General features: G+C 45.1%; 1 protein-coding gene across 1 annotated transcript; it reads right to left on the bottom strand.

The window, feature by feature from the left end:
- Positions 1-66,201: 66,201 nt before the first annotated feature.
- Positions 66,202-263,855, bottom strand: LOC138745759 (spondin-1-like). Its single transcript, XM_069903048.1, has 16 exons — positions 263,529-263,855; positions 260,811-260,917; positions 252,367-252,500; positions 245,359-245,432; positions 242,712-242,834; positions 239,846-239,994; positions 104,511-104,575; positions 95,181-95,382; positions 88,915-89,055; positions 84,648-84,723; positions 80,152-80,334; positions 77,218-77,388; positions 76,522-76,689; positions 72,481-72,645; positions 70,617-70,877; positions 66,202-67,198 (listed from the first exon to the last, which is right to left on the bottom strand). The coding sequence occupies exons 1-16, from the start codon at positions 263,728-263,730 to the stop codon at positions 67,035-67,037; spliced, it is 2,385 nt and encodes a 794-aa protein (XP_069759149.1). The 5' UTR covers positions 263,731-263,855; the 3' UTR covers positions 66,202-67,034.
- Positions 263,856-288,358: the final 24,503 nt, after the last annotated feature.

The following is a 288,358-nucleotide window of genomic DNA, read 5'->3' as shown; positions in this document are numbered from 1 at the left end:
CTCTCCACACAGGAGAGTTTCAGGAATGGGCATGGAGATCAGTGATGCAGCAGGTGGTGAACCAGGTTCAATCCCGACCTGATGCTTTCTATGTGGAGTTTTCCTGTTCTCCCTTTGGCTGTGCAAGGCTAAAACTCGGGGACGTGGATGCAAGGTGAGAGAGGAAAGATTTAAGGTGGATTTGAGGGACAATTCTTTCCACACAGAGGATGGAGGGGGTATGGAACTAGCTGCCATAGGAAGTGGTAGACATGGGGACAATTCCAACATTTAATTTGGAACAGGTACATAGTTAGAGAAGGTGGAGGGATATGGGCCAAATAGAGGCTAAATGCAACTAACCCAGCATTGATAAGTTGGGCTGAAGGGCCTGTTTCTGTGCTTTGATTCTATGACCCTTTGTAATCCATACACGTATAAGCAAGCCCCTCTCTTGTTTGAATTCTCAGTCTAATTGTTAAATGGAAGGTGATCAAGCAAGAAAGAACCTCAAGCCTTCTTAATATATCAATGATGTTGGACTTGTTCCAGAAATGCTTTCTTCAGCATGATGTCCTGCAGCAGGATTTAAACTCAGCAGCAAACCCGTCGATCATTGCTACTGGCTCCACACCGAGCCCAGCCCATTTTTCCATCTCACGACCTGCTTCTGAGGGCAGCCTGATTTGGCTTGGGGCAGCTTCTCCAAACCTTGCCAGGATTAATTCATAAGTAAAACACAAATGTCTGCAGACCCTGTGACTGAAGTAAAGACTTCAGTCTTTAGACACTCAGCAGGTCCAACAGTGGACGTTATAAATCAAGGTATGAGCAAAATGTAGGCATCTGCTTGATGAAGGGCTTATGCCTGAAACATTGGTTTTGTATCTTTATCTCTGCTAAATAAAGTGCTGTACACCTGCTGAGTTTCTCAAGCATTGTGTTTTTATCACAATGAATTCATAGGCTGTTTGATTGGAAAGGAATAAAATAGCGCCTCTCGTGTAATAATCCAGTTTATTAGGTTGCGTCTGGCCTTTCCAACAGTATAATATTAACCAAGTGAGCGGTAGCAAGGAGGGTCCCGCCTGAATTTTCAGTAATTATTTTGAGCCTTGTGAAATGTTGGAGGAACTCAGCCAGTCTCGCGGCGTCCATGGAGATAAAAATACATGGCTGACTTTTCGGGCCTGAGCCCTTCTTCAAGCAATAGGAATTTCCTTCAAGGAAAGGAGTCGGAATTCTTTGCCTATACCTGAAGGAAGGGCCAGGCCCATAGACGCTGCGAGACCGGCCGAGCTCCTCCAAGTTTTCGGTGTGTTTTTACTACAATCAGAGCATCAGCAGATTTTCGAGTTTCACTGAGGCCACGTTAGTTCTCAGAAAGTAGTCTCCATCCTTTCTCTGTCCTTCTGCTCCTGCAAATTATCCCTCTTCCAGCGTTTATCTAATTTCTTTTTAAACATACTTATGGAATTGAACTGATTGGATTATTGTCTCGTGTACTGAGATACAGCAAAAAAGCTTCATTTTGCATCACAAGCTATCTGCTGAAGAACTCAATGACTCAAACCACATCAGTGGGAGAAAGAGAACTGTTGGAACTCTTCATCAGACTCCCTTGCGTAATATTGAGGCAAGTCAACTCCTGCTTAATCAAAGAAACAATAGCAATGATTTTAAAACAAGATGTGGTCTAAGAGTAAGTCTATAAGACATTTTTTTTTAATTAGACATACACCACTCTAATGGGCCAATTGGCCCTACGAGTCCTTGCTGCCCAATTTACACCCCATTAACCTACACCATGATGCTTCTTTGAGGGGTGGGAGGAAACCGGAGCCCCCGTAGAAAACCCACACAGACACGGGGAGATCATACAAACTCCCTACAGACAGCATGGGATTCGAACCCAGGTCCAGTCCCGATTGCTGGCGCAGTAAACTGCGATGCCAACCATGCCATAGGAGCAGAAATAGGCTATTTTGCCCATCGGGTCTACCCAGCCATTCATTCATGAGCTGATCCATTTCTCCATTCAGCCCCACTGCCTGACCTTCTCCCCATAGCCTTTGATGCCCTGGCTCATCAAGAACCCTTATTAATCTCTCCCTTAGAGTCAGAGTGTGACTCTAAGTATTTAAAGAAGTGGTGAAACAGTGCAAGGGCATCATCTTTCACCAAAGAGAGGTTCATTTAAGAGTCTGACAATAGCAAGAAAGAAATTGGCCTTGGATTTGGGATTTCAAGCCTGTGTACCTTCTACCCGATGGAAGGGGAGAGAAGAAAGTCCATTCATTGGAGCAATTCATTCCCTCAGCCTGCTTCACCTTTCAAAATGATTGTGACTGGAGATAGAATCTCCAGCCCATTAAACCTGCTCTTCCATCTTATATAGACCACAGTGGATCTGGCCGAGGACTCAGCTCCCCATAGCCCTTAATTCCCCGACAATGCAAAATTCTAATTCTTAAATACGTTCACTGAGGCAGTCTCTACTGCTGCCTTGGGCATAGAATTCCAGCGATTCACCACTCTCTGGGAGAAACATTTCTTCTTCATCTCTGTCCTAAATATACTTCTCTGCGGCAATGTCATCGGTTCTAATCTTACCTGCCAATGGAATCAACTTTCCTGCTCCGAGCTATTCTGCATACTATATAATTTTACATCTTTCCAGAAGATCTCCTCTGATGTTTCTTTGAACGTCAGTTTTGAAGCTGATTCCCCTATAAAATCAACCAAGCTTAATATTAATAGACATTATGAATTAGCGACCAGACGAAGGTTTTCCTGAATCTGGCTTGAAGTAGCCATGTACACAATGTGGCCACAAGAGCAGGTTAAAGGCTGGGAATGCTAAGGAATGGGGGAGGAGGGGGGGGGCCAAGGAGTCACTCCCCGTCGTGCATCCACCATTTCCAAGTCTCATGTCAGAAGTATGTTGGGACACTCTCCACTTACCCGGGTAAGAGCAGCTTCAGCAACACTCCAGAAGCTCGACGCCACCCAGGACACAGCAGCTGTTCGATAGATGCCACGTTCCCACTCCCCACACGCAGGAGCAGCAGTTCGTATTGTCTACAGAAACTCCCCACGACCCCCTAGACAGCACCTTCCCAACCCACCACCTCGACCAGCTCGAAAGACAAGGGCAGCAAAAAGCACCAGCCCCTGGAAGTTTCCTCCAAGCCACACCCCGTCCTGACTTGGAAATATCTCGCCATCACTGGGTCCACTCCCTGAAAGCCTGCACCATGGGTCCAGTACTGTAGCGGTTCAAGGAGGCAGCTGCCCACCTCCCTCTCAAGAGCAGATAGGGAGGGGCTGACTCGGCCTGTGAAGCCCACATCCCTCAAATGAATAAAAACAAAGAAATTCCTCCATATTCCTATCATGCACAGCGATTCTTTATGCTGAAAATCTATGTAGAGGTTGTAGATCCCACCTCACTGTACATCAAATCATGCATTTTCAGAACGTATCTTACAATATCTCACACTTCTAGACTGCAATGAAAATGAGACGCAGCCTGATCGTCTTTCTGCACACAACAATCAAGAGATCTTACACAACACTTCATCCAAATCAAAGTCACAACATAATCTATTTCAACCATCCTTCTGGAACCAAACATAAAAGATTTCATTTGATTCCCAGCTGGTTGTCAATTGTCAGAGATTGTGAACTGTTCCAACAAAACCCCTCCAAATGTTTGAAATTTTTAACATCAGACACACAGCATGATAACAGGGCCTACCAGACCATCGACCTGCGCTGCCCAAATGCCCCAGTTCATCTTCGAACCCTGTACGTTTTGAAGGATGGGAGGAAACCAGGGGCATTTGGAGGAAATGCACACAAATCACAGGGAGAATGTACAAACTTACAGACAGCACTGGATTCAAACCCAAGTCACTGACGCTGTAATAGCGTCGTGCCTCAGCGCTGGATTCGAACCCAAGTCACTGGTGCTGTAATAGCATCATGCTAACCACTTCACTAATTGCACCATATCTGCTAATCTCACTTTAACCAGAGCACCTGGACAGCAAAGGTGCATACATCAGGATGCCCTTTATCGAGTACAATTCAAATTTTAACACCATCACCCCCTCAAAACTGATCAACAAAGTCCAAGACTTGGGACTCAACATCCCACTGTGTAATTAGATCATGGATTTCCTCACCCTCAGATCACACTCAGTGAGGGTTGGTAAGATCATTCCTCCACAATCTCCAGCAGTACTGGACCACCACAGGGCTTCGTTCATAGCCCCCTGCTCTACTCACTTTAAACTTATGATTGTCCAGCTCAGTACCACAACAGCACCATCTACAAATTTGGCAACGGTACCACGGTAGTGGGTTGGATAAAGGAAGGGAATGAGTCAGCATACAGGATGGAGCTGAAAACTTGGCTAAATGGTGCACCAACAACAACCTTGCACTCAATATCACTAAAACTCAGGAGCTGATCATCGACTTCAGGAAGGGAAAACCAGAGGTTTACAATCCAGTGATCACTGGGGTATCAGAGATGGAGAGGATGAGCAAGTTTAGATTCTTGGGAGTTGTTATCTCGGAGGATCTTTCCTGGACCCAACACACGGCATCATGAAGAAAGCACATCAACACCTCTACTTCTCAGGAGTTTGCATAGGTTTGATATGACATCAGACACCAAATTTTCTTTGTTCTCTCTGCATTGTACAGTCAGTTTGTTTACATTCTTTTATTTGTTTTCATGTTTTACGCTGGGCACAGTTTATTTTTTTCCACTACCAATTAGTAGTAATTCTGCCTCGCCCGCAGGAAAAATGTTTTTAAAAAAACATTATTTGAAAGATTTTTGAACAGTATACAATCAAATAAACTTTAACTTCAGAAATAAAGCCATTTCCAACTTCGCCCAACTCGGTGGTTGGTCCATATCCATCAATCTACTAACAAATTTCAACTGACCTGCTTCATAATAATTTTGAAAATGAGGTTACTGAAGTCCACCTAATGCATATTTTCATGTAAGTTTGTGCAAAGCTACTCATGCTAATTTTCCCTTCCATAAAAACTCCCACACTGCTCTATTCAGATCCTGAAAAAAACCCTTTGAAAGTAAACATGGTATTGACTGAAACAAATATTGGATTTGAGGAAAAAATATTCATTTTAATACAATTTACTCAACCAATTAATGTTAACGGAAGATCTTTTCATTTAATCAAATCCATTTTAATCCTTTTTAATAAAGGAACATAATTTAATTTATATAAAGATTGATAATCTGCATTTATTATTACTCCTAAATATTTAATTCTATCTGACCATTTTAATCCTATAAATATAATATTTTTATATTCTGAATAATCTCCTTCCCCAACTGGCAATATTTCACTCTTATCCTAGTTTACTTTATATCCAGATAACTCTTCAAATTTCAACAATCTTGCAAATATTTAAAAGACTGCTCTGGTTCCGTCAAATACACCAACACATCGTCTGCAAATAAATTAATCTTATATTCATCATCCGCAATTCTCATCGCTTTAATCTTATCATTCTGTCATATTGTCTGAGCTAACGGTTTAATAGCCAATGCAAATAAGACTGGTGATAATGGACATCCTTGCCGGGTTGATCACGTCAATTTAAATGGTAAGGAATTTTGACCATTTGTCACCACCCTAGCAATTGGATTTGTATATAGAGCCTTAACCCAACCAATAAAATAAGGGCCAAAATTAAACTTCACTAACACCTTAAATAAAAAATTCCACTCAACCCTATCAAAAGCTTTTTCCGCATCGGGTTGCCGTCGAGATGCATTAACCAATGTTATCAATCTAAGGATGTTATCAGATGCATTTCTATTCTTAATAAAGCCTGTTTGATCTATATGTATCAACTGAGGTAAATATTTAGCAAGTCTATTTGCTAACACTTTCACAATAATTTTATAATCTACATTTAATAAAGAAATAGGCCTATATGAAGATACTTTCAATGGGTCCCTATCTTTCTTTGGAATCATAGTAACTATAGCACTCGAACAAGATTCTGGTAACAACTGATCCTCAGTTATTTGCCGCAATACCTCTCCAAATACAGAGGATAAATCTTCATAAAATACTTCATAAAATTCAACTGAAAATCCGTCATCCCCTGGCGACTTTCCAATCAGCATCTCCTGTATAGCTTCTTTAATCTCAAAATCTGGAAATTGAACTTCCAATTCCTTAACCTCCTCCTCGTCTAAAATAGGTAATTTTAATTTGGATAAATAAGATTCAATAGAACCAACGTCCTGTTTTCCCTCAGAAGTACATAATTTTTGGTAAAATGAATAAAACTGATCATTAATTTTCTGAGGTTTATAGGTAACTATTGAATTCTTTTTAACAGCATTAACAATTTGCGACGTCTGTCCCATTTTTAACTGCCATGCTAGTACCTTATGAGTTCTCTCACCCAGTTCATAATAATGTTGCTTAGATTGGTGAATTAAACACTCATAGTGATAAGTTTGTAATGTATTATAACGTAATTTCAACTTTGTTAAAGCAGCTTTTTTTAATCTTCTGTAACATCTTTCTGAAATTCCTTTTCCAACTCAGTAATTTGTTTCTCCAATGTTAAACTTTCCGCCACATATTGTTTTTCAACTTTCGAAATGTAACTAATAATTTGCAAAGCATCCCACGATACAAAGTTACTACTTACTGAATTAGTATTCTCAGTCAAGAATAAAGCAATCTGTTCCTTAACAAAAGTAATAAACTTTGGTTTCTTCATAGCATTGTATTGAACCTCCATCTATAAGACAATTGCACCACTTCTGGACTTGCACAGGAGAAGAACAACATAGAATGATCCGATATAACCCGGCTTTTATATTCAGCCTGCAGTATTCTACCTTGTAAATGTGCCGATACCAAAAATAAATCTATTCTAGAAAATGAATCATGTCTAGATGAATTAAAAGAAAAATCTGTCTCTGTAGGATTTACTCTCCTCCAAACATCAATTAAATTCAAATCTTTCATTAGAGCTCCTATTTGTATTGCCATCTTTGATTTCCTTATACTTTACGGAGATCTATCCAATAAAGGATCTAAAACACAGTTAAAATCTCCCCCTATCAAAATATTTTCATTAGCCTGATTTAACAATAAAAAAGCCTCCGACATGAACCGTTCATCGTCTACATTAGGTGCGTAAATATTTAACAAGGTCCATGATTCAGCAAAGATTTTACAATTCACCATCAGAACCCTCCCAGCATTTCCTTCAAATGATTCCAATTCAAACCGTAATTTTTTTATGAATTAAAATCGCTACATCCCTCACCTTAGAATTAAAAGAAGAAAACACATGACCAACCCACTCTCTCTTCAATTTCAAATTTTTTTTTTCAGTCAAATGTGTCTCTTGCAAAAAAAAATATCAACTTTAATTTTCTTTATGTAAGCCAATACTCGTTTACGCTTAATGGGATTATTCAATCCCTGAACAATAAAAGTTGCAAAATTCAAATTAGACATTTTGTTAGTAATAAACTTAACACAACTATAAAATTGCTCCCCTTTCTAATTCCTTTAATATTCTGAACCCTCCCCCATATGAAAATTCCACAAAGTCAAAAAAATAGAAAAAATATACGACCCCAAACAAACTACTAAAAAGTAGTAGCTCCCTAAAAATCTGGGTGTGGTAAAACCCAGTAGTGGCAGATGAGTATAAGGTCTCAGTGTCATCCACACCCCCCCCCCCCCCAGTCAGACTTTCATGAAGTACATAATCAAATATATTGAACCCTATGATTCCAGTCTCAATGATTGTTCCGGGTCTTCAATGTCAAGAAGACTTTGCGTCAATTCAACTTTCTTTCCATGCTTCTCATTCCCATTTACCCTCCTTTTAGGCGATGATAATGGTGACTGTCCACTTCCTCGCAAATCTGGCAATGCATTAGCAAAAATTAATGCATCATGGTCATTTTCAAAAAATTGAGATTGAAAATTCCCATTAAAAAAAACTTTCAATACAGCCGGGTAACGAAAAGCAAATTTATAACCCTTTCGCCACAATACTTCTTTAGCTGAAGTGAATTCTCAGCGCCATCTAATAATTTCTTGACTCAGATCAGCATAAAAAAACACTCTGTTATTTTGAACCTTCATTGGAGTTTGATTTTGCAACTCATAGTATCATTTCTCTATCCTGATATTTCAAGCAATGAATCAAAACTGCTCGCGGTGGTTGACCTGGAAACAGTTTTTTCCTCAACACTCTGTGCCCGGTCTAGCTCCAGACCATCCGGAAAAAATTCATTGCCCAGTACCTCAGGGATCCATTTCTTAAAAAACTTTACCGGATCTGAACCTTCCATATTTTCCGGGAGACCTACAATTTTTACATTATTTCTTCGACCTTGATTCTCTAATGAATCAATCTTCTTCAATAATTCCTTCTTCTGAATCCACCAATCCACAAAAGAATCCTCCATTTTTTCTCTATTACGATCCACTTGATTCTTACATTCAAAAAAAGCTTCTTCAATTTAAAAAAATTATCCTGTACAGTATCCACTGTTTTTATACATCTACTAACATCACTTTTAACTACAGTTATATCTTTCTTCATAGAAGTCATCTCTTCACACATATTATTCATTTTAGTTTTCACTTCCAAAAATCCTCGATTTAGCTAAGAAGACACCTGCATTGACATGTTTTCCATTTAATGAACAATCCCTTCCAATATTGTAAACACAGAATCCAGTCCAGGTTCCATCACTTCCCCTTGAGGCCTACCTTCTCTGGTCCCAGTCCCCATATATTCTTCCTGTGTTGATTCCAGTAATGTTGTACTTTTTTCTTCTTCTGATACAGTGGTTCCTCTTCCCATGTGGCTGCAGGTCTGGAAACCCGTTGACATCATGCCTACCTCGTCAGCCCACCATCTTTGGGGCTCCCCCACAGCCCACACCTTTTCTAATAGTTCTCGGACTCACGACGCACCACGCATGCCCGGAAGAGTCACCGACCGCGCAGGTGCATCTTCCGACGCTACACTGCGCGCCCCTAGACCACCAGGCACGACTGTGGGCTCATGTGTCTGTCCCCACTTGGCTGATCTGCCCGCATGCCTGGGTTCACGGGGGCGCGAGTCAGGTCCAGCTGAGCTTGTCACAGAACCAGCGCCATCTTGCGGTCGCACACTTGACGCCAGCATAATACTCAGCCGAGCAGGGGTTCTTTGAGGCTTGGGAACTCCAGTCGACGACTCTGTGGCTTCAGCTTGGTAGGTAGACCTCCATTCTTCAACACTTTTATAAGGTAATTTCTTTTGTAACTGAGACTTTGATTTCTTCACATTTGTAGCCATTGCAATCCTCCACTATTCCAAAGTCTGCAAATACTATTTTTAACCACTTTTACAGGTTTTAAAATCGGGTATTTATGTCTAACTGGGGAAAGGAGGAACTGCACATCTTCCCTTTACGCCATCTTGCCATGCCACCCCTCTCAGGGAATGTATGTGATGTCATGTATGCTTTCTGACAACAAATCTGAAATCCAAGCAATCCCATCTACATTTGCCACAATATTCAAAATGAGAATTTGAAGTGAAATGTTAATCGTCAAAGGTATCAAGATGTAGTGAAGAGTTTTGGTTTGCATGCTGTCCAGGAACGTCAACACATACTTGCAATAACAAACCAAAGGTGCAGTGTGTAGCGTTACAGTAAGTCAAAGAGTGCTGGGTGTAGTGTTACTAACACAAGCCAGACACTGAACGAGCTGGATTGATATTGAAATCACTTGGCAGACATAGCCTTGAAGGTGGATATTGACTTAATTTATTACAACGCAAAATTATTAGCTATTCATGTTTGTTATATGATAATGTCAGATGAATTGAATTGGTTATTGTCATGTACATCAAGATACAGTTAAAAACTTTGTTTTGAGTGATATCTAAGCAAGAACCTCTATGTTGTGGAGCAGGTAGTACAATAATAAGAACAAAAGTGCAAGGTATCATGTCAAAAAGAGCAGTGTAAAACAGTATGGGGACATCATCTTTTATGAGGGGTCCATTCAAGAGCCTGATAACAGCAGAAAATAGTTTTTCAATCTGGACTCTGGAGGTTTGTGTTTTCAAGTTGTTGTATCTTCTGCCCAATGGAAAATGGGAAAAAGATGGTGTCCAGTGAGATGGGTCCTTTAATATTCTGGTAGCGAGACAGTAGGAGGTGTACACAGCAGAGAGCATGGTTTGTGTGAGGCCCGAGATTCGTACCCCACTCTCCACTGTTTATTGTGGCATTGACCATTTCAGTTCCCATCCCCGCTGTGATGCATCCCGACAGAGTAAAGATTGGTGAGAGACCCTGCGAACTTGACTCACAATTCTTTGGAGCTTTATCCAAGTACCTCTAGTGGGAAGTTAAGGGGACAAATTCCCAGAGGCCATGTATTCCTAGCAATCCCTGAACAGACCCTTAGACTCTACCTCACTAGGTTATGTTTCTCAGTGGCCTCAATGGGCACAGAATTGACCCTGATAGGGTGGATCTGTTCCATTTCGGGCTAATGCGCATCTTTGCATGTTTTCCATACTGACAAATCACCCTCCCCAAAGTCACTTCAAAGCATCTACACTTTCTAGAAAATACCGGAGGTCGTCCGGAGAAATGTTGAGTTTCCTTTGGCTTCAGAGGTGGTGGAGATGGTGTGAACTTAAGTTTACCCTAATAACCAGTAACAACCTTGGCTCTACACTCAGCTTTGAGCGAGTGCACTGCTCCTGGCCCGCTGAAACACTCATAGAACACATCTCCAGCTGAAAACATGTTATCGAGATCATTAAAATGCCAGAAGCTCTCAGCAGTTCAGACAATATCTCAAGGAGAGAAGAGTAAAACATGAGATCCTGCAGACACCATGATTAAAGTAAAAGCCCAACACTGGAGAAACTCAGCAGGTCAAACGGTGTCCTTTGTGTAGCAAAGATAAAGACACTTAAGCAACGTTTCAGTCTTGAGCCCTTCATTAAGGTATGAGCAAAAATTTTTTTGATGGCTTCTAGATGGACACATGAATATGGGGATGGTGGGAAGCACCAGCTTTAGTTTGATTTAGACATTTACCAAAGCCCCTGTATCTAGACCATTCTGTGTTTTATAGTATGTACCATAGATCCCTACAGCACAGAAAAAGTCCTTCAACCCATCTAGTCTTAATGGCCTGCACCTGGACCATAGCCTTCTATACTCCTCCCATCCACGAACCTGTCTAATATTTTTTTAAATGTTAAAACTGAGCCTGAATTTACCACTTCCGCTGATGGCTTGTTCCACACTCTCTGCAGGAAGTTCCCCTGAATGTTCCTCTCACACATTTCCTATTTCACCCTTAACCCGTATCCTCCAGCTCTAGTCACACCTAACCTCAGTGGAAAATGACTGCTCACATTTACTCCACCTAGACCCTCATAATTTTGTATATCAAATCCCCCCTCATTTTTCTCCAAGAAATATATCCAACACCTCTGGGGGTTGGTAGATGCTGGATAAGTGTATTTTCCAGTTGCTTGTTGCGTGACGGGTGAATTAACGGTGAGGCATGCCAATTTTAAACTTCCCTATTTTTCACCTATTTATTTTCCATGATTTCTTTTTGCCAGTTGCTTAAGGCTGCTGGTTGCTCGAATTCCAGATAAGAGGGGTTTTACTGTCATCCTCATACCCTTGTAAACCTTTCAGAGCATTACTATCCAGGACTCTATCTGCCTTCAAGGTTCTGCTTTGAGGAAGAGAGTTTACTGTAAATAGCAATGAACTCAAATGGCTTCTCACCACGGTAATGAAATCAGACAGATCCAGCAATACTTATTGTTGACTGGCCCACAACTCTTCGTGAACAATTACTTCACCGTTAACTCTTAGCCTCTGACATGTGCAGAATGAAACCCTGTTGTCTTAACAATTTCCTCTCTGGAAGCACTTACTCCTAATGGGCATATGACACTAATTGGGCCGTGCTGCTAATGGAAGCAATGAACAGAGCTCCCTGACGCTTCCTCCAAGCTCCCAGATTTCCGGAGATCCGCGGGGATGCCTAATCAGCAGGCAATCAGAGGAAAATTGCATCTGCCATGCTGAAGGCAAGGAACAGAGTGTGCTGAATGCTCAAAATTAATTTGTAAATGTCCTATTTTATTTAAGAGCCTGGCTGAAGCATTCAAACTCACCTGGTGCATCTCCGACAACATTCTCGCCCTCCTGGATCTCCCTGTCTCCGTCTCGGGAGACGAGCTTTCCACTGACATATACTAAAAGCCCTCCAGCTCTCATAACTACCTTGACTACACTTCCTCACAACCTGTCCCCTGCTAGGATTCCATCCCCTTCTCTCAATTTATCTGTCTCTGCCATATCTGTTCCCAAGATGAGGCCTTCCAGTCCAGATCTTCTTCCACAAATGTGGCTTCCCCTCCACTGCCATCAACTCAAGCCCTCACCCACATCTCCTCCATTTCCTGTTCATCTGCCCTGGCCGTCTCTGCCCCCAGACACAACCAACATAGAATCTCCCTTATATTCACCTACCACCCCACCAGCTTCCGCATCCAACATATAATCCTTCAGAATTTCCGGCATTGACAACAGGATCTCACTACCAGATGCATCTTCCCCTCTCTTGCTTCCATAGGGACCTCTCTTGCTTCCATAGGGACCACTCCCTCCTTGACTCCCTTGTGCACTCATTGCTCCCCACCAATCCCCCTGCTTGTATCTTTTCCTGTGCCCACATGAAGTGCCACGCTTGCACCCACACTCCTCCCTCACCATGGTCCCTGGCCCCAAACAGGCCTTTCAACTGAAGCAACACTTCACTTGTGTATCTGCAGGATTGAGTTACTGTATCCAGTGCTCCCTTTGTGACCTTCTCTACATCGGAGAGATTGGCGCAGATTGGGAGGTCGCTTCACTCTGTCCACAACAATGACAGAGACCTCCCAGTAGCCAACCATTTCAGCTCTGTGTCCCACTCACATGTTTGTCCATGGCCTCATGTACTATCCCACCAAGACCATCTGCAACACTTGATTTTCCATCTGGGTGCTCTCCAACCACATAGCATTAACATAGACTTTTCTGGTTTCTGCTAACCTGATGTCCTCTTCCCCCTCTCCACCCTTCCCCTTCCCAGCTCTCCCTCCTCCCCTTCTCTCTATTCATCCAGCCATCCCTCTTCCCCTTGAACACTGCTGTCCCCTCCCTCCTTTCTTCACCTATTACCTCCTGCCTTTGTGTCCACATCTCTCGTTTGGATGCCTGCTGATATTTTTCCATACCTTGATGAAAGTCTCAAGCCCGAAATGTCGGTTATGTATTTTTACTTTTGCTATTTAAAGGACGCTGCTTGACCTGCCAAATTTCTCCAGCTCTGTGTTTCTACATTGTAACCCAGTCAGTTTTATTTATCCAATGCCTCTCAAAACAAGTCCCAAAGCAAAGGAACATGAATAGGCCACCTCAAGTAAATAACTAGACATCTGATTTTCCCATCTGGGCTCTCTCCAACTGGATGGTGTAAACTCGACTTCTCTGGTTTCTGCAAGCCCACTCCCCATTCTCCCTCTTTTCCCATCCCTCTGTCTCCTTTCCTCCAGCTCTCCACCCCCTTCCCTCTCCACTCACAGAGTCATTCACCGCCCCCTGTTTGATGCCGTGCCCTTCCTCCCTTATCCACCTATTACCTCCTGTCAGTGGGACCCTGCTCCTCACCCCACCCCTCACCCCCCCATTCTGTTCTGGCACTTGTCCATACCTTCGATAAAATCCCACATGAAAGAAATCCAGAAAATAAGGATGCATGGGGGGGGGGGTGATGTATAGGTTAACCAATAGAAAGCAGAGAGTTGGGGTGCAGGGATGTTTTTCTGGTTGGCGATCAATGGTGAACAGGGTGCCGTAGGGGTCGGTGCTGGGCCCATAACTGTTCTCCATGCACATAAGTGATCTGGAAGAGGGGATAGAGTGTAGTGTATCAATGTTTGCTGATGACACAAATTTTGCAGAAGATATGGAGAGTCTGCAGGAAGATCTAGATAGGTTAAATGAGTGGGCAAGGATCTGGCAGATGAAGTGAGGTTATCTACTTTGAAAAGAAGAATGGAAGATCAGAATATTATTTAAATGGCAAACGATTGCAGCATGCTGACCCACAGAAGGACTTGTGCATGAATCACTAAAGGTTGGTTTGTAGATGGAGCAAGTTATCAAGAAGCCAATTAGAATATTGGCCTTCATTGATAAAGGGATTGAATTTAGGAGCAGGGAGGTTCTGCTGCAACTGTACAAGGTACTGGCGAGGCCTCGTCTGGAGTACTGCATGCAGTTCTGGTCTCCTTGCTTGAGAAATGATGTACTGGCTTTGGAGATGGTGCAGAGGAGGGTCACCAGGTTGAATCTAGAGATGAAGGGATTGGCCTATGAGGAGAGATTGACTTGTCTCACTGGAGATAAAGATATATTACTGATGTTTCAGGCCCGAGTCCTTCTTTAATGTTTTATCGCGGCTGTTTACACCTGTACTCACTGGAATTCAGAAGAATGAAAGGGGATCTTATAGAAACAGATAAAATTATGAAAGGAATAGATAAGATAAAGGTAAATAAGTTATTTCCATTGGTGGGGGAGACCAGAAATAGGGGACATAGCCTCAAGATTCAAGGCAGTAGATTTAGGATGGAGATGAGGAGGAACTGCTTTTCCCAGAGGGTGGTGAATCTGTGGATTTTGCTGCTCATGGAAGCAGTGGAAGCTACTGCTGTAAATATATTTAATGACGAAGTTGGATAGATTTCTACATAGTAGTGAAATTAAGGGATATGGGGAAAAGGCAGGTAGGTAGGATGAGCCATGATCTCATTGAATGATGGAGCAGGCTTGATGGACTGGGTGGCCAACTCCTGCTCCTATTTCTTTTGTTCTGATAAAACAGGCTCTTCAGCCCCATCTCATCCATTCTGGGCTAGTCCCATTTGCCTTCATTTGGTCCAGAGCCCACTAAACCTTTGTTTTTTTTTTGAATACCCCAATACCCATTTTCAGTTTCTTCTGACAACTTATTCCAGAAATGGACCAGCCTCTGTGAGAAAGTTACTCCTCAGTTCCCTTTGAAATTTCTCCCCTCTCACCTTAAATCTATGCCCTCTCATTCCAGAATCGTCTACATTGGAAAAAATGATTGTAAACATGCATCTATGTGCTTTGTGATTTTATAAACCTCTATAGGATCACCTCTCAACCTCCTTCACTCTCGGGAATTAAGACACAGCCCATCCTATCTCTCCCTATAACTCAAACCCCCAACTCTCTCTTCCCCCCCCCCCCCCCACCCACTCAGGTCTAAAATCTCTCCCCTCTCTCCTTAAACCTTTACCTGTTAGTTTTAGAATGATCCCCTCTGAGAAAAAGAATCTCCAGAGATTGAAAAGCAAAAATCACGGCCAATAATGTACAGTTGGAGATTTATGATCTGATTAGTAATGTTAATCAGGCATCAAAGTATTGCAGTTGGCAATGGACACTTATGCTAATGGCAATAAACAGACTTCTGGAGGAACTCAGAAGGTCAAACAGCATCACTCAACAGGGATTGAACCTGGTTCCACCAGCTTCGGGAACAGTTGTTTCCCCTCCATCATCAGACTCCAAAACAACAAATTCAGATCATTTAAAGGACTTTAACTTCATACATTCTTTATTATTGAATTTTATTTTTGTACTGCACAGTTTGCTTGCACTTTTTCTTTTTCATTTATATTCGTATCATTTCTTGAGCACAATTTGCACTACGGATAAGTAGCAATTCTGCCTGGCCACAGGGAAAAGAATTTCAGGGTTGTATGTGATTTCATAAAAAAATTAAAATAATATATATTTTTTAAAGACATACAGCATGTAACAGGTCCTTTTGGCCCACAAACACATGCCACCCAATTAACGTACATCCCCAGTATGTTATGAATGGTGGCAGGGAACCAGAACCCCCAGAGAAAACCCATGCTAACACGGGGAGAATGGCTAAACTCCTTAAAGACAGCGCAGGATTTGAACCCTGGTCCTGATCGCTGGTGCTGTAATGGCGTTGCACTAACTGCTACACTAACCATGCCACCCCATTGTGTATGCATTCTGACAACAAATCCAAACTTTGGATGAGAGGTGGGGTCAGAATGGGAGAGAGGGCTCAAGGATTGGGGGAAGGGATTAACAAGGGTCAGATTCCCATAACATTTCTTCAGCGGTTGCTTTTTTGGCTCCAGATTCCATCATCTGCAGTCTTGTATTTCCTAATAGCTTTAAACTTTGGCCACAAGATGTCCGCTGGAATGCACCATTAGGTCACAAAGCAAGAAACAGGACCTTCGGTCCATCAAGCATAAATTCAAAGCCCTGCTTGGTCACAGTGTAGAAGTGACTGGCTGTGAGGAACCATTAGTTGGGGTGGGCCGAAAGAAAATCAGGCACGTACAGTAATGGAATTATAAGATACATTTTATTTTCTTCCCGCTGTTTCAGTGGAGGGTTAAACCCTAACAGGGGCAATCCCTCATGAAGGGACATCAGTAAAAGTCAGTGGTAGAGCAAGTGGAGCTGCTTCAGGGACACTGAATCCACTCTCTACACGAGGTTTGTCCCTGTGACTGTGCAGATTTCCTCTGGGTGCTCCAGTTTCCTCCCTCATCTCAAAGAGGTGCAGGTTGGTGGAGTGGTTGGCCACTGTAAATTGCTCCCCAGTGTGCAGGTGAATGGTACCATCTCATTGGGATTTAATGATTATGGGGGCACCAATACCTGTGAGCATAAAAGGTAGTAGACACAGCCCAGGACACAACAGGCAGAACCCTCTCCACCATCGAGAACACCTATAGGGAACGCTGCCGTCAGAGAGAAGTAGCAATCATCAAAGATCCAGATCACCCAGCCCACGCTCCGTTCTTGCTGCTGCCATCAGGAAAGAGGTCTAGGTGCCACAAGACTTGCACCACCAGGTTCAGGGACAGCTGCTCCCCCTGCACCATCAGATTTCTCAACGACAAACTCAATCAGGGACACGTTTAAGGACTCCTACTTTGCACATTATTTATGACTGTATCTGTTTTCTGTATTTGTACAATCAGTTTATTTACATTTTTTTCTTTGTTGGCATTTTTCTCATTTGTATACATATCTTTTCTGGAATACAAATTTTTGCACTACAGATAAGTAGAAATTTTGCCTGGCCCACAGGGAAAAGAATCTCAGGGTTGTATATGATGTCATGAATGTACTCTGACAATAAATCAGAATTTTGAAACTTTGGAGAATATAATGAGATGAATGCCAGATAAATACAAAGGGTGGTCAATGATGGACTTGTCCCTCCATGAGCTGTTCCATCTCATCACTCTCCAAAAGCTCTGGAATGTAAGCCATGGATTTTTTTTCCTGAAAATTAATAGCTTGCCCACCATTCCTTGCAAGATAATTTAAGTGTCTAATAAGTTTTTTCTTCAGCAATGTGGAATATTAATTCATACAAAGGTGTGACTAATGAATGCCTGTCTACACTTACTGTGCACAGAAGGATACATTTAGTGCCTTAATTAATCGAAGAGTGAACCCTGTGTCATCTTTAAATATCATTACTTGTTTTTTTGGCCTCTAATTTTGCAATGGTTGATTAAAAATACATTCAAAATATCAGTAATGCCTCGAGGTTGAAATTGAATGACAATTCTTTTCCATCTAATATTATTTGACTTGTGCCCAGAAGGAATTAAGCTGCAAATGATGTGCCAGGTGTAATATTGCACTAAATAATTGATAGTAGTGCTTGACATTTTCTTGAGTGTACGGAAGGGGGTTGGGTGGGAGGGAGTGCACAATTCTGGAACAAATAGTCAACATCTTAAAATTAATATTAAACTGTTTTTCAAAGAGTGTCAGGCTCCAGGAATAGAGCAGAATAAAACACGATAAGCTGCAGATGCTGCAAATGTAGTAAAAACACTGAAATGCTGGAGGACCCTAGCCGGTCTTTTCAGCATCCATAGGAGACAAAGATTATATCGCCAACATTTCAGGCCTGAGCCCTTCAAGGAAAAATCAGAAAAAGCAGGAGTAGGATATATGAGAAAGTCTCAGAATTCAAACAATGGGGAGGAATCCAGACCAACAAAAGGTGTTAATTGGATGTGATAGAGGACTAACTAAGAATTTATCCTGTCCATGTGAAAGGAGACAGGGAATGGAGACACAACAGGGAAATGAGAGGGTGGGGGTGTTTAATGAAAGCCAGAGAAGTCAATATTAATGCCACTTGGGTGGAGGGTTCCCAGTTAGAAGATGAGGTGCTGTTCCTCTAATTTATGGATGGTCTCAGTCTGGCAGTGCACGAGACCATGGACGGATACATTGGCAAGGGAGTGGGATGGGGAATTGAAGTGGTTGGCTGGCTTTTGTTAACACCCTTCTCTTCCTCCCCCTGCCCCCCCCCCCCCCCCCCCACTTCATCACCTTCCCCTATCTTGGTCTCTCCATTCCATCTTCTTTTGCACAAACATGATTCATTCTTACCTCTTTCTTTATCCATGATATTCTGGCAGACAGAGACAGTGTTCCACAAAGCAATCTCCCAGTCTGGGTCCAGTCTCACAGCAGGATCACCGGATGCACTAGACGACCCCTGCAGATTCACAAGTAAAATGTTGCTTCGCTTGAAAGGAGCGTTTGGGGCCTTGAATGGTGGTGAGGGATGAGGTGGGGGCACAAGTGGAGCATCTTCTGCAGTCGCAGGGGTAGGATAAAGTGAGCGATTGGTGGGGGGGGGGGAGGGAGTCATGGAGGGAGCAGTCCCCAAGTTAGGCAGAGAGGTGAGGAGAGGGGAATATGTGTCTAGAGGCGAGACCATAGTAGGTGGGGAAAATGGAAGAGGAGGATGTGTTGGATGCAGAGGCTGGTGGGGTGGTAGGTGAGGATAAGAGGAATCCTGTCCTTGTTGCACATGGGGACAGAGGGTCCAGGGCAGATGTATGGGTAATGGGTGAGTGCAGAGATGTGTTTGAAGAAGGAGGACATCTCTGATGATCCGGCATGAAGTCCTCATCCTGAATGCAGATGCGAATTTGTATGCTGTGTGACAGTGATTTAAAGAATCCTGAGGAGTGACACTTTCAACTCAGAGGGTGGTGGGTGTTTGGAGTGAGCTACCTGAGGAAGTGGTTGGTATGGTGCTGTTGCAACATTTTAAAGACAATGGACAGGTACATGGGTAGGAAAGAGAGAGATCCAAGCTGAACTCTGGCAAACAGGACCAGCTCCAGTGGGCAATTCTTTCAGCTTGGTGAAAGAGTCTACGGATGCTGCGACTGCAGTAAAAATCCACCAAAATGCTGGAAGAACTTGGAGTCCATAGGAGACAAAGATGGCCGATGTTTTGGGCTGGAGCCCCTCTTCAAGGAATAAATAAGCTGGAAATCTCAATGTCTCAGAATTCAGACAATGCTAGGCAAGGAATCCAGAGCACCAAAAAGTTTTAAATGGATAGGATAAAGAACAAGGTAAGAATGAATCATGTTTGCGCAAAAGGAGATGCAATGGAGACACCAAGATAGGGGAAGGCAATGGGGGATGAAGTGGGGGGGGGGGGGGGTGGGGAAAAAGGGTGTTAACAAAAGCCAGAGATTAATCCCATCTGGCTGGAGGGTTCCCCCAATCGGAAGATGAGGTGTGGTTCCTCCAATTGTGGGCGGTCTCAGTCTGGCTATGCATGATACCATGGACAGACATGTTAGCAAGGGAATGGATTGGAGAATTGAAATGGGTGGCCACTGGGAGATCCAGACTATTGCAACAGACAGAGCTGAGGTGCTCAACAAAGCAAATCTCCCAGCGGGGAGCGCTGTAAAGGAGACCACAATGGGAGCACTGGATGCAGTAGACAGCCCCTCCAGATTCACAAGTAAAATGGAAGGAGTGTTTGGGGCCCTGAATAGTGGTGAGGGAGGAGGTGTGGGTGTACCCATCAGCTTGGACATGCTTGGCTGAAAGACCTGTTCCAGAGTTGTAAATGATATGAGTGTAGTATCGGCAAGCAGTAAACAACAGATCCCGATTTCAGATTTATTGTCAGAGTACATACATGACGTCACATACAATCCTGAGATTCCTACTTCCTGCAGGCGTGGCAGAATTACCAATAACTGGTAGTGCAAAAAATCTGTACACTGCGTAAAACATGTAAAGAAACAAGAACTTTAAACAGCCTGACTCTGCAATATAGAGAGAACAAAGAAAATCAATAAAGTGCACAAGAGTCCATAAATGAGTCTCTGAATTTGTGGTTGAGGAGTCTGATGGTGGAGGGGTAGCAGTTGTTCCTGAACCTGGTGGTGCAAGTCTTGTGGCACCTACACTTCTTTCCTGATGGTAGCAGTGAAAACAGAGCATGTGCTGGGTGGTGAGGGTCTTTGATGTTTGTTGCTGCTCTCAGACAGCAGTGTTCCATAGAGATGTTCTTGATAGTGGGGAGGGTTTTGCCTGTGATGTCCTGGGCTGTTTCCACTACCTTTTGGAGGACTTTATCCTCAGGGGTATTGGTGTCCCCATCCCAGACTGTGATGCAGCCGGTCAGCACACTTTCCACCACACCTCTGTAGAAATTTGCCAGGGTTTCCAGTGTAATACTAAACCTCCACGAACTTCTGAGAAAGTTGAGGCACTGACATGCTTTCTTCACGATATCAACGGTGTGTTGGGTCCAGTTAAGATCCTTCGAGATAGTGACTCCCAAGAACTTAAATTTGCTCACCCTCTCAACCTCTGATCCCCAATGATCACTGGATTGTAAACCTCTGGTTTCCCTTCCTGAAGTCAACGATTAGCTCCATAGTTTTGGTGACATTGAGTGCAAGGGTGTTGTTGGTGCATCGTTCAACCAAGTTTTCAATCCCCCTCCTTTATACAACCGACTACCGTGGTATCGTCAGCAAATTTGAGATGGTGTTATTGTTGTACTGAACTACATAGTTGTGGGTATTAAGTGAGTAGAGCAGGGGGCTAAAAACCCAGCCCTGTAGTTGTCTGGTACTGATGGAGATTGAGGAGAAGTTCTTACCAATCTTCACTGATTGTGGTCTGGAGGTGTGGAAATCCATGATCCAATTCCACAGTGGAGTGTTAACTCAAGATCTTGGAGTTTAGTGATCAGTTTTGAGGGAATGATGGTGTTAAATGTTGAACTGTAGTCGATAAAGAGAATCCTGATCAATACATCTTTGCTGTCCAGGTGTTCCAGAGCTTTGTGTAGAGCCCATGAGATGGAATCTGCTGTAGATCTGTTTCTATAGTCAGAGAACTGGAATGAATCCACATCAACACTCAGACAGGAGCAGATAGGCTTCATCACCGTTGATGTAAGTGCTACTGGTCGATAGTCGTTAAAGCAGGTTACTGCACTCTTCTTGGGCACTGACTGGTATGATTGACGCCTGTTTGAAACAGGTGGGGTACCCCACCCACCTGGAGTGAGATACTGAAAATATCTGTAAATACCTTGGTAAGTTTGTCAGCACAGATTTTTAATACTCGGCCAGGTACTCCATCCAGACTGGATGCTTTCCTCGGAATCACTCTCCTGAAGGCAGCATGCACATCATCCTCAGAAAAGGACAGGATGGGATCATCAGGAAAAGTGAGTGTGCAGATATTCAAATGGCCAAGATCACTGGGGTCTCCCTTTCCTCTATTGACAACATTTACCAGGAGCATTGCCTAAATAGGGCGGAAATAATCATCAACCATCCATCACACAATATCTTTGACCCACTGCCATCAGGAAGGGGTACAGGAGCATCAAAATCAGGGCTGCCAGGCTGGGAAATCCCTTCTTCCTGCAGGCTGAAATTAATGAATGGTATCCTGTAAGCTTGGGTCTCTTAATAATGAAAATTGCAAATTATTTCTGAATATGTATACATCTTTCTTTTATACTGTATTTGTTATGTATGCATGTGATTATCATGTGCTGCTTGAAAAATGTATTGCATGTATGTGTGTATTGTCTGGTTGTCTATGTACAATCAGATCATAATGAATTTGAACAGTCATAGTCGATGGGCCTTATGGTCTCTTTCCAAGTTGTTTCTCTCTGTGACTCCCTCATATGTTAAATTACAAAGAAATTTCAAATTGAAATTGACCGCAAAGAACTCCGACATTCAGTCTGAATAGCAAAGTATAAACCCAAGGGAAGTGCCCCTGCTGAGCCAGCTAAAAGCCAATACTAGGCCAGATCAGACAAGTAATGGTTTTAATTGTATTAGAATAGATCAAAGACAGGAGAAAATAAGCAGAAGAAATGTGCCCTTGTTATTCTACACATGCATTGGATATTTTTGTCTGTTGTTTCCATTAACTTTGAAGCATAGGAGATGCCACAACGTTCATTTTATCTTGACAAAACCCTCCCCACTCAACTAACAAGATTTGTATCTTGTTACTGCAAATTAGCTGATGTATAGAGAAATTCTTGTGTTTTGTTACTGAGCATGGAAGTGAAAATTATCCGTGCTTTCTGTTCCACTTTTGCTTTCCAATTCAAGAACTAATGAAAATTGAGCAATGTTTGCCTGCAGTAAAGGAACACAAACAGACCACCTATAGTATAGACCTGAACCCCCAACAATAAGGGAAAGAGAAGCAAACAAGAGAATCCCTTCAGAGATCTTGCAATTTCCGACACTTACATGATCCCACCGCCAGTCGCATCTTCCCCTTTCCTCTCCACTTTCCACAGAGACCATTCTCTCCTGTACTTCCTTGTCCACTCATTTTTTATTTTCCCCTTGATACTTACTGTGGTGGAACATTATATTGCAGTCCTTGTCCTAGTTGGCCAGCCCCTGATACTCTAACTCCTCCCCCCTCCAGGATCCCCCTCCCTCAGTACTGCTTTGGAATTGGGCCAACAGAATGCAAGGTATGACTGCAAGTTTATAGTGATTAAAGCCTATTAATCTCAACCTCTGGCCTATTGGGTCTAATTGATAGTGCTTCACCTATCCCTGTGACCACAAAGCTAAACTTGCACATATACCTCCTCCCTCGCCACCATTCTGGGCCCCAAACAATCCTTCCAAGTGAAACAACACTTGTGTATTTGCCTTCTTAACCACCCTACCAACTTGCATGGCAACGTTGAGGAACCTGGAGCCCGAGATCCCTGTTTTTCCAACCTGGTATTCCGCCTTCACCTCATTCGTGATCATGCATGTTTATATTCCATCCATGCATCAGGACCTCGTTTCCAGTTATCTAGGTCCTCTTTAACAATAGTCCAAGACCCCAAAGGGATTCCTGAAGAGACAGTTTGTGAACATAGAGTCGGAGAGCTTTACAGGACACCGGCATTGAAACCTCATTACATAATTCGTCTCACAATCTGACAAAAACGTCTTGAACTGATCAATGAAAGTTAGAGTTTTCTGTAACACCAGAGCTACAAATCAAAAAATTAAAACAGAAAATGCTGGAAGCACTCGGCAGGTCAGGAAACATCTCAGGGACGACGATCAACAAGTGTTTCTGTTCGAAGGCCATTCTTCTAATGAAAGGACTTTGCCTTGAACCCAATTTCTCTTCCCACAAATGCTGCCTAACCTCCTGAGTATTTCCAGTCTTTTTCTTCTATCTCTCTCAGGAAGTCCAATGGCATCATTCAAAAGAGAACAGGAAAACTTGGTGAATCTCCTGGCTAACATTTAACCTTCTGACCAAAAATATTCTCAGTACAGCACTAATTACATCAAAAGTAGCTGTGAAGCACTTGGGGAATGTTCAAGACTTTTAAAAAGAGCTATAATGCAAATATCAATTTTTTTTTTTTTTTAATTTTCAATTTGCCTGTCATAAGTTTTACATCTTCTAAAGTCTTCTGGCCATCCCATTGCTATGACAACACAGTCACTCTTCCTCACCAACTAGGGAGATGACCCTTGAGTCATGGTAATCAAACACTTAAAACTAAATTCTCTAAATTTGAGAATGTTTCAAGATTCCACTATTATCATGTAACAGTACAGAACATGTAACAATACACAAAATTGCCATCTACCTGCGTAAGGCAGACAGAGCCACCATTAGTGTTGCGTTGCGCCCCTTACAGTAAGAGAAAAGAATCCCTTCAGAGACACTGAGTGTCCGTGGATTTGCTTCCAGCATTCCTGCAGCTGCACAGACTCCTGTTCGGTCCATCGGCCACCCGAGCACCAGATCCGAACCGCCAACGCGATCAGGAAGCCTTCAGCAGAGAGGTCCTTCTTCCCCTCAGCACCCTCTCGAATTCTGGCTCCGATGCCTGGTTCCCATGAGCCCATCTCCAGCAGCCCGCAGCCCATGTGGGTTCCCTGACTGCAAGTCACCTGCAGACTGGGTGGGTCCCTCGGCCACTGAGCCCCTCGCTGGTCACTGTCCTGTAGGGTTGACTCCTCTGCTTCTCCTGCTCAATGGTTGGGGGGGGGTGCAATGAGCAGGGAGGTGTACCCCCCTCCCCCCCAATTCCTGGTGCCATTAACTAATCCACTGCTCCTGAGAGTCTGCAACCCCTCGCGGCCACTGCCTTGCGCAGGCCCCATCATCTGGGCACAGGCCTCTGCAGTTGCAGAATTTTACTTTAAAAATAGTGTCCGCTCCTTTAACAGGCTGGTTATTGCCTGAACGAAGCTGCTGGCATTATGACCGCATGGTTGAGCCCTTCAGAGCTGTGCTGTGCCTCCACTCCCCGCACTCGCAGGTCCACACAGCAGCAGCATTCCCATTACAGCAGCCCTGGCAGTGCCACCATTTTCAATGCAAGGAAGAGATTTTGGGCTTTGTGGGGAGATGATGCTCAGCATATTAGTTCATGTTCTTACCCAAGCACAGGGATTTTTGCAGGAAACTCTGTAGATGTTGGGGTCAAGTGGAGCACACAAACGTGCCGGAGAAACTCAGCAGGTCACCCAGCGCCCACAGGAATTAATGGGGTAACCAATGTTTCAGGCCCAAGCCCTCTGTAAGATATTTCCTTCAAGCCTGCTGCCTGTCCTCATCTGCGTATGTCAGGCAACTGAAATGGTCTCTGCCAAATATGATAAATCCCCATACCCCCTTCTGGCTTGGGAGTAAGCACTACTTGGGAGGTACAGTTGGCATAGTGGATAGCGCAACACTGTTCCAGAGCTAGAGATTGGGACCAGGGTTCGAATCCCACAGTGTCTGTCAGGAGTTGGTAAGTTCATTCCATATCTGCATGGTTTTTCCCAGCAATTCTAGTTTCTCTCACCCTTCAAAATGTTCCAGAGGTTGTAGGTCAACTGTGTATAATTGGGCAACACAGGCTTGTAGGCCAAAAAAAGGGCCTGTTATTTTACTGTATCCCTAAATTTAAAATTTAAATTTATGCAAATTCTTACCCTATCTGTAAATCATTCTGGGACCACCAAAAGATTTGTCTCCTCTACTGAAACATCAATTTTTGCTTGTAGTAACTGCATCTGTGAATATTTATCAAATTGTTCTTTATATTTATCATCTGTTTTTCTCTCAGCACATTGTGTTAATTTGGTTTACTCTGTAGTAGTTGGTGGACCTGGTAAGTAGGAGTTTCGGTGCATCTCTACCGTAAAACAGCAGGATATAGGAGCAGAAGTAGGTCATTTGGCCAATTGAGTCATTGAGTCTGCTCTGCCATTCCATCATAAGCTAATCCATTCTCCTACTCAACCCCACTCCCCTGCCTTCTCCCCATAACCTTTGATCCCTTGACTATTCAGATACCTATCAATCTCTGCCTTCAATACACCCAATGCCCTAGCCTCCACAGCCACCCGTGGTAGCAAATTCCAGAAGTTCACCACTCTGGCTAAAGAAATTCCTCCACATCTGGCACCCTTCAATCCTAAAATTCCACCCTCTTGTCCTTGGCTCCCCTCCCATGGGAAACAATTTTACCACATCTACTCTCTCATGAGAGCCTGGCCGGCACTGCCATTGGCACTATATTAAATCAGCCCTCCCCCACCCTATGTTATTGACTCCCCCGGTGATATAGATCCCCGCCCTCCCAGCATTTTTATCAATCCCATGGATGGACCCATCGACCCCGGTTGGGGGGGGGGGGTCGATATTGACCACTTTGGAGACCACTATGCTACACTAACTGGACCACCCTGAGATTTCAATGTGCACAGGATAAGTTCTGAAGGACATGGGCCAAACGCAGACATTTTGGTCTGCACGGATGGACCGAAGGGCCTGTTCCATACTGTATGACTATTTTCCGTAGCTACAATTATTTTTGTTGCTTTTGTTCCCAGTATAATTGCAGTTTGAATGTCTAATCTCTTGTGATTCTGGGTTTATTCAAGTGTGAGCAGTTATTATCCATCTTCATCCAACTTGCTGGCTGAACCTTTCTGCAGGGAATGCTCCAAGTTAAAATCAACAGGGAAACACAAGTGTGGTGGGAGTGATCCATCTCAGAACTCTTGGCAAAAGTCAGCTTAGTGCATCAGTATTAACTGCATAACTATTATCACAGGCAGGATCACACAGCATGGGATCAGGCCCTTTGATTCAACTTGCCAATACCAACCAAAATGTCCAATCAACACTAGTCCCATCTGCCTGCGTTGGGCCCATAATCCATAATTCCTCTAAACCAGCCATTCCCAACTATTTTTTGGCTATGATCCCCTTAGAACTTTGCTCAAAGTTTAGGGAACCCCTTCTCTCCTACTGACTACATAAAAAACCCAAATATTTTATGATTTCAGTCCGTGACACCCCCTTGAATGTGCTGTGGCACCCAGGGAGTGGGGAGGGGGCATATTGCCCCCATTGTGAATGGCTGCCCTAAACCTATCCTTGTATCTGTCCACTTTCTCAACCACCTCCTTCAAACAGCCCATTTCATACACCCACTTCCCTCTGTGCAAAATAAAAGTTACCCCTCAGATTCCTGTTAAAACTCTCCCCCCCACACCATAAACCCATGTCCTCTGGTAACCAAATCCCCTACTCTGGGCAAAAGGCTCTCTGCATTCACTGGATCTATTCCTCTCTTGGTTTTGTACACCTCTATGCAATGACACCTCATCCTTCTGCACCTCTAAGCTTTGCAACATTTTCACACACAGATTACTTAGTACTTCCCCAAGGAGCCTTGAGATTATGACAGCTGTCTGTTTGGATGCCTCGCCAACAGCTGAAGCCAAGTCATCGTTGCTGAAGCTTTGTTAGTACTGAGCAGTTACTGGATTGGAACTGTAGTAAAACAAAAGTCTGCAGACACCATGATTGAAGTCAAAACAATGCTGGTGAAACTCAGCAGGTCAGAAAGTGTATTTCATATCGCAAAGATGAAGATACACAACTAATGGTTCAGGCTTGAGCCCTTCATCAAGGTTTGGGCAGGTGCCCGAAACAAAATGGTAGGGGTGGGGTGGGCAGGGGAAACAGGGAAGAGTACAGTCTCAAAGACAGGAGGTAATAGGTGGATAAGGGAGAGAGGTCATACCAACAAATGGCGGGGGGGGGGGGGTGGGAAAGGGGGGGGATGGCTCTGTGAATGGAGAGCTGAAGGAAAGGAATTGGGAAGAAAAGAAGGGTTGGGGACTAGCAGAAACCAGAGAAGACATGTTAATGCCACCTGATACGAGGGCACCGACAGAAGATTAGGTGTTGCTCCTCCAATTCATGGGTGGTCTTAGTTTGACAATACAGAAGACCATTGTCAGATATGTTGGCATGGGAATGGGGCACAGAATTGAAATGGTTGACCACTGGGAGATCCCCTGTCACCGATACAGACAGAGCAAAGCTGCTCAGCAAAGCAATCTCCCAATCAGCGTCGTCTTCCCGACATAGAGGTCCACAGCATTGTGTTTCTGCTTCCATCACAGTGTCTGCAGACTCTCCTGTTTTACTCATAGAATGTGAGTAACAAAGAGAAGAACAAAGATGAATTGGGAGACAAGAGCGGTGATTCCTGAACCTCTATTCCACGCACCATCCTCATCTATACCTGCACCTAATCCCTGGTGGTGGAGTAGCACAGGTGCTAGAACTCGCCGCTCCAGTGACCCAGTTTCGGAATATGGGGAGAATAAAATGAAGGGACATGGTGGCTTGTGCAGACCCTGTGTGCTGGAGGACCGGTTTCCTCGCACTATGTCTCTGTGACCAATGCTAACCTTCATTTGCATTGGCTCAGGTCTTGACCTGCAATTTCAAGTTCAAATTCATTGCAGTGGTTGTTTGGCGAGGAGACGAGTTAAACAGGTCATTCATAGTACAACAAGCAAGACAGTACCAGAATCAGGTTTATTGTCATGAACATGCCATGAAATTTGTTGTTTTGCAGCAGGATTAACAGGTACAAAGTTGCTATGAATTACAGTTTTTAAATATATAAATTTTTGCAAAAGAAATTGAGGTGGTCTCCATGGTTCATTGTCCATTCAGGAATCTGATGGCGGAGGGGGAAGAAGCTGTTTTTGTACCGTTGGGTGTTCGTCTTCAGGCTCCTGCACCTCCGTCCTGAGGTTAGCAGTGAGAATGGCTTGGGTGGTGAAGGTCCTTGATGATAGAGGCCACTTTCTCGAGACGCCACCTCTCAAAGATGTGCTCAAAGGAGTGAAGATGATCATGCCAGCTGAGTTCACACCATCCTGTCCTGTGCATTGGCACTTCCATATCAGACAGTGTTGCAACCAGCCAGAATGCTCTCCAAGGTACACTGTAGAAATTTGCAAGAATCTTTGATGACGCCCCAAATCTCCTCAAACTCCTCGCAAAATACAACTGAAGTGTGGAGTTACACGGAGAAATCAAAGGCGCCTTTTACCCCATGTGAAATCATTCAGAAATCTAATGAAAGCGTCAGAAAGGAACTGACCTTGAAACTGGGGGCTGTGTGATCTCACACTCATGATTCTTCTTCCTGACGGAGTGAGTGTAGCCAGGGTGGGGTAAGTCCTTCAATATTTTGGCTGCTTTTCCAAGTCGGCGGTCAATGGAGAGGAGCGGGTGCATACGTGCGAGAATACCATTGAAACATGGGCTACAAACCATCAAGAGTAAAGTCCTGCTCTTACCATTTCAAGTTTAGTGCATTGAGTCAACCCATGGAGAGTACAGCAGCATTTCTTTCAGCAGATATCAATCAATTTTATCAGCAAGAGAAGAGAAACGCAATACAAGAGCAGGGATGTGATGTTGAGGCTTCAAAAGGCTCTGGTGAGATCTCAGTGTATTGTGAGCAATTTTGGGCTTCTCACAGGAGAAGGATGTGCTGTTGTTGGAGAGGGTTCAGAGGAGGTTCAGGGATTGAAAGGGTTATCATATGAGCAACCTTTGACAGCTCTTGGCCTGTATTCGTTAGACTTTAGGAGAATGAAGGGGATCTCACTGAAACATTTTGAATGTTGAAAGGTGTGGACAGAGTAGATATGGAAAGGTTGTTTCCAATGATAGGAGAGTCTAGCACAAGAGGGCACAGGATCAAAGGGCAACCACAGAACAGATGCGGAGGAATTTCTTTAGCCGGGGGGGGTGGTAAATCTGTGGAATTTGTTACCACAGGTGGTAGTTGAGGCCAGGTCGTTGGGTGTACTTAAGGTTCTTGATGAGTCAGGGCATCAAAGGTTATGGGGAGAAGGCCGGACAATGGGGCTGACTGGGAGAATGGATCGGCTCATGATTAAATGGCGGGCAGACTTGATGGGCTGAATAGCTTATTTCTGCTCCTACAGAGTAAATGAAATGAAGGGAATTAATGGAAAATAATGAGTAGGCAGTGCACAGCTTGTGGAAGGGAAAATACTACAGAGTTTACAGTAAATATTCAAGTCAAGCAAACACACCACAGGAAAGCAAGCATCAAAGGCATCATTCCCCATGTTTTAAATGTCCCTCCTTGATTAAAGCCACTTATTGCATTTTGAAAGAAGATTGCTCAGAAAATAATCTTGTTGCTGTCATTAAGAATATAAAGGTAATGAGTTTATATATATTGCTTGTAGCTAGAGGGAAATATTTCTAATCTCCTGGATCCTGCAATAAGGCTTATCTAACATAGATGAATCTTTACAATAATGTCTCCACTAAAAGATGTTTACCTATCATCTGATTATGAAAGATTTTTTTGCCAACTGCAGGAACGTAAAATATAATAATTATCTGTAATTAAAATGGTCAGACTGCACCTGGAGGATGGTGGGGAGGAGGGTGGTGTTTGAACTCCTTATTCAAGGACGGATGTGTTGGCATTGGAGAAAGTCCAGGTTTACAAGGATGATCCCAGGAATGAAAGAGTTATCGAATGAGGAGCAATTAATTGCTCTGGGACTTCACAGTGGAGTTGAGAAGAATGGGGGGGGGGGAGGGGTTAGAGGGAGCCTTTTTAAACACCCATCACATACTGAAAGGCCTGGATAGAGTAGATAGTTAGAGGAGGTTTCTGATGGTGGGGAGTCTGGGACAAGAGGGCCATTAGAACAGAAGCAAGGAGAAATTTCTTTGTTGATTAGATTTAAGATCGAAGTAGATAAGTTCTTAATTAGGAAGGAAATCAAGAGTTTCAGGGAGAAGATTGGAGAATGGGGTTGAAAAGGATAGTAAAAGAACCACAGTGGAATGGTGAGGTGTTCTTGATGGGTAAATGGCTTAATTCTGCTCCTTTGTCTGGGTCTTGTGGTCTCAATCAAAAGTTCAGCATTTCATTCAATCATTCAATACAAATTGAAACCACATGATCAAATATGTCTGTCCTGGCCCAGACTAATGGCCACACTGCTCTTTCTCAATTATCCTTGTTGTGAGTGAAGAAACAGGTTTGGTAGGTCACAAAGGCAAAGACTGAGCACAGTTTTGATGTAGGGAAGGATTTCATTTACAGAAGGCAAGTGTGGGAAAATGGTAACTGATGCAGAGCACACACACAATGAACTGGTACATACAATGATCAAGGAAAAATCAGTCTAGACCCGGCTCTATGCTACAAGGGACACTAAATAAACACTCCCAACCCTTTTAACAGTGCACATCTTACCAGCAGTTTCTCCAGCACCCTTCCACATTTCTAGGCCTGGAGTGAAGTAGGGTGGCCCCAAACTGGCAAAGAGAAAGAATAAAGAGCACATGGCACCTTTATAATGCTGGAGGGACAAGCCCACATCATTTACTGGGGACCAGTGGCAAGAGGGTTAATCTAATTACAACAGCCAATGGCTCAAGGCCAATTTCAGGCAGCTGGAGAGTGCAGTCCAGCTAATTTATATGGAGCCAACAGCAAGGTGAGCACTAGTGGGTGGGGCGGAACCAAACCTTGATTGGCAGCTGGTATGTCCTCCAACTAGGTAGGGGGCAGTACTGTCACATGACAGCCACAACCCTTCCCAATACAGCCCTGCAATAGTTTATTTCCAGAGATTTTAGGGCAGTGGTTAGTCCAATGGTATCAAAGAGCCAGTGACCTGTGTTCAAATTTGCCCCTATTTGTATGGAGTTTGTACATTCTCCCTGTATCTGCATGGGTTTCCTCTGGCTGCTCTGCTTTCCTCCCACCCTTCAAAAACGTACAAGGGTTGTAGGCTAATTGGGGTATTTGTGTGGCACAGGCTAAAGGGCCAGAAGGGTCTGTTACTGGGCTGTATGTCTACACGTAAACCAATTGCAATTATTTTTTGGAAAGGCGCAATGATTTTCCTTCCATTACTCTTTCAGAGAATTCATTTCAAATTCTGAGAATTCCCTGGATATGGAATTACTACTCATGTTAAAGTATCCCAGAGATGCAACTACTCTCTGTAATTTCTTGCAGTCTTGGGCAGAGCAATTCTCATCCCAGGCTGAGGTACATCCACACTTTCTATGGTGCACCTATAGGATTGGAAGGGTTATTGTGGACATAGCGAATGTCTTTAGGCTTCAAAGGAATTTGAGGCGTTGATGCACCTTCTTGGCAGAGGATTGTTGGTGATATTTGCATCAGAGAATCTCCATGTCAGTGCTGTTAAGACAAACCAGGGTGTGTGCTCCACCATACTTCAGGATGTCGATGACCACCTCCTGCGTTTTGTTGATGTTGAGGGAGAGGTCTTTTTTTTAATGAAACAGCATGATAGAAGACCCTTCCGGCCAATGAAATCCATGCCACCCAATTACACCTCCCAACTTTGTGCCTTCTGGAGGGTGGGAGAAAACCAGAGCACCCAGGAAAATCCCATGCAGATCATTGGGAGACTGCTCTGGCTTTGAAACTTAGTCGTTGGTGCTGTAATGGTGATGTCCTACCCTGCCTTGACACAGTGACATTACACTCCTTATCTCCTTCCTGTACACTGATAAACAAAGTTTTTCATGGTGTCTCAGTGTAGGTGACAATGAGCAGTTCAGTTCCATTCAGCTCAAGGTCCATGTTTGTCAAACATGCACATTAGGGTAATCTGATCTGCCCCGTCTGTTATCCCTCCTGCTCTCAAGTTCTACGTTCGTTTGTACCTGACGAAGGACCTAGGCGTGTAACACTAGTTACCCATTACTTCCTAGCTGACCTGCTGAGTTTCTCCTGCATGTTTATGTATTGCAATGATTCTCATTCACTTTTTCACCTCATATACCACCTTAAGTCATCGTTGTCATGGCAATCCCTCAAGGAAGAGGATGATGGCCTTCATTCCGACAGTGCAAAGATGCCTATGCGTGTATTTGTTTAACATGGACTTGATGTTGCACTCCAAGAAGCACATGTGAAGACATGTTGACCAACTAGTTCCAATGGTCTGGAAACCACAACAATTGGAGCTGATAGATTTGATGCAGCCTTCGTCCGCCTTCCCTGCCGTTGAGTTCTGAGTAACTTTGTCTGCCTGTTCCACCGTTGAGGTCTTGGTTGGATTGTTCTTCATCAGGGACCTCCCCCTTGACCTTACCACCAAGGGTGGCCCCACCAGGAGCATAGATCCAGATGGCATCATTCAGGACCTTGCAAACTTCTCCATCACTGACAAGGTGACAATCCATGGAGAAGCACCTTAAGTAATCCTTTACTAACCACAGCCATAGGATGCCAGAGGTGCTCTGTGGTTAGTAAGGGATTACTTAAGGTGGCATGTGAGTGTTAAGAAAAAGGTTAGGAACCACTTGCATATTGAAATCGAACCCCCGCACCTGCCAAATATTTTGTTTAAATTGTGTTTTCCAACTCTTAATTCATTACCCTGCAGGTCTCCAATATCCAAGAGCTCATTCAAGTCATTTATTTCCTTTTGAAAACATTTTTATTAATTTGATCGAGAGAACTATTGCACGTATATATTGTTTAGATATTAATTAATTATATAGCTTTTAGATAATGCAATATAGAATGTAAGTCACTTATCAATTATACATTATCATAAAATTCTCAAAAAAGTGAGAATTTCACCTCATATTGAGTTAAACGTTGTGATTATTTAAACAGACCGATCTCTTCTAGTTATAAAAAACAAAAATAAGAACAAAAGAAAAAAGAAAATAAAACACACTAATCTAACTCCTCCCACTAAACACGGTCACCAGCAAATAACTTGTAAAGAATCGAGTATTGCCTCCGGACATTGGATATAACCCCCCCCCCCCGCAGAGAACCCCTGCCTAAGTCATCAAATGATGATCATAGTCCATGAACAGGGCCCATATCTTGTCCAATTCAACCTTGATCTCTTTAACATTAGATCTCATTTTCTCCAAGCTCAAGCAAGGCCCAACATCCTGTACCCACTGCATACGAGTTGGTTCTCTGTTGTCATTCCAGTTTATCAAGATGTTTTTAAACTTCATGAGGGTTTTGGCCAATGCCACAATTTAGGATGACCCTCACTGCTCAAGAAGTGATTGCTTTCTCTATCAAAGTCTCTCTATTCTTCAAGCAATGGAGCGTGTCCATTCACTGAGCTGTCTGCCAAGGGTAATAAATGGTTCCTTTACACTTTGACCCAGCCTCACATCAGCTTATCCACGCTGATAAATCTCCCCTCCTTTGCTCTAAAGAGACCAACTCTGCAACAGGCATTTTGCCCTTCATAATTCCTTGCTGATGTGTCGGAAAAATGATGAAAGGTGAGAAACGCGAAATCTGCAGACGCTGTGGTTGCAGTAAAAACACAGAAATGCTGGAGGAATTCAGCAGGTGTTTCAGTATCCGTTGATAAAGATACCTTGAGGAAGGGGACAGGCCCGAAATGTCAGTGATATACCTTTAATTCCTGCAGACGCTGCAAGACCTGCTGAATTCCTCCAGCATTTCTGTTTTTTTTTATGACCAGAGGCACTAACCTTAAATTTATTTCCAATGGGTTCTACTGGTCGAGCAGCGTCTAGGTGGAAGGGAGGGAAGGGGAGGAAAATTGTTGAGACATTTCTTTCTCCTTGCCCCCATTGCCAAGCATGCACGTGCACACACACATGATACAAACCCGTGATGCCCAAATTAACCTACATTCCCCGTACACTTAGAAAAGTGGGAGGAATCCAGACCACCCAGAGGAAACCCATGCAGACATGGAGAGAACATCTTACAGACAGAGGCAGATTCGAACCTTGGTCACTGGTGTTGCAACAGCATTGCGCTAACTTCTACGCTAACCGCTTGGCCCCAACTCCTCCAGCATTTTGTTTTCTGCTTCAGATTCCAGAATTTGGACATTATCAAGAGATGGATTTGGGCTATGTGTAAAAAGCTAAGGATAAATTTTTTTCCCTTTGCACTAATTACCAAGATTAATGATGACAATAAAAGCTAGTTAGCTCAGCTGAGCAACTGAGGTGCAATTCATGGACAGGTTCCCTTATTATCTGCTCCTGGCTCAATTATTATTGAAACAAAACATGCTCAAGAACGCATCAGCATCAGTAATATTGTGATCATTCAATCATTCAGCTGATCACTTTTATAACCTTCAGATATTGGTTAACATAGCACCATGGAACATTATAGCACAGAAAACAGGCCCTTCAGCCCTTCTAGTCTGTGCCGAACTATTATTCTGCCTAGTCCTACTGACCTGTACACAATCCATACCCCTCCCATTCATGTATCTGTCCAAACTTTTCTTAAATGTTAAAATTGTGCCTGCATTGACCACTTCAGTTGGCAGCTCGTTTCACACTCCAACCTCTCTCTGTGTGAAGTTGTTCCCCCCTCATGTACACCCTAAACTTCTCCCCTTTCACCCTTAACCCATGTCCTCTGGTTTGTATCTCACCTACCCTCAGTGGAAAAAGCTGATCTACATTTACTCTGTCTATCCCCCTCATAATTTGAAACACATCTATCAAATCTCCCCTCATTCTTCTATGCTCCAGGGAGTAAAGTCCTAACAAGTTTAACCTTTCCCTGTAACTCAGTTCCTCAAGTCCCAGTAACATCTTCTCGACACTCTTTTCTTTTTATATAAAGTATTTTTCCTTCAAGTCACTAGTCATCAGTTCCTTTCTGCTTCACCAATAGATGCAGTGATAGATCAGTGAAACATGAAAATCTGTGGTTGAAGTGATAACACACGAGGCTGGAGAAACGCAGCAGGTCAAATAGTGTCCTTTATGTAGCAAAGATAAAGATACCTAACCAACATTTTGGGCTTGAGCCCTTCATCAAGGTTTGGAAAGATGTTGGCAGGGATCCGAACAAAAGAATGGGGGGGGGGGGGGAGGTGTGGTCACAAAGGCAGGTGATAGGTGGTGAAGGGAAGGAGGGGACAGCAGCAATCGAGGGGAGGAGGGATGGCTAGGGAAAGGGAGTGAGGAATACTGTACAGGGGAATGGAAGAGGGGAGGGGGAAAGAGGAGACCAGGTTAGCAGAAACCTTGAAAGTTGACGTTAATGCCATCTGGCTGGAGAGAGCCCAGACGGAAAATTAGGTGTTGTTCCCCCAATTTGCGAGTGGTTTGAGTGGGATAGTACTCAAGGCCATGGACAGACATGTGAGTGTGGAAGTTTCTCACAGAAGTGAAATGGTTGGCTACTGGGAGGCCTTGGTCACTGATGTGGGAGGAACAAATCTTCCAGTCTGCTCCAAGTCTCTCCGATGTAGAGAAGACCATAAAGGGAGCACCGGATGCAGCAAATCAGCCCTGCGGATACATATTGAAAGGCCTGTTTAGGCCCCAGACTGTGGTGAGGGAGGAGCTGTAGGACCAAGTGATAGATAAGTCTGTTTCCCAGGGTAGGTGATTCCCTGGAGGTCGAAGGTTCAAATATTCAAAAGTTTTTTTTATTGTCACATAATAATACATTAAAAAAGTGATATAGACAATATACATCAACTTCGCCTGCAACACGATCAGGAAGCCTTCAGGAACAATTCTTGCCCCCAACACCCTCTCAAACCCCAGCTTTGATTACTGGTTCCTATGAGCCAGTCTCCAGCAGCCCATGCAGGTTCCCGACCACAAGTCGCCCACAGCTTGTGTGGGTCCCTCAGCTGTAAAGAATTATGGGAAGGGGGCTTCTGCTGTGGATAGTAGGCCAAGAGTTAATGCTTTAACAGATTAAGCAGTCCACAGCTGCAGAGAATAGTGTGACTGGAATAGGAATGGAGGCATGAGATATGGTGCATCAGACAGCTGCTCGGGAAGGTTACTGGGTTGTAAATCAGAGAAACTGCAAAGGACATAAGAAGCAAAAACATTAGATTGCCAAAGTAAAAAAAAAATTTAAAACTATATTCAAAACTTCATGTATGCTCCCATCTATAGGACTATATAAGCTGAGCAAGAATACTGTGTACTTTGAGTGTGGTTCTGTGCAGGGAATGAGTTACATTGTTTACTCTCTCTATGTACTCCTGACTCCCACTGGCGTAAGACAATAAAGAAGTGATTGTACACTCTTTGTTTCTGCTGTTTGTTTTATTTCAGGGTGGATCGACTTTAACACAGCTCCTGAGCCTCTCGCTGTTCCACCACCAACATGATCCATGCTCCTTCCCCTTCATCTGATTGCCTCCCATCACTCATCTCAACCACTTCCTGTCCTCCTTTCCTACCACTCTCAGGACAAGCTGTTGAACGTCCTCAGTGACTCTGTGATCTGCAACATGTTGAGACAGAAAGTTGAGAAACTTGCTGCAGGATTGAACAGCCTGAAGGAATTGTTGCTGCCTCAATCTCAGTCCAATTAAAGATTAATTTTCAGTAATCATGAGCCACAGGTAAATGATATAAGAGCGTGGGTGATAATTGCAGTTGGGCCACCAGGGCTATTTGGATTTATCCACTATTAAGTAGGCATTGGTTATTTTCAGAAACAGTGATTCTGCCTACATCTGGATCTGTTACAGCGTGGCGTAAATTTAACTTGATGTTGCAAATGGATGTTACACTGGCTTGTGAGTAAAGGTAGATAAGCTGCACTTCATGTCATTGTCACTGGAAGATTGTTATGTTGAAACAGAGCATATAAGCTCCACTATATTTCACCCACAGTTAACAACGTAAAACCATTACATGTTCCTAAAAGGAGCTAATTATTTGGGCAAATTGCAAACACCACCTGTATATTCCCTTGGAATATGAATGATTAAGGGTTTAATTTTATAGAGGAGATTGAAAAAGAGAGTCTCAGAATCCAACAGCGTGAAAACAGGCCTATTACGGGTTATATTGTATTTTATATTATATATAAATATGTTTTTAAAAGAGATAGATTGTGGGGGGGGGGGGTTTAGTGTAGGCCACCTCAAACAGGGTAATACCACTTTTCATTGAAGATGCAAGGGCTTGGCTGAAGCCAGTCATGCAGGCCCCAGTAGTTTTGCAAAAGACAATGAATTGCTTTGAAAATCATTTTAAAAATCAGGTGCAAATAAAGAGTCCAGGCTCAGTGCTTTCAAAGATTGAGTTGGCCCTGCAAAAAGAGAGAGGAAGAGAGAGAGAGAGAGAGAGAGAGGGAGAGAGAGAGAGAGAGAGAGAGAGAGAGAGAGAGAGAGAGAGGAAAAAAAACAAACAAGTAGGATTTCTCTTTGGGAGAGAGAGTTCAGCAACAGCAGTGGGGACTACAACATGACAAGCTGGCAGGCTTGTTGAAAACCCCATTTTGAAGATGGCTTCTGAGTTCTGAGTTCAGCCTGTTGAAAACCCTTGTGGTCCTTACAAGAGGAAATGACCGGCTAGAGTGTTTCTCCTGAAATAAGGGAAATGAGGAACTCTGTGGTGACCTGGAAGAAGAGGTTATCATTTGTAAAACCCATGATGGGCCAAGTTTCTTTGGCAAGACGCTGAAGTGGCCGATTATGGGAAATCAGTTTGTGTCCAATGAGCAACAAATATCTCTCTAAAACCAACAACAACCTTCCAGAGCGGTAACCATTTACCTTTCAGTACCAGAGCCTGGTAAAAATTCATAAATGTTAAATTCTGTGCACAGTATGCCTGATACTGGTGATCTTGGAGGAGTGAGAAGTGAATGATTGGACTGTGAATCAAAGAACTTTTCTGAACATATACACATTACACACACATGCGCTTAGAATTAAAAGCGAGTTAAGTTAAGTTAATAGTAATAAGCTAAAGTTTGATCCTGTTTTTATGTTTAAAGAAAATTAAAAGCAACTTTTGTTTAAGTAACCATTTGTCTTGGTAATTTTTTATTGCTCTGGACCCATAACAGGCCCTTCAGCCCATCTTTCCTACACTGAACAAAATGTCCCACCCACTGGCCTGTGTTTGGCCTTTATCTCTGTAAACCCATCTCTCTGAAACATTAAAATTGTCCCAGCCTTAACCACCTCCTCCAGCAGACCATCCACCACCCTCTTGGTAAAACATCAGATTCCTGTTAAACCTCTCCCCTTCACCTTAAATTTATGTACACCCTCTAGGTAAAAGACTCTCTGAGTTCACCTAATCTATTCCCCTCATGATTTTGTCCACTTCTACGAGATCACCCCTCATCCTCCTGCGCTCCAGGGTATAAAGCACCAGCCTGCTCAGCCTCTCCCTGCAGCTCAGGCCCCCGAGTCCTGGCAACATCCTCGTAGAGTGGGAGGTGGTTCAGACAAGGATGTAGAACGTTAAAGGTAAAGTGGTGTCGGTGGATAGGGTGCAGAATGTATTCACTGGAATGTTACCAGTCCTGGAGAACGTGGGTTCTCAGGAGAGGTTGGACAGGTCAGGATTATTTCTTCTAGAGTGTAGGAAGCTGAAGATTGACCATATATAGGTTTAGCAAATGATTAAAGGAATAGATATTTTAAAGCCCCATGCCTCCCATTTATACCCAAGTGACCTACAACCCCTGGAGTGGGAGGAAACCGGAGGGAAACTCACGCAGACATTGAGAAAATGTACATACTCCTTACCAACCGCTTGGGATTCGAACCCAAGTCCCGATCCCTGGTGCTGCAAAAGTGTTGCGCTAACTGCCACACTAACCATACTGCCCCTATGATTATCTACCCCGATAGTATTTTTTCCAGTGTAGTGGAAAATTAAATTTTTATTTATACCTTGATGAAGGGCTCAAGCCCAAAATGTTGGTTCTATATCTTTGCCTCCTATGGACACTATGGGACCTGCTGAGTTTGTCCAGCAATTTTTTGCATTTAGTGCAATCACAGCAGCTGCAGATTTTGGTGTTTCACATGAAAATGAAAGGATATAGGTTTAAGGTGAAAAGGGAACTATTTAGCGGGGACAAGGGGTAGGTTTTTCCACAAGGAGTCATGTGGGTGAGTGGAATGGGCAGCCAGAGAGTGGGTAGAGTCAGGTATAATTACAATTTAGACAGGGACACAGATAAGGAGGATTTCAAGGGATATGGGGCCAATATAGGCAAAAGCCACGAGGAGGCAGTCTACATCATAAAGGACCCCCATCACCCTTCTCTCTGCTGCCTTCGGGCAGATGGTACAGAAGCCTGAAGACCAACACCTAGAGGTTCAAGAACAGTTTTCATCCAACAGTTATCAGGCTCTTGAACCTCCCCTACTACTAAACTACTCCAAGACTACCAAAAGATCTGTTGAAATGTGACTTTTTCTTCACGCACTTAATTACAACTGTAAACATTTATTTATCATTCCTTTAATATTTAACATCTCTTATTCTGTCTCATGGAATATCATGGTAATTTAATTTACACTATAGTAGATGGTGCATCTTATATTCAAGTCACGTTCAAGTTTATTGTCATCTGATCGCACAAGTAGAGCCTGACAAAACAACTTTCTCTGGTCCTCAGTGCAAAACACGTAGACACACAACCAGACATAACGTACAGACGGACAAGCAATACATATGCAGGACAAGTATTTATCTGCCCAAATAAATAAATAAATACTGTTTCATGAATATAAGTCTTGGATGGTTAGTATGAGCCGTCCCTTTGGAAGTTCAGCATTCTGACTGGCCGTGGGAAGAAGCCGTTCCTCAGCCTGGTGGTGCCTGTCCTGCCTCTCTTCCCCGATGGGAGCAGCTGAAAAATCCTGTGCGCAGAGTGGAAGGGGTCCTCAATGACTCTGCATCCCCTCTTCAATCAATGATCCCGGTAGATCACGTCAACAGAGGGGAGGAAGACTCCAGTGATCCTCTCTGCCACTCTTATGGTCTGGTGGATTGACCTCTGATCCATTTCTCTGCAGCAACCGTACCACATAGTATTGCAGCTGGCCAGGATGCTCTCGATAGAGCTCCTGTAGAACATTGACATGATGGTAGCTGATAGCCTTGCCCGTTTCTGTCTTCTCAGGAAGTGCAGTCACTGTGGTGCCTTCCTGACAAGTGAAGAACAACATTGCTGCAGCAAGAATTTCAGTGTACCTATACATTGTACTTCTGTATTTGACAATAAACTCTCATATCATCAATATTTCATTTCATATCTCACACTCTCAAAATGCAATCGTTCCTTCTTTTACAATACCACTTCCTCAGAATCAGAATCAGAATTTATTGTCATCAACAAGTCATGAAATTTGGGTGTTTTGCAGCAGAATCGTAGAGAAAACGTTCATATTATGAACAACCTTACAATATTACTATAAAAAATAAAAATAATAGTGCACGAAAAGTCAGGCAGTGTCTGCGGTTCATTGATCATTCAGGAATCTGATGGCAGTGGGGAAGAAGCTGTCCTTGTGCCGCTGAGTGCTCGTCTTCAGGCTCCTGTACCTTTTTCCCCAATAGTAGTGGAGTAAAGAGGGCATGGCCTGAGCGGTTGGGGTCTTTGACAATAGAGGCTGCTTTTCTTTTAAGATACCACCTCTTGTAGGTGTCCTCGATGGAGTGAAGTCAGGTGCTTGTGATGTTGCACGCTGAGTTAACAACCCTCTGGAGTTTATTCTTGCCCTGAGAGTTGGTGCCTCCATACCAGGCAGAGATGCAACCAGCCAGCCTGGTCACATAGTCATGGGTGTAGAGTGAGTAGAGCAGTGGGCTAAGCACACATCCTTGGGGTGCACCTGTGTTGATGATCAGTGAGGAGGAGACGTTTTCTCCAATTCGTACTGACTGTGGTCTTCTGATGAGAAATTCAAAGATCCAGTTGCAGAGGTGGGTACAGAGGCCTTGAGTTTGTAGCTTCTTGACCAGCACTGAGGGAATAATGGCATTGAAAGCTAAGCTTTAGTTGATGAAGAGCAGCCATGTGTATGAGTAGTTGTTTTCAAGGTGATCCAGAGCTGAGTGGAGAGCCAGTGATATTGCATCTGCTGTGGTGCGATTGTGGTGATAGGCAAATTGCAGTGGGTCCAAATCTTTGCTTAGGTACATGTTAATTCTGGCCATGACCAGACTCACAAAGCATTTCATCACAGTAGAAGTTAGAGCTACTGGGTGTAGTTGTTGAGGCAGCTCACACTACTCTTCTTGGACACCAGGATGAGTGATGCCCTTTTGAAGCAGGTGGAAACCTCTCACTGCAGCAATGAAAGGCTGAAAATATCCATGAACACTCTGGCTAATTGGTTGTGTATGGTTCAATATGCTGCCAGGTACACCATCAGAGCCTGACACCTTGCGAGGGTTCACCCTCTTGAATGATGTTCTGACATCGCCCTCGGAGACAGATATCACAGGGTCCTCAGCCTTTTCAGGGATTCTAGTAGGCGTTACTTGGTTCTTCTTCTCAAAGCAGGCATAGAAGGTGTTCAGCTCATCAGGTAGTGAACCACAGCCATCTATAGTGTTTGCCCTCACTTTGTAGGCTGTAATGGCCCTTCCATAGCTGGCGTGTATCTGTCTCTGCCTCTAGCTTCCTCTGGAATTGCCACTTTGCTTCAGACATGGCCTTCCGCAGGTTTAACCTGGACTTCTTGTAAAGATCCCAATCCCCGGACCTTAAATGAAGGTTGCGAATTCTCTGATTCATCCAGGGCTTCTGGTTGGGGAACACTCGTTATGTGTGTGTGGGCACACATTCATCCACGCAGGTCTTGATGAAGTTGGTGACACCTGTTGCATATTCATTCATTTCTATGGATGAGTTCTTGAATATGTTCCAGTCCACTGATTCAAAGCCAGTCCTGCAGACACTCCTCCGCCTCCCTCCTTTTGCCGCACAAATTGTAACCGTGAATATTAATTTATAACCACAAATTTTTGCACAAATTTAATCATGAATATTAATTTATCTATCTCTCATTTATATTTATTATCTCTTTCTGTGCTGGGAAAATGTAACGTGTACTACCGATGCAGGTGCATCTGACATACCTGCGTGGCTGCTGCAATTAGAAATTTCCATTCCCATGAACATTGTACTCATGTATATGTCAATAAACTCAATGATTGGCATTCAAGTAGACAGGCATCCTGGTTGAAGTAGCTGAGTTGGTTTGAAGGGATATAAAACTCAATAATCGAGGGGGAAGCTCCTCAGACTAAGAAAAGTGATCAGGAACACTCCCCCATCTTGAAAAGCTGCAGTAAAAGTTGGGGACCATATGAATAAGTGGTGGCTGGTATTAATCCGCATGATATTGGTGGTGAGGAAGACAGATGGATAAATATACAGCAGAGGAACAGGCTCTTTGGCCCACATTTCTGTGCTGACCACCATGTCCAAATGAGACTATAAGATGATAAGACACAGGAACATAAATAGGCCACTCAGCCCATCAAGTCTTCCCTGCTACTTAATCACGAGCTGATCCAATTTCCCCACTCAGCCCCTCTGCCCAGCCTTCTCCCCATAACCTTTGATGCCCTGGTTAATCAAGAACCTATCAATCTCTGCCTTAAATACACCAATGACTTGGCCTCCACAACATCCTGTGGCAACAATTTTAAGTTTTAAATTTAGACATACAGCACAGTAACAGGCTATTTCAGCCAACGAGTCCGTGCTGCCCAATTTACACCCAATTAACCGACAACCCCCCAGTATGCTTTAAAAGTTGGGAGGAAACCGGAGTCCCTGGAGAAAACCCACGCAGACACAGGGAGAATGTACAAACTCCTTATAGACAGCGCGGGATTCGAACACAGGTCGCTGGCGCGGTAATAGCAATGCGCTAACCATGCTGCCCACTTTCTGTGCCCCTGGTAGCCTGATGATAATATACCAGGCTAAGACCAACAATGATCCTAATTATTTTAAGTTGATTCATGTTTCAGTCTCTCTTTGATTTTCCAATCCTTCTTCTCCCTTGCGAGACTCTTCTGATGCTCCTCCACCTCCAACACCAATAATCTGTGATAATTGTAGAGCTCGAAGTGAGTTTAATTAAAAGTTCTGCGATTGTTGACACAGACCTCAAATATACTGTGAGCAAATGGAGTCGACACAGGAGAATCAGGGTGGCAATGGATGTGCTGAGGATTGCAGAACTGACAAAACAAGGAAAAGGACATTTGTTTCTGTCTAGTTCATCATTTTATCTTTCCTTCCCAAATTGTTCCCCACTGTGGTTCATAGAATCTTGACGCTGTTGCAAAACACTGAATTTCATGACTTGTTCATGACAATAAATTCTGATTTTTATTCATTCACGAGCTGGTCCATTTTCTCACTCCTCCCCACTACCCGGCCTTCTCCCCATAATCTTTGAAATCCTGGCTAATCAAGAACCTGTCAATCTGGTGAGGGAGGAGGTGTGGGTGGAGGGGGGGGGGGAGGAATTCTTCAAAAAAATTTTCCACAGGGTAGAAGCTTTGCACATTAGAGGGCACATATTTACGGAGAGAGGGAGGATGTCTAAGGGAGATGAGTGTGACAAATGTTTCACACAGAATGGACCACCGGGGTAGTGAAGCAGATACAAGCGTAGTGGTTAAGAGGCTTCCTGACAGACACATGAATATGAAGGGGTTGGTGGGTGGGGAAGTCTGTCAAGTACAAGCAGTTGACTTTTAGTTTAGTGTAGATGTAGAAAGGTTGTTTCCCATGGTGGATGAGTCTATGGCAAGGAGGCAAAACTTCAGCCTTGAAGGACGTCCACTTAGAACAGAGATGGGGAGGTATTTCTTCAGTGGTGAATCTGTGGAATTTGGGTGGCACAGTTGGTCTAGCAGTTAGCGCAACGCCTTTACAGCGGCAGAGACCAGGGTGCGAATCCCGCTCTGTGAGAAGTTTGTATGTTCTCCCCATGTCTGCGTGGGTTTCCGCTGGGGGCTCCGGTTTCCTCCCACCCTCCAAAAATGTACTGGGGTTATAGGTCAATTGGGCATAATTGGGCAGCACTGGCTTGTGGGCCGAAAGTGTTGCCCCTATCCTGTGCTGTTCTATGAATAAGTCTCTAGGGTGACAGACAGAGATTAGGGACGAACATGAGAGCACTTTTAAAGAGAGACACAATAGATTGATGGCCCTCTCCTTAAGGAAGCAGTCATTGTAGGAAATAATTTCATCCACTGAGCAGAAGCATCCACCTTGTCTGTATTGTTGGTTAAAAGAAATCTCTCTCCAGGGTTTCAGAATCATTTATTTCAATTGAAGCCCTTTCCTGCAGCGTCTAGTATGAGTGCAAAGGCTCCTGCAACTCCTGATAATTTAGTTACCTCAGATCCTTGAAGGCTTCTGCTCTGTGCTGAGAACCATGGCAGACAATTGCTTTCTATAATCTAATGAGTTATTATAACAATGCATCAAAGACATTAAAACTGTCGCTGGAATAAATGGTACTTGGATCAGTCCCACATTCATGTTATATCCTCTAAATATCACCCACTACTCTTACGGTTTAAATTTAGACATATATACAGCACGGTAACAGGACCTTTTGGCCCATGAGCCCGTGCCACCCAATTACATCCAATTTACTTACAATCCCCGATACATTTTGAAGGAAGCCGGGCCCCCCCCTCGGGGAAAACATGCAAACTCCTTACAGACAGCATGGGATTTGAATGTCAGTACCGATCCCTGGTGCTGTAACAGCGTGCGTTAACTGCTACGCTAACCATGCTGCCCCCCCTACTCTAACCGTGCTGACACTTAAGTTAACCGTGACACCTCTCAGCTGCCAAGGTCATTCAAAACATTCAATGCTTGTTCTTTTGTGACAGCAGTTATTATAATTTCAGCTGCAGAAGAATCTCATCTCCCTCTTGGCAAGTCCTGCATTTGTGTCAGCCTGAGCTGGACAAATGGTCTGTGCGGTGTTGCACAATAATTCATTGAGGGATTTTGAAATCACATCAAGGAAATATGTTATACAACCCAGAAAGCAAACACTGCTCTTCACTCTTCACTTAAGCAAGTAGTTCCACCTACCCCTGTGAGTGCAGGAGGTGCTCCACTTGCACCCACACCTCCTCCCTCACCAGATTGACAGATTTCTTGATTAGCCAGGGTTTCAAAGATTATGGGGAGAAGGCCGGGCAGTGGGGAGGAGTGAGAAAGTGGACCAGCTCATGAATGAATCAGAATCAGGATTTATTGTCATGAACAAGTCATGAAATTCAGTGTTTTGCAACAGCGGCATAGGGCAAACGTACATATTATAACCAGCTTACATTACATTACAACAACTGTAAAAAAAATTAATATAATAGGGCACGAAATGTAAGGCAGTGTTTTTGGTTCATTGTTCATTAAGGAATCTGATGGCAGCAGGGAAGAAGCTGTCCTTCTGCTGCTGAGTGCTCGTCTTTAGGCTCCTGTACCTTTTTCCCGATGGAAGCAGAGTGAAAAGGGCATGTCATGTGGTCCGGGTCTTTGAGGATAGGGGCTGTTTTTTTAAGACACCGCCTCAGGCTGGTGCCTGTGATGCCTCAGGCCAAGTTAAAAATCCTGTGGTGTTTATTCTTGTCCTGAGAATTGGTGACTTCACACCAGACTGTGATGCAAACAGCCAGAATGCTCTCCACGGTCCAACTGGAGCAGTTTATGAGAGTCTTCGGTGACGGACCAAATCTCCTTAAACTCTTCACAAAGTATAGCCGCTGGCAAGCCTTCTTTGTGATTGCATAAACGTGGAGGCTCCAGGATGGATCCTTGGAGATGCTGACACCCAGGAATTTGAAGTTCTCGACCCTCTCCACTACTGAGCTCTCAATGAGGCCTGGGTCATGTTCCCCTGACGTCCTCCTGAAGTCCACAAACATCTCCTTGGTTTTGCCAACGTTGAGCGCAAGGTTGTTACACCATTCAACGAGCTGTGGCAGGGCAGACTCAAGGATCCAAATAGCCTATTCCTGCTCCTAGGTCTTGTGGTTTACAGAACCTTCATAGAGTTCCTCCAGCATATTTTGTTTCAAGATTTCACCATCTGATGGTCCTTATGCTTCTAATGTCTAATTAGGTGACACAGACTCATGGACTAAAGGGTCTGTTACCAAGCTATATGTCTAAATTTAAGATAAGAAATGTAATTTTAAAAAATTAATTGAAATGGTCGGCCACTGGGTGGTCCTTGCTGATTTTGTGTATTGCAGTATATTCCATCACCTGCAGACTTTCTTGTTTAACTGATTAGCAGACTCTATATATTTTTTAACATTTCAAAAAAATATTTAGACAAACAGCACGGTAACAGGGCATTTCGGCCCATGAGTCTGTGCCGCCCAATTTACACACCCTTAACCTACACCCCCGGTACTTTTTGGAGGGTGGGAGGAAACTGGAACCCAGGGAAAACCCACGCAGGCTCAGGGAGAGCATACAAATTCCTTACAGACAGCGCGGGTTTCCAACCCCAGTCCTAAATGCTGGCGCTGTAACAGCGTGGTGCTGACCGCTACACTAACCGTGCCGCCCATTTGAGAAGGAAACAGTAAAAGTATGAGTGATTCTTTAGTGAAAACAGGTTATTTAGTGAGTTCAGAGCTAGATTAGAAATCAGAAAGGACATTCCCAGCAATTTCATTCATTGCTTTGTTTTGGGATTGTCTCTGGTCATAGAAAGCACGATATCAAAGATTGACATCAATCCAGAACCATTGTTCCAGTTTGCCAGCCTGCTCCCTTCCTGAATTTGCAAGCTCTTCTACAGAAGGCAGAGCAGTGCTCTTTCAAGTGGATTGCCTGCTCTTTATCTTTGCTGCTGTTCAGATGGTCGATCAAAGGTTGGTGCCTTCCTGTCAACCCCACGTGGCATCTCCCAAATGGCCAAGGGCCCTCGAAATCATGAAACATTGCCAAAGATAAAACTCACCCAACTTGGAGCGTCAGCCCTCATCCACGCTTGCTGATGTTTTAATTCATGATCCCACTGCATATTTTATTGAACTAATCTTTCTGAGAGCAATGTGCCAGTTTTATCTCACTGATGATGTTCCTCCAGCAGGTTGCTCCGGATTCCAGCACCTGTGGGTCTCTCATGTGTGTCTGGAGGGATAGAACATTGCAAAGGAGGGAAAGTTAGTGGAAGAAAGTAAGAACTTAATTTTTCTCACCAATACGGGATTAGAGAACTCTGCTCTCCAAGAACGTTTATATCGTTAGAAGTAAAAGCATGGATCGTTCTGGTTTTTACCACTGGTTTATGAGGTTTGAACCACTCTTGTTAATGAGATGACAGTGCAATTACACAGGGTAGGTGTGACATTGATAGCGGGGATTGGGCCAGAGGAGATATGGACGCAAACATCTCAAATTGAAGGGAAACTGGGTCCACCTGCAACTTGGAGGAACTACACCTAATATCCTGTCTGGGCGCCCTCCAATCAGATGGCATCATTGTCAACTTTAAATTTAAATCTAAATGTATTTTTTTTACATTTAGACATAAAGCATTTTGGCCCATGAGCTCGTGCTGCCCAATTTATACCCAATTAACCAACACCACTGGTACATTTTGGAGGGTGGGAGGAAACCAGACCCCCCTGAATAAAATGTACATACTCCTTACAGACAGCACGGGATTCAAACCCCGGTCCCAAGTGTTGATGCTGTAAAGGCGTTGCGTTAACTCTGACTTCTCCGGGGTTGTAGGGTAATTGGGCAGTACGGGCTTGTAGGCCGAAGGGGCCCATTACCGTGCTCGGTGTCTAAAAGTGAGAGATGATTGGCTTCAGTGTTCTGAGGCCTGTTTGAAGGTGTGATGTTCCTGCAGCTCAGTTTCAATTCAAAAACAATGGAAAGAGGATTTCATCTTCACAGTGTCTTGCATCTCAGTCCCATACTGACTCCTCAGAGGTACTGGACATGTCCTCCCGCCTGCTGTTCTTCTTCTCAAATCACCGAATTATTCTGTTCTCCAAATCTTTTAACCTTTCCTTCGCCCTTTTTAGCTTGTTTGCCAAAGTCAGCCGACACTCCACAGGCTAGACGTGTAGAACACAGGACACACAAGGAGACAGGATTGGGAGTTGTCCAATTGCCCTGGCATTTCCCCACGCACCAACCACATCTTCCCCATGCCCCAACCCTTGAAGATTCTAGATTTCTTTATAGTCATAGAATCATAGAACATGACAGCACAGAAAACAGACCCTTCAGCCTTTCTAGTCTGTGCCAAACTATTTTTTTACTAGTCCCACTGATTTGCACCAATTCCCTATCTCTCCATCCCTCTCCCAGCCATGTACCTGTCCAAATTTTTCTTAAATGTTAAAATTGAGCCCACATTCGCCACTTCAGTTGGCAGCTCGTTCCACACCCTCACCATTCTCTGTGTGAAGTTTCCCCTAAACTTTTCCCCTTTCACCCTTAACTCATGTCCTCTGGTTTGTATCTCATCTCCTCTCAGTGGCAAAAGCCAACTTCTATTTACTCTGTTTTGTCTACCTCAAACAAGTCTCCCTCCATTCTTCTATGCTCCAGGAAATAAAGTCCTAGCCACCTTTCCCTGTAACTCTGAGACCCCAAATGACCCCGAGATCCCAGTTCCCAACTCCCGATTCGAATGGGGAGCCATCAATGCCCGAGGCCCCTTCGGGAGGCCTGCTCGCCTTCGGCATCCTCATCGATCTTGGCCCCAATACTTGGTTCCCCACGTGCCGGTCTCCAGCAGCCCGTGATCTGGTGTAGGTCCTTCAGCTTCTTAACCTTTCGCTGGTCTGCTGCCACCATGTGGGGTTCTCACCCAGTCTTCTCCATTCTAGTGGGGAGCAGTGGGGAGTATGATCTCCCACTTTGGTGCCCGCACCGGTCCGCTGATCCCTTGGACGCCGCAATCTGCTGCCAATCTTGGGTGCCACCATCTTGGGCATGGAAATCCCCCCAGGTTCACATATATTAAATCTTCAAACACAAAACTTTTATAGTCTTAGGAAGACACAAGGAGTCACACCATCAAGTTTCAATCTATAGTAATCCCATTTACAAATACTTTCTCTGTTCAACTGTTTGGCTAGATATGTTTTAACTTCATGCAGAGGGTGGTGGGTGTATGGAATGGATGCCAGAGGAGGTGGTTGAGATAGGTACTATTACAATATTTAAGAACATTTTATATGGATACATGAATAGAATGGGTTTAGAAGGATATGCAGGCAGGTGGGACTAGTGTGGGTGGTACATTTTGGTCAGCATGGACAAGTTGGGCTGAAGGGCCTGTTTCAGCACGATGTGACCAATAAGACCATAGGAAAATGAGCAGAAATAGGCCATTCAGCCCATTAAGTCTTACCCGCCATTTAATCTCGAGCTGATCTATTTTCCCACTCAGCCCCACTGCCCGGCCTACTCCCCATAACCTTTGGAACCCTGGTTCATCAAGAACCTGTCGATCTCTGCCTTAGATATACCCAATGACCCAGCCTCCACAACCTTCTGTGGCAACAAATTCCACAGATTCAGCCCCCTCTGGCTGAAAAAATTCCTCTGCATCTCTGACACCTTTCAATCCTGAAGTTGTGCCCTCTTGTCCTAGACCCTCACACCATGGGAAACATCTCTGTCCCTGTCTTTCAACCTCTTTCTCCTAAAGAGGATCCCCCTTCTTTTCTCTTAAATTCCAACAAGTACAGGCCAAGTACCACCAAACGCTCCTCCCCTGATAGCCCTTTCATTCCTGGAATCATCCCTGTGAATCTCATGGCTCTTTCCTAACTACTCTTATTGTTTCAGCATGCTTATCTTTCCCCAAGCTGGGCCCCTCCTTACCTTCCGAAATCCATCTTGGAATTTTCTCTCAGTGAATTAGCTGTTGGTTCAGATTTCTAACTGATATTGCAGCTCCACAATGTGGTTGGAAAATATCATTACAGAATTCCTGTAGAAACACCAATGAATTATAAGGAGAGGCTGGTAAGGCTGAGGGAGATTTCCCCCCCGCAACTTTGGGAGCTGAAGGGGGGAGGGGGGGACACACTTTTTAAAGGATTATAAAATCATGAGGGCCATAGATAAGGCCAGGGTAGAGGAACCTCAAATAAAGAGCATGAATTTCAAGTTTATTGTCATCTGAATGAACAAGTACAACCTGACAAAACAGCGTTCTCTGGTCCTTGATGCAAAACATGAAAACACACAACCAGACATAACACACATACAGACAAGCAATACGTGTGCGGGACAAATATATACAAATAGATATTGTTTAATAAATAGTAGAGTCTTGGATGATCAGTGTGAGCAGTTCATTCAGTCGTTCAACATTCTCATTGCCCGTGGGAAGAATGTTCCGCAGCCTCCTGTATCTCTTCCTTGACAGGAGCAGCTGAGCAATGCTATACATGGGGTGGTAAGGGTCCTCAATTTGAGTGCCCTCTTCAGACAACAATCCCGGTAGATCACTGATGTGGGGGAAGGGGGGGGGGGGTGAAGGAGACTCCAGTGATCCTCTCTACCACTCTTATGGTCCTGCAGATTGACCTCCACTCCATTTCTCTGCAGCAACTATACTCACACGGTGATGCAGCAGGCCAGGATGCTCTCGATTGACATCATGGTAGCCAGTAGCTTTGCCCACCTCAGTCTTCTCAACTCAGCCATTGCTGTTGCTCCCCTCCTGACAAATGAATCTAAGGTGAGAGGAGACCTGAGGGGCACCTTCACACAGAAGGTGGTCGATGTGTGGAACGAGCTGGTCTAAAGGAGGAGGGATCAGAACATCACTACCATTTTTACACGGGGAGAAAACAAAGCCAAGATTGGGCACCCGTCCAACTTTAATCTTGAACCTCCCCCACCCCCCCCCAACCCATGACGTTGACTGTGCATCTCTCTCCATGGACATTGCCTTACCCAACGAGACCCTCCAGCTTCCCTTTGTTTGCTCAAGATTCCCATGTCTGCAGTTCTTCAGTTTCTCAGAAAGTTAAAATGTATATGATGAGTTTATTGTCATTCACATTGGACAAAGCACATATACGCCATAATTCTTACTTGCTGCAGCCAAACAAGTACTTGTAAAGAAAGACAATATTAGTACACTAATTGAATTAAATTAAAATGACAGTAAGCATAGCAGTTAGCTCGACGTTATGACAATGCCAGTGACGCAGGTTCAAATCTGGCACTGTCTGTAAGGAGTTTGTATGTTCACCTTGTGGGTTTTCCTCAGGGGCTCCGGTTTCCTCCCACCCTTCATAATGTACTGGGGTTGTAAGTTAATTTGGGTGTAATTTGGCAGCACAGGTTTAAATGGTTGAAATCGACTTCTGTGCTGTAAATAAAATTTACAGAGCAAATAATTATATAAACCACCTTACAAAATAAATAATAAAAATAGTGCAAGAAAAAGATGAAGTGAGGCAGTTTTGGTTCATTGATTATTCAGGAATCTGATGGCAGCGGGGAAGAAGCTGTCCTTGTGCCGCTGAGTGCTCGTCTTCAGGCTTCTGTACCTTTTCCCCGATGGTAGCAGAGTGAAGAGGGCGTGGCCTGGGTGGTGGGGTCTTTGAGGATAGGGGCTGCTTTTTTAAGACACCAGTTCATATAGACGTCCTTGATGGAGTGAAGACTGGTGCCTGTGATGGCGCAGGCTGAGTTAACTGTAGTATCCTGCAAGTCAGCATCCATGTGGATACAAGGATCTCATGACCATGCAATTCTGCTGCCATTAACCTCATTGTTTTATGTCAATGATCTACTATGTAATAAATACCCAAGGAATGTCCACGATAACCAGATATGGTAAAATGTAAGCTCTGTACAGCTATGACTGAACAGCCTTGGAATGTGACTTGCCCACTGCTTGGTCCGTGTGCTATGTGAATAAACCACTTGAGTTTTAGATCTCACTCGATCAAGTCACGTGTGCCTTTTCTCTATTTTTTTGACTGTGTTACATAAACTAGTGGAATTTCAAACTATACTCAGAGTTCCTCCAGTTCACAAAATTAACAACCCTCTGGAGATTATTCCTGTCCTTTGCATTGGCACCTCCATACCAGATAGTGATGAAACCAGCCAGAATGCTGGTACACCTGTAGAAATCTGTAAGAGCTTTTGGTGACATACTGAATCTCCTCAAATTCCTCACAAAGAAGGCATGCATCGACATAGAGGCTCCATAGAAACATAGAAACATAGAAGATAGGAGCAGGAGTAGGTCATTCGACCCTTCGAGCCTGCTCCGCCATTCAACGAGATCATGGCTGACCTTAAAGTTCAGTACCCCGTCCCCGCCTTCTCTCCGTAACCTTTAATACCCTTATACTGAAGAAATAGATCTAATTCCCTCTTAAATAGATTTAATGAACCTGCCTCTACTGCCCTCTGTGGCAATGAATTCCACAGATTCACCACCCTCTGGGTCAAGAAGTTCCTCCTCATTTCGGTCCTAAATGGTTTGCCTATTATCCTCAAACCATGGCCCCGGGTTCTGGATTTTCCCATCATTGGAAACATCCCATCTGCATCCATTCTGTCCAGTCCTGCCAGAATTTTATATGTCTCTATGAGATCCCCTCTCAATCTTCTAAACTCCAGCGAGTACAATCCCAATTTGCGCAATCTTTCCTCATAAGTCATTCCTGCCATTCCAGGTATCAGTCTGGTGAATCGCTTCTGCACTCCATCCATTGCAAGAACATCCTTCCTTAGATAAGGTGACCAAAACTGCACACAATACTCCAGGTGGGGTCTCACCAAGGCCCTGTAGAGCTGCAATAAGGTATCCTTGTTCCTATACTCAAACCCTCTTGATATGAAGGCCAACATACCATTTGTCTTTTTAACCGCCTGCTGTACCTGCATGCTCGCATTCAGAGACTGATGTACAAGTACCCCTAGGTCTCTCTGCACTTCCCCATCTCTTAATCTATTGCCATTCAAATAGTAATCTGCCCTCCGGTTTGTATTACCAAAGTGGATAACCTCACATTTATCCACATTGTAGTGCATTTGCCATGTATCTGCCCAGTCCCTCAATTTATCCAAATCACACTGGAGCTTCCTGACCCCCTCTTCCGTGCACACAACCCCTCCTAGCTTAGTGTCATCTGCAAATTTGGAGGTATTACATCCAATCCCCTCATCCAGATCATTAATGTAAATTGTGAACAGCTGGGGTCCCAGTACAGATCCCTGTGGTACCCCACTGGTCACCGCCTGCCACTCAGAAAATGAGCCATTTATCCCAACTCTCTGTCTTCTACTTGCCAGCCAGTTCTCAATCCACATCAATACTTTTCCCCCAATCCCATGAGTCTTGATTTTGGAAGCCAGTCATTTATGCGGGACCTTATCGAAGGCCTTTTGGAAGTCCAGGTACACCACATCCACTGGCTCTCCCCCATCTATTTTACCGGTCCAGGACAGATCCTCGGAGATGTTGACGTGCAGGAATTTGACCCTGTCCACTAGTCAGCCCTCGATGGGGACTGGTTCATGTTCTCCTGATTTCCACAATCATCTTGGTGTTGCTAATGTTGAGTGCAAGGTTTTTGCTGTGACACCACTCAATGAGCTGATCTCTCTCCCTCCTGCACGCTACCTCTTTGCCGTTTGTGATTCTTCTGACCACCATGATGCCATTGGCAAACTTGATGATAGCATTTGAATTGGTGCCTGGACACACGACAGGAACAGGCTACAGAGAATTGAAAACTCAGCCAGCGCCATCATGTGCATTTCTCTTTATTCCAGTCAGGACATCTACCAGAGGCGGTGTCTTAAGAAAGCAGCCTCCATCATCAAGGTCCCCCACCACCCAGGACATGCCCTTTTCACTCTGCTACCATCGGGAAGGAGGTGCAGGAGCCTGAAGTCGAACACCCAATGGTACAAAAGCAGCTTCTTCCCCTCCACCATCAGATTTATCAACAGACAGTGAACCACAGACACGACCTCACTCTTTTGTACTAGTTTTTAAAAAATCTTGTATTTACGGAAATACAATTTACAGCAATTTTGCACCATATTTCTGCACAAAACAATGAATTTCATGACACGTGTTCATGACAATAAACCTGATTCTGATTCTGCCGTTTTCTGGGCCCAGTCACTTCCTCCAACAGATTCTGTTCAAGATTCGAGATTCCTTGATTATCATGTAATAGTACCAAATGTAATATTATACAAAATTCCCTTTGGTCTGCTGTAAGGCAGACAGAGAGTCGCCATGAGCTTCAGTCCTAACAGTAGAAGAGAAAGAGAAGCAAGGGACTTTTCAGAGACACTGAGTGTCCGTGGATTCACCTCCAGCGCTCCCGTGGCCTTTGCAGCCGCACTGACTCCTGTTCGATCCACCGGCGGCCCGAACTCCAGAACCAAGCCTCCAGCACGGTCAGGAAGCCCGAGGCCACTTCGGGAGCCCTTCTGCCCTCAGCACCCTCTTGAATTCCGGCTCTGATACCTGGTTCCCAGTCACCAGTGGACTGCAGCATGGGTTCCCCCACCCCGAGCTCAAGGCAATCGCAGCTTAGTGTGGGTCCCTCAGCTGCTGAGCCCCTCGCTGGCCCTCTGCTGTGGTCAACAACCTGTAGGGTCGTCTCCTCTTCTTCTCCTTTAAAACCTTGGTGAACCGACTTCAAGTCTCTGGCTCACAAACTCTCCAATTGGAGGCGACACCTTTGAATCCATGATCCAGGGGAGCAGAGATGGTGGGACAGGGCACTATTGGCTCAAAGATTGTGAACCTGAACCCCCATTATGGCAAAGTCTCCCTTTTCCTCATTGATATCATCTTCTACCTCAGAACTCCGATTACTGAGATGGAAACAATCCTTCCTGAAGCCCTGCCAGAATAAATCCTTTTTCTAGATGCAAGAAATAAAAGGAACACATTGGATGTTTTAACTTATCAAACAGCACCACAGTGTGGTTATAGGTGATTACAGCACAATGCAAGCACATAACCAATTGCAGTCACATTCATTTCCAGCTCTATTGGCAACATTTAAATATTTATAAATTTAGACATACAGCATGATAACAGGCCATTTCAGCCCACGAGTCTGTGCTGCCCAATTTACCCCCAATTAACCCACAACTCTTAGTACATTTTTGAATGGTGGGAGGAAACTGGAGCCCCCAGGGAAAACCCACGCAAACACGGGGAGAACGTACAAACTCCTTACAGACAGCACGGGATTTGAACCCTGGTCCTGATTGCTGTGGCGCTGTAAAGGCATTGTGCTAACCACTACACTAACCGTGCTACCCAAAATATTAATTTAAAAGATTCTTAGACATACAGCACGGTAACTGGCCATTTTGGCCCATGAGTCCATGCCGCCCAATTTACGCCCAATCTACCTACAACTCCCGGTACATTTTAAGGAAACTGGAGGGAAACCCACACAGACATGATGAGAAGGAACAAACTCCTCACAGACAGTAAGGAATTCATACTCCAATCCCAATCATTGGGGTATGATCGTTGAAAGTATGCCTGGAGTTGAGACCATGACAGATGACATCATTGTATGGTGGTCCACCAAGAATGTACATGATAGGCGATCAACATGACACAGAATGTCAATTTGAAATTAAATAAAGAGAAATGTGAGTTTGGCGTATAGACACTGACCTTCATAGGAGATGTCATTTCTGAACAGGGAGTGAAGCCTGAACCAAGTAAGACATCAGCCATTGAGAAGGTTGTGAGGCCCCAAACGAAGAGGAGGTGAGACATTTTTTGGAGACTGGTTAAGTTCATCCTTTGTCTGTCAACTGGGTTAGCACCACTTAGATCACTCCTGGAGCAGAATAATGAGTAGATCTGGTTGCACAAGAAAGAAGAGCACTTCCAGGCACTCAAAAGAGTCTTAATAAAAGAGCCTGGACTAGAATTTTATGATCCAGATAGGTGCACCCGGATCTTTGCTGATACATCCTGACATGGCCTTGGAGCAGTACTACTGCAGCAGCATGAGGACACGTGGTATCCTGTGGCCTACGCATCAAGGGCTTTAACAAGGGGAGAAACCAGTCATGCACAGAAAGAGCTTCTGACCAGCACTTATGCATGTGAAAAGTTCCATCAATACATTTATGGACAAGCTCTTGAAGTGGAGATTGACCATGAACCATTGGTCTCAATTATGTCCAAACCACTGAATGACTGTCCCACGAGAGTTCAGCGCATGTTGATGAGGCTGCAGAAATACGATGTGAAAATGATCTATACGCCAGGAAATGATCTACACGGCAGGAAATGATCTACATGCCAGGAAATGATCTCTTTCTTTGGCTTGGCTTCGCGGACGAAGATTTATGGAGGGGGTAAAAAGTCCACGTCAGCTGCAGGCTCGTTTGTGGCTGACCAGTCCGATGCGGGACAGGCAGACACGATTGCAGCGGTTGCAAGGGAAAATTGGTTGGTTGGGGTTGGGTGTTGGGTTTTTCCTCCTTTGCCTTTTGTCAGTGAGGTGGGCTCTGCGGTCTTCTTCAAAGGAGGCTGCTGCCCGCCAAACTGTGAGGCGCCAAGATGCACGGTTTGAGGCGTTATCAGCCCACTGGCGGTGGTCAATGTGGCAGGCACCAAGAGATTTCTTTAGGCAGTCCTTGTACCTTTTCTTTGGTGCACCTCTGTCACGGTGGCCAGTGGAGAGCTCGCCATATAATACGATCTTGGGAAGGCGATGGTCCTCCATTCTGGAGACGTGACCCATCCAGCGCAGCTGGATCTTCAGCAGCGTGGACTCGATGCTGTCGACCTCTGCCATCTCGAGTACCTCGACGTTAGGGGTGTGAGCGCTCCAATGGATGTTGAGGATGGAGCGGAGACAACGCTGGTGGAAGCGTTCTAGGAGCCGTAGGTGGTGCCGGTAGAGGACCCATGATTCGGAGCCGAACAGGAGTGTGGGTATGACAACGGCTCTGTATACGCTTATCTTTGTGAGGTTTTTCAGTTGGTTGTTTTTCCAGACTCTTTTGTGTAGTCTTCCAAAGGCGCTATTTGCCTTGGCGAGTCTGTTGTCTATCTCATTGTCGATCCTTGCATCTGATGAAATGGTGCAGCCGAGATAGGTAAACTGGTTGACCGTTTTGAGTTTTGTGTGCCCGATGGAGATGTGGGGGGGCTGGTAGTCATGGTGGGGAGCTGGCTGATGGAGGACCTCAGTTTTCTTCAGGCTGACTTCCAGGCCAAACATTTTGGCAGTTTCCGCAAAGCAGGACGTCAAGCGCTGAAGAGCTGGCTCTGAATGGGCAACTAAAGCGGCATCATCTGCAAAGAGTAGTTCACGGACAAGTTTCTCTTGTCAAACCACTGAATGACTGTCCCACGAGAGTTCAGCGCATGTTGATGAGGCTGCAGAAATACGATGTGAAAATGATCTATACGCCAGGAAATGATCTACACGGCAGGAAATGATCTACATGCCAGGAAATGATCTACACACCAGGAAAATAACATGTTTGCAGCTGATGCACTGTCTCAAGCAGCTGGCAAGAAAGAAAAGAGCAACCAAGAGGTTAATGGGGAGATACAGGCCTGTGTTGACATGATAATCACCTCATTTCCAGTATCCCTGGATAGAACAGAACAGATCAGGAAAGCATCAAAGACAGATAAAGCTCAAAGAAACAATGCAGACTCACAAGGAAATGCTCAATAAGATATATGAGGGACACCTTGGTGAAAAAGAATGCTTGAGAGGTGATGAACTGGCCAAGAATGAACCAAGACATAAACCAGACCACTGCTTCATGCAAAATATGCCTTACTTATAGACCAAAGCAGCAAGCAGAACCACTTCCACCACACCCTGTACCAGACAGGCCCTTCTGGAGTAGATTTGCTTGTTTGAAATGGGAAGAGTCATGTTGTAGAAACAGACTATTTTTCCAATTATCCAAAGGTAGCAACACTGGAGTCAACACCCAGCAAAGCAGTTATCACCCTTATGAAAAGCGCATTTGCGAGGCATGGAGTTCCTTGTGAAGTCATATGAGACAATGGTCCATAATTTTCGAGCAGTGAATTTGAGTACTTGGCCAATACTTGGGGGGTTTCAACATACAAGCCCACATCACCCAAAGTCTAATGGCCTAGCAGAGAGTTCTGTCAAGGTGGTGAACAGCCTCATGAAGGAAGTACATGATAGACGAGGGATTTCTACAGAAGTCTAATGATTCACAGAGTGCGTCACTACAGAATGGCCTTTCTCCTGCCCAAATGCTGATGGGCTAATGCTTACGGACCAACCTTCCAATGCATGAAATCTGTTGACACTTAAAGGAGCAACACAAGGTCAAATAGGCTAAAGTGGAAAAGAAAGTAAAACAGTATCATGATATCATGATAAGAATGCGAAAAGCCTCCCAGCCCTGAAGCCTGGAGATCAAGTGTGAATCTGAGATCACAATTCTGGCACAAGGTCCATGCAAGGATATGTGCAAGAGGAAATCGATCCACATTCCTACCAGATCCAGAAGAGGGAGAGACACCTCTGAGAAGGATCTACGACAACAAGCTCCAACCCATGGTCATGACCCGTGACCTGTCAGTACACAAATGGGGCCGGCACATGTAGAAAAGGAACATGTTGTTCAGAGTTCACAGAAAGATGCAAATGCCAACTCAGCAAATGCAAGCAGAACACCGGTGGAAACACAAACCAGAACAAATAGGACTGTTAAACCACCTCAGAGACTGAGTGAAAGCTGCTGAGTGGAAAGAAACTGATCATGGAATGTAGATACCCTTGCTATGTAAACATAGTATTGTGGGTTTTTTTTCTTTATTTAAAAAAGGGGAATGGTGTGTTATTATGCCAAACAGCATGAGTTTTTCAACTCTGCTGGGAGCAAGGAAAGCTGCCTCAGGACCTTCGTGATGCCATCATCATCACCCTGTACAAAAACAAAGGCGAGAAATCAGACTGCTCAAACTACAGGGGAATCACGCTGCTCTCCATTGCAGGCAAAATCTTCGCTAGGATTCTCCTAAATAGAATAATGCCTAGTGTCGCCGAAAATGTTCTTCCAGAATCACAGTGCGGCTTTCACGCAAACAGAGGAAATACTGACATGGTCTTTGCCCTCAGACAGCTCCAAGAAAAGTGCAGAGAACAAAACAAAGGACTCTACATCACTTTTGTTGACCTCACCAAAGCCTTCGACACCATGAGTAGGAAAGGGCTTTGGCAAATACTAGAGAGCCTCGGATGTCCCCCAAAGTTCCTCACCATGGTTATCCAACAGCACGAAAACCAACAAGGTTGGGTCAGATACAGCAATGAGCTCTCTGAACCCTTCTCCATTAACAATGGCGTGAAGCAAGGCTACGTTCTCGCACCAACCCTCTTTTCAATCTTCTTCAGCATGATGCTGAAACAAGCCATGAAAGACCTCAACAATGAAGACACTGTTTACATCCGTTACCACACGGATGGCAGTCTCTTCAAACTGAGGCGCCTGCAAGCTCACACCAAGGCACAAGAGCAACTTGTCCGTGAACTACTCTTTGCAGACGATGCCGCTTTAGTTGCCCATTCAGAGCCAGCTCTTCAGCGCTTGACGTCCTGTTTTGCAGAAACTGCCAAAATGTTTGGCCTGGAAGTCAGCCTGAAGAAAACTGAGGTCCTCCATCAGCCAGCTCTCCACCATGACTACCAGCACCCCCCACATCTCCATCGGGCACACAAAACTCAAAATGATCAACCAGTTTACCTGTCTCGGCTGCACCATTTCATCGGATGCAAGGATCGACAACGTGATAGACAACAGACTCGCCAAGGCAAATAGCGCCTTTGGAAGACTACACAAAAGAGTCTGGAAAAACAACCAACTGAAAAACCTCACAAAGATTAGTGTATACAGGGCCGTTGTCATATCCACATTCCTGTTTGGCTCCGAATCATGGGTCCTCTACTGGCATCACCTACGGCTCCTAGAACGCTTCCACCAGCGTTGTCTCCGCTCCATCCTCAACATTCATTGGAGCGATTTCATCACCAACATCGAAGTACTCGAGATGGCAGAGGCCGACAACATCGAATCCACGCTGCTGAAGATCCAACTGCGCTGGGTAGGTCACGTCTCCAGAATGGAGGACCATCGCCTTCCCAAGATCGTGTTATATGGCGAGCTCTCCACTGGCCACCGAGACAGAGGTGCACCAAAGAAGAGGTACAAGGACTGCCTAAAGAAATCTCTTGGTGCCTGCCACATTGACCACCGCCCGTGGGCTGATATCGCTTCAAACCGTGCATCTTGGCGCCTCACAGTTCGGCGGGCAGCAACCTCCTTTGAAGAAGACCACAGAGCCCACCTCACTGACAAAAGACAAAGGAGGGAAAAACCCAACACCCAACCCCAACCAACCAATTTTCCCTTGCAACCACTGCAACCGTGTCTGCCTGTCCTGCATCGGACTTGTCAGCCACAAATGAGCCTGCAGCTGACGTGGACATTACCCCTCCATTAATCTTCGTCCGCGAAGCCAAGCCAAAGAAAATAATAAAGAACTACATTTCTCAGTAGACAATGTGTGCTGTTCAGACAGGAAGAAAGAGTAGACTACAGCAGAAATCGAGTGCACTGTTGGTTCAAGCAGCTCAAAAAATAAAGTTGTTTAAGCATTAAAAATCATGCAAGGTTGTTCTTTTTCAAGGAACAAAGATATCAGACTCCATCTACATCACCCGCTGCCTGGGAAAGGCAGCCAACACTCTGAAGGACCCATCACACTCCAGACAACACTTTCTTCTCCTTCCTCCCACTGGGGAGAAGGCTTAAGAGTGTGAAATCATGCACCGACAGGCTTAAAGACAGATTCTTCCCTGCAGCCATCAGGCTCTTGAATGAACCCCACCAGGGTGCTCTTCCTTGATGCTAATTGACCTTTCTTTCCATTGTAACCCTACTTTCTGTAAATTGTGCTCTTCACACCACGGAGTGAATGTTAGAGAGAAACTGGTAGTCTGCTCGCAGAAGAACCCTGCTTACTGTAGCAGTTATAATGGGACAGATAAGCTTACATTTAAATATTTTTTATTATTACATTTTCCTCTCTTCCTTTTATATTCTATTTTTCTGTTATTATGCATTGTGTGTCTAATGTATCTGGGCAGATGGAGCAAGTCCGTCTAAGAGACTTTTAAATATCCCTATTGTTCCGGCCTTCACCACCAGACACCTGCTACTCACTTTGTCAAATAAAACGTACCCCTGACATCTCTGCTAAATTTTCCTCCTCTCACCTTGTCTTCTTGTGTTTTCCCCAGGAAAAGGTGCTGGCTGTGCACCCTATCAATGCTTCCCATAATCTATTAAGCCATCTCTCATCCTTCTTTGCTCCAAAGAGAAAAGCCCTAGCTTTGCTAATCTTGCCTCTGGTTAATCTCCTCTGTACTCTTTCCACATCCTTTCTGCAATGAGGCAACCAGAACTGAACACAATATTCCAATAGTGGTCTCACCAGTCTTATGAAGCTACAACATTACCTCTCGACCCTTGAACTCAATCCCCCGATTAATGAAGGCCAGCATACTATAAGCCTTCTTAATTACTCTATCAGCCTTCATGGCAACTTTGAGTGATCAATAGATTTGGACCCCAAGGTCCCTCTGTTCTTCTACATTACCATTAACCATGTACTCTGCCTTCAAGTTTGAATTTCCAAAATGCATCTCTTCACACTTACCCGGATTGAACTCGATCTGACTCTTTTGCACTCAACTCAGAATCCTGTCTATATACTGTTGTAACCTACTGCAACCTTCTACACCATCCACAACACCTTCAACCATCGTGCCATCTGCAAACTTACTGACCCATCCCTCTACTTCTTCATTCAGGTCATTTATAAAAATCACAAAGAACAGAGTCCAAGAACATATTCCTGCAAATTCCACAAGTCACTGACCTCCAGGCAGAGTATGTTCCATCCAATGCTACCCTCTACTGTCGGCAAGCAAAACAATTCTGATTCTACACAGCCAAGATTCCATGGACCCCATACCTCCTGACTTTCTGTATGACTCTACCATGGGAACTTTGTCAAATCTCTTACTAAAATCCATAAACACCATGGATACTGCCCTACTTTCATTGATATCCTCTTAAAAAAACTTAATTAGTCTAATGAGGCATGACTTAATTCTTCATATTGACTATCCATTAGAAGACTATACTTTTCCAAATGCTTATAAATCCTGTTCCCAAGAATCTTCTCCAATAGTTTGCCCACTGCTAACGTAAGACTCACCAGTCTATAATTCTCAGGATTCCCCCTGTTAACTTTTTAAAACAAGGGGAACACATGTGCCATTCTCCAATCCTTTGGCACCTCCCCTGTGGTCAGGGAGAATACAAAGATCATTGCCACCACCCCAACAATCTCTTCCCCCGCTTCCTGTAGTAACTTTGGGGCTATCTCGAAGATCTATCAATCTTCATGTTTTTCAGATGATCCAGCATTCCCTCCTTCTTAATCTTATCATGATCTAGCATATAAGCTTGTTCTATTCTGACCACACCTTGACCAAGGTTCTTCACTTTGGTGAACACTAGAGCAAAGTCTTAATTTAGGATCCCGCTAATCTCTTCTGCCTCCAGGCACATGTTGCCTCCTTTATCCTTAATGCCCTTACTTTCATTCTCATCCTCCTTCACACATTCATAGAATGTTTTTGGGTTTTCTATAATCCCACTTGCCAAGGGCACCCAATCTGTGAAGTCCTTTCCTACATTCCTTCCTGGCTACCATACACTTCTCATGAGCACTTCCTGTTTTTTGCTTCCTACATGTACGCTTCCTTCTTCCTCTTAACTAGTAAGTTGCCTTACCGGTTTGGTCAACCACATTTCCCTTTTCCTACCATCTTTTCCCTCTTTCAGTGGGACAAACCTACCCAGAACCCCATGCATGTGGTTCTTAAAAATCCTCCCCATTACTTCTGTGCTTCCTCCCAAGAACATCTATTCCCAATGTTTTTGTCACTAGTTCCTGACTAATCCCATCATAATTAAACTTGTTTCCCCAATTAAACTTTTTTTTCCCATTTTGTCTGTTTTTATCGCTGTCCATGACTGTTCAGGGAGTTGTGGTCACTATCACCGAAATGCTCCCCAATCTATGTCTGTCAACTGACCAGGTTCATTACCCAGTACTAGATCCAGGACAGCCTCTCCTCTAATCAGCTGGTCCAGATATTGTGTCAGGAATCCTTGTTGGATACACTTGACAAATTCTGCCCCATCTTTCTCACTTGCAGTGAGGAGGTGCCAGTCAATATTGAGGGAGTTGAAATCTGCAACATTTCAAAATCTGCCTACCAATTTGTTCTTCCATGTCCAAAGGACTATTTGGGGGACTACACCCAATACAGTCATTGCTCCCTTCATGTTTCTGACTTCCACCCACACTGACCCAGTAACATCCACTCCATAACGCCCTCTCTTTCTGCACCTGTGATAGTATTCCTGATTAGTAAATGCTACTTGCCACACCCCCTCTTCAACCTGCCATCCTATCCCTTTTAAACATTTCAACCCAAGTACCTGCATCAGCCAATCCTGTCATTGCACCAGCCAGTTAGTGTTCGGTTAGCTCAACTCTGTTACAGCGCCAGCGATCAGGACTGGAGTTCTGTAAGGAGTTGGTACATTTTCCCCATGTCTGCGTGGGTCTTCCCTAGGGGCTCCAGTTTCCTCCCACCCTTCAAAAACGTACTTGAGGTTAATTGGGTGTAATTCAGCTCATGGGCTGAAATGGCCTGCTACCGTGCTATGCCTAAAATTTTTTTAAAATTAAAATTTTAAATTTAAATTTCTGTAATGGCTACATCATCATAATTCCATGTACTGATCCATGCTCTAAGTTCATCTCCTTTATTCCTAATCCTTCTTGCATTGGAAATCAACACATTTCAACAGCCCCCCCCCCCCCCGCCCCCACATTTATGCTCCCCTCCACAGCCTGTCCTTCTTCACAAAATCTCGACACATTGCATCAAGCTTTCCACCGTCTGCTTGATTCTCTGCCCTATCGTTCTGGTTGAAGGAAAAATAAAGGGTTATGAGGTCAGGAAGGTTTAATTTGTTGAGTAGGTTTATTTTGGTCACCATAACATCATGGGCCAAAGGGCCTGAGCTGTGCTGTAATGTTCTATGTTCTAAGTCAGATTTGCACTGCATTTGTACATACACTATGTTAGAACCATAGCACATTACTGCAAAGAAACAGGCCTCTTCAGCCCTTCTAGTCTGTGCCAAAACATTTTTTTGCCTAGTCCCACTGACCTGCACCCTGTCCCTATCCCTCCATACCCCTCCCATCCATGTCCTTGTCCAAATTCCTTTTAAATGTTAAAATTGAGCCCACATTCATCACTTCTGCTGGAAGCTCATTCCACACTCCCACCACTTTCTGGGTGAAGAAGTTCCCCCTAAACCTCTCCCCTTTCACCTTAACCCATGTCCTCTGGTTTGTATCTCACCTACCCTCAGTGGAAAAAGCCTGACTACATTTATTTTGTCTATCCCCCTCACAATTTTAAATACCTTGATCAAATCTCCCCTCATTCTTCTAGAGTCCAGGGTATAAAGTCCAAAGCTGTTTATGACATGCCATGCCTCAGTAATATGTTATAATTCCAGCTAAATTTATGAAGGCCATGCACTTTGGTAGAAAAAATAAACGGGCAGACTATTTTTTTTTTAAATGGGGAGAAAATTGACAATACCAGATGCAAAGGGACCTGGGAGTCCTTGCGGCAGGAGAGCTTGAAGGTAAACTTGCAGGTTGAGTCAGTGACGAAGAAGACAAATGTAATGTTGGCATTCATTTCAAGAGGAATAGAATACAAGAGCAGGGACATGATGTTGAGGCTTTATAAAGCCCTGGTGAGGCCTCACTTGGAGTAGGGTGAGCAGTTTTGGGCTCCTCATTTAAGAAAGTTCAGAGGATGTTCACAAGGATGGTTCTGGGAATGAAAGGGTTACCATACGAGCAACGTTTGAAGGTTCTTGGGTTGTACTCTGGAATTTACGAGAATGAGGGGGGGATCTCATTGAAACATTTTGAATGCTGAAAGGCATGGAGAGAGTAGAAGTAGAAAAGATGTTTCCCATGGTAGGGGAGTCCAGGACAAGGGGGCACAACTTCAGGATTAAAGGGCATCTGCTTAGATCAGAGATGCAGAGGAATTTTTTCAGCCAGAGAGTGGTAAATCTGTGGAATTTGTTGCCGCAGGCAGTTGTGGAGACCAGGTCACTGGGTGTATTTAAGGTGGAGATCGATATCTATTGATGAGCCAGGGCATCAAAGGCTATGGAAAGAAGACCGGGCAGTGAGAAAATGGATCAGCTCATGATGAAATGGCAGTGGAGACTCGATGGGCTAATGGCCATTTTCTGCACCTATGTCATATGGTTCTTAAAGTGACATTGAGAAATGAATAACAAAACACCATTTGCTGTATTGCCATTTTGTTTTATTGTCAAACGTGGTAACCGGACAAGTTAATATATAAACAAAATTATCTATTTTTATTTTTGTATTTTTTTAAGAAATGGTAAAATAGGTAAAGAGTGTGTTATATTATTGGAACTCAATCATGCCGGCACACACACTCTCTCTCTCTCTCTCTCTCTCCCTCTTTCTCTCTCTCAATCACTCACTCAGAGTAACAGCAAGTCTTCAAAAACACAACTAATAACAGCAAAAATGAATTTTGGAAAATCTCAGCCATGATTTTGATCGAATCACTTGGGATATTAGAGGGGAGATACCACAGATTCTAATAAACAATAGGCAAATTAAAACTATTTCTTTTAATTATCAAGTCTATTTAGTTTATTCAACTTTATTTTTTTCTTACTGTGAAAGAACAATCAGTTAATGTGAACTCGATAAGGCATCTCTAAATCTCGTGTAATAAATGAATTTATTTGTACTTTAAAAAAAAATCTCACAACCAACAGCTATGATGGCAAAGGGTTTAACATGGGGAAAAAACACAGCACACCAGTGTATAAAAATTAAAATAAAATGTAACCACAGATTAAACAATTCAGATTGCTTTCTAATCAGCTGAAGAGTGCAGGTGTGTGTGTGTGTGTGTGTGTGTGTGTGTGTGTGTGTGTGTGTGTGTGTGTGTGTGTACAGTGACATTGGAACATTTATAAATGTTACAGGTGCAGAAGGGTTTTGTGTCGGAAGGAAATTAAAATACTTTTCCGTCACTTTAGAACAAATAAAAAGCAGTGCGTCTATTGGTGAGTGAGGGCAGCCGGCCTCACTTCCTAACATGAATGGACGTTACAAGCTCGAATCTCTCTCACGTCCTTGCAGCTGGTGAGCTGGGAGACGCGGTACTTTCTCTTCACTGCCATGAAGCGCTCCTGGATACCTCCACCGCAGAACTTACTGCACTTTGTCCATTCCGTCCATGGCTTCATCTTGCAACCTGAACAAACAGCAGGAATTTGGAATGGGAGGGTGGGGAAGATGAGAAAAGAAAGGTGAGTTCTGCACGCTCAAAACCTCTGCTCGGTCCGCTGCAACAGCTAGGACCTCCCATTCCATTTCTACACCCCATTGCCACACTGTCATGTCTCCCTGTGGCTCGTGTGCTGCCAGACCTAGGCCTGTCCCACAAATGTGGTGGGGCGGTTAGTGCAACACTATTGCAGCGCCAGCAACCTGGGTTCTATTCGGTGCTGTCAGGAAGGAGTTTGTATTTTCTTCCCGCGTCTGCATAGGTTTCCTCTAGATCAGGGGTGTCAAACTCAAATTCACAGAGGGCCAAAATTAAAAACTTGGACTAAGTCGAGGGCCGAACTAAATATTTATTGAAAATTTTCAACAACATCTGCATGTTTTCTCTTCTTTCAACATATGTAATGTTAAAATTTTTCTTATTAAAATAAATGTTTAATAATAGTTTTGGATAAACTCTTTCAAGAAGCATTAACAAATGAGAAATAAAATATTCAATAAATAATATTTCTCTATAGAGGATTTGTCAAATGTTGCTAGTGTGCTGTCGAATAGTAAAATCTGAGGGCTATTAAGAATATGGGAGAATAACATGATTCCTGAAACAATCAAATGGGTGACTGATTGTGGGCATGAACTCTAGCAGAGTTATTTGCCATGCCCTTTTTCCATTGGTACAGATATCCTTTGATTTACACACTTTTCAAGTTTTATGCCTATTGAGCTTGTATCCAGGTGCAGGACCATTTTTAACCAAGAATATATTTATCACTGTGACATGAAACTATTGGAAGATCGTTTTATCCTGAGATTAAAGTTCATAATACTTACTCAGGCCTGTGTGCGAGAGGGCGGGGGTTTGCGGGCGATCGGGTTGGACAACGACAGTGCGGGGGCATCGGCTCTCGCTGCAGGGCGGCATCTCGGCGGATCAGCGGCCCCATCACCGTGAGTCGCGGGTCTGCCTGCGGCAGGGAGGGGGAGTGGGCTACGGTCCTGGCGTGGTCAGGCCCGAGGCCTCCGGTTCAGGGCACTGGGAAGCTGCCTTAGCTTCCCCTGACAACGGCCAGGCCGCGCTGCGGTGGGGGGCGGGCGGGGGGACACGACAGTGTGGGGGAATCGGCTCTCGCTGCAGGGCGGCATCTCGGCGGATCAGCGGCCCCGTCACCGTGAGTCGCGGGTCTGCCTGCGGCAGGGAGGGGAGTGGGCTACGGTCCTGGCGTGGTCAGGCCCGAGGCCTCCGGTTCAGGGCACTGGGAAGCTGCCTTAGCTTCCCCTGACAACGGCCAGGCCGCGCTGCGGTGGGGGGCGGGCGGGGGGACACGACAGTGTGGGGGAATCGGCTCTCGCTGCAGGGCGGCATCTCGGCGGATCAGCGGCCCCGTCACTGTGAGTCACGGGTCAGCCTGCGGCAGTGAGGGGGAGTGGGCAATGGTCCTGGCGAGGTCAGGCCCGAGGCCTCCGGTTCCGGGCGCTGGGAAGTGGCCTTGGCTTCCCCTGACACCGGCCAGGCCGTGCTGCGGTGGGGGGGGCAGGCGGGGGGGACACGACAGTGGGGGGGACACGACAGTGCGGGGGCATCGGCTCTCGCTGCAGGGCGGCTGTGATAGTACAGATCTATCACCAATGTACATAGTGTATATAGTTACTGTATCTAGACTGTGCTTACAGCGATTGGCTGAGAGCTAAGCCACACCTATTGTTTGGGCCTTAAAGGGTTGTGTCCCTAGCCAGGTCGGATCATTCCGGACTGGTCGGCCACCTGTGAAGAGCTCCGGTCTTTTGCTAATAAAAGCCTTGGTTTGGATCAACAAGTCTTTGGTTCTTTCGACGAGCTCTACAGCGGCATCTCGGGGGATCAGCGGCCCTGTCACTGTGAGTCGCGGGTCAGTCTGCGGCAGGGAGGGGGAGTGGGCAACAGTCCTGGCGAGGTCAGGCCCGAGGCCTCCGGTTCCAGGCGCTGGGAAGTGGCCTTGGCTTCCCCTGACACCGGCCAGGCCGCGCTGCGGTGGGGGGGCGGGCGGGGGGGACACGACAGTGGGGGGGACAAGACAGTGCGGGGGCATCGGCTCTCGCTGCAGGGCGGCATCTCGGGGGATCAGCGGCCCCATCACCGTGAGTTGCGGGTCGGCCTGCGGCAGGGAGGGGGAGTGGGCAACGGTCCTGGCGAGGTCAAGCCCGAGGCCTCCGGTTCCGGGTGCTGGGAAGCGGCCTTGGCTTCCCCTGACACCGGCCAGGCCCCAAAACCAGAGTCCACCGTGAGACCCTGCAACGTAAACAGAGGAGGTGGGGGCGATTAGTGGGCTGACGCCAATGCATTCTGGGATTTATTGTATTACTGTGCATGCGCTATAGTGGCACGGCGACCAGCGGGCCACCTCTAATACATTTTTGAAATGATCTTGCGGGCCAAATATAATTATATCGCGTGCCAAATTTGGCCCGCGGGCCAAATATAATTATATCGCGTGCCAAATTTGGCCCGCGGGCCAGAGTTTGACATGAGTGCTCTAGGTGATCTGGTTTCTTTCCATCTTTCAAAATGTACAGGGGTTGTAGGTTGGTTGGGTGTGATTGTATCTAGACCCAACATTATTTTATAAACCTCTGTAAAATGGCCCCTCAGCCTCTCCTTACTCCTCATACAACAGTTGGTAGAGTGGACGTGAGGTGTTCCATGTAGCGGGAGTGTCTTGGACCAGAGGGGACAGCCTCAGAATAAAAGGATCTCCCTTTAGAACGGAGGAGAAATCTCTCTGAAGAACATGGAATATTACAACACAGTATGTTGTGCCAACCTACGAAAACCTACTCCACAATATCTAATCCTTCCCTTCCTTACACCCATTCTAGAGGGTGGTGAATTTGTGGACTTCACTGCCACAGACATTTGTGGAGCCCAAGTCACAGGGCTTTTTTTTAAGTGGAGGTTGATAGGTTATTGATTAGCCAGGGTGTCAAAGGTTTTGGGGAGAAGGCAGGAGAATGGGTGAGGCAGTCTCGATGGGCCAAGTGGCCTAATTCTGCTCCTATCTTAACTCTATTAACTATCTCCTATATTAAATATTTTAAGGGGAGGCATAGTTAGCGTAGCAGTTAGTGCAATGTTGTTACAATGCCAGTGATCATGGTTCGAATCCCACGCTGTCCTTAGTGAGTTTGTACATTCTCCCCGAGACTGCTTGGGTTTCCTCCGGGGTCTCTGGTTTCCTCCTACCCTTTCATAACTTACCGGGGTTGTAGGTCAATTGGGTGTAATTGGGCAGCTTGGGCTCATAGGCTAAAGGGCCTGTTACCGTGCTGTATGTCTAAATTTAAATTTAAATGATCTCTTTAAATGATTCAAGCCCTCATTCTGAAACATGCTCGAGGTTTTACTGGGCTACCTGTGTGTTCGGGAAGAGGCTCCCCTCTCATCTCCTTGTTCCTTTGCTTCTCTGGAGCATTCTTGCGACGCCTCTTTTCCTCACCCTGCCTCCTCGTACACCTCCGAACTTTGCACTTATTTCGTTGGACGGTCTCGGGGCAGGGAGATCCCCCGAACTGTGGCTCCAGCTTGATCATCCTTGTCCGGATCGTGTGACCCTTCCCACAAGATTTGTTGCACTCTGACCATTGTGACCACTCGGACACCATGCAATCAGTCGCTGCAAAGGGAAGGGGGGGGTGTGTGTGGGGAAGGAAGGTGAGTCAAAGTTCATCGATGCAAGAAACCCAACAAACGTCAGCAAGCAGGTTCCACTGATCCGGCCTCGATATCCCCGAGACCGGATGATGATGGGATGGTGAGAGTTTGTCTTTGGACTCAAAAGTAGAGTTTACAGATGTACCAAAATTCTTCCTTGCAGCAGCCACACAGGTTCGTAATATAAATCAACTATAAGGGCATAAATTTATGTATCTGATTAGATATACATATGAATATTTATAAATCAATACAATTGAGTCATATCATATGTGTGTGTGTGTGTGTGTGTGTGTGTGTGTGCATGTGCAGATTCATGTATGCATGTGTGAGTGTGTGTGTGTGTGTGTGTGTGTGTGTGTGTGTGTGTGTGTGTGTGTGTGTGTGAGCACGAGACTCAATCCTGCAGAGTTACTGCACCAAAACAGGCCCTTCAGCCCAACACATCCATGCTGACCTAGTTACTTTCTCCAGTTGCCTGCATTCAGGCCATAACTCCCCCACAGTCTTCCTATCATGTACCTGTCTAAACCACCACTTCTGGGTTCAAGGACAGTTTCTCGCCCCTAATGCTCTTGAACCTCCCAGAACCTCCCTCTACCTAACTTCAACCTAAACTGGGACCACCAAAAGATTGATTAAAACATAATTTTTGTGGCACTCTCTGCTATTGTGACCATATATTTCTCCTTTCCTTTCTGTCAGATGGTGCATTCTGGTCAGGGAACATAAACTATTGTTCTTGGTGTCCCTGTGTGGTTGTTGCATCGAGGAATTTCAGTGAATCTGTATCTGATAATAAACTCTTTAGTTATGAATATCGTGCACACCTGTTTTTGCACAAACAAAAGGTTGTTTGTTAGGTGCTGCCTCAGGGAAGGCAGCTGACATCACCTTGGTCACCACCCCTTCTCACTGCTCCCTTCGGGCAGAAACCTGAAGACCAGCACCTCCTAGTTCAAGAACAGTTCTCCGCCAACAGCTATCAGGCTCTTGGACCTCCCTCACCCTAAACTACTCTGTGACCTCCAAATATGTGTCTACACAATTGAAATACCACTTTTTCTTGCATGAACTGTAACTGTAAATGTTTATTTATTTAGTTTATATTTAATATTTCTTTCTGTAAAGGGGTAATTTAACAAATGCTATTGTCATTTTTTTTCTTGACAAAGTTACCTGTGTGGCTCGAAGATGTGAGAATTTTGGTACATACTTGTATCTATGCCAATAAACTCATTATAATTGTTAACCTTACATTAATCCTTCCCACCCCTCCCACCGCCCTTCCGCCAGCAGCTCACTCCACCCCCCCACCGCCCTTCCGCCAGCAGCTCACTCCACCCCCCCACCGCCCTTCCGCCAACAGCTCACTCCACCCCCCCCCCCCCCCACTGCCCTTCCGCCAGCAGCTCGCTCCACCCCCGCTCCACCTTCTGTATGAAAGGCCTCTCCTGTTGAACCTGTGCCCTCCAGTGTCTGGGAGAATGACCGTGAGGGATTGAGTGTTGTCTTGGTGCGGTGGAGGGAGTGCGGCGCAGAGGGGATAAGGACCCCCTACTCACGGCATTCGGGCAGCATGCACTTCTCCATCTGCTCCAGCTCTTCGTTGCATTCGCCCACCTCGGCCAGGGATTTCAGCATCCTCCGCCGCACTCGCATGCCGATGCCACACGTCACGCTGCAGTCGCTCCAGTCCGACCAGAGGGTCAGCATGCATGGGATGGTCTCTGAAACACATGGCAATAAGGCGCCACATGGTCACCGAGGTGTGAGGGAGAGTGCGCAGGCATCCACGCGTTCGAGGGTGACCCCCCCGCCCCGCACCCGTCGGGCGCCAGATACGTAACGACGAGTCGGGGTACAGACTGGAGATTGAGGGACTTGTGTCCTGGAGTCAGGACAATCTCTCCCTCACCATCAGCAAGACCAAGGAGAAGATCACAGACTTCCGGCAGAGGGGTGGAGCTCACTCCTCAGTCCACAGCTTCAAGCTTGGGAATATTCATCCCCAGTGATCCAATGGTCAAGAAAGTTCTCTGGCCTCTCGGCTTCCCCTGAAAGCCTGAGGAAATTCATCACATCACCAGTGTCTCTCAACAATTTCTGCAGGGGCACCATTGAAAACATCCCGTCAGGGGTGTCAGGGTGCGTCCCTGTGTGGGACGGGAACTGATGCACCCAAAACCGCAAGAAATAGCATCCCGTCAGGGGTGTCAGGGTGCAACCCTGTGTGGGATGGGAACTGATACACCCAAAACCGCAAGAAATGGCTGAGGGGTGTGAACATGGCTCTGATCATCATACTCACCCCTTCCTTCCATTGACTTCAGCGCACACCCCCTCCCCTCCATCAACTCCATCGCACACCCCCTCCCCTTCATCAACTACATCACACACCCCTTCCCCTCCATCGACTCCATTACACAACCCTCACTTCCATCGACTCCATCACACACCCCCTCCCCTCCATCAACTACATCACACACCCCTTCCCCTCCATTGACTCCATTACATAACCCCCTCCTCTCCATTGACTCTATCACACACCCCCTCCCCTCTAGTCTCCATCACACATCCCCTCCCCTCCATCGACTCCATTACACAACCCCCTCCTCTCCATTGACTCTATCACACACCCCCTCTCCTCTAGACTCCATCACACATCCCCTCCATCAACTCCGTCATACACACCCTCCCCTCCATCATTTCCTTTTCACACACCCCTCTCCCATCCATCGATTCCATCACATACACCCTTCCTCTCCATCGATTCCATCACGCACACCCCCTCCCCTCCATCACCTCCTTTACACACACCCCTCTCCCGTCCATCAATTCCATCACACACACCCTTCCCCTCCCTCGACTCCATCAATCACACCCCCTCCCCTCCTGCTGCCTTGAAAAAGCAGCCAACATGTTGAAAGATTCACTCAAAACCGGCCACACTCTCTTCATCAGCCCCCCTCCCCCCAACAGGTTCATGAGTGTAAGATCACATACCAGCTGATTCAAGGGCAGTTTCTGCTGCTATCGGACTCCTGAATGAGCCTAACTATATAATAAAATGATGTTAAACAGGAACGTTGGCAGACGCTGTGAGCGCAATGCACAAACTTGCTGGAGAAACTCAGCAGGTCATACAGCTGTGGTGAAGCCACAATTGTACATATTCGTTATATGTAAATGACATGACCTTTCCTGGTTGACCCTGCTCCCACTGGCTGGCTCGTGACTCCTCCCCTTTCTTTCTCATAAAAGCTATCATGCCACAAGCCTGCCCCCCCTCCCCCCACCGCCCCCCCTAAGTTCGAGTCCAGGTCAGTGTGAGCGACCAACGCAGGGATGCTGTCCATCTCTTGCAAATACAAGCTTTCAGTGTTTCGGCAACTTCAGTCTTTGTGTGATTGATCAGCAGCACCTTTAGGAAGCAATGGGTAAACAAAGTTTCGGGCCTGAGATCTGCATCAAGGTATGAGCAAAGAGAACAGGCAGGTGCTTGGGAGGGAGGAGAGGAGGGAAGGAGGGGCAGGGGAAGAAGAAAGAAAGCACGAATTGATAGAGGAGGGGTTAGTTTTCTGAACAGAGAGGGAAGAGGGTGGGGTGCTGGAGGGAAGAAGACAGAGCGATGGGGAAGAGAAAGACATAGGAGAGGAGCCTAATGGAAACCAAAGCAGTTGATGCTAATTTGTGAGCAGCCTTGGTTTGGCAGTGTTCGAGGCCAAGGACAGACGTTGGCATGGGGCATGGAAGCAAAATGGTTAGCCACTGAGAGGCCCTCACTGTTGCAGCAGACAGAGCAAAGGTGCTCAACGAAACAATCACTTTTTTGACTGGGAGGTTGTTTCTTTTTTGACTGATGTATTGTCTTGGACTGAATGGGAGCAGTTGAAGGTCAACCACATAGCTGAGACTGCATCATGCAATGGCTTATTAAATTAATCCAATTTCAATTCATCAGTTGTCTTGATGGGATTTTTAACAATTCATTTAAGGGATGTGGGCTTCACGGGCTGGGCCAAAATTTAATTGCCCCTCCCCAGATGTCCTTCAGAAGTTGGTGGGAAGCTGCCTTCTTGAACTGCTGCTCCTTGAGGTGCAGGTGGACTTACAGAGCATGAGGGTGGGAGTTTTAGGGACAGTGAAGGAACAATGATGCATTTCCAGGGCTTGGCGACCACGTCCAGGTGATGGCGCTCCCCATCCTTGTCACACACCATCCTAAGACTACGCGTAGCTTCAGTGGTTTGTCGGCTCAAGGAAGGAGAACCCCGTCCATCATTTTAAGACAGATCACGTTGCCGTTAACACTGTGTTGAGTGTATTTGGCCTAAATTTTTCTTTTATTTACCCTTGTAACCATGCCTCCAAAGCCTAGATCTGCTAAATAAGAACAGTATGCACCAAGACACAAGAGCAACTTGTCCGTGAACTACTCTTTGCAGACGATGCCGCTTTAGTTGCCCATTCAGAGCCAGCTCTTCAGTGCTTGACGTCCTGTTTTGCGGAAACTGCCAAAATGTTTGGCCTGGAAGTCAGCCTGAAGAAAACTGAGGTCCTCCATCAGCCAGCTCCCCGCCATGACTACCAGCACCCCCACATCTCCATCGGGCACACAAAACTCAAAACGGTCAACCAGTTTACCTAACTCGGCTGCACCATTTCATCGGATGCAAGGATCGACAACGAGATAGACAACAGACTCGCCAAGGCAAATAGCGCCTTTGGAAGACTACACAAAAGAGTCTGGAAAAACAACCACCTGAAAAGCCTCACAAAGATTAGCCGCTGTCATACCCACACTCCTGTTCGGCTCCGAATCATGGGTCCTCTACCGGCATCACCTACGGCTCCTGTAACGCTTCCACCAGCGTTGTCTCCGCTCCATCCTCAACATTCATTGGAGCGACTTCATCCCTAACATCGAAGTACTCGGGATGGCAGAGGCCGACAGCATCGAATCCACGCTGCTGAAGATACAACTGCGCTGGGTAGGTCACATCTCCAGAATGGAGGACCATCGCCTTCCCAAGATCGTGTTATGTGGCGAGCTCTCCACTGGTCACCGTGACAGAGGTGCACCAAAGAAGAGGTACAAGGACTGCCTAAAGAAATCTTTTGGTGCCTGCCACATTGACCACCGCCAGTGGGATGATATCGCCTCAAACTGTGCATCTTGGTGCCTCACAGTTCGGCGGGCAGCAACCTCCTTTGAAGAAGACCGCAGAGCCCACCTCACTGACAAAAGACAAAGGAGGAAAAACCCAACACCCAACCCCAACCAACCAATTTTCCCTTGCAACCACTGCAACCGTGTCTGCCTGTCCCGCATTGGACTTGTCAGCCACAAACAAGCCTGCAGCTGACGTGGACATTACCCCTCCATAAATCTTCATCCGCGAAGCCAAGCCAAAGAAAGAAAAGAAAAAGCACCTATTTCTACTTACCTACAAATTCGACTTAAAGACAGACTTAGGAATGGATTTCATTCATAACCCGGGGACAGCCTGTACTCTGACAATAAATATGACCTTGAACTCTACACACTCAGGTGACACATCCGCGAGCAGGGCCTTGGGAAAGCCATCACATACTGTACTTACGACAGTCGGGCATTCCGCATTTGTCCATCTGAGTCGTTTCCACGTTGCACACAGAGCCATCTGAGGGATGCATCTTGATCATCCTCTGCCGCCTCTTGGTGCCCATGCCACAGCTGGCGCTGCACTCCTCCCACTCGCCCCATTCCGTCACAAAGCAGGTGTTCGATGCTGTCGCCGGAGGAGGAAGGAGACCTCTGTCAGGTTTCCAGCGACTAAAATTCTACTCCATTTCCCTGAACTCAGAGCGGAAGAAATCGGCCATCCAGCCTGTCAAGCCTGCTCCGCCATTCAACAAGATCCCCACAGATCTGGCTCTGGCCTCAGCTCCACCCAGCTGCCAGAATCCTTAATTCCCCAACGATTCAAAGTTTGATCTATCTGGGACTTAAACACATTTAATGAGGCAGCTTCTACTCCCTCCTTGGGCAAAGAACTGCAGAGCAAACAATAAGCTGCTGGAGAGACTCAGTGGGACAGGCAGCACCATGGATAGAAATGATAAGTCAACGTTTTGGGTCAGGATCCTTCTCCAGATTGAAGTGGTAAAGGTGGGAGGTGGGGGGTAGGGGTGATTTTACATGCATAACGGGGAAAGGAAGCTGGGTGTCTCTCGTGTGAACCCAGCTTTGATTGAGTGTAGAGAGGCCTGCGGTCTACCTCCAGCCCACGATCCCCTTTCCTCATCAATGCACCTACAGCATTCCTCATTGACGACGCACTTCTCCGTCTCCTCGCTGGGCAGGCTGCAGACGGAGCCGTCCTCGGGATACTGCTTGATGTACCTTTCCCGCGATCTCATGCCCATTCCGCAGGAGAGGCTGCAGGGAGACCAGCTGATCCACTCCGACATCATGCATGTTGACGCATCTGTAGAGAACAAAGGACACGTCGCTGAGTGTGCAAACCTTCCCTGCAAAGAGGTACTGTATATGCCAGCGTACAAGATGAGAGGCAAAGCTTAAAAATGTCACCCAAAACCAGGGGTCTTTTTATACGCCAAATATACAATGCAAACCTTGACGGTGAAGTACCAGTGCTGCCCCCCCACCGTGGGGTCCATCTGCCAAGTCCAACTGCTGTCGGCTCTGCACAGACTTTAAATGACCTGTTAACGGAGCTGACGGTGATTTAAAATATGCAAATAAAATTTAAACTTTTACTGGGTAATTTGCTTTTAAAATATTGTGAATTAGTCTATTAAATGTGCCAAGAAACATCACTCCTTTGGTCAGCAGTAAATGCCAGACTTGGGGCAGTCTTATACAGTGAGTATAGCTCATTACCTGCATTGTAAGTGGAAAATCTGGGGGTCATCTTGTAAACTGGCCTATACGGTATATAGGTGGGTCAAGCCAGGAAGAGGTTAAATGGACTTAGGGGTCATTATCTGCCGATTCGAGGAACCAGATTTAAGACATAGATAATATCCACTGCCTCCACTGTCTCTCGATCCACAGTCTCACCCCCTGCCCCCGAGTGAAGACATTCCACCTACTGTGGCCCTTAAACTTTATCCTTTCACCCTTAACCCAGATCTTGTTAAAGGGTTCCACCCTGAAATGTTGACCATTCTATTTTTCTAGATCTTGTCTCATCTCTGATCCTGGTGGGAGTGGATGCAGGAATGCAAGAAATAGGACCTGGAGTCTGCAGGTGCTGGGGATCTAGAACCACCCATCAAAGTCCTGCAGGAACTCAGCAGGTCATGCAGCATCCAATAGGAAGCCCAAGGCAGTCAATGTTTCAGGTCCGAGCCCCTCAGGAGAGCTGAAAATCAGGCAGACGCCTAAGTCTGAGGGTGAGGGGGTTGTTTCTCAGAACCCTTCAAGTCTGGTCACTTGTGACGAAGAGGTCTGGGAAGAAATGTTGGCCATTATTTTTCTCCCATTACTGGTGCTCGACCTGGCCAATGGTGAAGAAGGTGAATGCAATGTCGGCATTCATTTCTGGAGGGATATAAATCAATGCTGAGACCTCACTTGGAGTACTGTGCATAGATTTGGATGCTTTATTTGAGAAAAGATGTGCTGGCATTGGAGAGGGTTCAGAGAAGATTTAATGGAACGATACCAGGAATGAGAGGGTTAGCATATGAGGAATGAATGTCGGCTCTTGGAATGTACTCGTTGGAGTACAGAAGGATGGGGGGGAGTGGGGGAGTTCATAGAGACATTTTGAATGCTGAAAGGCCTGGACAGAGTAGATGTGGCAAGGATGTTTTCTATGGTAGGGGATTCTAGGACAAGAGGGCATAACTTCAGGACAAAAGGCTGTCAATTTAAAGCAGAGATGCGGAAAAATTTCTTTAGTCAGGGGACCGTGAGTCTGTGGAAGTGAGGTTGTTGGGGTGTATTTAAGGCAGAGATCAACAGGTATTTGATTAGTCAGGGCATCAAGGGTTACGGAGAAAAAGCCAGGGAGTGGGGTTAATGGGATGATGGATCAGCTCATGATTAGAATGGCAGAGCAGACTCGATGGGCCAATGGGCCAACTTCTGCATCTTGTGAACCGCTGAGTTCCACCAGCAGATTGTGTTTTTTTCATAACTACTTCCAATAAACGAAGGGTGGTGTAACGAGAGAACATACATTTAAAGTGAGTGGTGAAAGATTTAAAAGTTGACCTCAGGGCCAACCTTTTCTCATGGAGGGTGATGGGAGTGTGTAACGATTGCCAGTAGAAGTGGTGTCCTTACACAAAGAGCCTTTGGTTCATAGATTGGTCATTTCAAGCAGTTATCACTGTTTCAGCTGAGAGTAAGGCGGGCAACCTGGAAGTTGGAGCTGGGGTGGTGCCTTCTTACTTCCATGTGGTGAAGGGTCAGCCGATTATTTGAGGCATCTTCAAAATATCACATAGAGTTATGCAGCACAAGAAACAGGCCCTTCAGCTCAACTTGTCCAAGATCCCTGTCTGATCTCATCCCATTTACCTGTGTTTGGACCATATCTCGCTAAATGATTCCTGTCCACATACCTGACCAAATGTCCTTTAAACTTGTTGCAGCACAAGAAACAGGCCCTTCAGCTCAACTTGTCCAAGATCCCTGTCTAATCTCATCCCATTTACCTGTGTTTGGACCATATCTCGCTAAATGATTCCTGTCCACATACCTGACCAAATGTCCTTTAAACTTGTAAATGTGCCTGCCTCCACCCCGTTCTGTACACCCACCATCCTCTGTGTGAAGGTAGCCCTGAAGCCCCCCTTTCAATCTTGTCCCTCTCACCATAAATCTAGCCCCTCTAGTTTCACCTACCTTGGGAGAAAGGCTGGAATAGACCAGAAAGTTTCAGACAAGTGAAGGGCCAAGTGGATATAATTGGGAATAATTTGGTCAGTATGGACGAATTTGGCCGAAGGGCCTGTTTGTGTGCTTTATATCCATGAATATCGTGCTCTCCAGGAAGGTAGCACAAGTTCTGTCCCAACCTAACCCTAGCATCTATCACAGAGATGTCATTACCCCTTGAATCTAATCTGAATAGAAAGGGCAAGCCCTTCACATTCTGCACTTGTCCTGATCTCAACATCCATCAACCAAGTCCCGTTAACTCCAAGCCTCTGTCTTGGGAAGTTCCTTTGGTTTGCCAAGCACGTTTTGCACATCTGCTCATTGTCTGGCTCACCATCATCACGGCATCCTGGACCCATACACGGCTCAAAGTTCTGGGTGTGTGGGCAGGGCACGCTGAGATCGAGCTGGGCTTTGAGCATCCGCTGCCTCATCCGTTTCCCCTTCTCACAGGTGGACGAGCTACAGGCTGACCACTGTGACCAGTTGGAGTAGATGCAGGTTTCAGGAGTGTCATCTGCAGGCAGAGGGTTAAAGAGAGTCAATTACTCACTTATCAAGTCAAGTTTATTGTCATCTGATTGCACAAGTACAACCCGATGAAACAGCGTTAACCGTATAACAATATAACAATTACAGCATAGAAACAGCCCAATTTGGCCCTTCTAATCCATGCCAAATACCTTCTCCCACCAAACCCCACTGAACTAAACTCAACCCGTAACCCTCTATTCCCTTCGTCTGGAAGCTCGTTCCACACACCCCACTACTCTTGAGTAAAGAAGTCCTCCCTCATGTTTCCTCTAAATTTCTTCCCCCTAACTCTCAGCTCATGTCCTCTTGCCTTTATCCCCGCTTTTTAAAGGCAAAAGCCTCTCCACGTCAACTCTTTCTATACCCCTAATAATTTTAAATACCTCATCTCAACCTTCTAGACTCCAAAGAATAAAGACCTAACTTATTTAACCTTTCCCTATAATTTGGACCCTGTAATTTGGACCCTGTAATTTGGACCCTGTAATCCCAGCAACATTCTAGTAAATCTTCTCTTCACTCTCTCCAATTTGTTGATATCTTTGGTGACCAAACTGTACACAATACTCCAAATTTGGCCTCACCAATGCCTTGTACAATTTTAACATAACATCCCAGCTCCTAGACTCAATGCTCTGATTTATTAAGGCCAACATACCATAACCTTTCTTCTCTGCCCTATCCACATGTGACTTCACCTTCAGAGAACTATGTACCATTATTCCTCCATCCCTCTGTTCTACTGTACTGTTCAATGCCCGACCATTCACTATGCATGCCCTATTTTGATTAGCCTTACCTCACACTTATCTGGACTAAACTCCATCTGCCATCTTTCAGCCCACTCTTCTAACTGGCCTAAATCCCTCTGCAAGATTTGAAACTGTTCTTCATTATCCACAGTTCCACCTATCTAGTATCATCCGCATACTTACTAACCCAATTTACCACCCCATCATCCAGATCATTAATGTATATGACAAACCTTTGTCAGGTCCTCAGTGCAAAACACACAGATACACAACCAGACATAACACACAGACAAAACAATACATATGCAGGACAAGTATTCATATATACAAATAAATAAATAAATAAATATTGTTTCGGAAATTTCTGATGGTTAGTGTGAGCCATTCCTTTGGCCGTCCAGCATTTCTCAGCCTGGTGGTGCTGGCTCTGATCCTCCTGTATCTCTTCCCCGAAGGGAACTGGAAGATGCCGTGTGTGGGGTAAGAAGGGGCCCTCAATGATTTTGTGAACCCTCTTGAATCAACGATCCTGGTGGATAACGTTGATTGGGGGGGGGGGGGGGCAGGGAGACCCCAGTGATTGTGTCTGCCACTCTTAAGGTCCTGTGGATTGACCTCCAATCCATTTCTCTGCAGCAACTGTACCACATTGTGATGCAGCCGAGCAGGATACTCTCGATAGAGCTCCTGTAGAAGGTTGACATGATGGTGACCAGTATCCTTGCCTGTTTCAGTCTTCTCAGGAAGTGCAGACACTGTTGCAAATTCCTGACAAGTGAGGAAATGTTGAGTGTCCTGAAGTTAAATGAATTAGTTGGAAAATGAAATCCAAGGAACTTGGTGCTCTCTACTCTCTATTATAAAGTTGTTGATGTGTACTGGAGGGTGGCCGTTCCTGGGCCTCCTGAAGTCCACGATCATCTCCTTCGCCTTGTCCACATTGAGACTCAGGTTGTTACTCTTGCACCATATCATGAGATTTGTGAGGATCATTGCCACAGATTGCCAAGCACCTATTACATTCAAAGTTCATCATCTTTCCCTTGAATTCAGTGGGGTTTGAATCTACACCATGGATAAAATGGGGAGCACAGGATAGTCACTCTTGGTCAATCAACATCCCTTTCACTTGATGGAACCACCTGCTGGTGATTGTACAGCCCTATAACTTTCCTGTTGATTGATTTCAATGACATTCTAAGGTGATTATCTGAGTAAGTCCCTGTTACCTGGGTTTGGCCTGATTTCTCTAAAGCTTTCCTCTCCATGTACCCATCCAAATCAAATTACATTCAAAATGTCCTCACCTCTTCCTCAGAAGTGGCACAATTCTGACATTCAAAAGTCATTTGGATCGATATACAGATGGAAAGGCTGAGAAGGTTATGGACAGAACGCAGGCAAAGGGGACTAGTCCATAATACCAACTTGGCCGGCATGGATGAGGTAGGCCAGAGGGCACCTTCCATCCACTATGAATTTTCTGCTCCATGGTGTTCTCTCTAGTGTGTGGACCTAGTCATGGTGAAGGATCGGTGAGATATTTCCAAGCCAGGACGGGCTGTAGCTTGGAGGCAACTTCCAGTGGGTTGTATTCCCTGTGCTATTACTAACTATGTCCCTCTAGCTCAGTGATTCTCAGCCTTGTTCTTCCCACTCACATCCCACTTTAAGTAATCCCTATGCCATCGGTGCTCTGTAATTAGTAAGGGATTGCTTAAAGTGGGATGTGAGTGGGAAGGAAAGGCTGAGAATCACTGCTCTAGACCCAATTGTTACTAAAATATTTTACTTGAGAAAAATGGTAATTGGCCCATTTTGTTTGGAGTTATGAAACTGTGCACATAATGAGTCAATTAGGAACGATTAAAATGGTGGTTTTCAAACTTTTTCTTCCCACCCATTTGTACGGATCCTAATTTATTCTGTCCACGTTGGCATCAAAACCTACCCGATTCTACCTTTCCCTGACAATTTGCAGTGGTTTAGTACCAATGTGCACACATTTCCTACAGGGAAAATGTAGCTGCCGTGCATCCTGTAGGCCATGTGGCGTAGGTTGGGGAATTCAGTGATGGAAATGTTGTATGTCAGAGGGTGACCATTGGATTCCCATATACATTGTGTAACACTCTAGAACAGACCTGTGTACGTGATTTAATGACTCGTGGGAAAATTATGGGTTTTAAAATTCTTTATAAAGATCTTAATTTTTGATTTCATGTTTAGAAGAGTCAAAAAAATTCTTCCTTCAATAGAGGGCATTCAATGACTGAATCCGATTCATTGCTTTCCCTTATCAAGAGATAATGTTGATAGCATTTGTTTGACACTTTAGATGTCTCATAAAATCTACCTTGGCATCACATACTCAACCAAGACCTTATTGCAGTTTATGCATAATTACCCTGGTTGAAATCAAACTCCAAGAACACATAGTAAAGACATTCACTGAAGTTCAAAATTTTTAATTGAATTTTCTTCAGCACTAACTTGTTAAGAATCTACGGGGCTTGTATAAATGTGTAGTTGATATTTAGTGCAGACTCGTTGGGCTTGTTGGTGCGGTTTTCTAACACCTTTAAACCTTGCCTGGGGAATATGAAGAAGCCATTCAGCCCATCAGACATATTCTGTCAGTGAGCAAGTAAAACATGAAAGCCTGCAGGTACTGTGATTGTAGTACAAACACAGAAATGCTGGAGGAACTCAGCAGGACTTGCAGTGTCCATAGGAGGTAAAGATGTAATGAAACCACAATTTTATGCACCCAATTTAATATGAATTTGGATATAAGACGAGGAGATTTTGGACTCGGGCATCTGGCTCCCGGCAGGAGTGTGGACCTCGGGTTCATGGCATCAGCTGATATGTCAGCCTCTCAGCAGCAGCGGGGATGTCAGCCCCTGGCAGCAATGGGGTTATCAGGTTCCCAGCAGGAGCAGGGACATCTGGCCCCTAGCAGGAGCGGGGTCATCGGACAAAATGCAAGTGCAGTGAAACCCCGATTTGGCTCCACCCCACTTTTTTGCGCAATGAGATTTTAAGGACCCCCAACGATTGTGTTAAACAGGGTTTCACTGTCTATAGTATAATTGGTATTTTGGGCCTGAGGCCTTCTACAAGGTATGAGGAAAAGGCAGGGAGGCACCTGAATAAATAGGCTGGGGGGAGAATGGAAAAAGGGCAGGGGAGAAGCACAGGTCATGCCCCTGATCAATTCTCACCTGGGCCAAAGGGCCTGTTTCCTCGCTGTGTGTCTCTATGACTCCAGCCGTAATTTCCTGCAGAACCCACTCCCACTGCCCTTTCCCAGCACTACATCACAGCAACTTGCTGGGGGAACCAAAAAAATAATTCTCAGCTCATCCATTCTTGAGCCAAGTCCCTGCACAAAGATTCAAAGCCACACATCCTGCCCCGAAGCTACAAAACAAAAGGAAATAAAATCAATTCGTTGGTAGCATTCATTTCAACTAATCAATGGAAACGCACCGTTTTGTCCTGCAATGGCACTGGGATTAATTCATCGCAATGCACTTACCTTCATCCTTCTCCTCCTGATTGAGATCTGCCACAATATCATCGACGTTATCCGGGTGAATGTTACACTGCTCGCCCTGTGGAGAGATGGTTGAGAACTTTACAGCAAAAGCTAAGGTCATATAGGCAGGAACTGAAAGAAAAAAGAACTTTTTTTTGGCACCAATATTTAAAAGCTGCTGCAAATTAGACTCTGACTGATGTATTTAAGACTGTGAATATTCATTATCTTGTCAGTTTAATTTAATGCGGACTACTGGAATTTTTTTTATAAGCAACAGTTACTTGCAATGGCAAGTAAGAATTTCAATGTATATTTCCATTGTAAAGTGTGTAATGAGTTTATTGTCATACACATTGAACAATGTACATGCACTGAAATTCTTCATTATCATTATAGCCACTGAGGTACAACACCACCCCAATCCTAGTGACATTGTACAATGCCCTAAGCACTTTACAAGTGGTTGCAGTGGCGTACTTAACCCCTGCTTTACTCGGTTTATTCCTATGATGGTGCAGCTCATAAGACCATAAGACAAAGGAGCAGAAGTAGGCCATTCAGCCCATCGACTCTGCCCCGCCATTCCATCGTGAGCTGATCCATTTCCCCACTGTCTGGCCTTCTCCCCATAACCCTTTGATGCCCTGGTTAATCAAGATCCCATCAATCTCTGCCTTAATTATACCCAGTGATCTGGAAACCGCCTGTGGTGGTGGTGTTGGTAAAAAAAATTTGCTGATGACACCACGGAGGTGGGTTTTATGAAAGGGGGTGATACAGGAGGGAGGCTCAAAACTTGGCTGAATGGTGGACTGACAACAACCCTTCACTCAATGTCACCAAAGGAGCTGTTTGTAGACTTTAGGAAGGGAAAATTAGTGGTGTATGATCCAGAGATCACTGAGGGATCAGAGGTGGAGAGGGTGAGCAAGTTTAAGTTCCTCGGAGTCACTACATTTCCTGGACCAAACATATTTATATCATGGTGGAGAAGGCACGCCAGCACCTCTACTTCCTCAGGAGTTTGTGGAGGTTTGATATCACCTCAGAAACCCTGGCAAATTTCTACAGATGTGTGGTAGAAAATGTGCTGACTGGCTGCATCACGGTCTGGTTTGGGGACACCAATACCCCTGTGCGTAAAACCCTGTCAAAGGTAGTGGACACAGCCCAGGACATCAGGGGCAAACCCTCCCACTATTGAGAACATCTACGGGGAACGCTTTGTTCTCGCTGCTGCCATCAAGAAGGAGATAAGAGATATCGGTGCCACAAGGCTCAACACCACCAGGTTCAGGAACAGCTGCTACCCCTCCACCGTCAAAATCCTCAATGACAAACTCAATCAGGGACTCATTTAAAGACTTTTTTTTTAAACTTCTGGTTAGATACTAATTGCACTTCACTGGCTTTGTATTTTTTTATTTGGCTAAAAGACAATAATGCTGAATCTAATCTAATTTATTGCTGAGTATTTTTTTGTGTTTGCCCAGTCTGTTTATTTACATTTCTCTGTTTTGTTTATGTATCTTTTTCTTGAGTACAATTTACATTATCAATAAGTAGAAATTCTGCCTGGCCCACAGATAAAAAGAATCTTAGGGTTGTATGTGATGTCATGTATGTACTCTGGAATTTGAACTTGGCACAGCTGTTAACCTCAGATGCTTTCTGTGTGGAGTTTGCATGTTCTCCCTGAAATGATATAGAGTTACAGTGGGTGCTACATGTTTCCTGTAGAAAATGTGTGCACATTGGCACTAAACCACTGCAAATTGTCAGGGAAAGGTAGAATCTGGTTGGTTTTGATGGCAACGTGCACAGAATAAATTAGGATCTGTACAAATGTGTGTACGGTTAATTCTCTGTAAATCAAAGGATCTGTGGCTATTTTGTGTAATTCTAATTCAGTTACTGTACTCAGATTATATTGGATGACTGGGAAGTTCCTTCAAACGAGTTGTGGAGAGTTTTAAATTTTAAATTTAGACATACAGCTCGGTAATAAGGCCTTGCAGCCCATGAGCCTGTGCCACCCACATGTCCCAATTAAACTACAAGTCTCCATACACTTTGGAGGATGGGAGAAAACCAGAACACCTAGAGGAAACCCATGCAGTCATGGGGAGAACATAGAAACTCCTTACAGACAGCACCAGTTGCCCAGGGGCAGGAAGGACGTCATTAAGTCAGAAAGGTTGAGGAATGATTCAAGACACTGTAACTCAGACTAGAGGCCTTGAATGACAAGAAGGGGCCAGATAGACTGGCTCTTATTTTCCTCTGGAGGGCAAGAGGCTGAAGGGTGACCTTATAAAATCATGAGGGGCATGGAGTCTTTTGCCCAGGGCAGGGAATTGAAACTAGTGGCCATAGATTCTAGGTGAGAGGAGCAAGGTTTAAAGGGGACCCAGGGGGGCAAATTATTCACAGAGAGGGAAGTGGGTATGTGAAAAGAGATGCGAGAGGAAAGTGGTAGAGGTGGATGAAGCGAAATAGACATTAAGACAGGTACAAGGATAGGTTTTCACAGATGGAATTTAATGTGGAAAAAGTGCGAGGTGTTGTACTCCGGGAGGGTAGAACATACACTGTGAATGGTAGGGCACTGAGGAGTGCGGTAAAACAGAGGGATCAAAAAGTACTGATTCGTAATTCCAGGAAAGTGGCGCCACAGGTGGATGGGTTTGTAAAGAGAGCTTTTGACATATTGGCCTTCATAAATCAAAGTATTGAGTACAGGAGTTGGGATGTATTGGTAAAGTTGAACAAGATATTGGTGATGCAGTAACTCAAAAGACTAGCGTTTTGGAACTGTAGGCCTTTATTAACAATAAACTTGAAGGTCATCCTGTGTGGTGACCTAGGTTTTTTGGGGAGGGGTTATAGTGTGGGAGCCTTTAAGAGGGAGGAGTCACAGGTACAGTCAGAGAACGGGACGGAGCCAGATTAATGAGTGTACAGCAGTTCATCACAATTGGCAAGGCCAAATTTGGAGGATTCTGTGAAGATTTGGACACCTAACTACAGGAAAGATATCAATATGATTAAAAGAGTGCAGAAAAGATCCACAAGGATGATGGGACTTCAGGAACTGAATTACAGGGAAAGGTTGAATAAGTTAGGACTTTGTTCTCTGGAGGACTGGAGAATGAGGGGAGAATTGAAGGTGTTCTATCTGGTAACTTGAGGTCAAAGGGCCCACACCAGGCCACAGGCTGCTGGAGTCTGACTCATGAGAACCAGCTATCGGAACTAGGATTCGAGAAGGATTCAAGAAAAAGTACTGAATGGCCCATGGCCCTGAAGGCTTCCTCATTCGAGCTCAGGTTGCTGATGGTTTGAACTGAGCAGGAGTTCTCGTGCAGCTGGAGAGGCTGCGGGACCATTGGAGATGAATCCATGAACACTCAGTGTCTGTGAAGGGACTTCATTTTGCTGCTCTTTCTCTGACTGTAAGGGGTGCCGGGCAATGCTATTGGTGAATCTTTGTCTGCCTTATAAAGGCAATGTTGTGTAATATTACATTACTGATCTGATCTCATGAGGAGTGTAAAGTAAGTGCAAGCTGGCTTTGTCCACTGAGGTTGGGTGAGCTGCCAGCTGAAGTGCCAAATGTGGGCTTGATTTCAACATTCAAGAGAAGTTTCAATAGGTACGTGGGTGGGAGGGCTATGGTCCAGGTGTAGATTGATGGGACTAGGCAGAAAAATAGTTTGACAGATTAGAAGGGCTGAATGGCCTGTTTTTGTGTGTTAATGTTCTATGATTTAGAGGGATATGGACCATATGTAGGCAATTTTTAAATAAATTTGGACATGCAGCACGGTGACAGCCTATTTCAGCCCAAGAGCCTGTGCCACCTAATTAGCCTACAACCATGTTTCGAATATGCAGAGAAAGCTGGAGCACCTGGAGGAAGCCCATGAGGACATGGGGAGAACATACAAACTCCTTACAATCAGCGCGGGATTCAAACCCGGTTTGCTGGCACTGTAACAGCGTTGTGCTAATCGCTACACTAACCGTGCCACCTCAAACGGGAGCAGCTTTGGCAGACAACTTGGCCAGCACAGACATGTTGGGCCGAAGGGCCTGTTTCGGTGTTGTAGAACTCTGTGACCCTGTGAATATTCTTCAACTTGTACAGTTGCAAGTCTGAACTCTCAAATCCAATTTTATGGCTATTTCACAAATCACCGCAGTGCTGAGGTCTGCGCCTGGAACACTTTTCTCCCAGATTTTCCTGATGCTTCGCCATTACCTTTCTTGCAATTCTTTCAATCACAACTCTGGCCACCGGCACAATGGGGCCCCCCTCGGGATCATAAAAGGGGCTCTTTGGATGATCCAGGCTGGTCAGTGGTCGAATCCTCTCCTGGGGATCGGCCATCTGGTTAGGGGACTGCAGAAACAAGGCGGTGTTAATTCACAGCTTGAAACAAAAGCACACTGTGACATTTTCAAGAAAAAGCAAAGTGAAAGATCTCTCAACAACTCTTTGCATTCCCGCGTCAGCTGAGGTTCGCTGGGTTTGTCCCTCGTTCGAATTTGGTGGTGAGTTCAAATCCCACTCCAGGGCTTAAAAATCGACATGGTCTATCCCAGTGTGACACGGAGGGACTGTAGCACTGTCAGAGATGGCGACTTTCAAATGGGATATAAAACTAAGATCAATCTATCTTTGTGGGTGCAGAATTTCACAACAATTGGGCACGTTTTCCCAATGTCAAAGGCAAATGTTTATCTCTCACCTTACATGAAAAGCAACAGATTATCTGACCAGTTTGTCACATTTCATAAACTATAGATTGAAGGGGGATTAGAGTCTTGCCCGTACCATCCAAACTGTCCTGTCCACACTCGTCCCACCTGTTGGAGTTTAGCCCATATCCATCTAAACCCATCCTCTCCATGCAGGCATCCAATTTTTTTCTTAAACATTATTACAGGACCTGCCTCAACAACCTCCCCTGCCAGCCCGTTCCACACACTCACCACCCTCTGGGTAAAAAAAAGTTACCCCTCAGGTTGCTGTTAATTCTCTCCCCCTCACCGTAAACCCACGTCCTCTGGTTACCGATTTCCCCCACTCTGGGTAAAGGACTCTCTGCATTGACTTGATCTATTCATCTCATGATTCTGTACACCTCTAAGAGATCCATCATCCTCCTGCATTCCAAGGAATGAAGCCCTAGCCCGGTCCACCTCTCCCTGTAGCTCAGGCCCCCCCGAATCCTGGCAACATCCTTGTAAATCTTCTCTGCTCCCTCTTCAGCTTGACAACATCTTTCTGCAGTGCGGTGACCAAAAGTAAACACCATGCTTCGAAATATTTTCACTCATTCCAAGTCAAGTCCAAACCAGGAGAACATAGTCTATAACTTGTGGAAACAAGTAATCCAGAGATTTAATTTAATGGCATGGATATAAATTGCATTACAGGAGCTGGCAAAGTGAAATTCATCTGAATCAAAGTAGGTTTGGTAATTTTGGTGATGATGTACAGATCGTTATCACATGAGGAGGGTTTAACAGCTCTTGGCCAGTACTCATTGGAATTTAGGAAAATGAGGGGGTGGGGGGGGATCTCATTGAAACATTGCAGATGTTGAAAGGTGTAGACAGAGTAGAAGGAGAAAGGTTGTTTCCCATGGTGGGAAAGTCTAGGACAAGAGGGCACAACTTCAGGATTGAAGGGCATCCACTTAGAACAGAGACGCGGAGGAATTTCTTCAGCCAGAAGGTGGTAAATCTGTGGAATTTGTTGCCACAGGCAGTTGTGGAGGCCAGGTCACTAGATGTACAGGTACTGCCCAGCTTGTGACCTATGCAACTTACGTCCATCCGCGCATAGGACCGATTAAAAAAAAATACAGGAAAAAATATAAAATTTTACATGGTTCATGTTGTATTTGACAAATTATAACAAGGATACAGGGCACATAAAAGGAAAAATGTGTGTACTTACTTTGTTAGTTGGCATCCCGGCATCCATAGGCTGGGTGCGGCCATCTTGATTCCTATGCGCATGCGTGAGTCTTCAGTTGGCGCAAGTGCAGTGGGTTTGAGTTATGGAGTTCGGTTGGTCCACGCATGAGAGTTAAGGTCGCAAATTCAATATCGTTAGGGCACTAAACCCTTGTGCATGTGCCAATCAAACTCCATTACATGAACCCAACAAGGATGTTGCCAGGATTCGGGGGGGCATCCGAAGATTCACGCATGCGCACAGGAACCAAGATGGCCGCACCCAGATTACAGACCCCAGGACACCGACTAATAAGATAAGTATGCAATTCCAACATACGTCCATTCCGAGATACCACCAGTCATCTAGAACGGAACACGGACATATGTCGGGGAGTACCTGTATTTAAGGTGGGACCCTGTTTGTTGGCAGAGGGATGGCCGAGGAGTATAATCCAAACAGCTGTGAGGTGTTACACTTTGCAAAGCCATATGTAAAGGGGATGAATAAAGATAAAGGTAAGACTCTTAAGAGAGCTAGCATGCAGAGGGATTGGGGGCTCAGGCCAACAGCCCCCTGCAAGAGGCCATGCAAGTAGATCAGGTGGTAAAGAAGGCACATGGTATGTTTGAGTACAAAGGTAAGGAGGTCATGTTGTAGCTGTATGAAAGGTTGGTTAGCCCTCACTTGAAGTATTGTGAGTAATTCTGGTTGCCCCATTATAAGAAGGGATGTTGCCTGGATTAGAGTGTGAGAGCAACGAGAGTGGTCAGTCGAACATGGATTATTTCCTCTGAAGCGTCATAGGTTGGAGGGCGAATTGACAGGTTTATGAAATCGTGAGAAGCATTGAAGGGGCGGACCATCAGAATTTTTCAGTAAAAACAATGAAGTGTTTAAACCTTGCCTGGAACCTGGGGAATGCGAGGAGGCAGAGAGACAGAAAGGAGAGATGGGGAGAGGTCTGACAGAAACTGGAGAAATCAACTTAAATGGTTGGTGGGTGCCCAGACAGAAGATGAGGTGTGGTACCTCCAATTTGAGTCTGGCAGTGCATGAGGCCACGGACAGACAAGTTTTTCCCAGGGAAAGGATATCCCATACTGGAGAGAGAGGGGTGCCTGGAACAGGTAGGTGAGGGTAGTGATGGAAACAAATATGATAGCGGTGTTTAAGAGGCTTCTCAGTAGGTCCATGAATATGTAAGGGATAAGGACATGTGTAGCTTGTGCAAGCAGCAGAGCTTTAGTTTAACATGGACATTGTGTCAGTACAGACACCCAGGTGCACACCCTTTTCCTGAGTTTAATGTTCGATGTTCTATTATCCATGTAATAATCCATCTGGTTCCTGAACATTAACTGGGGAAGGGAATCTACCATCTGTAACATTTTTAAATTGTTTTTAAATTTAGACATACAGCACGGTAACAGGCCATTTGGGCCCATGAGTCCGTGCCGCCCAATTTACACCCAATTAACCTCCACCCCGGTACATATGAAACTGCGTGCAACACCCCAGCAATATTATTGACTCTTGGTTGCCTCTGAAGGGGTAGGAGAAGTCACTTAGTTCAAGAGAAACTAGCAAGGGCCAATAATTGAGGGCTCACAGGTCATTAAAAACACCAAAATGCTAAGGAACTCAGCAGGTCTCAGAGTGTCCAGAGAAAGTAAAGATATATTACCAACGATTTGGGCCGGACTCCTTTTTCACGGTATGAACAAAAAGCAGGAAGGCTTGGAAACATCCATTATGTGTCTTTACCTCCTCTGGTCACTGCAAGACCTGCTGAGTTCTTCCAGCAGTAAAACACGGAAGTCTGCAGATATGAAACTGCGTGCAATGCTGGAGAAACTCAGCAAAGATAAAGATAAAGATAAAGATACAGAACCAACGCTTTGGGTTTGATCATCAAGGTATGGAACAATGCTGGCAGGTGCCCAAACAAAATGGTAGGAGGGAAGGGTGGGGGGAGGAGCACAGAGGCCACAAATGCAGGTGGTAATAGGTGGAGAAGGGAGGGAGGGCACAGCAGCAAGCAGTGGGAGGAGGGATAGCTGGGTGAATAGGGAGGGAAGTGGGTGGAGAGCCAAGGGAAAAAAGGCAAAGGGAAAGGGAAAGGAGGGAGAAGGGAGAGTACGATAGCAGAAACTGGAGAAGTTGATGTTAATGCCATCCCATTGGAGAGTGCCAAGACGGAAAATCAAGTGCTGCTCGTCCAATTTATGGGTGGCCTTGGTGGGATAGGACATGTGGTCATGGACAGGCATGTGAGCATGGGAGTGGGGTGCAGAATTGGGTTGGCTACTGGGAGATGCCTGTCACTGATACGGACACATCAAAGATGCCACCAGCAAAGTGATGTTCCAGTCTGCGGCCAGCCTCTCCGATGTAGAGAAGGCCACAAAGTTTCTCCAGTATTTCTTGTTTTGACTACAATCAGTATCTGCAGACTTTTGTCTTTCACTAAACGCACATGGCATTGTTGAATAAAAAGTATAGTCCCATTTCTTTAATCTTATGCAAGTTCTTGCATATTTCTGGCAATTAAATGGGAATAATTCAAAACTTATTGCCTCAATTATGACGCCAATAGAGTGCACTATACAGAATGTTAAACCACATCCGAAGCACAACAAAATCTGGATAGACCACATAAAATGTTGTAGCTGATAGCCATTAAAATGCAGATGTTTAAGTTTTTGTGTTCTGGGTCTCCTGAGTTTGATTCAAACGCTTCTGAAAGCCTTCCCACGGAAATATGCTTTGCAAACATTTTTAAATCTCTGCATGCAGGATCTCATCTTATCAATGTGTTCCAGCAGAGCTCACAACAAAAGCAAACCAGAGGGATCCATGCAATCTGTGCCATTTGTAACAGAAATGATCTGTGATAACCAGACACCCTCCACCCTCTCTAACTTAAACCACTCCGGCACAAAATATGCAGTACTGAGCTGCAGCGGGGATGTTACTACACACGCATTCTCAGTCCTGGATCATTAATCCAGACACAAAGGTTCAAATCCCACAGTTGGTGTAGCGGTTAGCACAATGCCTTTGCAGCGCCAGCGATCGGGACCGGGGTACGAATCCCCTGCTGTCTGCAAAGAGTTTGTACATTCTCGTGCCTGCATGAGTTTTCCTCAGGAGCTCTGGTTCCCTCTTATCATTCGAATTTACCATGAATGGGATAGCAAGCTGGATTGCTTGCAAAACAAACTTTCCCACTGTACATGTGACAATGTAATTGAATTGTTTGTGTCTGTGCAGATGTTGCCTGATCTGTTGAATCATTTTGACATTCCCTGCAATAACTACAGAAATCCAGCATCTGTGGTATTTTGCTTTGTTTTCCTCATCCATTGTTTTGGTCTCGAAATGGTGATTTGAGAGGAGTTTCCGAGGTTCCGGAGTTTTACAGCATGGACACCAACCAGCTTATTCTTGCTGATGAAGATGCCTTCCTGAGCTTGCCCCAGTTGCCTGCATTTATTTGTTATCCCTCTGCACAGGGTGGCGTGGTTAGTGTAACAGTTACTGTAACAGTTAGCTTGTTTCCGTGCTGTCTTTTTTCTTTCTTTGGCTTGGCTTCGCGGACGAAGATTTATGGAGGGGTAATGTCCACGTCAGCTACAGGCTCGTTTGTGACTGACAAGTCCGATGCGGGACAGGCAGACACGGTTGCAGCGGTTGCAAGGGAAAATTGGTGGGTTGGGGTTGGGTGTTGGGATTTTCCTCCTTTGTCTTTTGTCAGTGAGGTGGGCTCTGCAGTCTTCTTCAAAGGAGGTTGCTGCCCGCTGAACTGTGAGGCGCCAAGATGCACGGTTTGAGGCGATATCAGCCCACTGGCGGTGGTCAATGTGGCAGGCACCAAGAGATTTCTTTAGGCAGTCCTTGTACCTCTTCTTTGGTGCACCTCTGTCTCGGTGGCCAGTGGAGAGCTCGCCACATAACACGATCTTGGGAAGGCGATGGTCCTCCATTCTGGAGACGTGACCTACCCAGCGCAGTTTGATTTTCAGCAGCATGGATTCGATGCTGTCGGCCTCTGCCATCTCGAGTACTTCAATGTTGGAGATGAAGTCACTCCAATGAATGTTGAGGATGGAGCGGAGACAACGCTGGTGGAAGTGTTATAGGAGCCGTAGGTGATGCCGGTAGAGGACCCATGATTCGGAGCCGAACAGGAGTGTGGGTATGACAGCGGCTCTATATACGCACCATGCTGTATCATTAAGTTAAAAGATAAATCTTTCCTATCTATATTCCTGTCTGAAGTGTTGAAATTGTACCCACCTCTGCATCTCATCATACTTATACACACCCACCACATTCTTTGTGAAAAAGTTAGCCCTTGGGTCCATTTTAAATATTTCCTCTCACCTTAAATCAGTGCCCTCTTGTTTTATACTCTCCTACCCTGGGGAAAAGTCTCTTACCATCCACCTCATGGATGCTCCTCATGTTTATAGAAACCCTTACAAGGTCCTTCCTCACCCTCCTCATCTCTAGGTGTCTCCAAGAAACTGCCGAGAAACGAGGGAACAGCTTACCAGATAGGTCACTCCGCTGTCGGTGCCCGCGTCCCAGGGGATGAGGTCTTGAACCACCTTCTGCACCCAGCCGCAGTCCTTGGTGCAGAGTTCCTCGGCAGAGAGGCCCACATTCCAGTCCGGGCTGGGACCCAACATGGTCAGGAAGGACATGAGATGTCGAGTGCGATCCACGGAGAACTCGGCGGATGGAGCTGCCCGTCTGCACGGAACGAGAAAACAAAAGGAGGGTTAGCGAAGCAGAACACGTCCACAGCAGTGAGGAAGTGCTGAGTGGTCCCAAGTTCAGTTCAAGTCAAGATTGTACAAGTACAACTTGACGAAACAGAGTTCTCTGGTCCTCGGTACAAAGCACACTAACCCACTGTTACGAGTCCAAAGGACCCCAAAACCCAGCACCAAGAGACATTCATCAAGACGAGTGGTCTTTAAAACAAAAGTTATTTTTAATTAACTTTAAACATGAAAATAGAATCAAACATTAACTTAACTCTATACTTAATGTACCCAAATTAACCCCCTTCTCATTCTAAGTGCATGTGTATGTATGTGTGTGGATTTAAGACATCTTCTTTGGTTCACATTTCAATCTCACTTCTCTTTCTTCCAAGTTCTCTGGTTGCAGGCAATCACCATACTGTGCATAGAATTTAACATGTATAAAGTTCACCAGGCTTGGTGCTTGAAAGGTAAATGTGTACCGCTCAGGAAGATTCTTGAAGGGATTGCAGAGAGAGATATTTGTTGCTCCAGGATTTCCACAACTGAGGTACCACCACTAGTCACCTCAGGGTCTCGCTGATGAAACTTGACCCATCAGGGTCTTCTAGATGGTAATCTCTTACTTCAAGCTAGCACAGAGTTCCATTCTTTCCTCTATTTCAAGAGAAACATCAGACAGATAGCACTTCCAACCATCTATTGCTCTGGAACTTGCTTTCATCAGTTTCAAACAATTTTCCCTGGATTGCACTTTCCAGTTACTTGTCAGTGTCCCACACACAGACTGACTGACTGAGCTGTTAACTCACTCTCTTCCAACTGCAACTCCAAAAAGAGCATGTGACTCATGTCTTGCAAAACCCCCACCTTCCTGAGCAAAACAACAATTCTTTCTTCATCAGTTGTTAGATAAACAAAATCAAGGAGTGACCTTTCTTTGAGCACTTTGCAGAAAGAGTACTGATAGACAGCATGACTCCAGCAAGACAATGGTCAAGCATTTTATGATGTCAGTTCAATGAACACCTATTTGTGAAAGGTGCTTCCATTCTCCAAGAAATCCTGTAATGTGATTTCTTCAGTCTTTCAAATAAGATGTTTTAAAATGTGTGTATGTATGTGACCTACTCTAAATCTGATAAATTCTCCCCAAATATTAATATTGGTACACCACAACCAGACATAACACACATACAGACAGACACACAATACATACACAAAACAAGCATTTATATATTTATATACAAATAAATAGATATTGCTTAATAAATAGTTGAGTCTCGGAGGGGTTGTATGTGCAGTTCCTTGGTCATTCAGCATTCTCACTGCCTGTGGGAAGAAGCTGTTCCTCAGCCTGGTGGAGTTGGCTCTGATACTCCTGTATCTCTTCCCTGACAGGAGCAGCTGAAAGATGCTGTGTGCAGGGTGGAAGGGATCCTCAATGATTTTGTGTGCCCTCTTCAGACCACAATCCCCATCAACAGGGGGCAGGAAGGCTCCAGTGATGCTCTCTGCCAATCTTATGGTCCTATAGATTGATCTCTGATCCATTTCTCTGCAGCAAACGGACCACATGGTGATGAAATTGGCCAGGACGCTCTCAAAAGAGCTGCTGTAAAAGGTGGACATAATGGTGGCCGGTGGCCTTCCCCGCTTCAACTTTCTCAGGAAGTGCAGTCACTGTTGCTCCTTCCTGACAAGTGAGAAGATATTGTGTAGTTAAATGAACTTGGTGCTTTCCACTCTCTCCAGCACAGAGTTATTGATGTGTAGTGGAGAATGACCGTCTCTAGTCCTCCTGAGGTCCACAATCATCCTCTTCCTCTTGACCCCGTTGAGACTGGGGTTGATAGTCTCGCACCGCTTCGCAAGATTGTCCACCTGTCCTGTGTCACTTGTTCGATTACACTTCATCTGTCACTGAAGCAGAATCAAACAAGCGCTGACTGCCAGACCTGTAATCGTTGGACCACTCAGATCCGCTGCCCTGATTTTGAATAAATGAGCAGCAGTATCGGGCATTCTGACTCACAGATAAAAGTCTCTCCATTTAATTCAATTTGTTTAATGATATTTTATCTTTACAAGTTCCTGCTTGGCTGCAGCAAGTTGGAATTTCAGTGCATACTGACATTATATACGACTAAAGCATTGGGTGTAATGGTATCGTGGTGGTAGTGTGATCTATTACAATGCCAGTGACCCAGGTTTGAATCTGCCACTGTCTGTGAGGAGTTTGTACGTTCTCCCCATATCTGTGTGGGTTTCCTCCGGGCGCGCTGGTTTCCTTCCACCGTTCAAAAGGTACAGGGGCCAAATGGGCTATTTGGTCAGCGCATGGACTAGATGGGCTTGTTACCGTGCTGAACATCTAATTTTAAATGAAAGCAGACAATGAGCATTATTGCTTGGTGCACAGGAGGATGAGGGGTGATATTGTGGAGGTGTACAAAATAATGAGAAGAATATATCGTGTGAATGCAAAAACTCTTTTGCCCGGAGGAGGAGAATTGGTAATTAAAGGACAGAGGCTATAGGTGTCGGAGCTGGTGGGGGGGGGGGAAATGGATCAGCTCATGATTAAAATAATGGGGCGGACTCAATGGGCTGAATAACCTATTTCTGCTCCTATGTCTTATGGGCTTATGGATCATGAGCAGGTAGCAGAGATCAAGTGCTCGACACTGACATTGTGGTAGAATGTTCCATGTTCTATGGTTAATATCCTATGTTCTGCACTTTAAAAATTCTCTTGTTTTTAAAAGCCCACTGCTTTACTCACTGCACTCCCCTGACTGTGAGGCCAGACAGAACTCTCATGCTGTCTACAAATTTTCTGATGACACCGTGGTTGTCGGCAGAATCACAGACGGCAATGAGGAAGTGCACAGAAGGGAGAGTGATCAGCTCATTGAGTGGTGTCACGCCAACAACCTTGCACTCAACGTTAGCAAAACCAAGGAAATGATTGAGGACTTCAGGAGAGAGTCAGGAGAATGTGACCCAGTCCTCATCGAGTGCTCAGTACTGGAGAGGGTCAAGAACTTCAAATTCCTGGGTTCCAACATCTCCGAGGATCTGTCCCGGAGCCTCCGTGTCGATGCATTCATGAAGAAGGCTCGCCAGTGGCCACACTTTGTGAAGTGTCTGAGGGGATTCAGTGTTTCACCGAACACTCTCGCAAATTTCTACAGGTGGACCGTGGAGAGCATTTTGACTGGTTACATCACTACCTGGTATGGAGGCGTCAACGCTCAGGACAAGAAAAGTCTCCAGAGGGTGACATCACAGGCAGCAGACTTCACTCCATCAAGGACAACTACAAGAAGCGGTGTCTTAAAAACAGTCTCTATGCTCAAAGACCCCGACCATCCAGGCCCTCTTCACTCTGCTATCATCAGGAAAAAGGTACAGGAGCCTGAAGACAAGCACGCAGTCTGAATGTATACTTCTGTCGAGCTAAATTCTGAAGGAAATGAGTTTTGCCTTTGCAAAGCCCTCCCATTAATGGAAGTCTTCATTTGTACACATTCAACCACAGAGTCTACCTCTGGACTGGTTCCAATGTTGCCCCTCATTTATCAGGTGAAATCTCTTTCAAGTCAGAAGTGGTAATAATCCCTAGGCTCAAAAGGTTAGACTTCATTCAACTGCCTCTAACTCATTATCCAGTCAATTTTGCACAAATTCACTGTGGGTAAAAATAGTTTAATAATGTGTCAGCTTAGATATTCAGGGGATTGACTTTAGCTAACAGAATTAGCACTCAATCAGTGAATTCTCACTGTGTTTAAATTTGAAGTTAACTCCTTACGTGAAGCAAAGAATATTACAGCACCGAAACAGGTCTCTTCGGCCCTTCTAGTCTGTACCAAACCATTTTTTTGCCTAGTCCCACTGAACTACAGCCAGTCCATAGCCCTCCATACCCCCCTCCTATCCATGTACTTGTCTAAATTCTTCAATATTAAAATTGAGCCCGCATTCACCAGTTCAGCTGGCAGCTCATTCCACACTCCCACCATTCTCCATGTGAAGGAATTTCCCCTCATGTTCCCCCCAAACTTTTCCCCTTTCACTCTTAACCCATGTTCTCTGGTCTGTATCTCACCCACCCTCAGTGAAAAAGCCTATCTACATTGACTCTGTCTATCCCCCTCATAATTTCAAATACCTCTATCAAATCTCCCCTCATTCTTCTACGCTCCAGGGAATAAAGTCCGAACGTGCTTAACCTTTCCCTATCACTCAATCCCTGAAGTTTGGGCAACATCCTAGTAAATCTTCTCTGTACTCTTTCTATCTGATTGATATCTTTCATGGAATGATATGGGTTTATTTTGATCTTGGGTGGTGGAGGACGGAAGCGAGCTTTGATATTGACCAGCAAGAGGGACAACTTTCTGTCACAGAACTGATTAAAATGAAGTGGCAAATTTGTCAAGCTTGAATACTTTGAGGAAAAGACATATTTCTATCACTTTTAGAATATCCCACTATGCTTCAGAGACAGGAAAGTTGCCTCTATACATTGCAGTCTACAAATGTACAAGAAGATGGTTTGAAACTAATTTCTCAGGATGTGGTCCTCACTGACAAAGCTTACGGCCTATCCTTGACTTGCCTCAAGGAATGTGGTGGCCCATTATTGCTTGCGGTACTGAGAGAGGAAGACTGGGAGAGGGGGAGGGGGGAAGTGGGAGAGGAGAGAGAGAGAGAGGGAGAGAGAAAGAAGGAGGGGAGAAGATAGGAGAGAAATAGGAGGGAGTGAGAAACAGAAAGAGAGAGAGTGAGAAAGAGCAAGAGCGAGAGCCAGTTTCAATGAAGGGATGGACATATTTGGGTATTTCCCATGTGATGCGGTTTGAAGAGGAAGATGCTTGTGGTGATGCTCCTATGAACCTGGTGCCCTTGTCATTCTTGGAGGTAGAAAGCATGGGTTTGGTTGGTGCTGTTGGAACACCCTCAGACCCAACTCACCCCAAATCCCATTCCGTTATCACCCCTGTACTCACTGCCTCCCTGTGCACTGAAATATAATCAGTAACACTGATGCGGTTCTATCCCTACATCCACCAACTTAACAACCTGTGAGCTTTCTGCTCCCATCTTATCTGATCAGTTGACATTTCCTTTCTCACTGCATCCTGATAGATCTGACAATAAACAGGGTCTTCAACTTCAAGGTTCCTTTTATTGTCATTAATAATACATTAAAATTTAACATACCTGATATACTTTAACTTCTGCCTGTCGTAAAGCAGGTAAAAAGTCACCATTAGTGTTGCCCGGAGCCCCTTACACTAAGAGAGAAAGAGAAGCAAAAGAGAGTCCCTTCAGGGTCACTGAGTGTCCGTGGATTCGCCTCCAGCGCTCCCACAGCCTCCGCAGCCGCACAGACTCTTTTTCATTTAATTAACAACCTGAGCTCCAGATTCAAAACTCTGATACATTCAGGAAGCCGTCAGTGTCCGAGGCCTTTGGGAGCCTTTCTTGCCCTCAGCGCTCTCTCGTATCCCAGCTCCGATTCCTGGTTCCCATGATCCAGTCCAGCAGCCCGCATCCTGTGCCGCCCACGCCCCCCCCACCGACCGCAACCCGCTCAGCCCCTTGCTGGTCCGCCGCCGTGGTCACCGCCCTGTAGGGTCATCCCCTCAGTTCTCCTTGACTGGGTGGCATTCTCCTGTTTCTGGCATTCTGCGGCCGGTCCGCTGATCCCCTGAATCACACCTCATGGCGGCTGCCGAGCACAGCCACCGCCATCTTAGTCACAGACCTCACAGTTGCAGGATTTTACTTGCAAAAACCGTTGATTGTTAACAGACTGTTAACAATCTGTAGAGAGCCACCAGCAGTTACATTGGGAGCAGAGCTGTGACTCCACTCTTCACTCTCCTGGGTCCACACCAGAGCAGCCTGCAGGTGCTGACTTCCGATAAACTTGTTTTACAATTGGTGGCCTAATTTTACCTGCATAATTAGATGTTTTTCCTTAATGTTTGTGACTTACTTTTAACCATTTTTATTCATCATAAATAATGGGTCTTTGTGGTTTTCTTTCTCATTGGAGAGTGTGCACCATCAAGAACCAACTTGCTGGGTGCATCACAGCATGGGGAGGGGAGCTGATTGGAAGAAGCTGCAGAAAACAGTGAACGCAGCTCAGAACATCACGCAAATCTCCCTCCCCTCCACTGACTCCATCCACATCTCCCACTGCCTGGGAAATGTACCCAACACATGGAAGGACCTATTGCACCCTTGAAACATTCTCTTCTCTCTCCTCCCATTGGGGAGGTGCTCAAGTGTGCAAAATCATGTACCACCATGCTTAAAGACAATTTCTTCCCCACAGCCATCCAAATAAATCCCATAACAGTGCCAGTAAACTGCCTTTTCCTGGTGCTAATTAATTGAGAGATGCAGCACGGTAACAGGCCCTTCCGGCCCACGAGCCTGTTCCTCCCATGTGTCCAATTAACCCACCAACCCTGTGCTTCTTTGGAATATGAGGGAGGAAACTGGAGTATCTGGAGGAATTGATCTTCTTTTTCAATATCATAGTGCAATCTGTAAATTGTGTTCTTTACACGGGTCTATGAATGTGACACATGACCTGCTACACGGCTCCCAGAAGAACTCGTCTCATGGCACTAGGTACTTTATGACAAAAAAATCAGAAAATGTAAATCTATTCACCAAAACCCACTCAACACCCCGACTGGGAAATTACTGATCAGAATTTGCCACCTGACCAGATCTCGCTCTCTCGCTCCATTGAGACCATTGGCCCATTCTCCTTTCCCTCCACCTGAAGAATGATATGAAATTATGCTGTGGGCTCACCAGCCCGGGGCACCTTCACTGTGAGGTCACTTGCTCATCATTGAATTGCGCAGCACAGTGTCGTGCCATTCAGCCCATCCTGACCCTTTTGCCCCTCAACATCTTCCCTACTTTTCTTTGCCCCTTCGCGGCCGCCCAAATGCTTTTGGATGCTGCATCTACAGCAGATGCCACCTCCTCCTCTGTCAGCAAGTTCCATACACCAGCCATTCTCAATGAGGGGCCAACAGACTCCCTGGGGAGGGAGGGGGTACAGCACATTTAAGTAAAAGCCTTGTTTTCTTTTCACCTCGCATTACATAAATACTTTTCAGCTTTTTCGCGTAGAAGTGCGGAGGAAACCAAAACATGACAGCTTCACAGGGAAGTGGGGGCGGGGGGGCATAAACTTGAGCAGAGTCCTGGGGGGTAGGGGGGGTGGGGCATAGCTGAAAAAATGTTTGAGACTGGCTGATGTATACTTCATCCACATCATAACCATCATCTTATCTCGTTACCACATCATCAGTACCCCCATCTCTCTGGATGGCTCCAGAATGCACTATTAAAGGTATTGAATAATTATCATGTAGGAGGTTTAGATCTTTGGTTGCCAATGGATTGAACAGAAGTCCGTCCGGCTGCAAAGGCTGCAGGATTGAATCCATGCACACTCAATGACTCTTAAGGGACTCTCCTCTGCTTCCCTTTCTCCTATTGTTAGGGGCGCCGGGCAATGCTCACAGTGACTCTTTGTTTGCCTTAAGGCGGATCTTGTATATTACATTTTTAATGTGTTATTATACAACAATAAAAGGAACCTTGAACATTGATTTCCTTTGGATGCTGCCAAATATATCTTTGAACTTAAAAAAAACTATCCTGACAACAGTCAATGAACCCCTGATCTGGGCTTTCTGTGCCTGACTGATATTTTCCAATCTAAATGTAGATAAAAACATACAATAATTAGAGACATTCCTCTTCGATATACTCCCACCATTTCTATCTCTGTATGCTTTCGTTCGCCATGGTTACTGTTCGGGGATTGAACACCACTTGCAAAAGTGACACTTTGCCTTTCTGGTTTCATCACCACCCAATCCACTTCTGCACCTGAATGTACGTCATCCCTATTGAAAACTCGAATACCTTTAAGGCACCTTGACACTGTCCAATTGCTCAGTGCTCTGCGATTCCCTCCTAGATCATCCTCTTGTCCTTTATGGCCCTTTGTGAAACGTCCCTCTTTGAGCAATCTTTCCCTCCCAGAGATTTGATGCAGGTTGATACTGGGATGCAATATTGAGGCAGTGGTTACCTACACACACTCACCACCTCCTCCCACCTAATATCCGGTAATTTTAGGTCTGCACTAAAATGTCCCACCCACAAGAGACCCACTTGCCTGCGATTGGCCCATACCCCTCTAAAAGAGTGGTTCTCAACCTTTTTCTTTCCACTCACATTCCACCTTAAGTATTCCCTTACTAACCATAGAGCACTGATGGCATGAAAGGGAAGAAGGGCTCAAGCCCGAAATGTTGGCTATGATTCTTTATCTTTGTTATATAAAGGACATTGTGTGACCTGCTGAGTTTCTCCTCCATTGTATTTTTTTACTTCAACCATGGTGTCTGCAGACTTTAGTGTTTTACTATTTAACAGAACTGGCTGCGAAGGGTCATGGTGGAAGTTGATACAATAGCAATGTTTAAGGGTTTTTTTAAAGGACACTTGGATGGGGGGGGGGGGGGGTGGGTGGGGATACAGATTGTGAGCTGGCAGATATTTTGCTCTGTGCTCTCAAACTGCCAGAGGTTTTACCACGGTTACAACTGCTACTGTCTAACATCAATTCTCCAAACTGCAAGCTGATCACAGACTGTCTTACACAGTCAGGGCTGGCTTACACACACACAGGATTGACACACACTCAGGGCTGGCTTACACACTCAGGGCTGGGTTACACACACACAGGGTTGACTTACACACTCAGGGCTTGCTTACACACTCAGGGCTGGGTTACACACACACAGGGTTGACTTACACACTCAGGGCTTGCTTACACACTCAGGGCTGGGTTACACACTTACTGGCTGACTTACACACTCAGAAGCTGCCTCACACTCAGGGCTAACTTACACACTCAGGGCTGACTTACGCTCTCAGTGACTGATTTACACACTCAGCAGCAGACTTACACATTCAACAGCTGACTTGCACACTCAGAGCCATCTTACACATTCAGGGACAGATTTATACACTCAGAGGCTGACTTACACATTCAGGGGTTGCCAGGCTGGCCACTGGGCTTTCGCCTTGATGACTGTCAAAACGGTATCACCCTGAAAAAAAGCAAAGGGTCAAGAATCAACATTGGTTTCACAAATCAAGTTGGAACAAATGCAATTCTTTTTTAATTGAATGATCTACTGTCAAATGCACACAAATACAGCTGTTTTGTCTGCTATCCAGGCACATCAGCTCATACAGCAGGTAGAACGATTATAAACAAAATCAATAAATGGAGAAAGGAATGTGTAGGTGTGGTGTTACTTAAGTCAGATTGCAGGGCATAGTGTTATTGGGACAATGTGCAGGACATCATCTTAGAACATAAGAAATAGGAGCTGAGGTAGGTCATCTGCCCATCCAGCTTGCTCAATGTGATCATAGCTTTTACCAATCAGACGTCTATTTATGAAAATGATAACAGCACGGAAGGGCATAGTCCTCAGATCCAGAGCTTTTGTGTTTTTAAGCTTGTGCATCTTCTGCCTGTCAGGAATGGGGAAAAGAGGGTGTGTCTGGGCTGAGATGGGTCCTTTAGCAAGTGATCAGCTTTCCTAAGACAGCAGGAGGTATGGACAGTGTTGATGGAGGGGATGTGGGCAAGGGGGTATGTGATGGCCTGAGCTGCATTCACAATCTCCACCCATTCATCTATCTATCTACCTACCCATCCATCTACCCGTCCAACCAACTGTCCATTGTCCATCCATCTACCCGTCCATCTATCCATCTATCTATGTATAAATAGTCCACTGTCAATTTATTTATCTAATTTATCTTTTATTTATTTTTGTGGCATCTTGTGTTAATTGTTACATTATTGTTACAGCATATTTTGAGTATCTGGGAAGCTGCAACAAGTCTGACCTTCATTACATCTCTACCTTGTACTTGTGCAGATGACAATGAACTTCATTCATTCATTCACACTTCTCTGTTAACTCCATTGTCAAGCCTTTAGTTTAATTTAATTTTAACGATGCAGCACGGAAGAAGGCCTTTCCAGCTCTTGAAACCCGTGCTGCCCGTCTACATGTGACAACTCGGCACAGATTTCCATGGATTGTATTGATGGGACACTGGGGAGGAGGAGCCAGTTTTGTCTGCAATTCCATCGTGACATCTCAGCATTCTAATTCCACCAAAGGACTGTACATCCAAAGGTTCAGCTCTCCATCCGTTGAAATGGAGAATCATCCAGGATTGTTTTGCTCTCCAATGGGAATTGATCCCTGACCTTCTTGCTCGGACCTATCCAGGATGATTGAAGCCCAATGAACCTGAATCAGGAGATTATAAATCAATAGTAAAACACAAAAATATGTATGGGGGGGGGGGGGGCACGGTTGGTGTAGCAGTTAGTGCAACTCCTTTACAGTGCCAGCGATCAGGACTGGACCTGGATTCAAATCCCTTGCTGTCTGTAAGGCATTTGTACGTTCTCCCTGTGACTGTGGGTTTCCTCTGGGGGCTCCGGTGTCCTCCCATCCTTCAAAAAAAATTGTATCGGGGTGTAGGTTAACAGGGGTGTAAATTTGGTGGCACAGATTCGTAGGGCTGAATTGGCCTGTTACTGTGCTATATGTGTAATTTTTTTCAAAATTAAAATTTTAAAATTTGAATATCTGTGACACCAATGTTAAAGTAAAAACACGATGCTGGAGAAACTCAGGAGGTCAAACTGTGTCCTTTATATAGCAAAGATAAAAAATAGAGAACCAACGTTTCAGGCTTGAGCCCTTCATCAAGGTATCAACTTAATTGACCTGCTGAGCAGCTTTACACTTTTATTATAAATCAACATCTCAACCCTTGGGATTCATATCTGGAAACATAGATATCTAGAAATCATCTTCTAACCTTCCCTTGAACATTTCCAGTGACCAGACCTGGACCAACACGATGGCACAATTGTTAAAAAAGTGCACCCATACATCTACTGTCTTAGAGGACAAAGAACATTCGGCCAGTTTCCCCTGTCCCTTACCGACTTCTACAGCTGTGCTGTGCTAGAAGGATGCATCGCATGGAGAAGCTACAGACGGTGGTGAACGCAGCTCAGAGCATCACACAAGCATCCATGAACTCCATCTACGTCTCCTGCCGTCTAGGAAAGGCAGCCAATATCCTGAAGGACCCATCATACCCCAGACACACTCTCTTCACCCTCCTCCCACTGGGATGTAGATTTAAGAGTATGAAAGTGGATTAAAGGCCGTTTCATCCCCGCAGCCATCAGGTTCCTGAATAAACCCCACAGCAGTGCTTGCACGCTGCCCTTGCTTGGTGCTGGTTGATCTTTGTTTCTCACTGTAGCCCTACACATCGTAACTGCGCTGTTCACACAGTTGTATGAATGTCAGAGTTAGACTGCTCACAGATGAACCTTCCACACTGCACTGGGTAGAACATGGCAAATAAAACTAACAGTTAAACTTGGATAGTCACAGCAAAAACACACTCCTCATCACCGCTGACTGTGACCAATGAATGAACCACACATGTGGCAAAGAGTTTGTTTTCCAGATGAAAGCTCATCTTAAATCAAGCTGTGCAACAGAAATTAAAAGTAAAACCCTTCTGTATCGGCCGAGTAAGTGGGATTAATTGGTATCACCCTGCAGAAGATGATGCAATTTGGAATTACAGAGCACATCTTAATTCTTATTTGACAGTGCCAGTAAAATCCAATCAGTTCATCCTGAGACCTCCATTTATATGTTAACGAGCCACATGAATTAGCTGCTGGCACCCAGTCCCATCAGAGTGCTTGATCAGAATCTGAAACAGTCCCGATTAGAGGGCTTGGAATTCCATTTTGTTCCAATTACAGCAATTCTGGTTCGGGCAATTAACCACACAGCTTGAAATTATTTGGTGTGATTGTCACAGGGTGGTTGGGGTTTCTTGAAGAAGTGCACGCGTTTGTTCTTCCGTGGAGAAGGTTAAACATTTATATTGGCAAATAGAATATCAGGGTTGGTGCAAGTTCTGAGAACACTGTCAGGATCGAGTCGAGATGGAATACATCTCAGGGAAAAACAACCAATCGAAGGGGGAAATCACTGACATTTGAGCTGAAGGAAAAGCACAACGTTGGAGAAACTCAGGAGGTCAAACAGTGTGCTTTATATCAGAAAGATAAAGATACAGAACCAATGTTTCGGGCTTGAGCCCTTAGAATCATGGAACAATACAGCACAAAATAAAGCCCTTTAGCTCTTTTAGTCCATGCTGAACTATTATTCTCCCTGGACCCACTGACCTGCATCCTGACCACAGCCCTCCAAACCCATCCCATCCACATACCTGCCAAATTCATCTTAAAAATGAAAAGTGAGCCCATATTCACCACTTCAACTGGCAGCTTGTTCCACATTCCCACCACACTCTGGGTGAAGAAGTTCCTCCTAATGTTCCCCATAAACCTTTCCTCGTTCACCCTTAACCCATGTCCTCTGGCTTATATCTCATCTACCCTCAGTGGAAAAAAAGCCGTCCTACATTTACCCTGTCTCTCCCTTTCATAGTTTTAAATACTTCTACTAAATCCCCAGAGACACATAACCAAGATTTTGTTCGGGCGCCTGCGAACATTTTTCATACCTTCATGAAGGACTCAAGCCTGAAACGTTGATTATGTATCTTTATCTTTGGCATATAAAGGACCTGCTGAGTTTCTCCAGCATTGTCCTTTTACTTCATGTGGTGATATGACCACCAGCCTACTGCAGGGGGCGATCTCTGTACCTGCAGGAAGGGGGCTGACTCCACCTGGCCGGCTGTCAATCAGGTGACCTGAATATAGACCTGAGCCAGCCCCTCTTGAGCCAGTCACACGGGAAGCCACCAAGGCTTGAACTGATGTTCAGACTTTTACTGGAATAAAGCCTGTTGTACCGTCTTTCGAGTTTTGTGCTTGCTGGCTGCTACCACAGCGCACCACACTTCAACCACAGTGTCTGCAGACATTTGTGTTTTACTTTTGTTGAAGTTTTTTTTTAAATGTGAGCCAAGTGTCGGAGGATGCAAATTGTTGATTCCATAACCACATGAAGACTAAGATTCCTTGGAGGGAGCCGGACACAATTCTGCAGTGTGGTGACCTGAACTGGATAAAGGCTCAAACTTGTGGCATGATAACCAAATCAGTTGGAGGTCAATTAAAGACTTGCATTTCTATGGCAACTTTCACATCAGGTGGGAGGAGGGAGCTGTCTGGGGTATGATGGACTGTTCAGTACATTGGCTGCCTTTCCTAAGCAGAGGAAGATGTAGATGGAGTCCATGGAGGGGAAGGAGGTTTGCGTGATGTTCTGAGCTACATTTGCTGCCTTCTGTAGCTTCTTAGAACATTACAGCACAGAAACAGGCCCCTTCGGCCTCCCTAGTCTGTGGCAACCCATTTTCTTTGCCCACACTGACCTGCACCAAGTCCATAGCCCTCCATACCCCTCCCATCCATGTACCTGTCCAAATTCCTCTTGGAATGTTAAAATTGAGCCCGCATTCACCACTTCAGCTGGCAGCTTGTTCCACACCCCCACCACTCTCTGTGGGAAGAAGTTTCCCCCTAAACTTTTCTCCTTTAACCCTTAACCCATGTCCTCTGGTTTGTATCTCACCAAATCTTAGTGGAAAAAGCCCATCTACGTTTACTCTGTTTATTCCCCTCATAATTTTAAACACCTCTATCAAATCTCCCCTCATTCTTCTACACACCAGGGAATAAAGTCCTAACCTGTTTAACCTTTCCCTGTAACTCAGTTCCTGAAGTCCGGGCAACATCCTAGCAACTCTTTCTATCTTATTGATATTTTTCCTGTAGTTAGGTGACCACAACTCCACATAATATTCCAAATTTGGCCTCACCAATGGCTTATACAACTTTACCATAACATCCCAACTCCTGTACTCAATACTTTGATTTATGAAGGCCAAGATGCCAAAAACTCTCTTTACAACCCTCTCCACCTGTGACGCCACTTTCAAGGAATTATTTATTTGTATTCCCAGATCCCTCTGTTCTACCACACTCCTCAGTGCCCGATCATTTACCATGTATGTCCTACCTTGGTATGTCCTTCCAAAATGCAACAACTCACACTTGTCTGCATTAAATTCCATCTGCCATTTTTCATCCCATTTTTCCAGCTGGTCCAGATTCTTCCGCAAACTTTGAAAACCTTCTTCACAGTTCTCCCATCCCACACTGCAAATCATTTAGGTAGCCTGCTTTCAATATTTCACCATCGCCTCCGGACAAGCTTTTGAATGAATTTTTCTGTTGTCCCAATCGCCTTCCAACTAGTCCAAGTCAAGTTTATTGTCATCTGATCATCCAAGTACAACCCGACAAAAGAGCGTTCTCCAATCCTTGGTGCAGAATTTTGAGACTCAAATCCAAACATAACACACATACAGACAAGCAATACATATGTAGGACAAGTATTTCATTTAATCTATACTAATAAATAAATATTGTTTCATGAATACAAGAGCCTCGGAGTGTGAATGTGAGCAGTTCCTCTGGTCGTTCAGCATTCTCACTGCCCGTGGGAAGAAGCTGTTCCTCAGCCTGGTGGTTCTGGCTCTGATCCTCCTATATCCCTTCCCTAATGGATGTAGCTGGAAGATGCTGTGTACAGGGTGGTCGGGATTCTCAATGATTTTGCGAGCCCTCTTCAGACAATGATCCTGGTTGATCACGTCAATGTGAATGTGGTGGGGGGGTGGGGGGGGGGGAGATTCCAGTGATCCTCTCTGCCACTCTTATGGTCCTGTGGATTGACCTCCTATCCATTTCTCTGCAGCAACCATACCCCACTGTGATGCAGCCAGTCAGGACACTCTCAATAGAGCTCTTGTAGAAGGTTGACATGATGGTGACTGGTAGCCTTGCCCACTTCAGTCTTCTAAGAAAATGCAATCACTGTTGGAGCAACAAGTGAGGGGTAACTTTTTTTACACAGAGGTTCAGTGTATAGTATAGAGTAGTGGTGGACATTTCAGGCCTGGGCCCTTCATCCATCTTTAGCGCACATAGCAATAAATGACTTTCAACTTTGGCCTCAAAGATCACAGGTAAAAGCTTCAGCTCTAACTTTGCAACTATCCAACACCTTTCTCTGTTTCAATGGAAACAACCTTCACCTGGGCCTGGAGTGAAGCACAGACTCTGTGTTTGTGGTGAAAACATGCTGTAAATGCTGGAGGAACTCAGCTGATCTCGCAGCATCCATTGGAAGTAAAGATATATTACTGACATTTCAGGCCTGAGCCCTTCTTCATCGTTTGGAGGTTTGTAGAAGGGCTCAGGCCCAAAACATCAGTGATGTACATTTACCTCAAGTGGATGCTGTGAGACCTCCTAAGATCCTCCAGCATTTCTGTTTTCATTTCACCTGGGACTGAAGGGCAGACGTAAAATTCCACAGGTCACACTGGAATTTATCAGGCAGAACTCCCCACTTACTCTCTCATTTGAAGGAACTCACTAGCAACAGGCCAGGACTCCCTCGCTGCATTCAAAGATCAAATAACAATATGTACTCTGATTTTCACTATACAGTCTTAACATTGTGTCTGTTATTGAGCTTTTCCTAAAGAATTTATGGTTGCTTCGATCAGTTCTGTGAACCTTACAGACAATAGCAATAATGTCGGGCCTATCCATTCCTCAGATAATATACAGGGTCTGTGAACTTTATCCAATTAAGGATTGTCCTTAAACCTCATTAGATTGTCAAACATATCTACTACCTTGATACCAATATCACCCAACATACAACATGTAAAAATGGACATAGATAGCTAGAATTATATGAGAAAATTTGGTATGTCACCAACAATTCTTGCAAATTTCTACAAGTGGACCGTGGGAAGCATTCTGACTGGTTGCATCACTGTCTGATACAGAGGTGCCAATGCATAGGACAGGAAAAGACTACTGAGGGTTGTAAACTTGGGCAGCGCCATCACGGGCATCAGTCTTCATTCCATTGAGAATAGAGGCAGTGTCTCAAGAAAGCAGCCTCTATCCTTAAGGATGCCACCACCCAGGCCTTGCCCCCTTCTCACTGCTACCATCAGGAAATCGAATATATCTGCAAGAGGCAACTGCTATCATTAAGGACCATCACCATCAGGAAGGAGGTGCAGGAGCCTGAAGACGAGCACCCAATGGTACAAAAACAGCTTCTTCCCCTCCACCATCAGATTTATGAATGGACAATGAACTGCAAGCATGACCTCACTTTCTCTTTTGAGCTAATTTATTTGATTTTTTTTAAAAATAATGTATTTACGAGAATGTAATTTAAAGCAATTTTTATACCTGTAATGTACAAGAATAATCTTAATCTGAAATACAAGCAGTAGAAGGCCATTCAGCCCTTCAAGCCTGCTTTATCATTCAGTAGTAATTATAGTTATTCTCTTTTATGGAAATCCCTTGGAAATTACTGAACATTTCAGCTTTCTTCAAGTTCACTGCTATTTATTCGCTTCTGACATTTTTCCTTGATATCCTTTCAACTCTTCTCACATGAAAATAATAAACTGTTTTACCTCTTCGGCCAGATCATTCCTAGGCACACCGTCCTTGTCAGGAAGGTACAATAACCATCTGAGACTCATGTATTTATTTGTCTATGTATAAATACTTGACTGTATGTATGAATACTTGTATTTATTTATTCTGGCAACATGGTGAAAGGTTTTACAATAATGGGAGCTATTACATTTACTAAAGTGTTCTCAGTCTAACATCTCCTCCAGGAGAGAGCATATCAGAGCATCAGCCTAGTTATGCTCCAGAAAGATTTGAGCACACATTCCATAAACCAAGGACTGAGTGCAGTCTGACCATAGAGGTTAATATGACTCTGGAATTGCTTGAAGATATTTAAGTGCCCTTTTACCTCCGACCTTTCCTTTATTAAAAAATGAGAGGGACTAACAGCTCAGGTCAAGCACATAGTGAATTTAAATCCAAGTTTTGATGAATTGGTTAATGAAAGATTTGGAAAATAAGTCTCCATTGTTGGCTGATGTCCAACTTTGAATGAGATTATTTTGAGCTGGGACAAACTGAATGCATGTTTTTATCTCAGATGTTATCCTATAAGCTGTTTTTAACCTTTCTGGCTGCATATTATGTCTAATCTCAAGATTATGAGGGCAACTTCATCTTGCAAATCAAATGTCAAACTGATGGAGATGTTCCTGGGGGAATTGTGTAGACAAGAAGTTGATAAAGACAACTGGGGAAGTGTGATTCTAGTTTACAGCAGGGGTGGCCAAACCTGCTTAACGTAAGAGCCGCCTACAATAAACCTTGGATGTTTGAGAGCCATAAGACATACATGCTTTACTCTTAGACACACGTTTTGTTACAAAGATTTTAAATAAATATTAAGAAATATATGTATATAATAATATTTATTCAAGTAGTTTTTCTTATTTACATTTTTATTAATTTGATTGCAAGATAATGCAATGTAGAATGTGAGTCACATATCAATTATACATTGTCTTATCAAATTCTCAAAAAAGTGAAAATTACTGATGAGAATTTCACCTCATATTCTAATATTGAGATAAAAATTGTGATTATCTAAACAGACTGATCACTTCTAGTTAGAAAAAACAAAAATAAAAACAAAAGAAAAAAACCCCACACTAATCTAACACCCCCCACTAACCACAGTCACCAGCAAATAACTTGTAAAGAATTGGATGTTGGATAGAAAACCCGATAACATGTTTGTTCTGAATAATAAAACTTCATTCTGTGCACATCATTGTTTAATACAATTTAAAGTTGTGCATAGAATACATATGTCCAAAGTTAGATGATTTCATTTTTATCCTGATGTTGATCCACTATGTGACAAATGTAAAATTTTTGAGGCCTCTCTGATTCATAGGTTCTGGGAGTGATCTGAACTACAAGAATATTGGGAACAATTCTTTAAAACTCGATTACAGATTCTTAGGATTGAATTAGAACATTTTATTGCTTTGGTTATTCTCTAGAAGAGAAGATTCTCTTAAACTCAACTCAAAAAAGAACAGTAGCTTTGACTTCATTGATGACTATACAAGCAATTTTGATAAGTTGGAATGACAGCAGAGAACCAACTCGTATGCAGTGGGTACAGGATGTTGGGCCTTGCTTGAGTTTGGAGAAAATGAGATCTAATGTTAAAGAGATCGAGGTTGAATTGGACAAGATATGGGCCCTGTTCATGGACTATGATCATCATTTGATGACTTAGGCAGGGGTTCTCTGGGGGGTTTATTTCCGATTTATGTTGTTTTTAAACTACTGATTTGTAGTAGTTTCCGTAATCAAAAAGTGTATCTATGCATATCAAATATTTTCAAGATTCTGACTGATTACTGCGTGTCTCTATCTTGGCTGTGAGTCATTGAAAATCCGGCTGATGTGTGGTCAAGGACGCACAAATTAGCTCTGTCAGGAACTTTATTACAGCAGTACGGTTCCTGTCTCAGCCAACATATTTCCGCCACACATTCTATATCAAACAACCGTGTGTGGCTCGCGAGCCCAAGTTTGGCTACAAACTCCAAGCAACTTACTGAATACAATCAATGTGAAGAGTGCTGCAGGAGAACCTGGTTGTTTTTCCTAGGTTGCTATAAGGGTTGTGGACTCCACTAGTAATTGAACCTGTATACAGTACAACTCCAAATATCCAAAATGGTCAGGACCGGGCCCATTTCGGATAAATGTTTTTTTTCGGAGAACTGGTCATTTTCTAAAAACAGCCCAGTAGCAACAGCAAATCACTTGTAACATGCTGGCCACAACCTATAACTGACACCTCCCCACTGAGACCCTGCTCATGCCCGGGAGCTTGAAGTCCCTGTTGCCACGGGAGCCCGAGATCCGCTGCTGCTGGCTCCGCCTGGAGCCCAAGATCTTCGGTTAGCTCGGCTCCGAAAAAATTTTGGATAATGAGGATTTAGGAGTCTCTGATTTTGGTTAATGGGAGATGTAGTGTAATTTACATGACTGCATTATTGGGGTAAGGGTGGGGTGGGTGGGGTGGGTGGGGTGGGAGGACATATATATAGACTCTGTATGTTATATGAGAGTTGAAAGGGATTGTATTGATTTTTTGAATTAAAAATAAGATATTCCAATAAAATGTGCTTCAGGAAGTCAAGGCTAAACATCGAACAGAGTCTTCATCAAACCTCTGTTCCCTGCACACAATGCAGTTCCCTCCGGTCCCCTTCATATACATGTAGAAAGGTGGCGCAGTTAGCACAACACTGGTACAGCACTAGTGGCCAGGGTTCGAAACCCACGCTGTTCGTAAGGAGTTTTTACATTATCTCCGGGTCTGCGTGGGTTTCCTCTGGTTGCTCTAGTTTCCTCTCACCCTTCCAAACTACCAGGGTTGTAGGTCAATTGGGCATATTTGGGTGGCACGGGCTCATGGGCCGAAAGGGCCTGTTAGCATGCTGTATGTCTAAATTATAAATTAAATTAAACCAAGACTTTTAAACATTGCTTCTGCCCCTAACCCTGGCAGGCCATTCCAGGCACCCACCACTCTCTCTGTAAAAAATTTGCTTGACACATCCCTATTAAACTTTTCCTCTCTTACCTTAATACATACTCTATAGCAGTGGGTTTCAACCTACCTGCCCCTACATCTCCTTAGAGAGTCTCTCTTTCCTTTCCCCTCTGTCTCCTTTCTCCTTCACTCAAAGAGCCAACCCCCTCCTCCTCCTCCCTAATTAACTCGTACTTTTCCTCTCTACCCTCTAACCCTCAAGATCTTTTGTCTGTTGGTCAGTGATCCTTCCCCTGCCCTTTCTTTCCTTTATTCCCAGCCTTTTAATTCAGACGCCTGCCTGCTTTTCATTCATACCTTGAAGGCCTGAAACGTATCTTCTATATCTTTATCTCCTATGGACGCTGCAAGACCTGCTGAGTTCCTCCAGTATTTCTGTGTTTTTATCACAATTGCTGTGATTGCAGACCTTTGTGTTCCAAGTCAACCTTTATTTATCCCTATTTCACCTGAAATTTTGCTTTAAACCAACGGTTTTCAACCTTTTTCTTTCCACTCACATCCCACTTTAAGTAATCCCTATGCCATCAGTGCTCTGTGATTAGTAAGGGATTGCTTAAGGTGGGAAGTGAGTGGGAAGGGAAGGTTGACAATCACTGCTCGAGACCCAATTGTAACTGAAATATTTTGCTTGAGAAAAGTTGGCATTGGCCCATTTCCCTTATGAAACCATGCACGTAATGAGTCAATTAGAGTTGATTAAAACAGTGGTTTTCAAACTTTTTCTATCCACCCACATCCCTTACAGAGCACTGATGGGATAGGGATTACTTAAAGTGGGATGTGAGTGGAAAGAAAAAGGTTGAGAACCACTGCTTTAAACCATCTCAACACTACCTTAAATGCATGTCCTTTAGTATTCTAACCATGGGAAAGACATACGGACTGTTCACCCTATCAATGCCTTTCAGGTCTTCCCTCAGCCTCCAATGCTCCAGAGAAAACAACCCAGTTTTGTCCAACCACTCCCTGTAACAAAGTAAAACATAGAAGTCTGAAGACACCGTGGTTGAAGTAAAAACACAATGCTGGAGCAACTCAGCAGGTCCCACTGGCCCCCGCAACCTGACGGCTTCCACTGTCTGACAGCCCCCGCTCACCGCCCCTAACCTGATGGGTCCCCAATGCTTGATGGCTCTCACTGGCCACCCCTGTCCTGACGGCTCCTGCCCACCACCCCTGCCTTGAGGGTGTCAGGGAGGGAGAGGAGTGAGCGGGGAGTTGGTTCGTGGGCTGATGGCGTCACCAGCCCGCCCCAACCAGCCACTTGCAGTGGCTCCGCCGATTATCCCTCCCCGAAAGCCCAAGAGGATTGCAGTCGCCGCCTTGGAAAAGAAAGTAAGTGTCTTGATATATGGTCAGCTGACTCTGAGGGTGTTTCATCAGTCTCATCCGCCTGGAATTCACATAAAACAAAATCATCAGGTTTGTGGGTGATGCAACAGTAGTTGGGCCTCATCAGGCAACAATGATGAGTTGGCTTACAGAGAGGAGGATGGGCTGCTGATAAATGGTGCAAGAACAACAACCCGTGTCTCAACGTGGTCAAGACAATGACTGTGTATTTCAGGGGGATGGAAGGGGGACAATTCTCTGTTGTGAAGAGCACAAAGTTCCTTGGTGTGTACATTAACAGACCCACAACATACCCTCATTAGTCAGGAAGGTGCAGCGGTGCCTTCACTTCCTAAGGAGGTTGAGGGGGGCAAGGCAACTGGCCCCATCCTGACCCCATTTTACAGGGGCACAATTGAGCGTGTCCTGTCTGGCTGCATCATTGTGTGGGATGGTAGTTGCAATGAATTGGACTGAAAGTCAATAGCTGATCATTAAAACGGCTGAGAAGATCACTTTCCTCAGTTGACATTTACAGGACCATTACTTAAATGGGGTTCAAAAAATTATCAAAGTCCCTTTCCAGCACCCAGTATTTTTGATCCAGTACCGTCAATATGGAGGTACAGGCAAAACCCTTGCACCATCGAGAACATCTACAGGGAACGCTGCCATCAGAGAGCAGCAGCAATCATCAAGGATCCACAACACCCAGCACACTCTCTGTTCTCGCTGCTGCCATCAGGAAAGAGGTCTCGGTGCCACAAGACTCACACCATCAGGTTCAGAAACAGCTGCTTCCCCTCCACCATCAGACTCCTCAATTACAAATTCAATCAGGGACTCATTTAAGGACATTGACTTTTGAGTTTCATTGATTTTTTTTTCTCTCTGATGTGTTTACGTTTCTTTATTTGTTTATATGTGTATGTATCTTCTTGAGTACAGTTTTTGCCTGCCAATAAGTGGTAATTCTGCCTTGCTCCCAGGAAAAAGGAATCTCAGGATTGTATGTGATGTCATGTATGGACTCTGACAATGAATCCGAACTTTGAGGAGCATCAAAATCAGGAACTGTCCAGCTGGGAAATAGCTTCTTACCACAGGTCATGAGGTTGTTGAACTGAGTAAATTCTATTCCCATCTGTAACACTGCGCATAACTTCAGTTACTATCAGGCTGAGGAACACCTTCTTCCCACAGGTGCTGAATGACCAAAGGAAATACTCACACTAACCCTCTGAGACTCTTATAAAACAACATTTATTTATTTGTATCGATGAATACTTGCCCTGCATATGTATTATTTGTCTGTATGTGTGTTATGTCTGGTTGTGTGTCTGCGTGTTTTGCATCGAGGACCAGAGAGCGCTGATTCGCCGGGTTGTACTTGTACGATCCGATGACAATAAACATGACTTGAGTTGACTTGGTCATTTGCTCCAACCTGTGGCTTGATGTCAGTTTACCTTTCAATTTTCCTTGAAAGCAACTTGGATCATTTGATTATTTTTAAAGCTAAATGTGGACTGCTATGAATTCCAAAGAGGCTATTAACAAACAGTTGGGTCAATTTGGTTCTTCCTTCCAGCACTGAGAAAATGAACACTTGATCTGTTAATAACTTCTCGAAAACCTTGATTACTAAATCTATTTATTCCTTTAATTACTGGATTATCTTGGGCCACTTAAATTAATGGCAAAGGGAAATGAAATGGTTGGCTCGATTTCCTTGAACTCTTTTTAAACCCAAAAATAATTATCCTTATTCGTGATGCTGAATGTGTTTTTGTGCAACACTTCTCCGCCGATGGTGATAGCTGGATGAAGTCTTAGAAATTCTAATGGAAGATCCCACTGCTGCCATCAGGAAGGAGGCGCAGGAGCCTGAGGATGAACACCCAGTGGAACAAGGGCGGCTTCGTCCCCTTCGCCATCAGATTTCTGAACAGACGATGAACCACAGACATCTCCTTTTATCCTACTTTCTTGTGCTCTTTATTTATTTTTGAAATGTAATTTATAGCAATGTTTGCACTGTGTCGCTGCCGTAAAACAATGAATTTCGTGGCATGTTCAAGACAATAATTTCTGATTGTGATCATCGACTGAAATGTTAACTCTCCTTCTCCCTCCGTAGATGCTACCTGAATGCATGTAATGTTGGAATAGGATATAATATTAGGGATCTAATGTTGGGACTTTATTAGGCACTGGTCAGGCCTCTCTTGGAGTACAGGGTACAGTTTTGGGCTGCTTAATTAAAAAAGGATGTGCTGGCATTGGAGAAGGTTAAGAGAAGATTTACATGAATGATTCCTGGAATGAAGGGATTAGCACATGAGGAATGTTTAACTGGTCTTGGAGTCCAGAAGGATGGGGGTGGGGGTGGTGGGGGGGGGGGAAACGGACTTGTATAAGCATTTTGAATGTTGAAAGGCCTGGACAGAGTAGATGTGGTAAAGTTGTTTCCCATAGTAGGGGAGGCAAGGACAACTTCAGAATTGAAGGGCGCAGCGACATGGAAGAATTTCTTTAGCTAGAGAGCGGTGAACCTCTGGAATTCGCTACCATGGGCAGATGTGGAAGCCAGGTCGCTGGATAGATTTAAAGTAGAGATTGATAGGTATCTGAATAGTCAGGGTATTAAATATTATTGGGAGAAGGGAGGGGAGTGGGGCTGTGGTAGAATAGATAAGCTCATGATGGAATGGCAGATCGGACTTGATGGGCTGAATGGCCTACATCTGCTCCTATATCTTATGTCTTATGGTCTAACTGTTGACTGCTTCTACCATTTCCTGCAGTTAATACCCTTCAAGATGCTTGATTAGGATAGTCATCTGATTTATGTCCCTTCATACCTTCACCCAGTCTTGCACTTTTTTTGGAAGTGAATCTACACTATAAATGGGTAAAATTTGGTCAATTTAAATTTAGACATACGGCACGGTAACAGGCTCTTCCGGCCCACAAGCCTGTGCTGCCAAAATACCCCAATTGACCTACAACCCCTGGTACGTTTTGAAGGGTGGGAGGAAACTGGAGACCCCGGTGGAAACCCACGCAAATTTGAGGAGAATGTACAAACTCCTTACAGATAGTGCAGGATTTGAACTCCAGTTTCTGGCACTGCAATAGCATTTCCTAATCACTACCATAATCGTACAGCCCTAACACGGTATTCATTTTTGCACACCTTTTTAGTGATGTTTGTGGAGAGACAAGTATCGGCCAGCACACTGGAGAGAGGACCCTTGCTCTTCCTCCAGAATGTGCTGTGCAATCCTTTCTGTATTCAAGGTGTTTAGCCCAGAAACAGGCCCTTCAGTCCAACCTGTCCATGCTGACCACAATGCTATCCCCATTGGCCTGTGTTTGGCCCATATAAATCCGGCTCTGTCCAAGAGGAGTTTGTACATTTTCCACGTGACCTCCACTTCCTTTCCATGCTTGAAGGTTGTACGGGGTCAGTAGGTGAATTGGTCATGTGGGTGTATTTGGGCAGCACGAGTTCATGGTCCAGAAGGTCCTGTTACTGTGCTGGGTCGCTAAATAAATAAATGCCCGAGTTCCAGAAGATAACATCCAACTTAACCCAAGTTGGGTTAACAATGTTATGTTTATCACCCTGCTGGGAGGAAGTGTTTATAACCCAAAGGCTGGAAACAGTTGGAAAATTGTTGACAGCTGGCTAGCGTGTGGTGTAAAGATATTTTCTGAAAATCCATTATTTTTCTTTCAGTAAACTTTCTGCCACTTGTATATTTAGTTAAAACCTCTTCTTTCAAGGAGTCTAATGTTTTTCAGTGGTGAGAAAAAAGCCAACAATCCTTGTTTTAACTCTTAATCATTATCACCCTTGTAAGGCCAGAGGCATGTGTTTGTGGAAGATGATCTTTCTTTTGTGGAACATTTCTGCTCGGTGTGAGAGGCCTTCACCACAGCTGTTTACTGACCCGATGTGATGATCTTACAAGTCCCAGTGGTGGACATTCTTGGAACTGTTGGCCGACAGCACTCCAAGAAGTTTGTTGATAATAGGTGTCTGTTTCTGCGCCCATGAGTTCTAAAATTCATCGAGGACCCTTTCCACCCCACACACAGCATCATTCAGCTGCTCCCATCGGGGAAAAGATACAGGAGGATCAGTGCCAGCACTTCCAGTCTGAGGAACAGCTTCTTCCCACGGGCAGAGAGAATGGTGAACAACCAAAGGAACGGCTCACACTAACCATCCGAGATGCTACTATTTATGAAACAATAATTATTTATTTTTATACATGTACTGTGCACATTTTTGTCTGTATGTGCGTCATGACTGAATGTATATTGGATCACTTACTGGATGGATTTGGCAATCGGTGAGGTCGGTGCTGGGCCAGCAACTGTTCACTGTATACATAAGCAATCTGGAAGAGGGGACAGTGTGTAGCGTATCTAAGTCTGGGGATGACACTAAATTGAGTGGGAAAGAAAACTGTGCAAAGGATACAGAGAGATATAGATAGGTTAAGTGAGTGGGCAAGGGTTTGGCAGGTGGAGTACAATGTTGGTAAATTTGAAGGAAAGATGGAAGATCAGAATATTATTTAAATGGCAAGCGATTGCAGCATGCTGACGTGCAGAAGGACTTGGGAGTGTTGGTGCATGAATTGCAAAAGGTTGGTTTGTCGATGCAGCAGGCGATCAAGAAGCCAAATGGAACGTTGGCCTTCATCGCTAGAGGAATTGAATTTAGGAGCAGAGGGGTTATGCTTCAAGTGTGTAAGTACTGGTGAGGCTCCAACTTAAGAAATGCATGTAATTCTGGTCTCCGTGATTGAGGAAGGATGTACTGGCTTTGGAGAGGAGATTCACCAGGTTGATTTCTGGGATGAAGGGATCGGTCTATGATGAGAGATTGAGTCATCTGGGACTGTACTCACTGGAATTTAGAAGAATGAGAGGGGATCTCATAGAAACATATAAAATTCTCAAAGGCATAGATAAGATTGAGGTAGGTAAATTATTTCCATTGGTGGGGGAGATCTGAACTAGGGGACATAGCCTCAAGATTCAGGGTATAGATTTAGGACGGAGATGAGGGGGAACTGCTTCTCCCAGAGGGAGGTGAATCTGTGAAGTTTGCTGCCCATTGAAGCAGTGGAGGTGACCTCAGTAAATATATTTAAGAGAAGGTTGGAGAGATTTTTACATATGTGGAGAATTAAGGGATCTGGAGAAAAGGCAGGTAGGGTGGAAATGAGCCTTTCATCAGGTCAGAGCGATCTCACTGAATGGCAGAGCAGGCTCAATGGACCAGATGGCCGACTCCTGCTCTGAGTTCTTCTGTTCTTATGTGAGTTTGCATGTTTTACACCAAAGACCGGAGAATGGTGTTTCATCAGGTTGTATTTGTACAATCAGATGACAATAAACTTGAACATTGTGATAGTACAGATTCTATCACCAATGTGTATATGTATATATTGTAGTGTAGGATGATTGTGATTGGCTGAGAGCGTAGCCACGCCTACTGGCAGGTCTTAAAGGGTTGCTCCTTGCCAGACCAGATCATTCTGGACTGGTCGACCTACATGTGATACGCTCCAGTCTTCCAGTTAATAAAAGCTTTGGTTTGGATCAACAAGCCTTTGATTCTTTCGATGTGGTCTACAAACATAAATAGGTGTGCAGATATAGTATTATTCAGCAATGGGATTGCAAGAGGTTTGAAGGTTTTGGGATTTAATATGCAGCTTTATTGGAGAGAAACAGGTTTTCCCTGATTATTTAACAAGTTCTGGCAAAAGTCAGTGCAGATCCATCAGCAACACAAGAACATAGCAAGTAACAAAACTAATTCAAATGATTATTGGCCCTAAATTTTAAATAAATTTAAATTAAATTTAAATCGAGACACACAGCACGGTAACAGGCCTTTTCGGCCCACAACCCCAGGATGCTTCGAAGGGTGGAAGGAAACTGGAGCTCCCGGAGGAAAGCCACGCAGACACAGGGAGAACGTACAAACAGACAGTGCCGGATTGAAACTCGGGTTGCTGGTGCCATAACAGCGTTGCACTAACCAGGCCACCCCTAAACAATTAAGATAAGGTGTCCTTTGTGTGGATTTTCTTTAGAATAGTGACCTTTATGAGCATTTTAAAAGCAAGAGGTCCTCCATCAGCCAGCTCCCCACCATGACTACCAGCCCCCCCACATCTCCATTGGGCACACAAAACTCAAAACGGGCAACCAGTTTACCTATCTCGGCTGCACCATTTCATCAGATGCAAGGATCGACAATGAGATAGACAACAGACTCGCCAAGGCAAATAGCGCCTTTGGAAGACTACACAAAAGAGTCTGGAAAAACAACCAACTGAAAAACCACACAAAGATAAGCGTATACAGAGCCGTTGTCATACCCACACTCCTGTTCGGCTCCGAATCATGGGTCCTCTACCGGCACCACCTACGGCTCCTAGAACGCTTCCACCAGCGTTGTCTCCGCTCCATCCTCAACATCCATTGGAGCGCTTTCATCCCTAACGTCGAAGTACTCGAGATGGCAGAGGTCGACAGCATCGAGTCCACGCTGCTGAAGATCCAGCTGTGCTGGATGGGTCACGTCTCCAGAATGGAGGACCATCGCCTTCCCAAGATCGTGTTATATGGCGAGCTCTCCACTGGCCACCGTGACAGAGGTGCACCAAAGAAAAGGTACAAGGACTGCCTAAAGAAATCTCTTGGTGCCTGCCACATTGACCACCGCCAGTGGGCTGATAACGCCTCAAACCGTGCATCTTGGCACCTCACAGTTTGGCGGGCAGCAACCTCCTTTGAAGAAGACCGCAGAGCCCACCTCACTGACAAAAGGCAAAGGAGGAAAAACCCAACACCCAACCCCAACCAACCAATTTTCCCCTGCAACCGCTGCAACCGTGTCTGCCTGTCCCGCATCGGACTTGTCAGCCACAAACGAGCCTGCAGCTGACGTGGACTTTTTACCCCCTCCATAAATCTTCGTCCGCAAAGCCAAGCCAAAGAAAGAAGAAAAGAAGAAAAGCAAGATTACTTTATTTTGACATACACTGTCTAACGTTTAATTGTAATGTTAATACATCAATAGCCAAGCAAGGGCAGTATAATTTCTTCTCTGGAGGATATCAATGAAACAAATAAGTTTTTAATAACAAACTAGTAATTTCATAGTCGCTTCTGCTGACACAGTGATCATTTCAGATTCATTTAGTTATTTGAATTTACATTTCTCGACTGCTGTGGTGGGATTTGAACTCGTCTCTGGATCGATGGCTGCAACCAGCAATTTAATCAACAAATTTACCATGCCTACATGTCTGAGATGGGAAGAGGAATCGGCTGCAGTAGTCTCCAAAAGCACAATCATAGAAAGAACTCAAACGAAATTACCACCCTTGAAAGATTTCATTTAATGGTTGCAAAGTGCATTGGAAGATTGTTTGATTCAAAGACACAATTAAGAACATAAGAAATAGGACCAGGCGGAGGCCATCCGGCCCATGAAGCCTGCTATGCCATTCAGTGGCTTATCTGATGATGGGCTCATCCCTGCCACCTGCCTTTTCTCCATATCCCTTAATTCCCCAACGATGTAAAAATCTAGATATATTTACTGTGGTCACCTCCACTGCTTCAATAGGCAGAAAATTCCACAGATTCACTGCCCTCAAGGAAAAGCAGTTCCTCCTCATCTCCTTCCTAAATCTACTCCCCTGGATCTTGAGGCTGGTTCCGGTCTCCATCACCAATAGAAACAACTTACTTGCTTTTATATTATCCATGACTTTCATAATTTTATATGTTTCTAAAAGATCCCCTCTCATACTTCTAAATTCCAGCAAGTACAGTCCCAGACGACTCGATCTCTCCTCATAGGTTAAATCCTTCATCTCTGGTGAACCTCCTCTGCACTGTCTCCAAAGCCAGTCCATCCTTCCTCAAGTAAGGAGACCAGAACTGCACGCAGTGCTCCAGATGAGGCCTCGCCAGGACCCTGCACAGTTGCAGCAGAACTTCCCTGCTCTTAAACTCAATCCCTCTAACAATCAAAGCCAACATTTCATTTGCAATTTGCTTACCTTTTGATCCTGCAAACCAACCTTTCGCAATTCATGCACAAGCACTCCCAAGTCACTCTGAACAGCAGTATGCTGCAATCGCTTGTCATTTAAATAATAATCTGATCTTCTATCTGTCCTTCCAAAGTGGATAACAACATCTTTCTAGTTGGCTCAGGAAATTCAATGGGCCATGTTGGGCAGCCAATGTTGGGAGCAGGTGATTGGAGGAAAAAGGATCATGTGATCAATCCCTCCTGGTACACAGGCAGACTCAGTGATCACCAGCAGCTCTCTCATTGGCCAATGAATAGCAGGTCTTTGAATCCCAACTCCATTAGAATGAGGCAGGCAGAAATAGGCTCTTCAGACCATCAAGTCAACACTGACCACCGATTTGCACAATGCTCATTTCATCCCCCACCCCCCATCCCCATCAACTCCCCTCAAATCCCACCTCTGCATAAGAGGCCACATGCACGGCTTTGGAGGTAAACAAGAAAGTCTGCAGATGCTGGGGTCGAGTGAAGTGCACAAACGTGCTGGAGAAACTCAGCAGGTCATGCAGCGTCCATGGGAAGTAAAAGTCAGCTGACGAGTTTGGCGTGAGCCCTTTGTCGGGAACCTGGAAAAACAGGTAGACGCCTGAGTAAAAAGGTGGAGGGAGGGGATGATGGGAGGAGGAGGAGAAGAGAGGCTTTGTGAGAAAACCAGAGCAGCTCCAAATAGTGACCGAGAGAACGTGGAAACTCAGACACCAATGGAGGCAAGGATCTCATGCATAGTGAGGCAGTAGCCCCACCAACTCATTGTGGGAATAACAGCAGCAATGAGCTGTACAGGCCTCACCAAAATCACACACTGCCCGGCAGAGCTTAGATCTCACCTTCACCTCAAGGCAAAGTGGATGCCAACCAAGAGGAGGAGACCCTTCACCCCAACTCATCCGTACTGACTCATTTTTGCAACAGGCCTTGGCCTGACACATCACAGAAACCAAGATTATGCACAGTGAAGCAGTTCAAACAACTAATGTCGACCCTCTCCCATCAGGAAGGAGGTACAGGAGTATCAAAATCAGGACTGCCAGGCTGTGAAATACAGTAGCTTCTTCCCACAGGCTGTGAGATTGATGAATAGTATCCTGTAACGGAGTAGGTCATCCCAAAATATTTAGATAAATTTATTTTATATTACCGGTATATCTTCATATTTATACAATGATGTTGATGTGTGTGTGTGGTGTGTGGTATGTGTGTGTGTATGTGTGTGTGTGTGTGTGTGTGTGTGTGTATGTGTGTGGTGTGTGTATGTGTGTGTGTGGTGTGTGTGTGTGTGTGTGTGTGTGTGTGTGTGGTGTGTGTGTGGTGTGTGTGGTGTGTGTGTGTATGGTGTGTGTGTGTGTGTGTGTGTGTGTGTGTGGTGTGTGTGTGTGGTGTATGTGTGTGTGTGTATGGTGTGTGTGGTGTGTGTGTGGTGTGTGTGTGTGTGTGTGGTGTGTGTGTGTGGTGTGTGTGTGGTGTATGTGTGTGTGTGTGGTGTGTGTGTGTGGTGTGTGTGTGTGGTGTGTGTGGTGTGTGTGTGTGTGGTGTGTGTGTGTGGTGTGTGTGTGTGTGTGTGTGGTGTGTGTGTGTGTGTGGTGTGTGTGTGGTGTGTGTTCTGTGTGTGTGTGGTGTGTGTGTGGTGTGTGTGTGTGTGGTGTGTGTGTGTGTGTGCTGTGTATGTGTGTGTGTGTGTGTGTGGTGTGTGGTGTGTGTGTGTGGTGTGTGTGTGTGTGGTGTGTGTGTGGTGTGTGTGTGGTGTATGTGTGTGTGTGTGGTGTGTGTGTGTGGTGTGTGTGTGTGGTGTGTGTGGTGTGTGTGTGTGTGGTGTGTGTGTGTGTGTGGTGTGTGTGTGGTGAGTGTGTGTGTGGTGTGTGTGTGTGTGGTGTGTGTGTGGTGTGTGTGTACTGTGTGTGTGTGGTGTGTGTGTGGTGTGTGTGTGTGTGTGTGGTGTGTGTGTGTGTGTGCTGTGTGTGTGCTGTGTGTGTGTGTGGTGTGTGTGTGTGAGTGTAGTGTGTGTGTGTGGTGTGTGTGTGAGTGGTGTGTGTGTGTGTGTGTGGTGTGTGTGTGTCTGTGTGTGTGGTGTGAGTGTGTGTGTGGTGTTTGTGTGTGTGGTGTGTGTGTGTGTGTGGTGTGTGTGTATGATGTGTGTGTATGTGTGTGGTGTGTGGGTGTGTGGTGTGTGTGTGGTGTTTGTGTGCGTGCGGTGTGTGTGCGTGTGTGCGGTGTGTGTATGTGTGCGGTGTGTGTGCGTGTGTGCAGTGTGTGTGTGTGTGTGGTGTGTGTGTGTGCGGTGTGTGTGTGTGGTGTGTGTGTGTGTGGTGTGTGTGTATGGTGTGTGTGTGGTGTGTGTGTGTGTGTGGTGTGTGTGTGTGTGGTGTGTGTGTGTGTGGTGTGTGTGTGTGGTGTGTGTGTGTGGTGTGTGTGTGTGGTGTGTGTGTGTGTGTGTGTGTGTGTGTGTGTGTGTGTGTGTGTGTGTGTGTGTTGTGACCCAGAGAAACTCTGTATTGTCTGGTTGGGTTTTTTATAAACATAGACATACAGCACAGTAACAGGCCCTTCTGCCCCACAAACCTGTGTTGCCCAAATTCTCTAATTAACATCCAACACTCGTACATTTTAGAGGGTGGGAGGAAACTGGAGCACCCAGACAAAAACCACGGTGAGAAGGTACAAGCTCCCTACAGACAGTGCCAGATTTGAACACGGGTCACTGGCGCTGTGCTAACCGTGTATTTGTACAGTCAGATGATAATAAATAAACTTGAAGAGTCAACAACAAATGTAGCTTATTTGAGAGAATGAAAAGCTTTCGTCCTCTTTGTTTCAGGCAGTTAGGATGTTGAATATAGAACAGCACAGAATCTGGCTCTTCGGCTGAGCAGGGTGTCCAATGAAACTAAATCTCTGCTGCCTGCACCTGATCCATAACCCTCCACTTCCTGAATATTCAAGTATCTCTTTAGAAGCCTATTAAATGTCACCATCATGACCCCTGGAAGCCTGTTCCAGCACCTACCAATCTCTGTGCAAAAGAGTTGCCCCATACATCTCCCTCACACTTTACAAACTTTCACCTTTAACGTATGCCCCTAGTACCCAACTCTGGTAGAACGAGCTGCTCTATCTGTGCCTCTCGATCAGGCTTTCACTCAGCCACCATTGCTTCTCAGGATTGAGAATCACTTCCTTCCACTCTGGGTTTAGTTTCATTTGTCACCAAAATAACTCGTTCAGTGTGAAGGGTTGTTCTGCGAGCAGGCGAACAGGCTATCTCTAGCATTCATACAACCATGAAAAGAGCACAAATGTCAGATTACAGTGCAAAGAAAGATCAATTAGCATCAAGTAAGGGCAGCACAAGAGCACTGTGGTGGGGTTCATTCAGGAGCCTGATGGCAGTAGGGAAGAATGATAATGATAACAAGTTTATTGTCATACACATTGTACACTTTACAGAGGCACCAAAATTTTTACTTGCTGCAGCTAAATAGGTACTTTTAAAGGAAAACTAAAATAGAAAACTGGAATTAAAAATAAAAAGGCAACAAATACATGATAGATAGATAAGTAGGTGGGTAGACAGTCAGACAGACATATAGATAGATAAATGAATAGATAGATAGATGGATAGATAGACAGATAGATAGATAGATAAATAGAGAGAGAGAGAGAGAGAGAGAGAGAGAGAGAGAGAGAGATAAACAGATAGTAGATTGATAGATAGATAAATTATAAATATTCACCCTAATCCTGATGCAAAAAAAGACTTTGCAACAGTGCAGACAGTCCTACTGTGGTGACGGCACAGTCCCTGATTAGTATAACAGAGGGGATTCAAGGGTTTGATCTCTTTTGGAAAGAAAATGTTCCTAAATTTAGAAGTGCTGGTCTTCAAGCTTATGTACTTTCTGTCTGAATGGGGCAGTAAGAAAAGATTGTGACTTGAATTTGGTGATGTGATTTGAATTTGGTGATGTGTCATCTCACACTTGGAATCTTGTTCCAGGCAGTATGAGGGTAAAGAGAGTGTGCCCGGGGTGGAAAAGTCATTGGGGGATGCATGGGACATGTCGAAATTACCCAGGGTCGGATGACACTGCCTCGGGAATGTGGTATAGAGGGCACTGATGGGGGTGTGGGAAGGGAGGGGAAGAAGGATAGTAACAGCCTAATTTGGTGTGAATGCAAACCTGTCTCCATTTGATTTACATAAAAGCATAGTTACAAAGCCCTCGGAACCTTTCTCCCCTGCACATCGTTCAATGGCAAACACAAGCATGTGACAAGAGCTCTGCAAACAATTCACTCCTGCTGATTCCGATAATTGTTTGATGTGACTAATTAAACATCTCAGCGGCTGCTGCTCGGTAACTCGATGAGAGAAATGGTTCACATTGAGCCAAGTTGTGTAAATCTCTTTGTTTTCACTCAGACACCTTATGTACTTGCTCATTTTATTTAGACTGAAATATTTTCAAATCTACAGGAAATTATATTATAAATATCAAGGACTCTTGTTTTTTTTCCCCCACAAAGTACGTGCTTCACTGCATGTAAGAATTTGGGGCATCTGCACATTGTACTTATAGGTATGACTATAAACTCATTAGCATTTTCACATTTTGTTAAAAATTAATTATGCTCATGTCTTTCCGCATCTCTGTGGGTGGAAAGGATATAATTTGTCTCGTTATAGTTTTGGACGTACTCTGAATTACAATACACCCATAAGGCCATACGACAATAATATATAGGAGGTGAAATAGGCTATTCAGCCCATCGAGTCTGCCCCCCACCATTTAATCATGAGCTGATCCACTTTCCCCACTCAGCCCCACTGCCCAGCCTTCTCCCCATAACCGTTGATGCCCTCGGCCAATCTCGGTGTTAAAATACACCCAATGACCTGACCTCCACAACTTCCTGGGACACAAATTCCATAGATTTACTACCCTCCGGCTGAAGAAATTCCTCTGCATCTCTATTCGAAGTGGACGCTCTTCAATCCTGAAGTTGTGCCCTCTTGCCCGTGGGAAATAACCTTTCCACATCTACTCTGTTCCACATCTTTCAATATTCGAAATGTTTCAATGAGATTCCCCCACCCCCCAATCTCCTAAATTCCAGTGAATACAGCCTAATAACTATCAAACGCTTCTCATATGATAACCCTTTCATTCCTGGAATCATCCTATTGAATTATCTTTTCTTAAATGAGGAGCCCAAAATTGCTCACGACACTCCACGAGGTCTTACCCAATGGAAAGTAAATGGGTATCCCCAGCATTGGCAACAAAGTGGAGGTGGGCAGTGAGGGGCTGGTTCTCACTATGTTCTGTTTCACTGAAACTCGATGGTGACATAGTTACTGGCCTCATAACCCAGTGGGCTGGGCTGACAAGCCATTTTAAAGTTTCAAGTTGATGTTTATTGTCACGTGACCAGGGAAAAAGTTTGTTTTGCTTGCTATCCTTATGTAAGTACGGCAGAATAAAACACAGGACAGAGAATGGAATGGCAAAGAGAGATCAGGTAGAACATCATCCACCAGGTTATGAAGTGGGCAGCCAGCACCTTTCTCCTGGGGCGAGAGCAGCAAATGCCAAGGGACATCTGTATAAAGTGAGGGGAGGAAAGTTTAGGTGAAACATCAGGCGTAAGTTTATTACACAGAGTTAATTATAAAAGACCTGGATGAAGAAGCAGAAGGATGGGTCAGTATGTTTGTGGATGGAGCTGAAGGTTGTCAGAGGTAACAAAAAGATATAGACAGGATGTAGAGTTGGGCAGAAAAGTGGCAAATGGATTTCAATCTGGGTAAGTGTGAGGTGATGCATTTTGGAAGGACAAACCAAAAGGCTGAATACAGGGTTAATGGTTGGATACTTACAGTGTGGATGAACAGAGGGACCTTGGGGTTCAAATTCAACCTTAAGGTTGCTGCACAGGTTGATAGGATAATTAAGGAGGCCAATGGGATGCTGGGCTTCAGTAATAGGGGGATTAAGTTCAAGAGTTGAGAGATCATGTTGCAACTCTACAAATCTCTGGTCAGACCACACTTAGAGTATTGTGTTCAGTTCTGGGCACCTCAGGAAGGATGTGGAAGCTATGGAGTTGGTGCAGAGGAGATTTAGCAGGGTGTTTCCAGGATTGGGAAACAAGTCGCATGAGGCAATGCTAGCAGCGCTGGGACTTTTCTCTTTGGAGCTTAGAAGGATGAGGAGACTTGATAGCGGTCTACAAGATTATGAGAGGCATAGATGGGTGGACAGTCAGCACCTGTTTCCCAGGGGAAGAATAGCAAACACCAGAGGACATCTGGACACAGCAAAGGGAAGAAAGTTTAGGGGAGACATCAGGGGTAAGTTTTTTACATAGAGAGTTGTGGGGGCCTGGAATGCCTTGCTGGGGATGGTGATGGAAGCTGAAACATTGGGGACATTTGAGAGACTCTTAGACACATGGATGGAAGAAAAATAAAGGGTTACAGGGTAGGGAGGGTTTAGTACTTTTTTTTAGGAAGGAATATATGAGATGGCGCAACATCGAGGGCCAAAGGGCCTCTACTATGCTGTAATGTGCTAGATTCTAGATATTGGGAAGGAAGTTCAGATTTCTCTGCACCTCAGAGTTGTGTTCTAGAGTGTTGTATGCCTGGACTGGTGGTGGAGGCTGAAACAATATTTAAAATACTCTTAGGCAGACACACAGATACATGAAAAATAGAGAGTTATGAGCGTGAGGTCAGGAAGGATTAGATTGTTGAGTCAGCGCAACATCGTGGCCCAAAGGGTCTGTGCTGTAATGGTTTGTGTTCTCTGTTCTGACTGACCTGAACATAACCCTCTGTACAAACCAACACTGATGCCTTCCGCAGATACTGTCTGACCTGCTCTGAGGGCAGCAGGGTTAGAGTGGTATAATGCTATCACAGCGCCTGCAAACCGGATTCAAATCCACCATCATCTGTAAGGAATTTGTACGTTCTCCCTGTATCCGTGTTTCTATCTTCCGGGTGCTCCAGTTTCCACCCTCCTCCAAAAATGTACGGCTGTTGAATTGATCACATGGGTGTTTTTGGTAAGTGTGATATTTTAGATTTGATGATTCTTTTTTTTTCATTATTATTTTTCTTGTAGGTGAGTGTTTTTTTATATATATATATAATTTTATTAATTTTACTAACTCTTCACTTTATTTTGGGGGGGGGAGGGTGGGTTTTTTTAATATAGATTTTATTTTTTCTTAGTGGCCGTATGGGGGGGGGGGGTTAGTTGGATTTAAGTTAGGTTACTAATGTTGTATTGTAATATTATTATTTTATTTTTTATCTTTTCTTTAAATGTAATTTTTCTTTTTATTCTTGTGATAAAATCTTTAAATAAAGTTTAAAAAAAAAAGGGTGTTTTTGGGCAGTGCAGGCCCATGGGCCGGAAGGGCCTGTTGCCATGCTGTATCTCTAAACGAAGTTACATTATCATTTTGTATACTGCTCTATTTTTTCAACATCTGCAGTCTGCTTGTTTATCTCCAGCCTCAAAGCAATGTGGTTACTTCATTTAAAAAAATCATCCTTAGAAGTGGTCACTGCATTCAGGAACAAATAAATTAAAAAAACTACAGATATCTGTATTGTGGGAGTTTAAATTATGCTGTTTATCCTACATTACAACAGCCCACTGCACTATTTCATGAGCTGTTAATTGCTTTCGGATGTTACGAAATCCTTTTCATAATTCCAGACCAGATCTTTTGAAATGTCTGCCTTCTTCCACAAACATGGCTTCCCCTCCACCACCATCAACTCAGCCCTCACCTGCATCTCCTCCATTTCCCGCTCATCTGCCCTGGCCCCCTCTGCCCCCAGACGCAACAAAACATAGAATTCCCCTTATCCTCACCTACCACCCCACCACCGCTCCACATCCAACACATAATCCTCCAGAATTTCCAGCACTGATGACAGGATCCCACTACCAGATACATCATCTCCTCTCCTCCTTCCGTCGGGACTGCTCCCTCCGTGGCTCCCTCGTGCACTCATCCTTCCCTACCAATCCCCCTCCCGCACCTTCCCCTGTGCTCCACCCTTGTACCCATAACTCCTCCCTCACCACAGTCCAGGACCCCAAATAGGCCTTTCAAGTGAAGCAACGCTGGACTGATTTACTGCATCCGGTGTTCCCTTCATGGCCTTCCCTACATCGGAGAGACTGGGCACAGACTGGAAGATCGCTTCGCTGAGCACCTTCGCTCCATCTGCGCCAGTGACCGAGGCCTGCCAGCAGGCAACCATTTCAGTTCTGTGTCCCACTCCTACACTCGCATTTCTGTCCATAGCCTCATGTACTATCCCACCAAGACCCCCACAAAATGGAGGAACAACACCTAATTTTCCATCTGGCCACTCTCCAGCCAGATGGCATTAACATCGACTTCTCCGGTTTGTGCTAACCTGCTCTCCCCTTCACATCCCCTTTCCAGTTCTCCTCCCTCCCTTCCCTCTCCCTTTCCCTAGCCATCTCTCTTCCCCTTGATTGCTGCTATCTCCTACCTCCCTATCACACCTCCCCCCCATTATTTTCTTTGGACACCTGTTGATACTTTTTCCATTCCTTGATGAAGCGTTCAAGCCCGAAACGTCGGTTCTGTATTTTTACCTTTGCGATATAAAGGACGCTACTTGACCTGGTGAGTTTCTCCAGCATTGTGTGTTTTTGCTTCAACCACAGTGTCTACAGATTTTCGTGCTTTACATCCAAATATAAAGATTGGAGGGAGAGGAGAGGAGAGGAAGAGCACAGTCTAACAGGCAAATGATGGATTCAGGTAAGAGGGAAGAAGCTGAGAAAAATAGGAGAAGGAAGGGAAAAGCAGGAGAGACATACAGCAGGGGAACAGGCCATTTTGGCCCACGAGTCCATGCCACCCAATTTACACCCAATTCACCTACAACCCTCGTACATTTTGAACGATGGGAGGATACCGGAGCCCCTGGGAAAAACCCACGTAGTCAAACTCCTTGCAGTCAGCAGGAGTGCCGCATCCATCCAGTATAATCCTTCTGAATGTTGAGTTCTGGGCTGCATTTACAAATGCACAAGCAAGTGTCTTTTGCGGTGGGTAAAGCTCCCTTTGACTGAGACATTCTTCGAGGGAGATTTTCATGCTGAGTTTATTTGTATTCCTGGAGTGCCCAGACCTTTGAGGATTTGTCCTTGTGCTTTGTACACAGAATTTGATCCACTGCCCATTCTGTGGGGTCTAAGGGGGTCTTTTGTCTCATCTTTGTGTGGGAGCTTTTCTGGAGCCTGTTCCTGCAGGGCCGCTGCGACATGGTGGGAAAGTCATCAGCGACTGTGATGCCTCAGAATAGACTTACATCCGTCTCCTGGTGGCAGTAAATTGTACACATAGCTGGGCCCACAATGGTGGCCGGTTTGAAAGGGAATGTATGCAGAAATCCGCTGTGTTGCCACGGACACGGCTGTACCCTACGAGATCTGCCTGCTCCTTTCAGACAACTAGCAGGCAGAGGCAAACAATCCTGCCTACAATCCCCTGCACTCTATCATTTGGCAGTGAGAAGGCCAACTTCAAGACGAGTCACATTTTATTTGGTTTTTTTTTCCCCTCTTTTAGTCAAATTAGTGGAACTGTGCAGTGGATTCTGCTTTCCAAAAGCTGTCACCTGGTCGGTCGAAAGCAGGGATCACGCAGCACTGGCAGACTTTCAAGAAGGTGAAAATCACATCACTGGGGATAGCTGAGACTTTGCCCTGTTCAGTGGCTCAAATCCTCCTTCTGTTATCAAATTGGAGAGGTTACACAAAGATTCACCAGAATGTTGCCAGGAATGAAATGGTTATCACATGAGGAGTGTTTGACAGCTCTTGGGCTACATTTAGGAGAATGAAGTGGGGGGTGGGGTGGGGGGGGGTGAAAGGTGCAGACAGGGTAGATGTGAAAAGGTTGTTTCTCATGGTGGGAGAGTCTAGGGCAAGAGGGCAAAACTTCAGGCTTGAAGGACATCCACTTAGAACAGAATTTCTTCAGCCAGAAGGTGGTGAATCTCCGAAATTTGTTGTCACAGGCAGTTGTGGAGGTCAGTTCATTGGGTGTATTTAAGGCAGAGATTGACAGGTTGTTCATTAGCCAGGGCATCAAAGGTTATGGGGAGAAGGCAGGGCAGTGGGGCTGAGTGGGAAAGTGGATCAGCACATGATTAAATGGCGGGGCAGACTCGATGGGCTGAATAGCCTTTTTCTGTTCCTATGTCTTATGGTCTTATAGAATGGAGGGCTTGAGTTACAAGAAGAGACTAGATAAGTTGGGATTCTGTTTCCCTGGAGTGCAGGAGATTGATAACATCATGAGAGATAAGGTGGACAGTCAGAGTCTTTCGTCCAGGCCCAGAGTCCTGAGGGGCACCAGGTGGGGGTGAGGAATAAACTCTCAGAGGAAGTGGTAGAAGTGGGGACAGCTGTGATGTTCAAAAGGCATTTAGGTGGGTACATGGGTTGGGAAAAGTTGGAGGGATAGGGGACAAACGGAGTCAAATTGGGTTTGCTTGGATAGACATCCTGGTTAGTATAGACAAGTAGGGCTGAAGGGTCTGATTCCATGCCCAATAACTTATGGACCTGCATACTTGTATCCTTGACAGACCCAACACTAGCCAATCAGGATAATGTTCGTCCCACAGAAACAGCTAGAAGATGGTCACAGGAGGCTGAGGAACAGTTAAACGTCTTCTTCAAGTCAGCAGATTGGACATTGTTCAAGGACACTGCTGAAAAAGCATGTGACACCAAGGCTGTCACATACTTTATCAAAACAGCTGTGGATGAGTGTGTCCCCACCAAATCATGCAATGTTTTCCCCAATCCGAAGGCATTAGTGAACAATGAAATCCGGAACCAGCCAGATCACAGACATTTAAGTCCAGAGATCCAGATCAGTACAGCAGGAGCAGGTATGACCTGCGGAAAGCTATCTCCTGGGTCAAGTGGAGATTCCGGATGAAAATGGAATCATCAAGGAACACCCGACAGTAAAGCTTCTCTCCCAGAGGAACTCAACACTTTCTATGCCTGATTTGGCAACAGTAGCAACGAAGAACCACGCCTCTGCACCCCCATGTCCCCCGATGTTCCCATCCTGTCCGTATCTGAGAATAACATACATGCTGCCTTCAGGAAAATAAATCCAAGGAAAGCATCCAGCCCAGATAGAGTACCTGGCTGAGTATTAAAAATTTGTGCTGACCAACTTACCAAGGTATTCACGGATATCTTCAATATCTCACTCGAGATGGGTGTGGCACCCCACCTGTTTCAAACAAGCATCAACCATACCGGTCAGTGCCCAAGAAGAGTGCAGTAACCTGCTTTAACGACTATCGACCAGTAGCACTTACATCAACAGTGATTAAGTGTTTTGAAAGGCTGGTGATGAAGCCTATCAGCTCCTGTCTGAGTGGTGACGTGGATTCATTCCGGTTCGCCTACCATAGAAATGGATCTACAGTAGATGCCATCTCACTGGCTCTACACAAAGCCCTGGAAACCTTGGATAGCAAAGGTACCAACATCAGGATGCTCTTTATCAACAGTTCAGCATTTAACACCATCATCCTCTCAAAACTGCTCAACAAACTCCAAGACCTAGTACTTAACACCCCACTGTGTAATTGGATCATGGATTTCCTCACCTCCAGACCATAATCAGTGAAAATTGGTAAGAACCTCTCCTCCACAATCTCCATTAGTACCAGAGCACCACAGGGCTGTGTTCTTAGCCCCCTGCTCTACTCACTTTACACTTATGACTATGTGGCTCGATACGACAATAACACCATCTACAAATTTGGCAACGGTACCACGGTAGTGGGTTGTATAAAGGAAGGGAATGAGTCAGCATAGAGGATGGAGATTGAAAACTTGACTGAATGGTGCACCAACAACAAACCTGCACTCAATGTCACCAAGACTGAGCTGATTGTTGACTTCAGGAAGGGAAAACCAGAGGTTTACAATTCAGTGATCATTGGGGATCAGAGGTGGAGACGGTGAGAAAATTTAATTTCTTGGGAGTCACTATCTCAGCGGATCTTTCCTGGTATCAGCAAGAAAGCACGACAGAGCCTTTACTTTCTCAGGAGTTTGCAGAGGTTCGGTGTGACACCAGAAACCCTGGCAAATTTCTACAGATGTGTGGTAGAAAGTGTGCTGACTAGCTGCATCATGGTCTGCATCATACCCTGACCGTAAAGCCCTCCAAAAGATAGTGGACACAGCTCAGGACATCACAGGCAAAACCCTCCCCACCATCGAGAACATCTATAGGGAACGCTGCCATTGGAGAGCAGCAACAATCATCAAGGATCCACACCACCCAGCACACACTCTGTTCTTGCTGCTGCCATCAGGAAAGAGGTATCGGTGCCACAAGACTCGCACCACCAGGTTCAGGAACAGCTGCTCCCCCTCCACCATCAGACTCCTCAACGACAAACTCAATCAGAGAATCATTTGTGGACTCTTACTTGTGCCCGTTATTGGTTTAATTTTTTTTCTCTCAAGAGAAGAAAGTAGCCTGAGCTTGGGCTGCTGGGTCATAACAAACCCATAAAACCCTGATATGTGTTTCACACCTTTATTGTGAATGTCTTGAATGTTATGGGTAACTGTGATTACCCACAACACTCAAGTGAGTGGGCTGGAAGAATATCCACCTTTACATTCACTTTGTTTAACTGTAAAAAGGCCTTATTGTTCCTAAAACCAACTGATGGAAGAACTCAGCAGGCCGAGAAGCAACTGTGGAAGTGATGATGACATCAACCTCTGCTTTGCCTTCAGAGTTGCTGCTTGGCCACTGAGCTCTTCCCGCAGTTGGTTTATTATTTGACAGCAGCTTCTTGGAGGTGAAGAATGCACAGCTGCAATGCTCCACTGTTCGAGCTGCACGGCATCTTGGAATGAATTGTTTATTTCCCCATGTTAAGAGAAACAATGAAAAACTTCTTCCAGTCCTACTCACTAAAAGCCCAGTGCCGCTTTGGACCCACAAATAAAAATTTTGCAGAGAACAGCAACATGATTAATTGTAGAGTAAAATGAACAGATGGATTGAGATATCCTACGGCAATGTTTGTAAGGAAAGCAGGGGGGGGTTTCCAATATCGATATCAAGGGACTATCAGAGTCAAAGAAGCAGGCCCTTCTGCCCATCATATCCTTTTCCCCATTTTAATCCCATTTTTCCTGCATTTAAAGACACATGCCATTGAAACATAGCAATGCTGGGGGAACTCAGCTGGTCTCGCAGCACCCCATAGGAGGCAAAGATTTATTACCGACGTTTTGAACCCTTCCTCAAGCAATGAGTGAAGAAACACAGGTTTCAGAGAAGGCTGGAGAAAGAAAGGCGGAAAGAATAGGAGGGGAAAGGTGTCCAAACCAACAGACAAAAGGTGTTAATTGGGTTATAATAAAAGGAAAGGTGAGGATTTATTTCACTCTGTAAAATGAGACAGAGCGAAAAAGGGAAAAGAGAGTGAAAAGAAGGGTTCAGGCCCAAAAAGTCAGGAATATATCTTTGTCTTCTGTAGATGCCGAAAAGACCGGCTGAGTTCCTCCAGCATTTTGGTATTTTTACTACAATGAGTGTCTGCAGCCTATAGTCTTTCACTGAGAGAGAAAGAGAGAGAGAGAGAGAGAGAGAGAGAGCATAAGTGCTAAGGAAAGGAAAAGGGGGAAGAAGTTGGAGGGAGTGGTTTTAACAGAAACTGGATAAGTTGATCTTAATGCCATCGAGTAGGAGGGTGCCCTGCCTATTGAAGCCTCTTAGTGTCACAGAGTGTCAAACCAAATCACCACACATCCAAAGATTTTCTTTTTAACATGGCCCACGATATCTGTGAATAATTCATTTTGATGTGATGTATCTATTATTAATGAATATGATCTTATAAATCATTTGTAATGACTAAAATCAACACACTCTCCCCTAGGTTTCTGCTTCTTTTAACCAAACCCACCAGCCCTCATCTCTGTCTCAGTTAACACTTATTTCAATCAAGGTTTTCCCGACAGACAAAAAAAAATCCACCTTATATCTTTGGACTTGCCCTGAATTTACAGACAGAACACACCAACTCCTTCTGATGAGAGGTCAAACAGCAGTTATTTTCCATTGTTTTATCTTTTTTTTCCCAGATAATCACTGCCTGTATTTATAAGAAGGTAACTGGGATACTTTAAATCTCTGCCTCACTCCTTCCTTCTCTGATCCTTTAATATGTAAGTCTGTCCAACCGTCTACCACTACGTTTAGAGTCAGTCTCACTGCCTTCGTCCCAACCTCCCCTTGCCGTCCAAAATGTCCCTCCCACTCAGGTCCCACCTGCCTGCGCTTGGCACATATCTCTCTAAGCCCACCCTATCCAGATTTTTCTTCTTAAACATCGTCACAATACCAGCCTCAACCACCTCCTCCAGCAGCTCATTCCTTACGCCAACCACCCTCGATATAAAAATGCAACCCCTCAGGTCCCTATTAAATTTCTCTTCCCCCCCGCCCCCCCACCCCCCACATGCCTGTGACCCTGTGTTCCTTCCCCACCCCTTCCCCCTACCATTTCATTCAGGTGCTCTCCAGCTTTTTGCTTATCCCTTGATGAAGGGCTCAGGCCTGAAGCTTGGGTCATGGTACCTTTATCTTTGCCACGTAAAGAACGTGGCGTGACTTGCTGAGTTTCTCCAGCATGTTTTGAGTGATCCCTGGCATAAGACTCTAATCTGTTACCTGTCTCCATCCTCAGAGAAAACCCAGGATATTCACACACCATCCACTTCTTCAGTGCTCAATCCACAGGAACCAGTTGTAGTAGGTACAGAGACAATTTGAATTGATCCAGTATCTCAGAAACCGCCAGAAGCTCTCTGTGTACAATGGATTGGTTTCAACTGTTATTTATTGGAGCCGGGAAGCTATTTTTCTCAAAACAATATCCCACAGACAGGATATTGACCAGTTCATCTCCTTCAGGTTGTATGGGCTTGGGATATTATAGGAGTTGTTTTTCTTATGACTTACAATTTAATTCCAGTGAAGACTCGAGAACTTAGTACTTCGCATCAATGAGGTTATGAGTCTAAAATGAGTATTTTTATTACTGAAATATCTACTGTTCCCCTCTTTTTTATTCTTCTCTTTCAGGAAAAAAAACTGTTGCAATCAAACTGTGAATTTCTTGACCCTCAGTGTGACCCACAGTTAATGAAATGCTTTCCAAGTGCAGTCACTGTGTAATGGGGATTGCAGAAATGGCTCAGGGGAACAGCAAGCCCCCACATACACCATTTCTACCACCGACAGTTGATCTGGTGTGCTGACATTGACTGAACAAAATGTTTTGGTCCGAAGACGGGGAAAAACTTACCTGATCTGCCGTAAATGGAGTGAAACACAACGAGTCTGCAGGCGCTGTGGTGGTAGTAAAAACACAGACTTCGGACCTGTGCCCTTCATCAAGGGGGAGGGGTAGGGGTACGGAATAACAGACAGAAAGTGATAATGGGACAAGGAGAGGCCAGGAGAGAGGAAAGTTGAGAACTAATGGGGTGGTGGGGGGAGAGGCTTTGACGCTGTGAATAGAGAACTGGGGAAAGGAGTCATAAGGCACTTCCAAGCAGGGAAAACACTCGTCTGTAAAGGCTGAGGTTCTTCGCCCTTGTACCTAGAGATGTACTTTCTGAATGCACCATGGTTAGATCTGAGGCACCGATACCAACCCTTCTCAAGGAAGGATAATCGGTGGAGCGCTGCACTCCGCCATCTGACCTGAATGTACAGCTGCTCACTCACCCCTCTCCCTCCATTACCCCCTCAAGGCAGGGGTGGCGGGGACCATCAGGGCAGCGGGAGCTGTCAGTGGGGGGCCATCAGGGCAGCGGGAGCTGGCGAGGCAGCAGGGCACAGCAGGGCAGTGGGGGCTGGCGGGAGCCTTCAGGGGGCAGCCAGTCCGGACTGTCACAGCCTCACCGGTCCGCTTCGGCCTTCGGGGTTGCTCTCTGCGGCTCAAAATGAGACAGAGCAATGGCTGTCTTCCCTTCCCATAATCCTCCATGCAGCTGGAAATGTTCTGGGAACCACAGAGCGGTTCCAGCTGCGTGAGGGGATTATGGGAAAGGAAGACGTTCATTACTCTGCCATGTATTGATGACGGACGGTGCTACGGCACCAGTCTCGCTGCCTCCATCAGCTCTGGAGGGCCTGTGGATAAGAATGGGATGCTGGAGCAGCCTTTTAGAGCTGCTGTCTGAAAGGTAAGTTTTAAGTTTTTGATCCATTCTTGTAGCTGGCCTGCAGGTGGAGGCCTGACATGAAATGACCTGTTGGGTAAAGGGTAGAGAGAGAGAGAGAGAGAGATAGAACATGTACCCCTTGTTGACTACCTGATATGGTTAAGGTAACGTCATGAAGATGATATGTCCCTCTGAACATTCAGGGCAGAAGTCACTTGATACAAACTGACTGAAATTAGTCAGGGAGCATGATTACATAGAGCACAGAAACAGACCCTTTGGCCTATCATATGCCTTCCATGCCAGCCATCAAGTACCATCTTGATGCTGTTACAATTCCAGTGACCTAAGTTCGAATCTGACGTTGTCTTTAAGGAGTTTGTATGTTCTCCCCGAGTCTGTGTGGGTTCTATCTGGGTGCTCCGATTTCCTCCCGCCCTCCAAAACGTACATGGTCGTAGGTTAATTTGGGTGTAATTTGGCTGCACGGGTTTAAATGGCTGGAATCAGCTTCTACCATCCTGAATATAAAATTTAAAAAAAATTAGACCAACCATCCTCAACCTTTTATTTGTATATGGTCCCACTGGGGTGCTGCCCAAGGTTTCTGGGCCCCCTTCCCTGTGAAGCAGTCAAGTTTTGATTTCTTCCCCATGTCTCCCCAACCGACTACATTAAAAATATATATATTTATGTTACGTGAGGTGGAAAGAAAGAAAACAAGGCTTTTACTTAAATGTGCAGTGGCCCCTGGGGGTCCGTGGGGTGGCCTATATTGATAATAGCTGATTGAGCGAATCCCATTTACCAGCACTTACTCCATCTCCTTCGCGTCTCAGTGATTCAAGTGCTCGTCCAGACGCATTTTAAATATTCTCAGTCTCTGCTTCCACCATTCCCTGTGTCAGTGCATCACAAATTCCATCGTGTAAGAAAGAAAATTTTCCTCAGATTCTCCTCTAAACTTCTCACTCTAAACCAGTGGTTTTCTTTCCGCTCACATCCCACTTGAAGTAATCCCTATGCCTTTGGTGCTCTGTGATTAGTAAGGGATTGCTTAAGGTGGAGATGTGAGTGGGAGGGGAAGGTGGAGAATCACTGCTCTAGACCCCAATGTTACTGAAATATTTTGCTTGAGAAATATTTTGCTGCCATCAAGAAAGAGATATCGGTGCCACAAGACTCGCACCACCAGGTTCAGGAAGAGCTGCTCCCCCTCCAACATCAGGCTCCTCAACATCAAACTCAATCAGGGACTCATTTAAGGACTCTTACTTTGCACTGTATTGATTTTTTAAATTCTCTCTGTTTTGCACAGTCAGTTTGTTCACATTCGTTATCTGTTTACAGTTTTTTTTTTGCATTATCAATAAGTGGTAATTCTGCCTGACCTGAAGGAAAAAGAATCTCAGGGGTTTTATGTGATGTCATGTATGCACTTTGACAATAAATCTGAAATCTAATCAAATATGCAACGAGAATCAATCCTCTCTGTGTTACTCACGTTTATACATGTCTGTCAGGTTTCCCAACTCAACACCGTCCATTCCAAGGAATCAAATGCAATCTCTTCAGCCTCTTCTCATAACTGAAACTCTCCAATCTTAGAAGAAGCCCCTGCTGACTCTTCCCCACCCTCTCCTAAACCAACCGCATTCCTACAATCACGTGGCAACCAAAACATCACACAGTTCTCCAGCTGTGTCCTAATGAGGTCAGCAGTCTTTTTTCAAATGAAGCTTAATTATAAACTTTCCTATCTGCAGGATTAGATTTTTTTCATTTGACTATCGAAGCAAGCCAGCAGTACCAATGCAAGAGATTAAGAAATACAGTATGCAAGTTACTAGACTAGTAATCCAAAGACTAATGTTGAGTTGGCAAATGCAATGCTGACATTCATTTCAAGGCGAATAAGATATAAGAGCAGGGATGTAATGTTGAGTCTTTACAAGGTGAAACTTCACTTGGAGTGCAGTGAGCAATTTTGGGCTCCTCATTTAGAAAGGATATGCTGACATTGGCGAGGGTTTAAAGAGCGTTCATTAGGATAATTCTGGAAATGAAAGAGTCAGCGTTTGACAGCCCTTGGCCTCCACTCGTTGGTATTTAGAACTGGATGTGAGATACTGTGGCTTAAAATTTGTGAGTTCAAGACCAGCTAAGTACCTCTGACATTTACTGTTTTCTTTTAGTCCGTTCAATATGTCCAACAACAGGCTTTGAGCCTGGATTTGAACTCACAAATTTTAAGCCACAGTATCTCACACCCAGTCTTGCCCTCTACCCATACTTGCATGCACCCAGGTGGTCAGTTATTTATTTAACATATTAATAAGATTGAAAGAGTGCAGAGAAGATTTACGAGGATGCTGCTGGGATTTGAGGAGCTGAGTTACAAGAAAGGTTAAACAGGTTAGGACTTTATTCCCTGGAGCATAGAAGAATGAGGGGAAATTTGATAGAGGTATTCAAAATTATGAGGGTTACAGACACAGTAAATGCAAGCAGGTTTTTTTTCCACTGAGGGTCGGTGAGATACAAACCAGAGGACATGGGTTAAGGGTGAAAGGGGAAAAGTTTAGGGGGACTATAAGGGGGAACTTCTTCACACACAGAGTGGTGGGAGTGTGGAACGAGCTCCCGTCTGAAGTGGTGAATGTAGGCTCAATTTTAACTTAAGAAAAATTTGAACAGGTACATGGATGGGGGGTATGGACTGGGGGTACAGGTCAACGGGACGAGGTAGAATAATAGTCCGGCACAAACTAGAAGGGTGAAGGGCCTTTAATGTGCTGTAATGTTTTGATGGATCTATGTGCAACCACATTATCAATTAAATTTGAAATGGTACAGGTATTATGTTTCTGCCGTCACAGATGCAAGAGTAAAAATGCCAAGAAATTCACAGCACTGACTTAGCAGTGTCCAGGCAAGTTCTAATCTGCATTATCTAAAGAATAATTGAACCTCTCATGACCTCAGTCTGTGCTTTCTTAACAACTTCTTCAGGGAACATCCGCAGAGTTAAATATCAGGCATTCCAAACTCCAATGATGTGAAACCATTGCACAATTTATCAGCAGAATTATTCCAAAAGATTGTTTTTTTTCATGGAAAATAATGCAATGGCTTTGAGATCCTTTTAATTAGCAAAATGAAAGAAAAAAGTCAGTCTGGGTTCAACTGACGGAGGGGAATTTATCTGAGAGCTGGTCAGTCTGTATGCTCGCATTCTCGTCACAAGAATTGCTTCAAAAATCAATCACCTGGGATGTTTAGTGGGCATTGCAGCAGGAACACATCACTTCAGACGCTTTGGCTGGGACTCCCATTGCAATAAGGGAGGAAGGTTTGCAGATGCTGTGTTCCTGCCTTTCATGTGAGGAGTTCCTTGCGACCCTCTCAGTTCTCCAAGCTAGATATAAAAGTTACCAGGATTCCATAGAACTCACCACAGCATCACACAGGAATTAGCCCGGAAGACGCAGCAGCCCTAAGGAGGTCTTGATAACCTTTCACAGGAGCATGATTGAGAATGTCCCGTCTGGCTGCAGCATTGTGGGCGACAGTAGCTGCAAAGCATCAGACTGGAAGACAGTACATAGGGTCATCAAAACAGCTGAGATCTCCCTTTCCTCTCTTGATGACATTTACCAGGAGAGATGGTTAACTAGGGGTCAAAGAATTATAGAAGACCCTTTCCTTCCAGCACGCAGTACCTTCGACCCACAACCATCAGGAAGGAGGTACTACAGGAGTATCAAAATCAGGTCTGTCGGGCTGGGAAATAGCTTCTTCCCGCAGGCCATGAGAGCAATGAACAGTATCCTGTAACCATGAAAATCATCCCAAATATTTACATCTATTCATTAGGATTATTTATGTGATTGTTATGCACTGTGTCTCTTTGTGCGTGCACCATGGTCTGGAGAGACACTATTCCATCGGGTTGTATATGTACAATCAGATGATAGTAAACTTGAACTTGAATTTGACTTGGCCTTTCAGCCCACAATGTCTGTGCTGCCCATTATGCCTAGGTTAAAGTAACGTTCTGCCTCTTGCTTCTGTACCTTTATTTATGTGTCTGTGTAAGTCTCCTACTGTCATGTTGGCTTCCACCAGCCCTCTTGGCAGCCTGCTCCAGGCACCCACCACTCTCTGCGTGTAAAATACTTGCCCCATATTAATCCTTTAAACTAGCCCACCTCCATTTGCCTCCTTATCTTAAATGCATGTCCTCCAGTAATTGTAGTTCAATGCCCAACAGGGCGGGAGAGATTCTGTAGCGTCCTAGGAAGCAAAGACATATAACCAATTGTTTCATGCCTGAGCTCTACATCAAGGGAGGAGCAAAAAAACAGGCAGGAGCCTGAATAAAAAGGTGGGGGTGGGGAAGGGAAAGAAAGGGGCAGGAGGAAGGGTGCAGGGCTACAGGCAAGAGATCAGAGGTGGAGGTTAGATGGGAAGGCAGGAGAGAAAAGAAATCTGAGAAGTGATAGGGAAGGAGGGTGGAGAGCTTGAGGGTGAGAGAGAGAGAGAGAGAGAGAGAGAGAGAGAGAGAGAGAGAGAGAGAGAGAGAGATCGGAGAAGTGCCCAATGGAAACTGGAGATGTCTACGTTAATGCCATCTAGCTGGAGAGCATCCAGATGGAATATTAGGTGTGGTTCCTAATTTGCAGTGACCTCAGTTTGACAGTACGTGAGGCCATGGACAGACATGTTGGTACGGGAATGGGGTGTGGAACTGAAATGTGGAACTGGAAGGTCACTGTTATTGCAGTGGAAAGACCAAAGGTGCTAAACGAAGCAATCTGCCAGTCTGGATCCAGTCTCTCCAATATAGAGGAGGCCAGATCAGGAGCATCGGATGCAGTAGACAATCCCTGCAGATTCGCAGATGAAGTGTTGCTTCACTTGGAAGGACTGTTTGGGGCCCCGAATGGTGGTGGGCAGAAGTGTAGCACTTCCTGCAGTCACAGGGGTAGGTACCAAAGGGGCAATTAATGAGAAGAGGAATTTCTTTCACCAGAAGGTGGGGAATCTGTGGAATTTGTTGGCACAGGCGATTGTGGAGGCCAAGACTCAGGTGCATTTAAGGCAGAGATTGACAGGTTCTTGCTTAGGCAGGGCATCAAACATTATGGGGAGATGGCCGGGCAGTGGGAAAAATGGATCAGCTCATGATTAAACGACAGAGCAGACTCGATGGACTGAATTACCTATATCTGCTTCTTATGGACTTGTCTCGTCAGCAGATTTGAGAACATTTGGTTCAAGTTTAATGTTGACAATATAATCCTTGTGTTAGTATTAGGACTCAGACACTTCAGGACTCAAGAACGCATCTCTGATTAAGAAACTCCCGTCTCCTCTCTTCCAAACCAAAATAAAATATTCCAACCTGATTCAACGATCATAATTTGTATTTTGTGTTCAAAACTCTCTATGCTTTAAAATCCTCCCTGTCTCTGAAAATCTCTTCACCATTTGAGATCTTTGCCTCTAATTCTGGGCCTTTTTAGAACATAGAACATTCTAGCACAGTTCAGGCCCTTCAGCCCATGATGTTATGCTGACCCATAAGAATCTCACTCTTCCCTCCCTCAAAACTATAACCCTCCAATTTTCTTACGTCTATCTACCTGCCTCAGAGTCTTTTGAATGTCCCTATTGTACCAGCCTCCACCACCATCCCCAGCAATGCATTCCAGTCACCCACCACCCTCTGTGTGTAAAAACCTTACCCCTCATGTCTCTGCTAAACTTTCCTCCCCTCACCTTAAACCAACGTCCTCTGGTATTGGCCATTGCCAAAAGATGCTGGCTGTCCACCCTATCTATGCCCCTCATAATGCTTTATGCCTCTCATCAATCACCTTTCATCATGCAAAAGAGAAAAGTCCCCAGCTCTGTAAACCTTGCCTCAAAAGACATTTTCTCCAATCAAGGCAAAATCCTGTTCAGTCCTCTCCATTCCTTCCTGTAATGAGGTGACCAGAACTAATGAAGGTCTGTGTACAGTACACCTTCTCTTTAAAGACAGCGATGGATTCAAACGTGAATCACTGATGCTGTAATAGCACTGCACTAACTGTGCCATGTGGGAGGGAAGAGAGTTCTTTAGGAAGCAATGGAGGTACAGTGGGTGGTGATGCTGCCTCAAAATTCTGGTGTCCCGGACTCAATTCTCACAACCTGTGCTGTTCGAGTGGAGTTTCCACATTCTCCTTGTGATCACAGGCACTCCAATCCTTCCTGCATTTCACTGCTAGCTTTAGTAGCCCTGGTATATATTGTCCCTTGCTGAAGGTAGGAGTCAAAAGAACCAAAGACCAGCTGATGGACATCTGAGAGAGGGAATACATTGCAGGATGACAAAGACAGCAGGGATAGGGTTAATGGGATTGTTCTGCAGGAAACTGGCATAGATTAGATGGACCCAATGGTCTCCTGCTCCACAGTGAACAAACCATCTACTGTCCAATGATACTGAAAGCAGCAAACTCCTGACAAATGACCATGAGAACCCAAGTCATGTCAAATTATCTGATACCACAAGTACAACCCGACGAAACACCGTTCTCCGGTCCTCAGTACGAAGTCACACAACCAGGCATTACACACATACAGACAAACAATACATATGCAGGACAGGTATTTCATCTATACAAACAAATAAATCAATATTGTTTTGTACAAATGAGAGGGTCAGTGTGAGCAGTTCCTTTGGTTGTTCAACATTCTCTCTGCCTGTGGGGAAAAAGCTGTTCCTCAGCCTGGTGGTGCTGGCTCTGATCCTCTTGTATCTCTTCCCCGACGGGAGCAGCTGAAAGATGCTGTGTGCAGGGTGGAAGGGATCCTTGATGATTTTGCGTGCCCTCTTCAGACAACAATCCTGGCACATCACCCTCTTGATCCTTGTTCCGATAGCTGGTTCTCATGAGTCAGTTGCCATCAGCCTGCCAGGTTATGGAGGTTCCCCGCCCGCAGGTTGCCAGCAGCTCGCCTGCCTGTGGAGGTTCCCCACCCGCAGGTCGCCAGCAGCCCGTCTGCATGTGGAGGTTCCCCGCCCACAGGTCGCCAGCAGCCCGCAGCCTGTGGAGGCTCCCCGCCAGCAGCCCGCATGCCTGTGTGTTCTTCAGCTGCAGAGCTCCTCGCTGGCCCACTAATGTGGTCACTGCCCTTAGTTCGGGTCATCTCCTCCGAAGCTGACCTGGTGAAATAACACTGCCCTTGCTCTGTTCGATCTGATCTCTCTCTCTCCATAGCTCTGCACTCCTCACTGAGGTTTCCATTGCTGTGCTATAATATTAATTGTTGGCTGAATGCCCTGGCAAATGAACTTCCTCCTGCACCTCGGTGCACAGGACAACGAACTTGAACTTGAATCATTGGTAAAGGGGGCTCATTCACTGCGTTCACTGGTGGGAACATGTAGGAGTAGAGGCTCCAGAGCATCAAGAACGAGATGGGAGGGGTGGACCCTAAATGTGCTCAGTGCCAGTGAGAGCACGCTTATTCAATCAATTATATGCTCCAGTATGCATAATGCACAAAGCCTATCAATACATTTTTATTCGGTAAACAACATTTAATTGCCTCCATTTTAATACCAATAATTCAATTCTAAATTATTACATAATTATGTTTGACCGACAGATGCAGCCGAGCATCAGCAGGGAACTCATTTCACGACCGTAATCTTGTCTGATCTCTGTATATATCCACAAAATCCCTTAGCATGTGATTTTCCTTCATTACAATTAGTGGGATGCTAATGAAGGTTTGCTTCGAGGCACACACAAGGGACTGCAAGCACTGGAATCTGGAACAGAACACCCTCGGCGGGTCGAGCAGTGTCAGTGGGAGAGAAAGAATGGTCGACGCTTCAGCCCGGTGTCCTTGATGAAGGGTTCCAGCCTGAAACATCAACCATTGTCTTTCTGCCACTGATGCTGCTTGACACGCTGACTTCCTCAGGCAGACTGTGCTCTGATCCAGATTCCAGCATCGTCGGTTCCTTGTAAGGTTTTACTCCAGACGACTGCGTTCTGCTTCAATCAGACACAATCCTCCAGATATTCATAAACTCCACCACAGAAACAGGCAAAGGCAAGGTTAGTCTTGCTGCTACCTCAAAGCTCAAGGAACGCATGCTCGATCCCAACCTCTGGAGAATCCTGCGTGGAGATTATAAGAGCATAAGATATAGGAGAAATAGGCCATTTGGTCCATCCAGTCCATCGTGAGCTGATCCATTCTCTTACCCAGCCCCACTCCCCTGCCATCTCCCCATAACCTTTGATACCCTGTCTATTCAAATACCTATCAGTCTCGTCTTTGTGCACTGGAAATGCTCTGGAATATGTTGCCACAGCTGCCTGTGGCAACAAATTCCAGAGGTTCACTGTTCTCTGGCTAATGAAATTCCTCTGCACCTCTGTTTTAAATGGACGCCCTTCAATCCTGAAGGAGTACCCTCTTGTCCTTGACTCCCCTACCATCGGAAACAACTTTGCCACGTCTACTCAGTCCAGGCCTTTCAACATTTGAAATGCTTCTATGAGGTTCCCCCTCAGTCTTCTAACTCTAAGGACTTCAGTCCAAGAGGCATCAAACATTCCCCATATGCTAATCTCTATTACTACGCAGTTTTGCTTTGGGTCTACACTTCCTTCCCACGTCCCATGGATGTGTACGTTGGCAGATTAATTGACCCCATAAATTCCCCCTTGTGTGTAGATGAGTGGTAGAATCTGAGTTGGAGGTTCTGGGTTCTGAGTTGGAGGATAAAATGGGTTAGGATGAGATTAGTGGGCGATTGTGTAGACTTGAGGGGGTGAAGGGCCTGTTTATGTGCTCTATCTCTCTGTGACTGTGTTGATGGTTGATGAGGACTCAGTTTCCTGAAGAGCTCCTTTCTATCCTGTATGGCTGAAGAATTTATCCAATTTCCTTTTGGAACTGATGCGTGTGTGCGTGCGTGTGTTTCTTACCTTTATAACAGGCCATTTCCGGCCCCCAAGCCCATGTTTCCCAATTACATCCCATTAACTTACAACCCCGGTATGTTTCAAACAGTGGAAGGATACCAGAGCCCCTGGGGAAAACCCACACAGACAAGGGGAGAATGTACAAACTTCTCACGACAGCACGGGATTCAAACCTTGGTCCCGGTCATTGGTGTTGTCACAGCGTTGCACTAACCCCTACACCAGTGGTTCTCAACCTTTTTCTTTCCACTCACATCCCACTTTAAGTAATCCCTATGTCATCGGTGCTCTGTGATTAGTGAGGGATTGCTTAAGGTGGGGTGTTTGTGGAAGGGAAGGTTGAGAATCACTGCTCTAGACCCAATTGTTATTGAAATATTTTGCTTGTGAAAAATTGTCATTGGCCCATTTCCTTTGGAGTTTTGAAACCGTGCACATAACGAGTCAATGAAGGATGATTAAAACGGTGGTTTTCAAACTTTTTTTTCCACTCACATCCCACCTTAAGCAATCCCTTACTAATCACAGAGCACCGATGGCATAGGGAATACTTAAAATGGAATGTGAGTAGAATGGAAAAGGTTGAGAATCACTGCGCTACACCAACCTGGCCGATCCTGTTTAAAATTTATTTTAGAAATTTAAATCCTTTTGAACCTGTAAATATTTCCACTTCGATGTCACTGGACATTCTGAATCTCATCTGACCAGGAAACAGTGAAGAATGGTACCACACAGAGAAGACCAGGCTTCACTCCTATTGGAAGCTTGACTGCAGACTTTGGCGGGACATGTGCAATGTTGGCTGTCTCTGCTAGGCTACAGGTGATTGGTGAGGACTCAATATTCTGAAGCACCCCTTTCTATCCTTTTCCTTCCATTGTCTTTCTGGCTTGTCCAGCTCTCCCTGGGTAAAAAGTATTCTCCTTATCAATTCTACAACTCGTCACCCCATGTTTAGCCAGACAACTCCCACTACTGAATACCGTTCCTCATCATTTGCTGCATCTAAAACTCTTTCCAATCCCTCCAAGGTTTCTCTGATTTCAGGCCAGCCCATGAGCCTCAAGTCCTTCTCATAGAACGTATGGAAACCCTTTCTGAGCATTTCCGTTTACAGTATAACAAACTTCACAGATAAAACCAATATCAAAGGAGGTAATATCCAGATGTGCATGGGATGTACAGATAACCAACAGATTGGCTGAGGAAAATGAAAACACTGCAGATGTTGGAATTGCAAACAAAGAAAATCTGCAGAGAGTCAATGGGTCAGGCACAATCCATAGAGAGAAATTCTCAGTCAACATTGCTGATCAGGGTCCTTTCAATACAGAAGCAGTTGCACGGGGCCATGGTGAGGCCACACCTTGTGCACAGTTTTGGTCTCCTGATCTGAGAAGGACATTCTCGTTCTTGAGGTAGTGCAGTGAAGGTTCACCAGACAGATCCCAGAGATGGCAGGAAGAAAGACTACAGAGACCATGGTTATGCTCATTGGCATTTGGTAGAATGAGAGGATTTGTACCATTGTAGATCAATTGGATGTAATTGGGCAGCACAGACCCATGGGTCAAAAGGGCCAGTTACCACGCTGTTTGTCTACATCTTTAAAAAATTAGGATCTCATTTAGATGTATGAATGTCTAACAAGACCCGATAGGTTAGTATGTCATGGTCATGTACTTACCTGCGTCAGGAGCGGTGCCAATCAGCGCTGATGATGTAAGGAAGCAGCTTGCGGGAGTAATAGCGGGCATGCGCGGGTGTGTTAAGCGTCAGTATATGGGCAATGGATCTCAGACACAGGAGGAGAATGAGAATGTCAGGATCACGCTTGTCAGAGTGGATTGGCTGAGAGGTGTTTGGGGAGTCGAAGAGTATTGTGTCTGAGAGGAGTCAATAGAGTCGACTCCATTGTGTGGTGAAAGAAACGAGGGAGGGTATTCTTTATTTGTTTGTAAACTGGGATGGATCAATGCAGTTAAAAGATGCAGGAAGAATGTTCCTAACACTGGGAAAGTCCAGAACAAGGGCTCACAGTCTAATTGAAGGGGGGGAGTCATTCAGGACTGAGATGAGGAGAATCTTCTTCACTCCAGGAGTTGCGAACTTGTGAAACTCCCTGCCATGGAAAGGTGTTGACGTTGGTTCGTCAGATGTATTCAAAAGGGAGATGGATGCCGTCCTTGTGGCTAGAGGGGTCAAGGGGTGTGGAGATAAAGTCATATGATCAGTTTTGATGGTATTGAATGATGGAGCAGGCTCAAAGGGCCAAATGGCCTTCTCCTGCTCCTATTTTCTTTATCAAGGGTGGAGAGCTACCAATACCAAGCATATAAAGGGGGTAGAATGGGGGAGGGGGGAGTTGCCGAACAGGAACCGAGGAGTTAGGCTACTGGGTAGAGGAAACCTGCCACTATAGTCCAGTTCCCTGTCGCCTCTTGGTTCCTCTCCTGCTCAGGAGTTGGGGCAATAGGCAGGGAACACAAAATGAAGAGAACATTTCAGAGGGTGGGACTCAAGTGTCTGAAGAGAAAGGGTATCTGCAAAGTGACCACCTGGTGGGGAAATGCCTCTCAGAAATATCAATTCATCAGAGACAAGATTCATTTGCATCTTAGCCACTTATTAAAGCCTGTCCTTCTCACACCAATGCTCAACTAGACTTCCCTAAGGCAAAGTTATTTGGATTGTGACAATGTGGTCACCAAAGGCTAATTATTATCTTTGGAAATCCTCTCCAAAGGCAGCTGCTCCTCTCATTAGCTGAACAACCTCTCCTCAGAACCTTAGGGTCTGACCGGTCATCAGAACCACCACGGGCTTCTCTCTGCCCTTCATCGGTTCAACGTGGAACATTGAATTTTACAGCGCAGCACGGACCCTTCACCTCCCCCCCCCTATGTTGATGCTGACCTATTTAAACCTACTCAACAACCTACCTCACACCCATAACCATCTACTTTTCTCTATTTTACGACTATTCCACAGGCGACCAGGTTAAGGTGGGAACTGGCTTTCCAATCATTATATGTCGCACGTGGTGACTTGGACCCTTATTCCCAACATCATTTTAAACTTGCCTGGTTCCCATCATAAATAAAACTTTATTTCCCATCATGTGACATCTTGAGTCAAAAGTGTGTTCATAAAATAATATCCACTAATGCAGAAAGTCTGTCACTCCAACTCCTGAGAGTGCCAGATTATCAGAGTTCGATTGTACTCCAGCAGAATAAACTGGCAGAAAGCATTTTATTGGGGTGCATCACTGTGTGGGATGGGAACTGCAGAGTGTGAGTGGGGCTTGGGATATCAAACACACCCCTCCTGTATATTTACTTTGTCTACACACAAACACATACAGACACACAGACCCCCTTCCCCCTCCATCTCCATTGATTCTGTCACATACACCCCTCCCCTTCTATCAGCTCTGTCTACACCTCATCATACCTCTTCCCTCCATCAGATCCACCTGCACTTCTTCATCACACCCCTTCCATCAAATGCGTCTACACCTCACCACAACCTCCACCCCTACATCAACACCATCTGCACCTCATCACACACACACTCTCTCCCCTCCAACAAATCCGCCTACACCGAATTACAAAAACAGCCCTCCATCGACTCCATCTACACCTCATCATACACACAGCCCTCCCCTCCATCTACACCTCATTACACATGCGCCTTCCCCTTCATCGACTCTGTTTGCACCTCATCACACATCCCCCTCCCCTCGATTGACTCAGTCAGTAACTTGGAAAAGCTACCAGCATATTAAAAGACACGACCCACCCTGGTCACTCTCTTCTTGCACCTCCCGTTGGGCAGAAGATACTCGAATCTGCAAAGACAAACCTCCAGATTCAAGGGCAGTTCCTGCTGTTATCAGGCTCTTGAATGGGCCCCTCATTGGTAAAAGATGATGTCCCTGCACTCCACCCATACCCTTTGAAACACTACACCTTGCAGTCTTTGATTGACTGCATCACCACATGCTGCACTTTTGTTTTGCTCTTGAGCTACCTGCTCTACTTAAATATGAATTGCCTTGCCTGGATGGTACATTAAACAAAGATTTTCATTGTACCTTAGCACACATGACAATAGAAAGGAAAATTCAATGTGACAGGATAATGGAGCTAGAAGTTAAACCCATCACTCTTGGGAGCCGGGTATTAATTTAACTCAAAGTTTGTTTTCAGTGTCTCAGGGGAAGGTGGAATCTATTATTGAATCTTAACCCAGTTCCCCAGGCAATGGCCCCATGGAAGATTGATTCAACCTGCCTCAGACATTAATTGCAGGCTTTAAATAAAAGAACATTCACCACAGAAGTGGCCAAAACTGGAAGAGTATGCACAATTGCAGATCATTGCATTATAAGTGGTTAAAACTACGACAGACATGGGTTAAGTTGAGGCATCTGCAGAAATGTCTTCTCTGTGTCCACACCAATGGCAGGGACCTCCCAGTGGCCAACCATTCCAGTTCTGCAACCCACTTCCCATGCTCACATCTGTTCATGGCCTCATGTACTATCCCACCAAGTAAATTGAAGGAACAACATTTGATTTGCCGTCTGGGCTCTCTCCAGCTGGATGGCATTAACACCGACCTCTTGTTTCAGCTAGCCTACTGCCCTTTCTTCTCGTCTTCTTTAACTTAGCTCTCCACTCCCTTCCTTCTCTATTCACTGAGCTATCCCTCCATCCCCCTCCTCCCATTTGCTGCTATGCCCTCCATCCCCCACCCCTCCTTTCTCCACCTACTACTTCTTGCCTTGGGACCATGCTCATTCCCCTCCCCATCCCCTCATTCACCATTTGGTTCAGACACCTGCTGATATTTTTCCATACCTCGATGAAGGGCTCAAGCCTGAAATGTTGGTTCTGTATCTTTATCTTTGCTGTATAAAGGACACTGTTTGACCTGCTGAGTTTCTCCAGTGTCGTGTTTTTACTGCAGAAATACTAACGTATTTGTTATCATTTGTCGGGCAATGCATCCTGAAACATCTGAACATCTCAAAGAAGCAATTATGCATTTTAGATGACAAGGAGTTTAAAGGAGATGTGCAGGACAAATATTTACACAGAGTGGTGGGTACCTGGAACAGGCTGCCAGTAAGTCCTGAAAGCAGATATGATGGAAGGACAAACCAAGAAAGGACGTACACGATAAATGGTTGGGCACTGAGGAGTGCAGTAGAACAAAGGGATCTGGGAATACAGATACACAATTCCCTGAAAGTGGTGTCATAGGTGGACAGGGTTGTAAAGTGAGCTTCTGGCATATTGGCCTTCATAAATCAAAGTATTGAGTATAGGAGTTGGGATGTTACAGTAAAGTTGTATAAGACATTGGTGAGGCCACATTTGGAGTATTTTGTGCAGTTTTGGAAACCGAACTACAGGAAGGACATCAATAAGCTAAAAAGAGGGCAGAGAAGATTTACTAGGATGTAGCCCAGACTTTAAGGTTAGGACATTATTTCCTGGAGTGCAGAAGGATGAGGGGAGATTTGCCAGAGGTATTTAAAATTATGAGGGGAGATACACAGAGTAAATGTAGACAGGGTTTTTCCACTGAGGGTAGGTGAGATACAAACCAGAGGACATGGGTTAAGGGTGAAAGGGGAAAAGGTTTAGGGGGAACAGGAGAGGGAACTTCTTCACATAGAGAATGGTGGGGGTGTGGAACGAGCTGCCAGCTGAAGTGGTGAATGTGGGCTCAATTTTAACATTTAAGAAGAGTTTGGACAGGTACGTGGATGGGATGGGTATGAAGGGATATGGACTGGGTGCAGGACTGTGGGACTAGGCAAAAAAAATGGTTCAGCAAGACTAGAAGGGCCAAAGGGGCCCCATTTCTATGGTTCTATGATGGAAGCATTTAAGTGGTTGTTAGATGGACACAGTAAACCATGAAAGTTTGCAGATGATGTGAATGTAGTAAAAACACAGAAATGCTGGAGGAACTCAACTAGCATTCAGTGGCCATAGGAGGTGAAAATATAGGTGGGGTGAGGACAAGTTTTGACAAGGGAACGAGATGTACAGTAATTGGGTGTCCATGGTAAAGATGAGGCAGCCAGGTTCAGGGAACTGTAAGTTGTTGAAGTGATGGAGGGCATGTGAAGTATCCCAGATGTAGGTGGGGAGGGACTGGACTGGGGAAAGGGACAAAATGATATTGAGGTAGGCAGATACTAGATCAGTGGGGCAGGACCATGTGGTAACAATGGATCTGCTGGGACAATTGGGAAGGAGGTAGAACCAGGCTGGGAAGCAATGAGGTTGGAGGCTGTGTGAGGGAGATGACTGGAAGTGATGGAGTTGGAGAGGTCAGAAAGAGGAGTGAGAGTTGAGGAAGAGCTCAGGCCTGAAATGTTGGTTAGATATAACTGCACCTCATATGGACACTGCAAGACCTGCTGAGTTTCTCCATTATTTCTGCGTTTTTACTTGTGGGACACACGGAGGGAATGCAGGGACATAGATCCTGAGCAGACAGAAGAGATTTGCTTTAATTTTGGCACCATATCCAGAACAGAGATCGTGGGCCAATCCTGTTCCATACTTTAAAGCAGCTGGAATATTGTGAGCATCCAGTTCATCTTCTGCCAGGAAAGGTACCAGCTGTCCCTATCCATAATGACACACTTGTGATTCCAAGCCCACCAATGGGATGTACAGTAAACCATGGCGATGCCAATGGCCTCGTTGAAATTGAGCCATAGGCTTGTACAGCAAGGAAACTGATCCTTCACCCCAACCTCCCATTTACACCTATCCCGTTCCATTCTCCTCATCATCCCGGATCGACAACACTTGGACCAATTTACAGAGGGTCATTTTTGGCATCAGGGCATAGGGAGCAAGATGAGAATTTATGACCCATCCCTTATTGCCCCATGAACCATAGCTCTCTTGAGAAAGGATCCTGACTGAAATATTGACAGACCATTTCTTGCTGGTTGATCTCTTGAGACCCTCAGGTCACAGAGTCAGAGAAATAGCCGTTCAGCCCAACTCGTTTACGCTGGCCAAGTTGGAAATCTGGGCTAGTCCCATTTAGATTTCTGATTGAGGTTTCAGATTTATTGTCAGAGTCCATACACGACCACATACAACCCTGAGATTCTTTTTTCCTGCAGGAGCTGCAAAATTACCACTTATTGGTAGGGCAAAAAAAACTGTACACTATGTACACGTAAACAAATAAAGAAATGTAAACAAATTGACTGTGCAATGTAGAGGGAATAAATAAAGTGGAAAAGTCCAGGCCCAATCCCTACACCCTCAAGACAAAGAAAACTGAAGGAAGAGGAACATCGAGAGAGAACACAGACAAAGCCCTTTGTGGTTGTCCCCAGGACGGACCACAACGCCCACCTCCGTGGTGACCACAATATGACCTTCAACAAATTCTGAAGGTCACTGAACAGACAGCCCCTGTCTACATCCCCTGACATTCATGGACTTGAGGTATAAAGGCATTATAATTAAGTGTCTTGTCTCTTGCATATGCTCAATTCAAAGCAATCCTGGAGAATCAATTATACTAGATCATGAATACCCAAAGGTTTTTAATTATTTTAAACAGTAACAGGCCCTTTCAGGAAACCAGAGCCCCCAGGGAAAACCCATGTGGACACAGGGAGAACGTACAAACGCCTTACAGACAGCCTGGGATTAGAACCCTAATCCTGATCGCTAGCGCTGTAACAGCGTTGTGCTGACTGCTATACCAACCTTATCACTCATGTACATGTCGAGCATGGAGCAAAACCTTCATCAAGCAACAATGGAGAAAAAATATTAGCAAAGTTGACAGAGCTAGGGCTTTTCTGTTTGGAGCGACGGAAGATGACGGTCGACCTAACAGAGGTGTGTAAGATGAGGGGCCTAGATAGGGTGGACTGCCAGCAACTGCCAATACCAGAGGACATCTGGTATTTAATATCAGTGGAGGCAAGTTGTGGGGAATCTTCAGAGGTAGGTGTTTTATGCAGAGAGTGGTGAGTATTGCTGGGATGGTGGTGGAAGCGGGTACAATAGGGACATTTGAAAGACTCTTAGACAGGCATATAGATGTATGGTTATGGATTTGAGGTGGGGAAGTGTTGTTGAGTGGGTTTACATCAGTGGTTCTCAACCTTTTTCTTTCCACTCACATCCCACTTTAAGTAATCCCTATGCCATCGGGGCTCTGTGATTAGTAAGGGATTGATTAAGGTGGTGTGTGGGTGGAAAGAAAAAGTTTGAAAACCACTGTTTTAATCAATACCTAATTGACTCGTTATGTGCATGGTTTCATAACTCCAAAGGAAATGGGCCAATGACAATTTTTCTCAGGCAAAATATTTCAGTAACAATTGGGTCTAAGCGGTGATTCTCAGCCTTCCCTTCCCAGTCACATCCCACCTTAAGTGATCCCTTACTAATCACAGAGAACCAATGGCATAGGGATTATTTAAAGTGGGATGTGAGTGGAAAGAAAAAGGTTGAGAACCACTGGACATGGATCAGCACAACATCGTGGGCCAAAGGGCCTGTACTGTGCTGGAATATTCTATATTCTAATATTAATTTAATTTAATTTAGAGATTCAGCATGGTTACAGGCCCTTCCAGCCCTTGACCCCATGAAGTCCAAATACACCCATGTGACCAATTAACCTACTAATGCTGTTCACGGAACGAGGGAGGAAACTGGAGCACTCGGAGGAATCCCATGTGGTACCAGAGAGAATGTACAAATACCTTACAGAAAGTGGGGGATTCGAACAGAGTTTGCTGGCGCTGTAGTAGTGATGCTTTAACTGCAATGCTAATCATATTGTAAGCCAGTCATCCTTGACTCTGTGATCAAAATGGTATGCTAATTGGCATTGCAATTGAAAATAAAGTTTTTCAAGTAACCTTCCAAAAGACTCAATGAACACAATGTGAAATTAAATTAAATCAAGCATGTTTTTATCAAGAGAACCATGGAATAAAGCTGTTGAGAACAGACTACAGAAGAGAGGGGTGGCAGCAGGAATTGTCCCTGAGAAATTATTGTACGGTCCCACATTCTTTACGGAAACTACCCTCTTCACCAGCCTCTGTTGAAACAACAGAGGCAGGAGTGGCAAAGATGCAACCAGTGCAAGAGGATGTTCGTCGTGAATTATTCCGGATACATGTCCAGAGGACGAAGGAGCAGAAACAGGCTGTTCAGCCCTTCGAGTCCTGCCATCACAGAAGAAGATTGCTAAAACTAGCCGAGGTTTAGAAAATCTTGAGGTGGATGGTCACGTAGCTTTTCTCAGGGTAGAGGAGCCCAAAACTACATAATATAGGATAAATTGTAATTTTAATCAAGTCAGTGCACGGTTAGCGTCGCAGTTAGCACAACGCTGTGGCAACACCAGTGACCCTGGTTCACATCCAGTGCTGTCGTTCCTTCTCTCTGAGTCTGTGTGGGTTTCCTCCAGTGCTCCTGTTTCCTCCCCGCCTCCAAAGATGTACAGGATTAGTAGGTTAATTAGTCACATGGGGGTATTTGGGTGATGGAGGCTCGTGGGCTGGAAGAGTTTGTTAACATGCAGTATGTCTAAATTTCAAAAATGAATGAAACAAGGTCATCCCTATCTTTAAATTAGTGAAGTACATTTCATATAGTGTTCTCCTGAAATGCATTTACAAAGGAACAGTTCTCTTATGAAGCAATACACAAACTTGCTGGAGAAAATGACCAGGTCACACAGGAAGTAAAGGGTAACCAACATTCATGAGGTATATACGCCCCTTGGAATGTATTCTCTCCACACCAATCCCAACCCCACTGTCAAACCCGCAGCCAAGGGTGGCGCTGTTGTGGTCTGGCTCACTGACCTCGACCTTGCTGAGGATAGACACCCCCTCTTGCTTACTCCTTGAACAGGACCCTGATCAGAAACATCAGGCCAACATTTCCCGCTCCATCACATCCAGTCATCTCCCTCCCACAGACCCTAACCTCATTGCTTCCCAACCCTGCAGCCCAACGAAAGGCCCAGGTCCAAAATGTTGGTTTCGTAGAGCATGAGAGCAGCAGGAAGTGCAGTGAGAGACCCACCTCCAACCCTATACTTCTCACCTCTCATCATAGTCAATAAACACCTTTTGTTGGACTGGACTCCTTCCCCTCCAGTCCACAGTCTTTATTCTGTCACCTTCCTGTTCTTTGTTCATTCTTTGAAGAAGGGCTCAGGCACGAAATGTCGCTAATATATCTTTACCACCCCCCCACCCCACCCCCCCCACCATGGATACTGCGAGGCCTGCTGAGTTTATCCAGCATCTTTGTGTGTTTTTACAATCACAGCATCTACAGACTTTCAAATTTCACTCCAAGACGTTGGTTATTCTTTACTTCCTATGGATGATGCGTGACCTGCTGAATTTCTGCAGCATGTTTGTGTGATGCATCAGCATCTACAGACTTTCTTGTTTAATGTGATAACCTGATAGAATACTGCATAATGGGCAAAATGCTTAGCCACGTAGAAGTCAGTGGTAATAACTTTGCATTTGGAGTCTGCTGATAGAGGCTGCTGTGGTGATATTATGTGATTACAAGCCTACAGGAGAAACATAAACTGAGCAGGATATTCCAGCAAAGCATTTCAGAGTCTGCGAAAGATTTTGTGCACAGGTTTTGCAGCTTGTTTGGAGGCAACATTCTCAGGTTTCAGTGAGTTGCCAAGTTTGTAACCCTACATAGCGATCTTATCCACTGCAGATAAGAAAGGAACAGTAGCTACTCTCCCCTTATGACAGGAGATGAGGTATTCCCATTTATGTGATGTATACCAGTTAAATTCCACATGACAGAATGCATGTCTGACCTCAGGCCTCCAAAACAGACACTATTCAACCTCTGTCCCAGGATTAGATGGCTAGCTGGATAGATGGAAAGATTCAAAGCTTCCTTGAAATGTGTAAAGATTCAAGATTCTTTTATTGTCATGTAATAGTACCGAACATGTAATATTACAGGAAGTTGTATTCTGCCTGCCGTAAGGCACATAATGTGTCACCATTAATGTGGTCCGGCACCCCTTACAGTAAGAGAGAAAGAGAAACAAAAGAGAGTCCCTTCAGAGACACGGAGTGTCCACGGATTTGCCTCCAGCACTCACAAAGCCGCACAGACTCCTGTTCAATCCATTGGCAAACCGAGCTCCAGATCCAAACCACTACCACGATCGGGAAGCCTTCTGTGCCTAAATCTGTTCGGGAGCCCTTCTTGCTCTCAGCGCCCTCTCGAATCCCAGCTCCAATACCTGGTTCCCACGAGCCAGTTTCCAGCAGCCTGCAAGCAGTGCGGGGTCTCGCCCCTCCCCCCACCCCAACCGCACCCAAAATTTGTTTGCATCTCTCAGCTGCTGAGCCCTTCGCTGGTCCTCTCCCAGAGTCACCATCTTTTCTGCTTCTCCTTCTCAACAGGGGGGTGGGGGGGGGGGGATATTCTCACCATTTCTGATGCCCTGCGCTGGACTGCTGCTCTCCCAGAGTCTGCAACCTCTCAAGGCCGCTGCTGAACACGAGCACCACCATCTTGGGCCCAGACTCTGCTGTTGCAGGATTTTAAACAGAAACACCATTGGCTCCTTTAACAGGCCATTAAAAGCTTGTACAGAGCTGTCAGCATTCAGACCAGGCAGTTGAATCCTTCAGAGCAGGGCTGGGTTTCCACTCTCTGCTCTTCCACATCCACATCAGTGGCAGCTCTGGCAGTGCCACCATTTTCCTACCACCTGATGTGGAACCGCATTCTGCCACATTCCCTTCTCCCTTCCTGGGAATCTGCCCCACTACTTCTCAACATTTGGGATGAAATTGGAAACCCTGAGGCCAGGCATGGAGAGAGTGCACAGCTTCACATACTTCCCTCCCCTCCGTGGACTGGAAAGGCGGCCAATGCACTGAAGGGCCCCTCCCTTCTCTTCTCCCTCCTCCCAACGGGGAGAAGGCACGTCATAAAAAAACAGTTTCTGCCTCACAGCCATCAGGCTCCTGAGTGAGCCCCACCTCTCAGGCTGCAAGCTGTTGGAGACCAACTCATGGGAACCAGGTATCAGAGCTGAAGGCAAGAAGGCCTCCCGGAGGGGCCTTGGGTACTGAAGGATTCCTGATTGTGATGGAGGTTTGGATCTGGGTGATGGCAGAGGCTGAGGGAGTGGCTGGAGGTGAATCCACGAACACTCAATGAGTCTGAAGATCCATTTGCTTCTCTTTCTCTTCTGCTGTAAAGTGTGCCAGGCAGCACGAATGGTGACTCACACTGCCTTTGCTGACCGTAAGGCAGACAGAGATTCGCCACTTTGTCCAGCACCCCTCACAGAAACCTACAGCACCTGGTGTTCCAAGTACTGGCCAGGCCTGAACCTGCTTAGCTTCAGACAATCCCAGGCTATTAGGTGCTGTACTAAATGATCTTCCCTATCATTGCAATCCCACACTCAGTAAATCAGTGGTTCTCAACCCTTTTCTTTCCACTCACATCCCACCTTAAGTAATCCCTTGCCATCGGTGCTCTGTGATTAGTAAGGGATTCTTAAGGTGCGATGTGAATGGGAAGGGAAGGTTGAGAATCATTGCTCTTGACCCATTGGCTCATTTCCTTTGGAGTTCTGAAACCGTGCACATAATGAGTCCATTAGGGACGATTAAAACAGTGGTTTTCAACTTTTTTCCTTCCACTCACATCCCACCTTAAGCAATCCCTTACTAATCACAGAGCACTGATGGCATTGGGATTACTTAAAGTGGGATGTGAGAGGTAAGAAAATGGTTGAGAACCACTGGCGTAAATTTACATGGGCTTATGAATATTAGCTATAACCTGTTAGCCTGCTCACAGAAGAATCCTTCCCAATGAAGTAGGTATTTTGAGACAAATAGAATAGGTTGTGAATGCAGTTTGATTGTTAAATTTAAAAGCAGTTTGGGGAGGAACATGGGTGGGAGTGGTACACTGTCAGTCAAACTAGTGGATAATGCGTAGAGTAGATGGGCTGAAGGTCATTTCTGTGCTGTATTGTTCTAAACTCGTCAGCCCACTGGGTTGGCTCCGCCTGCCCCTCCTGTGCAGGTGCTGTTCCCACATTGACCTCATCAGCCATAAGAGATGGGAGCAGAGGAGCAGGCCATTCGCATCTGCTCCACCATTCCATCACACGCTGATCCATTCTCCCACTCAGCTCCACTCCCCTGCCTTCTCCCCATAACCTTGGGGCACCAAATTCCAGAGGTTCACCACTCTCTGACGAAAGAAATCCTCTGTATCTCTTCTGTGTCTGTTCCCATCACCCTCAATTCCCTGTTCTTTCAAAAAAAGGATCTCCATCCTCTTCAAATGCTCCACCCAACAATTCAGCCTTCACAACTCACCAAGATAGAAGGTTCCTGAGGTTCTCCACTCTCTCACAAAGTCCCTGTGCACCTCAGCATTGAGCGACCGCCTTCTGATCGCATAACTACAGTTCCCAGTTCAAGATTCTCACACTGGTCAAAACATTTAATTCAATTTAATTTAGATACATAGCATTCCAGTCCATGAGCGCACTCTGCCCAAATACAGAACCCCAGTCGCTGTAGCCATCGTGGCATTGTGCTAACTGTGCGACCCAGAAGGGTACTCTCCTCATTGAGGTTCGGAAGAGTATGGGGCAATTTGATTGAAAATTCTGAGAAGGGTGGGAGGCATGATGAGGTAAACACTGGGAGGGTGTGACCTCTAGAGGGGAAGATCTACAGCGTTGGGGGGCATTGGTTCAGAGAAGAGAGCCAATATTTAAGAGGGACTTCCCTTGGCAGACTGAGTCTTTGGAATTATTTCTCCCAGGGCGCAGTGGAGAGGGTAATCATCGAATATATTCACTGAAGATGATTTTTGCTCCACAGGATTATGCGGAGGAGACAGGAAAATTCAACTAAAATCAAGATCAGTTCAGCGACACACTTATTGGATGGTGGAGCAGGCTAGAGGGTAGAAAGATGTACTCCTGACCATCTTTCTCAACTAAGGCTGAGATAACGCAACAGCTTCACACAGCATCTGAAAAATGGATCAAGAGAAAAATAAAGAATCTTGCTTCCAAAATGTTTGCAGCCCTACCCGCAGTACTGCACCAGTATACAACTTTGATACCTTGCCTGACAAGTGTGCAATGTGTCCTGGTTTAAAACAAAATTACTGCTTCATAATTGTGTACTGAATTTCCAAATAAATTCGGTTCCTCTCCGGAGAACTTTGAAGCATCGCCTCTGCGCAAGTGGGTCATAATAAATTGCCTAGAAATGTACACCGGGATTAAAATAGTTGTTTCCTGATCTTCCTTCTGCTCTAAGTGGGTCAACAATGCAACTAAAATAGCAGGGGAAAAAAAGCTGGAAAGCAACTAATCTCCCGCTTCAAAATAACCCTTATCATTCCACTGCCCTAACGTGTCAATCAATGTGAAGATTGGGAATGTCTTAAATCTAGTCCTCAGCCGTTCTTGCAGGTAGCCGAGAATTGAATTGATTTTCCTCATTGTGTTTCCAGCCCTGTGCACATTGTAAATTGGATGGAAGTGCATGATCTCATGCACTAGAACTACTGGTTAAAATGTGAAACACAGACTGCGTCAGTAGAATGTGAGGCAGAATTTTAACCCTGCAATGGATTCCCAGAAGTATAAATCACCAAAGACTGTGGTTGAAGTAAAGACGCAACGCTGGAGAAAACTCAGCAGGTCAAACAGTGGACTTTATAGAGCAAAGATAAAGGTACAGAACCAACATTTTGGCTTTGAGCCCTTCATCAAGGTTTGAGCAAAATGTAGGCAGGCGCCCGAACAAAATGGTGGGGGGAGGGGGGAAGGGGCGGGGAGGGGAGGAGCACAGACCTAGAGGCAGGAGGTAATAAGTTTCTGCTAACCCACACCCCATTCTCCCTCCTATCCCCATCCCTCTGTCTTCTTTCCTCCAACTCTCCACCCCCTTCCCTCTCCATTCACAGACCCGCCCCCCTCCCCCTGATTGAGGGTGTGCCCTCCCTCCCTTATCTACCTATTACCTCCTGCCTGTGGGCCTGTGCTCCTCCCCCCCCACCACCATTTTGTTTGGGCACTATCATACCTTGATGAAGGACTCAAGTCCGAAATGTTGGTTATGTATCTTTATCTTTGCTTTATAAAGTAAAGCTCTCTTTATAAAGTGAGCTCTCTGAACCCTTCTCCATTAACAATGGCGTGAAGCAAGGCTGTGTTCTGGCACCAACCCTCTTTTCAATCTTCTTCAGCATGATGCTGAATCAAGCCATGAAAGACCCCAACAATGAAGACGCTGTTTACATCCGGTACCGCACGGATGGCAGTCTCTTCAATCTGAGGCGCCTGCAAGCTCACACCAAGACACAAGAGAAACTTGTCCGTGAACTACTCTTTGCAGACGATGCCGCTTTAGTTGCCCATTCAGAGCCAGCTCTTCAGCGCTTGACGTCCTGCTTTGCGGAAACTGCCAAAATGTTTGGCCTGGAAGTCAGCCTGAAGAAAACTGAGGTCCTCCATCAGCCAGCTCCCCACCATGATTACCAGCCCCCCCACATCTCCATCGGGCACACAAAACTCAAAACGGTCAACCAGTTTACCTATCTCGGCTGCACCATTTCATCAGATGCAAGGATCGACAATGAGATAGACAACAGACTCGCCAAGGCAAATAGCGCCTTTGGAAGACTACACAAAAGAGTCTGGAAAAACAACCAACTGAAAAACCTCACAAAGATAAGCGTATACAGAGCCGTTGTCATACCCACACTCCTGTTCGGCTCCGAATCATGGGTCCTCTACCGGCACCACCTACGGCTCCTAGAATGCTTCCACCAGCGTTGTCTCCGCTCCATCCTCAACATTCATTGGAGCGCTTACATCCCTAACGTCAAAGTACTCGAGATGGCAGAGGTCGACAGCATCGAGTCCACGCTGCTGAAGATCCAGCTGAGCTGGATGGGTCACGTCTCCAGAATGGAGGACCATCGCCTTCCCAAGATCGTGTTATATGGCGAGCTCTCCACTGGCCACCGTGACAGAGGTGCACCAAAGAAAAGGTACAAGGACTGCCTAAAGAAATCTCTTGGTGCCTGCCACATTGACCACCGCCAGTGGGCTGATATCGCCTCAAACCATGCATCTTGGCGCCTCACAGTTTGGCGGGCAGCAACCTCCTTTGAAGAAGACCGCAGAGCCTACCTCACTGACAAAAGGCAAAGGAGGAAAAACCCAACACCCAACCCCAACCAACCAATTTTCCCCTGCAACCGCTGCAATCGTGTCTGCCTGTCCCGCATCGGACTTGTCAGCCACAAACGAGCCTGCAGCTGACGTGGACTTTTTACCCCCTCCATAAATCTCCGTCCGCGAAGCCAAGCCAAAGAAAGATAAAGTATACGGTTTGACCTGCTGAGTTTCTCCAGTGTTGTGCTTTTAATGGAATTCCAGAAATGTTGAGACTGTTCAAGGCATTGGTGAGGCCAAATTTAGAGGACTGTGTGCAGTTCTGGTCACCGAATTATAGGAAGGATATCAACAAGGTAGAGAGAGTGCAGAGAATATTTACAAAAATGCTACCTGGGTTTCAGCATCTAGATTAGAAAGAAAGATTGAGCAAATTTGGTCTTTATTCCTTGGGGTAGAAGGTTGGGGGGGGGGGGGATTTGATAGAGGTATTTACGATTATGAGGGGGATAGATAGAGTTGATGTGGATAGGCTTTTTCCCTTGAGGGTAGGAGAGATTGAAACAAGAGGTTAAGAGTTAAGGGGAAAAAGTTTACAAGTAACATGAGCGGGAACTTCTTCACTCAGAGAGTGGTGGCTGTGTGGAATCTGCTTCTGGGAGAAGTAGTGGCGGCAGGGTCCATTTTGTCATATAAGGAAAAATTGGATAGGTATATGGATGGGAGGGGAATAGAGGGTTATGAGCAAGGTGCAGGTAGGTGGGACAAGAGCAGAGTACTTGGTTCGATGCGAACTACAAGGGTCAAGATGGCCTGGTTTCCGTGCTATAATTGTTGTATGGTTATTACTTGTCCTGCATATGTATTGTTTGTCTGTATGTGTGTTATGTCTGGATGTGTGTCTGCTTGTTTTGCACCAAGGACCGAAGAACGTTGTTTCGTCAGGTTGTATTTGTACAATCAGATGACAATAAACTTGACTTGGCTAAAAAATTTTCCCAATCTCGTTTTTGTTTTGGGATTTTTACTGTTCACACAATTTGCACTCCACATTTTTTTTCTCTCTTTGGTTTGATCCACGATTACTCCTCTTGTCCTAACCATCCCTGTCACCCAGCTCCACACTTAACTGGCCACCTGTTGGAAATTCTAACCTCTCCATTGCGATGACACAGTTCCATTCCCATCTCCTCCCTTCCACTGCTTCACCCTGGGGACCGATTCCTTAACCCCGCTCTGTCTCCACCAGTCTTTCTCAAACAGCTCCCGGCAACCGCGCCAACATCAATCAGATGGGGAGAAGGCAGGAGAATGGGGCTGAGAGGAAAAATGCATTGGCCATGCTTTGAATGGGGCAGAAGATCCGAGGGGCTGAATAGCCTAACTCTTCTCTGATACCTTCTGGTCATATTATGGTCCTAGAGCAGCTGATGGGGAGAGTGGGTCAGTTTAGTACAGCAAGTTAAGACACAGTACAGAAGTGCAGAATTACCGAGAGAGATCAGTTGGCATGGAGCAGAGGCAACCTCATTTTTCTATTTGGGGTTCACTCAGGAGTCCGATAATGGTGGGAAGGAATCTGCTCTTGAATCTGTTGGTGCCTGATTTCACACTCGTGAATCTTCTTTCTGATGGAAGGGGGTGAAGTGAGTGTGGCGGGGGCTTTTCCAAAGGGGTGCGATGGAGTCGATAGATGGGAAGGAGGGGTGTGTGTTGGAGTCCATGGAGGGGAAGGGGGTGTGTGACGGAGTTGATGGAGAGGAGGGGTGGGTGATGGAGTCTATGAAGGGGAGGGGTGTGTGTGATGGAGTTGATGGAGGATAAGGGAGTATGATGGAATTGAAGGGGAGGTGTGTGATGGAGTTGAAGGGGGGTGTGATGGAGTGAAAGGGGGATATGATGGAGTGGAAGGGGGGTGTGATGGAGTTGAAGGGGGTGTGATGGAGTAGAAGGGGGGTGATGGAGTGGAAGGGGGATATGATGGAGTGGAAGGGGGGTGTGATGGAGTTGAAGGGGGTGTGATGGAGTAGAAGGGGGGGTGATGGAGTTGAAGGGGGTGTGATGGAGTAGAAGGGGGGTGTGATGGAGTTGAAGGGGGGGTGATGGAGTGAAAGGGGGATATGATGGAGTGGAAGGGGGGTGTGATGGAGTTGAAGGAGGTGTGATGGAGTAGAAGGGGGGGTGATGGAGTGGAAGGGGGGTGTGATGGAGTTGAAGGGGGTGTGATGGAGTAGAAGGGGGGGGTGATGGAGTGGAAGGGATGTATGATGTTCTGAGCACATTCACAAACCTCTTGCAGTCTTTGGGCAGAGCAGTGATGCACCCTGATACCACTTGTCCACTGTGAGTCATCATAGCCAAGTAGTCCCTAGGAGTTGCTGGGGATGCTGCAGCTCTTCGAGGAGGCTTCAAGAACACCCTTGATGTTTTCCCTCTGCCCACTAACTGAGCTTGGAATAGAACATCCTCCAGGAGTTTGGTGTGGGCGTGTAAACAGCTTTGCCTGCCCGACACAGGTGACAGAAGGGATCAACATTACAGCAATGCAGGTCCCAGCCAAACACAGCTGCTACCGGAGCTCTCTGAAAACTCAGTGTTCGATCTCATGATCTTAAAAAAAGAAAATTTAAACCCACACATGTAGGGTTTTTTTGAATGAAGGCTTGTATTGGCACAATCAACAAAATGTGCCATGACATGGGCAGTCTGAAAAGAAAAGTGCAGGAATTTTTAGTCAATTCCAGTATCACTATTCATCCTACAGGACCCCTACTACTTTTCAGGGAAAGTCTGCAGTCTAAATCGCACTGCAAAACTCACCTCATGAATCCAATGTCCAGTTGATGGCGCAGGCCACGATGCTCCACGTAGAAGCATCAGGACTAACGCGCACAGGATCTTAAGGGGCACAGTGTAAACGACCTCAAAGTGAATAATTACGTTCATTTAGGTTACATTTTTCATAGACGTTTCCAACATTGCTGTCTAAAAAACACTATGGCTGTCTGCACAAGGACTGTGTCCTCAGGCTCTTGAACACCCCCCTCATTACTACTGGTACACTGATCTTTAACTTTTTCCTTTTATTTATTCATTTAGACATGCAGCACAGTAACAGGGCATTTCACTCCATGCTACCATGTCGACATATGATGCCAAATCAACCTGTAACCCCCGTATGTTCTTTTGAAGGGTGGGAAGAAACCGGAGCACCCGGAGGAAACCCATGTAGATACGCGGAGAACGAACAAACTCCTTACAGACAGTGCCGGATTCGAACCCGTGGCAGCTGGCTCTATAACAGTGTTACACTATCTGCTACACTGATCGCACTATGGTAATTGTAAATATTTATTATCTAGCTGTCATTTATATTTATAATGTCTTTTTAATTATAATTAATCTATACTATTGTTTATTTTATCAAGTACCTGTCCAGCCACAGCAAGTAAAAATTCTGGTGCAAATGTACATTGTACAATGTGTATGAAAATAAATATTATTATTATTGTATTTTGACAAACTGTTGAACAGATTATATGAAAGTTTCCTCACCCTTGTGGAAGATTAAATAAATATATGAGCGAGCTTTTAATCAGACTTTTATTCTCCAGCTTCAAGCGATGTGTTAGATGTGTTTGCCCTAATTATGACTCAGAATAGCCAAACATTCCATTCACAGAATCAATATTTTAGCCAGCTGAGTTTTGCAAACACACAGCAGGGGGCTCGGGTCCTCGACATGCCTTTGATGTGAAGGAATTTCAGGCTGAATGATATATTCCTTTGCAAAATTAAATCACTGCAGAAGCTGGAAATCTAAAATGGTCCCCGACAATTGGGTGGCATGTTTAGCGTAGTGGTTAGGGTGTAGCGAATCGGCTGCCCTTTTTGCCATATCTGCATGGGTTTTCCCCGGGAGCTATGGTTTCCTCCCATGCTCCAAAGATGCACCCGATTAATAATAGGTTTTCTGCGGATTTTCTTGGGTAGGTGAAAAGGTTTGGGGGCGGGGGGGAAGGGATGTGGTAAAAGCACAGAAATGCTGGAGGAATTCGGCAGGCCTCACAGCACCCATAGGAGACAAAGATATATAATCAACATGACAGGCCAAATGCAGGCAAATGGGAAGAACACAAATAGGCAACTTGGACAGCATGGTTGGGCCAAATGGCCTATTTCAGTGCAATATAAGACCATAAGGCAGAAATAGGCTATTCAGCCTATTGAGTTTGACCCACAATTTAATCACAAGCTGATCCATTTCCCCACTCAGCCCCACTGCCCGGCCCTCTCCTCATAACCTTTGATACCCTGGCTAATCAACAATCTATCAACCTCTGCCTTAAATATACCCTATGGCAATCCCCTGAGCCGATCACAATGTTGTCCCAGTGCGCACATCAGACAGGGATAGTTTGAGGGGAACAGAAGGGGAGTCAGGCACAGGTGCCGACAAATCTCCAAATCAGATTTGCATCCCACCGATTACAATTAAGGCGCAAATGCATAGGCTTCGTATTCATCATGATTGGTTTCTCTGGGACTGCAATAGTCAATATGTTGCCCAATATAATGAACTCAACAGCGAACAACCTGTCAAGGCTTGCAAACTGGAAAGGAACAGAACAGACGGAGCTGATTTTACAATGCGCTATTTATAAAATAATGACAGTCAGGTAAAGGTATCACACGGTGAAGGACATGATTAAAATAAAGAGGATGGGAAGTTTAAGGTAGACATACACAAAGAGGGTGGGTGCTTGGGACAGGCTACCAGGGTAGTGGTGGAAGCAGATGCGATGGAGGGGATGGAGGGTGTTGTGCAGGAAGGGTAAAGTTCAATGGGTGGGTGCAAAGAGCAATGAGTCTAGACGCAAGCTGAGCACAGGAAGGATCTTTATTAAAACACACACAAGGGGGTCGCAACAGGGATAACACACACTAATACTCTCAACCACACAACACAGTAAAATCAGTCACATCGGACTGAACACTACCGATAATAACAACTGTTTACACTCATATAAACACAGGACAACCCAATCATATCGAACTTAACTCTACCAATTCTAGCAACTGTGTACAGACTTATAACAACCAAGGATTACAAGCACGACCTGCCATTCCTCGTCTAACGTGGGCACGTCTCCAGTGCTATCTAACAGTCCCAATCCACCTTACCAACGACTCCTCCAGCGTTGTTCACAGTTTGCGACCTGGAGTGGAGCAGGGTTTGTCTCAGAACGGAAGAAGAAAATAGAAAAAGCTGCTGCACGTGGGGGAGGATTTTATAGTAGACTCAGTGAGAGGGTCCGGACCAGATGATCACTAGGGACCAGTGGTCTGGTGTGCACCAGCGGGTAGGCAGAGTCCAACCTTGACTGGCAGGTGATGAGACTTCCAACTAGGTTCCAGACAGAGAGGTCACGTGACCCTCCACAATCAACACTACTATCGGGTGCAAACAGCAGAGTTTTAGTTTGAGTAGTGTCACAAGCCGCTTTTGATAAATTGGTCCTCATCAGACCAGCAGTTGGAATGTCACATTACAGATGCATAAGACACTGGTGAGGCCCTTTTTGGAGTACTCTGTTTAGTTTTAGTCACTCTGGTATATAGTCAAGTTTATTGTCATCTGATTGTACAAGTACAATTCAACAAAACAGCTTTCCCTGGTCCTTGGTACAAAACACACAGACACACAGCCAGACATAACACACATATAGGCAAACAACATATATGCAGGACAAGTATTCATCTATACAAATAAATAAATATTGATTCATGAATATGAGAATCTCAGAGGGTCAGTGTGAGCTGTTCCTTTGGTCGTCCAGCATTCTCCCTGCCCGTGGGAAGAAGCTGTCCTTCAGCCTGGTGGTGCTGGCTCTGGTCCTCCTCGATCTTCACCAAGGAAGGTGGGGTGGAAGGGGCCCTTGATGATTTTATGATGCCTCTGAATTCAGACAATTATCCCTGTAGATCCCGTCAATGAGGGGAGGGAAACTCCAGTGATCCTCTCTGCCATTCTTGTGGTCCTGTCCATTTATTTCTCTGCAGCAACCATATTCCACTGTGATGCAGCCGGCCAGGATGCTCTCGATGGAGCTCCTGTAGAAGGATGACATGTTGGTGGCCAGTAACCTTGCCCACTTCTGTCTTTGAAGGATGTGCAGTCACTGTGCACCCTCCTTACATGGGAGGAGATTGAGTAAAGTTTACACCACCAATAAGTAGAAATTTTGCCTGGCCCACAGGAAAAAGAATGTCAGGGTTGTATGTGATGCCATGTATGCCCTCTGAGAATGAATCTCAACTTTGAACTTTGAAATGACCAAAAACTTGATCAGTTTCAGTCCATTGCTGATTATCCTATAGGTAGTGAAACACAAAAGTCTGCAGACGCTGTGATTGTAGTAAACTTGGAGAAACTCAAGCCTATTTCTGCCCGCCTGATTCTAATGGAGTTGGGATTCAAAGACCTGCTATTCATTGGCCAATGAGAGAGCTGCTGGTGATCACTGAGTCTGCCTGTGTACCAGGAGGGATTGATCACATGATCTTTTTTCCTCCAATCACCTGCTCCCAACATTGGCTGCCCAACATAGCCCATTGAATTTCCTGCGCCAACTAGAAAGATGTTGTTATCCACTTTGGAAGGACAGATAGAAGATCAGATTATTATTTAAATGACAAGCGATTGCAGCATACTGCTGTTCAGAATGATTTGGGAGTGCTTGTGCATGAGTTGCGAAAGGTTGGTTTGCAGGATCAAAAGGTAAGCAAATTGCAAATAAAATGTTGGCCTTCATTGTTAAAGGGATTGAGTTTAAGAGCAGGGAAGTTCTGCTGCAACTGTGCAGGGTCCTGGCGAGGACTGGAGCACTGCGTGCAGTTCTGGTCTCCTTACTTGAGGAAGGATGGACTGGCTTTGGAGACAGTGCAGAGGAAGTTCACCAGGTTAATTCCAGAGATGAAGGATTTAACCTATGAGGAGAGATTGAGTCGTCTGGGACTGTACTTGCTGGAATTTAGAAGTATGAGAGGGGATCTTTTAGAAACATATAAAATTATGAAAGTCATGGATAAGATAGAAGCAAGTAAGTTGTTTCTATTGGTGGAGGAGACCGGAACCAGCCTCAAGATCCAGGGGAGTAGATTTAGGAAGGAGATGAGGAGGAACTGCTTTTCCTTGAGGGCAGTGAATCTGTGGAATTTTCTGCCTATTGAAGCAGTGGAGGTGACCACAGTAAATATATCTAAGACAAAGTTGGATAGATTTTTACATCGTTGGGGAATTAAGGGATATGGAGAAAAGGCAGGTGGCAGGGATGAGCCCATCATCAGATAAGCCACTGAATAGCATAGCAGGCTCGATGGGCCAGATGGCCTCCTCCTGCTCCTATTTCTTATGTTCTTATGTTCTTAAGCAAAGAGCAGGCAGGCATTTCAATTAAAACTGAGAGAGCAAGATGGAAGAATGGGAGGGGGAGGAGTCCAGACCAATAAACAGAAGGCGCTAAAGGAGGGAGCAGACCCTGCCGAAGGCAGAGAGGGCCAGAAACATCGGTAATATATATTTACCTCCTCTAGACGCAGCGAGGACCAGCTGAGTTCCTCCAGCATTTACTGTGTATCATTGTCAAGGTGAAGTGAGAGAGTTTGTTTTGCGAGTTTTGATGAAAATGAAAGAACACTAGCTTAATTTTGGATTGGTGTAAATAGCCAGATGATGCTCGGTTAACTGGTGGCCTGTTCCCAAGCTCTCTTTGCATCTATACATCGTAACTATCATCTTTATTTTTATAGCTGCCGTTTTAGCTTTCAGGTTATTTTTGTGCATTACAGCAAATTCCAAATTATGTCTCCTCCAGATGATCCAAGATTAAAATCAGGATCACACAAAATAGAACATCTGGCGGAGAATCTACACCTCCTGCTAAATGGCACATTACAAAACTATTATGCTAATTGCATGTTAATTATTATGCAAATGTATCTATTAAAATATTAGTATGTAAATGAGGGTATTAATTATTTATTTCACCCAGTAAACGGTGGTGCTCTTTTTGCTGGCATATGTTTTATGGCCAATCTAAATGGTTAAACAAATTTTTTTTCTGTCTTGCCTGTACTTAAGGGTCAACATCTGATCAATGCCGTAATCATGTTTGGTTGAATTTATATGATCCAAGGTTGAACGACAACCCAAGAAGGAAGTGAATGAAATTGGAAACCAAATTAAATGCAAGTAGGTTTAATGCATCAAGTTTAATCAGTGAGGTGAGCGCCGGCTACCATCTTCTAGCAAACAAAATATGCAACATTGGGTAGTGTTTTAAAAAATCAACAGAAATATAGGGCATTTTTATGCAAATGACCTCTAAACATCATTTTGTCAAGATAAGAGAGAGTGTGAGAGAGAGAGAGAGAGAAAGGGAGATGTCCCATAGAGAGAGGGAATGAGAGCGATGTCCTAGAGAGAGAGAGAGAGAGAGAGAGAGAGAGAGAGAGAGAGAGAGAGAGAGAGCGAGAGCGAGAGAGAGAGAGATACAGAGAGGGGGAGAGAGAGATAGAGAGAGAAATTACATTCACATACTTGATCTGGACAACATTTTTTTTCAAAAGGTTTGTTTCCTGAAAATAAATTATGATAGGGCGGCACGGTTAGCGTAGTGGTTCGCGCAACGCTGTTACAGGGTCAACGATCGGGACTGGGGTCCCGATCTCCTTTTTGCAAGGAGTTTGTCTGTTCTTCCCGTGTCTGCATGAGTTTTCCATGGGGCTCTAGATTCCTCCCACAGTTCGAAACTGCTACAGGGAGTATAGGTCAATTGGTTGTCATTGGGCAGCAAGGGGTCATTGGTCGAAATGGCCTGTTTCTATGCTGTAAGTCTAAGTTTAAATTTAAATTTGAAACTTCAAGCTGAAGTTGAAGATAAATTCAGATTTGTTGTATCATGTAGGAAGTTGGAGAAACATTAAATTAATTTTTATTGTATTTAGCATGTTTAATCGTATAGTGATGCTGGCAAGTTGCTTTATTCAACTGCCCTAAATATGTTTTGACGCAGATTTTCATTTGTACTCAGCATCTACTCCCTCTCGTGTCCGAGTCCAACAATAATCAGCCAACATTGATGGATTCCAGTTGCCCTGATTCCATTTTTTCATGATCGCAATGTCCTGGTGCAACTTTTCACCGTGTTCGTCACTGACTGCACCAAGATCAGCCAGGAAGAAGTCTGTGTGCAAATGCAGACAATGCATTTTCAATGGTTTTTGTATGCTGAAGTAGACTTAAATATGACAGGAAATCACCAAAACAACGGTATGTGATAGGAAATTTTTAAAGAGATTTTCATGATCTGCAACTCAAAATCCATAAAATATACCTAAACCTGTCCAGGAAGCAAAATCTTCATTGTCCAATGGAAGCAAAATAAGGAACATATTCAAAACAAGAGAGGTATGTTTTCCTTAACACAGCTCGCAGTAAGGTCTGGGAGTGTTTCCTCCATGCCCATCCCATATTATTCTCCTTGCATTTGATTCAACTCCCCCAAGACTCTATCCCCGTAATGGGGACAATTGACATTGGCCAATGAACTGGCCAATATCCTTCAGAAAACCAGAGAGATCAGGGGAAACCCAGGACATCACAGGGAGAGCATACAAACATACAGCACTCGAGGTCAGAATTGAACCTTGCTCACTGGAGCTAAGGGCCCGTAGATCGGCAAAAGATGCCACCCCCATGTATCACTTTCCAGAAGGAGATGTTGAGAGTTTATTGTCATAGACAGAAGTACACATATGCTGGAATTCTTCTCTACTGCAAGAACACAGGCTATAAACATACACAATCAAACAATGATTACACACGGGAAAAATAATGAAGTGGTTTCCCTTCACCTTCTTCAGTTGCAGTGTCCAGACTGGATGGGTCACCCTGGCCATTAGTCAGCAGATTCATCTGCTCAGCATTTTTAGCTTTACAACCATGAATTCCAATTTGTAGAATCTGCTTGTAGAAACCATCCACCATCTGCAATCCGTGGCTTCACGTGACCCTGATTGGGAGGCTAAACAGGTCCTACACTTTGCCCAAGGGTGTCCTGCAGGTGATCGGACGGATGGAGCGCCTTACACCTCCTTTTGCTGAGCAATTACACAGCACTGGAACCAAATTACAATTACAACATTTAAAATACATTTAGACAAGTATACAGATAGGACAGGTTTGGAGGGCTAAACGCAGGCAAATAGGGCTAGACCACTTGAGTTGTGCTGAACGGTTTCCATGAGCTACGAATCTATGACTCTGCATACCTCCTTTCATCTCTGCTTCCATCCAAACCTTTCTGCACTCTCAATAGTGTCTTTAAATTCATTTATATAAGTACTTCTCAGTGTGGTGGAACTAAGAGTTTAATAAAAGTTTCCCAGAATTTCACAACTCATACCTGACACACTCTCACAGTTAATGCTTGGAAATTCAACACACAACTATCTCTTCTCTTTGGCTTGGCTTCGCGGACGAAGATTTATGGAGGGGGTAAAAAGTCCACGTCAGCTGCAGGCTCGTTTGTGGCTGACAAGTCCGATGCGGGACAGGCAGACACGGTTGCAGCGGTTGCAGGGGAAAATTGGTTGGTTGGGGTTGGGTGTTGGGTTTTTCCTCCTTTGCCTTTTGTCAGTGAGGTGGGCTCTGCGGTCTTCTTCAAAGGAGGTTGCTGCCCGCCAAACTGTAAGGCGCCAAGATGCACGGTTTGAGGCGTTATCAGCCCACTGGCGGTGGTCAATGTGGCAGGCACCAAGAGATTTCTTTAGGCAGTCCTTGTACCTTTTCTTTGGTGCACCTCTGTCACGGTGGCCAGTGGAGAGCTCGCCATATAACACGATCTTGGGAAGGCGATGGTCCTCCATTCTGGAGACGTGACCCATCCAGCGCAGCTAGATCTTCAGCAGCGTGGACTCGATGCTGTCGGCCTCTGCCATCTCGAGTACTTCGACGTTAGGGATGAAAGCGCTCCAATGGATGTTGAGGATGGAGCGGAGACAACGCTGGTGGAAGCGTTCTAGGAGCCGTAGGTGATGCCGGTAGAGGACCCATGATTCGGAGCCTAACAGGAGTGTGGGTATGATAACGGCTCTGTATACGCTTATCTTTGTGAGGTTTTTCAGTTGGTTGTTTTTCCAGACTCTTTTGTGTAGTCTTCCAAAGGCACTATTTGCCTTGGCGAGTCTGTTGTCTATCTCATTGTCGATCCTTGCATCTGATGAAATGGTGCAGCCGAGATAGGTAAACTGGTTGACCGTTTTGAGTTTTGTGTGCCCGATGGAGATGTGGGGGGGCTGGTAGTCATGGTGGGGAGCTGGCTGATGGAGGACCTCAGTTTTCTTCAGGCTGACTTCCAGGCCAAACATTTTGGCAGTTTCCGCAAAGCAGGATGTCAAGCGCTGAAGAGCTGGCTCTGAATGGGCAACTAAAACGGCATCATCTGCAAAGAGTAGTTCACGGACAAGTTTCTCTTGTGTCTTGGTGTGAGCTTGCAGGCGCCTCAGATTGAAGAGACTGCCATCCGTGCGGTACCGGATGTAAACAGCGTCTTCATTGTTGGGGTCTTTCATGGCTTGGTTCAGCATCATGCTGAAGAAGATTGAAAAGAGGGTTGGTGTGAGAACACAGCCTTGCTTCACGCCATTGTTAATGGAGAAGGGTTCAGAGAGCTCATTGCTGTATCTGACCCGACCTTGTTGGTTTTCGTGCAGTTGGATAATCATGTTGAGGAATTTTGGGGGACATCCGATGCGCTCTAGTATTTGCCAAAGCCCTTTCCTGCTCATGGTGTCGAAGGCTTTGGTGAGGTCAACAAAGGTGATGTAGAGTCCTTTGTTTTGTTCTCTGCACTTTTCTTGGAGCTGTCTGAGGGCAAAGACCATGTCAGTAGTTCCTCTGTTTGCGCGAAAGCCGCACTGTGATTCTGGGAGAATATTCTCGGCGACACTAGGTATTATTCTATTTAGTAGAATCCTAGCGAAGATTTTGCCTGCAATGGAGAGCAACGTGATTCCCCTGTAGTTTGAGCAGTCTGATTTCTCGCCTTTGTTTTTGTACAGGGTGATGATGGTGGCATCACGAAGATCCTGAGGCAGTTTTCCTTGGTCCCAACAAAGCTTGAAAACTTGGCATGCAGACACACAACTATACTTACAAACTTAACACTTCGAGATTAGATTTTATGTTCCCCCAGAATTACTAGTCTTTGAACAGATTTGGAAACAAATTTTAATTTGCAAATTTTTTGATCAATTCCGTTAGAGCTTTCAACACCCAGCCAGGCTCAAGAAAAAAGACAGCAGAACAAGTACAGATACTCCCCAACTTACGACCATCCATACACACGACTGAAAAAAAATACTGTATCAATTTTAAATAATAGAAAAAAAATATGTAAATATAAAAAATATGCTTGGTCGTACGTCCACCAGTGCTAATGGCTGCGTGTGTACAATAGTGACTGTCAGACAATATCCCGACATCTCATCACATCACAGCATCTCTCTCAGTTCTCAGGATAAAAGAAAGTTGTACAGGTACAGAGGACTGTCGGGAGAGCGTAGGGCAGTGGGGTCAGTGTGGGAACTGATATTGGGCTGTCGGGAGAATGCAGAGCAGTGGGATCAATGTGGGAACTGATGGCGGGCTGTTGGGAGAATGCGGGGCAGTGGGATCAGTGTGGAGGCAGTGTTAGGGGCAGCAGATTTTGGAGAGAGTTCACCAATTGATTTTTCATATCCAGAAGGATAAATTACAAGAGAAGGTGACAGATAGCAAAGTGGGTAGAACTTGGAAAGTTCATTACACAATAATGTTAAGATGTTAACAGAAACTCTTGGGGGTGACAGAGCAGCCATTGGTGTGGGAAGCTGGAACTGGAGGCAGAGTTTATAAACTTAAATTGAATTGTGTGTGACAGATATAGAGAACAGCTTTGTTTTCCGTGGTCTCCAGGCAAGCCAACGCATACTTAAGTGCAGCAGGGAGGGCGTTACAGTCACTTCAAGAGCACAGGGTGTAGTGTTACCTGTATGCCTTGGTTTACTGTCACATGCACCCCTCACTTTTTGACTCACTGTAACAATATATCCTGCGCTCTTTAACAAACTGTAACACTTTCCCTCATACTTTAGTTCCATTCTTGCATTACCTGCTCTACTTAAGTATGGGTTGACTTGCCTGGGTACCAGGCAAAACAAAGCTTTTCACTGTGTATCGTCCTCAGGCGGCAATAAAATATTCAATTTCATAAAAGGGTGTTGGCCTCCATGCAGCCCTGTTCTTTTGAGTTTAAAGTTGGCCTTTTAATTTCCTACTTTCTATAACTGCGACAGTGTTGAGATAATTCCTTCAACCTAGAAGCAGAGGTGCAGTGGGTCAAATGGTCACCCAAACTGCAATGCAAATCATTGAATCATGGGTTTATAATTGCCAGCACAATTTGATGGACAACAAAAGTCACCCCACCGCATGATTCACGTGCCTAAGTATTTATAATACTTTCAAAGGCTATAATCTTCCTCAATTGTTAAGTCTTCTTAATTCTCTACAAACGCTTGATAAGCAAGCAATGCTAAAATACTGGGGCGCTGTCCAAACACAGACGGTTAATTCAAGGGAACAAAATGTGAATATCAGGGAGAGCTGTTAGTTTATTGCAGCATTAAAAATAAATGATGACACGGGAAGCGAGTCCAAATGAAATGGTGCCACCTTAAACCTTTCTTTCTGGTGTTGTGTGGAGATTAACCTGCCTCTCGCTTCACGGTGGGTTTCAAAAGATCTGCAGCATCTGAGAAATGAGAGGATGTTTATCTGAAGGAGATGCAATCGCCTTCCAGTTTTATCGCTCACCTCTGAGCTGGAGATTGACACTCCTTGTTAACCCTGCCAATGCAGAGCTGTATTTACAGAGGTATCATCTTCAGGTAGTAAATCAGAATCCCAAATATTCCCTCACAAGATCGCCGCCAGCAACTTTTCAAAGAGGGACTGCCAGAGAGTTAAAACACGCAGGAGAAATTCAACAGAACAAACAATTTACTTTATGCAGCAAGATACATAACCATCAAGGAATGAGCACAATGTAATGGGTGGATAAGAGAGGGGGATTAGGTGGCTCTGTGAATGGAGAGCTGGAGGAAAGAAGACAAAGAGTTGGGGAAGAGAGAGAGCGCGGAGAGTGGGCTAGCAGAAACCAGCAAAGTCGATGTTAATTCCACCTGGTTGGAGAGCTGTTCCTTCTCCAATTTACAGGTCGCCTTGGTCTGCAGTGAATGAGTCCATGGACAGGAGTGTTGGCGCAGGAGTGGGGTGTAGAATTGGAATGGTTGCCCACTGGGAGATCCCTGACTGATGCGGACAGAGTGAAGGGTGCTCAGCGAAGCGATCTCCCAAGCCCTTTTCACATTGGCAAACCACTAAATTGGCGGGTGAACAAACTATTTTGAAATACCGGTAGGGCCGTTCACACTGGACCAAGGAAAACTGGTTCTGTGCACCCTTTTACGTCACCTACCCTGTAGCACAGATCTTAGGGATGCCTATCCTCCATCAGTGATGTCCTGAGTGAATGCATTGAGCGATGTCGGTGCTGCTGTCCCAGAATTCCGTGCGGCAGAATACCCCTCCATGAGTGCTCTGTGCATGCAACCCTTTCATTCTGCCGATGCACCCTGGGACATGGAGGCTTTAAAGGAAAAGGCGGCTAGTTCTTTACCTGCCTGCAGTCTCTCTGACACTCTGTCTCTTTGTCTGTCTCTCTCTCTCCCCCGACCGTTTCTCTCTCCCCATCTTTCTCTCCCTTCCCTCAGTTTCTCACTGACATATCTATCTATCCTCGATTGTTGTATCTACCCACTTCGTGGTGTATGTATTTCATCCCCACTACAATTTTCCAATGCTCATTATAAATTGTGTGTGCATGTGTTTTATTGCTGCTACCATTTTCCCACCCTCGCTCTAAACTGTGTGCATTATACCCATTATCATTTTCCCACGCCTGTAATTAAGTTTTAATGGGCAGAGGGTGCAGTTTTAGTGCTTGCCTTGATGTATCACTGAGAACCATACAGGAAGTTCCCCCCTCACCACACACATACATCCCCACATACTCACCCCCTACACACACCCCTCACACACCCAACAGCAGGAGGATAATGGAGCAGATAAAATCATTGAAGAAAATAACAAACAATAAAGAATTCTGAATTAGTTGGGTGTATTTATTCCCGTTTATTTCCCATAGTACTTTATAAATTGTGTGTGTATGTTCTATTAAATTGTGCGGGTATTTTCCCCACGCTCTTATTCATTTGTTATATTCCCACTACGATTTTCTGATACTGAAGCAGGTTTATACAGGTTGGCACAACAACAGGGGCTGAAAGGTTCATACTGTGCTGTACATAATGCTTAATTATGTTTTAATTAAGTGTGAATAATTTTGTTTAAATACAAGATCATAATACATTGATCAGGATTGCAAATTTAGTAAATTGAATACAAAGTTTATATTTTTGTTATTTCAAAGAATATCTTTTGTTTCATTCACATTCCTGCATGTACGAACGTCATCAATGTGTCACTAATTATGCCCGGCATACCGATTCAAATCGGGCGACCCGGTATGCCGATTCAAAATGGATCGGCAATGATACTACCTCCCTAGGCAGTTAATTCATGGGTCGATTTATGCCCCCCCCTCCCATGCACTGATCTGGGAGTGTTAACACTGGCAGGTGAAGCGGTTAATTACAGGGCTCAAGGGTCCAGTCTGTGTCCAGTCTCTCCGAACCCACCTCTCTCCCCACCAACCCCACCATTTTATTCGGGCGCCTGCCGACGTTTTTTTCACACCTTGATGAGGGGCTCAAGCCTGAAATGTTGGTTCTGTATCTTTATCTTTGTTACATAAAGTACATTGTTTGACCTACTGAGTTTTTCCAGCGTTGTGTTTTTACTTGAGTATGTCCGCTCAATGCTCCTTGTAAGAGCCTACGAGGCTCAAATTGGCGATTGGGTGGAACATTATGCTTGCTGCTACACTCCAACAGTACTTCACTGTCTGTTGAGCTTCAGGCCATCCTGACGCTGTGCGAGTCTTTATCCAACTGAAAGCTTCAGCGGCAGAGCCAAATTGCAATCAGGTTTGTGAAGGAAACTTGTCTGTTAAAGGGACAGGCTCAGAATTAAAGGTGATGATTAATTTCTATACAACTTTTGAAGAAGATTCTGTTCAAATATGAACTGAAGTGAGCTCTTTTTAGAGAAATTTGACAATAATGATCAATTTAAGGTTTGGACATTCTCATTAATGCAACTTAAAGGACAAAAGGAATGGACGATCTTCACTTCATTTTTTCACTTTCAGTGCGTTCATTTAAGCAAAATTCCCCTGCAACACTTTGAGAAACGTAACATTGTGTTTGTGTGGGTGTGCGGGTGTGTGTTTTTGTGCGCGCATGCCTTTTTGTGCACGTGCGTGTGTGTTTTGTGTGCGCGTGTGCTTTTGTGTTGTGTGTGTACATGTGCGCAGGAGCACTGTGGTCAAGGATTGAGTGTAGGAGCTGGGATGTTCTGGTAAAGCTGTGTAAGACTTTTGGGAAGCCTAATTTGGAGTATTGTGTGTCATTTTGATCGTCTAACTACAGGAAAGATATTAATAAGATTGAAAGAGTGCAGAGAAGATTTACTAGGATGGTGCCTGGACCTCAGGAACTGAGTTACAGGGAAAGGTTAAACAGGTTAGGACTTTATTTCCTAGAGCATAGAAGAATGAGGGGAGATTTGATAGAGGTATTTAAAATTATGTGGGGAGGATAGACAGAATAAATATAGATAGGCTTTTTTCCACTGAGGCGGGGGTGAAATACAAACCAGAGGACATGGGTTAAGGGTGAACTTCACACACAGAGTGGTAGGATTGTGGAACAAGCTTTCAGCTGAAGTGATGTATATGGGCTCAATTTTAACACTTAAGAAGAATTTGGTCAGGTTCATGGATGGGAGAGGTATGAAGGGCTATGGACTGGGTGCAGGTCAATGGGACTAGGCAAAAAAAAATGGTTTGGCACAGACTAGAAGGGCCAAAGAGGTCCGTTTCTGTGCTGTAATGTTCTGTGGTTCTATCACCTGCTGCACCTACAAACGAGCTTTTTGTGATTCATGCACAAACACTCCCAGGTCTCCAAGCACAACAGCACACAGCAATCTTTCACCATTGAAAGGATAATCCAATCGACTATTTTTTCTTTCCAAAGCAAAAGACCTCACATTTATGGATTTTGTGCTATGTCTGCCAGAACCCAGCCCACTCACTTAACGTGTGTATATCTCTTTGCACACTGGCAAACTGGAGTAGAGTTGTTATGTTGTTGTGGCTATTTTTATGTTGACATTATGTCCTGTTATCCCTATCATTTGCATGTCCTCGAATTAAATAGTTCTGTCACCTTTATTGGAAAGCTGCAGCAACATGAATACATCAATTTGAATAAATTTAATTTTTCTACTTATAGCATGGTAACAGGCCATTTTGGCCCATGAGCCTGTTCTGCCCATTTACACCCATTTGACGTACACCCCCAGTACATTTTGAATGGTGGGAGGTAACCGGAGACCCCGGGGGGGAAAAAAAACCACCCAACACAGGGAGAACATACAAACTCGTTACATGATAGGATTTGAACCCCTGTCCTGATTGCTGGCGCTGTAACAGCGCTGTACTACACACTATGTCAACTGTCAATCATTGCTCCAAAACCAAGTGTATAGACCGAACATTGGAAATGATATCAGCAGGGAATGCTTTACCTATTACCCAGCACTATTCAGACAAACATTTCTTATCATCATGTGCTGACGATAAGATTTGTATTTAATTTAAAACCTTAAACTGCGCTGGGGGGTCCGAATGGATCTTCTCTGGATTATTAGTCTGCAACAGATGCATCTCAAAGACTTGCCATTCAGCCCTACTGCACCTCACCCCCACCCCCCACCTCATTCCTCCCCTCATCACCTCCTTCTCTTTCCACATAATCCTTCTTTGGTGCTCATTTCAATCGCCCTCTGTGATTGAGTTCTTTGTTCTCAATCCTCTGGTGCACAACTTTCTCCGAATTCCCTATTGATTTGAGGTTCCGATCCGAAATCCTTCTTTTGTACTCTACTCGTTTTATAAATATTGGCACAGTTTTTTTTATATGCAGGTGTAATCCTACGAAGCAGCTGAACCAAACATTGCCAACACCAACAGGCTCCTAACACTTAAAAAATGTTATCAAGGCCAATATTAACAGCCACCATCTCAAAATCCCTATTACCCTGTAGATTAAATTCTGATCCATTTCTCTGCAGCAACTGTACCCCCCAGTGAAGCAGCCAGCCAGGATGCTCTCAATAGAACTCCTGTAGAAGGTTGACATAATGGTGGCCAGTAGCCTTGCCCATCTCTTTGCACACTGGCAAACTGGCATGTCCTCGAATTAAATAGGATCTTCGACCACTCTTCTGATTTGTGCTTTGTAGATTGTGGAAGGACTTTGTGGTATCAACAGATGAACCACTTACCACTCATCAATGTATAAGAATGGTAGTTGTCAAGTAAGATTCCAACCACTGACACTCTTGGATGACTTCATGGATGGGAGGGCATTGGGCCCAATGTAAGCAGGTGGGATTAAATCAGGAGGGCACGTTAACTAGCATGGTCAAGCTGGACCTATTTCTGTGTTCTAAAGCTCCATGAAAGGCAATGCCCATCTTCAACAAGGAAGATCCCAGCCACCTATCATTTACGTTCAATGGTGTTCTGTAGATTCTGATGCCCCGTCCCCAATGGGACTTTAAAGGTACAAGAAGGCAGCTCCGCCAACCTTCTCAACGGCAATGACTGCTGACTTACGATAGCTTTGCCAGACCCAGTTCCACCACAGTCATCAAGTTTTCAGGTGATACAACAGTTGTTGGCCTCATCAGCAACAACGATGAGTCATGCTACAGAGAAGAGGTGGAAAATCTCATGAAATGGTGCGAGTGTAACAACCTGAGTCTCAATGTGGACAAAAGGAAGTAGATGGTCATAGACTACAGGAGGTTGAGGAATGACCACCCTCCACTACACATCAATATCTGTAGTGGAGAGCATGAAGTTCCTTGGAGTCCCCTTAAGAAGCATAGATGCTTATCTCCTCACTTGTCAAGAAGGCCTGAGAAGATTGAAATGGGCAAGGCTACCGGCCACCATTATGTCAACCTTCTACAGGAGTTCTATCGGGAGCATCTTGGCTGGCTGCTTCACTGAGGGGTACAGTTGCTGCAGAGAAATGGATCAGAATTCAATCTACAGGACCATAAGAGCGGCAGCGAGGATCACTGGAGTCTCCCTCCCTTACTCCCCCCCATCCCCCACATCGATATGATACACCGGGATCGTCGTCTAAAGAGGGCGTGCAAAATCAGTGAGGACCCCTTCCACCCTGCACACAGTATCTTCCCGTCAGGGAAGAGATGCAGGACTATCAGACCCAGCACCACCAGGCTGAGGAACAGCTACTTCCTACGGACAGTGAGAATACTGAACGACCAAAGGAACGGCTCACACTCACCCTCCGACACTCTCATATTCATGAAACAATATTTAGTTATTTATATAGATGAAATACTTGTCCTGTATATGTATTATTTGTCTGTTTGCGTGTTATATATATGGATGTGTGTCTGCATGTTTTTCTGCAAGGACCAGAGAACGCTGTTTCGTCAGGTTGTACTTGTACAATCAGATGATAACAAGCTTGACTCGACTTGGAGAGACAATGGGACAGTGAGATTAGTTTTGGATTAACACAGAGATGCAGAGAAGTGAGAGACTCAGTGGAATTATTTGGGATTGATACAGGGCTGGAGACAAGAGAGTAGGGGAAGTGGGTTTAGCTTGAGATTGATACAGAGATGTTGGGAAAAGCCAGAACAATGGGTATGTATCGAACTGTTGAAAGGTGGCAGTTTGCACGACACTATTTCAACCCCAGTGACCCAGGTTCGAATCCAGTGCTGATTGTAAGGAGTTTGTTGGTTTTCCCCAGGTTTCCTCCATGTTCCAAAAACGTAGTGGTTAATTAATCACATGGGTGTATTTGGCCAGTTCTTGTGCAGTATCTCTAAATTAAATTAAAATTACATTAATTAAACTTAAGATCGGGAGAATGTGAGATGCTGAGATCAGTTTTAAATTAAAAGAGGGATGGAGGAGAAGACAGAGGGTTAATAAGGATATAGCATTGGCATGAAGGGCCATATGACCTCCTGTTGCATGTGAGTTCGTATTGGCCGGGAGAAGCAGCTCAGACGGAAAACCATGGCCAGCCTTTCATTACATTCATCACCCCATGGTGAGACTCAGCGTCAGAAGGCTGATTAAATTCTCCCTGTACTGCTTGCTTTCGCCCTGATTTCCAGCCAACTGTGCTCAAAACATGTTCGATTTCAATCACTCCTCATTCACATCAGATAGAACATTTGTGCTTTTGAACTGTGAGGAACATACATCTGAGTTCCAGCCTGGATTAGGCTGGTGGGCCAGTAACCCGTGTCCTGTGGAAAGAAGTCCTCAATGAGCAAACGCATTGCTGGATATTGAGGGTCGGTAGAGATCAGCTGCTGATGCAGACTTCTAGTATCAGAATTTATTGTCATGCTCATTCATTGTTTTGAGGCTGTGTTACAGGTGCTAGAAATTACATTTAAAGAATAAATTAGTGTAAAAAGAGGAAAAAGTGAGGTAGTGTCTATGAGGTGCACACAGGTGTTCCTGTCGGGGAGGATCAGAGCCAGCACCTCCAGGCTGAGGAACAGCTTCTTCCCACAGGCAATGAGAATGTTGAACGACCAAAGGAACTGCTCCCACTAACCACCCGACACTCTCCTAGTCATGAAACAATATTTATTTATTTGTACTGCATATGTATTGCTTGTCTGTATGTGTGTTATGTCTGGTTTTGAGTCTCAATATTCTGCACTGAGGATCGGAGAATGCTCTTTCGTCAGATTGTACTTGTACAATCAGATGACAATAAACTTGACTTCATTGTCCATTCAGAAACCAGATGGCCAAAAGGAAGAAGCAGTTTGGTGTTTTCATCTTCAGGAGTTAAATAATACAATTTTTTTCTGGAAGTAAGAGATAAGTGGAATATTTTTCAGACAAAATGCATTTGTACAAAACCACAAGTCCTGGCAGCGACAGCAGAAAAAAAACAAATCACACTTAGTCACTGAGTGTAGCAGGAGGAGAGGAGGCGGTTCTGGGGAGGACTGAGTCACCCTTGGCTGTACACTATGAGGTCCATCAATCAGTTGTTTCAAGCATTCGTGCACCAGGCCAAGGTCCATATCTAACAGAGTTCCTGCTGTCTGTTTCCATCGCCCAAGGAAGGAATAGTGGCCAACTCATTAAATATAATAAAGGCACAGTTCGATTTTTGCAGAATAGGGGAAGTAAGGATTATGGGGAGCAGGTTGGGTAGGTGGAGTTGAGTCCACGGCCAGATCAGCCATGAGCTTATTGAATGGAGGATCTGGCTTGACAGGCCAGATGGCTGTCTCCTGCTCCTTCGGACTTCTGTACAACGCTCCAGATCATGCAACTCACTGAGCCGACAGAATTTTTCTCCTCCGTAACCCTGGTAACTCTGTTAATTTTCACAAATGCTGTGATCTCTCATTCCTGACCATTCTGCCAATGGAAAGAGACTACTTAATTCTATGAAATTACAGCCCATCTTTTGTCGAGTCAGAGGGTTTTACAGCATGAGAACAGGCCCTTCAGCCCAAATGGCCCATGCTGACCAATTTATAAGAACATAAGAACTAGGAGCAGGAGACGGCCATCTGGCCCATCGAACGTCCTCCGCCATTCAAGGAGATCATGGCTCATCTCTACCTACCTGCCTTTTCCCCATAACCCTTAATTCCTCTACTATGTAAAAGTCTCCCCAACCTTGATTTATAAATATTTACTGAGGTAGTCTCCACTGAGCAGTGATTTCATAGATCAAGTCAAGTTTATTGTCATCTGTTGTACAAGTGCAACCTGATGAAACAGCATTCTCTGATCCTCGGAGAAAAACACGCAGACACACAACGTGACATAGCACATATACAGACAGACAATACATATGCAAGATAAGTATTTCATCAATACAAATAAATAAATATTGTTTCATGGATATGAGATACTAGGCTGGTTAACGTGAGCATTCTCACTGCCGGTGGGACTCACCACCCTCTGGGAAAAGTAGTTCCTCCTCATTTCCGTCCTAAATTTATTACCCTGTATTTTGAAGCTAAGTCCCCTAGTTCTGGTCTCCCCCACCAATGGGAACAACTTACCTGCCTCTCTCTTATCTATGCCTTTCATAATTTTGTACTGTTCTATAAGATCCCCTCTCATTCTTCTAAATTCCAGTGAGTACTGTTCCAGATGACGCAATCTCTCCTCGTCAGCCAACCCCCTCATCTCTGGAATCAACTTCTTCTGCACCACCTCCAATTTCCCCGAACTAGTCCCATTTGCCTACATTTGGCCCATATTTGTTCATCTGTCTAAATATCCTTTTAATGTCACAATGGCCCTCATTTCCACCAGTTCGCTCTGCACACCCACCATTCTGTATGAAAAAGGTGCCCCTCAGATCCCTTCCAAATCTTTCCCCTGAACCCATGCCAGTTAGTTCTAGGCTCCCCTAGCCTGGGAAAAAGACTTGACTATTTATCTCATTGATGCCCCTCACAATTTTATAAACCTCTGCTAGGCAGAAAAGTCCCAGCCATCCATCCTCCCCTTGCAATTCAAGCCTACGTGTCCTGGTAACATCCTTGCAAATCTTTTCTGCATCCTTTCCAGTTTAATGACTTCTTTCCTGTAGATGGATGACCAGAATTGCTCACAAAATTCCAAATCCAGTCTCTCCAAAGCCTTGTACAGTTGGAATGTGACATCACCCCTCCTGTACTTCATACAGCCTCAACTCCTGGCTGTGCCTATTGCCCTGACCTTATAAACCACAGACGCATGGTCTGCTTCTGAACTGTTCATTTCAGATTTCAGATTTTAGATTTCAAATTTATTGTCAAACTTCATATATGGTATCACATACAACCCTGAGATTCATTATCCTGAGGGCTAGGCAAAATTACCACCTATTAGTAATGCAAAAAGATTGTACACAGCATATACATGTAAACAGATAATGAATGTAAACAAACTGAATGTGGAATACAAAGAGAATTTAAAAAATCAATAAAGTGCACAAATAAGAGTCCTTAAATGAGTCCTTGATTTTGTTGTTGAGTCTGATGGTGGAGGGGTAGCAGCTGTACCTGAACCTGGTGGTGCGAGTCATGGTACCTGTACCTCTTTCCTGATGGTAGCAGCGAGGATAGAGTGTGTGCTGGGTGGTAAGGGCCCTTGTTGCTTGCTGCTGCTCTCCCTGAAGATGTTCTTGATGATGGGGCTGTGTCCACTACCTTTTGCGGGGTTTTACACTCACACCAGACCGTGATGCAGCCGGTCAGCACACTTTCTATCACACCTCTGTAGAAATTTACCAGGGTTCCTGGTGTTACACCGAACCTCTGCAAACTTCTGAAGAAGTAGAGGTGCTGACATGTTTTCTTCACGATGCCACTAGTGTGTTGGGTCCAGGAAAGATCCCTGAACATAGTGACTCCGAAGAACTTAAATTTGCTCACCCTCTTCACCTCTGATCCCTCAATGTTTACTAGGGTCATATCCCTTTGTTCTACCCATCCCCAGCCTTCCTGCAATCTAAATCTTACACGATTTCTCTATTTCCCAGAGATCTTAGATGAGAAACATGAACTCGTTCTATTTCCACTGAATAAATGAAAATTTCTTATTGTGCACAATGAACTGATCATCAAAATTCTTTCTTGCTTCAGCTACATACCAAATTCAACAGTGTAAATTAAATTACTACAAGTGCCAACAAAAACAGAAATAACAGATATAAAACACACAGGCAACAGGATGTTAGCAACTCGAAACGAGGAACCCACACAGGCTGCAGCAGACTTGCAGTCAAAGGGCTGCTGGAGACCGGCTCAAGGCTGGCTGTAGGGGTACCAGGTATCGGAACCAGGATGCAAGAGGGTGGGACGGGCTCCCAAGGGGCAATGGGCACTGAAGGCTTCCTGATCATGCCAGAGGTTTGGACCTGGAGCTCAGGGCGAACTGAGACCTGTGTGGCTGCAGGGGCTACGAGGTGAATCCACAGACACTCAATGACTCAGAAGGGATTCTCTTTTACTTCTCTTTCTCTGGCTGTAAGGGGCGCCGGGTAATTTCTGCTGATGGTGAATCTTTGCCTAAAGGCAATTTTGTGTGATATTACACCTGTTTCGTTGCATGACAAATAAAGAATCTTGAACACAATAGATGAGTAGATATCCACAGTTGCAATTCATGCAGAAAAGGTGATGTTTCAGTAATGCAGACCAGGTCTTTTGGTGGTCCCCTGATTAGGGTCTGGCAGTACGGAGAGGTTAATGAGTCTGATCACTGCTGGAAATAAACTGTTCTTGAACCCAGAGGAGCTGGTCTTCAGGCTTCTGTACATTCTGGCCAAAGGGAGCCATGAGACCAGGGGTAAATGGATATACTTTATGATGTCGGCTGCCCTCTTGATGCAGTTCCTCACGTAGATGTCTGCAATGGATGAGATTGATTTGGATAGAAGCTTCCTGAAATACTGAATGTTTCTGTTTTTATTGAAGAACTTAATGGACCAGTGGATTATCCATCAAAACAAAGAAATGGAAGAGTGATCGTTCACATCAATAGAACAACTGCAGAAATGAAGGACTTCAGTTCCATGCCAGCATTTAACCCTTTGGACTCCGTGTCCAGGTTTTCAGGGTCTACTAACAAACGCATATTCTCCACATCCTGGTTTTCCGGGGCAGGTTTTATACCCAACCACCAGCTTGTGTTCATACTTCAGACCCAGTCTGAAGTATGGTATATATTCTGATAGGTTAAAAATGGCCGGAGTCCAGAGGGCTAAAAGGTTTAAAAGGAGAACACACGAGAGATGGCAGACTCTGGAGCAAGGAGCCAAGCACATTCTGCTGGAGAAACTCAGTGGGTCAAGCAGCATCTGGCAGAGAGAAAGAGTGGCCAACATTTTGGGCCACAACCCTTCGTCAGGACTGAGGGAAGTTAGGAGCAGTGTTCGGATAAGAGGGTAGGAGGGGTGAGGGGTGAGAGCCCCCGCACGGGATTGGCCAACCCGAAGAGGTGATAGATGACAGACAGAGGGAGATGCCGGACAGAGAGGCAAAACCAAAGGGATCATGTGGAGGGAAATGAGTCACACGGGAGGTTGGGGTGCAGTGACTGTCTCCTTGTGCTGGGATCTGATGTGGAGAAGGCAAGATTGGTTGGATAATGAGAGACCAGTTGGAACCGAAAGAGTAGGGGAAGAGAAGAATCCAGTGGGGACATGGGAGGTGAGTGGGGAGGGGAAGAAAGAGCCAAGGACGACGGGTGAGCTCACCAGTTGCTATACTTCATGAGGAGTTTGAGGAGATTCAGTAGGTCTCGAAAATGTTAACAGGTGTAACGTGGGGAGCATTTTGACTGGTATAGAGGTGCCAATGCACAGGAGAAGAAAAAAAAACATCAAAAGGCTGTGAACTCGGCCAGCAAAATCACAGGCACCAGACTTCACTCCATCAAGGGTGTTTACAGGAGGTGGTGTTTTAAAAAAGAACCCAGCCTCTATCCTCAAGGCCCCCATAATCCAGGCCTTGCCCTCTTCACTCTGCTACCATCAGGAGCCCAAAGACGAGCACCCATCGTTACAAAAACATCTTCTCTCCCCCCCCACCTTCCGCCATCAGATTCTTCAACGGACAATAAGCCTCAGGCACCCCCTCACCTTTCCCTCTAATTTGCACATTTCAAAATGTAATCTATCGCAATATTTGCACTGTAATGCCATTGCATTTCAATTTTGTGATGTGTTCATGACATAGATTCTGATTCTGATGGCTTCACCTTTTGCCTTTTGCCTCCACAGTCACGGCTCGACCTGCTGTGGAAGGGTGTGCACATACACTCCATCACTGTGGGGGGAGCAGGGCAAAGGAAAGGATGAAATTGGAACACCAACGCCTGCAGATGCTGTCATTGCAGTAGAAATGCGGTGACATTGGAGGAACTCAGCCAGTCTCGCAATGTCCAGAGGAGGTAAAGATGTATTACCGCCGTTTCGGGCCTGAGCCCTTCTTCGAGGTATGCCCTGAGAAAGGGCTCAGTCCCCAAATGTCAGTGATGTATCTTCACCTCCAATGGATGCTGTGAGACCTGGTGAGATCCTTCAGCGTCACTGTGTTTTGACTCGAGTGGAATTAAGTTGCCCTCGATCTCAGGACTGGAAGAAGAAAGAATAAAAAAGAACAATTTCATTTTCTCAGGCAGCACGATCAATATTCAAGGAACAAGTTAATTTTCTTTGGAAGAGTCATCAATAGCCAGATCAATAACCAAGTACGACAGACTTGTCACCAGAGGATGAACAGAGAAGATTTTTCTTCTGTGTAAACCAATTAAATTGGGAATCTGGACATTGTGTGTGTAATTTTAACTTTGATTAAGTTTATTTTCTTTGGAAATTTCAAGTTTTTTTGAGTTCATTTGTACGTAAGACATTCCAATACAGGCCCTTTGGCCCACAATCCTGTGCTGACCAATGTAAACCAACTCAACATTCTAAACCTTCCCTCTGTGACACAAGTTTAAAACTTAATTAAAATGCCCTTGATGAAGGGCTCAAGCCCGAAGTGTTGGTTATGATTCTTTATCTTTGCTGTATAAAGGATACTGTTTGACTGATGAGATTCTCCAGCTTTGTGTTTTTACTTCAACCGTGATGTCTACAGACTTTTGTGTTTTATTACATTAAAGAACAGTTTAAAGAATGTGTGGCGCATTTAGTGCAAAGTTATTACAGCGCCAGCGAACGGAGTTGCAATCCCGCGCTGTCTGTTTTCCCCATGTCTGCGTGAGTTTACCTTGGGGGCTCCAGTTTCCTTACACCATTCAAAATGTACCGGGGATTGTAGGTTAATGGGGTGTAAATTAGGCGGCAAGGACTCATGGGCCAAAAGGGCCTGTTACCGTGCTGTATGTCTAAATCAATGGTTCTCAACCTTTTTATTTCTACTCACCTACCACTTTACGTAATTCCTGTGCCATCGGTGCTCTGTGATTAGTGAGGGATTGCTTAAGGTGGGATGTGAGTGGGAAGGGAAGGTCGAGAATTGCTGCTCCAGACCCAATTGTTATTGAAACATTTTGCTTGAGAAAAATTGTCATTGCCCATTTCCTTTGGAGTTCTGAAACCATGCACATAACGAGTCAATTAGGTACAATTAAAACTTTTTCTTTGCACCCACACACCACCTTAAGTAATCCCTTCCAAATCACAGAGCACCTATGGGATAGGGATTACTTAAAGTGGTAGGTGAGTGGAAAGAAAAAGGTTGAGAACCACTGGTCTAAATTTTACACTCAACTTCTTGCTTCCAAATGTTTCCATGCACGAATCCCCAATAGCTCCAACAACACAAAAACACTGCATGCATGATGGCTGTCATTTTCTTTCCACTGGAATTACCATGAATATTTATTATCTATCGGTTTGTATTAAGAATATAGAACATTACAGCACAGTACAGGCCCTTTGATCCACGATGTTGTGCCGACTTACACAACAATCTAACCCTTTATTACCTCATACTATAACCTTCCCTTTTTTGTGTATCCATGTGCCTGTCGAAGAGTCCTTTAAATGGTCCTCATGCACCAGCCACCACCACCACCCCCAGTAATGTATTCCAGTCACCCACCGCTCTCAGTGTTAAAGACAATTACCCACATCGTCTCCCCTAAATGTTCTTCCCCTCACCTTGTAAATGTGACCTCTGGTATTTTCTACTGTTCCTCATTAAAAAAGTGTTGGCTGTCCACCCTATCTAAGCTTCTCATAATCTTATTCATCTCTGGTACATCTGAACATTGCTACATGTTCAATGAAGAAGTTTGTTTTCACCGACCTAGGGCAATAAATTCTCTCATCGTCTCACGGAATTCACTGGTTGGCAGTGAATGGAGGCTCCCCTACGTACAACTCACTCAGTTTAATGTAGATCATCCTAAAATCGACCATTTTCACACCGAGTTGGAGAGGTTTGCAGCTGCTACACAGGGAAATGAAAGCTCAGGAACGACATCAGTTCAAACTTCAGCCAATACATTCATGATGGGTCCAGCACGCTGAGCTAAAGATAATTTCAGCGCCTCTACAAACTTGAACTGGCAGCACTGGGCCTCCCAGTCATGTTGGAAATAGACAGGAAAAATCCCAATACACTTGGAGCACAGGCAGTCCCCAGGTTACGAAGGTCAGACTTACGGACAGCTTGTACTTACGAACGGACTACGTGCGACTTCATCGGCTCGAGGAAGGAGAACGCCATCCGCTTTTTTAAGTCACCCCATGGCTATTTACCCCTGTAACCCTGCTTCCAAAGAGTAAATGTGATGCAAGAAAAGCTCTGTACAAACCTCCCTTGATGCCTACTTCAAGAAATTTGACTAACTGATGCTAAATAAGAACCTGTTCTGACTTACCTACAAGTTCGACTTAAAGGCAGACTTAGGAACAGATCTTGTTCATATCCCGGGGACTGCCTGCATTGGAGTATCTCCTGTCTGCTTTCTCTCATAGCGCTGGAAGAAGATTAATCAGCAACTTCCCAAATAATTTATCAGATACTTGGAAAGACTGAAAAGCTTCAAGGAAGTACTTTGAGGGACAATTTGGAGGGTTTTTTTCCCCACAAAGGAGGGAAGGGCCAGTACTTCAACAATAGGCCAAACAGCCGCTTCTTGATGTAACATTCCAATATGAAGTTGGAGGATGCTCAGAGAACCTGTTTATATTCTATTCATTTCGATGTGAAACCACTGATTTTGCATCGGTGCCAAGGAGTTATCATGGACTCACAGGGAAAAATATTGGCGTTCTTTTCCTGTATTTGTCTCCCACTGAGAAAAAAAGGATTCAAATTAAATCCGAACCTTTTCTGCTTCTCTATTTGTCCTCAGTTATCTTGCATTATACTTTGAAGCACATTCCAAGATGCGTTATGGTTAGAAGTGGAAAATTCTGCCAAACACTCCCCATCATTGCAGCAGGACGGCAGTTAAAAATATACAAGTAAAAACACAATGAGGAGAAACTCAGCAGGTCAAACAGCGTCCTTTATGTTGCAAAGATAAAGAGATAGACATTACAGGCTTAAGCTCTTCATCAAAATATGAATGTCGGCAGGCGACCGAACAAAATGGTGGGGGAGGGGCGGGGGGAAGCACAGTCTCACAGGCAGGAGGTAATAGGTCGATTCGGGAGGGAGGGCATGGCAGGGAACGAGGGGGGGGGGTCAGTGAATGGAGAGGGAAGGGGTGGAGAGCTTGAGGACAAAGGGAAAGAGAAGGGAGGGAGGACAGGATGCAGAAACCAGAGAAGTCAATGTTAACATCATCCGGTTGGAGAGGGCCCAGATGGAAAATCAAGTGTTGCTCCTCCAATTTATTGGTGGTCTTGGTGGGAGAGTGCATGAGGCCATGGACAGACATGTCAGCATGAGAATGAGGCATGGAATTAAACAAACGTGCTGACTGCAGGTTAGAAAACAGTGAGGAAGGGAGATTTATACTCTTTGATCTTACTTGAATATTAGCAGATAATTCTCTGTTAAGGCAATGAAGCTTTAAATATACCAGCTAGGTAACATGCACTGACGCCAATAATTGCACAAGCAATCTCAATAAATTCTGCATTATACTTGGTGCTGCCTGTTGAATTTTCTCAGAGTGAATGATAGCTGTATGGTCTGCTTCTTCAACCAGAAATAACCAAGCAGATTACCAGATTGCACTGTTGTCATGGGAGGGTATCAATAATGTGAAATCCTAGCTTGAGGGGGTCAGACACGTGACGACTTCCCCGCCCTTCATCAATTCAGCGAATGCCCAGACCTCAGCCACAAGCAGTTCCAGTGATCAGTGTAAATTCACAACCTCTTCCCTTCTCCAACTCTGACCTCTGGACACCCGAATTTGTGTTCTCTGTCAGTGGCAGTGTGCCTTCAGGTGCTGTCATGGAACCTCTCCACACCTACTTGTGAGAAATTCATTAAAATCACAATCTATGTGTCATATAGTGTGGAAACAGGCCCTTCCGCCCAGCTGGTCCTTGCTGACCAAAATGTCCCACCCTACTCCAGTGCCCCCTACCTGTGTTTGCCCAAAATCCCTCTAAATCCATGTATTCATCCAAATGTTTCTTAAAAGGTTGTTGAGGACTCCCTTCAACATAGCTACTACCATCGGGGAAGCCAGTATCAGACCCAGCACCACCAAGATGAGGATCAGCTTCTTTCCATGGCACTGAGAATGATGATCGACTGAATGAACTGCTTGCACTAACCCTCCGAGATTCTCCACTATATATTAACAATATTTATATAAATATGTATGTATATTTGTCTTGCATACATATTGTTTACCTGTATGTGTGTTATGTCTGGTTGTGCTCTAATGTTCTATGGATCCGTGTGACAATAAACATTCATTCATATCAATATGAGAACCAGGAAGTTAGATAATGACAGCAAAATTTAAAAGATACTGCAAAATATGGAAGAGGACAATAGGACAAAAGCAATAGCTAAGATGAGAAGAGAGCTGATTTTCATATATGCAATACCCAGGTACAGATACCCCCAAATTCTTGCTTGCTGCAGCCAGGCAGGTACATAAGGTATGGACTATAATGGATAAATTAAGTCACCACGGTCAGCAAGATACTGTGCAGATTTTATTGAAGATTTTACACTGTGAGACCTGCAGTCCCCCCTTGGATACTACAAGCTTCATCAATTGTATATTTTTAGGAAGACTACATTTCAGCAGAAATATTTAAGGGATTGAATGAGTTTTTATCGATTTAAAATGATAAAGAGCAGGTAAAACTAAACTACATTCACCACACAAAGTAATTGGCCCTGGAGCAAGTCCAGTTAAATTTGATCCCTGGGTGTTTCCATTCTTACAGTGCAGAGGACAGATGCGCTGGAGAAACTCAGCAGGTCACGCAGATGCCAGAAGATGTAAAAGGAAGTCCAGGGTTCATCAGGCACCCACTCCTGGTGAAGGACTCAGGCCCTTTTACATCTTTTACATTCCAGGTGGGAACCTCTGACTGCAGCAATGAGAGGTTGAAAATGTCTGTGAACCCTCCACCTTTTAGCTGCATCTCAGTATGTGTGACAATAAACACTTCAACTCAATTGGTTGACCTTGGCAATTTGGGCTGAATGGCCTCCCTTTGTACTGCAACAGGCATCCACTTTCAACAACCACTGAATGGGAGGAGTCTTACACTTTACTGTCATATTTCAGTCCACAAGCTTGACAACAAGGAGATCAATGGAGCAAGTTTTCTAATGTCCTGAGTCCCCTATTTTATTGAAGAATAAACTCTATGCCTCTTAGTGAATCACTTTGTTTACCCTAGAAAGAAGAGTAATCTCATTTGAATTGTATGGTTTTACGATCCACGGCAACTAAGGAGTGGATAAATTGCCAGAAGACTTCTATCAATAATGCGTCAATGTGATTTGAGCATTTGAACAGGTAATCATAATGTTCAGAAATCTCTCAACGACTGCAGTCTTGTCTATATGAAGCAGGAACATAAAGAGTCTCAGTGTAGTAATATTTTCTCAAGTAATCTGGCGCTTACTATTGACCATTTCAGGAAAGACACACTTAATGAGTTCTTGGAGTGTTGAGTGTCTGAACAAATTCTCCATTATTTTGATGAGTACACTTACTTAGAGAGGACTGCAGAAATTTCCATTTTCAGCCAAGCCAACAGAGCCTTTTCTTTCATAGTTTGGTACTGCTGGTTAGTTGCAGCACTTAACTCATTACTAAACAGAAGGAGGCCAATCTTCCCAATGTATCCCTGCTGGCTTCTCGCAGGCCAATTCCATCAAGGAAACCATAAAATGAAGGAGTAGAATTAGTCTATTTGGCCACTCTGATCTGCTATTTGAATCACAGCTGGTGTGTTTTTCCTTTCCTGCCTTCTTCCATAACCTTTGACACCCTTCCTTATCAAAAACTTATCAGCCTTTGGTTTACATCTACCCACTGACTTGATCTCCATTTGTGGCAATGAATTCTACAGATTCACCCCCCTCTGAAGGAACTTCTCCTCTATTCCAAAGGGTCGTCCTTCTTTTCTGAGGTTGTGCCCTCTGGTCCTGGACTCTACCACTCCTGGAAACATCTTCTCCACGTCCACTCGATCCAGCCCTTTCAGTGTTCGATGGGTTTCAATGAGTTCCCCCTCGCCCTTCTAAATGTCACTGGGTGCAAGCCCAGAGCCATCAAACACTCCTCGTACATTAACCCTCTAATCTCTGAGCTCGTTTGAGTCAACCTCCTTTGGAGTCTCTCCAACACCAGCACATCCTTCCTTAGATATGGGGCCCAAAACTGCTTGCAATAATCCATATGTGGTCTCACCAATGCATTTTAAGGGTTCTGCAACTTACTTTCTTTCACATAACCAACAACTCTCCTTTGCCACAAAGAAGGTTGAAGAGGTGGTAGACAGTGTGTATAAATTTCAAATTGAGTTTGTTCAGGCTTATTGTTAGAGTATGTTTGATACAGAGATCAGGGTCCCTCAGCGAGCAGACTAACAGGATATTTCAAACAGCAGTGTAAAGGGCACAATTCACAAGGTGTAGGATTACATTGAAAGGAAAGATCGATTAACACCAAGCAAGGGCAGCACATGAGAGCACAGTTGTGGGGTTCATTCAAGAGCCTGAAGGCTGCAGGGAAGAAACCGTCTTTAAGCCTGTTGGTGAGCAGTTTGAGTAAGTTTGCAGATGACCCCAAGTTTGATGGTATAATGCAGCCATTCTCAACTTTTGCATTTTGACTATGGCTCCCTAAGGACTCTGCTCAAAGTTGATGGGTCACCTTCTCTGTGAAGCAGTCACATTTGGGCTTCTTCCATACTTCTTTCCCACTGACTACACTAAAAATATTTATGTCACACGAGGTGAAAAGAAAGCAAGGCTTTTGCTAAAATGGCCCCTGTCGAGAATGGCTGGTAGAGTGGACTGTTCAAAAGACATTCAGACAAGTTCATGAATAGGAAACGCTGGAAGGGATGTGGGCCGAATGCAGGCAAATGGAATTAGTGGAGGTAGGTATCTCAGTTAGTTTGAACAAGTTGTGCCAAGCAGCCTCTTTCCACGTGGTACAATGAGGAACCTATGAATGATGCATTTAAAACTCAATTCCTTGCTTCCAAATTTTTCTGTATACCTGCTTTGACCACCAATGTACCAACACTCCATGACATGACAAAACCACTGTTTGTTCTACTGCTATCATACCTTTCCCACTGGGATCACTGTGAATATTTATTATCTATCTGTTTGCATTTAGAACGTAGAACGCTCCTGCACAGTACAGGCCCTTTGGCCCACAATGTTGTGCCAACCCATATAAACCTATTCAACAAGCTAAACCTTCCCTCCCTCCCATCCATAACCCTCTATATTTCTATCTAAGGATCTTCTAAATGTCCTAATTGTACCCGCCTCCACCACCACTCCTGGCAATGTATTCCAAGAACCCGTGCCTCTGGCATTGTAATAGTGTTACATTAACCATTCTGGACCACTGCAAAATGGAAGCAAACTTTGCACCGTTTACATAAAGTTAGTGGCATGGTTAGCACAGTGCCAACGATCTGGACCGGGGTTCAAATCCTGTACAGTCTATAAGGAGTTTTGTTCATTCTCCCTGGGTCTGCGTGGGTTTCCTCTGGGTGCTCTGGTTTCCTCCCACCAAAATTAAATGTAACTGGGTTTGCAGGTCAATTGGGCGGCACGGGCTTGTGAGCCAAAAGGGCCTGATACTGTGCTGTATGTCTAAATTAAATTAAAACTAAACCAAAATCTGAAGTCACACTTTGCATTCTTTGGGAAGCAGAGTGCTGTTCCAAATAATCTGGCATGAGCATATTAGAAGAGCAAACCCAGGTCTATGTACAACGTTAATAGTGCGTCAGGACTAATGCAAGCAACTCCCCTACTGTAATGCATTGAACCACATAAATAGCAGAGGATTGCATAAACTGCACAAATTTCCACCAACAATCACTGTCACATTAAAAAAAACATTTTGCATCATTAAATTCCTATTAAACCTCCTTCCAAGCAACCTAAAATATAAATGGACTGAGTCAGTAATATCACAATGAGGCTGTGTGACTGAGGTAAAAACACAATGCTGGAGAAACTCAGCTGGCCAAACAGCGCACTTTATATAGCACAGACAAAGATAAGGACCAGTAACTAATGTTTTGGGCTTGAGCCCTTCATCTAGATATGAAAAAATGTCGGCAGGCACCCGAACAAAATAGTGCAGGGAGGGGCAAGGTCCCATAGGCAGGAGGTAATAGGTGGATAAGGGAGGGAAGGCATACCAGCAAACAGAGGGAGAGTGGGATGACTGTGAATGGAGAGGGAAGGGGGTGGAGAGCTGGAGGAAAGAAGACAGAGGGATGGGGAAGGGAGGGAAAATGGAGAATGGGCTGGCAGAAACTGGAGAAATTGATGTCAATGCTATCCGGTTGGAGAGAGCCCAGATGGAAAATCAGATGTCATTCCTCCAATTTACGGGTGGTCTTGGTGGGATAGTACATGAGGCCATGGACAGACATGTCAGAATGGGAGTAGGGCGTGGAATTGAAGTGGTTGGCCACTAGGAGATCCCAGCCACTCATGTGGACAGAGCGAAGGTGCTCAGCGAAATGATCTCCCAATCTGTGCGACTGAGGACTAATTTGTTGCAATCTACCGTTAATTCAGCAAACCAAACATTGGCCAAAATTTCAAAGGTTGGGGATAAGACCAGCAATGTGCACCAGCCAGTTATCCTTTAGGAGACGAAGTTCAGGGGAATGGACAGTCGATAGCACTAAACAGTGAGGAGAATGAGCCCAGGGCCAGGTTAGTATGTGTCAAACCTCTCAGCACCAAGGTAATGGAGTCACTGTCTGAGACTGCACTCAGCAACCACATTGCCTTTGAAGTGCTCAGTAGTGGGTGAGTCAGGGCAGGGGGCAAGGAGTATAGAGAAGGAAGGGCCTTAAACTGGTACCTCCTGGTACTTGGGCTTGACAGTATTACAGCAACCCTGGTTCGAACCTATCGCTGTCACTGAGGAGTTTGTACGTTCTCCCTATGACCTGCATGGGGTTCCTCCGGATGCTCCAGTTTCCTCCCACATACCAGTCATGTTTGGGTTAGCAGGTATTATGGGTTCTGGAAGGGCCTGTTACCGTGCTCTAACTCTAAATTTAAATTAAATTTAATATTGAAGAACAGGTTGTCCAATACTTATTTCATATCAGTTTCATTTAATATCTTTCAATTCTGTGAAATCTCATTTACCACTATTAATCTTGGAAATTTGACTTTTGGTTATTAACAGACAATTGATTTGCAATCTTTATCCCAATCTTTTCCAAGCTGCATGTCCTGGAGGGGTTTTTTTTGGTTCTTATTTAAATTGTCTTTTTCTTCCATCTCATTCTGCTGCACACAATCTTCAATCATTTGTAGCCTCAGGAACTCCTTTGAATTTGATAATGTGTGTTTCAGGTCATCTTGCTAAATTAGGGTTGCCTCATGCACCAACTCACACTTCACTTTCTTCATGGTCAGCAGTTACATTTTTAAATTTAGAGATACAGCATTGTAACAGGCCCTTCCGGCCCAAAACCTGAGCTCCCCAAATACCCCAATTAACCTCCAACCCCCATTTGTTTTAAGGAAGCCGGAGCTCCCGGGAAAAACCCACACATTAGGGTTAGGGTGTGGTGTGGATTGTGGAGGGTCATGTGGCCTCTCCATCTGAAAACTGGTGGGTAGGGTCGGCAGAATCGCAAACGGCAACAAGGAAGCCACGGGAAGGAGATACTGTAGATCAGCTCATTGAGTTGCATAATGACAACTTTGTGCTCAACGTCAGCAAAACGAAGAAGATTATTGTGGACTTCAGGAAGAAGTCAGGGGAACACAACCCAGTCCTCATCGAGGGCTCAGTAGTGGAGAGGGTAAAAAACTTCAAATTCCTGGGTATCAAATATCTCCGAGGATCTGTCCTGGAGCCTCCACGTCGATGCAATCACGAAGAAGGCTATACTTTGTGAGATGTTAGAGGAGACTCAGTATGTCACCGAAGACTCTTGTGAACTTCTACTGGCTGGTTGCATCACTGCCTGGCAATGGAGACGCCAACTCTCAGGACAAGAATAAACTCCAGAGGGTTGTTAACTTGGCCTGTGACATCATCATCGAGGACATCTACATGACGTGGTGTCTTAAAAAAGCAGCCTCTATCCTCAAAGAACCCCCACCACTCAGGCCATTCCCTCTTCTCTCTGCTACCATTGGGGAAAAGGTACAGGAGCCTAAACACGAGCCCTCAGCGGCTCAAAGACAGCTTCTTCCCTGCTGCCATCAGATTCCTGATTAATCAATGAATCAAAGACATTGTCTTACTTTTCGTGTACTATTATTTTTATATAATGTTGTACTATAGTTATAATATGAACGTTTACACTATGATATGGTGCAGCAAGGCACCAAATTTCATGACTTGTTTATGACAATCCTGGTTCTGATTTTGAATGTGGATTGTGGAGAGTCACGTGACCTCTGGAACCTAGTTGGAAGTTGCATCACCTGCCAGTCAAGGTTGGACTCTAGCCACCCATTAGTGCACACCTGATCACTAGTCTGTCCAAATCACATACTGATTACCTAGGCCGGACTCCCCAGCTTACTGTACTTTAAAAGCCCACCCCATGCACCACCTCATTCTCTCTGTTGCTTGGTCTTGTCTACAAACGCTGCTCTAAGCCAGGTCGCAAACTGTGGACATCGCTGGAGGAGTCGTTGGTAAGTTGTGCTCTACACCGAGAGGGGGACCGGAGTATTGTGTGGCAATACTTAGCACTAAGCTGTACCTGTTTGAAGCAGGGAAACGGGGGTATGTGCTGAAGTCCCTGTAAAGCAAGAGAGTGGACTAGGAGTGTGAGAGCGAGTAAGCACCCACTGGTATCGGAGATCGCTGTTTCCGATGTGACTGTTTACATTGTTTAAAGTACCGAGTGCTATTTTGTGTCTTCCCCGTGTGTGCAATAAAGATCATCCTTTGTTTGTTTACCCTGTGTCTGGACTCATTTCTCTGTGAACCCAGTGAACCTTATTTGATCACGTGACAGCAGGTCACAGAAAGAACGTACAAACTTCTTACAGACAGCAGTGGATTCAAACCCAGGTCGCGGGTGCTGTCATAGCATCACGTTAACCGTGCTGCCCTGAGGGTTGAAGAAAAGTTTTGCCATTGTGGTTTTATTGGCGCTAAATGCCCACTTCTATCCCAGGTATCCTCAACTCAACCCCCACCCCCTCTAGCACCCCGATACATCTTTCCCCTGAAGACTCCGAACACTCTCACAGAAGGCAAATGACTCCAGAATCCATCCTATCGATGAGCGGTACTGGAAGTGGTGTGATGGTTAGCGCGACACTATTTCAGCCCGGTTTCAAATCCGCCAGTCTCTGTAAGGAGTTTGGATGTTCTCCCTGTATCTGCAGGGGTTTCCTTTGGGAGCTCTGGTTTGCTCCCACCCTTCAAAACGTATGAAGTTGTAGATTAATTGGTCACGTGGCTGTAATACAGGAGGATCAGAGCCAGCACCACCAGGCTGAGGAACAGCTTCTTCCCACGGGCAGTGAGAATGCTGAACGACCAAAGGAACTGCTCCCACTAACCCTCCAAGACTCTCATATTCATGAAACAATATTTATTTAATTGTATAGATGAAACACTTGTCTTGTCTATGTATTGTTTGTCTGTATGTGTGTTGTGCCTGGTTGTGTGTCTGCATGTTTTGCACCGAAGACTGGAGAACGCTGGTTCTACTTGTGCAATCGGATGACAATACATTTGACTTGAATGGGTGGTATGAACTTGTGGACAGGAAGGCCTGTGCTGTATCTTTAAATTAAATTAATTAAAATTAAGATCAAGAGAAGGTGAGATGCTAAGATCAGTTTTACATTAAAAGAGGGATAGAGGAGAAGACAGAGTGTCATCAAAGAGATAGTATTGGTGTGAAGGGCCACATGGCCTCCTGCCGTATGTGAGTTCGGGGATTGTAGGTTAACTGGGAATAATTGGGCGGTATGGGTTTAAATGTCTGGAATCAGCTTTTACTGTGTTGTACACAGTACAGAAAGAAAAATAAAATCAACACAGGCAGGCAGCACATTTACTATGTTGGTTTTTACTACATTTATTCCATTTGCTTCCTGGGGTCTCCAAATAGCTTCGAGTCCATTGTCTTGTTCATTATAAATAACCCCTGTAATTCCTTTCTAACTTCAAGCAACAGTTTATCATTGCTGATAATCTGACAACCAGAGGCAACGATATTTTCTCTCAAACCACAATGCAATTTTTGTTGTTCATTATGAGTCACATAAAAATTTTTGAACTCTCATCACTCATTCTTTCAGACCCAATTTCGGGGATGAGTGCAGCCCCAGCAACACTCCAGAAGCTAGATCCCACCCAGGACACAGCACCCCATCCCCACCCGTTCGCACACTCCCTCGCCCACACAAAGGAGCAGCAGTTCATACCGTCTACAGGACACCCTGCAGCAACTCCCTGAGACTCTGCAGACCGTGCCTTCCCAACCCACCACCTCAACCAGCTGGACGGCCAAGAGTAGCAAAAGCACAGGGAACACCCCGCCCTGGATGTTGCCGCCAAGCCGATCACCAATCCAACTTGGAAATATCTCACTGTGCCTTCACCGGTCACTGGGTCCACACCGTGGAACTCCTTCCCTGCCAGCACTGTGGGTTCAGGGACTGCAGTGGTTCAGGAAGACATTCACCAGATATTTCCAGCTTCGACTTATAAGTAGTACTCCAATCTGACCAACATCTTTGAGGTGGGGTCTAAAGGAAGCAGCCTTTATCATCAAGGACCCCCACCACCCAGACCATGCCCTCTTCACTCTGCCACCATCAGGAAGGAGGGGCAGGTACCTGAAGATGAACACCTAACGTTTCAAAAGCAGCTTCTTCGCCTCCACCATCAGATTTCTGAACGGACAACGAACCACAGACATGGCCTCACTTTCTCTTCTTTTTGCACTATTATTTTAAATATTGCATTTACAGGACTAATTTAAAGTAATTTTGCACCTATAAATGCACAGTGCTGCTGCCACAAATTTTGTGACACTTGTTCATGACAATAATCCTGATTCTGATCCAGGTGAACCTCTTCTTCACCTTCTCCAAACCCTCTGCATCCTTCTTGCAATGCATTAACCATGACTTCCCAAATCTCCTACTCTATGCCTCTCCTTATGAATATGTCCTTCTGCCACTCTCAGCAACCTTTGGACCTGCCCCCAGATTTCTCCTTGGGGCTCCGTCATTTACTCTCTGATTTTATCTTGCATTTGACCTCCCATTGCCAATCAGTTGTGAGAAGGGTGCCGTAGGGGTCGGTGCTGGGCTGGCACTTATTCACAGAATCGTATAAAAACATAAAATTATGAAAGGTATGGATATGATTGAGATAGGTAAGTTGTTTCCATTGGTAGCGGAGATAGCCTCAAGATCCAGGGGAGTAGATTTAGGATGGAGATGAGGAGGAACTGCTTTTCCCAGAGGGTGGGGGAATCTGTGAAATTCGCTGCCATTGAAGCAATGGAGGCGACCGCTGTAAATATATTTAAGATAAAGTTAGATAGTTTTTCTCCATTAATAGATATGGAGAAAAGGCAGGTAGATGGAGATGAGCCCATTATCAGATCAGCCGTGATCTCACTGAATAGGCTTGATGGGCCTGATGGCCGACTCCTGCTCCTTTTTGTTATGTTCTTGTGTTCTACCTAAAAGCATTTGTTTGGATCATACTCCATTTCTCCACGAAACTTCCAAATTACCTATATTCCATTGAAACCTTTGACAAAGCTTCCTTGCAGTTCATAATTCCAGAAGTAAAAAATTAAAAAATATAATCTCATGATAATGAAATTCAATCTGTTGTCTTGAAGAAATTAATGAGGTCAAGAGAAAATGGGAAGTACTTCAGCAATGAAAACACTTGTTACAGTCGCGCATGCTTCATCAGCATTCGATGTTGAGTTCTGTAGACTTTACTAGAATCAAAATGTAATTTGTAAGGGACACAACTCCTCTATGTCCCTCAGCCAGAATAACCCAAGTGAGATTAACTGGTCAATATCCATCTAATTGCTGTTTGTGGGATTTTGCTTTGAGATAAATGGATGCCTTGTTAAATAATGTTTGAAAGCAATTCATTGTGTGTGAAGAGCCTTAGGCCATTTCTACGACTTGCTCAGGTACTGGATCATTTCAGCTCTCTGCTATTTATTTATTCAAAGAACAAGCTGGCATGGAGTGAGAATTCCTCGGGTTATTTTCTGTCGAGATGGAGAGTTGATGGGTGAGTGACAACTTCCTCCCGATAATTGGATCAATGTTTCCAACCCCTGCATTAACCCCACCTCTATTTCCTCGGGACAGTCTGTCAAGCTGTGACTGTCCAAGGCTTGCAGTTCACCCACAGCTGATCGTTAGACCTCACCTGCTTGATGTCATGGCGTAGATCAAAAATAGGAATGGGAGTCGGTCCTCCAGCCCGTCGAACCTGCTCCACCATTCGATCTGGTCACGGGCTCAGCACAACAAACCTGCCTGTTCCCCATGACCTTTACTTCACCTATTATCCAATAATCCATCCATCCATGTCTGGTACATTTAATGAGGCATCCTCTGCTGCTTCCTTGGGTAGAGAACTCCACAGATTCACTCCTGTCTGGGAGAAGCTGTTCCTCCTCATCTTTGTTCTAAACCTACTCCTCGAATCTTGAGGCTGTGCACCCTAGTTCCAGTATCACCTGCCAGTGGAAATATCCTTCTTGCTTCTGCCTCTGTTATTTTCACGATTTTACATATTTCTATTCGATCACCTCCCTTTTCCAAACTCAATAAGTATAGTCCCAGGTGACAATCTCTCCTCATAAACTAACCCACACATCCAAACACTACGCCCAACTCCAGCTCACGGCGCCTCCCTCCAGGATTACAGCTGAAAGCCTCCTTCCAATCTTGAGCCGAGAAGCTCCTGTCCCACACTGTGCTACCAGTCGATCCGCCTTCACTGGTGCGCCTGCAGAGGTCGTTGAGGGACAAGGAGGAATGTTCTGAGTCTTTTAAGAGCATAGAGGCTTTGGTGCATTTCCTTGACCACGTGCAGGCCCTTGGAGGTGTTTATTCCTAAGAACCTGTAGCTCTCTTTCCACTTCAGCTCACTTCACATTGCATGCGAGAAATGAAACAGAAATAGTGTTGGCTGAGGCCATGTTGTCCATTGAGATGTTACTCGGCACAGAACAGCTGCCTCACTGGCTTCTGAATTGCTTCACAAGATGCTGACACGCCAGTAAACCAACAGGGGAACCAAGCCAACATTAAGCATCTCCAACAAACAAATTTCAGTACATTCTTGGAAGGTTGATTTAACCAAGGCTCTCAACATGATTGCACAATCCCAAAGGAAACAGCAAAACAGTTTCTTCTGATGAATCCAACTCTGGAGCAAGAGGGCTTAAAATGTAAGCAAAGCTGTTTGGGCATGGTACGAGGAGACATTTCTTCCCACAAAGCAAAAGGGAAATACGGTTCTCCGTTCCACAGGAATGTCAAATGGAATTTAACTCTGCCATTTGTGAGGAATTTCATTTGGTAAGTCAAACAGGTTAAATGGCAGGGCCCTAAAGAGAGATACAGATAAAGTTGCTGTCTATTTCCCAGGGTAGACTATCCTAAATCTAGAAGGCATCGGTTGAAGGAGAGAAGGGAGAGTATTAAGGTGGTCCTGAGGGGCAATCTTTTTCACCCAGGGTTTTTTCTGTATCTGGAATGAAGCTAGAGGAACATAAGAAGCAGAGGCAGGAGTTGGCCATCCAGCCCGGTGAGCCTTCACGCCCATTCAATAAGATCATTGCTGATCTGGCTGTGGGCTCACCTCCACTTACACAGCCATTCCCCCAAGACCCTTCATTCACCTACTATGCCAAAACCTACCTAGCCGTGTCTTAAATATATTTATTGCAGCAACCTCCTCTGGTCTTTAAGTTAAAGACAGGAACAATTATTTAGTTTAGAAGATATTTGGAATATAGGAAGGGCTTAGAGGGAAGTAGACCAAGTGTAGGCAAATATGACTAGGCCAGAATGCCAACCTGGTCAGCATAGATGAGTTGGACTGAAAGGCCTTGATCTCCCTGCATCTGTCTGCATTGCTTTAGTTGTTTTTTTTTAAATCAACTGTTCAACTGCAACAAATAGGAATTTTGGAGAATAAGTGAAAAAATAAGTTTAACGAATATGCTTAATGAAGGGTTGATGAATTAGGTGCGAAAGTAGTTGCCTTGTAACATGGTGGGAATGTAATTGCCTTCTAACATGACCTTCCCTGTGCTGTAATGAGATACAGGTAGTCCTCAACTTACAACCGTAATTGGCACCGAAGGATCAGTTGTAACTCAGAGTGGTCGTTTAGTGGGGTTCACTCAATACGCATGTCTTATTGAGGTCATGACTTTACCACGCACGTCCAAACCAGGTCACAGGCCAATATTTCAAAAACATTTTCACCAAATGAATCTTCAATAATGATTCTCAACAATCTGTAGATACCTGTACGTTACAGAACCTTTAATAATGATACACAACATATGAACTTCAAGGAACAATAATAATCTTAACATACACTATACATGTATATAGTACTTTTATAGCTGTAGTAAATATGTACTTTAACTGTACAGTGGTTTTAATAGTGTTTCAACTTTAATCTGAACTTGATCCCACCACTGCAATGGCATCTGTGATTCATCAGTCCGCAGTCCCATGGACAGATGTCTCCAGGAATATAGTTTTGCTCTTGTGTCTGATGTTCCTAGTTGGGTGGAAAGAACGGGAGGATCCCAGATCACAGAAGTTAACTCCTCTTGGAAATGACTGAAACGTGTAAATTGAGATTGAGGTTGGAGGGGTGATATCAAGTATATAGAAAGGGTGGAAGTGGGGGGAGAAGCAGGACAGGAGCTAAGATGGGAGGCAAGGTGGAGAGACAGGGGTGAGGGAGAGACCACTGGGAATGAAGGATGATTCGAGAGAAAAGTAAGAACAGAAGTAGAGGTGAACGCAGACCAGTTTTGAGATGGAGGCTTATCTGAATGTAGAAAACTTGTCATTCCCACCATTAGGTTTAAGGCTATCCAAAAGGAATATGATGTGTGTTTCCTCAAGTTTGTGTTTCGCCTCACTTGCCAAGAAGAGGTGTCTGTGTGGGAATGGGGAGGGGAACGGAAGTAGATGGTGACTGGGAGTTTAAGCTTGGAACCCATAGTCATCAGTCACCCTGACATCGCATCCAATACACATCTGGACTGCACTCTGTGACTTTGGTGGAAATAGGTCTACACAGAGCATAATTCTAAAGGAATGTACAAAGAGAGCCATCTCAGTCAAAACATAATGTAGCTCACAACTGTCACCAATTCGCCTCCCAGCAACCTCATCCCTTCCTGACAACTCCTCCCTCACCATCTCTGATTTCCCGTCCTATTTCATTACCAGGAACTGCTCATTAACCAAGTGGTTCAGCAGTTTAAAGGCTCAGGTGGATGTAATTCTCCTTTAAACAAAATAAGTTATTCATGGGATGTTCTGGTGAGACATTGGTGAGGCCAAATTTGGAGTGCTGTGTGCAGTTCTGGTCACCGAACTACAGGGAAGATATCAGTAAGATTGAAAGATGGCAGAGAAGATTTACTTGGATGTTGTCAGACCTTCAGGAGTTGAGTTACAGGGAGAATGAACAGGTTGGGACTTTATTCCTTGGAGAGAAGAGTAAGGGGAGATTTGCTAGAGGTTTAAAAATTATGTGGGGAGTAGGCAGAGTAAATGCGAGTAAGATCTTTCCACTTAGGTTGGGAGAGATAAAGATAAGAGGACATGACTTTAGGGTGAAAGTGGAAAGGTTTAGAGGGAATTTGTTCACTCAGAGAGTGGTGGGTGCGTGCAATGAGCTGCCATCTGAAGTGGTAAATGCAGGCTCACTCTTGTTTTTAGAATAAATTGAATAAATACATGGATGGGAGAGGTTTGGAGGGCTGCAGGTCAGTGGGACTAGCAGAATGATGTTTTGGCACAGACTAGAAGGACCAAATTGCCTGTTTTCTGTGCTGTAGTGTTCCATGAATGTAAAATATTCTGTCGGAGGCTTGGATGTGTACAACACACCGTGAATACAACTCATGAACCAACCATTTCTGTAATAATCCCTATCTTATTCTAATCATGAAGACAGTGTAAACACCGGCACTTCCTCTGTTGAAAGCTCCAGGGATGATTTTTGCCTTACTGGAAGTTATTTTGGGTGTGAGCGTCTCATGAGAACTCAGTCAACTCTGCAGTTTCACTGTGAAGACTCAACAGCAACTTCACATGGTTCATCTCTGCGAATCTCTCCCCTTTCTCAATCTCTATCTCCATCACAGGAGACTAGGTCCTACAGACATTTTCTATAAACCCATCAACTCCCCCAATTATCTCATCTGCACTTCTCCACACCCTGTCCCCAGAAGGATTCTATTCCTTTCTCTCAATTCCTCTGCCTATGTCGCATCTGATCCCAGCATGAATCTTCTAGTCCAGATCATCCGAGATGGCCTCCTTCTTCAAAAAAAGGTGGCTTCCCCTCTACCACCATCAACTTGGTCCTCACCCATTTATCCTCCATTTTCTGCATAACTGACCTGGCCCCCAATGACAATTTATCTCAAGCAAAATATTTCAGTAACAATTGGGTCTAGATCAGTGATTCTCAACCTTCCCTTCCCACCCACATTCCACCTTAACCAATCCCTTACTAATCACAGAGCACCGATGGCGTAGGATTACTTAAAGTGGGATGTGGGTGGAAAGAAAAAGGTTGAGAACATCTGATCTATAGTCCAACAGCATTAAACACAGTACAAAGACTAATAACAGTGAAAGATCGGTTTGAATGAAGGGGAAGATTATTTTACCATTGCGAGATTCATCCAGGAGTCTGATAACGGCAGGAAAGAAACTGTCCTTGAATCTGGGGGTGAATGATCTCACACTCATGAATCTTCATATTGACGGAGTGGGGGGGTGGGGGTGGAGAAGAGAGTGTGACCATCGTGGGATGAACCTTATAATGCGTTGGCTGCTTTTCCGAGGCATCAGGTGTAGTAGATGGAGCCAATAGAGGGGAGGAGGGTGAGGATTATTGTGGATGGTTTGAGATGCCTTCAGGTTTCTCTGCAATTCACAATTCCTTTTTAACCTGTCTGTAACTCGTCCCATGTAGAACTCAGCTGTAATTGGCTTCCTGTCAACAAAGTATTGCTCAAAAAAATATGAAGGCACATGTTACTTTACACCTTTGTGAGCTGAAACGAATAGATCACTCACAATCAGTCATATAAAATTAATTCTTTGAGAGTTAATACGATGAACAACATCGGGACGCGTGGAGCTGGGTCGTTAATCAGTGCTTACAGAACTTCACAAGACAACCACCTCATGTTACAAAGATCGATACGTCTGTGGAGCATTAATTATCCACCAGTGCCATCTTGACAGGTCCCTGCAACCTGGCTGTGGCAACACTACTTTGCAACATAGGCAATGCAATCTGAGCTTGAGGTCATTGTGCCCATCGCGCTCATGACTGTCAAAGAGTCATGCAGGACCAACAGGCCCTTTGGCCCTCTCGTCTATGCCGACCAAGTTGCCATTCTGGTCTGACATCCGGTCCACCTCTTTCTTTCCTTTTGAACATTGTAATTCTACATCTTCCTCTGACAGTTATTTCCAGATAGCGATCCCTCTCTAAATGAATAGATGACCAGTCTGGTCCTCTTAATTCTCTCTCCTCTCACCTTCAACTTCTACCCTCTGGTTCTAGAACCATCTACCCTGGAAAATTGAACATTCACTTGTGGTTTTAGAATATCATTTGTCAGCCTCCTTCACTGCAAGGAGTGAAGGCCCAGCCAATCAAACCTCTCCATATAAGTCATGCCCTGGTTACTGCTGCCTTTCAAGATTTATTAATCCTATCTTCCCTGATCTCACCCCTCGAACGTAAATGTGCTTGATCTTCAAGTAATTTTCAATCCCATTATTGTCATATACACAAGTACAGTGTACATATGCACCAGAATTCCAGCAAATGCTGCCAACATATTGAAGGACTCTTCATACACCAGATACCTCCTTCCTCCCATCGAGGTGAAGGCTTGAGAGTGTGAAAGGACATCTGACTGGCTTAAAGACGGCTTCTTCATTACACCCATCAGGCTGCTGAACGACCCCCTCCACAGGCCTCATGCTGGCCTTGTCTGGTAATAAATGAACTTTTTCTTTTCATTGCAATCCTCTATTTGTGCTCTTTACAGGGCTGCGTGAATGTGAGAAATAACCTGTTAGCCAGCTCGCACAAGAACCCTTCTCACTATACTCGGTGTTTTGTGACAAACTTAAACTTAAATATTTGTAAAGTTTCTCAGAGAGTGGAGGCAGCACAAGTCTAATGTTTCCTAACAATTTCTTTTGTCTCACTGTTTGATTAAGTGACAGTAAATTTTTTTTAAAGTATTGTGTACAGGAGTTGGGATGTTATGGTAAAGTTGTATAAGACATTGGTGAAGCCAAATTTGAAGTATTGTGTGCAGGTTTGGTCACCTAACTACAGGAAAGACATCAGTAAGATTGAAAGAGTGCAGAGAAGATTTACTAGGATGTTGCCTGGACTTCAGGAACTGAGTTACAGGGAAAGATTAAACAGGTTAGGACTTTATTCCCTGGAGTGTAGAAGAATGAGGGGAGATTTGATAGAGGTATTTAAAATTATGAGGGAGATATAGTAAATGTAGATAGGCTTTTTCCACTGAGGATAGGTAAGATACAAACCTGAGGATATGGGTTAAGGGTGAAAGGGGAAACGTTTAGGGGGAACTTCTTCACACAGAGGTGGATGGAATGTGGGATGAGCTGCCAGCTGAAGTGATGAATGCGGGCTCAATTTTGGACTGGAATTTGGGCAGGTACACGGATGGGAGGGGTGTGGAGGGCTATGGACATGGTGCAGGTCAGTGGGACGAGGCAAAAAAAAATGGTTCGGCACAGACTAGAAGGGCCAAATGGTCCCTGTTTCTGTGATGTAGTGTTCTATGGTTCTAATAAATAGAATCTGATCTGATCTGATAACTGACAGCGAGAAAGGAAATCACAAAAGTCAACCCACAGCCAACGAAAGAGAAGCTAAGCCATGATGCCTGATAGATTAGCAGGAATTAAAAATTTGTGTGTTGTACGTAAAGAATCTGTCCTCCTGAATTATGTTACCAAGCTTTGAAATCCAACCAATGACTAGGATATCTGTGGATCGCTGCAAACACTTGGGAGATAGTCAGGAAGTTCAATCATGTTAGATAATTTAATTAGATTAAAATAATAAACTCTTCCTTGTTTCCCTTCCAGACACTTTGAGGATGAGAAATTACTGAATGCTATCTTTATTTTTTTCCTCTGAAATTATCTCTGTAAATCTTCAACAAATGCTTTGGGATGATGAGTTTTCCGCCACATGACTTGGCCAATGCAAGTTGTGCCAAATCATCAAGGACCCCTTCCAACCCGTACACAACATCTTCTAGCTGCTCCCGTCGGGTCAGATACAGGAGAATCAGAGCCAGCACCACCAGGCGGAGGAACAGCTTCTTCCCACAGGTGGCGAGAATGCTGAACGACCAAAGGAACTGCTCCCACTGACCATCCGAGACTGTCATATTCACAAAACAGTATTTATTTATTTGTATAGATGAAATAATTGTTCTGCAAGTGTTTTGTTTGTCTCTATTGTGTGTTATGTCTGGTTGTGTGTTCGGGGAATGCTATTTTGTTATGTTGTACTTGACAATCAGATGGCAATAAACTTGACTTGAGGTCCAGTGACCTTGTAACCACCTTGAGCATTGTTTACTGGTAGCTATTTCCTCACAAAATCACCATGGGAGTCCTCCCTCTGAGATAGCTATGGCTATCTGTGTTCTACAGCCTTTCTGTGCAAGGATTTGTGCCACACTGCTGCCCCTGTGGACGCAAGTTCCCTGTAGGCCTGTCTGTAAGGTAGAACATGAATCTACAATAGCCTCAGAGCCCCACCTCTGTCCATCCGTATAACCTCCCGTGGTTGAGGAGCTTCTGAGAGAGTGGAGGGACACACCAATGAACTGTCCTCTGCCCCATCAGAAGCACGCTGACCACCAAGCGCTCATTTACACGAATCCCTCGTGGACCCTATTTCCTATACCCACACCTTTCCCAACAACTTCCCACGTGTTCTGCCCTTCAGCCACAGACTAGGGGCAGCTTAAAGTGACCAATTGCCAATCTTCCACACATCGAGGAAAGCAGAGCATACCCAGTGGAGGAAACCCCATGTGGTAACAAGGAGAACATGCAAACTCCACACAGATAGCACCAGAGGCCAGGATCAAACCTGTTTGGTGTTGCGAGGAACTGGTTCTACCAACTGTGTCACTGTACTGCCCTCATAATTATGGAATTACCATAACATCATTCACTTGGTCTTCAAAAGTGCTCTGCTGAGATTTCAAAATATGACGGTTGAACTCAAGTTTCATAAAACTAAACAGAACAAATAATTTGGTTTCATTTTCAATATTTTAGTCTTTCCATTCCAATACAAATATGAGTTATATTTATGATGATTCAATCTTCATGACAAAATGATGAGTGAAATCTAGTTAAATAAGGTTTCCCTCCCTCTCTCTCCCTACCTCCTCTCTCCCTCCCCTGCCCTTTCATTCTTCCCATCTCTTTCCCCCTCCATCTCCTTCTCTCCTCCACCCTCACTCTTCTACCTTCTCCCTCTCTCTCTCTCTGGGACATTGCTCTCACTCGTTCTATCTCTTGGACATCTTTCTCATTCTCTCTAAGACATATCTCTCTTGCTCTCTCTCTCTGAAGCTCTGATAGGTTCATTCCTCACTGGGGTCTCATTTCTGTGAGGAGCACTTGACAAAGCTGCAACTCTCTGTCTTCTTTACGGTTGACAAAGTTAAAGAATCTCATGTATGTTACATTTTCTAAATGTAGTATTACATGACAATACATATCTCTCCCTCTTTCTGGGACATCTCTCTCTCTCTCTCTCTCTCTCTTTCTCTCCAAGTCCACACACATTAAAGTCACTCCAAGTCATTGAAGTGAATAAAAGCAGTGGCCCCTCTACTGACCCATGGTTATTCAGCATCCCTACAAAGTTTAGGGGGAGGAAAGGGGATGTGAGGAACATTTCTTACATCCAGAGGGTGGTAAGGATCTGGACGCACTGCCTGAGCATGAAAGAACTACAAGAATGAGGAATGTTTAATGCCTCCTTGGAGTTCAGAAGAATGAGGAGGTCCTCCTAGAAGCATTTTGAATGTTGAAAGGCCTGGACAGAGTTGATGTGGAAAAGCTGATTCCCGTGGAAGAGAAGTTGAGGACACAACTTCAGCGTTGAAGGGTACCCTTGGGGGAATTTCTTTCGCCAGAGAGTGGTGAACCTCTGAAATTTGCTACCACAGGTATCTGTGGAAGCCAGGGAATTGGGTGTATTGAAGGCAGAGATTGATAGGAATCTAAATAGTCAGGGTATCAAAGGTTATGGGGAGAAAGCAGGTGAGTGAGGTTGAGTGGGAGAATGGATCAATGGAATGGCAGAACAGACTTGACAGGCCAAATGGTCTACTTCTGTCCCAATATCTAATGGTCTTATGGACTGTTAATGGGTGGGAGTTGAGGGGGTCAGAATGTTCAAGTTCCAGAGAGTCCATCTTTCCTCAGATCTCTCCTGCAGCCACGGTTACTGTGAAGAAGGTACACCAACACCTCTACTCTCCAAGGCAATTTCACATGCCATTGACTACTCTGTCAAAACTCTACCCTCAAGTCCCCTAGTGCTGGTCTTACCTGCCAGTGGAAACAACCTCCAACATTTGCCAGGAGAACTACAGCTCGTGTAAACGTTAAACTTTTCTTTAATCATCTTTCTTGTCCATGGACATGCTAAGTCATGAGGAAAAAGGAAGAAAGTAAATTGAGAGAAATTATTTATTGTAATAATTTTACCTTTGGGTACGATGAATATTTAAACAGAATGTCCAGTCCCATAAAATTGGATTTTGCCCTTCAAAGGGAAATTATATGAAGATCGTATATTCACAGCAGATGCAGAGGGTTTGTCCAATCTACACTTGAAAGCTCGCCGGAGACGCAAGATCCCCAAAATAAGTGTGAAGAAAAACCAGAAACTTCCTAACTACATTGTCCTGTGAATAAAAATCAAGGGAGAAACGTAGATTCACTATTAAATTATTGTCATGCAATAGTACAGTACGTAAAATTACATAAGTTGAGAGAAAGAGAGAGAGAGAGAGAGAGAGAGAGAAAGGAGAGTCCCTTTAGAATCACCGAGAGTCTGTGGGTTCACCTCTAGCCTCACAAATTCCTGTTCGATCCATTGGCAAGCTGGGTTCCAGATCCCAACCTCTGACATGATCAGAAAGCTTTCACTGCCTGAAACCCTTCAGGAGTCCTTCTTGCCCTCACCACCTTCTCGAATCCCAGCTCCAATACCCGATACTGATGAACCAATCTCCAGCAGCCATTGCGGGCCTCCTGACCACAAGTTATGCGCAGCATGTGCGGGTCCCCTCTGAGCCCATAGCTGATCCGCTGCTATACCCTGCAGAGTCGTCTGCTCTGCTTCTCCTCAATGGGGTTTTCCTCCCAGTTGCTGGTTCCCTGTGCTGGTCCGCTGCCCCCTCTCCGGAGTCTGCAACCCCTTGCCCAGCACAGGCACCACTATCTTGGGCACAGACCTCAGAGGTGGCAGCATTTCACCTACATACACACTGTAAACTCCTCGATCTGGCCGTTTAACACCTGAAGAACTGCTGGCATTAGGTCCGAGCAGCGCTGTGTCTCTGCTCTCCCAGATCCACACGAGCGGAAGCACGGCCATTACTGCAGCTCTGGCAGAGCCGCCATCTTTTGTAAACTCCAGGGTAGCATCACCCCAAGTCAGCCATTCTCAACGGGGGCCATACCACACCTCCCTGCACATTTAATGGTGGGGTGGGGAGGGGTACGTACTGAAATCAAAAATAATTTTTGTGTTTTTTTCATGTAATCGGTAGTATAGAAGAAACCAACTAAACTTGGCTGCTTCACAGGGAAGAGTTTTGAGCAGAGTCTGATTGGGAGGGGGGGGGTGCCCATAGCCGAAAAGGTTTAGAACAGCTCTCCCAAGAAATGAAAAGACAGTTTGTACATTGCTATAAAAAAGGAACAGGCCCTCAGATTTTTCAAAAAATAAAAGGTAATATTCACAAACGTAAATTCTGAATCTTTAAAGTGCTTTATAATATCTCTGTTGACCAAGTCGTTGGGACCAGGAACTTGCCTGAGATGTTACTGGTTTCCTGATTATCTTTCTTGAATGGAAATGTTCAAATAGAACGGGACTGTGCTTCAGGAAGAATGTGGATCAAGTGGCGTCCGTTGAGGGTCAGCGAGAATTCATTCTCTGCAGTTCCATTGTCCACGCAGAACCATGGGAACGGTGGGTCAACAAGAAACTTTTAGTTAAAATGGAGGGTTCTGAAAGGACGACCTGCACTGCTTGAGCAAACATGAGAGAGAAAGGAGCAGCACCAGCCTAAGAAATCACCCAGGAAAACGAGATGGATGCTGGAATACGAGTGAGCAAAAACTGCAGTCGCACACAATCCTTCATGTCTATGGGTAGATTACATTTATCAGAGGTAAACATACTGCTCAAAGGGATCTCCAAGTTTAATGAGCAACCTTTCGACAGGACTAGACCCCCAGGAATGCAATCAGTTCAGTTTTATCTCTCCCCCCCTCCCCAACCCTCTCCCCAACCAATCACCCTGTCCCATTTCAGACTTTCAAATCACGCTCTTCATTTTGGAGCCAACCACTCCCAGATTAGTGTTCCATTCTCTCTCTCTCTTTCTCTCTCTCTCTCTCTCTCTCTGAAAATTGACACTATGAAATTTAAAGTGGGAAGGTGGGATATCATTGGACTTTGGAAGGATGAGGAGGGATCTATTAGAAATATACAAAATTATAAGGGAGAAGCAGGGAGATTGCTTCAACTGGTAGATGTGACTACGAGGCAAGGCCTCAAGATTCGGGGAGTAGATTGAAGACAGAGAGGAGGAAGAACTGCTCCTCCCAGAGAGCAGTGAATCCATGTAATTCTCTGCCAGGGGAAGCTTGAAGAAGAGCTCAGGCCCACAATATCAGTGATATATTTTTACCTCCTGCGGACACTGTGAGACCGGCTGAGTTCCTCCAGCATTTCTGTGTTTTCACTGCTATCACAGCATCTGTAGGCTTTCGTGTTTCACTCCAAGCAGTGGGGCTGCCTCATTGAATGTATTTATTACACAGATGGATAGATTTTTGAAGGTCAGGGAAATTAAGGGTGGTGGGGAACCGACGGGCAAGGTCAGATCAGTCGTGATCTTACTGAATGACAGGGCAGGGCTGTCGAGCCAGATGGACGACTCCTGCTCCTGCTTCTTGGGTTCCGGCTTGTGAACAGAGAGAGGCTAGAAGGCCTCAGCAAGTCAGACAGTATCGATGGAGGGAAATTGGCAAGTCAATGATTGGGGTCGGGACCCTTGATTGAGACTAGAGTGGGAAAGAGTGATACCATGCACAAAAAAAGGTGGGGAATGGGGAGGGCCAAGGGGATAGCACACTGGACAGAGAAGGGTGACGAGATGGAGGGCAGGTAGGGGAGGGGTTAGGGAAAGGAAAGTGAGGGAGAAAACTGAAAATGGGAGCAGGTTAAAGAGAGTACACGCCACAGATGCAGAGGCAACGTGCAGTCACACTTGTTGACTTTATTTTTCTTTAAATTAAATTACATTTTAAATTTAAACATACAGCACAGTAACAGGTTATTTCAGCCCAAGAGCCCATGCCACCCAATTACACCCAATTAACCTATACCCCCAATAGGTTTCGAATGGTGGGAGGAATCCGGAGCCCCTGGGGAAAACCCATGCACACACGAAGATAACATACAAAGTCTTTATATACAAGAGCCGGTGCTGCTGGTTTTGAAAAATGAAGCGTGCTGTATTTGCTGATGGTCAAACCATCAAAATTTACCTCTTCATTTCTTCTTTATTCTTCCTTAAATTTCAATTTTAAAAGTACTGTCTGAGAATCTGGAAAATCCAAAACTCAGACCCTATCTCCAAGCAGTCCAGATTTTAGGACTTCTACTGTAGCCTGATTTGAACACCGTATTCAGCACAGAGACACAAAGGAGAAAGGGCCTGATTATTGACTTGTCACCAAAACTAAGCAGCAGATTGTTGACTCCAGGAAAGGAAAGCCAGAGGTATATGATCCAGTGATCACTGGGGGATCAGAGGTGGAGAGGGTGAACACATTTAAATTCCTGGGAGTCATTATCTCAGAGGACCTTTCCTGGACCCATCATATTAATATAGTGAAGAAAGCATGTCAGTGCCTCTACTTCCTCGGGAATTTGTGGTGGTTTGATATGACACCAGAAACCCTGGCAAACTTCTACAGATGTGTGGTGGAAAGTGTGCATCACAGTCTGGTGTGGGAATACCAATACCCCTGAGCGTAGAGCCCTAGAAAAGGTAGTGGACGCAGCCCAGTACATCACAGGCAAAACCCTCCCTGTCATCGAGAACATCTACAGGGAATGTTGCCGTCGGAGAGCAGCAGCAATCATCAAGGATCCACACCACCCAGCACATGCTCTGTTCTCACTGCTCCCATCAGGAATGAGGTCAAGATGCCACAAGACTCGCACCACCAGGTTCAGGAAGAGCTGCTCCCCCTCCACCATCAGACTCCTCAACATCAAACTCAATCAGGGACTCATTTAAGGGCTCTTACTTGTGCACTTCATTGATTTTTAAAAATTCTCTGTAGTGCACAGTCACTTTGTTTACATTTGTTATCTGTTTACAGTTCTTTATTAGTTTACATGTATATACGGTGTACAGTCTTTTTGCTTTTTGCACTACTAATAAGTGGTAATTCTGCCTCGCCCACTGGAAACAGAGTCTCAGGGTTGTATGTGATATCAAGAATTACTCCGACAACAAATCTGAAATCTGTTCCTGTGCTATAACATTCTGTGTTTTGTTCTTAATTGAATTTAGACACACAGCATGGTAACAAGCCCTTCCAGGCCACAAGTTGCCTGATTACCCCAATTATCAAACAACCCCTGTACATTTCTTTAAAAACTACATACATAAATAAATATTATTGCATACATGCATTTATTAATATTTATATATATTTTTTAATAACAAAATGTGCATGCAAGAGTAAAAACATGTATGTTGTGGCAACCCATTACTGCGGAGATCGAGCTGGGAAATTGCGCAACCTGTGCGGGAGTTAAAAGCAGCATAACACACCTTAACATGTCCTTTAACGCAGCAAACTGGAGCGGGTGAAAGCTGGAGCAGTACAAGACCAGCAGCCCTAAAATGGCAATGGCCACATGGTGAGTGTGTGTGTTTCCTTGTATCAGTCGGCTACAATGTAATATTTTTTCATGCCTTAGGGATCTCAAACATCTGAAGTTTATCATATTTGGCTCTTAGGTTAAGCAGATTTGGCAGCCCCTGTTCTGTTATCTCTCACTCTCTGTTCTCATGAATCCAACAACCAAATTACTTCATCAACGCCTTATCCCCCTGGCAACCCTGACCTCACCCTATTGAAATATCCCCCTTCTTCCATCACACTTTTCTCACTGCAATCCAAAATAACCTTGACAAGGTGTCTTCAATGTGAAATTCTCTCTCCACGTGCTGGGAGTTTCTGGCAGGATCGCTAGTGATTTTTACATCATAACTAAGAGATTCACTTTCATTTGCAAGCAATTCCTCCCATGACCTTGTTGAAATGACTGCCATTAGCTCTAGAGTTATGGCACAGGGTAATATTAGGTTGTCTCCAGTGAGTAACATGTTACCTCTGTGGTAAAACTTCCTGCCAATCTCTGCCCTCTGCTACAGGAACTTAGCAGTCTTCTTCAAGCCTAAAAATCAGTTGCTAAACGTGAACACGTCAATATGCTTCGCGAAATGTTTTTTCTTAAATAAATTATGTGAGCTCCAGCGACCTGGGATCAAATCCTGCACTGTCTGTAAGTTCTCCCTGTGTCTTCCTGGATTTTCTCTGAGAGCTCCCACCCTCCAAAAACATACAGGTTAATTTGGGTGTAATTGGGCGGCACGGGTTTACGTGACTGGAATTGGCTTCTACCGGGCCGCAATAAAAAAAATTTGAACCATAGAACATTACAGCACAGAAAACAGGCCCATCAGCCCTTCTAGTCTATTCCGAATTTTATTCTGGCTAGCCCTCCATACCTCTCCCATCCATTTCATTCCAGTCAGTCACAGGCAAAAATGTGATTACATTTTCCCTTCCCTTTTAATGACTACAAGTCTGAAATAATCTTCTTTCATGCAAAAGATCACTCATTTTCAAATTCAAATTAATTATTATTGGAGCATTCGGATCATAAAAACTGTGGTTAATTATGGAATTAGTCGTTATCGAAAATAACTCAAAACCCTGAGGTCTCTTCAAATGAATGTGACTTAACGGCAATGAGGAAGTGTACAGGAGTGACAGCTGGTTGAATGGTGTCACAACAACAACCTTGCACTCAATGTTAGCAAAACTAAGGAACCGATTGTGGACTTCAGGAGGGGGAAACCAGGAGAACATAACCCAGTCCTCATCAGGGGTTCAGCAGTGGAAGGGGTCAAGAACTTCAAATTCCTGGGTGTCAACATCACTGAAGACCTATCCTGGGGCCTCCATGTCGATGCAGTCATGAAGAAGACTCACCAGCAGCTGTACCTTGTGAGGAGTTTGGTCTGTCACTAATAACTCTCAAAAATTTCTACACGTGTACCATGAGCAGTATTCTGACTGATGCCTGGCATGGAGATGCCAATGTACAGGACAGGAACAGACTACAGAGAGTTGTGAAATCAGCCAGTACCATCACATGCATCAGTCTTCACTCCATCATGGACATCAACAAGAGCTGGTGCCTTAATAAAGCAGGCTCTATCCTCAAGGACCCCACCACCACCCAGGCCTTGCCCTCTTCACACTGCTACCATCAGGAAGGAAGTACAGGAGCCTAAAGATGAACTACCCAATGATACAAAAATAGCTTCTTCCCCTTTGCCATCAGATTCCTGAATGGACAATGAAGCCCAGACACGACTTCAATTTCTCTTCTTTTGCACTTTTTAAAATGCAATTTGCAGCAATTTTGACGCTGCTGCAAAACAATGAATTTTGTGACATGTTCATGACAATAAATTTTGATTCTGATTGTTCACACATTACTTTGGTCTTTACTATTTACAGTCCCCGGTTCCAAAACTGTGCAATTCACAGTGAAATCCTGCTTATTGAATTTCCACATACCAATATTTGATGTCCTTTTCAAAACATTTTTTGTTCACTTCATGTGGACATCGGTGGCAAGACCATCCGTAACTACTGCCCAACAATCCCATCAGACACAACTGAGAGTTTACCGTGAATGCCGGATCTGAACAGATTAGATCAGGTTGGCAGATTTCATTCCCGGAAGAACATGAGTGAACCAGTTGGGATTTGTAACCAACTGACAATGTCACTGCAGCCTTCAGTAAAACCAGAATAAAAATTGAAAATGCTAGAAACTCTAGCAGATAGATCCACATAGACGGGATTAGACAACATTTCACAGGCCCTGCAACATTCCACAGAATGTAAAATATTACACAGACGATAAAATATGACACCGATCTTACAACATGACATAGGTTGTACAGAATTACACAGAATGTACAATATTCCACAGAATGTACAACATTACACCAGCAGTGCAATATAACCGATTACTCAGGAAAAAACCCTAACTGGTACAAAGAAAACATGAAAGTCTGTAGACGCTGTGATTGAAGTAAAAACCCGACACTGGAGAAGCTCAGCAGGTCCAACAGTGGCCTTTATATAAAGATACATAACCAACGTTTTGGGCATCAAGGATTCACACACACTCTCTCTCTCTTCTGGAATATCCAACTCCATTTCAGAAAATAAAGCTTAATGAAAGTATAAATTTATATCCCATTGACTTTGCCCTGGGCTTCAGTCAGTTCCTTTTGCTGGAGATGGATCTTTAATTCCCAAAGGGCGCAGGGAAGTACTTTGCTCAGATACTAGCAGTGTTTACACCTCAACCAAGCTGTCACTTTGGTATCGCAGAAAAGACATGTCAAAGAAATTGAGCTAAAATTCCCCGTTCCCTGGCCATAGCGAGTTCTGGTTTATGACTACAATTCTGGTCAACCCATTGCAGGAAGGGTGTGAAGGGGTTCAGCAGAGATTTACCAGGATATTACCTGGAATGGAGGTGGGGGTTGGGATACAAGGTTTGGACAAACTTGGGTTGTTTTCTCTGGAGTGTTGGGACCTGGGTGGAGACAGGATAAGAGATTCATGAACTTAAATGAGTCATTAATAGAGTAAACCAGCCATTCTCAACCATTTTTTGGCTATGGCCTCCCAGTACTTTGAGCAAAGTTTCCCTGCGAAGGAGTCACATTTAGTTGGTTTCTTCCGTACTTCTACCGACTACACAAAAAAAATTAAAATCATTTATGTTACACGAGGTGAAAAGAGAACAAGGCTTTTTTTTGTGAGCTGTGGCCCACATTGAGAATGGCCGGGGTCAACAGCCAGAATCATTTTTCCCCCACAGTAAAAGTGTCACATGATATTACATATTTAAGTTGAGAGGTGGGAGAAGAAGGTTAATTGACCAGTGCAAATTGCCCCTGGTATGTGGGTGAGGAGTTGATGGAGATGTGTGGAGAATAAGGTGAAGATCAACATGGATGGTTGCTTGTCTCTGAGGATTTGGAGACTGAAATCCACTCTCTGTGGATCCCTGACTAAGATTAGGGAATCAAAATCCACTACTTTGGATCCATGTTTTTCAGTGAAAGGAGCATTAAATTGTTGTGGTGTTATCTTTTGATTGAGATGCTAAACCAATTCTCCTTCTGCTCAATCAACAGAACATAAATGATTCTTGGAAGCCATTTCTTCTTTTAAAGTTAGGGATACAACCATTCCGGCCCACGAGTCTGGGCTGCTCAAATATGTCCGTGTGACCCATTAACCTGCCAACCCTTCACCTCTTTGGAACATGGGAGGAAACTGGAACACCCGGAGGAAACCCCCAGACACTAGGAGAACATACAGACTCTTTACAAGTGAGGCTGGATTAGAATCTGGGTGGCTGGTGCCAGAATAATGTTGTACTAACCGAACTGTCCTCTGCACTGTCTGTACAGAGGGTGAGAATTCCCTGGGGCAGAAATAAAGCATCCCTCTTCCCTCTCAACCCCACCTCCCCCAAATCACTGCCATAGGAACATTTAACCTATGTCAGTGTCGCGATGCTGGTTGTGGGACCTCACCCAGTGTAAACTGTAAAATGGTTCCAATTATGCATGCAAAAGTTTCAAAAGAACTTTAGTGGCTGCAATGATTCAGGAAGAACCAAAAGAAAAGTGCAGAGTCCCATTTAAGAGCCAGTTTACTTAGTGCTTGCAGGAGTTTGGATCAGAACCAGACTGCTTGTGAAATGGGTACAAAATAAAACAATTGTCCCATCATGGCAACAACTAGGTTGCGAGACTCTTGGCAAGTGAACAAGAATATTGCAGAGAACATCATACAATGGAGAGGGCAAGATCAATTGGAGCTTGGAAATGGGAGATGTTGTCTTTCACGAGACACAAGGGATAGGTCCTCTGCCTTGGCCAGAGAGCTGAGGGGCATAGCTGTACTTTGTATCCATGGGTCAAAGGCAAGCAAATGGGACTAGTTTCCATAGACAAGATGGGCCCAATGGCCCATTTCCCTGATGTAAAGTTTATTTGTCACAATATCCCTCATTCTGTGAGGATTTTTTTGCAAACAGAACATCTCTAACATTCATACAGCCGTATAAAGAGAAGTTTACAGAATGTAGGATTACAATTGTATGTTATTTGATTTTATTTACCACACAGTAGAAGCCAGTTCCAGCCATTTAAACCCATGCCGCCCAATCACATGCAATTGACCTGCAACCCTTGTGTGTTTTGGACGGTGGAAGGTAATCAGGACACACGGAGGAAACCCACGTAGACACTGGGTGAACGTGCAAACTCCTTACAGTCAGCAATGGATTGGAACCTGCATCGCTGACACAGTTACAATGTCATGCTAACCTCTATGCTAACGATACCACCCTAGCACCAAGAAAGGGCAGCACCCTTTTGGGGTCCATTCAGGAGCCTGAGCCTGATGACTGTGGGTAAGAAAGTGCCTTTAAGCTTTCACATTCCTAAACCTCTTGATACCACAGTGACGTCGAATTGTACTTTGAACCAGCGGGTCATTACGTGGCAGCCATGGACTGTACGAGATGGGTGACTTTTACCTCTGTGAGATGGGCGAGGAAATACTTTGCTTTAGTTCCTAAGCAAGCTGGAGATCAATTTGTCAGTCACTTGGCCTCCTGGCCAAATTAATCTCAGTCACCAAAGTGTAAAAGCAAATAAATTGCAGGCATTTTGTTAGATTAGATTCCATGAAGGCACAGAAAAGAGAAAGGCTCAAGCAAGACAGATTAATTTTTCAAAGTACAAACTCAACATCTATTTACAGCTTGCCTTCTGACATTCACAAAGCAAGAGCAGATGTTTGGCTTCTTAAAGTTGGAACATCTGTTTGTCCATTAAGATAAAACAAACAAATGGTTTGTTGTATGAGTCAGAGATGGTTCCCCCAACCAGAAGGAGAAGTCTATTCTTACATTTGGAAGTCATTTACACACCCATATCTCGTCACTGAGGGGGCCACTGACCATCATGGGAACGACAGCCCTCAGGAAGCGGATCGCTGATGGATTCAGCATTTATTGGATGAGGTGACAAACTGAGGCCCCATCACCTCTTCCAGTTGGCCGAACAATTACTTCAACCCCCCAAAGGCATTATGCCAAGAGACCTTTTCTCCCCACATCCTGGCCAATACTTAACCCTCAAGCAACGACCCTCCACAAATTTATCTTCGCTTATGCTTGGGACCTTGCTGTGCAAGAATGAAGCTCCACAGTCGCTGTACTACAACAGCAGTGACACATCAGAGGCTAGTTGTGAAGCATCTTGGAGGATGTTAATTTACAGTATAGGCCCTTCCGGCCCACAATCTCATGCAACCTAAATGTACCCATGTGACCAATTAACCTACATCTGTGGGAGAAAACCCTCGTAGGTCATGGGGAGAGTGTGCAAACACCTTGCAGACAGTGCCAGCTTTAAGCCTGGGTCTCTGACACTGTAATAGCATCTTGATTGATGATTGGTAACCAGAGGATATAGGTTCAAGGTGATGGGGGAGAGATTTTCCAGAAACCGGGGTCGCTGGCGATGTATCGGCGTTGCACTAAATTCTATACTAACCGCTCCATCTCTTGAGATTATTAAGATGTGATGGGAACGTAAATCTGTGCGCATGCAAACACATGCACACATACACAAACATAAGATTGCCTTGTTTCCCAACTTTGATAAGGAAAGTTCGATGTGGACCATGTCTAAATGCTGGATTCTTGTTTCCATTAATATGCAGTTGCTGAGACTAACAGATTATAATGTACAAAGGACTCGACACAGAATATAAGAATTATGATCTGGAGTAAGTCTAATGAATGCTTACATCTGCAAGTCAATTAGATCATCGATGGTCCTCAGTATCCATGTGCAGCACCTGACTGTTGAGTTTACAATACAAAACTGAAAAATACAATTGAGTATCATAGTGGAGAGCTTTCTGTCTGGTTGCATCACTGTCTGGTATGGAGGTACAAATGCACAGGACAGGAAAAAGCTCATGAGAGCTGCACCAGACTTCACCCCATTGAGGACATCTACAAGAGCCGGTGTCTTAAAAAAGCAACCTCTATCTCAAGGACCCCCACTACCCAGGCCATGCCCTCTTCACTCTGCTACCATCAGGAAGGAGGTACAGGAATCTGAAGATGAACAGCCAACAGCACAAAAACAGCTTCTTCCCTTCCGCCATCAGATTCCTAAACGGACAAGGAACCACAGAGTTGAAATGTGGCAAAACAACAAATTTTGTGATATATTTATGACCATAAATTCTGAAACATTAACGACCTTCTCTTTCTGCAGCCAGCACTTAAGTTGTCAAGTTCCTCCGAAGTAGAGGTATCAGAAACAAAAGTAATGAGACCTTGTTGTCGTATACAGGGTACTGATGCGCCTCAATTTTTCGTTCTGCAGCCAAAGGTGTGCAAGATTCACCAAGGGCAATGTTAAATTACCACAAAATTTCACTGGTTCCAGGAGGCAGCTCCCTACTCACAGGGGCAATTTAATGCTGGCTCAGCCTGTGAAACCCACAAACCTCGAATGAAATGGAAGTACAGTTTGACATTTGGAGACCCAAGGTATTACTGTTGGGTGAAAGGTGGTGATTATTTCAAAAGGGAGGAAGAGTTTGAAGGGTTTTTTTTCCCTACTCCTCAGCGCACTCCTGAACATGCACAGAAACAACTTGACAATGATGATCCTTTCTCACATAATCCATAGTTAATGTTTTTATATTTAGACTTACCGCACGTTAACAGGGTCTCTAGATCCATGAGCCCGCGCCGTCAAGTTACACCCAATTGACTGATAACCAGGTAAGTTTTGAAGGGTGGGGGGAAACCGGAGTACCCAGAGGAACCCCATGCAGAATGCACAAACTCCTTACAAGACAGTGCCCGATTCGAACCCCAGTTCCAGTTGCTGGCGCTGTAACAGTGTTGCGCTGTCCACTACACTAACCGTGGTGCTCAATGGCCAGAAACCATAATGTTTGGCATTTGAGTCCTCGAATCTGGCCGTTGTTTCAGAATCAGGTTTGTTGTCGTGAAATTTGCTTCTTTGTGCAAAATAAGGGGCAAAATTACTATGAATTACAATTTCGTAAATTAAAAAAAAAACAAAGAGAAAGTGAGGTGGTGTCTCCAGTTCATTGTCTGTTCAGGAATTTGATGGTGGAGGGGAAGAAACTGTTTTTGGACCGTTGGGTGTATATAGACGACACTTTCCAGGTTCTAAGATATCCTAATTTCAAAATGTGTCACCTTCAAGGAAACGTGGGCTATGATATTCCAATTACTATCTTATTAATCCATTAAACCAAACTTTGTAGTTGCAGCTTTAATTCATTGATAAAAAGGATAAACATTTTGTGTAAATTCGCACTGAGACTTTCATAATGATGAATAAACAAAGCACTTGCTGGATTTAAAAATATAACAATATTTAACTTCAAAGAGATATACAAGAATAAATAGGACGAATTCAAAGAAAATTATCTTGTGCTTATGGTTCGCCAAAGAATGAGATGCGGCACTTAGTCTGCCCAGACATTATGACATATGAAGTCCTAGTCACTATGGTAACACTACAAACAACAGTCTTTCTTAAAGACGCAAGTACAAAATTAACTAAGAATCAAAAACACAAGATTTTAACCTTTACAGGGTGTTTGTCTTCAGGTTCCTGTATCCCCCTTCCCGATGGTAGCAGTGAGAAAATGGCTTGGCCTGGATGGTTGATAAACCAGTGAGATTATCAACTGAAGTCAGCTGACATCACCATTGCAAACAAAATCAGACAAAGGAATTCAATCCCCTAAACTAGAAATTTGTTCCTTGTCCCCCTCAGCTAAATAGCAAGCCAGCAAACTGATGGTGCCAGGAGAGTCGAATCAACTTCATTAAACGGTGCAGTACACAAGTGCTGGAGAAACTCAACAGGTTACGCGATATCCATAGGAAGTAAAAGGCAGTCGACTTCTGAGGCCTGAGTCCTTCTTTAGAAGCGCTGAAAATCAGGTAGATGTCTGATAAAAAGGTGGGGAATGGGGGGGGGGCGAGGAAGGGGAAGAGCACAGACGAACAGGTACAAGGGACTACTGGATGCATGTGGGTGGGGAGAAGCTGGAAAGTGTTAGGGAGAGGGCAAAGGAGAGCTCTGTTAGGAGAAGCAAAGGGAAAGGAATGGAGAGTTGAAGGAAAGGAGACAGTAGGGTAGGGAAAGAGAAACAGAGGGAGTTAACTGAAATCAGAGGTCAAAATTGATGCCATCTGGTTGGAGACTGCCAAGACAGAATAGAAGGAGTTGTTCCTCCAATTTGCAAATGGCCTCAATTTGGCCGCACAGGTGGCCATGGGCAGACATGTCAGTGTGAGAATGAAGTGGTTGGCTGCTGGGATGTCCTTGCTGTTGTGGTGGATGGAGCGCAGAAATAAAACTTGTATTCTTGCCTTTCAGTCATTATCTCAAGGTCCGATCCAAGTGTAAGAATAAAGTCTAGGTTTACTTAATAGGAAGACAAGAAATAATCTTGCCGATCCCAGTGGGCAATGTTCTGTTCTGATCTGCTTGTTGGGATAGATTTTCATCTGATTCCTGATGGCCAAGGATTTCCCTCCTAAATCCTCTTTTTAATTCTCTCTCCAAAGTTAAAATCTCATTTAAAGAGCATTAATATTTCCTTATGGGATTCCACTTTTATTGGATGGGACTCTCCTAATGTGTCTTATGACAAGTGAAATGAGCTATTTAAACACTCAGTATATTCAACCACATGCAGAACAGGTCACGCACGCCCATTTCATAATGGTCATTAGATGAACTTGCACTGAAGCCTGATGAAGAACAATGGGGCACAAACATTCCCCAGACCAGCTCAATGCAAAGATGGCATCAAAATATCTATAAGTTGCAGTAATGAAATGTTGCTCTCCACAATAGCTTTGCCATCTATGAATACATCTTTGAGAAACTTATCTATATTTCCATGAGACCATAAAAGTCAGGGGCAAAGAAACCAAAAGCTTTCCACCCCAGTAAAAAAAAAAAGCACAGGCCCTTTATCCCTGCTAATCATCAGGTCCTACCAATTGTAATCTCAATTCCCAGCACAGTCACTTTCCAACCATGCTTTGGTGCTTCAAGTGCTCTTGCTTAGGCATCTGAAATGTTTGTCAACAATACGTCAAGCCGTGTGTTCCAGGTTGCAACCCCACTCTGGGTGGTGAAAAAAATATCTTCTCACCTGAAACCTGTGCCCTTGGTATCTCTGCAATGGGCGGTATGCTGTCTGGGAGATCGCTTTGTTGAGCACCCTTGCTCTGTCGGCTGCAACAGCAAGGACCTCCCAGTGGCCAACCACTTCAATTCCAAGCCCCATTCCCACACTGACACATCTGTCCATGCCCTTGTGAACTACCACTCACTTTGTTCAGAGGAACAACATCTTATATTCCATTTCGGCAGTCTCCAACCAGACAGTATCAATATCAACTTCTGTTGTCCGTTATCTCCTTCCCCAGTGTCTCTCTCTTTCCCTCATCCCAACCCTCCCTCCCCCTTTCACTTTTCAGCTCCTTTTTCTTCTTCCCCCCCTCCCCCCACCTGTGCCCTCCCATCACCATAGATCTATAGTTTTAGACTCACCTCCCGTTGGAAAAAGACCATAAGCATCTATGCACTTAGGTAACAGGGTTAGCGTCGCGAACCTGGTTCAAATCTGTCAGGAGTTTGTACATTCTCCCCGTGTCTTTGTGAGTTTCCTCCCACATTCCAAAGACATAGGTTAGCAGGTCAATTGGTCACATGGGGGTATTTGGGCAGCACGGCTTTGTGAGTCTGAATGGCCTGTTACCACGTTGTATCTCTGAATTAAATTAAAACTGCTGTAGACTGGCTCTTTCTCATTTCCCCATCATCTTTTTTCCAACATGAAAAACTCTTAATCTCACTTTACAACCCCTGTCTTTTACAAGCAGAGGGACTGATGATGGGGTCGGGTTAGCTGCGGGCTGCTAGAGACCAGCTCATGGGAACCAGGTATCGAAGCTGGGATTCGAGAGGGTGCTGAGGGCAAGAAGGGCTCCCGAAGAGTCTCAGGCTCTGAAGACTTCCCGATCGTGTCGGAAGTTTGGATCTGGAGCCCGAGTTGCCGGTGGGTCAAACAGGAGTCTGAGCAGCTGTATAATCTTTGGGAGAGCTGGAGGTGAATCCACAGACACTCAGTGACTCAGAAGGTTCTTCCATTTCAGATTTATTATCAGAGTGTACAAACAAAACCTCTCATACAACCCTGAGATTCATTTTCCTGTGGGCCAGGCAGAATTACCACCTATTGGTAGAGCAAAAATCTGTTTTCAATGTACACATGTAAATAAATTTAGAAATGTAAACAAACTGTGCAGTACAGAGAGGAAAAAAAAATAAATTGCACAAGGAAGAGTCCTTAAATGAGTCCCTGATTGAGTTTGTTGTTGAGGAGTCTGATGGTGATGGTGTAGCAGTTGTTCCTGAACATGGTGGTGCGAGACTTGTGGCACTGATACCTCTTTACAGAGCGTGTGCTGGGTGGGACGGATCCTTGATGATTGCTGCTGCTCTCCATCGGCAGCATTCCCTGTAGATGTTCTCGAGGGTGGGGAATGATTTGCCTGCGATGTCCAGGGCTGTGTCCACTACCTTTAGCAGGGCTTTACGGTCAGGGGTATTGGCATCCCCAAACCAGACCGTGATGCAGCCAGTCAGCACACTTTCCACCGCACTAAAATGGCAATCTTACGGCAGGCAGAAGGCAAATTTGTGTAATATTACAAGCTCGATATGTGATAGTAAAGGAATCTTGAAATTATAGAGACCGGTATGAAGAAGAGCTGGAAACCATGCAGTTAGAGGCTACCAAAACCTAGAAAATTACTTCTGGGTTTGATGCTGTCCAGTGGGAATATGTTGTGCTGTTCCATTATTATCTTGTTAAAAGCATCAATTAAATCAACCCCTTAACCTCTGAATGCAAGGAACAATCAAACTGACCATTTAATTATACTCACAATGAGCAAACTCAAAGTGAAAGGGTTTTTTTAAGGCGGGGGGAGAGATCCCTTTATAAAGAAAAAGTTTCTAGGTCCAAGAAAGATCAGTTCTATTCAGCTAAGGTAAGTATTAATGAATTCCATCACTGGGTAAATGTCGGAGTTGCACATTCAGTACAAGGAGACAGTAATTTCATGATATGAAGAGTGTTATTTCATTGTAAGTGAATTGGGTTAATGGATTTTTCAATTGTATCCACAGTGACTGTGGAGCAGAATTCAATACAGCCACACTCTATCTTGATGGGTTCTTAGACGAGTTCTAGGAGCAGATTGCATTATGCTTTTATCACCCGAGGGGCAAAGGCTGTTCATCTGTGAGGGTGTGGATATCCCATTGGCGACCATAGCATCTGTGAGGGTGTGGATATCCCATTGGCGACCATGGCATCTGTGAGGGTGTGGATATCCTATTGGCGACCATGGCATCTGTGAGGGTGTGGATATCCCATTGGCGACCATGGCATCTGTGAGGGTGTGGATATTCCATTGGCGACCATGGCATCTGTGAGGGTGTGGATATTCCATTGGCGACCATGGCATCTTTGAGGGTGTGGACATCCCATTGGCGACCATGGCATTTGCCATAAGGTAGTGCTGAGTCCATGTTGAGGAACTTTGGGGGGCATCCGAAGCACTCTAGTATTTGCCAAAGCCCTTTCCTGCTCATGGTGTCGAAGGCTTTGGTGAGGTCAACAAAGGTGATGTAGAGTCCTTTGTTTTGTTCTCGCACTTTTCTTGGAGCTGTCTGAGGGCAAAGACCATGTCAGTAGTTCCTCTGTTTGCGCGAAAGCCGCACTGTGATTCTGGGAGAACATTCTCGGCGACACTACCCTTCTCCATTAACAATGGCGTGAAGCAAGGCTGCGTTCTCGCACCAACCCTCTTTTCAATCTTCTTCAGCATGATGCTGAACCAAGCCATGAAAGACCTCAACAATGAAGACGCTGTTTACATCTGGTACCGCACGGATGGCAGTCTCTTCAATCTGAGGCACCTGCAAGCTCACACCAAGACACAAGAGAAACTTGTCTGTGAACTACTCTTTGCAGACAATGCCGCTTTAGTTGCCCATTCAGAGCCAGCTCTTCAGCGCTTGACTCCTGTTTTGAGGAAACTGCCAAAATGTTTGGCCTGGAAGTCAGCCTGAAGAAAACTGAGGTCCTCCATCAGCCAGCTCCCCACCATGACTACCAGCCCCCCCACATCTCCATCGGGCACACAAAACTCAAAACGGTCAACCAGTTTACCTATCTCGGCTGCACCATTTCATCAGATGCAAGGATCGACAACGAGATAGACAACAGACTCGCCAAGGCAAATAGTGCCTTTGGAAGACTACACAAAAGAGCCTGGAAAAACAGCCAACTGAAAAACCTCACAAAGATTAGCATATTCAGAGCCGTTATCATACCCACACTCCTGTTAGGCTCCGAATCATGGGTCCTCTACCGGCATCACCTACGGCTCCTAGAACGCTTCCACCAGCGTTGCCTCCGCTCCATCTCAACATTCATTGGAGCGACTTCATCCCTAACATCGAAGTACTCAAGATGGCAGAGGCCAACAGCATCGAATCCAAGCTGTTGAAGATCCAACTGCGCTGGGTGGGTCACGTCTCCAGAATGGAGGACCATTGCCATCCCAAGATCGTGTTATATGGCGAGCTCTCCACTGGCCATCGTGTCAGAGGTGCACCAAAGAAGAGGTATAAGGACTGCCTAAAGAAATCTCTTGGTGCCTGCCACATTGATATCGCCTCTAACCGTGCATCTTGGTGCCTCACAGTTCGGCAGGCAGCAACCTCCTTTGAAGAAGACCGCAGAGCCCACCTCACTGACAAAAGACAAAGGAGGAAAAACCCAACACCCAACCCCAACTAACAAATTTTCCCCTGCAACTGCTGCAACCGTGTCTGCCTGTCCCGCATCAGACTTGTCAGCCACAAACGAGCCTGCAGCTGACATGGACGTTTACCCCTCCATAAATCTTCGTCCGTGAAGCCAAGCCAAAGAAAAAAAAAAGAGTGCTGAGTCACAGAGAGACGATGGAACAGGAGCGTGCATGGTCTCACACCATGACCACTTGCATGCGAAGGGGCTGGAAGGACGGAGATCAGGAAAGGGCAGGTTCTTCCACGGTTTCCCTCCTCAGTTATTCCACACGAAGGAACATGACCGTGGAAGCCTGAAGGTGCACCAATTAAGTTATTTAAGTTTTAACACGGTGTTCTTTCCAATATTATTCGTTGCTTCATTGATGGCCACTTTCTGATTGCAAAGGGAACTCCGGATCTGTGTTCACCGGTCACTTAAATTCTAGAGGTCCAGGAGATCATAAAACACAAGAGCAGATTTTGGCCATTCGGCCCATCAAGTCTACTCCACCATTCAAATCATGGCTGATGTATTTTTTCTCTCTTTCCTCCTTTTTATAACCTTTCACATCCTTACTAATCAAGAACCTATCAATCTCTGCTTTAAATCTACCCAAGGGCTTGGCCTCCACAGTTGTTGAGACAACAAATTCCACAAATCCACCCCACTCTAGGTGAAGAAATTCCTCCTCATCTCTGTTCTAAAGGGCCATCCTTTTATTCTAAGGCTGTGGCCTCTGGTCCTGAAATCTCCCATTGCTGGGAACATCTTCTCCATGTCCACTCTATCAATATTCGGTAGCTTTCAGTAAGATCCCCCCCACCCCCTTTCATCCTTCTAAACTCCAGTGAGTACAGGGCCAGAGTCATTAAATGCTCCTCGAACATTAACCCTCTCATTCCCGGGATCATTCACACGAACCTCCTTTGGGCAATGTCGAACGCCAGCACATCATCTTCTTTGCTTCTCCATCACTAACAGGGGGTAGGCTCCCCTTTTTCCGGCGCCCTGTGTCAGTCCTCTGCGACCCATCAAGGCCACTGCCAAACATAGGGCCAGCCCCACAGTTGCAGGATTTTAAAATAAACCACTGTCATCTCCTTTAACAGGCCGTTTAAAGCCTGCACAGAGCTGTTAGCAGTTGAACTGGGTGGTAGGACCCTGCGGAGCAGCGCTGTGTCTCCGCTCCCCACTCTCCCTGGGTCCGCATCTGCTGCAACAGCTCCAGCAGCACTGCCATTTCTCTTTTGATGAGTGAGGAAAATGAAAGAAAGTAAAGTGAATCTGACTTGGGACAACTAAGTATTCCCACTTTTGTCAAGAGACAATAACTGCAGCCTTCTCTCTCAGACCCACTGACTGAAAATTCACAAAAACAAATTGTTAAAAACAATAATAGTGAGAAAGGTTTGTTTATTCCATTGAAGTGGAACTACATGAAACATCTTCCCTGCTTTAGAAGAAATGCTGGTAAAATAAGTCATTTAGACAAGCAAAGTTTAATAAAGCAATTAGAATTTATATTGAGTAGTTCATTAATGACAACATTAATTCAAATTATATTTAATACATTTCTGGAAAGCAATCTAATAAGTATGATTGAAATGGCAAATTTCCTCAAAGCAAAATACTTAAAAATCATTAATAACAAATTTAAAGTTATGGTTTGAAAGAGTGCAAAAGGAGAAATCTCTGCAGGGCGATGGGTAAATAGAAGTTTGCCATTGATAAGATAGCAGTGACCCAATGGGTTGAACAGCCTTTGTCAGTGCTGTGAGACTCACAGCCTTTGTCAGTGCTATGAGACTCAGTAATATGAAACCCCACTGTAAAAATATTTGGTTATAGAATCACACAGCATGGAAATAGGCCCTTTGGCCCAACTTTCCCACGCTGACCATTGACGTCATTCCCATCTGGCCCACGTCCCTCTCAACCCATCCTATCCATGTTCAACTGCTTCTTAAATTTTACAATAGTCCCTGTCTCAACCACGACGTCCGGTTCACAAAAGTGCTGGAGAACTTCAGCAGGTCACGCAGTATCCACAGGAGAGAAAGGATGCTTTGGGCCTAAGCACTTGGCCAGGAGACCAGGCAGATCCTTAAAAGGGGGAAAGGAGAGGAGTGCATTAATAGGTGGGAGGGTGGAAGCAGTGAGGTGATGGGGAAAGAACAGAGGGCTAAGAAGATAGAAGATGGTGTGATAAACAAACTGGGGAACTAGAGGGAGAGAGAGGGGTAAGGTAAGAGCTGGAAGGTTCATGGATTTGGGAGTGGGCAGACACCTGATTAAATACCACTCATAAATCTGAGGAACAAGATTCAAGATTCAATTTATTGTCAAGTAATAAAAAGTGTCATATTACATGAAATTGCTTTCATCTGCAGTAAGGCCAACAGATTTGCCATCAGCAGAAATTGCCTGAAGCGCTGCTTACAGCCAGAGAAAGAGAAACAAAAGAGAGGATCCCCCCCCACCTCCACCCCCCCCCCCACCCCGAGTCACCGAGAGTCCATGGATTCTCCTCCAGCAACTCCCACAGTCACACAGAGTCCAATCCAAATCTGAGCTCCAGATCCGAACCTCTGATGCCATTAGGAACCTCTCTGGCATCGCAGTTCCGATACATGGTACCCCTTCAGCCAGCAACACCTTATACTCTGTCTCACCAATGTCCAAGCAGACACCATCAATATTGACCTCCAATTCCCATTAAACCCCCTCCCTGTCATACAAGTCCTCTTCAAAATGTAGTCCTTCAAATATTTAGTCAAACCTTTTCAGCAATTGTGCAGTGAATCTGCTTCCAGGACCTCTCCAAGCAGTTTATTTCCTATTACTAAAACAGCCGTTGACCCAAATCCCAAATCTGTGCAGGTTTGAAAATTCAGTGAACCGAAACGTTAATTTTGTTTGTTTGTCCCAGAGCCTCTGAGCGAATTCAACCTCCCCATCTTTATTCCTGTTGCATCAGCAATGAGACTTTCTTGGGAATATTTGTTCAGTAACTTGAGAAAAGTTAGGCTGAAAGTTTTGATTTTTCAGAAGTTGTAAATGATGACTGCCAGGTTAATGCTATTAGTCTGCTGTTATCATGGAAATTGTAACCTTGCTACGATCAAATTGAATCAGTATGGGGAATGACGTGCAAAGTCACGAAGCAAACATGTTAGCATGGTTTGCGAGATGTTGCATCTTCCGTGGTTGGCATGAAGACAAATAACACCAGGAAATACGATCTTGCCAACTGGGTTTTCTGATCTCCACTCCATACTTCCTGGCATCAAGATATATAACTGATGTTTCAGGCTTCTTCAAGGGAGTGGGGCTGAGTGCGATGATTCTCTTCATCATAAAATATCCTCTTCCCCAAAGACGCAAGACATAGGAGCAGAAATAGGCCATTCAGACCATCGAGACTGCGCCACCATCTAATCATGAGCTGATACATTCTCCCATTCAGCCCTACTGCCTGACTTTCTCCCCATAACCTTTGATGCTCTGGCTAATCAAGGACCCATCAATCTCTGCCTTAAATACACCCAATGACCTGACCTCCACAACTGCCCGTGGTAACAAATTCCACAGATTTACCACCCTCTTGCTAAAGAAATTCCTCCGCATCTCTGTTCTAAGTGGGTGTCCTTCAATCCTGAAGTTGTGTCCTGTTGTCCAAGACTCTCCCACCACAGGAAACAACCTTTCCACATCAACTCTGTCCACGCCTTTCAACATTCAAAATGTTTCAGTGAGATACTCCCCATTCTCCTAAATTCTAACAAATACAGACCAAGAGTTGCCATATGCTCCTCCTGTGATAACCCTTTCATTCCCACAATCATCCTTGTGAACCTCCTCTGAACCCTCTCCAATACCTTGAAGAAGAACTCAGGCCCGAAACGTCAGTTATACATCGTGAGCTCCTGTGGACACTGCGAGACCTGCTGAGTTCCTCCTGCTTTCACAACTGTCACAGTGTTTGCTGACTTTCCTGCCCCATACTTCTAGAACATGTTGAAGGTTGCAAGCCAGAACTGTTACCAAAATAACAGGAATTACACGACCACCCACCCACTCCCACCGACAACGAACTGTGATGACTGCATGAGCTCTACATAAAGAATCTACATTAAGAAAGACAGAAATGAAATATGGTCTTTATTGTTGCACTTGCAACTCTCAGTGATGGGATGGTAAGCCTTCAGCTTGTGCCATTCCCAATGTTCAACACACACCGTCTGCTTATTTAAAGAGTGCTATTAATTCGGTCCCTTGGAGAGACAGCATCTGATTGTTTAAGGTACCTGAGGATTGGGCTTCACTGCCAATGTCTTCACAGGACCCAAAGCAGGGTTCAATGGATGGCCACAATGGTATTCCATTCTCAGCTCAAACAAAAGACTGAGGACGCACATCCACCAGCTCCCTTATGATATAACCTTGTGCGAGAGAAATGCTTTGAAGCTGGGCACTGTCGCTAATGTAATCAACACCAAATTGTGGAATGAAGTTCACGATGACAGTTTGACATTGGTATTAGATATTGGCAACCACCTCTTTTTTTTAATTCAGCATCTGTTCAACAAGACATTATTTAGAAGTTAAGCTTTAACCATAGTCAAGGTTACTAACGATGGTTATGGACACTTTCACCTTCCTAGTAGACAAAACTATGATCTTAATACATAAAATATAATCAAGGTCTTAATGTAGTTCTCATGGGTTTATACCATGATGTAATCCTATTTTCTGTAACAGATTGTTTGGATCTGTATAAATATACATGCTTGTAAAAGTAGCATTTGAAGTTGGATAGCAATGGAGCCTGCCGCCTACACAAGATATCATGTGAAATAAAGTCTGTGAAACGCTACTTGAGGTCTCCGATCAGTTAATTTCACTAGCAAACCTACCATTGAAACAAATCTGAGAGTTTGATAGCTAACTCCACTCCCACCTTACATCGGAGGAGCCTTCTGTTACATTTCCTACCTCCATCATGAAGGAACCACGCCACCACCTTCACACAATCAGCTAGTCAACTGGATGTGACTCGAGTATTTCAGGCTCAGGGTCCCACAGTCAATGCACGACCTGCTCCCCCCTACCACCACCTGGGGCCGCACTTACCTTCTGACGGATTTCTTCTTCCATCTTCACAGGGGAGCCCCACTCTGCCACCTGCCTCACTCCATTGCTGGCAAATCCCCCATACTCCCACAGTATGTAAGACTTAGAGTGGGACGCTCCAATGATGGCAGACCAGTGCGTTGCAAACTCTGCACGTGGAGGAAAGAGGAGAATGGAATGAAATAGTGTTTGAATGTTCATGGTCACGGATTGCGGTAAAAGGTCAGACAATTATTTGGATGGGGAGAAAAGTCAAAATTCCAAGGTCCAAAAGGACTTGGGAGACCTTGAGCAGGACACCCTAAAGGTTGACCTCCAGGTTGAGTAGGTGAAGAAGGTTCATGCAATGATGCCATTCGTTTCTAGAGGGACAGCAAAGAAGAGTAGGGATGTGATGTTGAGGCTTTATAAAGCACTGGTGAGACCTCGCTTGGAGTACTGGGGACAGTTTTGGGCTCCTTATTTAAGAAAGAATGTACTGGCATTGGAGGGGGTTTGGAGAGGATTTACAAGAATGATTCCCGAAATGAAAAGATTAGGCTGCGGGGAACGCTTGATGGCTCTTGGACTGTACTTGGAGTTCTAAAGAATAAGGGGGAACTCACAGAAATATTTTGAATGTTGAAGGCCTGGACTAAGTAGATGTGGCAAGGTTGTTTGCCATGGTAGGGGAGTCAAGGGCAAGAGGATTGAAGGGCGGCCGTTTAAAACAGAGATGCAGAGGAATTTCTTCAGGCAGAGAGTGGCAAACATCTGAAATTTGCTCCCACAAGCGCTTGTGGAGGCCAGGTCGTTGGGTGTATTTAAGGCAAATATTGATAGGTATCTGAATATTCAATGTATCAAAGGTTATGGGGAGAAGGCGGGGGAGTAGGGATGAGTGGGAGAATGGATCAGCTCAAGGTGAGACTGACTTGACAGGTCAAATGGCCCACTTCTGCTCCAATACCTTATGGAACATTTAAATAACATGCTCAGTAAATATATCTGCACACCAGCTTTAAGCCTCAGGCATCCTACAGAGCACGCAGGCAAACAGGACTAGCCCAGAATGGTGGGCATGGATGTGTTGGGCTGAAGGGCCTGTTCCCCACTGTGTCACTCCATAATCCTCCACTCAAGGCTGCAGCAGGTTGAGTAACACTATCAACTACTCTCTGTTACTGAGGGGGAAACAGTATGAAGGAAATGGTGCCTCCTGTGACGTTTGTCATGTGTAGGAGTCACGATTAAGGTTTGTGGGTGAAACAACAGGATATGATTAAGGCTGTGGGTAACATCAAGATATCGATGGGCTGGTCAAAAGGTTGGCACATGGAATCAGAGTGCAGAAATGTGATGGAGGACATTGCATGGATTAGAGGTGTGGGGAGAGCTTGGACAAACCGGGGTTGTTTGCTCTGGAGCGTCAAGACTGAGGGGAGACCAGATTGAGATTTATAAAACCATGATAGGCATTGTTAGGATGGACAGTCCGAATCTTTTCCCCAGCGTAAAAGTGTCACACATTAGAGGACATACATTTAAGGTGAGGGGGAGTTTAAGGGAGATATGCTTGATAGACACTTTAGAATATTTCAGCACAGAAACAGGCTCTTCAGCCCTTCAAGTCTGTGCCAAACTATTTTTCTGCCTAGTTCCACTGACCTGCACCCAGCCAATAGCCCTCCATACCTCTCCCATCCATGTACCCACCCAAATTCTTCATAAATGTTAAAATTGAGCCCACATTCACCTCTTTAGCTGTCAGCTTGTTTCACACCCCCACCACTCCCTGGGTGAAGAAATTCCCCTTTCACCTCTGGTTTGTATCTCATCTACCTTCAGTGGAAAAAGCCTGTCTACATTTACTCTGTCTATACCCCTCATAATTTTAAATACTTCTAACAAATCTCCCCTCATTTTTCTACGCTCCAGGGAGTAAAGACCTAACCTTTTAACCTTTCCCTGTAACTCAACTTCTGAAGTCTGGACAATGTCCAAGTAACTCTTCTCTGCACCCTTTTAATCTTATTGACATCTTTCCTTAGTTAGGTGACTAAAACTGCACATAATACTCCAAATTTGGCTTAACTAATGTCTTGTACAACTTTACCATACCATCCAAACTCTTAAACTTATGAAGACCAATGTGCCAAAAAGCTCTCTTTACAGCCCTATCTACCTGCGACACCACTTTCAGGGAATTTGGCATCTATATTTCCAGATCCCTCTGTTCTCAATTTTCATTTGAGCACAGGAAACTAAACCAAGGAAGTCAGAGGCAGGGAGTGCTGGTATCAGCACCCATTGAGCTATATATTGAACCATTAGGATGTCTAAATAATCAGCTCACAGTCAGGCCTGCCAGGGTCTTGCCTGTGTAGTTAACCTGATTAAAATGTTAATTTTATCCCAATGACCGTGTTACCAATATCTTTTAGGATACAAGTTTTTCCCATGTAGTAATATTATTTTATCTCAATGCACATATGTACATACAAATTAAAAATAATTGGAACAGGGTGTCCTGTATTTCTATTTGGCAAATCTGCTAACCCGACTCACAGTATATCAGAGTTTTATTGTAATATTTTGCTAAAGTATTAATTTATTTTGCTGGATTCTTTTATTCTCTGCCCTGGCAGGTTGACTGAATCTTTTATTAAAGTTCTTGACCTACTACCATATTTTATTTTACTTTGTTGAGGCCCCCGCTCTTGTTTTCAACTTAAAGAACTGCTGGACTCATTTGAATGTCATCAGCCTCTTTAAATTGATTTAAGCCAAGTCTTCAAGGCTATTTCACAGTCTATTAAAGCTCGTGATTCAAAAGACATTTAATAGACGAAGAGAAAAGCTCGTTGATGAGAGTCTCATGTCTTACTCGGATAATCCCTCGGATGAGTTTTCTCAGACCAATTCCCGTAAAACGTTAACCGGTATTTGGCTGTCCCGCACGCACAGCAATCCTGGATCGGTCTCTCTGTGGCAAACTCATCAGTTGGCACTGGCAGGGAGAAATGGGGTTCAGAAGATTAGTGCCGATCCCTGCCATCCATCCCACAAGATCCTTCCACTAGCATCAGGAAGGAGGTACAGGGGCATCAAAATCAGGACAGCCAGCTGGGAAATAGCTTCTTCCTGCAGAATGTGAGATTGATGAACTTGTAATTATGGGTCTGAATCAGAATCAGAATTTATGGTCATGAACAAGTCATGACATTCAGTGTTTTGCGGCAGCATCACAGAGAAAACATTTATATAAACAACTTCCAAAAATAAATAAAAATAAAATAGTGCCCAAAAAGTCAGGCAGTGTCTATGGTTCATTGATCATTCAGGAATTTGATGGCAGTGGGGAAGAAGCTGTCCTTGAGCCGCTGAGTTCTCATGTTTAGGCTCTTGTACCTTTTCCCCGAAGGTAGCAGAGTGAAGAGGGCATGGCCTGAGTGGTGGGGGTCTTTGAGTATAGAGGCTGCTTTTTTTCATGTCGATATCCTTGATGGAGTGAAGTCTGGTACCAGTGATGTTGCAGGCAGAGTTAACAACCCTCTGGAGTTTATTCTTCTCCTGAGAGTTGGCACCTCCATACCAGGCAGTGATGCAACCAGCCAGAACACTCTCCACGGTACATCCGTAGAAGTTTACAAGAATCTTCGGTGACATATCAAATCTCCTCAGACATCGAACAATATATAGCCACTGGCGAGCCTTTTTTGTGATTGCATCGACATGGAGGCTCCAGGATAGATCCTCGGAGATGTTGACACCCAGGAATATGAAATTCTTGACCACTATTGAGCCCTTTTATAAATGAAACAAGTAAATTATTCCAAAATAATTACATATATTTATTTTATATTATACATGTCATCAAGGGGTCAGCAGTGGAGAGGGTCAAGAACTTCAAATTCCTGGGGCCTCCATGTTGATACAGTCACAAAGAACACTCACCAGACGCTTTACTTGACTGAGGAGATTTGTTAGGAAACCAAAACCTCTTACAAATTTCTACAAGTGTACCGTGGGGAGCATTCTGACCGGTTGCAACACTGTCTGGTATGGAGGTTCCAATGTACAGGATAGGCAGAGGTTACAGAGAGTTGTGATCTCAGCCAGCGTCATCACGTGCATCAGACTTCACTCCATCGAGGACATCTGCAAGAGGAGGTATCGCAAGAAAGCAGCCTCTATCCTCAAGGACCCCCCACCACCCAGGCCAAGCCCTCTTCACTCTACTACCCTCAGGAAGGGGGTACAGGAGCCTGAAGAGATATACAGCTTCTTCCCCTCTGCCATCAGATTTCTGATTGGACAATGAACCACAGACCTCACCTCTTCTTTTGCACTAATTTTTAAAATGTGATTTGTAGCATTATTTGCAACATATCTCATGATGTTCATGACAAATTCTGATTATTGTGTGCTATGTGTATATATAGTGTGTGTGTGTGTGTGTGTGTGTGTGTGTGTGTGTGTGTGTGTGTGTGTGTGTGCACACCGTTTTTGAAAGAAATGCTGTTTCGACTGGTACTATATGTACAGATGTTAATAAACTTGAACTTGAAATGTTTCTGTTTTCAAAACAATCTGTGCTTCACAACAGTATTGTGTTCCATTCCCTCAGAATGGATCTCTGCCCCACAGTTCTACAAGCTGCCAATCGAATCCACTGATACCAGTAAATGCTGCTCATTGTTGGCTCTACATTTCCTTTTATACTTGTTATCTCTTTTTCTGTCTTGGCATATTGTAGTAATTTCATACAATTTACATCATTGAGACACATAAAATTCTGAGGGACTAGACAGGTTAGATGGACAGATGTTGAGGAAGTCCAGAACAAGGAGTCACAGTCCAAGGAGAAAGAGGAAGCCACTTAGGTTTGAGATTAGGAGAAAATACTACACTCAGAGTATAAAACACAAAAGTTAGCAGGGCACCATGGTTTGGCAGCATGGTTGGCGTAGCTTTTACAGCACCAGAAATCGGGACCGGGGTTTGAGACCCGGGGTTCAAGTCCTGCGCTGTCTGTAAAGTTTGTACGTTCTCCCAGTGTCTGCATGGGTTTCCCCTAGGGGCTCCCGTTTCTGCCAACCCATTCGAATCGTACCCGGGGTGTAAATTGGGCGGCACAGACTCGAGGGCCGAAATGGCCTGTTACCGTGCAGAATGTCTAAATTTAAATTTAATAAAGTAAAAACTCAATGCTGAAGAAACTCAGCTGGTCAACAAGTGTTCGTTGTGTAGCAAAGATAAATGAGCCCTTCATTAGGTATGGAAAAATGTCAGCGGGCATCTGAACAAAAAGGTAAGTGGGAAACCATGTTCAGGCACCTGCCTACATTTTGCTCTTGATGAAGGGCTCAAGCCTAAAAGTTTGGTTCTTTGCTCTGTAAAGTGCACTGTTTGACCTGCTGAGTCTATCCAGCATTGAGTTTTTAAACACAAGTCGTACTCAATTTGATCAACACTCATATACAAGCAAACTTTCCAGAGGACCATGAGCAGCAACAGATAATTGCACTTACCTTTCTCACAAAGTCTCTTAGTGAGTGCCCCATCATCTTGGAACCAGATTATTCGCTTCTGCACAATGCTCGCCCTGCAAAATAAAATGTTGATGAGTTTCTCTGCCAGGGGAGCTGTAAGGAACTCACAGCAAAAATGAGGTAACATTGGCAGAAACATTGCTCTGCCTGGGTGATTCTTAACTTCATAATAGATTCCTCTTGGGTGTGAAATACGGGAGCAAGAAAGAACAAATCTGAATTTACACTGAAGTATTTTTTCACATTCTTCCCCAAGTATTTCACAGCCGCTGAGTACGTGGATGGACGTTGTTTGTACAGTCAGTAAATGGGAAAACAGCAAGTTCCCAGCATTGTTTAGAGCACAAGAAACAGAAGCATGAGTTGGCCTTCCGGCCTGCTCCACCATTTAATAAGATCATGGCTGATCTGATCATTGACTCAACTCCACCTACCTGCCTTTTCCCCATATCCCTTAATTCCATTTTTATGTAAAAATCTATCTATCTAGAGTTGTCATTGGTTCAAGGACAAGTCCAGGTTCAAGACCAGCTTTTATCCTCAGCGATCAGGCTCTTTGAGTTATTTATCATCTGCTGGTACCTATCCAACCTGATGAAACAGCACTTCTCCAGACCACAAGTTCACAAGTAAATACACAGCACAGATAACACAAAGGTATAACAAAAAATAAATATTCTACAGATGTGCGGTGGGAAGTGTGCTGACCGGCTGCAACATGGCCTGGTATGGGGACACCAATTCAGCCAGTCAGTAGTGGTCCCACCATCTCACGCTTGATGGATCATGAAGCCACTACCCAGAGTATGTTGCGCGCCCTTGCTGCATCGTGTTCTTCAACGAGGAGGAGCACTGTTTCGTCAGCTGAGGAGAGGTTGGGAGTGTGACAGTCATGAGGAGCTTTCCTTGCCCGCATTTGAATGTCGCCAAAGACGTTCAAAAGTTTCTACAGGTGAGCATTCTGACTGGTTGCATCATTGTCTGGCATGATAGGGCCAATGCGCAGGACAGGAAGAGGCCGCAGAGAGTTGTGAAGTCAGCTAGCAACTCCATCAAGGACATCTACAAGAGGCGGTGTCTCAATAAAGCAGCCCCTATTCTCAAGGACCCTCACCGCCCAGCCCTCTTCTCACTGCTACCATCGGGAAGTAGGTGCAGGAGCCTGAAGATGAATACCCAATGGTACAAAATCAGCTTCTTCCCTCCGCCATCAGATTCCTGAACGGACAGTGAACCACAGACATGGCCTCACTCTCTCTCCTTTTTGCCCTACTTTTTATTATGTAATTTACAGCCACATTTATTCTGTGACGCTGCTGCAAAGCAACAAATGTCATGGCATATTCAACACAGTAAATCCTGATTCTGAAATAATACCATCACACTTCATGGGGCTGAAAGATGCTCCTTCCCAACTGCAGAGCAGAGTGGGCAGATCCATCAGTGGATGGATTCAGCCATATGAAGGATAGAACCAAACCCCTGGAGGAACTCAGTGAGTCCGCCGGCATCCGTTAAGGGAAATGGGCAGTCGACGTTTTTGGTGTGAGCCTGCTGCTCTGGGACTCCAGCACCTGCAGCCTGCCCTCTTGGGTCTCCAACGTCATGGAGGAGTCCAGGACATGGTAATTAAGGTTTGATTGCAGTGCTTGGATTATGTTCAAAATTCAGATTTATTGCTAGAGACATGACATCTCATATAACCCTGAAATTCTTTTCCCTGCTGGCCAGTCAGAATGACCACTTATCGGCAGTGCAACGAACTGTCCAAAAGAAGATACATACATGTAAACAAATAAAGAAATGTAAACAACTGACTATGGAATACAGAGAGATTAATTCAATAAAGTGCAAAAACAGGAGTCCTTAAATGAGTCTCTGATTGAGTCTAATGGTTGGAGGGGCAGCAGCTGTTTTTGAATCTGGTGGTGCGTGTCTTGAGGCATCTAGACCTCTTTCCTGATGGTAGCAGCGAGAACAGGAACTGAGTGACAGGGCAAGGTTAAACAGGTGAGGACTTTATTCCCTGGAGTGTAGAAGAATGAGGGGAGATTTGATCGAGGTGTTTAAAATTATGAGGGGGGTAGACAGAGTCAATGTAGATAGGCTTTTTCCACTAGGGTAGGTGAGATACAAACCAGAGGTTAAGGGTGAAAGGGGAAAAGTTTAGGGGAACATGAGGGAGAACCTCTTCACACAGAAAGTGGTAGGGGTGTGGAATGGGCTGAAGCGGTGAATGCGGGCTCAGATTTAGCTTTTAAGAAGAATTTGGACAGGTTCATGGATGGGAGAGGGATGGAGGCCAATGGACTGGGTGCAGGTCAGTGGGACTAGGCAGACAAATAGATCAGCACAGACTAGAAGGGTCTGTTTCTGTAGCTTTTAAGAAGAATTTGGACAGGTCGTGGATGGGAAAGGGATGGAGGGCAATGGACTGGGTGCAAGTCAGTGGGACTAGGCAGACAAATGGATCAGCACAGACTAGAAGGGGCTGTTTCTGTGCTGTATGGTTCTGTGCTTCTACAGAGCTTGTGCTCATTATCTGGCTGTTGCTCAACTAATGTCTGGGAAAGTTCAGACAAACAATCCCCAGACATCCAAAAGGAGGACTTCACAAGCTCAACTACACTGAAGTGACTTGTCCAAATTCAGTCCCACCGTGAGTTGTGCCTCGAGTATGCCATTCTCAAAGGGGATCCTGGGGGCCACACTTCAGTACCAGTCTTGTTTTCTTTTCATCTCGCGCACAGGGACGATGCCAGACTATTTTGTGCCCTAGCCAAGGCCAACCACTTGCACCACCCCCCAAAAAAATTGGCAATTTTGATTTTCAAAAACAGATGTTTTGTTAAAAAAAAAACTTGAAACTTTAAATTGCAAGAAAGAATAAGGCAAAATTGCAGCTCTTTTACATTTAAATAATAAAATGTATTAGTGTAAAAATATTTTTGCATTAACAGTTAAAGATGAAAACAAGAGTGCATAAAACACAAAAGACAGCACTAAACAACAAAGCTAATAATGAAACAATTCATTTAAAAGATAATAATGTATCTTTTATCAACAAGCATTTACACCACTCACGAGGCCTGACTACTCAAAGTAATAGCATTTATCTGGTGTCAAAGCCAAGTTTTCTGAAGTTTAATAAAGAGATGTGTTGTGTGGTGAGTGTGTGTGGGGGCTGCACAGGCTCAACACAGACACCTATTTATAAACCAATTACACAACACAACAAATATATGAGCACGAAGAAATTGATGGGGGAAGACAGGCTGTATCGAGCTCCTGCTCAATAGAAAGGCAGACTTGATCATTCGTTCCCACGCAATGCATTTATCCATATTTTATCTGTATTAATCTTTTATGAATCCTCTTTAAAATATTAACATTTTGTACCAAAGTATCTCCCCTTGACTATCAATATTCTTTACCAAGACCAAGGTTACTCCCTTTCCCTCTACCAGGGAAAGTAGGCCCCCTCAAAATTGTAGACATGCAAACTGGCTCACCTGGCACCCATCCCCACCCTCTGTTCTGGCCTACCTTTGTTCAAAGCCTGCCACAGTTGACTGAAACGCTGCAGCCACTGCTGATCACGCCAGAACTACACTTCTGCACATAGCTGCGCAAAACGTTCCCCCATCTGCGGGCCCACGGTTCATGCGCCTGTCGGCCACGGTGCTCAATTCCATTGCGCGTGCACAAAAGAATAAAGATGGCTGCGCCCCGCCAGCTAACGGACCTCGGGATGCCGACTAATAAAGAAAGTACACTTTTCACCTTTGGCCCCGACACAAAGGGCATCTGGCCATCCCAACTGCTCCCCTTCTGAGGTCTGCGCCCTAAGCGGCTGCCTAGTTCGCCTCGTGGGAGCACCAGCCCTGCTTATGTAACTTTTTTTAATGTAGTCAAGAAACCAAAACTTGACTGGCTCTCAGGGAAGGGGGTTCATATTCTTTGAGTAGAGTCTTGGGGGGGTGGGGTGGGGGAGGGGGGTATAACTGGGAAAAAATTTTGGGAATGGCTAATCTGGAGCCAGATCTGATGGGCAGAATAAGTCATTAATTTTTAAATAGCAGACCTGTAGATTTTGTAATAATTATCAGTGGGATGAGATACAAATTACAGATTATTAACTGAATTTAAATCCGACAACTGCATAATTTATATTGTTTTAAATTCCTGTGATTCAGACACTAAAAAATTAATTCAATGACTGTGAACCTCTGTGGTTTTCCATTGCAGCTTGTGCAAAGACACACTCTTGTTGGTCCATTAATTTCAAATTCACACTCTCCCTGTGTACTGCAGTCAGTTGATCTTGTTTTGGTTTGTTCAATCCAACCAAATAATAGAGCAGTTAAAAATGAATGACTGAGAATTCATCTAATACATAACGCCCATCGATACATCAAGTAAAATGGACAATTTAGTGCATGAGTGAAAGATGGGGAATAATCCTTCAAACTTGTTTCCATTAGCCTCTTTTAAACTTCAGCACCTGGGTAACCCTCCTGGGACTTGGGTGTAATTACTGGGGCAAAGGTGCTGGAAGCACCTTTTCAAATTGCAAGGAATTCGACCCATTAAATCGCCAACCTGGCAATTGAAGGGGTATCCCGACCCCACAATGATGTGCCACGCACTCACCAGAAGTACTGCCGGATGCCTGGTGACGCACTCATGCAAGCGCTGACATGACTGGAATAAGTGGGTTAGCCATTTTCGTTTTCAAATCACCTATGGACGAGTCCTAGGTAGGTTTAACTGGGTTGATTGACTACCTCTGAGGTAGGTCAGGGACCCAGTTGGATTCCAAAGGGGTTGTCCAGGTCGGACCCTTTCTAACTACGATATAACTGAGGTGCTCACTGGGCAAATTGCCCGATTAACCCCATTTTACCCAGCAGTCTCTTCCCAATTTTTACTGGTGCACCATTGAAAGAGCCTGTCTGGATGCATCAGAAGTTGTGACTGCTCTGTCCGAGACTGCAGAGTTGTGAACGCAGTCTCACAGGTGACATACAAGCACGCAGGATGAATTTTTACTTGGGATTTAAGTCACAGACACGTGACTTTCTCTGATTGTACTGGCAAAGGCTCCAGACAGCTCAATCTGTGGAGGAGGGATGCATTTCCAGATTCTTCCTTCCTTTCAAAATTAAAAACCTACTCAGGTTGTAGGTTAACTGGGCAGCACAGGCTCGCCAGCGCGCCATTATCAGGACTGTAGCTGTAGCTGAAACCTGGCCCCAGAGAAATATATGATATTTCTTGAGCAACAGTGTCATGACTTCAGGAAGGGGAGGTCGAGGAACCACACACCCGTCCTCATTGATGGGAAGAAGGTGGAGAGGGTTAGCAAGTCTCTGGAAGTCTACATACTGAGGGCTTCTCCTGGAGTTGTGGCAAACGTGGAGGAGGGCTCGACTTTCTAAAGAGCCTAGGGAGATTTGGCATGTCACCAGACACTCTAACAGACATTACAGGTGAACCGAATACATTTATATGGGAAGCTGCTTCAGTACGGCACAAGTTAGCCCAATGTTGTTCCAGCGGCAGTGACCAGGGTTTGAATCCAATGCTGTCTGAAAGGAGTTTGTACGTCCTCCCCGTGTCTGCATGGGTTTTCTCCAGATTCTTCCTTCCTTTCAAAATTAAAAACCTACTCAGGTTGTAGGTTAACTGGGCAGCACAGGCTCGTGGGCCGAAAGGGCCTGTTACCATGCCGTGTGCCTAAAATAAAAGTAGCCAACATCATAAAGGACACCCACTGCCTTGGTCACAACTTCTCCTCACTGCCACCAATGGGCAGAAGATACAAAAGCCTCAAGAGCAGCACCTCTAGGTTCAAGAATAGTTTATTTCCCAACAGTTATCAGGCTCTTGAACCTTCCTTTTCTACTCTAACCCTCACCATCAACTGCTCTGGGACCACAAAAGATCTATCTGCATGTCAGAAATGTTCATTAATTTACTTATTTTTCCTTTCATATTCATGATCTCTTTTTCTCTCTTGCCATATTGTGGTACTTTATTTGGTATGTCTTAGTTGTAGCAAGAATTTTGGTGTAAATGTACTCATCATATGACAATATGACAAATATAGACAGAGTCGATGTAGAAAGGTTGTGTCCCATGGTGAGAGAGTCTAGGACAAGAGGGAACAACTTTGGCCGGAACAATGGTTCTCAACCTTTTTCTTTCCACTCACATCCCAATTTAAGTATTCCCTCTGCCATCGGTGCTCTGTGATTAGTAAGGGATTGCTTAAGGTGGTATTTGGGTGGAAAGAAAAAGATTTGAAAGCCACTGTTTTAATCATACCTAATTGACTCATTATGTGCATGGTTTCAGAACTTCAAAGGAATGGGCCAATGACAATTTTTCTCAAGCAAAATATTTTAGTAGCAATTGGGTCTAGAGCAATGATTCTCAACCTTCCCTTCCCACTCACATCCCACCTTAAGCAATCCCTTACTAATCACAGAGCACTGATGGCAGAGGGATTACGTAAAGTGGGATGTGAGTGGGAAGAAGGTGGTGAATCTGTTGAATTTGTGGCCACAGGCAGTTGTGGAGGCCAGGTCAATGGGTGTATTTAAGGCAGTGATTGATAGGTTCTTGATTAGCCTGGGCATCAAAGGTTATGGGGAGAAGGGGCGGCATGGTTGGCATAGTGGTTAGTGCAACACCATTACAGAACCAGCAGTACCGGGATTCAAATATCGCACTGTCTGTTAGGAGTTTGTATGTTGTCCCCTCAGGGACTCTGGTTTCCTCTCACCATTCAAAATGTACTGAGATTTTAGATTAATCGCCTGTAATTGGGCGCCAAGGGCTCGTGGGTCTAAATTTAAGTTTAAAGCCGGGTGACAGCGGGACTGAGTGGGAAGATGGTTAAATGGCAGGGAAGACTCAATGGGCTGAATAGCCTATTTCTGCTCCACTGTCTTATAAACCCTTATCATCAACATCACTTACTTCAACACAACACAGCCTGTACCAGCAGCCGGTGCTGTCCAAAACACTTGAATCCGCGTCCTCCTCCGGGGCGTGCTCTCTGTGACTGCGTATGGGCAGTTGGTCATAAACTGTGTGTCCTCGTGGTCAATTATCTAGATATTCCAAGGGGAGGAGGAAAGACAAAGTTTTGTGAGTGATAAAAGTTTGTAGAAGAAAGTATACAGCCGCTGAAGTGACATCATGGCACACGCCCTCAGTCAAAGGAAAATCAAAGTTAAAAATTCCATCTGCTAAGTCAAGCAGCATCTGCAGGAGAAATCCTGCATCAAGATCCTTGACAAAGGATTATAGCCAAAAACGCTGACCATTCTTTTTCTTCCACTAATGCTGCTTGATCTGCTCTTTTAAAACTCTGCAGCTGCTCGCATATCTCCAGACCTTCAACCATGCACGAACGTCACAAACTGCGTGCTGTCCCAAGACAGCAGGATCTCACACTGGAGCAGGTGAACAGTTAGGTGAGGAGAAGTTTAATTATATTTTTTAATTTCATTTAAAGAATCAGCATGATGGCACGGACTCGTGGGCTGGAAAGGGTCGCAGCCTCAAGATCCGTGGTAGTAGATTTAGGACGGAGATGAGGAGGAACTGCTTTTGCCCAAGGGTGGTAGATCTATGGAATCTGTTGCCCAAGCGACGTCAGTAAATATATTTAAGACAAGGTTGGATAGATTTCTATATACGTGGGGAATTAAGAGATATGGGGAAAAGCCCCTTCCGGCCCATGAGTCCATACCGCCCAAATGCACCCCTGTGACCAATTACTAACGCCATATGTCTTTGGAACATAGGAGGAAACTGAAGCACCCGGAGGCAATTCCGTGTGATATGACATTACAGTTTCATTACATGACAATAAATAGCATCTGATCTGTAGTCCACGCAGTCATGGGGAGAACGTACAAACACCTTGCAGACAGCGCCAGATACAGACATGGGTCACTGGCACTGTAATGGTGTTATGCTAACCACAAAGTGGAAACATACAATACGTGAGAAGGTTCTACAAAGATGCACGGATATGTAGGGAACAGAGGATTATGTGTCGGGCATACACAGCAAGGATTAAATTGGGCATCATGTTCGGCACAGATATCCTGGGCTTAAGGGCTTCCTCCTGTGCTGCTCTGTTCTAACAAATTATCAGAGATGTAATTATATCTTTAAAAGAGATTGAAGAGCATAATTCATCCCGTGTTATCTGTTATCACATAGACTTGCAACTTGTATACAGTCTCCTGCAAATCTTGGGCTTTCCGCGTTTGCACCTTCTATCTTCCAAGACCAGGGATAACAGGCAGCAGCATCATGACCAGCTCCCACAATTCCTTTGGATAGCCATGGGCACACAGCACTTAGTTCTGATGCCTCAGTCCCCAGACACGGTTTCCACTCCAACTTGGGTTCTCCCTGCGCCGGCAAGGTTACAGCGCTCCTCTCACATCCCAAAGGAAAGCTGTTAGGAGAACTGGCTGCTGTGAAGTACCCCTTAGTGTGGGCAAAGGATGAGGAAGGAGTTGATGGGTCTGTGAAGAGAGTAAAGTGTTGGGAATAGGAGTGACAGCAGCATGTAGAGGTGCTGGAGAAACTCCACACGCCACGCAGCATCCATAGGGAGTAAAAGGCAGCTGACATTTCGGGCCTGAGCCCTTCATCAGGATAATACTCTCTGAGTATTATCAGAAGTAATGAAAGTGGAAAACCAAGCCAAGTCCATCACGGGCACCAACCTGCTTGCCACTGAAAGCATCTACATGAGGCACTGCCGCAAGGCGGCAGCCAACGTCATCAAGGACCCCCATCACCCTGGTCACAACTGCTCCCTTCAGGCAGAAGATACAGAAGCCTGATGATCAGCACTTCCCAGTTCAAGAACAGTGTTTTTCCAACAGCTAGTGAACCTCCACATTCTACCCTGAACCTAACCATAAATTACTCTGGAACCTTGAAAGATCTGTCTGCACTACTGAAATGTTTCTTTCTCTGCTTTCCTGGCACTAACTGCATCTGAGGGTATATTATTTAATTATCTGTTGATATTTATTATCTCTATTTAGTCTTGCAGTTGATATTACTATTATAGTTGATGTATCTTAGATATCGGTGTGGGTGCAGCAAGTAAGAAGTTTGGTGCGTTTATGCATCATACTGGTGTATAGGATCATGCCCAACTAGTGAGGGGCTCTGTGGCTGAAGGACTCTCACAGGCTGCCAGCTGTTGCCAACTTGTGGGTGAGGAATCCACACAAGCAGTGGGAGACGAGCTCAAGGATTCGCACACGGGGTCAGGGCTGCAGGAGACGAGGTCAAAGCCTCGCACACGGGCTCCGGGCTGCAGGAGACGAGCTCAAGGACTCGCACACGGGCTCCAAGCTGCAGGAGACGAGCTCATGAGAACCAGATATCGGAACCGGGATTCAAGAAGATGCCGACGATCTGGAGTTTGAGTTGCTGATAGTTTGAACTGAACTTGAATCTTGCGAATCCACGGACACTCAGTGACTCTGGGGGGGACTCTCTTTTTCTGACTGTAAGCGACACCAGCCAATGCTAATGGCAAATCTTTGTCTGCCTTATGGCCGACTAAAGGCAATTTCATATAATATTACATTTCTGTTTTGTTACAAGACAATAACGCACTACCAGGTTCAGGAACAGCTGCTCCCCCTCCACCATCAGACTCCTCAACGAACCAACTCACTCAGGGACTGATTTAAAGACTCTTACTTGTGCACTTTACTGATTTTCTTTTCATTCTCTCTGTATTGAACAGTTTGGTTACACTCGTTAACTGTTTACAGTTCTTTGTTTACTTGTTTTTCTTCGCACTACCAATTAGTGGTGATTCTTCTGCGCCCGCAGAAAAGGTATCTCAGGGTGGTAGGATATGTCATGTATGTTCTCTGACAATAAACCTGAAATCTAAATAGTTTCTGATCTGAATAAACTCATATTGAATTCACTATTGGCCCTTGAAGCTAATGTGGCCCTTCCTTCTCGAGAGCTCAGCTCAAATGCAAGACCCTCTGACCTATTAATGGTGTGGGATTACCTTCCATACAATAACCTTTCGAGGCAGTACCTCACCCACTATGCTGAGATCAACCTGAGATGGGCAATATACAGTGGGCATTACAGGCACTGCCCACCTCCCAGAATAGTTAGAGATGATAAATAAACTGCTGTCTGAGGACATCAAACAAGAAACTCTGTCCACTTAAACAAAGTCAGGCAAGTTTCTCTTAAGATAGTGAAAGGAGAGAGAGATAGAGAAAGCTTTAATAATCACAAGCTAACCTGAATGTCTCTCAAGGGCTGAATGAGCCCCATGAGCGGCACGGCTGGCGTAGTGGTTAGTGCAATGCCTTTACAGCGCCAGCAATCAGGTTCGAATCCGGAGCTGACTGTAAAGAGTTTGTACATCCTTTTTGTGTCTGCATGGGTTTTCCCCAGGGGCTCCGGTTTCCTCCCACTGCTCAAAACGTACCAAGGGTGGAGGTTAATGGGGTGTAAATTGGGTGGCACGGACTCATGGGTCAAAAGGGCCTGTTACTGTGTTGTATGTCTAAATTTAAAGCATACAACAATTAAAGGTATATCTTAAGTTCTTTATCCATCTCTACAAATCCCTCTGCAGGTGTAAACCCCCACGTGTCCTTTTGCTGAAAAGGAGATGGAAAGAGGAATAAATTATTCAGTTGTTCCACTAATTGGTTCAATCATCCCTCATCTGAATTTTAACTCGACCAAGCCACTAATGTCCCAGTCCTTGGACGTCTGCTCTCCAATAAAGCCCAATTTTTGAATGTTCATTTTGCCTCAATATTCAGGGTATAGATTTCGGACAGCGATGAGGAGGAACTGATTTTCCCAGAGAGTGGGAAGTCTGTGGAATTTGCTGTCCAGTGGAGGTGACCTCAGTAAATATATTTAAGAACAAGGTTGGATAGATTTTTATATAGTAGGGGATTTGAGGGAAAAGGCAGGTGGGTGGAGATGAACCCATCATCAGGTCGGAGTGATCTCATTGAATGGCGGAGCAGGCTCGATGAGCCGGACGGCCGACTCCTGCTCCTGTTTCTTGTGTTTTTATATTAATGATATACAGAATTTGGGCGGATGGATTTAAAGTCCTTCCCACCTTTGCATGTAGAAATGTTTTCTCACTTCCTCCCTTTGACCAGCCACTTAGAATATTCAATTCTGCCCTCTTTCTCTCAAATCAATTACCTTAGTCACCCACCATGCGTGTTGTCCCTGAGAGGTCTGTGGTGGAGTGGAGACCGTCGTCCAGCTCTCTGCAGAATCCAGGTTCGCTAAAAGTATGTGGGGAAGGATGCAAGGGTCCTTGTCAGGGTTTGTCCCCAACAGCAGTGTGACAGAGGGCTCTCTGGTCTACAGACCATTCCTGGGGACACACAGAGCCAGAGGTCCAGAACTGCTAGAAGACCACGAACTTGGTGAAAGACGCACTTTGGTCTGCCTGAAACCTGTTGGTATTTCATCACACGGAGATGTTGGTGCGGGAATGGCGCTCCTGGCTACAGGAGTATGTGCTGAAGGATGCACTGAGACTTGGTGCAGCCAATGCGAGGGCACTGTGGGGAAGGTCCATGGTCTAGAGTCCTTCTGTTACTGGGCATTGAGACTGAGGGGAACCTCCTCAAACAACAGGGGGGGAATGGGAGGAAGTAACGACAAGCTGCCACAGTGGAGGTAACGGGATAAATAGAAATGAATGCAACAACTTACAGTGATGGATACGAATCTAAGGATGGGAAGAGACTTTGAACAATTCTTCTTTTGTAAATAATTTATTGTGAATAAAGTCTATTTTTGGTTTTAAAAAAAAATACTTCTAACCCCACAGAGAAGGACTGAAACCATAGATGCCAAAATCTTGAGCAAATAATGATCTGACTGAGCAGGTCGGGCAGTATCCGTGTGGAGAAATGGTCAGGCAACATTTCAGGTCAGGATCCTCTATCTGGGTCTCAATAAAGGGTCCTGACCTGAACCATTGACTGCAATACACAAGTGTGCTGGAGAAACTCAGCAGGACATGCAGTATCCACAGGGTAAATGATGTTTCAGGCCTGTGCCCTTTGTCAGGTCGGCGCCTGAGTAATTCTCCAGCACGTTATTATTAATAACATTATTTCAACCCATGGATGTTGCTTAACCAGCTGAGTTCTTCCAACAGTTCAATTTTTGACCTGTAATCCTATACTGAGATAAATCCTTTAATGCATTAAGACAAGACTGGTAGCATTTTGGACACCCAGTGATTAAATTAGTTGAGAATAATCCAGAGGTTGAACTAATGAGAAGTTCAAACTCCCATTATGGTAGCTGAGTGCATTAAATAAATCTAGAATAAGATAAGGAATCAGGGATAATGTCCATCAAATCACAGACACAGCGCTCCTCTGCAGGGTTCTTCCACCCAGTCCAACGACTGATGGTTCTGTACAGGCTTTAAATGGCCTGTTAAAGGAGCTGATGGTAGCTTATTTTAAAATCCTGTGACTGCGGGGTTAGGGCCCAAGATGGCAGTGCCTGTATTCTGCAGCGACGACAGGGGGTTGCAGACCCGGGGATGCAGCAGACTGGCACAGGGCACCAAAAAAGATGGAGACCAAGTTTGAGAAGGAGAAGCAGCGGAGATGGCCCTAAGGGACAGTGACCATGGTGGTGGACCAGCGAGGGATTCAGCGGCCGACGAACAGGCAGGTGGTAGGCTTGTTGGTGACTCAAGATGCTGCTGAAGACGGGCTACTGGAGACTGGCTGAAGGGATATTGGGTATTGAAACTGGGATACAAGAGAGTGCCAAGGACCCTTATCATATTGGAGATGTGGCTCTGGATGGTTTGGACAGAAATCTGTGCAGCTGCGGGCACTGGGAGTCACAGTGTCTCTGAAAGGACTCTCTTTCTCTGACTGTAAGGAGTGCTTGGCAATTTCTGCTGATGGCGAATCTTTATCTGCCTTTACTAAAGGAAATTTCATGCAATATTACACCTGTCTTATTACAAGACCATAAAAAAGAATCTTGAATTGGTTCAGAAAGGAGCAAATCAGCCCTTACCCAGTGCAATGTACACGTTCCCTGAGATCAGCTCCAGTCAAAACTGGACTCTGAAGTGGCTTTGCAAACCAACCTGGGGGTAAAAGACCAAAATCTGCAGATGCTGTAATTGTAGTAAAAACACTGGAGGAACTCATTTGGTTTCACACCCTGAGGAAGGGCTCACGCCCGAATCGTCAGTTCCTCCAGCATTTCAGTGTTTTTAATCACGTAGCAATCTATTCAGAGGCTGGAGTAAAAGTCTGCAGACACTGTGCATGTAGAGAAACTCAGCAGGTCAAACGGTGGCCTTTATATAGCAAAGATAGAAGTACAGAACTAACGTTTTGGGCTTAAGCCCTTCTCCTTTCTGGAGGCTAGCAGGGATGGGATATAAACACTGGCTTTTTCTTCTGTTCCATGAAATAATTAAAAAAACAAACTTTGCTGGGGTTCCCCATCCAGACCAGGGCTCAATACACTGACCACACTCCAAACCCAACATTAATTCTAATGGTGAAACTTCGCCTGCCTTTAGGCAGACTAAAGGCAATTTTGCGTAATATTACATCTCTGTTTTATTACACAATAAACAATATCTGTACATACAAATTGCTGATTGGTACTTTACTGTTTCGATTATCACTAATGAACACTGAGCTGGGTTGTAATCACTCAAAACTTTCAGACCCTTCGGGAGGTTTAATCTTTATCCTGATTGGAGATAAATTACCAAGGTATGCATGCTGCACAGAAAGGGACTTAGAAAAGATAGAGTTTCGAACGCTGACAAGTATTGACCCCATTTAAAGTCCTCATAATTCAGTCATTATAGTACTAAAACTGCTTTTGAATTATCCAATCCCTTGAATTAAACAGAATAAATAACAATGAAATTGGAAATGCATTCTCTTGAAAAAGAATTAGCAGATGATTTGAAATGAACAAGATTGATTGAGTTGAGTGTGTACACAGTAAGGACAGACTGCCAGTGGTGTGAGATGAACAATGTATGGGAAGTGTGGAGTGAAGAAAAGTGATCTAAATCAAGACAGTGTCGAATTATTGCTTTGTATTTGCTCAATCTGAAACTATTTAATCTCTCTCAATATAAATTCTGTCGTGCAGAAATTCGCTATCTAGGAGCTGCTTCAAGAGCTGAATCTATAGGTTAATTGTGCACATAGATTACAGGTTGGCTTTAGTTTAGAAATTTCATTTTGAAATGATTTTCATTGCAAGAATTTTTCTGTGCAGATTATGAAGAGACGCTCTTAGTTACCTTATCAGTCAGTCACACACACACACACTAGCTAATACACACCACTACCTCACCACTGCAAGAGACACATATCCAGTTATCTTCACTCATTTATTTTACGTGCACTCTCTCTCTCTCTCTCTCTCTCTCTCTCTCTCTCTCTCTCTCTCTCTCTCTCTCTCTCTCTCTCTCCAGATAAAGCTCTGAGCCATAATCAGGAAATAATTACAGCTTTAGCTCACGAACAAATTATCTACTTGTTCTGAAAAGTGACCGAAAGCTTCATTCTTAATATTGTCATGTGCAGATGCAAGAGAGGAGAGCAAGATGGGAGAGAGGAATGTGGGCAGGGATAGGAAAAGAGGATAAGGAAAGTGAGTAAAGAGGAGGAGGGCAAGAATATGAGGCAGAGGGGTGTGAAGAGTATAAGCGGATAAAGGAGGACAGGGTGGTCAGTGGGGAGTCAGGGTGGGGAATGAGGTAGGAGAGAAAGGATGGGGATGGGGAAATGTAGGAGTGAGGGAAGAGAGGGAGTGAGGATGGGGGTATGGGTGGAATGAGAGAGGGTGGAGGAATCTGAATCAGAATTTATAGTCATGAACAAGTCACAAAATTCGATGTATTCAAGCAGCGTCACAGAGCTAACATGCAAATAAACAACCTTACAAAAATAAATAAAAATAGTGCACAAAAAGTCAAAGTGAGGCAGAGTCTTTGGTAGAGGAGGGCGGGGAGGGGGTGCAGGAGGGCGGGGAGGGGGGGTGGAGGAGGGCGGGGAGGGGGGCGGGGAGGGGGGGTGGAGGAGGGCGGGGAGGGGGGGTGGAGGAGGGCGGGGTGGGGGAGGGCGGGGTGGAGGAGGGCGGGGTGGGGGAGGGCGGGGTGGGGGAGGGCGGGGAGGGGGGGGTGGAGGAGGGCGGGGAGGGGGTAGAGGAAGGCGGGGAGGGGGAAGGGTGGGGGGGTGGAGAGAGGAGGAGTGGGTAAAGGTAGAGGGATAGGAAGGGGTGTAGGAGTGGAGAGAAGCAGGAGAGAGGGGAGAGTGGTAGTAAGTAGGAAAGGATCCTTGTTGCTCTACCTGAAAGTTGCCTGCGTAGTCCTCCTCCCTGTGTCCGTCCTCGCCGTCCCGCAGAGAGATAAGGGTGAAGCCACGGAAGTAGGAGGGCACAGTGGCGGAGAGGGTAACTGAAACCAGAGGGAGGAGAGGAGGGCAAATCAGCACAGAAACCCTGACACCAGCTCTGCATGGTCAGCAGGTTTCAGCAACCTACTGGATCAGGAAACCTTGGGGAGACAACACAGCCCCAAGACCACTCATATTAAGGGGAGAGTTAATGTTCACACTCACTCACAAGCATATACAGTCACATAGGCACACTCACACACACAAGCACAAACACACTCACACAAACACACAGTCACCTAGACACACACACAGACCGACACTCACAGACCCACTCACTCACACAGACTCACACTCACAGACCCACGCCCACTCACACAGACCCACGCCCACTCACACAGACCCACGCCCACTCACACAGACCCTCGCCCACTCACACAGACCCTCGCCCACTCACACAGACCCTCGCCCACTCACACAGACCCACGCCCACTCACACAGACCCACGCCCACTCACAGACCCACGCCCACTCACACAGACCCACGCCCACTCACACAGACCCACGCCCACTCACAGACCCACGCCCACTCACAGACCCACGCCCACTCACAGACCCACGCCCACTCACAGACCCACGCTCACTCACAGACCCACGCTCACTCACAGACCCACGCTCACTCACAGACCCACGCTCACTCACAGACCCACGCTCACGGACCCTCAACCACTCACATAGAACCACACTCACGGACCCTCAACCACTCACATAGACTCACACTCACGGACCCTCAACCACTCACATAGACTCACACTCACGGACCCTCACCCACTCACACCGACCCTCACCCACACTCACGGACCCACACTCACGGACCCACACTCACGGACCCACACTCACGGACCCACACTCACGGACCCACACTCACGGACCCACACTCACGGACCCACACTCACGGACCCACACTCACGGACCCACACTCACGGACCCACACTCACGGACCCACACTCACGGACCCACACTCACGGACCCACACTCACGGACCCACACTCACGGACCCACACTCACGGACCCACACTCACGGACCCACACTCACGGACCCACACTCACGGACCCACACTCACGGACCCACACTCACGGACCCACACTCACGGACCCACACTCACGGACCCACACTCACGGACCCACACTCACGGACCCACACTCACGGACCCACACTCACGGACCCACACTCACGGACCCACACTCACGGACCCACACTCACGGACCCACACTCACGGACCCACTCACACCGACCCACTCACACCGACCCACTCACACCGACCCACTCACACGGACCCACTCACACGGACCCACTCACACGGACCCACTCACACGGACCCACACTCACGGACCCACTCACACCGACCCTCACCCACTCACACCGACCCTCACCCACTCACACCGACCCTCACCCACTCACACCGACCCTCACCCACTCACACCGACCCTCACCCACACACACGGACCCTCACCCACACACACGGACCCTCACCCACTCACACGGACCCTCACCCACTCACACGGACCCTCACCCACTCACACGGACCCTGACCCACAGACCCACACCCACAGACCCACACCCACAGACCCACACCCACAGACCCACACCCACAGACCCACACCCACAGACCCACACCCACAGACCCACACCCACAGACCCACACCCACAGACCCACACCCACAGACCCACACCCACAGACCCACACCCACAGACCCACACCCACAGACCCACACTCACTCACACAGACCCTCACCCACTCACATAAACCCACACTCACAGACTTACACTCACAGACCCTTACCCACTCATACAAACCCACACACAGATCCACACTCACTCAGTCCCACACTCACTCACATAGACCCACACTCACTCACACACTCACACTCACTCACACAGACCCTCATCCACTCACATAGACTCACTCTCACGGACCCACACTCACGGACCCACACTCACGGACCCACACTCACGGACCCACACTCACGGACCCACACTCACGGACCCACACTCACACAGACCCACACTCACTCACACAGACCCACACTCACTCACACAGACCCACACTCACTCACACAGACCCACACTCACTCACACAGACCCACACTCACTCACACAGACCCACACTCACTCACACAGACCCACACTCACAGACCCACACTCACAGACCCACACTCACAGACCCACACTCACAGACCCACACTCACAGACCCACACTCACAGACCCACACTCACAGACCCACACTCACAGACCCACACTCACAGACCCACACTCACAGACCCACACTCACAGACCCACACTCACAGACCCACACTCACAGACCCACACTCACAGACCCACACTCACAGACCCACACTCACAGACCCACACTCACAGACCCACACTCACAGACCCACACTCACAGACCCACACTCACAGACCCACACTCACAGACCCACACTCACAGACCCACACTCACAGACCCACACTCACAGACCCACACTCACAGACCCACACTCACAGACCCACACTCACAGACCCACACTCACTCACACAGACCCTCACTCACTCACATTGACCCACATTCAGTGTGTCCCCGGAGAGCGGCCACTCGTGGCCGGGTCCGGGACCGGGACGCGGCTCCCACTCACCCCGGTACGTGCTGCCCGGGTTGTAGAACTGAGGGGTGCCCTCGATCCGGAGGCTGAACGCCGTGTTGCCGTCTCTCCGGCTGCCCAGGGAGCGGACGATGCGGCTGCAGTATCCGTCGGCCACGACGCTCTCGTCGAGGTAGGAAGCGGTTGCCGCGCCGAGGGCGAAGGACAGTGCGAGGAACCGTATGGTGAAGTCCATGGCGATCGGAGAGTGTGGCAGCCCTGCCTCTCCCTCCCTCGGCGTCCGGCACTCCGTGTGTGTGAGTGAGTGAGACAGAAGGGAGAGGGGAGGGGAAAGGGAGAGGGGAGGGGAGAGAGAGAGGGAGGGGAGGAGAGAGGAGAGGAGAGAGGGGAGGGGGAAGGGAGGGGGAGGAGAGAAGGGAGGGGTTGGAGAGAGGGGAGGGGAGGGGAGGGGAGGGGGAGGAGAGAGGGGAGGGGTTGGAGAGAGGGGAGGGGTTGGAGAGAGGGGAGGGAGAAGGGAGGAGAGGGGAAAGGGAGAGGAGAGAGAGGAAAGAGCGGAAAGAAGGGAGGTGAGGGGAAGGAAGAGAGGGGAAGAGAGGGGAAGGGACGGGAGGGGAGGGGGGAGGGGAGGGGGGAGGGGGGAGGGGAGGGGGGAGGGGAGGGGGAGGGGAGGGGGGAGGGGGAGGGGAGGGGGGAGGGGGAGGGGAGGGGAGGGGGAGGGGGAGGGAGGGGGAGGGAAGGGGAGGGGAGGGGAAGGGAGGGGGAGGGAGGGAGGGAAGGGGAGTGAGGGGAAGAGGAGGGGAGGGGAGGGGAGAAGGGAGGAGAGGAGAGAGGGGAGGGGAGGGAGGAGAGGGGAGGGGAGGGAGGAGAGGGGGAGGGGAGGGAGGGAGGGAGGGGAGGGGAGAAGGGAGGAGAGGAGAGAGGGGAGGGGAGGGAGGGAAGAGGAGGGGATGGAGGGGAGAGAAGGAGGGAAGGGGATAAAAGGGAAGAGGGAGAGGAGGGGAGAGAGGGAGGGGCAGGAAGAGGGAGAGGAGGGGAGAGAGGAGGGGAGGGGAGAAGGGAGGAGAGGAGAGAGGGGAAGGGAGGGAGGGGAAGAGGAGGGGAGGGAGGGGAATAAAAAGGGAAGAGGGAGAGGAGGGGAGAGAGGGAGGGGCAGAAGAGGGAGAGGAGGGGGAGATAGGAGGGGTGGGGAGAGAGAAGGAGGGAAGGGGAGAAAGGGGAGAGAGGAGAATAATGAGGGAAGGAGGAAAGGGAGAAAGAGAGGGAGGGAAAGAAAGTGAGAGGAAGAGAAAGTGGGGAGGGGATCAAGATAGGAGAGATAGAGATAGAAAGAGAGAATTCGAAAGATAAATGGAAAGAAAGAGTGAGAATAAGTGCTGCCTTTGCAATCTCCCGCACTCCCTGTGTAACTAAAGTCAGTGCCCATAGTAACCCCATAGTAAAGAGGGAGGGGAGGGGAGAGAGGAGGGAGGGGAGAAGGGAGGAGAGGAGAGAGGGGAAGGGAGGGAGCGGAAGAGGAGGGGAGGGAGGGGAATAAAAAGGGAAGAGGGAGAGGAGGGGAGAGAGGGAGGGGCAGGAAGAGGGAGAGGAGGGGAGATAGGAGGGGTGGGGAGAGAGAAGGAGGGAAGGGGAGAAAGGGGAGAGAGGAGAATAATGAGGGAAGGAGGGAAAGGGAGAAAGAGAGGGAGGGAAAGAAAGTGAGAGGAAGAGAAAGTGGGGAGGGGGATCAAGATAGGAGAGATAGAGATAGAAAGAGAGAATTCGAAAGATAAATGGAAAGAAAGAGTGAGAATAAGTGCTGCCTTTGCAATCTCCCGCACTCCCTGTGTAACTAAAGTCAGTGCCCATAGTAACCCCATAGTAAAGAGGGAGGAGCTAGGGAACTGAAGCCCACAAGGCAAGGTGGAGGAGGCAGCGTGTGGATGGGGCTGTCAGGCCACACTCCTCTTCTGTCACCCTTGGCTGAGGGACCAGCTCCACAACCCTCACTTCATCATTCTCCCCCAGCGTGGGGCTCCTTTGGGGTCGGGGCACAAGGTGTTGCACAGACAATGGGGACCATCCTCGAGAGCTGGTGGTGGTGTTCAGGGGCTGAGGGTATGGTGATCAGGGATGGGGGGGGGGGGGATTCAGGGACTGGCTGGGTGTTCAGGGATGGGGGATTCAGGGACTGGCTGAATGTTCAGGGAATTGCCTATGCTTGGATTTTGAGTGAAGGCAGAGAAGCTGATTAAACACAATGGGCCAGGCAACATCCATGGAGATAAATGGTGCATGAATGTTTCTTGTCAATAAAAGTTCCCAACCCAAAACTGTTTATTTTTCTCCTTGGATGCTGCCTGACCAGCTGAATCTCTTTGCTCAGACCATTCACCACCGCATTCATCATGCACTTATTGCTGAGGGGACCCCATTCTGTCCTGGAGTCTACAATTGTCATTGGCCCATTTCCTTTGGAGTTCTGAAACTGTGCACATTGGGGACGATTAAAACAGTGGTTTTCAAACTTTTTCTTTCCACTTACATCCCACTAAGGGTGGCGAGGCAAATTTGCTTTCAACAGTAATGACTTATCACAAGATATAAGAGATTAAAGTAGGCCAATCGGACCATCGGGCCTGCTATGCCATTTAATCATGAGCTGATCCTTATCACTTAGCCCCACTCCGTGGTCTTCTCCCTGTAATCCTTGATGCCCTGATTAATCAAATGAGTGTCAATTTCTGTCTTAAATACACCCAACGACCTTGCTTCTACTGTTGCCTGTGGCAACAAGTCCCACAGACTCGCGACCCTCTGGATAAAGAAATTTCTCAGCACTTCTGTTTTAAACTGGCATCCTTTGATCCTGAAATTGTGGCCTCTTCTAGATTCCCCTGGTGTGAGAAACAACTTTGTTATATCTCATTTTTGTAGCACCTAAAACCTCTGCATGTGATGTTAAAGAGAGAGTTAACTCAACATTTTTTTTAAAAAAAAGCAGATTGGTTCCTGTCTATTTCAACACAACGTAATCCCTCAGGCAAGTTTTTCTGCTGATAATCAAGGACAGACCAATCTGTTACACCACATCTGTGGAGAGCTGTGGTGAGAATTATCTGAGGGGTTATTATCCCAATCTCAATTCTTGAATAAGGGGACACCACACACAGTTCATCACGTTGTCCAAAGGTAGACAGTAAATTAGCATCATATCATCAATTATTTATTTCACAATCAGAATCCGAATTTATTGTCAAGAACACGTCACAAAATCTGTTGTTTTGTGGCAGCATCGCAGGTGCAAATATTTCCATAAATTACATTTGATTTAAATAAATAAATTACTGCAAAATATGAGAAAGTGAGGTAGTGAGTTCATTGTCCGTTCAGAGGGGAAGAATTTGTCCTTGAACCGCTGGGTGTTCGCCTTCAGGACGTCAGCGCCTCTACTTCCTCAGGAATTGGCGGAGGTTCAGTGCGACTCGAGAAACCCTGGCAAATTTCTACAGATATGCAGTGGAAAATGTGCTGACCTGCTGCATCACGGCCTGGTATGGGGATAACAATACCCCTGAGAGTAAAGCCCTTCAAAAGGTAGTGGACGCAGCCCAGGACATCACAGGCAAAACCTTCCCCACTATCGAGTACATCTACGGGGAACACTGCCATTGGAGAGCAGCAGCAATCATCAAGAATCCAAACCACCCAGCACACACTCTGTTCTCGATGCTCCCATCAGGAAAGAGGTCTAGGTACCACAAGACTTGCACCACCAGGTTCAGGAAAAGCCGCTACCCCTCCGCCATCAGACTTCTCGACGACAAACTCAATCAGGGACTCATTTAAGGACTCTTACTTTGCACTTTATTGATTTTCTTTTGTTCTCCCTGTATTGCACAGTCAGTTTGTTTATATTCGTTATCTGTTTGCAGTTCTTTTATTTGATAGCATATTACACTGTGTTCAGTTTATTTTTTTGCTCTACCAATTAGTGGTAATTCTGCCATGCCCGCAGGAAAAAGGAATCTCAGCGTTGTTTGTGAAGTCATGTATGTACTCTGATAATAAATCTCTAGGCTCCTTCACCTCCTTCCTGATGGTAGCAGTGAGAAGAGGGTATGACCTGGGGTGGAGGGGTGAGGGTCCTTGAGGATAGAAGCTTCTTTCTTGATATTCCACCTCTCGTAGATGTCCTCGATGGAATGAAGACCGCTGCCCGTGATGGCATTGGTCGAGTTCACAACTCTCCATAGAGCTTCCTCTTCTGTACCCTACAGTAATGCAACCTGTCAGAATGCTCTCCACAGTGCACCTGTAGAAATGCAAAGTGTCTTTGGTGACGTATCGAATCTCCACAACACTATTACAGCACCAATGGCCCAGATTTGAATCCTGCACTGTCTGTAACGATTTTGTACATCCTCCCTGTGTCTGTGTGGGCTTCCTCCAGGTGCTCCAGTTTCCTCCCACCTTCCAAAATGTATGGGGTTATAGGTTAATTGGGCAGCACGGATTTCAATGACTGAAATCAGCTTCTACTGTGCTGTAAATAAGTGTTTCTTCTAGGTCACACTCCATCCTGACTCAGAAATGCATCACCTTTCCTTCACCGACACTGGATCCTCCCACATCTCAGGTACTGCAGCGGTTCAAGACGGCAGCTCCCTATTGCTTTCTCAAGGGCAATTAATTGCTGGCTCAGCCTGTGAACTTCACTCTCCTTGAATGAATTAAGAAGCGTGGTCAGGCCACAGTTTATTGTCCATCCCTTATTGCCCTTGAGAAGATTTATGGGAATGTGACCGGGACTGGTTGCACTTGTATTGTGAGGAGAGGCTGAATAAGTTGGCATTTTTTTGTCTATGGAGTGTTGGAAGCTGAGGGAGCAACCTTAGGGAGGTTCATAAGATCATGAGGGGTCTAGATAAGAGGCATAGTCAAAGACTTTTCACAGGGTAAGGAATTTTAAAGCTAGTGGCCACAGATTGGATCTGAGAGGTGAAGCATTTAAAACGTACCTGAGGGTGAAGTCGGGGGCTGCCACGCGGACCATGAAAAGGTTGAAAGTGAATTGGCAGGGTGTTTTATGGTATGCTGGAGAAGTAAATCGGAGTGGTGAATGTTGGTGGGGGAGGCAGTTTCGAGAAGAATGATGGTAATATCTCAGTCCCCAAGGTATACTCATCTCAGCCCTTCCTGCCCTATTCTCTTGATAACCTTAGAGTGAATATCTTGTTCTGTTAATGAACACTTCTTTTGTCATATACATTACATAATATACTCCAAAATTCTTACTTACTTCATCCAAACAGGTTCTGTTAAAAAAAAAGCTGACTGCAATAAATAAATAAAACTCAGAGGATAATAAATACCAACAATAAATTGATGATAAATATTCACAATAACTGTGTTTGCAAGAAAAGAAAGGATGTGTTACAATAGCGAAGACTATCCTGTCCTGTCGGAGCAGTCCCTGATCAGTGCAGCATGGTTGGCGTAGTGGTCAGCGCAACGCGGTTACAGCACCAGCGACCGGGACCAGAGTTCGAATCCTGCACTGTCTGTAAGGAGCTTGTACATTCACCCCATGTCTGCATGGGTTTCCCTGGGGGACCTGGTTTCCTCCCACCACTTGAAATGTACCAGGGGTTGTAGGTCAATCGAGTATAATTGAGCGACACGGTCTCATGGGCTGAAATGGCCTGTTACTGTGCTGTATGTCTAAATTTAAAAAAAACATTTAAAAAATTGTGAAATATGAGGAGGTTCAAGAGGCTAATAGCTGTTGGAAATAAACTGTTCTTTCACCCAGAGGTGCTGGTCATCAGGCCTGAAGGGAGCAGTGAGAAGAGGTGGTGGGAGTCCTCTACGATATTGGCTGCCTGCTTGAGGCAGCGATTCAATTAGATGTCTGCAGTGGATGGCAGGTCGGAACCCGGGTTGACCTGGCTGTGTTTGCTATCTTCCACAGTTGTCTGCATTCCTGGGCATCTGTATTGCCAACCAGTCAGTGTCCTTTCCACAGTGCACCTGTTTGATAGATATGTCAAATCTCCTCAGTCTTCTTCGAGACTTTGGTACGTTTCTTCACAGTGGCCTCGACGTGCCTGTTCTCGAAGGTGGTTCACCACCAGCTTCTCAAAGACACTAAATGCTGGCCCCAACAGTGATGGCAAGTCCTAAAAAATACATTTAAAAGAGGTAAACTTCCTGGGAGAAATAATGGGTTGGATTCTTTTGGAATTTTTGGAATTAATCTCAGCCAGTGGTGGAAAGAGGAGATCTGTGGTTATGGTGATGGGCAAACAATTCAGAGCTCCAAAATTATAATCTGGAAATGGTCAACTCCCATAATGACAGCTGGGGAATTTAAATTCACTTAATTAAATAAATCTGAAAGAAAGAGGAAATCACGCAGTACTGGTGGCCACAAAACTTCTGGTTTGTCATTAAAAAAACCATCTGGTTCAAAAACATCCTTGGAGGAAGGAAATCTGCTGTCTCTCATATCTATTAAATCTATCTGTTTTGTCTGTGTATCTGTCCATCGATCTATCTGTCTGTCAGTCTATCTGTCTGTCAGTCTATCTGTCTCTTAGTCTATCTGTCTATCTATCCATCTATCTATCCTTCTATCTGTGTGTCTGTCTAGTAATCTGTCTATCTATCTATCTGTCCATCAATCTATCTGTCTGTCAGTCTATCGATTTATCATCTATCTGTCTCAGTTTATCTATCTGTCTATCGATCTATTGATCTATCTGTCTGCCTCTCGATCTATTTATCTGTCTGTCTGCCTATCTGTCTATCAATTTGTCTGTCTATCTCTCTGTTGGTCTGTCTATCTATCTATCTATCTGTCTGCCAGTCTATCTATCTGTCTGTCAATTGATCTATCGATCTGTCTGTGTCTGTCTAGCAATCTGTCTATCTAGCTATCTGTCCATCGATCTATCTGTCTGTCAGTCTATCGATCTATCTGTCCATCTGCCTATCTGTCTATCAATTTGTCTATCTATCTGTTGGTCTGTCTATCTATCTATCTATCTGCCAGTCTATCTATCTATCTGTCATCTGCCTATCTGTCTATCTATCTGTTGGTCTGTCTATCGATCTTTCCATCTGTTGGTCTGTCTATCTATCAATCTCTCTGTCTGTCTGTCTATGTATCTATCTCTATCTATCCATCCACTCTCTCCCTCTATTTCTGCAAGTATCCATTTGCCCTTCCTCAACTGCCCCTGTAGAAGGCGTAAGTGAGGTTTTTTATTTGAACACAGTTTTTCTGCAGAGGATGTTCCTGCTGTTTGGTTTGGCAAGGAGCTCCACTGTTCGGAGTCACAGCTTGTTGCTTTTGAACTGAGTGGCTCTCTTGCCATTTCAAAGGGAACCCCAGGGATCGTTTGATCCATTGTGTCCAAGGCAGGTGTTTCCAAAGCAACTCTGCACCTCCTTTCACTCAACTGCCTGTCCAGTTCCTTGTTGAAAACCTGGATTCTGCTCCCCCCATCCCATCCTTCAGGAAGTGAGCTCTGGAGCAACAGCACACTCCCTCATGTTTCGCCCCTCACCCTGACTCTGGGCCCTATCCTTGATCCATCACCAATTTACTCTCTCTAAACCTATCTCATCCATCTCAATCAAATCTTCTCTTGCTGTTACAAAGCACACCATCCTTGGAGCAAAGTCTAGCATTGCAGCTGAGGTCACCATGACGATGGTCTGAAATCATGGGTAGAGTCATAGAGCCACACAGCACGTAACAGGCCTTTCAGCCCATCATTTCCATGTTGACAATTCAGTACCTAATTATACAAATCCAATCTCATGGTACTTGGTCCACAGCCCTCTGACCCTTGATGATTGAAGTGCTTGATCCAAAGCATCTTAAAGTGTAGGGAGGCAGGTTATCCGAGCCTAGCCTTATACTCCTATATGTTGCCCATTAGGGCAGGTCCGTGAGAGGCCAACCTTCACTTTTTGAGCCTGTGGCGTGGCACAAACCGGAATGATTGCCTGTTACATTGGGCACAGGATTCTGGGAGCATTATGTAATTTTGGAGCATATCACAGAGCACACCAATAATGCAACAACAGGGAAGGAGGTGGAGATGGTAGGAAGGGAATGGAGATAGTGGAAAGGAAGGAGATGATGGGACGGAGGTGGGGATGATGGGAAGGGAGATGATGGGATGGAGGTAGGGATGATGGGAAGGGAGATAATGGGATGGAGGTAGGTATGATGGGAAGGGAGATGATGGGATGGAGGTGGGAATGAAGGGAAAGAGGTGGGGATGATGGGAAGGGAGATGATGGGACAGAGGTGGGGATGATGGGAAGGGAGGATGGGTTGGAGGTGGGGATGATGGGAAGGGAGATGATGGGATGGAGGTGATGTTGATAGGAAGGGAGATGATGGGACAAAGGTGGGGATGATGGGACGGGAGATGATAGGACAGAGGTGGGGATGATGGGAAGGGAGATGATGGGACAGAGGTGGGGATGATGGGACAGGAGATGATAGGACAGAGGTGGAAAGGATCAGAACATTCATGATCCTGGGAATCCATACTGTACTTCAGAGGATTCTCCTGGAGCCAGCACATTGAGGTGACCATGAAGAAGGCATACCAATGCCTAAGGAGTTGAGGCGATTTGTCATGTAGACAGATTCTTTAACTAACTTCTACAGGTGCCCCATGGAATGTATACTGACTGGTTGCTTGACTGCCTGGTGTGGAATTCAAAGGCTCGGGAACAAAAAAGGTTGCACAATGCAGTAAACATAGGCAGGTCGATCACAAGCTCTGACCTATTTATTGAAGAATATGTGTGAAGGCAGCCATCATCATAAATAACCCCCATCACTGTGGGCATACAGTAACCGCTTCTCACCGCTAACTTTGGGCAGAAGGTACAGAAGCTTAAAGACCAGCACCTCTGGGTTCAAAAACAGATTGGAAGAACCTTATCTTCCATCTGGTCACCCTCCAGCCAGATGACATTAACACTGCTTTCCACTAAACCTGCCCGTCTTTTCTCCCCTCCCCCTTTCCGGTCCTTCCACCCACCCAGCCATCTCCCTCCTCTCATCGCTGCTGTCTCTTTCCTCCTTTTTCCTCCTATCATCTCCTGCCTTTGCCATCCCACTTCGCTCATCCAAAACCCCCCCACTCTTTAGTTTGGATGCCTGCTGGCATTTTCCCCTACTTTGATGAAGGGCTCAAGCCCAAAACATCGGTTATATATCTCTGCCTATGTAAACAGAAAGTACAATGTTTCATATGCTGAGCTTCTCCAGTATTTTCATTCACAGTGTCTACAGAATTTTGTGATTTACTTGGGTTCTAAAACAGTTTCCTTTCAACAGCTAATCAGGCTCATGAACCTCCCCCGTTACACTAATCAGGCTCGTGAACCTCCCCTGTTACACTAATCAGGCTCGTAACCTCCCCGTTACACTAATCAGGCTCGTGAACCTCCCCGTTACACTAATCAGGCTCGTGAACCTCCCCCGTTACACTAATCAGGCTCGTGAATCTCCCCCGTTACACTAATCAGGCTCGTGAACCTCCCCGTTACACTAATCAGGCTCGTGAACCTCCCCCGTTACACTAATCAGGCTCGTGAACCTCCCCCGTTACACTAATCAGGCTCGTGAACCTCCCCCGTTACACTAATCAGGCTCGTGAACCTCCCCGTTACACTAATCAGGCTCGTGAACCTCCCCCGTTACACTAATCAGGCTCGTGAACCTCCCCCGTTACACTAATCAGGCTCGTGAACCTCCCCCGTTACACTAATCAGGCTCGTGAACCTCCCCCGTTACACTAATCAGGCTCGTGAACCTCCCCCGTTACACTAATCAGGCTCGTGAACCTCCCCGTTACACTAATCAGGCTCGTGAACCTCCCCCGTTACACTAATCAGGCTCGTGAACCTCCCCCGTTACACTAATCAGGCTCGTGAACCTCCCCCGTTACACTAATCAGGCTCGTGAACCTCCCCGTTACACTAATCAGGTTCGTGAACCTCCCCGTTACACTAATCAGGCTCGTGAACCTCCCCCGTTACACTAATCAGGCTCGTGAACCTCCCCGTTACACTAATCAGGCTCGTGAACCTCCCCGTTACACTAATCAGGCTCGTGAACCTCCCCCGTTACACTAATCAGGCTCGTGAACCTCCCCGTTACACTAATCAGGCTCGTGAACCTCCCCGTTACACTAATCAGGCTCGTGAACCTCCCCCGTTACACTAATCAGGCTCGTGAACCTCCCCCGTTACACTAATCAGGCTCGTGAACCTCCCCGTTACACTAATCAGGCTCGTGAACCTCCCCCGTTACACTAATCAGGCTCGTGAACCTCCTCCGTTACACTAATCAGGCTCGTGAACCTCCCCCGTTACACTAATCAGGCTCGTGAACCTCCCCGTTACACTAATCAGGCTCGTGAACCTCCCCCGTTACACTAATCAGGCTCGTGAACCTCCCCCGTTACACTAATCAGGCTCGTGAACCTCCCCCGTTACACTAATCAGGCTCGTGAACCTCCCCCGTTACACTAATCAGGCTCGTGAACCTCCCCGTTACACTAATCAGGCTCGTGAACCTCCCCGTTACACTAATCAGGCTCGTGAACCTCCCCCGTTACACTAATCAGGCTCGTGAACCTCCCCGTTACACTAATCAGGCTCGTGAACCTCCCCGTTACACTAATCAGGCTCGTGAACCTCCCCGTTACACTAATCAGGCTCGTGAACCTCCCCGTTACACTAATCAGGCTCGTGAACCTCCCCGTTACACTAATCAGGCTCGTGAACCTCCCCGTTACACTAATCAGGCTCGTGAACCTCCCCCGTTACACTAATCAGGCTCGTGAACCTCCCCCTGTTATATTAATCAGGTGTTGCTCCAACACCACAAAGGTCTGTCTGTACTGTTGCTGCCACTTTTATGTAGCGGGCTTTCTGTGAATATTTATTATCCATCTATTTTCTATTTTTATTGTCTCTTTGGATCAATTAGTCGACTATTATAGTTTTTGTTTGCAAGTACCCTCATTTGCTGCAGCAAGAATTTTGGTCCATGTGTAACATTATACAATGTGCATGATATTAAACTCATTATCGTTTTCATTAACGAAACAAAGATTTTGTTGTATCTTGGTACACGTGACAATTAGCAATTCATTTCAGTCCTTCCCCCACCTCCATTTGGCCCCGTAGTGGAAATACCTTTTCTGTCTTTACCTGAACAACCCATCTCATTTTTTTTTACCTCCATCAATCCTTGGACATTTTTTTCCTGGAATAAAATCCTGATGTTTCTTGGCCTTTGATTCAAACCCACGCAATGGTATTGTTTAACAGCTTGTTGGCATCTCACACATTCCTTGCTGGTATCAGTAGCACGGACTGAGAATGTACTGATGCACAAATTTGGACCAGAAGACCATTCAGCCCCTCAAACCTGCCCTATCATTTAATGGCTGACATGAACATAACCTCAATTCTGTATTCCACATCCACAACGTTACCTTTCACCCTCAAGCTAATCAAGAGTCCAGCTATATTTGCTTCAGAAATATTCAAAGTCTTTGTTTCTGGATAGATGCATAAATATGAAGAAGATGATCAGGTGCAAGCAATAGTTTTAGTTTGATTTGGACATCATGTCTGACAGAGATACATGGGCTGAAAGGGTTATTCCTGTGCTGAACTTTTCTATGTTCTTCCGCTATTCTCCAAGGAAGAGAGTTCAAAAGGCTCACAATCCTCAGAGAAAAATCCTCATCTTCTTTGTTTCTTTTGCCCCTCTCTTTCTCTCTCTCTCTCTCTCTCTCTCTCTCTCTCTCTCTCTCTCCTCCCCCCCACCCCCCCCCCACCTTGGTCTGCCAGTCTCCCAACTCCACCCCACTGCCCATCACCCTTCACCAATCCACTAATGAGCACTGGACCACCCCTCCCACCCTTCCTTGCCTGTCTCTCCACTGCACCCTCTGTTTTGATAAAAGGCTCTGGCCTGAATCTTTCTCTGTGCTGATGCTGTTCAACCCACTGACTTCCTCCAGTAGATTGTGATTTTATTTTGCCTGGGAGAAAGTAAGCACCATTCAATGATATTTTGACCAATCTAATCCAACATACAGCCCCATGCTTGCCAATTCCACACTCTCTGCTTCCATTGCCCCTATGAGGCACTGGGTTCCAAAATGCCACAATTCTCTGAGTCAAATAATTCACCTCAGCTCTCCCTTTTTGTCAGACAACCAGTGGCATTTATCATGGATTCTCCCATTGAAGTAACTGCCTCTCCACCTTCACACAGTGGAATTAAGGGTTACAAGGAACAGGGAGGTCTGAGTCCATGGCTAGATTAGCCATGATCTTATTGAATAGCAGAGCAGACTCTGTGGGCCCGATGGCCGACTCCTGCTCCCATTTCTTGTCTTCTTTTATTCACTCTGCTGAGAATCTTTAGGATCTCACGTGCTTCATTCAACGGGCATCAGCCTTCATTCCACCGAGGACATCTACAAGAGGTGGTGTCTTAGGAAAGCAACCTCTGTCCTCAAGGATTCTCACCACCCAGGCCATGCCCCCTTCACTCTGCAGTCATCATGAAGGGGTTGAAGATCACTATGTATTCATCTTTACTATGTTCAATAGCACTATTGATGTATATTTTTTAATGCATATGTGAAAAACGTAAATAAAATTTTCAAAAAAAGAAAAGGAAGGGGGTGCAGGAGCCTGAAGATGGTAGAAAAACAGCCTCTCCCCCTCCACCATCGGATTCCTGAACGGATAATGACCCACAGACACTTCCTCACTTTCTCTTTGCACTAATTTATTTATTTTAAAATGTAATTTACAGCAACATTTGCACTGAAATGCTGGCACAAAACAACGGATTTCGTGAATGCTCCCGGCAATAAATTCTGATTCTGATTCTGAAGATTTTGGTCATTATTAATTAAAATTTTCAAAAAAATCCCGGAAACAATGTAATTGTTACATGGCTGCCTTCAAAAGGAAGAATACAGTGATTAATTGTTACGAAAGCAATTAGATGGACTTTCAATAAGTCTGTAACAGATATAAAATAAACAGGCGTCACGAGTGAGAAATCAAAGCAGTAAATTAGCAGATTTAATTGAAAATGGTTTGAGAACTGATTACATAATCCATTGCCATAGTTTAGCATTTCAAAGCTGATTAATGAGAGCATCAATCAAAATTATCAAAATATCTTTCAAGGGGCCATGGAAACCTTCAAGCTATTGATTGCAACAGCAGGTCATTGAGGGTAAACGATGAGGTAGCGCGATAACATCCAATCCAAATTCAGCTTTCTACAGAGGGCACTTGAGTGGGGCAACTGGATTTAGCAATGGGTTTGAATGGCTTGAAACTTCAGTGTGGAATGATTAGCTCAGCCTTGACAGGTTGCATGGCAGGGAGAGAGGTCATTTGCATTAGCTTCTTTTTTCAGATTTATCCATGTCAATGGCAAGACCAGCATTTTCTGACCATCCCCACTACCCTTGAGAAGGTGATAGTGAGCTGCTTTCCTCCTTCAGTAGGTTAATTCAAGTTTATTGTCATCTGATTGCACAAGTACAGCCCAAAAAACAGTGTTCTCTGGTCCTCAATGCAAAACACGCAGACACACAATTAGACATAACCCACGTGCAGTCAAACAATAAATGTGCAGGGAAAGTATTTCATCTATAGAAATAAATAAATAAATATTGTTCTAGGAATGTGAGAGTTTTGGATGGTTAGTGTAAGCCGTTCCTTTGGTCGTTCACCGTTCTCACTGCCCGTGGGAAGAAGCTGTTCCTCAGCCTGGTAGTGCTGGCTCTCGAACTCCTGTAACTCTTCCTCAACAGGAGCAGCTGAAAGATGCTGTGTGCAGGGTGGAAGGGGTCCTCAATGATTTTGCACACCCTCTTCAGACAACTATCCCAGTAAATCACATTGATGGTGGGGGTGGGGGGAAGGAAGGGAGACCCCAGTGATCCTATCTGCTACTCTTATGGTCCTGTGGATTGACCTCTGATCCATTTCTCTCCATACCACACAGTGAGGCAGCCGGCTAGGAAGCTCTCGATAGAGCTCTTATGGATGGTTGACATAATGGCGGCTGGTAGCCTTGCCCGCTTCAGTCTTCTCAGGGAGTGCAGTCGCTGTTGTGCCTTCCTGATAAGTGAGGAAAACTATTGGTGAAGATATCCCTACAGAGAAGATGGGAAGGAGGTCCATGGAATTAGACACAGTGCCGATGAAAGAGTGGTATATTTCTTGAAGGTGAACTGGTGGATGGTGATGTTTCTGTCCTTCCTGATTGTAGAGGTCTGAGATTTGGGAAGAACTGGGTGAGAAATGGCAGAGTGTTTTGTACATGTGATTTACATGAGGAAACTTGTGCAAAATGTCTACCCATTCACCTGGATTCTGCCCAAGTCCCTTGAAACTACAAATGAAGGGAGGAAGGTTTAGAGGAGACATCAGGGGTAACATTTTGCAGAGTTGGGGGTGCTTGGAATGCATTTCCAGCAGTGGTGTAGCTTGAACAATAGGAACATTTAAGAGATAGGCACATGGATGAAAATTTTGAAGTAGGGAGGAGTTATTTTTTGTAGTATATATAGATCAGCACAACATTGTGGGCAGAAGTGCTGTAATGTTCTACGTTCTATGAAACCTTTCCTGTCCATGTATCTGCCAAAATGTCACCATTTCCTCCACCAATTTGTTCCATACATCCACCACCCTCCATGTGAAAAAGATGCCCCTCAGGTTCCTAGTCTCTCATTACTAAAAGATCTGTCTGCTCTATTGAAACAACCTGCTCTAATTACAATTGTAAATATTTATTTGGCTATATTTATGACCTCTTCTTTTTCTCTCTTAGCATGTTATGGTAATTTATTATAGTTGGTGTAACTTACGTACATGTGTGGCTGGAGCAAAACTTTCTCCCCTCACCTCCTGAATGCTTCCAGCACTTTCCACTCTTTCTTCAGAATTCCTGCATTCTTGGTGAACCCATTAAGTGATATCGATGTGAATCACTGTGCTTTTAACACTCAATTAACCACTTTAGCCTTTGCATTGGCCTCCCCCGAGACCTCCCAGATCACAATACGTTTCCAGTTTTAGTTTCCTGTTCATTCAGAGTTGGTTTGTCTCCAGCTTCATGCCCTGAAATTATTGCTCCATATTTCCACCTCTCTTCCCCACTTTAAGTCACTCCTTACCTCCACTCCTATCCCCAGGTTTTACGTGGCTCTGACACAGCATTGAAAGTTTTGCTTGGGCGAGACGATGCACAGCTGTAGGTTTCTGTTGGTGTTTCTTTCCATTTGTGTGATGGCAAGGTCCAGTTGTACTTCATTTCAGCTGCCCTCCCTAGTATCCTGCAGATCTGCCCAGCCTTAGCCATCTCCACCACCAGGATGAGGCCCAACACGAACTAGAGTTCAAGTTCAGTGTCACATTATACAAGGTACACTGAGCAGTTCAGCATGTCAACTCTATCATGGCACACAAGGTTACTCAAATATCAACTCCTTGAGGAAACCTATGCTTAACGCACAGCATCTTTCAGCTGCACCTGGAGGAGAAAAGATACAGGAAGATCAGACCCAGAACCACCAGCTTGAGGAACATCTTCTTCCCACAGGCAGTGAGAATGCTGAATGACCAAAGGAACTGCTCACACTGACCCTCTGAGACTCACATCTGTATAAAACAATATTTATTTTTATAGATGAAATACTTATCCTGCAAATTCACAGTTTGACTGTGTGTTATGTCTGGTTGTGTGTCTGCATGTTTTGCACCGAGGACCAGAGAACGCTGTTTCGTCGGGTTGTACTTGTACAATCAGATGACAATAAACTTATCTTTACTTAATTGACAACCAAATTTCGGCCACAAACATAACACACTACAGGTTGGCAAGGTGGAGTTCAACTTTCGTGAGCATCCGTACATTTTATTTTTGAGAAGGTGTCAGGGATGGGTGATCAGTTCCAGCAGCCGGGCGAAATTATTCCCATCTCATCTCAGCTGCAGCAGGTGGTGCTGATGCTCCACAAGGGGCTGGTCCGATTCTGGTGGTGACTACGTGCAGTTCACTTCAGCTTCCTGAGACTGTGAGGGGGGTTGTGGGTTGGTGTAATTGTCGACCAAGTGCAAGTTACTCCAAGTCTTGTGTGGAAAGAGAATTAGGCTGTGTTGAGAGAGAGGATTTGGTTGGAGGGAAATAGCAGGGTCAAGTAGAAGGCTTCAAGAGTGGGTATTAATCGAGAGTCCTCGTGCCATCAAGCAAAGAGTTTCTTGACCATGCTGACTGCTGTCCATCCGATCTAGTCCCATTTGACTACCTGCATAAGGCCCATGACCCTCCAAACTTACTCCAATCTGTGTAATAAAAGTTCAAGGTTCATCTTAATTGTCAGATACCACCCAAATATTATTTTTCATGCGGGCCAGGCAGAATTTCTACTTATCAATAGTGCAAGAAACTGTACTCAAGAAACGATAGAAGTGAACACAAAAAGAGATATGGAAATAAAATGACTGTACGATACAGAAAATAAATATTCTGACTGCTTGTTCCACATACCCACCACCCTCTGCAAGGATAAACCTTAAACCAATCCCCTACTTCAGAAAGAGACCGTGACTATTTATCTTACCTAGCCCTGTCATTCTTTTTTTGAATGTCTATACAACACCAGCCCCCAGCATCCTATGCTCACATTCTATCTACCATCTCCCTTCAAGTCCAGGGGTCAACTTGATGGGCTCAATGGCCTCGCCCAATGTCATTTGAAATAGCAGGTTGAACCCATTTGCAACACTCCCATTGTCTGAGCTCAGTAGATCCTGCCGAGATCAGGAATTAATCATGTGATGGTGTTTCAGGTCACAGTAAGCATAGTGTAAGAAAAATGGGTGGCTCAATCAGCATAGCCAGTTAGTGCTACACTGTTTAAAGCGATTAGGACCGGGGTTCCAATCCTGTGCTATCTGTACGTTCTCTCCTGTGTGGGTTTTCTCTGGGGGCTCCAGTTTCCTCCCACCGTCCAAACGATCTGGGGGTGTAATTGGGCAGCATGGGCTCATGGGCTGGAAGGGCCCTGTTATTGCGCTGTATGTCTAAATTTTTTTAAGATAAGTTCAAAGTTCAGATTTCTTGTCAAAGTACATGCATGACATCACATACGATCCTGAGATTCTTTCTCCTGTGGGCCAAGCAAAATTTCCACTTATCTGTCGTGTGAGAAAATGTACTCAAGAAAGTGAAATGTACACAAAGGGAGAAGTGCAGAAAAAAATGACTGTACAAACAGAGAACCGTGACTTATAAAGAGAAAAGGAACATGAGTAAAGAATTCCAGAGTACAGGGACTTATAAAGAGAAAATGAACATGAGTAAAGAATCCCAGAGAATGGATATTTATAAAGAGAAAAGGAATGGAGTAAATAATCCTAGGGGATGTGGACTTATAAAGAGAAACGGAACATGTGTAAAGATTCCCAGAGAACAGCGATTTATAAAGAGAAATGGAACGGAGTAAAGTATCCAAGAAAACGGGGTCTTAGAAAGAGAATCTATGAGGACATGGAAAATCTCAGGATGTCGCGACCTGAGAGAGTCTCTGCTTCCTCAGGAGTTTGTGGAGGAGCTAGTGGAGTTGTTCAAGTGAACCGGTACGGACTTGAAGGGCCGACATGGCCTGTTTCCGTGCTGTAAACGGTTACATGGTTAATACAAAATAAATAAATATTCAACGATAAATAATCTGCAAAGTAAGAGTGTTCAAACTGAGTTTGTCGTTGAGGAGCCTGATGGTGGAGGAGGACCAGCTGTTCCTGGACCTGGTGGTGCGAGTCTTGTGGCACCTGATGGCAGCAGCGAGAACAGAGTGTGTGCTGGGTGGTGTGGATCTTTGATGATCATCGCTGCTGCTCTTGCTCTCTGTAGATGTTCTCGATGGTGAGGAGGGTTTTGCCTGTGATGTCCTGGGCTGTGTTCACTGCCTTTTGGAGGGCTTTAAGCTCAGGGGTATCAGTGTCCCCCCAAACCAAGTCACCAACCAGTTGATGGGTAGAAGGTGTTAGTATTTGCCTTACATAATTATAAAACATGCAAAGTTTGATTTTAAAGAGAATACAGCATCCTTTCCATCAATGTGTAGCATTGGAACACAGAGCTATCAGCTGTACAGGGAACTGTGTCCAGGAAGTGACGAATTTAACTTGATCAATAGACTGAAGCTGTTTTTGCAAAGTGATCCCAGGTGTTTTCAAAAGACATCTAAAAAAAGTAATCTCAGATGTAGGAGTATTTAAAACTGGACCAGACCAATCTTATTAAACAAATTCCTCGGTTGGACCACACTTGGAGTTCCGTCTACCGTCTGCCCTTCATTTACAGAGCAAAAAAAAATATGATTAATGTTATTAGAGACTGTGGAAATAGAATTTTCAAGGATATTTTATGAGAAGTGAGAATTTACTGGCTGTCTAGGAGATGACTTGTTCGAAGTCTTTAACATTAACAAGTGGTTCGATGGGACAAGCCTGGTGGAAGTGTTCCAATATAAACCATTCAGAAGAAACTCATTCACCCAGAGATCGGTGAAGTGAGGTGGGATGGTGTGCGGTGAGATGAGAGGAGATGAGGTGACACCTGAGTTTATTACCATTTAAATGTACGATGTGCAGATCCACTGAAATTCCTATTTGCTGCGGCCATACAGGTTAGCAAGGTAAACCAGCTACAATAGTTTAAATTAAATTTCACAACATAAAATACAATGCGTTTCTCTAGCGTTGTGTTTTTACTTCAACCACGGCGTCTGCAGACTTTCGTGTTTTACCTATGGAGGGTTGTGAACTTGGCCAGCACCATCACGGGCATCAGTCTCCACTCCATCAAGGACATCTCCAAGAGGTGATGTCTCAAGAAAGCAGCCTCTATCTTCAAGGACTCCCACCACCCAGGCCATGTCCTTTTCTCTCTCAGGGAGGGGGTACAGGAGCCTGAAGACAACACCTAACAGTACAAAAACAGCTTCTTCCCCTCCGCCATCAGATTCTAAACAGACAACCACCTATGGACACTAACTCACTTTTTTCTCTATTTACTAATTATTTATTTTTAAACTTTGTATTTACAGCACTGTAATTTATAACAACTTTGCATCCTGTAATGAACAGCGCTGCTGCAAAACAACACATTTTGTGACATACACTTTTCCCTGTAACTCAGTCCCTCGACTTCCAGCAACAACCTACTTAATCTTGTTTGCACTCTTTCAATTTTACTGTGCTGTATCTCTAAATTAAAATATATATATATATATATATATATATATATATATATATATTTAATCATGAGAGCAAGAATTTCTTCCCTTAACTGAGAATTAATCATGCTGTGAAGAGATGGTTATATTCAGAATGATATCATCACTGATTGTAAGGCATTAGGTTTCAGCAATGGGAGCATATTGTGTTTCATTCAGATTCCCTTGACATCTACTGGAGGAACAGCTTCTGTAGTGGACAAAGGGAATCATCGATGTCTCAGACTGAAGCCCTGTTTCAAGTTTATCTGTCTGCTTAGATAAGGTGGTCTTTTACCCAGTGTAGGACTGTTTAAAACTTGAAGGCTTAGGTTTAACATGTAGGGGCGGGGGGGGGGGGTGTGGGGGGGGGGGGGTGATTTAAAAGGGCTCTGTGGGCAACCTTTTCCCACATGGAGAATGGTAGGTAGGTGGAACGAGCTGCCAGACAAAGTGGTAGATGTGGATATAATTATAGCATTAAAAAGACATGTGGACAAGTAACTGGATTGGTAAGTGTTAAAGGGACACGTGCTAAATTCTGCCAGATGGGACTGGTCCTGATTGGCCATAGATGGCATGGCCAAGTTGGGCTGAATGGCCTGTGTCATGCTGAATCACTGTATGAATCTATGACAGATTATGGTGAGGGGAGGTAACCTATCCTCCCTGGTTCACCAATCCCCAACTGGTTCCTCTCACTCATCCCTCATTACACTGGCCATCTCCCCACCTGGCAGGTCAGTCTTGATGAAGAGTTTCAAGAATCCCCTTCGTCCCACTGTGCTGAGCTCGTTCAGCTGACTGTTGCTTTTTGTCCAGATCTCAGCACCTTGTGTTTGCCTGTGAATCTCCTTGACATCTGCTGCGAGTGGAAATGGGTAATCTGTCCCTCTGTGCCGAAGCAGGATTACCCATTGTGCTGGCATGGTGGGCGTAGCAGTTAGTGAACCCTATTACAGCGCCCGTGACCAGGGTTCGAACCTGGTGCTGTCTATATGTTCTACCCGGGTCTGCATGAGTTTACTCCTGCTACTCCGGTTTCCTCCCACCCTTCAATATGTACAGGGGATGTAAATTAATTGGGTGTATTTGTGCGGCAGAGACTCATGCGTCTGAAGGACCAGTTACTGCGCTGTACTGTATGTCTAAATTTAGTTTAAATTTAATTTTAAAAATTGCAGGCACATACACTGGACAATAAATATTTTGCTTCCTGAACACTTTTATGGATTTTGGGTTGCTGATCACGAAAATCACCTTAAAATTTTTCCTTCACGTACTGTTTTTTAGATATAACTCATTTTTGGTGATTTCCTGTCATATTTTTAACATGCTTCAAGCATTCAAAACCATAAAGTTGAAAATGTATTGCCTGCATTCGCACTTGGGCGTCTTCCCGGCTGATCCTGCTGCAGTCAGTGACAAACAAGTTGAAAGGTTTCGCCAGGACATTATGACCCTGGAAAAGCGGAATCAGGCAACTGGAATCCATCAGTGCTGTCCGACCATTGTTGGATGCTGACACGAGAGGCATCAGATGCTGAGTACAAACAAAAATCAGAATCTAAAACATATTTAGGTCGGCTGAATAAATGCAATGTGTCAGCATCATTATGTGATTAATCATAATTAATTCAATAAAAGTTAATTTAATGTTTCTCCAACTTCCTACGTCATACAGGTGATCTGAAATTATCTTTGTGTTCAGCTTGAAGTTTTAGGAAGCAAACGTTTGTAAAAATTGTTGTCCAGTGATATCAATGGACATTTTGAAATGCCAATCCTGATTCTTCCTAAACTCCCATTGCAATAATCCAGCAAAGCACCCCGAAATCTAAAGCAACAGATTTCCAAGCAGCAGATGTATTTAAGCTTTTTCTTCAAAGTTCTGCCTGGAATGTGCCGACTCCAGGACGCACAAGAACTTGGAAGAGAATCTAAAATATTTATTTCCCTTTGGTGAGGACTGCTGTTCTGCCAACCTCAGCATAGAGTCTGAGTGACTTGGGCAAAGCAAATTCCAGTGTTTCAGCTGTGATTCACGGTGCAGAGCGGCAGCTCTTTGTGAATGGAGAGGGGCTCTTCAATCTTCAGTTTTTCTCTCTCAGATCAAATATTTGAGGCTTGCGAAGACAAAGGCAAATAATTCAATGCAAGAGCAAAGTGGATTTGCAATTACATTCATCAAACAGGGGGCAGGAAGGCCTGTCCTTGTTGGAGTTTAGGAGAATGAAGGGAGATCCCACTGAAACATTTTGAAAGTTGAAAGGCATGGACAGAGTAGATGTAGAAAGATTGCTGCCTCGGTGGGAGAGACTAGGGCACAACTTCAGGATCGAAGGGCATCCCCTTAGAACAGAGATGCAGGAGAATTTCTTTAGCCAGAGGGTGGTGAATCTGTGGAATTTGTTGAGGCTGGGTTTAACATGTAGGGGCATAGGATCAAAAATAGACTATTCAGCCCCACCATGTAATCATGAGATGATCCAGTTTTGCTTTCCTTTGAGAAGAAGGTCGGGTAGTGGGGCTGAATGGAAAATGGATTACCTCATGTTTAAAGGGTGGGGCAGACTTTATGGGCTGAATAGCTTATTTCTGCTCCTATGCTCTGGCTAATCAAGAACCTATCAATCTTTGCCTTAAATATGTCTTATGGATGATAAACGATTCCAAATATGAAAGTCTATCCAAGGAACAGAGAAGGTGAGTGCCGAGAAACACTCATGGCTTCCCTCCAGCAGCAAAGCCATTTCTGTGGATTCCTTTTGCTTATTTGTGGGCGAATTGTTGTCCTTCACTTTCAATAACCATCACTGTTAGTGCTTGGGGTGACACAGTTAATCTAGAGGTTAGCACGGCCCTTTTACAGCGCCAGGGACTCGGGTTCAAATCCCGCACTGTCAGTAAGGAGTTTGAACATTCTCCCTGTGTCTACGTGGGTTTTCTCTGGGGGGCCCTGTTTTCCTCCCACTGTTCTAAAGGCATAAGGGGTTAGTAGGTTAATTGATTACAGGGGTGTAACTGAGCAGCGTGGGCTCATGGGCCAGAAGGGCCATTTACCGTGCTGTCTCACTAAATTTGAATTTTAAGAAATATTATGCACGAGACTACCGACCCATTTGGTTCCTGGGGTTCAAAGTGTTTGAGCTGAGCAGGGGAAGCTGCTGGGGTCTAGTGCAGTGCTCAAAACTGGTGGAGAATCTCAGCAGGTTGGTCACTCCTGAAGAAGGTGTCAGGCCCGAAACATGTAGTGGCTTTTTCCTTCCTATGGATGTGTCGTGACCTGCTGAGTTTCTGCAGCACTTCTGTGGAGTGAACTGAGTGACCCCTGTTCCCATAGAGTTTAGTGGAATGAGAAACCATAGCATTGAAGCAGTTAACATCTGGGCCAATATATTTCAGGCTGGGGAATGTAGAACAAGGAAGCCAAGTCTCACGGTAGGGTCTTGGCCATTTAGGTATGAGATGAGAACTATTTTCACTACCCCACCTCACCCCCTCACCCCCATTTGCTGCTGTGCCCTCCCTCCATTATCTACCTATTATCTCCTGCCTGTGGAACCGAGCTCCTCTCCCTCCCCAAACCATTTTGTTCAGGCGCCTGCCAACATTTTGCTTGATGAAGGGTTCAAGCATGAAACATTGGTTCTGTATCTTTATCTTTGCTACATAAAGTGCCCTGTTTGACTTGCTGAGTTTCTCCAGAGTTGTGTTTTCACCGTACATGCCAGCATATAGAATGATCCTTGAAACTTAAAAATCTCGCCTCAAAATCGGGGTCGTCTCATACACCAGGTGTAAAATCCAAACCTTGTTGGTGAAGTTTCAGCCCCTCTACCTTCGTATCCTGTCCCCATCCTGCCAGCTCCGATTCAAGTGCCCTGGTCAGGCCCTGAAGCACTCTACCACCATCCTCATGCTGGCAACTTGATTCACCTCCACACAAGTGTTCCAGTCAGGCCCAAAGCACCCTCTACCGCCTTCATTGTGCTGACGATCGGACTCACCTCCACGCAAGTGCCCTGGTTAAAGTCCTAGGTGCCTTCCTCGAGCTGACAACTTGGCTCACCTCCACTCAAGTGGTGACAGTGAAAAGAATGCATGTGCATTGAGGGGAAAACCTGCAAATGTCCAATGAAGTATCAACGCTCCCCCTGTGTGGTTCATCTGCCCGGTCCGACTGTCGTCTGCTCTATACAGGCTGAAAATGGCACCAACGGTGGTTTATTTTAAAATATGCTCATAAAATGAAAACCTTTACAGGGTAGTTTGATATTAAAATAACGTGACAGCATTATTCCACTGGTCAGTGTAAGTGCCAATTTTGGGGAGGTGGGTGGGGGGGTTGGGTTGACCTATACAAAGGGTATGGCCCAAAGGTGGGAAATTGGGGGGTTGTCCTATACGGTTCTTCAATCACTGTGTCTGAAGACTTCTGTGTTTTACAGGACACTTTAGCAGAGGAAAACGGAAGGGAGGTTTGTGGGTCGAAGCAGCGAAATTTGGAAGCAAGGTTGTAGACATGGTGCATGCCCTTCCCATTAGGGTCTGCACGCTTTTGGGAACGCTAAAGGGAGCAAATTGGATGCAAAGTCCTTTGGGATTATCTGAGCTCAAGGTAATATAGAAATGTTTATTCCTTTCTCCATCTCTGCATACTTTACAGAAAGAGCTCCTCCTCTGTGAAGAGTCGATGGGATGGGCGGGCTTTATAATTGTGATAGAATTCCCTGCAGGCTGGGAGAGACGTACATTCCAGATGCAGGCGAAATTCCAGCTGTATTATTCGGTTATTTAGGGCATTGACTTTACCCAAATGAAAGGTGCTCATTGAGGAACAATGAGCTGTGGAAAATGGGCCGCACAGTTAGCGCAGTGGTTAGAGCAACACTATTACAGCACCAAGGACCAGGGTTCGAATCCGGCGCTGTCTGTAAGGATGTAAGGAATTTGTACATCCGCCACGTGTCTCTGCGGATTTCCTCCAGGAGCTCTAGTTTCCACCCATTCCCCCAAAACGAGGTTGCAGGTTCCAGAGAGCAGTGGACCGATGCAAGGCACCAAAAGTGGGAAGAACCCTCCCTGTTGAGTGAAAATGACCCACACAGGCTGTGGGCGGCTTACGGTCATGGGCTGCTGGAGACCGGCTCATGGGAACCAGGTATTGGAGCCGGGATTTGAGAAGGTGCTGAGGACAAGAAGGGCTCCCAAAGGGCCTCGGGCGCCGAAGGCTTCCTGACTATGTCGGAGATCTGGATCTGGAGCTCAGGTTGTCGATGGATCGAACGGATACCTGGTGAGGCTGCAGAGGCTGCGGGAGTGCAGTATAATTGGACAGCATGGATTTCAAAGGCCAGGATCGGCTTTTTAAATTTAAATTTAGATGTACAGCACAGTAACAGGCCATTTTGGCCCACAAGTTTGTGCTGCCCAATTTATACCCAATTAACCTACACCCCTGGTACGCTTTGAACGACTTCTACCATGTTGTAAATAAACATTGTAAAA

Source organism: Narcine bancroftii, chromosome 1 (genome assembly GCF_036971445.1).
Source record: "Narcine bancroftii isolate sNarBan1 chromosome 1, sNarBan1.hap1, whole genome shotgun sequence".
NCBI classification, from domain to species: Eukaryota; Metazoa; Chordata; class Chondrichthyes; order Torpediniformes; family Narcinidae; genus Narcine; species Narcine bancroftii.
Note: the sequence above shows the minus strand (reverse complement) of the source record. Positions and strands in the feature narration are given on the sequence as shown.

Excerpts from the sequence above, each read along its gene's own strand:
- LOC138745759 (XM_069903048.1), bottom strand. The coding sequence starts at position 263,730 with ATGGACTTCACCATACGGTTCCTCGCACTGTCCTTCGCCCTCGGCGCG. Across the intron at positions 239,995-242,711 it reads TCATCCGAGGGATTATCCGA|AGTTTGCAACGCACTGGTCT; the intron begins GTAAGACATGAG and ends CTCCACGTGCAG. Across the intron at positions 70,878-72,480 it reads GTGCATGCTGCCCGAATGCC|CGACTGATTGCATGGTGTCC; the intron begins GTGAGTAGGGGG and ends TTCCCTTTGCAG.